This window comes from Aspergillus affinis (genome assembly GCF_023601865.1).
Source record: "Aspergillus affinis strain CMG 70 chromosome Unknown NODE_8_length_531634_cov_87_933514, whole genome shotgun sequence".
Taxonomy (NCBI): Eukaryota; Fungi; Ascomycota; class Eurotiomycetes; order Eurotiales; family Aspergillaceae; genus Aspergillus; species Aspergillus affinis.
In genome coordinates this window covers 248739-521288 of record NW_026515789.1, presented here as the reverse complement: position 1 = coordinate 521288, position 272550 = coordinate 248739, and the positions used below count along the sequence as shown (strand labels likewise).

Below are 272550 nucleotides of genomic sequence, written 5' to 3'. Positions count from 1 at the left end.
ATGGAGTAGAAACGAGTGACAGACCACTATCCAATGTGAAGTTGAGATAGAAAGGCCGAAGAAAAGCCAGGATTGGAGACAATAGACCACCCAAAAGCACAAAAAACCGGCTGTCATATGCAAAAGTAGCTGTACAGTATTCCAAGGAATAGGAAGGAAACAAATGGGAAACACGGACATCACAGCGTCAAGAACAAAGGAAATAGCGAGTGTTGGGGTCTCAGTGTAAAAGCACTTTCAAAATAGAAGTGTAGACAGAAGTAGAAGAAATGAAAAGCGGCGCGAGATCAATGCATCGAGGATCCATGACTCGCATGGGTAACTTCGCTCTTGAAAATGCATTCCACCCAGGGCCTTTGAACGCCAGAAATGTGTAATTATTAAGACGTATGAGATAAGAAAGAAGAGAATGCAAGGCACTGAAGAGGACGCAGTCGTCTCTGTTCCTGTTGTGGGCAGTAACTTCACCGGATCAACCGGAGAAAATTATAGACAGCAAATGAGGAACCGTTATGAGATTACCTCAAGTTGCGGATAACTTTGCGGCCACGAGCCAGGAACGGACTGGGCATTTCGTCTCTTTCGGGATCCCATACAGCAGGAGGATCACGCTCGACTGAAGACTTCATACTGCTCGTCGTCCTGGTGTCGCTTGCAGATCGCTTGACTTCATCGATAGGTCGTCCACCGGCCCGTGCTTGAGCAAGTTCGACCAGGGTTCTGCCGCCCATGTTGCGTTGCATGACGGCTTTGAACATCTCCTCACCACCGCCGTTGACTTTAGATGGGGGTTGCTTCGAGGCTGTTTTACGGGTTGGTGATCCGGCATCGGCAGCAAGGTTCGCTGATGATGCGATCTTTGACAAGCGTCGATGGGGCGACCTGGACTTCTGTTCGCCGTGGCGGCCCTCGGATTGACCTGATGCCTGAGGCAGTCTGGAGCCATTCGTCGGGAAAAGAGGAGGCTGAGTGCTCAATTTTTGCATGAGCGCGGCAGTGTTCTGACGGAGGAGAGGTCGAGATGGGGCCTTAAAAGGGTCAGGCTTGACTTTAGGCCGAGTTGGCGAGGGCAGGTCGGGTGTGTCATCTTCGTCGTCCGAGTACGCAAGCGTGGGCTCCCACTTGGCTCGGTGTCGTTCAGCCTCCGCAAAGATGTTCTTGCCTGAGTGTGTCGCGGAAGTGCGACGGGGCGATAGAGAGAGAGACGCAATCGAAATCGGAGATGGCTCAGCCATCTGTACATCAACAGGCGACTCAACCACCGTTTTGGAGCGGCTAAAAGGCGTCCGAGTCTCCTTCTTGGTTGGCTTACTAGCCACAGGCGATTCCATAGACAGCTGCGTGATGTCTGTACTCGAAGGGAGATCTGTGTCATCGTTATTACTGACGGATGACTGCGAGCCTCGTCGACTGGAACGGCTAGACCGACTTGAGCGGAAGGCAGGCTCGTCCCTGAAGTTGCCATTCTTTTTGAGCTTTTCGACCTCCAAGGCAACCCGATCCTGCACTTCAGACTCGAACCTCTTGCGGAGTCTTTCCAGTTCGCTCTGCACCTGGCGATCGATTTCTAGGCGCGCCTTCACCTCCCACTCCCGGCGCAGTGTATTTTCAAGCTCAACCTTAATCTGCTGCTTCTCCTTTTCCATTTTAGCGAAAACCTGTTCCACGTCTCGGTTCTTCTGGAGATTGGATTCTTCTCGCTTTCGCAGGGCCCGGCTCAGGTCGACGACCTCCTTCTCCTTTCGCATCAAACGAATGATGGGGAGATTGATCAAAGTGGCGGTGTCGGGGCGGTGGTCGGGGTTCACGCGCAAACAGCTGGCAATGACGCTCTTCAGCTCGGCAGAGTAGAAGTCAGGCAGAGAAGCAAATTTTCCGTCGCGGATCTTTTGGATCAATTGGATATGGGTTCTGGCGTTAAACGGAGGTTCCTTCTGGCACAGCTCGTACATGATACAACCAACAGCCCAGATATCAGAGCGCAAGGTGTATTTCTCCGCGGCACATATCTCAGGAGACATGTAGAAAGGAGTACCAACGTAGGTGGAAGCGAAGTCGTGGGAAGCCATCACTTTCGAGAGACCAAAGTCGCCGAGCTTGACCGAGTTGTCGCTGCCGAGGAAGATGTTCTCTGGTTTGAGATCACGATGCAAGATGGTCATCTGTGCCTGCTTCCCCTTGAGACCTGAGGGCTTAGATGCTGGCCCGAGGATGTTGGATCCAACATCGCCCGGATCCACCCCATAATGGCAACGGTAGAGCGCCGTCACCAACTGGGACAAGATCCGCCAGACAAACTCTTCATCTGCGTATTTATTTGTCTTCTTCAGATTCTTTATGACCATGCTCAGATCACCGCCTCCACAGTATTCCATGTATAGATACAAGTCTTGGCTTGCCTTGAGGTGCTCTCGGTGGTAATAGGCGACGATGTTCGGGTGCCTCAGTGAGCTCAGGATATTGAATTCGGCGGTCAGCTGTTCACGCTCTTTCTGGGACATCTTGATGTAGTTGATCTCTTTGCGGCAAAGTATCTATTAAGGTGATATGTGGTTAGCCTAGTGAATACCTAAAGAAATTTCAGAACTTCTTACAAAGCCATCTTGTTTCCGTTTGACTTTGCGAATGATCCCAAAAGAACCGCAACCTGGCGGGAAAGTCAGTTTCACAGACTATCATCTCGAGTAGACAATATCGATGGCGAGGTTGTCATACCAATCTTCTCAAGTATCTCATACTTGTCGGCCTCCGCGAGTGCAATTGCCATTGTGGCTGCTGAGGGAAATTCGAGCCACTGGCAAAGAGTCGAGGACAAAGATGAAGGTGACGAGGAGAGGGAAATCGAGGGAGCAGAGGAGTGAAGGTGTGTTCTAGCTCATTTATGGGAGAGGTTGGGAGAGGTGGAGGCCTGTACTGTTAGTATCTGTCGGGTGAAATTGGAGGCATGTAGAAGCGTTGTAGATTTAAAGAAGTCAGTATGCAACGGGGTTGGAAGGTCCTGGATGTTTAGTTGGTGTTTGTTGCTGAGCAACGGCCGCTGCCATGACTCTATGCTTCATGCAGCAGGCGGTGTCGGGTTTTTAGTGCGGGCGGTGTAGCTCGGGGTGCATCGTCACTGGTCTCGTCATACACCATTACGGAGTACTCCGTCCATCTATCTCCTTTGTTCAGATCCATGACAGTGCATGTAGTGGCAGATCCACCTGTCGAACTTTCCGGTGATCTCCAGGGACAAACTATAGAGCAATGTATTGCATCCCAAGTGTGAATCCTGGCGTGAGAGGCTGCAAGGACGAGCTTGTTGCACAGATCGGCAGCCCCTTTCAACCACTCGGCGTGGCAAGAGGTCACCCACGTGACCATCACCTTATCGATAAGGGCGGATGGCCGTTTGGCGGTCCAGCACCTCCGCGGCTTTCATCATAATTATTCGCCTGCCCGTTTCTTCCGGTGATCAACCACGACCCCTCAGAAGGTCTCACAATGGCTGAACCAACGGCTGAACCGACCGTGCTTCGCAAGGATCAACTGGAAATCAGCTTACATAACGAGAAGAAGTTGATCAAGGAAGGAACCATCAAGGACGACAACCCTCTGGATCTCAGTGAGCCGTTTCGGGAGCTCTGCAATGCTTGTCGTAAGGGGGATCTGAAAGTTTGCCAGGAAAAAATCACGGAAGGTGTCAATATCAATGCTCGCGATCCCTATGACTACACCCCCTTGATTCTAGTGAGTGATTCGAAGTCGCCTGGCAACTCCCCCAGCAATGCACCTGCAGAGCCGTTGGTTTTGGGCCAGTTAGTGACCAAGATTTGTGGAAAAGGCCAGTCTCTGTGGCCATTATGAAGTTGTCCAGCTGCTTCTCGAATCGGGCGCATTATGCGAGCGAGACACGTTTCAAGGCGAAAGGTTATTTTGTCCCCTCCCTGATCATCCATGGATTTAAATTGCATGTTCAGCTGACACTCGGACATTTGCGCAGATGTCTATATAATGCATTGAACGATCGCATCCGGAACCTTCTACTTGAATATGACTATTCAAAATCTACCGATCCTCTCCAGCCATTGGCCGCCCACATCACGTCCCTGCTCACGCGCGATAGTCCCGAGACCTCCGACATCGTGGTAACTGCGGGCGAGGAGGATGTGTATCTACATAAATTCATATTGGCAGCACGGTCGCCCTATTTCCGCAAAAAATTGGAAAGCGCCCCCGAAACTGTAACCTGGAAACTTCCAAGCGCTGTTCCGCCCCAATCCTTTGGGGCGGCGATCAGGTATCTGTATTTCGGAGAGGCCCCGCGTGATCTGAAGACGGGCCCTGGCACGGGCTTTACTGAGTCGGAGGTTTTTGTTGGAATTGACAAAATTGCCAAGTACCTGGAAATCAACGCCCTTTTGGACAGCATTTTGGATAGCGGAGACCGCCGGCTAGCCAGACAGAGACGAACCTTGGAACTTGCGAAAGGCAGAGACCAATTGGAAGAATGGTTCCGAACTAATGTCCTTCGGAACAAAATGGAAGTTGAGACTTCCAAGGTTGATGAGATCAAATGGAATCATGATAACGCCATCTTCGCCGATGTCCTACTCCAGGCGGATGAACTGCCTGAGGACGAAGATCTTGATGATACCTTGCAGACAGATGAAGGTACTGATTCAAGCACCATTCCAGTCGGGCCAGTCGACTCTTCTAGTACGTCGAAGAAATCTGCTCCAAAGTCGGTTATATTTCCGTGCCATCGGGCGATGCTTCTTCGGTCTGAGTTCTTCCTTACCATGTTTTCGTCTTCTTTCAGAGAGGCCCATCTGAAAGAGCACTTGAACGTTATCTCCGTGGACTGCTCTCCAGAAGTCCTGGAGATTATCCTTACTTTCCTTTACACCGAAAGGGCTGATTTCCCCCTTGACATCGCGGTCGATGTCCTATTCGCGGCTGACATGTTGTTCATCGAGAAGCTTAAGACCAAGGCCGCCGTTGTAATCGGCACACTTGGCAACGGCGATATGTCGCAGGCCGAGGCTGCAAAGACTCGCGGCACCCAGGAAGAAGATGACTTGGATATATATGCGATTATTCGCGCTGCATGGTTGACCCGTGTTCAGCGACTGGAAGAATTCGCGGCTCGGTATCTTGCGTACAGACTGGAGGCTCACATCGACTCTCCCGAATTTTCCGATTTGATTCAAGAATCGGCTGCTCGTATTCAGGGAAGACAAGAAACAGATTCCATCGAACTGCTCGATGATATCCGGTTCTACCTAGGGGAGCGCTTCCGACTCCGGTTCGATGATGCCGGCCTAGAGGAGATGATGGAGGAGGAGACCCGACAGCAGCAGGAGAAGGAGGATCACGACGACCATGTTGACAAGGCCGTGAACGCAATCGAGAATGGAACCGCGGAGCTCGAGCTAGAGAACAAACATAACGCGCAATCTGCCGAGACTACTCCTGAACAACTTGACCAGGACAAGTCGGATCATGCACCTGTCATCAAGACTTTGGACGGCCAGGTGGTGGACGACGAGTTCAGCAAAGACGCTATGGACTACGAAATCCTGTTAGACAAACTCGACAAGATCCTGGAGGACCTGGACTTGGATGCTTAAGCAGAGTTTTGGGAATGATGGCGGAGTTAAACAACGCCAGACCGAGTCAACGATTGAACGATTCACGCAGAGGTATATACAAAAGAATCTGCATATACAGCATATATTCACATATAAAATGGTAGATACTCTCATAAATATCATGGCCATCTTATGCACAAAATCTATGATACCAACCTCTTCCTTCGGTGTGTAGATCTTCCTTAAACCACCAAATCGAATACACACGCCCACCTACCTACCCTAGACAACCCCAACAAGGCAAAACAGACGAATGAACCAGAACCTTAATCATCTCCAACTCTACCCCGACCCAACTTAACAAAACCCATGGGGATCAAAATTGTGGGGGGTCAAGTGATCTGAGTCTTCCAGAAGCCATGAAACAGCCGCAATCCACGGAACGGGAGCAAGAGAGACAATTTACGGACCAATCCAATCCTAACAATCTAATTCCTACAAGGGAATACTGAAACATGGGACGAACTCACTCACGCACTCACTCAGTCATTCGCTCAATTAACGCGGTTCCCGTAGTTCTTGCTCGGCAAGTCGTAGAGGCGCAGTAAAGTAAAGTTCAACGTCCACGTCAGTGTCAGTGTCAAGATTTACAATGCGTGTTTGAAGATTTGAAAGCTAAAAAATTAGATTTGCTTAACCTTTTTTTTTTGTTTGTTTGGCAGTCTTATTGTTGTGGTCGGGGGGAGGCGGAGTTAAGTGATTCAGGCACTGACTGTCTGGTGACCTAGGAATTGAAGTGTTTCGCTGTTCTGTGGAACGAGGGGCGACAGGGGGTCGTTTCTTGATCTTTGGGTATAGGATGATGTGGCTGTGTGAAGTAAGTTTCGAAGAATGGGTTTTCTATGAAGAGGGGTTGGGTTGGGCATGGATCCTGTATAATAGGTTGTATCAAGATAAACAAGAGTAGGGCTAAGAGAAGCGTTACTTCATTTCCTGGACTAGATTAAAACGAGTAAATCAAGGTGTTTACTTTTTCTAAGGCTGAATAGAGTCCCATGCTGATAGGGAAAGTACTTCTAAAGACAGCAAAGACAGACGCAATGATCTACACATGCACAAGATTTGAGATCGTAAGAAATACAAGTTTCTTCTAATAATGCTAGATAGTCATATCACATCATCAATGTTAAGACAAAGGAAATGAATGACACAAAGGAAATAAGAAAATGAAAAAAATGAAAAAATAAAAGCAAGCTCATATGGGACAAACCAGAGGGAATAAAACACAGGACTCCGAAATGCATGCCCATGTCTTTCTATCCCTCTTTATAGTTCTTTCCCAGGCCAGCCTCTTTCTTCTTTCCAGCGACGCCTCTGCTCCCTTTTCCACAAGAAAAAAAAAAATAAAAGTTTCAATCAAATGTACACACGAAGAGAAGATGAAATGAAGAAATCAATCCATGTTTAGTTCCCCGAGACACCTTATCCACCTGTGATAAAAGTAGCAGGGGATATGAAACAAGAAACAAAACCAGGAAATGAAAACATGAACAAGAGGGTATCATCAAAACAAATCAAAGTAGAGCAGGAAGTCGCTGGGTGGATTTGCAGGATTTTATATCAATGTGTGGGTTTTTCTGTTCCTTTCTTTCTTTTATTTTTGGGTGTTTTTGTTTTTTTGGTTTGTTTGGAAGTTGCGTTCCGCGAGGCAAGTTAGACCATGGCGGTAGCGACTGGTCGACCGGTGTGGCAGCCCCGTTCGTGACGCTTCATGTTACTCCGTACACTGAAGGCCTTGCCGCATCCTGCGTGAGTGCAACGGAAGGGCTTCTCGCCGGTGTGGCTGTGAGAGTGAATGCGGAGGCTGGAAGGACGGGAGAAGGCCTTGTGGCAGGTGCGACAGATGTATCGGTCATGGTTCTGCTGGAACGCTCCGGCGGTGGAAGGGGGGAAGTAGTGATGATGTTGCCAGGCGTTGGCGACCTGAGGGATCATTTGTTGAGTCGAGGAAGACGGCAGAGGAGCAGCTTGCGCGGGCGCGCTCTGGTAACCCGACGATCTGGGTCTTTGGTAGTATACAGCGGACGAGGCAGGCGGGTCGATGGGAGACGAGTAGGAAGCCACGCTGGGAGCGGGGGAAACATAAGGAGCATGCTGAACGGAGCCCTGGCTCGAGATCGAGGACCGGTCCGTGGGACTAGGCAAGCTCATTTGCGTCGGGGGGTAGGATTCCGTCTTGATGGCCGAGACAGAAGATACGGACGGAGAGTGGCCATTGCTGTGGAAACCTGAGCCAGGTCGCAACGGCGGAGTGGGCGGCATGTTGGTGTGAGGTCCGCTGGGAGCGAAGGTCTCGCGGACTTTAGCCTGAGACCGGATTTCTGCCTCCCCGTGCAATGGCGGGGTAGTTCTTTGGCGCTCTGTATAGAGGGTGTCGTTAGTGAGTATTTAATGGTAGGACTTACAGTGCGCTCTAGTTTGCGCATTGCAAGATTGGATATACATACTGGCTGCGTGCATTGCGGCACCTTCGGCACCTTCCAGGAGAGAGGAGATGGAAGGAAGAGAGCATTTGGGGACATCGTCCACTGGCGGGGAGAGGGGCGGCTGCGGTGTGCGCGAATACGATTTCGGGACCGATGGGAAGTATGAGCCCGCAGCAACAGGGCTGTACGACGCCCGGGGCTTGTAGAGGGGATCGGGACCCGGAGTAATGAGGCTTGCGAGATCCATGATGTCAGATGTCGAGGTGGGAGAGGTAGAGTAAAGGTGGTGGTTGGAGGTTGGTTGAGTAGAAAGATTGGAGATAGGGAAAGAAAAAAAAAAGTAGAGAGAAGAGGTGAGGCCAGAGATAGATATATTAAGTGGCTATGGGCGAACCATATATGAGATTAGGTAGGGCAGATGGCGAACAGGCAATTTCAAGACCCAATCCGAATCCACATTCACGTTAAGGTACAAGTGGGGGTGGGAGAATGGGAACAGGGGGGAAGGAAAGAACGGGGTTTATAGACAAAGAACGACGAGGGAGGATTTGCTGGGCCAGGTGGGGAGCAGGGAATAATGATAATTATTTTCGAAAATGAAATAACAATTAAAAGAAAAGAAATAAAAAAGCGGATGATGATGATGGGATGGATTTCTTAATTTTCTTTTTTTGCGAGTAGTAATAATAATCCCTATTAATTAATTAAATTTTTTTAATTTTTTTTTTTTTTTTTAAAAAAAAAAAAAAGGAGGATCGATCCTAATGTTAATTATAGCCTGGCGGGTATACTCCGTCGTCGTAAACGAGGAGATGCGCGGAGGTTAACCTGATAGGTATAGAGCCGAACAGCAGAATGACGGGAGTCTCCCGATCCTCCTTCCTGGTTTTCTTCTCTTTGCCCCTTGAACCAGACCGGCAGGGGGTTTTTTTTACACCTGATTTTTGGACACACCTCCCACTTCTCTTTGTCATGATCTACCCTATAGCAATTTTTCCTGCAATGGAGGTCGAACAAATCCAGGGACGCTGTCGATTGATGCCAAACATCCCGGCAAAATACGATACCTGTAATGAATAATGAATTATCCCGAGCCCGCAGTGGCCACTTTCTCGATTCGCTTCGACAAAGGGCTGATACCTCCGTTCCAAAGCTTAATTAATGACCAGCGGCCTGGGACTCCGTACACGCGATGTCTTTCTTTTTTTTTATTCAATTATTTTCGTCGTTTAATTTATGGTTAATTTATTTTTTTCCATTTCGCTTTTTTTTTTATTTTTATTTTTAGCGCTTTGGGTATGGTACGGTATCTCTCCGTATGGAACGGAGCTAGGATGATTTGCCATTAGTAGGTATTGTTTTGGGTAGGCTCGACGAGAGCTAAAAAAACGTGTCTCTCCGCCCGCCCCAGAAACCACGACGCCCTGGCGAATGGTTCGAATGGAGCCGGGTTAGTCAGAATCATTCCTTCTCCTTCTCCCCCTCCTCTCCTACGTCGCCTGCTTCCTTCTCTTGAATTTGGGATGATTTTATGGTTTGGCCCACGAACTATGGAAGTCTCAGGATGGACTGGAAACTCCCACAGGAATACCAACGGCCCCCTCAAATCCAATCCAATCCTTCCAAATCCAAGCCAAGGGCGACTATTTCCCCAAACGGGTAATTCCCCAAATTCCTCAAAACGAGCGTTCTGAGGATCAGGAATCTTCCCTGTCTAGCCCTCCCTGGGAACCAAGATAGAAGGGGATAGATGATACACCACGCGGTAAGTGTACGTAACCGCGTCGTACACAGATCGGCCGGTGGACAACGGTACTTTCGGGGCTCGGCTACAGCAAGTCTGGCGCTAGTGCAGATCCACGGACACCTTTCCTCCTCCATCATGCGCCGGGAGACAGTCAATCATCGATCATCATTAATCATGGGGACATGACTGTGCCTCCCTCCCATTTCTCTCTCTGAATCTCTCGCTCGCTCTCGCTCCAATGATCCCATTCCATGGCAACGTATCCCACCTATGCTGTATTTAAATGGGTCGTTACGTTACCCATCCTCCGAGTCCGTTTTTACTTTTTTTATTATTATTGTTTTCTCTGTTACCCCAACCCTTTTTCATACTAGGGTACGGAGTATATTAGATGATTACCGTAGAATATCATCCTATATCATATAAATTAATTTAAAATAACTATCATCATCATGATTTCCCAATCCTGGACTCTGACCGAAATGGCCCTTTCTCACCAGCGATCGTCTCGGGTGGATCAGGCTCCGTCCCTCAGGTTTTACCTGTCACAACGATCCCATGCCCCATAAACGGCTGATCGTTGCCGCACGATCACGCTGTTACTGACTGAGAGCCTGATCTCATGTTTTCTACCCTTTCCTCCCACCAAGGATTATTTCCCTTGTAGATCCCTCGGTGAGCACTGAACGCACAGCGAAAGGCTGCCAGGACGGAAAAGACCTCGGCGTAGTAAAGTAGTTGCTGCAACTAAGGTGGTACGGTGGTACCGTTGCACTGTGCTTGCCCTTGGAGGCAACCTCTTTCCACAGTGTCGGGATTGCTCAGATCACTTGTTCGGCTTTCCATGCGTTGTCTTCCCTGTTCAGTTCCCAGTCCATTTGCATATCCGTCACCAACCTCCTCGTCCCTTCCCCCCTTTTTTCTTTGTTTGATAGTCCTACCGAACTACGTAGTACTCCGTTCTGTTGGTTGGGGGTCATAAATGTACTATGTATGTACCTCGGTCCGGCCTTAGTTACCTACTTAGAAGAAAACCAACCCCATAAGAAACTCTTCAGCGAAATTAAGGCCAAGATAATCGAAGATTCCTTTCGCCCTTTCGCCCTCCGGGGGATGATCACCGATCACAGACGAAGGGGAGGGAGGGGGCCAGCAAGAGGGACGATGCTTAGCATTAACAGGCCATTTAAAAAAAAAAAAAAAAAAAAAAAAAGCAAAACCAATAGTCGACAGCTCCCTTCTGGGATGGGAAATGACTACGTGCATTCTATTGTCAACCAAGCCCTTGGGGCCGGATGACGGAGGAGCGGTACGATGCGTGGAATGGCACCTCCTGCCGTGACTGGCGCCAACCCGAATCAGATCTAGGCTCCGAGTCCAGGAAGGGAAATCTGTGAACGATTTCCATCCTTTTTGCATCCTTTGACCTTTCGCTTGGGGGCCAAGGGATTTTAGTGGCGTGAAGGAACCGGAGATTATCGTGGCGTTGACAGCCAACCAGAGTATTAGGGAAACTTTAAAAAACGACGGCGCTAAAGGGGGGAGAGAGACAGGTGAATGAATAAGCCCCTAGTAAGCGGCTATTCTAGCCAAGGTTATTTGTGTCTTGTCCTTGCTTGGTCTTTGCGTCTTATTATTATTATTTTTCTTTTCTTAATTTATTTTATTTTCTCATGGGGTTTTCTTTCATGATGCAGGACCGGAGATTCGGACTGTGACGCAGTCCAGCGAGAGCAAGTCCATACCGCAGCGCTTTTGCGTTCGGGTGGATTGCTCATCACACAGACTCGACGATCCGCCTGGATTGATCGGACGATGCCCGTACCTGGCGGACTTGACGGGTCATCATGATGACGTCGATCTTGCCTTTTTGCCTTTTTTCTTCTCTTCTATTTTGCCAAACACCGCCCTGCTGAATGCGAAGTATACACTCCGTATTCAGAGTCCGTACTGAGCACCACCCCCTTCTCCGTCCCAGATGTCTAGACCAACGGATCTATGAAACTAATCCCTAAAAAAGAAGGCAACCAGGTACACGGTACATAGCCGATGGGTGAAAATCCCATAACCAAGGATGTCAATCCCCACAGACAGGTACCCTCGTCCCAGTTCATTAACAGAGGATACGCTCCCAATTTCCCTTCCATTGGGATCGACCGTCAAAGTCCGTGTCCGAGACAGCTGCGGGATTCGACACCGTCTAACAGTCGACACCTAGGCCCTAGACGTACTCCGTAGAAATTCCTTGGGTTGATTGGCTTGGCTTTTTTGAGCGGGTTCCTTGGTAGCCACGAGATACCTCGGCCGGGATGGACGCTCGCTAAGAATCCGAAAGGGTTATGGAGACGAGGTGGGACTACTACTGGATGATCACCAGAACATCCGTACTCCGTAGGTTCTGGAAACAATTTCATTAATTAACCCATGAGTCGTAAAACGTCAGGAAATCGCGGTGGATGTTGTTTTACGGAGTGTGTTGTCTAACTTGTCTTAGACGTTTTAACGATCTTGTCTTTGAATTAAAAAAATAAAGAAAGAAAGAATAATAAATTAGGTGGAAAAAAAAAAAACTTTTTATTTTTCGCGATCCCGCATGATCATCGCGCTGTTCACTAGCGACGGGCCCCTCCGCCGCAAAGCTGATTACCACATGGTCCTCAAGTCCTGTGCAACACCGCAGCAAGCTGGCGATCAAATACGGCAATGCTCCCGTTGTGAGCAGCAGCGCCATCACATCTAGCTGCTTCCATATATAGAGTACATCAGGCAATAGTGTAGAAACGATGGGAGGACAACGATGCGAGACAAAACCATCTGCATCACCAACCCCCTTACAACGCACGGAGGACTCAGATTTTGCCGAGGTACGTCCGATCGGGTTAGCCGCCGAGCATTCCGTCAATCCATCTCTCAATAATCTCATCCTTTTCATTCATTCTCGAACAAGCACAGACCGACGACTAAGAGAGAGAGAGAGAGAGAGACACGCAGACCAGGAGTCCTACCCTAGTCCGCACGAGTCCGAGTCAAGTCAAGTTAATTAAACCACCTCGAATCCCATAATCCATCGACCCAATCGTACCAAACTTTAATAAACGACATACGGCCGCGACGAGAGTCCAGTGTCTCGTGGAAACGAAGAGCTTGCCGGCAGCTCCAATCAAATGGAGCGGATGAGTCGGCAGGGACGGCGAAAGCTCGAAGCAACTCCCAGGACGCCCCATCGGTTCATACCGGATCGGGAAGCGCATCTCCTTCCCTCACGACTCGCGTATATTAAAGTAGATTGTCAACCACGGGATCTTTAATCTGGGCCCTCATATATTCCAGGCAACTGGATTACGGGAAGCCGTTCATGGGAATGAATGGGCCATGGCCCATAGGCCACGTTGTAACCTCCGCCCGTCCCCATTCCATCGTAGGGATGGGACCGTCGGTATCACTATCGGGATTCGACCCTAGAACGAACTGGCGAGCTATACTACTGTACTCCGTGTTTTACGGGTGGGACACCGCATGGTTGGCAGAATCAGAAACCCATGGAACCAAGGTCAGTCCGCCATTGTTACAAAGAGAAGGGGGATGGTCGGAAATGAAACATTCCCAGGCGTCGTCTACTTCGGATGAGGTACGGAGTAGAGAAGGAATGACTGACTACGGAGGATTCTCTCCGAGAAGTTGACGATGACCGGATTAGGTAAAACAGTCGAGGAAAAACAAAAACGGCGATGATTCCTGCTCGGTAAGCACATAAATAGAAAACTAAATACGTAAGAAAGATGAGCATCAAAAAGGATGACAGAAATCAATGGAGAACATAAAAAAAAAAAAAAAATCAATAGTTATGTACAACAGGAACAGGTTGGCTGAAGAATCCAGTCAGCGCATGATCCACGATGGTTCCGCTATCTCGGCCTTGCTGATCCTCGGATCGAAGGGTGATCACCGATCAAGGACCTTGGAATGACTGAGATTCCAGAACCGCACGGAGCCGACAGGCGACGAGCAAACCCAGAAATGGCAGCCCATACGGCCACTCTCCGTTCCTTACGTACCCGCAGTCCACGATGGCTTGGTTGCCTCCGAGGAAAATCCTAGAAACCTCGTACTCGCTCCTCGTCTATCGAATAATAGATGGGGCGCGCATACGAATCCAGGTTCCATCTAGCCTTTTTACACTGCCGACTTGTCTCTCCTTCTCAAAGTCCGACTCCGTACGCCGCGACCGACCGACCGAAAATCATCCCAGCTTTAGACTTCGCGATAACATCAACTATAATCGAGGCGATAAACTTTCCTTCTCGCTTAGTCGTGCAATAATAGTAGAAAAAATTATACAGTCCGTAAGCTGGCAGATGGGTCGCCCCGGTGTACCTTAACTTTCGATCTGAAAGGGGAAAAAGAAGACAAACTCAGTTCTGCAGCGTTGGTCTCAGGTGTCGCCTGAAAGGGAAAGACAAGCAGATAGACGTTTTTGTCGGTCGGTGCACACGCACGCGAGGCGATACGACACAAACTCCTGTTCTTAGGGGAAGGCATGAAAAAAAGGGGTAAGTCTGTTGATCTACAGCGCATCATCTTCACTGTTACACCAAGAGCCCAGTCCCATGCCTTGCTGTGTGACCATTGGCAAAGCATTGCAGGAGTCTTTTTTGTTTTTTTATTTTTATTTTTATTTTTTTTCTTCTGTGGCCCGTCTCTCGGACACGCGCCCAGCTAGGCAGGCAGTCACGGCGCCAAACAAGCAAATAATGTCATCTCCGTACAAGTCCGGACGTGGATGCTTACTTACTCTACTCGAAGCAAACAGAAATTCTAGACTTCAGTGATCCATCGATTGTGAAGGGGAGAAGCTCCACGGATTACGTCCTAGACGGCAGTCTTTCACGGTCGCGAGATGGGTAATCTTAGCTCATTAATTCATAATTTCATAAACCCACCCCCATCAGTTATGAACAAGTCGTCCAGGTGGATTACAGGTTTATGACAAAGCATAAAGGGGGCAAGAAGCGAGCGGGCGGAAAAGGTGTATTCCGTGTTTGAGGGTTTCACGGCAAGATTCCGAGATAAACTTGATCAAGATTGACAATGATGTGCGCTGATCGTCTAACGCTTTCCAACGTCCCAGCTTTGACCGCCAAATAGTCCCGGGTGAACTACTGCAACCCGCTTAGCGCCGGGAACCATTATTCAGCTCCTTTCCCCTCCTTACCCCCTGGCAGTAATTAAAAATAACAACAGGCGAGAGACAAAGTGGAGGAGTCGACTTGAGCACTGACACGCTGAGCTGCGAATCGCCAAATATCTGCGGATGATGCCAACTAGCTTACGGGGGTATCTAACGGACTATCTACTCCGTAGTTTCTAGCTAGGACAATCTGACTCCGTTCCTTGACAGTGGTCAATACACCGTGTACGCAATGCGACATGATATTCCTCGGCTCATCGAGGATTGTCCCGACTTCCGACCAAAGATAGTGTCAAAGACACTCAAAAGAGACAATGTTTCAAAACTATTGCCTATAAACCCTGTCAATGAATGGTTCTCCGCCTCCCCCCATAACCCTGTGCTTGCGTACTAAGCACAACCTGCCTATTCAGGCATTTAACCCATATTTTCGCCTGCAGATCGGAGTTAAGTAGAATTTATCCCCATTGGGAGCCACGTCGGCCATACTTTCTGATATCCAAGGTACGAGCGGTACTGGAGAGGCGATCAGCACGGGACCCTTGACATCACATATTGAGTTTGAAAATCGTGGATTTTGCCTAAAAGTGACTTGGATCCAGCGTTCAGTCTGTATTGGCATCTCCAACGACGAAAGTCACAGGCTCAGCCTCCAGGCCCCAGGAAAGGGTTACAGTAGCTGCTAGCTTAGGCTCTAGGCTCTCTCTTTTTCTCTCGCTCTCGCTCTCTTGGTCAGCTTGACGGTGCGTCGATCAAAAAATCTTCAAGTTTCAGCTCGGCACCACTGACTGATGCCGCCCGTGCCCTTCCCATTCATGCGAAGGGGTGGATGACTGGAATGGGGGTCAGCCACGCGGTACGGGAATACGGACAAGGAGGTATGAACAAGTCAAGTCGATCATCGTAGCGCCTTTCCGCCTTCCCTAAACATTTGACTTTTCTTTGCTTTTTTGCTTTCTGCCAACCGCATACCTACCCCTCGACTCCGTATCCGTTGGTTCATTCGTTTGTTCATTCGTAGTTCCCGTTTGGATTACTTCTTTCTGACTCTGACTTTTCGCGCTTCATTTCATTTCATTTCATTTTTTTCATCGCCCCGTAGTTATTTGAAACTTCGCTAACCCCCTTGCAACCTCGATTATGATAAAATCGACAAAGGCTGTAGTCGATCATCCTACACCGTATAACTACTCGTTTGCAAGCGTGACAAACACATGGGAGCGGTTGGCTGGCGGGATCTTCAGCGTCTGCAGATTGGATGCCTTCTCAAGGCCCAAGAGGCGTCGCCGCCCAGGTTACAATGTAACTCAACGTGAAGCCTCCGGGCTACTCTGTGCGACCGTAGAGAGCAACTATCGGAGAACTACGGGATAATCCTCATACACCGTAAATCCCAAACCTAATCAAGGGAAAAGTAATATAACAAAAAGGACTCATAAGAGGGAGGAAAGGTCTGAACGGATCGAGTAATGTCGAGATGGCGGCAGAAAAGCCGATCGGGTTTGAATTGCCTATTTGACAGGTGTCAGGACAGTCCCGGACTTAGTTATTCGCGTGCTGTGATTGGGACAGAGATCCAGATTCTGGATCGCATCAGGGCCAGGCTCTCAGTATCATGTAGCTTATAGTTAGTTACTTTTGTCGTGCCGTGGACGTGTGTCCGGAGTAAGTAGTTCCTCCGCTATACTAATCATTAATGCGTGGTCCTTGGGGTGAGATATCTCCATAAGACCATGGCGCAAAGGTCAACCGAGAGACATGAAACGACAGACGATTTGTCTAGAGCAAGGCGACCGCCACGTTGGTTAAGCGTGGGCGCAGATCATCATGAGCAACTTTGCGGTGGGTTTTGTGGGGAACGAACATCACGTCGAGGCGGCCAGGCAGCCAGGGGTAAAACGCTAGTGAGGACGGGATGTGTATCAAAGGACGGGCGCCTTTCTACAAAAGATAGAATAAATAATAATAAATAAATTTTGCCGGGCTAAGATAGCCGCTCATCTGAAGTGTGTCCTACTTTAACCTCCGGGGTTTGGACTGGTTTGAAACTTGAAAAAAAAAAAAAAAAAAAAAAAAGGGTACCGTATTTGGTTTAGACTGGGAAACCTAGCCTTGGAATGGGAGGGGGGCAAAGCGGTCGTAGACGGGGGGAGGTGGAAAAAAAGCACCCACATTCCCCCCTTCTGTTTTAGGCGAAGGGGAACTGCTGGAGCGGGCGTCAGACAATCTAAACCGCATGGGGATGGTAAAGCTCTAGTGTCTGAACTGGAGTCTGGACCCTTGCTATTTCACGTGGCAGACGTCGGCTCCGCCTGCAGCATCGTTCGGGCCTTCCCGAGTTTGGCACCAAAGCCGATGCACTAATCCTAGCGTCTTCCTGTCAAGCCTGTTTAGTGTTTTCTTGCCGGGACTAAGACCGACGGAGGGAAAGGGGGGGCCGTAAATAAATGAAATTAAATAAAATAGTTATCTGGTGTGTCCGTCCGTACAGGAAATGAATACCGTACTCATACACCGTACACCCGCAGGTGTGGCAGTGGCCGCAGCGCAGCGCACCTTAGCGCTCCCTCCCAGCCTCCTTCTTGGAAATATGATATACGTAGTTAACATACGTATCCTCGCCCGTATCGTACCTAGGAACGGACACGGACTTCGAATATCCACACCCACTGAACCCAGATTTGCTGATTTTCCACCCCTTAAGGCTGCCCTGTCCATCATGGAGCCAATCAGGCATAGTTTACGGGCTAGGAAAATATTTGCCCTATCGCAGTTACAATCATAGTTCCCTGCAGACTTGCAAGGGTCAGTATGATGCCATTTCTCACATGGCTAATCTGCGCCGCAGAAGAGACCTCCAACCAGTGGGTTTCTCTTTTTTCCTGAATTCGTATTGCAAGGAATGAGGATCGAATGCTGCTTGGATGACTCCTGGAGGATTTGCCTCCCCTTCCGGCCGATCATTTATTGTCACCTGCATCATAATCCATATTATTGTAATTTCGCGCATCCCTGTTTCTATCCTGCTCTTCCGTCCGTTCCTTGACACTCGTCGCTTTGTCTCCTCTTTTTCGAAGTCACCTCCGACCAGCATACGGAGGAAGTGAAATGCCCATGGCCCGAGTCAACGAAATGAATTTCCCACATGGAGGGAGCAGAGAGGGGACGCAGGCAACCACTAACAGAATGCTGGGAAAATAGTCACGACTAGGACAAGTAGTACATAGATTATCCTTTGTCCCCGCAGCGCGACGAGGCCGAAAAAAGGCTAACCCCCTGCTAGCGTCCGAAGTTCATTTCGGAGTCACCGTTAACTCCTCATAGGACGAACGAGCGCGGACCCATCAGGAAAATCAACCAAAAAGCAACCTCAAATAAAAAACAGAGTTAGCCCGAATGCCGAGTCATGTCATTCTGACCGTAGCCGATGTCAAGTCCCAAGTTCCCAACCAAGGATCTCCGCCCTATTTCCTGGGCCCCATCAATAGATTAAAACGCAGATTACCCACAGGCCACAGGCTGAAAGGCCGGCTCAGAGTCAGTTGCTCGCTCAGTCATCTTTTAATAATCCGTTTCGGCGCGGCGATACTGCCCCGACGGAACGCGAGGGCCCTTTGCCGTTGACAATCGTCCTACCAATCTGGTTGTCATGTCCGGCATTATCAAACGATAGTCTGAGATAGATGGACTAACTAGGCGGGAAAGCACGTTTACTTTTTTTTAGGTCTTTGTCCCTGTCTCCTGGCCTATGACGACAGAGGCTTTGGGGGATTTTCTAAATCGAGTATCCGGGATCTCTATCCGCTAACTTACTCCCTAACCTATAATCTATATCTCTACTCCGTACTGTACAGTTAGGTCAAAAGTTGGCCGGAGCTTGCTTGTTCCTTGGAATTGATGGCTTTGGCAGCTCATTATTGCTCCAGGACCCTCGGGCACCGGGCCAATCCAACTCTCCCCCATCCCCATCCCACGTCCCGGTGGAGTTAGTAGAGTCAGTCAGTCAGACCTGAGGCGCGCATGTACTCCTCTCAGGTCCAATCCCGATTTTTTACCGGAGGAGGGAGTCAATCGGCCGGGTCGAACTCAACAGCCTCTCTTAGCTACATAATGTATGTAACTACTGTCTTAGTGTTTACCTACCATATGCACTCCGTATCCTCCGGGGTTGGCGCATCGCACAGTGCATAGCCATAGCCATCGCCATGTAGTCCACTTTCCTTGCCACTTCCCTGTCTACTCCGTATGTCAGTCACCCAGTGCTCCTCGACAATCCCCAATTCGCCTCAGATCTGACTGACTCCGTACGGGCGTACGGCCATCTAATCGACGAATAATCCCCAGTCGACCTCTTACTAAGATGTGAATTGATTAAGATATTCCTATCACGGCCCACTCCTCGTCCTATTCTCAATCTCAGTCGCTACCTTGATTATTTCCGAGTCAGCAGCATGTGGGTCCTGAGGATCACTTCATTGTGCAATCAGAATCTGCGTCAATTTTGGGTCCCTCTTTCTTTTTTTGTTTGGCCTGGTGTTGCTTTTCTCTTGCAGCGTGGTATTCGATTTGATTCCCGGCCGTAGGGGTCCGTCTGTAGTGTAATCCTACAGTTACATTGGGCTGGCGTCGATCACCAGGGAATACCGAAACGCAAAAAAAAGCAACGGGCCACGGCGCCTATGCGGGTGACCACCAACCATCGCTTTCAACCTCATTATGACGGCGATATATACGAACAGACAGATGCAGCAGATTGTCGAAGTATAGGAGAAAAAACAAGCAAATATACAAACAGACAAACGCATATTATTGAGATGGTATCCAATAGAATAATGAGGACATGTCGGAGAGGAGATTCCCACTGAATAAAACTATCCTCCTGGACCACAAACGGATATATGATACGACTCGTCAATCAAAGTTAAATCAAGCTACAGTATGATATGGTTGGACGGAAACAGGGACAGATTGATGGTCGCTGTCCTGTCTGGACTTTTCTGTTAATCTACTACTCCGTACGGAGTACCGTAAAATTTCCTTTTTTCCAGACCAGTCCGGGGGTCCACGATAGCGATAGGTAGGATTCATTTCCCTGTTGATATCATATTATTATGTGGGTGGTGCGTAAGAGCCTTTCCTTGCGACGATGATCATTCAATCCAGATTGGAAGACGAAGAGGCGAAAACCACAAAAAAAATAAAAGGCTAACGCAAGTTAGTGACGAGGATCCGACGTTCTGATGCCGTCGGTGGCTAGAACTAGCGACTCTCCTTACGGTGTATATGTACTGAGTACACCTAAGATGCTCACGCTGCCATGGGCCAGGGACAACCACTTTCTGGCCATAGCTTCTCCCTCATTTTCCCCGTCCGTCCCTGTTAGCTGGGCTGTGGCGGAGTTGGACCAAGTATTTGCTTTAGTTACCCCCGGAGTGGTGGCTTTTTATTTCCACACAAGCGGTGTCCTCGGGCTCATCTATCCGTTACCCAACTACTGGAAAGGAATCGGGAGGAATCTCCGTCGAGGAGAGAATATTCCGTAGGTCGAGACAACGTAAAATGGAGGAGAAGGTTCTAAAATACCCAATACTACACCGTATACTTTTTTAATTCCTGCCGTAGATACGTTGAACTCAATATTATCAAACACCTTAAACGCTCCTTGAACACGTTCCAGACAGCCGATAGACATTCATGCTGAGTAGGTACGGAGTAGGTGCGGAGTGGGTACGGAGTACACTACTCAAACACACAAGACTAGTACACACCAGAACATCCAAAATAAAAAACCAAGCCCCATCCACAATCGTATCGACTACCGAAGCCGGTAAAGCGGCCAAAAGCACCGACACGAAGATCTCCAGCGTGGCAGGTGAGACCTTACCCGGACGAGTTTAGTGATGCGCCGTGCTGGACCCAGAACTTCTCCAGAAAAAGGTTTGTGACCGAGGTTCGGTCGGATCCCATGGAGCCAGTAACTACATGCGGTTTGGTCTGGGAAGTTAGGTTGACCCCTCCACCCCTGGAGGGAATCAAGTTTAGTGGGATTTTTACTGCAACGAGAAGGCCAGACGACCCGAGGAAAGGTTCCACCGGTTGAGTAAAAAAAAAAAAAGGATCGACACGGGACTTGCGGACCATTCGTTTTTTTATTTTTTTTTAATTTGTTTCTTTGGCGAGTGGTGACTGGCTCAGTCCGTCTCATCTTTGTCGATTGTCGGCAATTATTTTTGATTTTTATGGAGTTTCGTTTCTGTGATGGATGATGGACTGTCCATCAAAGTCATTTGTTTCAGTCAGCCACCGCCTAATTGAATAGAGAAATGATGAGCCATGGGCGCGGTGTTTGTTGGTTTGACTTTTGTTTGGGGCTCTAACCTATTGGTTAGGTCCTCACTCCTCAGTAGAGTTTGATTCGGATATGAGACTTGCCTGAGACAGTTGCCTCATCGTCGTCTCTGTTTGCGTTGGGTCTCTTCCGCACATACTACTACTAACTAACTAACTAGTAACTACGGAGAACTATTTCAAGTACCGATCTTCTATCCGTACTCATGTGTGCGTGTCCCATATGACAAAAATAGATTTATATTTCTGGACTCGATAGTTTTGCGATTTTCGAACCAAGATAGTCTACGTATGATCTTCCGGGTGAGGATCCTTCCTATACGAAGTATCTGTAGGAATCTCTCCTACTGGAGAGGTTTAACCGACGGCTTTCTCTACGTTCTATGTAATATCATGCTTCCATACCGAGTGACTCTGTCAATCCGACTACGCTTCATGACGTGGCGTACCTAATCACCTACAGAATTTTTTTTTCCTGCTAAAGCAAGCAGGAACGAGAAAGAGAAAAAAAAAAAAAAAAAAAAAAAATCCAAAGTATCTCTATACATCACAAGACTCGCCATCCTTCATCGGACGATATGGACCAACGGAATCGACCAGGCACTGCAACTGATCCTCCATCTTGCATGCAGCTGCATAATAATCAGCAGTATCAGCATCAGCACCAGCAACAGCAACCCGTCTAGTTGGAGATCCAATTAGAATATCCCATTAATGTCCGTTAAATACGACAGTAAGATAAAAAGAAAAGAAAACTAAGTAACGACCCGTGAAAAGGATGGAATGAGAAGAAGACGGCGCTAACTCAAACGGCGCACAAGCCTAGCCCCCAATTGCCGAGGATCCATGCATTTAGTAAGAATCGAGTAATCGGTCATATTTGCATTGGGGGTGCATGATGTGACGAGGAGCGCATATAGTGTTTCAGCGGGGAGGAGGATCATGGTTTAGGCCTTCCATCCATGATGCGGCTGGGGTGGGTGAACGAGTGCGAGTGCGGCAATTTCTTTTCGGACTCTTCAGCCTGGATGGCGGAGTGCAGGTTTTCTAACTTATTGAGTTATATGTTGTCATATTTCAGGCAGGTACTGTTTGCTTGATGCTTGGTCTGTACATACCCCGTAGGCTATCTATCGAATGTATATATATTGTCAACCGATATAGGGCTGGGTGTAGACGGGCTTACTCGGCGTCCATAGAGCTCAAAGAAACAGAAAAATGATCACAATAAACCCGGTATTATGGCCTCCTACAGCCATAGCTGCAGTAATCCCCTCTCGTAGGCCCTCAACCAGAAGCATTGTGGCTGCCGGATATTTCGAGCAGCGATCATATCCTGAGGCTACAAACCCGCGGCTAGAGGCGGGTATATCAAAGACGTTCCCGTTAGGCATGGATCCAAACAAGAAATCTATCTCTTTGCCTGCGTTGATGCAGGGTCCGTGTTGTCGGTAGTACGGAGCATAGGAGTGATGTGTTCAAAGTCCAAACGCAGTCCTACAATGTATCAGTCTTCTGTACTCCTTACCCCATATGATCTATTAGGGATGAAGTGCATCCATCACCATAAGCCAACTATCTCATCAGCCTAGGGAATGCACGCACTCCGCAGCGGACGAACGGACAAGTGGATTTGAGAGGGACTCAAGCCCTTTCCGACCCCAGTGCATGACCGATGCTCATCCCATACAGGATTCTGTATGTTTTCCTCCCCTCCTGCCTCGCTTATGTGTTGTTTGCTAGAATACAGTAGAATGGGTTTCAAGACGGTGGTGTTTGTTAGAGCATCCTTCGGCGTGATGATGATCGCCCCTCCGCCTCTTTCACATCCATCCTGAATAAACACTAAGCTCATAGACTAAAGATTAGAATCGTTGGGGTCCATCATCTCATATCAGAAACCAAAAACCACCCCCAACTGGACCCCATTCCGGAGCTGTCCGATTTAGCTAAGAATTCTCCCACCGTGACTTCTCCATACCTACCTGCATACTACTCCGTACGGAGTATGCTGCACGGTCATGTCTCCATATATTCGAGAGAAGTTCGAGACCTCACTCGCCATGTCAGATGCAAGCTAGCCACGATACAAGTCATCTGCCTTCCAATGTATTTCTCCCCCTCCTCCCTCCGGGCCTCGTTAACTAAAACGCGGGTCTCTCCCATCGCCCGCATCGAATGCATATCACCTGGTCAGGTTCATCCTATCACAATCCCCAGATCGGACGCTCAACCGGGACCGGACCAGTCAGTCAGTCAGACTCGGACCCAGCGCTGGGAATCAGTCAATGAATGACAGGATCCGTCATAAGGGAACCCACCGCCGTAAGCCAATTTATGCGAAGATTACTCCGTTAGTTAGTCCATCCTGTCCTGTCCTGCAAGACTTCCTCACTCCGTAGCTAGTCCGTACTGTCCACGCTACGGAGGATGGATGACTGGAATGAATGAAGGATGCATGTGCAGTGTATTCTCCCACGGAGCAACATACGGAGTACACCTATGCGGACTACTTTTCTAGCCCCCCTCGTGGAGTTGAGTTGCTCCGTCCGGCGTCCCAAGGGCCATGACATCCCTGGACGAAAGTGAACGGCCCCTAGTCCATCCTTGGTTCCTTACGCATGCCATGACAGATCATCCGCAGGCTGTGACTTTGTGATACGCTGCCAGGGATGGTGCAGGCGGGCGTTTGGCCACTATCCCACGCTCTCGTTTTTTCCATGATTTACCATACAGAAGAGACTACTGCCCGTTTGAGTTGCCACTGGGGGCGATCATGAGTGTTGGAAGGTGTGTGTGTGTGAGTGAGTGAACGAGAGAGATCTCTGAGAGGACAAACTCTTTTTATTTCGGGGAGGAAAAAAGTGTGTGTGAGTGGAATTGTACACGACGAGGAGACTTGATCAGTCGGTCGAGAAGAAATCTCCACCGTAAGTTAGTTACTACGGAGTATGCGGCCGAGAGAAAAAAAAAAAAAAAATCTATGGAGCACCTCAGTAGTCAGTGCCAATGACGGTCCCGACAAACAATATTCAACTCAGTTGAAGTTTAACATTCACCTTCCCCTCATTCTTTAACTTCATCACGCCAGGAAAGTGGTAAAGATGAAGCTATCATGAAATCATATCACCGTGAGTCATCCAAAACGGACGTCGTATAGTTTTAACGGCGTCGTGGTCGCAAAATAATTGCACCAATAAAGGACATATCCCCGCACCCCCGATCGAGGCGAAGGCTCTGCCGATCTGAACTTGATTTCACGAAGGAGGGGGGTGTGGGATGTCGTGGCAAGGAGAATAAATTAATGAGGATTATAAAGTTAGATTATAGGGGGAGGAGCTGCAAGCGAAGAAGTTGCGGTGGCCATCTTTGGTTGACGCCCAACATCGCTAATCGCCGGGCTGTCCATTTGATTGGCAACAAAAAACCCCGAGAGAATCGGCCATGCGCTTCTCATGGATGATCCGCAACGGAAATGCCCGATAACCAGGAGGGACAATCAGAAATCACCAAAAATCACAAACGAACTAAGAGAGGCCGGAGAGGGGGCCAGATCACCAATCATCAGGGGTGATCATCGTCCCTTTTTCATGTTGCAGCTTACGGGACCTTTTTGATTAAAAACAACATTTTCTGATTTTGTGGTTTCATGTCGCCAGAAGAACGAATTGCTCTGTCCATACTCCGTAGGCAATCAATAATAAATAAAAATGTTACGCGAATTGCGTTGCCTTTTTAGCCTCTCGGCCATCGTCCGACGCGGCCTCAGGCATGCACGTCTGTCTTTGCCCCCTAACAGGCTAACACTGTAGCGGCAGTCCAGTGCGATCGCAGGGCCAGCCTTGCTCATCCACTGGGATGCGAAGGAACCGGATGATCTTCGAAGGAAGAGCAAAAGAGGGGAGGGGGACAGCCTGAGAGGCGAAGAGCGAGGGCCCGTTCTTAGCCTCCACGGCGACGCATCTCGGTCCCCCCCCCATAGGTCATGTCGGGTAGGTCGAGTCCGATCCTGCCATGCGGACGGCCCTGGAGGTTGCGTCGGTAGTCCGTAGGACTAGTAAGAATCTATAGAGCAGAGCCCGTTCAGATCAGCCCCATATGCATGGGTCGCAGGTCTTGTCACACCTATTTTTTTGCCCATCCATAGCCTCCGTGGTTATTTCTGACTTATTCCTATTTGCGCTGCGTCTCCGAACATATGGATCATCGTCATCACCTGTCTGGCATGTGACGGGCAAACATGAAATGGCCACACAAAGAAAAGGGGACGAGAACTAGGAAACTCTGTAGGTTCGACGGTGCACAAGGGACCCGGTCCATGAGCGATAATAATGAACGATATTATTATGAGCGTGTGGGATATCAAGTTGAGCACAGACATGCAACCTTCTGCCGCAACTGACAATCCTTCCTGCGGCTCGGGTCGTGTGGTGTGACTCGTTCCAATCCGTAATTTCCTCGTTCGTTCAGCCTTCCGCTGGGTAAACGGCCAACGGAGTGCCTTGAGCGTAACCTCGTATCTTAACGCACATAGTTGAGTTTACTTTCGTCCTTCTAGCCTAGCCGGGCGGCGCAGGCCATCGCTGCTTTAGTCGAACGCCGCCAGTTCTCCAAGAAGGAGGGCATACTCCGTACCGCATACTACCACAGCAGACTCGCAACTTGCCATCTCGACAGTGTAGACTCTCTCTTCAGCTGAGTTCCTTGATTCGATGAGGCATTTTTGCCATTGATCTATTGTCAAGGGCTGTGCCACATCCACGCCCCTCTTTTGGACGACGTGAGGCTTATCCGGGCTTTGGTGTATTTGCTTGCTTGATCGGATTCTAGGTGTATGCGTCATGACCATGGAGGATTTTCCGATGAGGAGCAGATGCATTGATAGTCATAAGTTGTTATCGGAGATTCTGGGTATCGCCAGACAGTGAAGCAAGCACATGAGAGCTGAAATATCAAATTGTGACCTAGTTCATTGTAGTTTGGCTGATGATGAAAAAGTCCGGCGTGGTTGTTCGTATCCTAGTTGCTGCTATGTCACTATCGGCTTCTGTGTGTAGTTCAGCTGAAATGGTCAATAAAAATACCTTCTATGAGTGATGGTCTTCTCCGAGGACTCTTGAAAGTGCCATATACGATGAATTGATAGTTGCATGTCGACAGCGTTACTGGTAGCGAAAACGGAAACTGATAGAATCTGAGGCTTGCTATTCTCTCCGTTGTTTCAAGGAGTGCTTTGCACGAACAAGTGAAACGAAAAGCACCGATTGCTCTCAGTAACTAGATGAACCATAGTGAGATATGTTCGAGTGTCTGATGGTTATTTTCATACATGAAGCAAATGGCTTTGACGGCCGATATTTTTCGATGGAAATACACTGCGACCTTGGGCTCCTCATTGTCGCTGCCCCGGGCATCTCAGTCACGGGAACTTGCCATGCCAGGTAGGCTCTCAGTTTGACCCCTTCCATACTTTGATATTCGTCTACCGTCATCGATTTGCAGTGCTATGGACCTACATCTCTGTCACCATCAACTAACATCAATCAACTGAGCTTACACATTGACAAAAACAATGAGAAATCCAATCTTGAGCCCGGCTCCTTTGATATCATGAGGATAGCGTTAAGTTTTCGTGTCTTTCCCTTATTCCGCCAGAGCTAACCTCTACATCTCCTCGATAAGGCCTTGTTCAAAAGCGACAATTCTTCCGAAATCAGCACTTTGGGTTGTTTCGAGCTCAACGAACGTCTGATTAGACATGAACTCACCCAGCATAGAAGGCTAAGAAGACCGTGGCATCTTCAAGGAATGATATTGTTTCGACCAATGATTTCATCTTTCGTTGAAGCAAGGTATATTTGCTCATCTGGATTGAAAGAGATATTCTGTAGAACCAATCCCTTGGATGACTGGTTCCTCTGGCTTAGGCCGATCGGTCTTCTTCTCTTACGGCTTTGAGATGAAGTTTGGTCAGCGAGCGTTTGCTCGCAGAAGCAACAGCAGTAACATGGGACAATGATTGCATTCTAACAAGGTCCCAGCCAACGGGAGAATTGAATTTTTCAGAAGGCAAAACAGATTGACGATTTTCATGTCATCGGCAAGTGTTTGGTCCACAGCCGGTTCAACCAACGAATAGTTGTGATCTTTCGACTTCCTCAATAGATTGAACCCGTTTGCGTTTGAACTTTGCGATGTCAAACCCCGCCCTGAAGCAGCAGTCATAGTCATTGAAAGCGAAAATGGGTCATCAACCCCCAGTCCCCAGGAGAACAACAATCAGTATGCGCCCCCTCTCGGCTGGCAACCTACTTCGGACCAGGTCGGCGAACCCAGGATCAAAACTATACGGTTAATGCTCGATTCTCCATGCTCTTCCCCCCACGCAGCAACTGAATGTGTAGGGCATGCCACTCTTTGTCTCATCACGGGAGAAATGTCTTGGGTTCGTCTGAAAATGAAACGGTTTGGAGCCGATACCCACAAAGGCAGGCTCGAAATCCAATATCGCGATGACTGACCCCCAGCTACCCGGGGCAACTTCCATAACATCTCTCTTGAACGACCCCGGAGACTCAGCGACGTTACAAACGTTATATTCGAGCGAAATCGTATTGCATTTCGGTTCAGTCCTAACGGCAATGGTTGTTGGTTATGGACGTGAGTTTACCTATCTTGCTATATATTCTTCCCCTTCTTTCCTCGCTTGCTTTCCCTGCTATTGCAGTCTTGTGAAGAAACCTAGACCATGATTGGAATGGTACTAATGTTTAGAACTAGGCTCAGGATAATTTTCGATCTAGAGGAAATAGGAGTGGTGCCCCCTTTGGCTGGGGGAGCTACGGAACAGTTCTTCCACGTCATGACCATCATTGGATGCCTGAGAGATCATTTCGCACCGGAAATCCTCTTCCAGCATAGGCACACTCTTCTAGGAGACGAAAGCGAAGGAGGAAGAGAGACAAAAGATATTGTGTGGACCACGTTGCTCTGTTTTGTCAATTATTGTTGATGCGAAGATCATGAAATCGTGTGTTTATGCAGTTTGTTTCATTCTCTCTTTCTTCAACGGGCCCTGATCTTGTCTTTTACTGTTTCTTGTATTCTCTTGCGAGTATTTTGAAACAGAGATCAATATTCTAGTGACAGGTACTTCTTCTTCATGAACCATGATACGTAGCGTCCTCAGTAAAGAAAGCATGGAAAACCAAGTAAAAGCAGCAAGAACAGGTAATCTAACCACGCCCAAGCATCCATTGGCATATGAACTACATAGTAAATGGCCCCAAAAAGAATCTAACCCAATCCCAGAGCAGTCTCCTCTGTACAGTTACATCGTACAGACTAACAGCTCTCTCCTATCCCTAATCATACTTCCAAATGCAACATTCCTTCCAACCCGACTCGGCCGTATAGATGGCTCAATCCATAACAGCTTGCGTGTCCTCTGCCTTGCTCATAATCAGTCCATCGCCATATCCGTATGACCGTTCCCTGACTCGCTGCTGACGTTGCCAGACCAGGGATGAGGATCGTGGATCTTGGCTTATTTTTATTATCGATATTATTAATGGCATTTAACATCCATGTGCTTTTTATTTGACTTGAATTTACAACTAGTCAGCTAGCTAGTCAGTTACACTGCAATTAGCTGTACCAATTGACCTGGGTCCAGGATAAGTAGCCTATGAATATCAACAAAAGACGGTAGGTTGATGTTGGATGTTGGATGTTAGATACTAGTGCGAATGCCTAGAAGGAATGGTCTGATCTGATCTGATGCGGTGCGATCTCCCCATGCGTTCTCATTTTATTATCTTTGTCGATTGATACCGTTAGTACATACCCAGTACATTGATTTATTTAACTTTATGATCCTGGTTTTTCTGTACACAGGATGCGTCATCTCATCTCGGTGTGGGATCCCTAAACTGGTGTTTGTTATTTCTTGGAGATGGAGGGTTGAGGCTTGGCTTGGCTGGGAGAGGCACGGAGATGGCAAAAAGTGGCGTGGTTTTTCCTTGGCCTTGGATTTGGAGATTAAATGATGTTTTCTTTTCTTTTCTTTTCTTGTATGTCAATTCACATGTGATAGACTTGCCACCGATTGGACTTTGTACTCTTGTATGTGGCTATAGGTTGAATGTAATACTGCGGACTTTCAAGTCCATATGGAGATGTCTAATGTAGTATCCCAGATGTCTAAATTCTGACAAAATTGAGCAAGGTATCTTCATGCCAAAAATTTCCCTAAAAGTCTATGTACATAAACAAAAATCCCCAAAGGCAGACCGATCCATCCCTCCAGGCCAAGAAGCAAATGTGACAAAGTAAACAGATATCAGAAACAAGAAGCCAGATGAAGAAAAAATAACGATAGGGTGAGAAAAAGGTATCATAGGTAAATTTAACGTTCATTAGGCATAGACATCCACTCGGCCGCTTCGCTGAGAGACCGAATCCTCAATGGCTCTCCCTTTGCCCTTCCCTCGATCTGCTTGAGCCTTGATAGCGCGCATTCGCTGTACGGCTTGACCGAAGTCCACAACCCCGTAGTCCTTGGGCATGTGCTCGCCGCTGTAAATGCAGAGAACGCGCATACCGGGCTTGTAGACAAGGCCGCTGAGAAGTTTGGGGGTGATCAGGAAATACTGGCTGCCTCCGCTGCTCTCGGTGCCGTCTTCGTTGTACCCTCCGTTGGCGCAGGCGATGTCGACGAGGCGGCCGTGGACCATGCGTTCGTTTCTCGGGTCCATACCTTGGTTGATCTCGTCAACCACACGGAAGGGAGATGCGGAAAGAGATTGCAGAGCCATGAGGTAGAAGATGGTGCTGACGGCTCTCTCACCACCGGATTGTCGGTGCGAGTCGAGCAGGGAAAGATTTTCGTTTTCTCGGAATTTGACGTGGATCTGGACTGACCATTGGTCAAAGTTGCTACCTCCCGATGTGTTATCAGGGCCGGCCTCGTCCTCTGCCTTGTCAAGCGAGACTTGTCCGGCGCACCCAATACGGGCAAAGGAGTCAGAGAACGCGTCACTGATGCTCTTGATAAGCGCATCGAGTTGAGGCTCCCATTTGCCCCGGATCTCGTTGATGGCGTGTTCATAATCCGCGAGTTGAGTCTGGAACTCTTCAAGTTTGCCGCGTAGCCTCTGGATCTGGCGTTCACGTTCCTCGAATTCTTTAATGATGTTGCTGCTACCACCTTGCGTGAGTTCTAAGCGTGCTTTCTCCGAGTCAATGTCCGCTTCAAGCTGGTCGACGGTATGATTAACCAAACTGGTCATCGTATCTTGCAGGTCGGGTTGAGCGCCGGCGACTTGCGCCACCTTTTGTGCCTCCTTCAAAAGCCTCTTTATCGTTTCAGCAATCGTCTTGACTTCATTCACAACCTCCTTCAGCTCGTCCTCCTTCCCTCTCAGCCTATCGCTATGCTCTTGGTTACGGGCTTTGAGGATTTCCAGGTCGGAAATCGCCTCGGCACGGCGGACGCCCAGCTTGATAAGTTCTTCATGTGCTTCGCGAAGTTGTACGACGGATTCCTGATGCAGAGTTAGCGAGAGCGCCTCACGATTGAGTATATAGCCTGGTAACATACAGCATATTTGAGAGTCGCTTCGGCCTTCTCGACAGACAACTCGTCTTGCTGATGACGAATTTCCAGAACTCTTGTCCTGATAGCATCAAAGTACTTCTGATTGTCTCTGCGCTTAGTTTCTTGTTGACCTGTTGTTTGCGGTCAGTATACAGGTAGATAACGATGAACAAGAAGGAAGTACATACGAATTCTTTCCGGAATAGCCCTTTGTTGTGTAAGAGCTGTCTGCTTTTCAGCTTTCTCCCGTTCCAGTTCATGCTACAAGAGTCAGTGTGTAAGCTAGTCGCGGATTTTTGAATTTATTCTCACCCTTTCCCTTTCATATTTTCCATGGGTCTGACCCAGCTCCGTGAGTTTGGTTTTCTCGGATTCCATGCGTTGTTGTAAATCCCGGAGCTCCTCCTTCAGGGCTGACATGGCCTGGACCATGTCTTGCTTCGCCATTGTGTCGACTGGCTGAGAAGTCCATACTTTTGCCGGTCTGACTTGTCGTACACGTGTAGACGTAGCGCTGGGCCCATATTCTCGTCGCCTGGTGACCTTGTAGCTATTTTTCCCGGCTACCCAAGAGCTAATAGACCCACTTTCCATCTGATTAAATTCTTCATCTGAGATATCGCGAAGAGTGACAGGTGTTTGATGTAACCGATTCTCACTGCATAAAACTGATAACACAGGCTCCGGACCCTTGAGAAAGTCCTTGGCCCAGCCGTCGAACCCCATCGTTTGAATTTCATCGCCCGACATCGGAGGTCGAAAGTTCTCTAGAGGAATTGAGCTGGTCTTGATACTGATGTCATGAAGTTTCATTTCGATGTTCAAGCATCTCTGAAGAGTTCTGAAATCGTTCCGACTTTGAGTGGTAAAGGCAGTAAAATCCGTTTTTTGCAGAAGCGATTCAAGCGCATCCGCGTATTTGGGATCGGTTATGGAACACTCGACAATCGGAGGGCCAAAAACCTGTTTTTCAAACTTGTCTTGTTTATCTTGTAACCATTTATAGGCCCTGAAGGAATCAGGCGAGACTTGCTTGAGCTTCGCCTCCTGCCGCCCAGATTGCGAATCCAAGCCCTTCAACTGCTGCTCTGTTTGGTGCAGATCATCCTTTTTTCTATTGAATTTTTCAAAAAGAGGTCTGCGAGTTTCTTTGATTTGTTCGGCTTGTTCTTCGAGCTCTCTCGCTTGTCGTCGTTTGGCTCTCTATGGAAAGTCAGCAAGGAAACTTGTGCTAGGATTAAGAACCCACAATCTGCTCGTTGTACCAATCGACATCGAAATCGATGGATTCGTCGTTCAGCTGACGAGTAAGCTTATTGATTGTCTGCTGAATTTTGGTTCCTTCTTGTTTATACTCCTGCGCCTGCTTCTTTTCAACGCCAATCTGGTTGTCTAGATCCTTCATGGAATCCTCATGCTGCTCGATAGTTTTCCCAATGTCTGAAGCATTGCGATCAGCGGCATCGACGCCGCGTTTCTTGAAGTCAATGTATCCGTCCAATTGCACGCAATAGGTCTGTTTCGCGTTCACTGCCCTCAATGCGGGTTCGAGCTCGGATTTCAGAGTATCAAGCTCACGGCTCACGGTGTCTTTCCTTCTCTTCACCTCCTTGTAGTCCTCATGCGTTTGCTTGTACAGTACCACCGGCCGAACAAGCTCCAGCATCTCGATCTTTCTCTTGATCTGAGCGCGCTGTCGCATTCTCTCGACATCCGCTCTTTGCATTTCCTGTCGATTCTCAAGATTCGATAGCAAGTCTCGGTCACCATGGTTGTTCGTCTGCAGTTTCTTTTGTTCGGCTCGCAAGCTTTTGAGGTTGTCGTGCCATTCGATCATTTCTGGCCCGGCAGCGGCTCGTTGCGTCGAGTAGAGCAGTTCAATTGGCGTCAAGGCGGCGAATTCGCTAACCTTGTCTTGTGGAAGGAACTGACACAGGTTGTCGATTTGGATGGCAAACGACTGAGCAAGCTTCAGCACCTGCGTGCGAGATGCCACCTTCCCATTCAGCATGAAGGTACTCTTGTTGCCCTCGCGTTTGATCGTCCGAGATACGACCGGGTTTCGACGAAATTTCGGACCCCCTGCAAGCTCTATCTCGATCGTGGCTTCTCTGCAGCCGTGTTTGACGAATTCACCAGGATCTTTCGCTCGGCCAAGGTGCTAGACAAGGAAGTAAGATAAGTAACCGAGTAGACTCAAACATAACCACTGCAGAAGACACATAAGAGCGGTGGAGATATCCTCATACCTGTGGTCCCCAGCCTAGTCCCAAACATATCGCACAGACGAGCGTACTTTTCCCTGTCCCGTTCGGCCCAATCACCATATTCAACTTCGGACCAGGGAAGAACTCCGCAGACGTGTAGGTAACGAAATCGGTAACCTTAATTCGCACAATAGATCCCGGCTTGTAAGCATCCTTCGTGCCACTCCCATCGCCTGTTTGATTTTGTGTCACGGTGCTGGCACGCTGGACGGGAGGCCTCGTAGTCTGGGTTTTCTGAGTGGAAGAGTTTTGCGCAGAGGATTCTTCATCGGAGTCCTCTTCCCTAGCATCTTCATCCTGATCCTCATCGGCCTCATCCTGCTCGTCCTCGTTGTCGTCGTTTTCCTGCGCGCGCCCGCCAGGCGTATTCTTTCCTTTGTCCCGCGGCGCGGGATTCAAAGAATTCTCCGTGGAGGATTCACCATCCGAATCCTCCTGGCTGGTACTATCGCCGGTATCATCATCGTCGTCATCGTCCTGCTCTGCCCTCGCAGCCTCCAATCGGATGCGTTTGCTGTTATTCGAGGCATGAGAAGAGGGCGGGGGGTTTCTCGTAGAGACCGAGGATGTCTCGTCGCTTTCGCTGTTATCGTCATCCTCGTTGCGCGGTCGACGACGCGGTATTAAAGTTGAAGAAGACATGGATAATCGTTTAGGCACGAGTGGCCCACTGCAATGCGCAGAGAGTACCTTTGACAGCGAGAGATCGCCTCGTTCGGAGAAAGTGACTTCAACGCGGATAACGCGACGCGGCGCCAGATCATGTGGGTCGCCTCAATGGGAAGGCATCAATCTATCACCAGGTACGGTAGGCGGTGTAGAAGGGCAGTTTGGAGACGATCGGCCAATTGGAGAGCGGAGGATTCGGATATTGACAGCGACCTTCTCCGGGGAATCAATTGAATTGGAAACCATGGCTTCGAATGTTAAAGCTAAGCGTCTTGTTCTGACCGCTGCCGTGACGTCGATCACCATTGCGGGAACGCTTTACGGCGCCGGTCTCAAATCGGGACAAGAAGTTACCCAGGTATGTTTGCTACGATGCTGCTTCAAGTTTGACGGCGATGACTTACGTTGTCTTGTCTCCGTAGGCAGCTCAAAAAGCACGGGAAATATCGATCGATGAGCGCATCTCGGCACTTCGGAGTACGCGACAGGAATTGACGGGCAAGAAACATCACGTGGAGAAGCAATTGAGGGATCTGGAGGTCCGAATCGAGGAGCGAAAACGCAAGAACATCGATGGCTTGAAAAAGGAACCACCTCATAATTGATAGCTGAATTCTGTGTCTACGATCCTTCGAGGTGACGAGGTATCGTTGAGAGACATACTTCCCTCAGTGCCAATGCCGGACGCATGTGAGCGCTTCCTTTACAAGTGGATGAGTGTTTGATCAAAACCTGCCGCTCATACGGTTCAAGCGCCTTGCCATCATCGATTCGATTCTCTACAGCCACGAGATTTTTGCGGGTAGAGTTCCGACCTCCAAATGCTTCCTCGCCACGGGAACCTGAAATTACACTGTCGCTGAGGGGGCAGAAATAATTCGGACACTCCTGCTAGTTTGCGGGAGCTCAGAATCTCGGATAAACCATCTCACGACTGTTGGTCCTGATTGCCTGGGAAATTGCGACCCGAGAAATCCATTTATGTCCACAATACTGAGGAAATATGCCCTGTCAAGGAGTTGAATGTGGTCGACATACGCTCACATTGAATGACAAGAAATTCAATCACTTCAACTTGCCTTATCTGGACATTTGGGTGGATCTGTACGTCAAACCATTGTCTTCATATCCAAAATGATGTAATAATATTATAATGAAATATAAAAAGATTGTCCAAATGTTAAGACCCTAAAGAATATGTCGTTTCCCGTTTATCCAATAGAAAGAATAATAGCTCATAACTCGTTAATCATCCAAGATGCCTCGTGCGAGAGCGGCAAGGCTGGCCTCATATCTTGCCGGGTTGTGGTCACTGAACATGCCGGAACCGAATCTCAACTCTCCAAAAAAGGACTCGACGTCCCGAATGAACTTAAGCTGTACTCGTGTTGCCGGGCGTCCGAGTTGCGGGTGCCCGTCCGAACCCATATCAGTTGTGAATGCGCTTCGCTGAAGAACGCGCATGGTCTCAACCACAAAGACCTCTCCGGGAGGCATCAGTTTAGGCGCAATCATTTCTTCCCGGAGCATTTTCAGTGTCCGCCATGCCCAGACATCTTCTCCGAGACCATCGCCAGCATTCAGAATCATAGGCGGTTCATTCACGTAGAACTTGTTCAAAATGCTCTGTCGAATGTCATCCCAAAATCGACCGCGCACGTGTGATCTGGCACCGGAAGTATCGTCCTTGAATGCCACGGATACAGTATGCATGTCGTGCAAAATGCCCAGGGAAAGACTTGGGACCACATCCTGACCATTTACTACCGTCGTAATCAATCCGCGGGTTGCACGTCGAAGGAAAGGAGACATGGTCGCAGGTGGACCATATGCGTAGACATGTATGGGGCGTCCTGGAGGGAGGTAGTAGGCTGCGTGGTCGGTTATATCCCCGTTCTCTGTCAGGAGCAAGAGCTTCTTGCTGGAGTGCTGAGAAGCAGTCATGAATGAGGTCCCGGGTTCCTCGTTATTAGGTTCCGAGATCATTGTCGCTAGCAGTGCAGCCACTCCTCCGCCCAATGAATGACCGCAGAATACCACGCCATACTCGGGGAATTCTTCCAGAGCAGCCCTTATAGTGATCATGACTTTTCCACCTCCACCCATCAGAAGACGCTTTGCGGATGCATGCATGCCCTTGTGGACTGACCAGCTTTTCCCTTGCCACATTAGATCATCATAATCGCAGGTCATATCTGTAAGGACGTCTTCAAATCCCCATGTTCCTCTTAAAGTTAAAACAACAGCCTTCGATTCATGATCCAGAAAGAGGTAATGAACAAGGGGATAACCACTGTCGGTCTCTCCAGCAGCATTAGTCCCACCGGCAGTGTCAACAAATGATGAAAGAAGAATAGTAGAAGCTGGTAGCCCTGTGTGGTCCGAGAAATCGGCATGCTCTCGGCTATCTGATTCTTGATAAGGAAGTCCGTTTCGCGCTCGTGGAACTCCCATAACTTTGAGAGCATTAGATCCGTAAGAAGCCGACGAGAAGCGACAAAAGCGCCGAATATTTTGCACGAAATGCTTTCGGGGAAAGATACCGGGAACCATGCCATCTCGGTTCAATGCTTGAATGGTGGCAATATCATCATAAGTACTCTTGCGCGAGCGATGAGCAAGTATCAATGACGTCTCCGACCCTGCTGTAGCCAATGAATATAAACCAGGAGAGTATGAATTAGTTCTTTCATGCATATAAGAAGATCCCGGGCGGCTATCTCCATTGACTGACAAAGTCATATCATTTTCAGACCTTGTCAGAGACATAGAACTGCTGCTGCGAACATGGGCTCTCATAGTAGCTGGGGATTTCGAACGGGAATCCATTGAACGAAGAGAATATGCATCTGTTTGAGTGACAAATGACTCTTGGTTCTTCTCGTAGACGGAATAATACCCTTTCCCCGAATTTCTTCCACCCCCTCCGCCTCTTGCGTTGTCGCGGCGCGTGGTTGGAGAGGAGGAAAGACCCGATCCGGAGTTTTGTGATGGGGGTGATCTTTGTAAGCCTCTGTTGGCTATAGACGTAGGCTTAGCAGGCGATAAACTCTTGTGTGGTCTTTCACCAGAGCCAAGCTTCGAGTCAGGCCCTTGTGCTGAGGATTTGCTTTAGTAAATAGGGAGTCCCCATCTTTCAGGAATAGGGAGCCTGGGGGTCTTGTTTTGCTTACCAGAGCTCGTTGAAAATGGTTGTACGTTGAGTTTACCCGAGGATGGTTTGGGTAATGGTCGCCTAGCAGTCTCGTTCTTCTCCGCGTGGGTTGGCTTGACCTTTTGTGCAAATTTCGACAGGGAGCTTTTTTTAAATGTAGTCTTGGGGCTTGTTTCCGAACTGTTTGAGACACGAGAAGACACGGCAGGTTTCCCGTCCTCGGCATTGTGCCTAGCAGTTTGCACTGTTCGATCACGAGAAGAAGACGGCGAGCTTGGCTCGGATGGAAAACTGTTGCGGTTGTGAGAGGGGCGTTTTACTCTTCTCGTGGGAGAAAAGCTGCCGTCCGGCGGAGACCGGTTGTTAGTTACGTTGTCGGAGCTATCTTCGATGATTCCTGGTTGAATATCTCGTGGTATTTCTGTGTTGCCGTGTGCTCGAGGCGTCGTCGTCGAAGAACTCGGTGGTTCCAGCTCAACACCATGTCCGCGTAGACTAGAGACGTCTGCGCATTGTGACTTGTTAAACGCCGTTCTAAATACAACAGTGTGTCTAGGAAGTTGCTGTTGACCCGACTTCGTGCTCAGAGCTTGATCATCATGAAACCTTTCCTCAATCATCATTGTCCCTGGTGGAGGGGCGATTTCAGCAGTGTCATCATCAAATACATCAACGGTGATGGTGCGTGCTGTTACCCAGTCGGTTTTGATTGAAGCTCTGCAGCCACGCGGAAGCTGGCTCATTATGTACAAGCGGATATCTTCATCTGAGACCTCGCTCTGGTTAGGTAGAGTCAGGAACGGCCGTTCCGTCGTATCAGCCACGCTCCTAGGACGCTGCACAGCATCGAAAGCCTCTTCCTCCTGTCCAGGAGATAGGAATGACGAGCGTTTGGTCTCTTCGCCCAAGTCATTGTATCGATGCCGTGCTGGTACAAGTTCGTGAGACCCAACCACATCTGCTCGCAACCCATTGTCAAGGATGACGACATCCCAGATAGTCTCGTCTCCACCATCATCGTGGATGTGTCTCTCGGTACTTTTCCTGCCCCAGCGTTGTAGCATAGCAAATCCCACAGTGCCAACCAAGAGGTCACCAACGCCGACTTTTTCCGTGCCGGCATCAATACTCGGGCTGCGAAACTCCCGTCGGATGAGCGTTATGATTGCCGCAATGGCTCTAGAAGATTCCGTCGAGCCCAGAGTGGCATCGAGAGTGGACAAGAGGGCCTGAGACATATGCGTAGCAGAAGAGAGAGTTGTAGACGACATGTGGAACGTGGCAGCCGCAAAGAAAGAAGCAGACGTGACTGTCGTGTGTAAAGCAGCGAGCTAGATGTGAATTAGCAGCGGAAATTTGGAAAGTGTCAGTACTTGGTGTTTATCATACACTTCTCTCCAACAAAGATTCGGCCTCTGCTTTGCCATGTTCGCTACTGCGAATTGCAACGTCACGCCCAGCCCTCGTCAAGACTCCTTCGATAATTGCTCTACTAAGCTCCAGCCCCGTCAGGGTCGTGACTCTGGCCCCATCAAGGGCCACACCACCAAAAAACGAACCCACGCGGAGCCCGAGCGATGTGGACTGCGTCAGGAATGATACCACGGAGGAAACTGGCCGCGGAAGTAGGGTCATTCCCGAAGTCGCGGGTGCATGGCTAGCACCGTCATGATGGGTCACATCCACATCCCCGTCGGGTCGAGGCCCGGGATCAGATCGCCTGAACAGGGGTACAAGGCCCCAAAGTCGAGTCATTCCGAGTCGATAGAGTGCAAAATTGAGCGAGATTTGTTTGTCGCATTGAGAGCAAAGTAAATCACAGCCATGAGCAGATGAGATTCTCGAGCCAGATTACTTGCTTTGGCACATTTGATTTGCTTGATAGATAAGAGAGGCCAGGGACCGAGGGGGGAAGTTCTGGACCCCAGCCAGCCAAGGGTTGCGTCAGTGGAAGGTTCCTGACTGGCGGCCAAGCGGCGTGTAGATCAACTGCAGGTGGCAGCAACAGTTCCTTTTAGGGGGAGAACCCGGCTTGACATGTGATTCCTGCATTCGATCGGATTTCCACTGCCACTGTTGCCTTGATGCCTTAGTGCCTGAGTGCCCAGGGGTGCCTTGCTTCCCCGAGCTCCACGTCATCTTCTTTCCGTCCTTCCGCTTCTACCCCGGAATTGATCATCTCCTCTTTATACTGAGTAATTTTATCCTTGGTCTTCAGTTGATGTGAATCTTTCTCTATTCGGAATTATGTGCATAAATTTCTAAAATTTACATCGACCGTCATAATGATACTTTTTGTCCTACTATAGCATCGCTTTGGTGTCTCCAGGATATTGAATCTTCCTGATCCTGTCTGGAGTGCACTCGGCCACCGTCCGGATTCCCGCCAATCCCATGTTCTGCCATAAGTCCGCTAACAATCCCCTCAGTACGGCCTTCGCTCCGTTCTTTCCATCAACAGCAAGGCCGTAGATCGCTGGTCGGCCTACAAGGACTGCCTTAGCCCCCAGGCACAGCGCTTTAATGGCGTCGGAGCCAGTCCGAACCCCCGAGTCGAAGAGAACAGTCATCTTGTCACCGACTGCCTCGACAATTTCTGGAAGAACTTCCAAAGACCCAATCGCACCATCAACTTGTCGGCCTGTACGGTTTTAGTCTGTTATCTCTTGCCAACGTCTTCCAAGCAAAGTATACTTACCTCCATGGTTAGAAACAACAATGCCGTCGCATCCAGCATTCAGAGCCAGTCTAGCATCCTCCACATGCTGAATTCCCTTCAACACAATGGGACCGTCCCAGTTCTTTCGGAGGAAGGAGACATGCTCCCATGTGTGCGGTCGGCCAGGGAACACATCCGAGGTCCACGCTCTAGAAGCACCAACAATATCATCCTCGATCTTGTTCCCGGATTCCTGTTCGAATTTCTTCCGAAACACCGGATCGCTGAAGCCAATTTGGTTTCCAATCCCCTTGATAAAAGGGATGTAAGCATTGTCGAGATCCGCTGGTCGCCAGGCAAGCGACCACGTGTCGAGGGTAACAACCAGGACCGAGAAGCCGTTGTCCTTTGCGCGTTTGAGTAGCGATAGTGTAACGTCGTCGCTCATCGGCCAGTAGAGCTGGAACCATCGTTTCCCGTCGCCGTTTGCCGTAGCCACTTCCTCGATCGTGCTGCTGCTGGCCGTGCTAAGGATGTATGGCACTCCGGCCTCCGAACAGGCCTCCGCTAGCCCGGTCTCCTTGTCATCGTGAAATAGGCATTGCACGCCCACTGGTGCCTGGAGTATTGGATTGGGATACTCCTGCCCGAATAAGTTTACCGTGAGGTTTTGGTTATCCAGCTACAACATGTCACTAGCTGTTCTTTGCGATGATTGATCGAATAGACAAACCTGCTTCATCATCCTCGGGATCCTACCTAATATTAGCTACCATCCCACTTCAATTAAAACATACAGAGCCCGATTGAACACACAGCTCAAGAATGACTTACAGCTTCCACTGCCGAAACGCCAACCGATTACTATCCATGGTCGCCTTTTCTCCCGCGCCTCCAGCAATATAATTGTACGAGCGCGCACTTAGCGCCTTCTTCGCCTGCTCTTCAAGCAGCCTGGGATCTGTTGTAACGGTCGGCAGAAGGCCCATCATGGCCCCACGGCCGTAGATCTCCGTTTGATAGTCGCCGTACTTCTCGCCCATGATGATAGGGAACGTGTTATCAAATTCAATTCAATCCAAGCAATTTATGAGTATTATGCCCAACAGGATCAGAATCAAAGGATTGAATGTACTCGAATCTAAGTTTCCATGTGTCAGAGGTATCCCTCCCCCTTCTTATTCTCTCGGCACGTGGAACTGATCCGACCGGATTTGCCTCGGGAAGCAGGGATGCGGCAGTTGACGTCAATCGGTGATCTCATCACCAACAACATAAAACATCTAGACTTATACGTACTTGATTTTCTAGGATGACCGTAGGTTTCCTCTTCGGGATACTGCTGTTTTAATAAGGGTGCTAAGAGATCTATCTAATAAATGTTTTATATCACAGATTACTACTACCTTAAACTAGAAGACGGCAAACGAGCAGCCCAAAACGGCCGCAATCGACGCCGTTTCTGGCCAATCTGCCAGGCCTTCCGCCACTCCCCCGTGCACTTATGTCCACGCACCGCGAAGCACCGTGTGTAGACCCACTCAAACCTCATTTGTCCGCAGCGCAGTATACCTTCAGGGCCACTCTTCTGGAGGCCGGCCAATGCTAACTTCACATATCCTTCGCTGCGGTCTCCGAAACACTACAAATATGGCGGCCTCTTTAATCCGGGTCGTGTCGGTCAATCTTGCCTGACTTGTAGGAGCCGCCGCTTTATAAAGTCACGGCGGAGTTCCTCCAATATTGGATACATAGTTGGATCGCCCAGTTTTAGGGCATGATAAAACTGTTTATGCCCCTCTCTTAGACCTCCTTCATTAAAAATGTCCGTTCCATCAACGAACTCTAGCATATACGTCAAAATTGCCAACCAGTAAGTCTCGCGGGTAGTTCCGTAATCTCGACAAAGCAAAAGGATAAGAGCCTCACAGTATCTCGAGGCACTAGGGATTCGGACGGAACTTAGGTGTGGAAAACGCCCTCGACCGCGACCTAAAGTAGCTGGAGGAAGCCTCGCGTCAGATGCGAACATAATGTCCGCACTGGAGTCGTGGAAAGCAGCCTCAAATTCTGGGAATTCCCAAAGCACATCAGACTTTTTGTGCAAAAATATCGCAAGCTCATCATCGATATGTAGGTGCTTATAGGGTGGCTGGCATTGAATTGAATTTGAATGTGGGCAGTCTAAATATCGCGAGCAGAGATGAAAGCCAGCCTCAGCGATGGTGGAAAAGGAGATTTCGATAAGTGCATCGGGTACGACGAAGGACACGTCCTTCATAGTGTTAGTGATGTTCGAAAACCAGTCATTTCTGGACAGGATACTAACATCAACAACCGTCGGGACTCCGTAGACAGTTAACAGATAGTTGCCCCAAAGCAGATTCGGGACATTAATAACGTCGAGAAGGGAAGATATTGATGTCACTAGGTCATTATCTAGCTGTTGACCGTTGAAGTGAAAGGTAGTCATTGCGGATAGGAGTATGGGCGATGGAGATGGACGATGAAGCAGAGTGCAGACACGGTCAGCCTTTTAAGTGGACGTCCGTATGTTTACGGACGATTGAGCACATGAGAGGGTGTTATCGTTGGGACGTGACTATGTCCATTTGTGGCTTAGCTCACTAGTTTACGGACACTAAGCTGAACTTGTTACTGCTGCAACACTAGAAGCTGTTCGACTTGTTTTGGGCTGAAAATAAAATGTCTTATATATGTCTGACAGGGAGTTGAGGAATTTAGAAGCTCCCATTTACGAGAGTCTGAAAAGGGAGGAGTTGCATGATATAGGCTGATGTAGATTAGTGTGTCGTGAGTCATGAAGAACACGTGTCTAGGTCATAGGAACGATATTACCATGCATTTTCTCTGATTAACACGCCCCATAACTGAAAAAAGCGACCGCGGGAGAGTTAGAAAAAGGGAAAGAGGTAGGCTCCTTTGTAGACCGTCACAGAGATTATAAAGGTTAGAGTACAATTTCTATAGATCCGGTGCTTTCTATAGCTTGGCCACGTATACAAGCATCACCACGAGTTACTGATTGCTATACTTTAGCATATAAATGATTACAATGCTTTAATCGAGATCCTAGTTAATTTTTTTATAGAAATGCAATTGGCCAATTAATAAAAGCTGTCTGGGATCGAATGCCTAACTCAAACAATGGTCCGAGACAGAGATTTATGGTAGCTTGTTTCTTCTCCAGCCTTTTTGCCCCGAGCCGGTGGGATAGTGCCATACTCCGGTGGTAATCTTCGCCTGACAAATCAGTGAACAAAGTAACTATGCCACACATGATTCCTTTGTCATCGAGCCAGAATCTTGGGTGGGATGCCGGTATGACACCAGTTTTAAGAGCAACAGTGTTGCTTTAACATTGAGCATTCCCACCAGATAAAAATACAACACAAGCAACAATCACAAGGATAGTAGGTACCTTTTTTCATCAAGAACGAAAATCCACAATCATTTCAACAACATGAGCTTCGCCCCCACCGACGACAACCAAGAAATCTACTATGAATCCCACGGCACCGGCCCAACCACCCTGGTCTTCGTGTCGGGCTACTTCGGTATCGCCAACCTGTGGCAGCCGCTAATCGCCCGCCTCAGCCCCAAGGGATATAGATGCATCGCCCACGACAGCCGCGGGTACGGGCGATCCTCCAAGCCCACCGACTCAACGGCCTACAGCATCCCCCACCACGCAGCCGATCTACACGCCGTCCTCGCCGCCGCGCGCCTCCCCGATGCCACAGAGATCGTGCTAGTGACGCACTCGATGGGCGGGAATATCGCCGTCGCCTATTGTCTGGCGCACCCGGAGCGCGTCGCCGGCCTGATCCAGACGGCCACCTACTTCGACGGGCCGCGTATCCAGAAGATTCTAAGCTACGAGATGTTGACCGCTGGCGTGGAGAGTCCCGCCATATGCGTCGAGTTCTATACCGCAATGGGCCTTGACAGGCCGACCGCGCTGGAGGCCGCCAAGTGGCCGGCCTATGCCCGCCGACACAAAGCTAAGGCGCTACTGGCGTGGGAGATGGGGGACCTGTATACCACCTTGAAGATCCCAGGGCTAGTGGTCCAGGGTGATCTAGATCAGGCGAATCCTATCGACTCCCTAGCCAAACCTATCGCCGATGCCATGCCCAACTGCCGCTTGGAGGTGCTCAAGGGGGTCATGCATTTTCCGCCGACGGAGGCACCGGAGGAGTTGGAGAGGTTGATTGAGAAGTTTGTGCGGGACTTGTAATGGGTTTCTTTTGGTGCTATGAGGTATGGAAAGGAGCTGCTGAGAGTTCCGGGATGCAGCCAACAAATATGTCTTTGTTAGACTTGGGTTCTGTGCTTCGGACTTCAGATTTAAAAATCTTAATCTGTAACTATAAAGGTTTAATATAGATTTAGTATGAGTTTTATCAAGAAGATTGTATAGTACTGATTAGTATCACTTTATTTAAAAAAAATTCATAGAATAAAACAAATCAGCTGTCATCTTGATCTACATGCTTGCTGTATGTACAAGGCTTGATTAATGGGTTAAGCAGGGATATCTAGGTCAAACCTTTTTTTTTTCTGCTGGCTATTTTTCGGGAGCAGCGTTTACTAGGGCGAGAAGGGCTATGAGTGACACTGCATACCCGGCACTGCTAGATATGAATGGGTCTGTCTATAGGCATGACGTTTAGCTTTGTCACAAATTGATAAATTAGGTATGCGTGTATAGTTTTATTGTGGCGCCTCATCTAATATGTCTTGCCAGATGTCCTGGGATAAAATTAGCAAAGTTATTCAGAAAGAGAAGAAAAAATAATTGTCGGTTGACTTGGTCATTGCCCTAAGCAGATATCCTATCGATTCAATGGAATGTAGGTATATGCTCGGTGGGTAAAAGTGAAGTGTCATTTCTAAACTACAATCTGCCTAACTATTTATAGTTCCACTTGTTTACACCTATGCATTCCTGATCCCTTGGTACGCCATTTGGAATGGTAGGCCAAGTCTAGACCAAGCAAGGTGCTGTGCGGTATGTGGATTAGGTCAGGATACTCCACCTCTCTGGCCTGGTTGACAATATTGTTCCAACAATAATTAACGAAACCATCATCATATTGCCTCATCGTGCCTGGCAATGCCGTTCATCCCCATCGATCCTTCACATTTGCACCAGCTTTGTTGTCTACTCCGTAAGAGGATCTGCACCACTGCACTGTGACCCATTTCACTCGCCTCATGTAATACAGTCTGAATATCGGACTGGGATTTCCGAGCATGGTATCGTGGACAATCATACTAGTTAAAGAAAAATCAACTGACCAATCAAGATTACGTAACCAGAAAAGCTTTAACTAACTAACCTAACTAACTAACTAAGTTAGTTAAAAGGAAAAAAAGAAGCCCGACGCAAGACTCACTCACTTGCGACCTTAATATTAGACGGGATGATTGGTTAGTAAGATCCAGAGGATGGGATTTGTGAGGTTAACTAACAGTATTACGCTCTTCTGACTGAGTGTATTTAATCCAGTTAATCGTGTATTTTTGGCCCACAAATGTGCATGCTCAGTCAACAAAAAAGTAAGGAGCCTCGCTCCCGAAATACAAGCCCAATGCGGGGAACCCGCAGCCTTACGATCACCATCCACAGCATGGAGGCCTCGTATAAGAGAGACCTGGCACTTCTTTTTAATAAGTGGAAATCCACCAAAAATAGAACTCATACTCTACCGATTAAGTTGATACATTAATGTTTTAACAGAGGAGCCAAAAGCTATTGTAATGAGCTTGTTTGGGATTTTCTTTTCTGTTGGACGTTATACATAGCAATTAGAATGAAGGATTATGATTTCCGATTGATAGAATCCACTGTGTCCTCTGAAGTATCTAGTCATTGAGTATGACTCTGATATGCTTTAAGTAGCACTTTTTGACAACTGGTTCTTATCTAGCCCGGCTAGCTCAATCGGTAGAGCGTAAGACTTCTACTTTTGATGGAATTCCACTTAAAAAAAGAAGTGCCAGGTCTCTCTTGTGGGAGGCCTCCACGTTGTGGATGGTGATCTTAAGGCTGCGGGTGACCCCCGCGTTGGGCTGTTTATTTTTTCACTGGACGAGCACATGCAGCTCCCGCGAATCTGGAATTTAATTTGTCTAATAAGGAAGAGAGTCAAATTCAAAGCCTTATAGCAGATTGGCAGTTAGTGTTCATTTATCATAGAAGCCCGACGCAAGACTTGTAACCTTAAGATTAGTCTTCTTCCGCCGGGCAATGTCCGTCGCATAAAAAAGGCGCCTCATCCACTTAAAGGGGCCCCCTACTGGTCTAGATCTTCTACAACTATGTCGGTATCATTTTATATGACTGTCAGAGTCTACCCAGCTGCTATAACAAAACTCAGTTTGCATACAATGGTCTCTATTTGTGGCGACCCAACCACCCACCATCTTATGTATAATATGCGTAAAGATAATGAATGCTACTCGCGACATAATGAGTTTCTGGAAAATCCTCTTTTAGGATTAGGGGAAATAGAGGAAAAGAGGATTAAGTTGGTGGTTGCGATGATGATGTTAGCAACTTTCCTACAGGCTATATCAGTTCTAGTGGATCTACTACAAGCGAGTGCCAAGTCCATTCAGCCAGGGCATGTCATCAATCCATTCATCAAATACGTTATTGGATTCCAAACCCGAGGTAGTCGACCACCGGAACATTTCCGGCGAAAGCATAGTCCTAATGATTTTAATTAGGACGATTTAATGCAGATGTCGAGAGGGGACAGTGAAAAGGTTACTTACTGCAAATGCCGAAGTATCGGATACGCCTTGACACAGATCGGACTCCTCGCACGGAGAGCTTCTATTCTCGAGACGGCCGAAACGAAAGCCGCACGATACGACGAGGTGTCGAAATCACCCGGCTACATGAGTAGACACGACGCCAGCACCACTGCCCCATGTAGCGCACAGAAACTCGTCATCCCGTAGACATACCAGCGATAATGTCTTAAGCGCGGGATCTCGTAGAACAGGCGATGGATTTCAAGCAAGGCAGCGCCCGAGGATATACATTTTAGCTGTGAGTCTACACGACAGGGTCCAGCGGAGCGAGGACGACAAAAGGCTCGATGGATGAGGAGATAGAGCTGATGTGCGTATTGTTGCAGGATGCACCAATGAGCGTAACTGGCGATGTCGAGGACACTGGGCTTCCCGTCGATTAAGCACTTGGCGTCCCACTGGGCCTGCTCGCTGGCAATTTCTGAATCAAAGGAGACAAGAGCATGCTCGTCTAGTCTGGAGTCGCTGGAGAGACGGTGACAGATGCGGCTGGAGAATTCGAAGAGGCGAAATTTGAACATGATGACGGACACCTGGGTGGGTTGGCTGGATGGCTGGTGGATTCCATCGTCCTAGATATCGCTGTCGTTGACATCAGCGGGTATCGTTCGTTCTTTTTCGAGGAGTGAGGATACGTCCACATCTCGGAAAAGGATTGCCTGGTAGGTATGAAGAAGCAAGATACCGGCCCAGCAGCGACGGCGACGCTCGAACTCAATCCAACCCATATTGAAAGGCTTGTCCTTAATATTGCATCGTAGAGCGATTCCTATATTTAGGGCCATTCCTGACAGAGACGTCAACCCTAGAAGATTCAGCTGAATAGAGGAATGTCATACCTAAAAGTACCCAGGTCTGTTCTACCCCGTCATTGTGGCTTATTGAGTAGATGAGGATCAAAAGAGTTTCGAGGGTATTCAGGGAATGGCGAATAAGAAACTGATCTTGAGACAGGCACATCATCGCCAATTTCCTGAAATGGGAGGCCACCGAGCGGAGACCCTTATGACGAAGCTCACGAGCCCAAAGCTCAGACAGAATGATATCATCATCCTCAATTGTGTAAAGAATCATAGACAATATCGTGAAAAGTAACGCCAACCATGAAAGATTGGCTTCCAGCGGGCTGTCCAAGAATTGGTTACACTGCCTTTGGAAGGTTGGACCGTGCAGCACATGGAACAAAGGCGAAAGACGCAGAAAGTATTGGGATATCAGATAGCCGCAACATTCCTGCGGTGGAAGCTGGGCTAGTAGATCTCCTTTCGGAATCGGAGGTCCAATGGAGAATGGGAAATAAGAACCCTCCAGCTGAGTTACGGCAGGCTCTCTTTGATCAGCAGGAGGAGAACATAGCTCAGTAGTAAGCTTCTCGAATACTTGATCCCAGCGAGCATGTCCTTCACTAGCTGCTCTATCTTCTGGTGTCTCATGTTCTCGGCGCGGAGATAGTAGTACATGACCGGTACTCAGTACCGAAGAGACTGTAGATGGCAACAGCAATCTCGTGTCTGTTTGCGTAGAAGACACAGTAGAACCTTTCGAAGCAGAACCAGGGTATATACAAGAAGGCACCAGATTTCTTCGCCGGCATGTTGCACACGGCTGCTGTCGATCACATCGGAGTTTGGACTCCCTGCAAGGGGTACAACTGATGGGCTTTCGCTTCCGACGAGGACGGAATTTGGTTGCTTTCTGTGCGGAGATCTCGGCTGTAGGCGATGATGAAAACATATTTGCCTTATCTCGGAGACGAAATCATATCAGATGGACTTCAAGGCTTAATTAAGCTAATTCTGGAATTTACATGAACGTCCGAGACGGGAGAGTCGGCAACGTCGGAGACCTTGGAGAAGAGTGAGCGATGGATCGGAGTTAAGATCGGACTTTTCCCAATAAAAAACTGTATTCTTAGAATCTACTATTCCCAACATCAAAATCCCACTACCAACTTAAAACCCCCGCCAAATTAGCGATAAAGGCGCAAATAAATCGGAACAAATCCGAGATAGTGTCACTCTTCAGCGGCATAAGCCAAGGGCCGGAAATTAAGACTAATCATAGCGATATAATTGCCCACACATTGCCTGCACTTCTATCCCTATATGTTTGTCACAGCATGAAGCATACGTCTCAATCCTTCATCTAAAACATGTTTGGGATGCGCGACAACTAACCGAAACCAACCCGGCTCTTCGCTGGCAGAGGTAGCCCCGGAAGTGATGTAGACCTTCTCTGCGCGAAGCCTCTTCATAATGTCCTCGTCCGTCTCCTTCTTGTCTTTGACAATGGCCTTAAGATTCATCCATATAAAGAGAGCCGCATTTGATTTTTGATACGGAATTCCATGGTCTTGAAGGAATTTGGCCACATGCTGGTAGCTTTCAGACAGCCGTGCTCTGTTCAGAGCGATGAACCTATCCGTGTACTCGTCATTCATTAGAAGAGATGCCACCGTTTTATCAGCAAGACTGGAAGGGAAACTGAAAAGTCTGATCAAGAATTGTCAGTATTAGGATCTGGTGTCCGTATACTCGAACGAGAACTCACGAGATGCTTTCGCATGCATCTAGAAATTGTCTGTTTGACTGACTTATCAGAGCTCCTATTCGCAAGCCTGTCGCCCCGAAGTCCTATCTAACGTTGAATTTGAAGCCATACTGGAGCAGGGGACCGGAAGGACTCACTTTACTCATGCCCCAAACAGCATGCACCATTTCAGGATCCATGAATTCTTTTGCGTCAATCGACAAAATTGACCTGAAAGGAACAAGGTCTTTACTATCTGGTGTCTCCCAGACAGAGAGTCCATAGAGCTCGTCACATATCAAATGGAGGCCAAATCTATGGCAAAGCTTCATGTATGCCTGTAAAACTTCTTCGGCGTAACATCGGCCTGTGTAAACGTTAGCGAGCAGTGATGAAGGGAGCTTTTATTGAAGTGACACACCTAACGGATTATTTGGAGAGCATAACAAAATTGCCTTAATATTCTTGCCTGCGTGTGTTGACTGCTCCAGCACTTCCCCGCATCGGTTAACAGCTTCCAGACTGAACGGATCTACTGGCCCAAATTCCACCTCAACGATGTTGACACTGCTATAAGTTAGCCTGATCCGAAAGCCTTGGTGTCAGTCTATCAATGATGTACCCAGCACGGTTACCAAGCATGGTCCTAAAAGTAGTCCAGTAGGGCCGTCCAACGAGAACATGGTCGCCGGGGTCACACAGAGCCCACGCACAGTTCTCGATCGCATTGCTGGCTCCAGATGTGACGACCATATGAGCAGGGATGAGAGACTTATGGGGCTGAAAGTGCCGGTTCAGAAAGTGGCACAGCGCCTCTTTCAGCTTGATTGACCCGGAGAAACCATCCCCGTACGTCAAAGCATGGCTGTCAGCGCGAGGCTACAATCATGTCATTATCGGTAATCCAAAGTTGTTATACCATTTCATGATATAGAGGAAGGGAAAAGCTACCTGCAGGTTGATAAAATCTTTCATTTCTGATTGCATTAGGCCCTGAACCAGTCAGCCAATGAGTCTATATACGGCAGAGCACATTCCGTTCTTACATTCTCTGCAAGTCCGAGGTTCACAATGCCGTTGGGGTTCGACTCAGGGTCCCAAAGATCCTTCAAAACGTCAAAGAAACCCGGCATCTTAGCGACAAGAGCGAGTCCTCGAGAGGATACGGCGTGCATGTTGTTTGAATGTATCTCTGCGCTAGACATGACCACTGTTGTAAGAAATTATATCTGCACTTCTTTTATCCTTATTATGCCCAGTTTTATGGGTCACTAGTAATAATAATTTGGTGTCAACACCCGAGTGATTTAGTAAGTATTAAGAAAAATAGTTGACTGTTAACTCATTTCTCAATTTTCGAGATTGAAAGCTGTAGGGTCAAATGGGTGGAGCGTCCTCAACCCTTTATGCAATCCCAAGGTTCGCATGAGGTGGGGCGTTGGCACATCTCCGACGCCCTCTGAGAACATCTCCGGCGTTACGCCGATAGGTATACTTCGCCGATTCGTCATTAGATGATTCCACTGCAGACTTCCGGTGAACATAAATCACACCAATCTTATCAGATTATCAAATTAAGGCAGAGAGGGGACATGGGATACATCGGAAAACGAAAGTACCATACTGACATCTCCGAGTCAAAACGAATTGGTGATGGCCGTGCACATGAAATTGTGCGCTCCCCACCTATTTGAGCTTCGGAGATGAAGGGCCTGCGTACAGAATGCCCGATAGATGTTGAGGGAATGGATGGGCCCATGCAACGATCTGATAATGCGAGACAGGCCTTACCGGCTTAGCCTGAGCTATAGTGGATGGACCAGAAAAATGTATTTAAGGACGTCAAGTTCCCCTGATAGTTTGACAGAATTATATTTATTTATCTCTGATTCTTTGCTACGTCTTTTAGTTCTTCAGATTCAGTCGGGTAACATCACATACACATATTTCAGCGATGGATTCTTATGATCAATATGTGACGGCCTCTAAGGCAACTGTCTGGCACGGTGTAAAGGCTGCCCGTCCCTTAATCTAGTTTCTCCTTGCTAACTCTTTATCTAGGATGGCCACGAGAAAACCCTCCAAACCCACATCCTCTCTCAACCCAGTCTCTGCAACCAACCCGAAGCGATCCTCTCCGAGATCGACCGCTGGGCCACCGAGAAAAATATCTGTATGATGACCATCGGTCCGGAGCGGAGTACTCCAATCATGGACCTGATCAATTCTGCCCGCCCCAGCACCATGGCCGAATTAGGCGGGTATGTTGGCTACTCGGCCATCAAATTCGGGAACGAGGTACGTCGTGTCGGCGGGACGCGATATCTAAGTCTCGAGTTTAGCGATGAGTATGCAGCTGTGGCGAAGGCGCTTATTGAATTCGCTGAGCTAGGCGATTTCACTCAAGTAATTGTTGGACCGGCCTCGGAGTCGTTGGGGAAGGTCGCGGAGGAGTTGCAGACGGGGATTGATGTGCTTTTCATCGACCATTACGAGAGATTGTATCTGGGTGATTTGAAGACTGCAGAAGGACTTGGATTGCTGAAGGTTGGGGCTTTTGTTGTGGCCGACAATGTTGACGCGCCTGGAGCAAAGGATTACATGCAGTGGGTTGATGGAAGGGAGGAGGATGAAGGCAGGAGATTCAAGTATGAGTCTCAGAGATTGCCCTATATGCTCGCTAATGGACAGCAGTGAGTAATACGATGAATTGGGCGTTATTTATCTGGCTTGTGATATGATACACATGCTAACTCTAGGCTTGTTTTCCAGGATGCTCTTTGGATTTCAAAATTGATATAGATAATTGCACCGAGTTTATATGTGAACTGAATGTTCAGTTTAGGGTAGTATAATGTAGGGTGTGCCTGAGATTCCATATCGATCTGGAATCTGCCAAACTTTGCTATAATCATTTTTTTTGTGACATAGATATCTAGACGTTCTGATCTCTAGGAACCATAATCCCAAAATGAGAGGGGCGATTGGTCCTAAGATCGCTAACTATGATTCCGTAGCGTAAGAAAATGCTCCTGGTTTCTCACCAATTAATCGCAAGGAGATCGGAAGATGAAAAAGTCGTGCACGCTCTGTGGCCGGGTTGATCAAAAGTGCGGTAGGACTGCCTTTCGTGAGCCGCCTTGACTAGTGAGAGATCATTTGATGCACTCGCATTTTGGTTTTATTGCTGGTGTATCTACTACACCGCATGTTGTAATGCCACCACAATTTCGATCACAACCAATGATGAATTAGCCATACTTGATACATGCCAAATGGAGAGACGCTACTGCAGTATGAGATCACATTGACATACGAACTGTTTGCCACTATAGTTCGTTGTAGATCCTATAGAGACACCTTGCTTCATGCATGAGAAAATTACCTATAGCGCATGACGATCACATTCCATAAAATGTAGAAGCTTCAGCATAAAAACCTCATCTCCTATATCGGCGATCGACGGGAGACGTCCGGGCAAATAATGATCCGCGTATACAGTAGTATAGGCAGGGATCGGACAGCTTTCGAGGTTTTTAGATAATCGATCGAAGCCATGCTGGGATTGAGTCCTTATTTGTGGCAGATAGCAGGGTCTTGGAGTGGCGCGAGAAGTGATGCGGTTGTCTGCCGAAGGTGACACGGAAGAGAGAGGAGGATAAAGTCAAAGCAAAGCCCCCGCGTCGAATCCCCCGCCGGTCTCGAATCTTGGCGCTGCCACTTTATCGCACAATTTTCCATTCGCTTATCGCTTCCTTCGATGATCATGTCGCGCGATGACTCCGACATGATCGAATTACCAAGCATCGTCCTTCTTTAGACTTCTCTGTATCATGGACTTTACCCTGGGAGTTAATTGATGAAGTTTCTCAATCAAGGGAGAAGATTGTTCCTCATTCTCTAGATTTCGTGGCGGATCTCATTCGTATCGGGATATTATCAATCAAATGGCCATGGAGTCCGAGCGAGAGCCGAAGCACGACGTTGAGTCACCCCCGTCGGCTGGCAATGCGACTGTGTTGGCCGACGCTGGTTCTGAGATCTCGATGCTCGAAGAGGAGAGAGAGAAGCATTTAGTCCGGAAAATTGATCTGCATATTCTGCCGTTTGTGGTGCTTCTCTATCTCTTTAGCTTTTTGGACAGAGGTATGCCATTCATCGCCTCGGATATATTGCCATACATTTTTGTTGACGTTAATTTCTATAGTCAACATTGGCAACGCCAGACTGTACGGTCTAGAAGAAGACCTGGGTTTGGAAGGAAACCAATACCAGGTGGCCGTGTCCATTCTGTTCGTCACATACTGTGTAGGCAATACGTCACCTGCTCGAAGATTAGCAACGGTCTAACAATCGAGTATAGCTGTTCGAGGTGCCGTCAAATCTCGTCCTCAAGAAACTCACTCCCTCACGTTACATTGCGTCCATTTCGGTAATATGGGGCATCATTGCGACCCTTACCGGCATCGCTCAGAGCTACGGTGGTCTGATTGCCTGTCGCATTCTTCTTGGTGAGCCAGACCATCGTATTATTGACCATACACCCCCACTAACAAGCCTAGGTGTTGTGGAAGCGGGACTCTTTCCCGGGTTAATCACCTACCTAACCTTTTTCTACAGCAAGCGCGAACTTGCTCTGCGCACAGGATACCTCTTCAGTAGCGCTGCCATCGCCGGTGCATTCGGCGGTCTCCTAGCATACGGCATTGGATTCATGGACGGGATCAGCGGGCTCAAAGGTTGGCGATGGATCATGATCATTGAAGGCCTTCCCACCGTCGTGCTCGGCATAATCACCTGGTTTTTCCTTGCCGATGACCCCGACACGGCATATTACCTGAATGAGGAAGAAAGGGCTCTAGTGGCCCGCCGTCGGAGTCGCTACGTGGGTCAAACGGCGTCTGCTCAGAAGTTTCACTGGGCAGATGTCAAGGAGGGTGCTTTGGATTGGCGCATCTATGCATTCTGCATCGGCCAGTTCGGAGTGGACACCATGCTCTACGGCTACAGCACTTTCCTTCCCACCATCATCAAGGGCATGGGGTCTTGGTCGACGCCCGAGGTCCAGGCCCTCACCATCCCTTGTTATGCAGTCGGAGCTTTAGCCTACCTGGCCGTCGCGTGGCTCAGTGATCGAACCCAGCAGCGTGCACTCTTCACCTGCATTTTCGCTGCCATTTCCGTGGTGGGGTACGGCGTTCTGATCTCGGATTCCTCCTCCGGGGTGCATTACTTCGGCGCCTTGCTCATTGCATTGGGCCTTTATGTCGCCGTTGGTCTGCCTCTTGCATGGTTACCCACCACCCTGCCTCGTTATGGAAAGCGTACCTTCGCCACGGGTCTGCAGCTGACATTTGGCAACGTGAGTGGAGTCATGTCGCCGTTCTTGTATAAAACAAATGAGGCCCCACGCTATGTTCGAGGCAATGCGGTGACTTTGTCTCTGGTGGGTTTTGCGGGTATTGTCTATGGTCTCATGTGGTTTTATTATCGGGCCAAGAATAACCGCAGAGACCGAGGCATGGAGGATTACAAGGTCGAGGGGATGACGGAGGAGGAGGTTGAAGAAATGGGCGATCGGAGCCCTCGGTTCCGATACAGTCTTTGATTTGATTTCGTCGTGGCCCCAAGTTAGGATGGTCAGATTAAGGTGGTACAGATATACTGTGATTGATGATTTTGGCCCTTTTCCGGGGGTGTTTTCGACTGGAATCCCTCTGATTAAGAAGAGCCCGCCTTCTAATGGCCTTTGTTAGCGTTCATAATGAAACGCGACTAGCTTGCTGACGAGATCCGAGAGGTCAAAAAACAAGGATTCCTGTCGATGAGATCCCGACATGGAATTCCTGCAACGAGCAACCCCATGTGGCTTGAGAGAATAACTCATTTCTCACGAGCAGAATACTGCAGGAAACTCCTCCAATTGACCCGGTGAAAGGTCACCAGTGCCAGACTACATTTTAGGGCTGAGAAGATATGAGCAGATTTTCTAACCGGTTCGGGGCTAGCGGATGCATGATATGGTTCGGCTACCAGACAGAAGTCCCGGCTCTAAAGGTAGTCAAGGTACCTGCCAAATCAAATGAATCCAATGCTCTCACGGCCCAGCGCTTGTGCCACCGTAATCTCCAGCGGTCAATTCACCTGTAACATCAACTGCATTCTCATTATATAACATTATTGACCACCGAGTCGGGGCTAGTTAGTCCTTCGCGCCTGTGCCGGGCGTTGCCGTACCACCATAAACTCTCTCGTCTCCCCGGCTCTATATCAAGTAGCTTGGTTCGCTGTTTTCTTGTACCTTCTTGACCCTCCCGACACACCCTCTTCTGTCTTTCATATCCTCTCCAGATCTACCCTGCAACCCCTCAAATAAGAATGCAGCTCCCTCTTCTCACCCTCGCCGCCCTGGCGCCCCTCGTCGCCGCCCACTTCAAGCTCGACTATCCCGAGTCCCGCGGCGTGGATGAAGACAAAATGACCCAATTCCCCTGCGGCGGGCTCTCCGCCTCCTCAGACCGCACCAAGGTCGCCCTATCCAAGGACGGTTCCGCCACCCTGCCCGTCGCTATCACCCTGGGCCACTCGCAAACCGCCGTCGAGGTTGTCCTGGCTCTGGGCAACGACCCCGGCAAGAACTTCAACGTCACTGTGAAGCCGACTTTCCGTGTCGAGGGCCTCGGCGCGTTCTGTATCCCGGATATCAAATTCGATCAGGACAAATTGGGCGTTAACCTCACCGATGGCATGAATGCTACCGTGCAGGTGCAGAGCAACGGTGACCCTACGGGAGGGTTGTATGCTGTATGTGACACCTCTTTCTTTTCCCCTGCTAGGTTTCTAGATCTTCCCAAGTGTGTGTATATGCGATGTTAACACTACCTCCCCAATATAGTGCGCCGATATTCAATTCTCCTCGAGCACCAAGGACGAACAACCGTCTTCCTGCAAGAACAACACCGGTGTCTCGGCCACCCCATTCTCTGAGGCCGCGGCGAAGCGCAATGCCAACGAGTCGACTGCTGAAGGCGAAGCTCAGAGCGGCGGCTCCTCGGCGTCTGGTTCCTCGACTGGCAGCTCGCCTTCTTCGACTGGTGCTGCCGTTGCGCTGGAGACGGCTGCTTGGGGAATTATCGGAGCTGCTGTTGTTGGAGGTATGGCTGTTTTGTAAGGGACGATCGGTATTTTGCTGTGAGTGGAGATACTGCTTGAAATACGAAATGAGGGGGAAGATAAAGGAATGAGTCTGAATGAAGAGGAAGAATTGAAAAGGTGAACATTATGAGTGACGAAATTAGTACTATCCTTGACGGAAACTTGATGTATATTGATTGGTTCCTTGTATATATTATCTACTTGATATCCAATTTCATTACCCATTATTTGGGGAGAACATTGCTGCTATCCTAGGTACTATGCGACTAGCACTGCTGTATGGCTATCATCATGACTTGCAGTGATGATAGCAATATTGTCTTAATAGCAAAGATATCCTTGTCTATATCCATTAGATGCTGATCACGTGGATTCAATCCTTTAGCGAATTAGGCTCCCGTCGTTCCAGACTTGCCGTCACCTTCTCATTTCTTGTCTAAAATTTAATTCAATACTCTTCCATTATATATAGGAAATGGCTGGAATAGAACAATTCGAGAAGCTGAGGCCTGTCGGTGAGCCAATCGACTCGACATGAGTTCCTCACGCAGCTACTAACCAATACCAGGCGGATTGGAGCAATACGCCACCGCCAGGCACCATCTGGGCTTCTTCTACAATGCCGGTGTCACCGCCGATTACACTTTGCCAAGCACCTACGCCCTCCCCGCAAAGGAGTATATCTACAAGGCCTGCGAGACGCTAATAGCCCAGCACCCGATCCTCTCCGCCATCCCAGTGGGCGAGGAAACGAAAGAGCCCTATTTTGTGCGTCTGCCGCAGATCGATCTGAACGGTCCGGTTTCGTTCCATGAGCGTGCTGTCGGGTTCCCGGACGCCGAAGACGCCCAAGATGAGGATCTAGAAGCCCTGGTGAAAGTTCAGCACAATACGGCGTTTGAGCCGCCGTTGCCCTATTGGCGGCTGTGCGTTCTGACACACGAGAAAGATGAACGGCGGTTTACAGCGGCGTTTATCTTCCATCATGCGCTTAGTGACGGGGAGTCTGGGAAGGCGTTCCATCGGACGTTTTTGCGCGCGTTGCAGGGTCTGGAGACGCTAGGGGTCGGAGACGCGACGACGGGGATTGTGAAGACACCGGAGATGCCACTCTTGCCGACGCTGGAACAGGCGCATCCGCTGCCTCTGTCGTGGTGGTTTATTGCGACGACGCTGTTCAAGGCCAAGGTTTGGTCCCCGCCGCGGAATCCCGGGCTTTGGACGGGCAGGAGGATCGCCTCATCCTTGGACACCGATGTGCGGCATTTTGCGCTCTCAAGGGCCTCGAGCTCGGCGTTTCGAGATGCCTGTCGTCAGAATGGAACTACTGTGACTGGGGCGTTGCAGGTTATTGTCGCTCGCTCGCTGTTCAAGCATTTGCCGGATGGTTGTACGCAGCTGGAATGCTCCTGCAATGTTTCGACTCGGAGATGGCACCTGGGTGTCATTACCCCCGACTCTATCGGGGACTGGGTGAATGGCTTTAAGGAAACGCACGACCGTGCGAACTTGACTCTTCCGTCTTTTCCATGGGAGGAGGCTCGACGGGCTCGCGAGACAATCGAGGGCGTGCTGAGATTGCAGGGCAAGGATATGGCCCCGGCACTTTTGAAATACGTTGACGATATCCATGAAGAGCTTTTTCTCTCGAAAGTAGGGAGGGAACGCGATTCGAGTTTTGAGATCTCGAATATCGGCGCGGTCGGGTTGAAGGAGGCCCAGGATCCTTCGATGCCGCGGATGGGCCGGATGATGTTTTCTCAGAGCGCCAGCGTTACGGGTTGCGCTGTCGTAGTGTCCTCTGTCACCGGTCCGGATGGGTGTCTGGTCCTCACATTTGTGTGGCAGAAGGGAATCGTGGATGAGGATCTGATGTCATCTTTGATTCCGACCGTGAAGGCGGAATTGCTCGGTCTGTGTGTTGAGCATTGATTGAGATGATACACGATCTTATTGTTGGTGATTAATTGTACTGTATATCTCGATTGCGAAAGGGTTATTGCCTAGATACTTTAATGTTTAGTATGTGTTCAGTGTCTTTGAAGCTTTAGCAAAGGGAAATGTTGGAGCTCTCCGATCGAATACAAGCATTGTTGATAACCGATCAACGACTAAGCGGTGAACGTCTCAAACAGCCTCGGCGGCAGAATAATATCCCCCCTCCGTCGTATTTCCTTTCCCCCCATCTTGCTTCTCTCTTCAACCTCTTCTTCTGCATATCATATCTACTACCAAGGCAGAATGGCATCCCGCGCACCTTACATCGTTCCGGCGCTCAAGAAGCACACCGCCACGGTGATCATGGCTCACGGCCTAGGCGACAGGTTGGTCATTTAGAATAGATCTCCAGAATATTGTTTTGCGCGCAGCTAAAACGGCAGTCTCCTGCAAACAGCGGTGCCGGATGGATGGCACTTGCTCAGAACTGGCGCCGCCGTGGCATGTTCGACGAAGTGGCTTTCATCTTCCCTAATGCCCCGATGATCCCTATCACAGTGGTATGCGCCATATGACCCTGTCGCAAGCGCAGACGAACTAACTACCTGGCCATATCTATAGAACTTTGGAATGAGCATGCCCGGGTGGTATGACATCGCCAAACTCGGTCGTGATGTAAGTCTGAATAACCTTGAACTTCTGCCCGAAGTGGCCCTGCGTCTGGCCCAAGCTAAAACAACCCCCGTTATGTATAGTTGGACTTCGAAGAATCTCTCAAGAGCCAAGACGAGCCCGGTATCCTTCGCTCCCGCGACTACTTCAACACCCTGATCAAGGAACAAATCGACCAGGGCATCAGCCCCTCGCGAATCGTGCTGGGTGGTTTCTCGCAGGGCGGTGCGATCTCCCTCTTCACCGGAATCACGAACAAGGAGAAACTGGGCGGAGTGTTCGGTCTGTCGTGCTACTTGCTTCTGAGCGACCGCATCAAGAACTTCACGCCGGAGGGCTGGCCGAACAAGAAGACGCCGTTCTTCATGGGCCACGGCTTGGATGATGAGGTGGTGAAATACGAGTTCGGAAAGATGTCGTCCAAGGCGCTGACCGATATGGGGTTGGAGGATGTCAGCTTCAACTCTTACCCGTAAGTTATCCTCCTTGGCTTTTAACACTGGTGGAATCGGTTTATTGATGAATTACTACAGTAATTTGGGTCACTCGGCCGATCCTGTGGAGATCGAAGACCTTGAGAAGTTCCTGAAGAAGACGATTCCTCCCCAGGATGAGCGTGAGACCTCTGCCGGGTTATGACTTGACGATCACAGTGGGAGCCAGAGTGGAGATCTGTTCGGGACAGCTTTGAAATACAGCGTTGGGCTGGGTATAATAGTCCTGTTAGCGGCTGTTTTGCTCTCCAAGTATAGCTCTAGATCTAAAGAAGCTGTATCGAAGAAACAAGGCTGAAAATCAAATGATCCATCATTCTAATATCCTCTGCCAAGTCATGCCCTCGATCAATTCGTGAAATCTTATATATATCAGTCTTACTCGCCCTTCTCCGCTCTCTCAATCGTCCTCTCGATCGCCGCAATCATCGCATTGTTATTCTTCATATCGAACGGGATCATATGCCTCGACCCATGATCATAAAACTCCGCCTTGGCCGGATCACACAGACTATACAGCTGCATGCTAGATTCATACAGATAATCCTGCTTCCCCACGATATTCGCTGTCGGGATGCTCAGCGGGTACTTCTCCCCAGGCTGCAAGCTGATGACTTCCAGCCCGGAGCTGTCGAACGGCGGCGCCGCGCAGATAAACACAGCGGCTTTGAACAGCGGCGTGGAGTGCGTCTTGGCGTGTTCGGCGATCATGGAGAACGCCAACGCCGCGCCCTGCGAGAAGCCTATGACGGCGTCAAAGGGACCCTTCTTTTCAATTATCTGGAGGACGTGGTCAATTGCCGATTTGAGTTCAGGGCCTGGCGCAGCGTCGCGTCGGTAGTGGTTGTAAAACGGCCCATCGCAAATTCCCGCCAGTTCTGGATTGCACTAGGTTAGATGAGGGAGTCGGTTGGCGTGAAGGATGAAGTGATAAGGAGAATATACCCGGCTCTGCGGGCGCTTCGACCCGTCCATCAATATATTCGAACTGGTGGCCCTTGTCGCTTAGGGCGTGGCTTAGTCCTCCTGTATAGATTGAAGATGTTTAGTGCTCATTCCCACGAGCCCTCATTCCTCGTGAGGGCGGTAGAGAGTAGAGAGTTACTCCGGTACCAGATTGGATCTCAAAGATCTTAGATTTGATCGTCAGGTTAGTGTTTGGGTGTCAAGAGAGGTTAGCCGGTTTGACGTACTTCCCCGCTTGTGCCGGCGCCGTGTAAACAAAGAAACCGCATCTTGATAATCTTGTCGGGCACAGAGATTCAAATATTCTGTTTAAGTGCTCTGATTGCGCAGTACTGAGGAGCAAGTATGATCTTCGAGTCTGTACTGTGAAAAGAGGGAGAGAGAGAGAAGCGGTGTTGGCGGTTGTCATGTGCCTGCGAAAGCACGGGATCTCGCTAGCCAGCAGCTGCATGCCGAACTGCATTCTTCTTCTTTCCATCTGACTGGTCCTTGAATGCTATCGCGACTGCGCAGATCTAAGATCGCTATCGCTTTAAGCACTGACAACTTCATCGACAGCATGACGAGATAAAATTAACTCGGAAGCACCTCTCACAATAGGTGGAGATGCATCTGAACCTCGGTCGCTTTGATGAAAATCGCCGTTGTTCCACTCTTGTATCCCCCTTTTTCAGGAGAGCGGCAGCTTCATGCGCTGTCCATTGACATTCACCGCGAGGGATAAATAAACCATCCGATCGCAACTGACCACTCAATCTCACAGGACTTTCTTTTGACCGCTATTTTGTTCCTTGATTGTCCATTTAGCGAGCATGTCTTACGCATTCTTGGCTGGATCCCTCGTTCGCCATGCCTTGTGCCATCCCGCGGATTTCTACTCCAGTGTCGCGCCCACGGTCAATGAACTGAGCTTCGGCCTGTTGGGCTCTTCTTTCAAGCCGCAGCGGGATATAGGCGATCTTTCTGGAAAGGTCGTCTTCATTACTGGTGGTAAGGACTCCTCTGCCTTTGGCCTAGGCGTGTGCTGCGCGGTCCATCGGTCTACATTGCTAACTACTCTCGGTCAATTCAGGAAATGCCGGCCTTGGAAAAGAAACAGTCCTCCAGCTTGCCCTCCATCGCCCGTCTCGCATCTACCTGGCCGCTCGGACCGAGAGCAAAGCGCGCGACGCCATTGCCTCGATCCAGGAGATCCTTCCGGAGCCCGTCGACATCCGACATATACTGCTCGACCTATCCTCTTTCCAGTCCATTCGCGCAGCGGCCGAGAAATTCACCGCGGACTGCGATCGCCTCGACCTGTTGATCCTGAATGCCGGCATCATGGCCACGCCCCCAGGCGTCACGAAAGAGGGGTTTGAGATCCAATTCGGAACCAACCACATTGGACACTTCTTGCTCACCAAACTATTGCTTCCCACGCTACAAAAGACCCGCGCCAGTGCCGTTCCTGCGCCCGACGTCCGGGTCGTGACGGTCAGCTCCGTCGCCCATAACGTCTCCCCATCTTACGAGGTGATGACCTCCACGGAGGCCCTGCAGGCCACGGGGCCGTTTCACCGGTACGGCGCTTCCAAGGCTGCCAACGTCTTGTTTGCGACCGAACTCGCTCGTCGCTATCCGGACATTCTCTCTGTTTCTGTCCACCCGGGAGTGGTGTCGAGCGACCTGTACATCCACTCCAAAGAAGCGGGCGGGTTTACTAACATCGGTGCTCGCCTCACCTTGATGATATCCCGGGGAATACGCACCGGGGCGATGAACCAACTCTGGGCCGCCGCGTCGAAGAGAGAGTCGTTAACTAACGGGGCGTATTATGTTCCTATCGGAGTTCGCGGGTCGAGCAAGCATGCGGACGACGTGGAGATGGGTCGGAAGCTATGGGAATGGACCGAAGCCCAAATCGCGGAGGTATCTTAAGCTAGCTCTAACTTGTAGAAGTGTAGATTCTCATTATGATGTTTATGGTTGAAGAATGAGAATAGTATACTCCGTCCAACGGATGCCAATAAGGGTCCAGACAGCTGGATTACCCGATCGGGATTAAAACACCGAGTGGAGGCGAGAAGGGCTGGGCAAAGGCTCAGACACTTCATCGGAGCATGGCATTCGCCCGGATAGAGTGGGAAAAGAGCCCATTTACGTGCAAGAATAACTATTGATCTTCCAGAATCATCTATCAACATGTCCCGGACCAGGGCCCGACAGGCGTCGGCCGCGTCGAAATCGTTAGGGTTTAGCCGAGCAGCCTCAAGATCCCCTCCACAACGAAATCTCGTGGATCTCCCACCACACGGCGAACTTCAGTTGAAGGAACCGCGATCAGCCTCCCTACCAGGAATGCAGAGATAGATACCTAGACAGTAATCGCACAGAATTGAATCTTCACCGTCGTAAAGCGCTCACCGTCGTAGTCATCCAATCCCAATCTTGACCAGTTTCACTCCCCACAATCATCAATCATCAGCCACACTTTCCCGCTAACAAACGGGAACGTCGACACTTTCTCCTCTCCTCTCCCACTCCAATTTCATCACCACCAGTTTTCGGTAGGTTGCCCAATACCCCCTTCCCCCCTTACCCTTTCCCTCTCAAGGCATCTGGAACCACGACTCCGATCGGTTGCAACGAGCGTACGTTGTTGCATTGACAGTCATCCCCCCTCTCAAAGCTTGGCGCCCGCACACATCGAGCCAAAAGCCTTACCGAGTTTCGAGTTCCACAGATCCGGATTATTGACGTCTTGCTTCTTATCCCACCAGGTTTCCTCTCGACTTCATCCACCCCCCTCTCCCCTTTTTTTCTCTCGAAAACCGTCACAATGGATCAGGCTAAGTTGGCTCGGATGCAGGCTAGCGTGCGGATTGGTATGTTTCATTTTCTTTTTTTTTTTCTTTCGGTTCTTTTCCTGCTTTGATGTTTTTGTCTTGCGAGCTTGCAATTTCGATGGGTGGAAGGAGTGATGGGAACGATATGATCGGTCGGTCTGTCGGACAACTCGGATTTTCAATTTGGATCAAATGCGATGGCCAATATGGATTGGATTGGACGAGGAGAGGGGAGAGCCGCGATTGCAGAGACGTCAGCTCAGCTCGTTTCGTTGAATTGGTGGAGCTCGTGAACTGAGGTTTTCGCTTTCGCTGTCACCTTCGCCGTCGAAATTGCATTGGATTGGGGTTTCTGCTTTCTTATTTCTTTCACGCGATCTGCAAGCATGGTTCACGCAATACAAGGTCTCATAGCTAATCTGTATCTCTGAATAGGGTACGTATATCGATTTTCTCCTACTCTCTTTCCCTTCGATTCTTCTCGTTTGCGATATATTCGACCGCGAAGATACCTGAATTTCCAGTTGCAATTTGCAACCGAATCCATGTCCCAATATGCATTCATTCAATTAAACCAACCCAACCCAACCCAACATACCAGATCATATCATAATCCGACCTGCGTCAAAATCGGATTCAAACAACCACACCACACAGATCAAACCAAGCGATCAGAACAGACAAACGAAGCAGAGGCTAACGCATAGCACAGAGGCAAGGGCACTCCCCGCCGCAAGGTCAAGAAGGTCCACAAGTCGTCCGGCGCCGACGACAAGAAGCTCCAGGCTACCCTCAAGAAGATGAACGTGCAGCCCATCCAGGCCATCGAGGAGGTCAACATGTTCAAGGAGGACGGAAACGTCATCCACTTCGGTGCCCCCAAGGGTATGTTATGTTATAGCCTAGCCCAACATGTTGGATTGCCGCCAGCGTCTCTCCAAACTTCCAACCGTCCACCCACCAAATTCAACCAAACTAACGAATATGAAATCCACAGTCCACGCCTCCGTCCCCTCCAACACCTTCGCCCTGTACGGCAACGGCGAGGAGAAGGAGCTCACCGAGCTGGTCCCCGGTATCCTGAACCAGCTGGGCCCCGACAGCCTGGCCTCCCTGCGCAAGCTGGCCGAGAGCTACCAGAACATGCAGAAGAACCAGGCCGGCGTTGAGGGCAAGAAGGACGACGAAGAGGATGATATCCCCGATCTGGTTGAGGGCGAGAACTTCGAGAGCAATGTCGAGTAAATGTTTTAAAAACTTAAACTAAGTTCAGTTCACGGTTTCCCTTGAGAAAAAAAATTTAAAGTTCTGAGTCGAATACCTGCCTACCTATGAATGCATGCCATGTCATGACTTTTGCCTGAGGGGCGTTTTGATGTGCTCTCTCTCTTTTCTCTCTCTTTTTCATTCTCATCTGGTTTTTGAGAAGAGGTGATCCAACATAGAAGTCCCAAGATCATGACTCCATATCATGACTATTATGTACGCCGGCGTATGTAGTAGCTTGGTTTACGGCAAGCTGGGTTTAAAAGATTACTCTATCGGAAGTCAGGTATCTCCCATAATCGGATCAATAACTAGGTAAGTTAATAGGAAGGATTGGATTATTCTAAACATCCTCCGCCCTCATGCAAAAAACTTAGATAAAATGCAACTTAAATCGATTATTTCCGGAGCGCCTTGACCATGCCATGAATCATATAGAACAAGATAGAATAGAAAAAGAAAACGTCTGACGACGGTTGTTCAGGACAACAGAAGAAGATAAAAAAAAGGGCAAGGAAAAGGAACGTCGAGCCGGGTAGCATACAGTCCCAATCACCGCGTCCGAGTCAATCATAGAAACGGTTTCTAGGTTTCCACCGGAGTAAGAATTGTTGGTCTGTGGGCAACCTTGAAAGTCCTTAGGTTTTTTGTATCCCCACGCGGAGGGGACTGAGCCGGTTTTGCTTGCTTCTTTGACAGTGATGGCCGCGTTTCTGAGAAGTTGAATTTGTCCCCATTCCCCGTTGTGGTTGCCTTGGGTGATGTTGTATTTTGCTTGTAGCTTTTTAAAGAGGTATATAAACGTTGATATCAGGTGCCAATGGCCCACGAATCAAGATTCCTCCTTCAGTCCACAGATATCCGTCCCCAGGAATCGATCAAGCATGTTCCAGAACCGCCAGTAGGAGTTCGACTTTTCGTAATCGAACGTGCCATCCTCTTTCAGTTGCGGTCCGTCGCCGACGATATCGCCCGTGAACCAGCTGAGGATGGGAATCGAGCGCAACACTCGCTCCGTCACCGTTGGCTGAGGCGGCAGGGCCTCGGCGAGAGGCCGTAGCTGCGCCCTCCGCACGGTGGGAATGTGCGTCATGAACTCAGACTCTGGTTTCTCCTGGGGAGGCTGAACGGGGACGTCCTTGGGGACGTTACGCTGGTGAACCGGGGACGACGATGCGTTCTGGTTGTTGATCGTGTCGACGCCCGTGGCGGTCGCCGAGCTGGCGGTGTTAGTGGACGCGAACGAAGCATCCTCCTCGACGTCCGGCACGGTGGATAGATTGTTCATAGCAAAGGACCGGGGGAGCGTCGAGGCAGCGCGCTCTTTCCCCTTCTGCGTCTGCAAAAACGTAGTGGAATGCGAGGTCGTCAACGTCCGGGCCGGGTTCGTCTTGAACAACGCCGACGCAGCATCCGTCTTTCCCGTAGCAGGAATCGGAGCATCCTCCGCGGGACCCTGGCCGTGATACATCTCACAGATAACATGATGTCCGTCGATCTCCTGCGGCGAGTAAAAGCAAGCCCGATCGGCCGCCAACGAGGAGTCAAACGTCACCTTGATCCAGTGATATCCGCCCGCATAGCGCTTCGACTTCCGGTTCGCATCCGCCGACAGGTTCGTGCGGATCACCACGTCCCCACCGCTCAGCAGCTGCGCGTACGCAGCCGACGAGTTGGGGTCCGTACGCGGGTAATCCTCACAGATGAAGCCGCCGGAGATGCGCTCGAACTTATCGATAACCTTCCACTCCGAGTCCTTGCTTTTGTAGCCGTAGAGGATGCACTCGGTCGCTACCTTCTCGGTCTGCTTGCGCTGGTTGTCCAGGTTCGAGGAGGACGACGACTTGGGCAGCGTGTTGGTGCGGCTCTTCTCGTCTTCCTGCTGCTGGGCAAACAGCCGTCCGAACTCCGCGACGTTCGGGTTCTCGCGCTTCGCGGGCGTGCCGGTGCGTGTTCGAGAGCGGGCATGTTCGTAGCGAGCATTTCGTCGTCGTCCAAAGGGTCCGGATTCCTCGGGCGGTCGTCGTGGGTTGCGGGCTTCGCTGTTGAGTGGGTTAGTTGACCTGCTGGATCCTTTCCCTCTGAACATGACGAATCATGGTAGAAAGGGGTAACGTACTCTTTATAGACATATCCCCATGGTAGAAGATTTCCCTTGTCGTCTTTTGCGCGCTCCTCGGGGGGCACGAAGTGGTACTCCATGCTAGGAAAAGGTAGGCTAGGAGTCTTGAATTTTTCGAGAAAGGAGAACAGCGAGATGGGAAGTGTTGAAAGGGACAGCAGAAAACGATCGCTAAATGGTACAGAGAATTGGGCTGGTTGGTCAGGAAAAGCGCTGATCGGGTTCACTGCGTTCCAAAACTTTTGGCGGCCATAAACAGTCTGTTCGCCCGGATACCTGCACGTGACTTGGATCTGCAAGTTATGCGCTTACCGCTTTGGGGTTGTCTACTAGCGATTTGGATCCATGAGTGAATAGTTACATCAAGAGAATCAGACTAGAAAGGGAAGTGAAATATAAGAGAGAATTGATATGGTTTCTTTTTTTATGACTGAAGATGTCAATATTGTAAATGATTTGTTAGCGATCATGTCCCACAATTACAATGTATCTGTCGGTTGACTTGGTCATTGCCCTAAGCAGATATCCTATCGATTCAACGGAATGTAGGTATATGCTCGGTGGGTAAAAGTGAAGTGTCATTTCTAAACTGCAATCTGCCTAGCCATTTATAGTTCCACTTGTTTACACTTATGCATTCCTGATCCATTGGTATGTCATTTGGAATGGTAGGCCAAGTCTAGGCCAAGCAAGGTGCTGTGTGGTATGTGGATTAGGTCAGGATCCTCCACTTCTCTGATCTGGTTGACAATAATGTTCCAACAGTATCTGTTTCGTTGTAAATTAATATATATGAATCATCTTTGAACCTCTCTCGCTATTTCACCAGGTTACAGGTCTTCTAATTCTGTCGCAAGAATTCTATGGATCCAACATCGCCCTCAAGTCCACAAACCTCCTTGAAATCTCCCACCTCTGCCCTCCGTCGCTCGACATGCCGAGCAAATTCCTTCAACGGGCACGAATGACCAGGCCCAGATCTGCAGTACGGTAGCGGCACAATTCTGTCGTTGATATTGATGCGTACAAAGTTTTCCTGCTCAGATTTATCGCCCTGAGCTGAAGTTGAAGGGCATGTCATTCGTTCCAAAACGATACGAGCACCCATCGGCATCACAGACGAGGTGCGCCATTTGCGATCTTGTGCTATATGTGTGATGGGAAGCGATGGATCGTATTGAGGATCTTTCATGATATCCAAAGCAGTTAGAAAAGGGGCTATATCGCCGTCATGAACGCTATTGGCATGTCAGTTTATTATCTCTGCAGAAGATTGAGAAATCCTCGCAAAGATACGCACAAACTAAAGAACATGGCTCCAACCCCAGGGCCAGATTGTAAGAGTGCCGTCGTGGCATTCAACCAGAGCCATCCCATCGCACCGGCATATGGGTTTCCAGGACCGGCTCGATAGTAGTGGATGATATCGCGAGCATATTCAAAACTTTCCCATTCTTCCTTGGTGAAGACATCGCACCAAGGACTCGACCCTCGGGCGATGGTCTCGTAGCCGCACATCTCTTGCATGCTGAAGATCTCCTCATCAGAAAAAGATCCCAAGGCAAGATTACCTTGTTCCGAGATAAGTCGTTTCGCGATAACCGGGGCATACACTTCTTGGAAACGAGTCCGCATGTTCATGCCATTATCATGTCCCTTTTCAGGATCTTCCAGATACTTCAAGCATGTATCGCCCGGTGTAAGTGTATTTGCGCGCTGATCAAACGTTTCCGGGATAATCTCGAGCTCGGCCTTTCCGCTCTTTTCCCAGTCGAGGCCAAACATGCCTGATGCGAAGTGTTGGGCCGTCTCTATGACGCGCTGGCATTCGCTTGCCCATAGGCGGGTTTTGGTGTGCTTCTGCAAGAGATGTCCATACCGAGTCACGAAGCGGACTCCTGTGGTAAAAGCCTGCAGTTTACCAGCATATGGCCCAGTTGCGGTCAATTGATCGAAGTCCTTCTCAGGCTCACTGGTGAAATAAGACCAATTGTTGAGCAAAGACAGTGAGCCGTTCAGAGGTACGTTTGACTCTCTGATACGGGATAAAAGCGCAAGATGGCCTGAATTTAGACAGTTAGACATGAGCCTTAGTTGATAAGTGGAGAAATCAACACCAGAAACGTACGACTTCCTGCGGATTTAGTTGGATATCTCTCTCCGTGACGAGACATCTATACTATTGTCAGATATGCTCCACTGGCACAGGGATCAGCTGATCATCCGTACCATGTGCACTTGCTCAATTGAACAGCGTTCAGGAGGACCAATCCCTTCGGATACATGTTCCCCATCGATCTTCTCGATCCAAGGGCCGTTGCCGCCTAGATAGTGGAGGAGATTCCAGTCGTCACCGTCGCATGGCGATTTCTGTGATAATTTTGAGAGGGATCTAGAAGGGTGAAACCAGGTGCTCCAACTAGCATGGTGCGGCAATAAGGGCGTATCATGACAGGAGCAAGTACCGAATAAGGATCCAATCGTGGGAGCGCCCCAATTTTGGTAGGAAATGCCTAGAATGATAGTTACAAGGGGGATAATCAATGACCAGAAGGAAGAGGAGTTGGACATGTTCATTAGTAGCTAAATGGGTGATGCCTCATGCTGGTATGTGTCGGAAGGAAGTAAAGCCAAACACAGTGAAACAAGGCCGGTGACGATCACGCCAAGACTTGCAGGCCTCAGGCCCTAGGCGCCCACACGGCACAATCCTAAGGATTCAATGTCAATTTACAAGTCCTCTGGGCGCAGATGACGAAGATATAAAAAGTTAGAATCATACGGGTCTGGGTCATACTACGAGACGAAGGGTTGTATTGTCGTCAAGGTGTTGATCGTGCGGTCCCCATTCTCCCACCACGAAGTATACCGTGCTTTTTAATCCTCCAGGACCACGTCCGACAGCTCAGGACTTGGTTATCAAACATATAAGATAAGATATTGGGAGCCACTAATTCCCCGCATTAATCTCTAAGCCCCGGGTTCAAACCTCTCCAGACGAGCGCGCTCAACGTGTGGATTTTATTTGACACGCCTCAAACTATGTCCAGACAAGGGATCACTTTCTAGATTGGTGAGGAGAACACAATCCCTATCACCGAGTTGTCTTCGTACGATGTGCCGATTCCCGGGCATTAGCCAGGCTCATGTGCTTGATTAGGAGAATTCAGAAAAGGGAAGTATTCCCACGAAGGAAGCTAGCTCACCCCGGATCGTCCGTCAAAGGAGAGTGGCTGGCTATTCCCCACAGGCAGCCTTGAAACTGACTAGTTTGTTGCCAAGTTCCCAACGATGTACGGAGTATTGGATCGCTCGATCTTCTTTGGAGATTCCCACTCTCAGGAAATACATACCTGTTTCAAACCTTCTTCCGTGGCGTATAGGGTGTCTATGGACAAGCTCGGGATTCAGCATCAGCACATTCACCTGCGCTTCGGTATCTCGAAAGAACTTCTAGTCATGATTTGTTCCATTAGAAAGACCCAGCCTATTCAGGATTCCAGCTTTGACCCGTCCAGTGGCTAATGTAGACACTTGCCCTACGTTGAATCGGGTACAATATCCTCGATTTCGACTGGGTACTCCACAGCAATCAAATCAATCTCCATGCCAATCCCGGCCGGTAATCTGGGAGCTTCAAAACAGCTTCTAGCCGGACGCTGGGGGAGATACTCCGCGTAGACCTGATTGACATCATTCAAGTCCTTCATATCAACAAGATAAAGCTATTATTACACGATGTTAGAGTGGACAATATTTTTGGCCATCAACGCTAGAGAATATAACAGTGTATAGCAGAAAATAAAAGAAAATACATACCGTTGCCCTCACAACCCTTCCCAGACTAGGCCCTGCCGCCTCCAACACCACTTGCGCATTCTTGAGCATAGCGTGGGCCTGTTCGGTAGCTGAAGACTTCACGATTTGGACCTTCCTGTCGACAAGTTTGGCCGGTATTTGACCCGAGAGAAACATGAATCCGTTGGATTTCATAGCGTGGGACTGCTGTTGCTCTCTGTTATATTAGATATGATTCTGCGGAGCTCGGTCGAGAAATTCTATGAGATCACTCACGTAGGGACCAAATGCTAGGATTTGGCATTTGTTAGTTTGCCTTTCATATCATCTTGCAACGAAGCTAACTGTCTGTAGTCATGTCGTTCTGTTCACTTACGTGGGATGCCATTATCAGTACTAACAACTTCGAGTGCAGGCATTGCGGGTACGTATGGGAATAATCTTTCTTGTCAAGGGATTTTAGGATATGCTTAATGAAGTGGCTCATTTAATCATCTGCTATTGCTTCATATTGTCCCGGGTCATGTCATCCAACCTGATCCTGCCCTTCACAACTCTAGCCAAGGATTTCGTAAAGAAAAGCGTTCTGCTCTGCTACGTTCTTTTCTGTAAGTCACGCTTACTCGGTTCGGAAAGTGGAATTACATCACTGCTACGGTTACCAAAGAATATTTTACAAAAGCACCCACGTCTTGCAAGATTGTACGGTTCGTAGGGCATCTCGAGCGGTTGGACTTGACGGTTACCGGTCAGGCCCAACAGTAGAACACGCATTTATCCTCCAACAATCTATACCAGCTCATCTTAAAAGAACCGAAAACCTCCTATCATTGATCTACCAGTTCCGAGTTCAACTCAACAAAGCAAATGACCATGTCCTCGTCCCGCGTTTGGAGGTATACCACCCCGGAGGAAACTCCTGAGACCATCAAGTCCGTCGAGAAAAGCAGAAAGATCATGAAAACCATCATCACTGACAAGATTGATCGCTGTGAGTCTTATAACTAGAAAGATTGCTCGTGTGAAGAAAACAAACGAATCATTTCTCTTTCAAAGCTTTTAGACTATACGTAAGCCCTTCGCTGCAGCGGCTCCCTGCTGGTCCTGCCCCCAGCATCGTGAAACTACCTAAACGATACGAACTTGCATCTGTCCTTGCTCTATCTAGTCTCATGGTATTATCACCACCCAGCCAATTACTAGTCTCATCTTTCTTTGCGGCCAATGCCCAGTTCTGCCGAACAACACACCTCTCGTGGACACCGTCACAGAGAAGACCCATTTGATGTGCCCAAACGCGAAAGCTGCTCTTGAAGCCGCCGGGTCCTCGTTGGACAGGGTTGTTAAGTGTGTGGTAAGCAATCCATCACCTTGCTGAATATTGAACAAGGGGTCATCATGACTCTTGGCTCGACCCTATGGCTTTCTACATTTTCATTCTCTGCATTGGGCTACCTAACACTGACTGACTGGTCTTCCACCAGATTTTGTTCACTGATATTGCGGACTACGAGGAGTCGAACAAGGTTTATGTTTAATACTTTCCCCACATCCATGCCCGAAGCGCTATGGAGGTCTCGAAGACCCCACCCAAGGGAACCGGTATGCAACTAGATATCACCGCTCTGGCCTAGGTGCGTGGATCAGGGAGGTCGGTTTGCAGTTCTTGGTATCATATGAAGCTCAGAGTCGACTGCGATTCCATCGTTGACATGAGGCTTCCCGGCCTCATATGTGTGTATCTAACTTGATAATTTGATCGAGCTTAAACTTGCTCTTTCTTGATATCTAGCGTCTTCTTCACAGCCTTTGGGATATAAGGTTACTAGCACTATTCAGAGCGCAAACCCTAGCAGCCACCATAGGGTTGAATGACGTAACTTAGACCAAAATAATGGAAATGGGTGGAGTGGTCGTAACTGTGTTGACCGGTGGTTAAACTAAGAACACAACTCGTTGAGAGGGATTGTAGCCACCTGAGTAAGGCCATACTGACCTGGCAACCTGGCGAGCGGAACAACAAGGACGATTTTACAAATACCTACAGACGTGACATCCATCTCTCATCATGAATGCAAATAGATTGTGAAATGTATCTAATTTACATGGAACCCTGGCCACCCAAACTAATCCCCCAGAAAACGATTAAACAAATCAATGCATACATGACGAAGTGTAGATGAAGTAAAGCTGAAAGAGTACATACTCCTGCAATGCAATTGATTAATATATGTCCGAAAAAAGATCCATTCCCAAGAGAGAAGAGAGAAAATAGAGAGCTGAGAGCTGAGAGCTGAGAACAAAGCCCATTCCATCATTCATTTCTATTTGTACACACACGGGGGGCAAGAACAACAAGCCCCTGTTAACGCTCGCTTCTACGCAGAGCTTACCCGCCACGACGAGGTTTACGACTGCTCGGATTTCGCCTTGCTAGCCGCGGATTGTTTCAACGAGTTGGCTCTCTGCGCCGTAGCGTCGGCGGCGACGGAGCGGGCGGCTGCTGAGGCCGCGGCGTTGTCTTTCAGACGCTTCATGCGTTCGGAGCGGCCTTCGCCGGGAAGACTGCCCCAGACGGGCTCGATGGAGTCGGCGCGCCAGTTGGAGCGGTGGCCGGTGAGGCCGCAGCCGCGGGTTGGGAAATGGACCATCGGAGAGCTGCCGGCGCCGGCTTCACCCCACATGCGGACGCGCTGGAGTTTGCGCAGCTTGGCCAGTCCGTAGACGCAGATCACGGCGGTGATGGCGAAGGAGGTGACGGAGACACCACCGAAGCCGAAGTCGGATTCTTCGATGAAGTTCTTCAAGTTCATGCCATAGAGGGCCGAGAAGAGGGTTCCTGCTGCGAGGGCGAGCGTGCCGATGCTGAACTTGAGATCGAGAAGCATGAGGGAGTTGCGGTTGGCGTCGAGGATGGCTTTGACTCTGTACGGGCATTGAAGTCAGTGGGTGCGAATTATTATAGTAAGATAACACATAGGGTGTGGATGAAACTCACACTTCCTCCGTGTTACGGATCCCAGTGACCAGGTTACCGCTGGCCTGAACAATTTCATCGCATACTTTGTGGTACGACTCCAGGAGCATTTCCACCTCCTGGTGGTCGTCCTCCTCTCGTTGGATGCCCTTCCCATTCTCCGTCAGGTACATGGCAGCCAAGTCATCGTCGGCCTCCAGCAGGTCGTCGATGGCATCTCGCACAAGTCGCGCTTTCTGTTCGAACGTACCCAATCTCTTGGAGTAGATGAGCAGGTGTCTCAGCTTATCCCGATCAATGTCCTCTTCCAACGCCCGCAAAACGCGCACAACCGGCTCTCGCACGCCGTTAAATTCCTCCTCCAACCCGGTCGTGACGCTGATCAAGACCGCCTCGAGAGCACGGAACTCGTATGGCAGGGCCCCGGCACCCGGCGACTGCGACTGTCTCTGCCGTAATTTCCCCTCCAGGTCGTAGACGAACATCGATTGCATATACGAGTCCGTTGAGCCATACGCGTCGAAGACGAGGACCCGGTCCGCCTTGATCAACACACGCAGGTGGAGCAGGTTAATGAGGATAGCGCTCGGTCGCACCAGGATATGAGGCAAAGTCGAGGAGTCGATCTTGCGCAGGTCGCGAGGAAGAAGGCCATACTAAGCAGCCACAACGTCAGCTTCGTGTCCCAACCACACAGACCGGTCGGCCATGCCACCTCCCGGAAGAAAAGGAAACACACCTTCGCGATTAATTCACTCTTCCTGAAATCTCCATTGACGAGAGTTACATTCCCGTTGCGATCGAACTCCGTACATCGCAATCGCGGCTCATTCGAGGCCTTGGCCGCTAGCAGTCGTCCTCCGAAGTTCAAAGTTCCCTCTGTGCCCTCGTCGATCAGCGCGGGTCCTGGGTTGCGTTGCTGCTTCGTTTCGGCCGCGGTCTTGCCGCGTCTCAGGTCGAACAGCCTGCGGAGGAGCGGTCGGCTATGGGTGGATGAGGCGCGTGACGACAGCGGGTTCAGCGGCGAAAATAGGGCGCAGGGACGTTGACCTAACGAGACTCGATACCGCGACGGGCCCTGGCTCTGGTTCTGGCTCTTACGCAATGACGGCAACAACCCTGCTTCCAGGGTGGCTTGGCATCGCGCTGGGTTGAGATGCGTCCAGTTCGACGAGGATTCGAGCTGCAGCACACGAGACGGTCGACCGCGAGATGACTTTCGTGCGGGAAGATCGCAGGTCGATGGGTTCGCCGTGAAGTAGAGGAGCGAATCGGTCTGGGAACGCAAGAATCGAAGTAGCGACGCCGAGGGAATAGTCGGTTTCAAAGGCGACGGGGACAGCATATCGGTCTTGCCCGTGTAAACAAGCCGCCGTCAGGGATGATGAAGAGACTTGATGTCTCTCGGTCCTCCTGAGCAGTCCGTTTGGGTGATAATCGTGGCTTGTGATTCTTGTATACAATTTTTTTTTTCTCGCGCAGATCGGAGTTGCGCTGCGGCCGGAATTGCCGTCTCGGGCTAATGATGATCCGACGGTATACTTCGACCATCCAAACAAACTCATTTTCTTACGTTCATCTTGTTATTTAGGATGAAAGAATTATATCTGATCTGTTCTGAAATGGCTGGATTTCTCCTAGCTACTGGCATGTCATATATCCACCTGGAACCTACACACGCCACTTCCCATGCAATCTGCTCGGCCACTTCCCCTTCTGAAGGAATAATGAACGATAATTCAATACCTCGCGGAATACAGTCGTGATGTAGATATGTATGTATAAGGCATAGAAAGGGTGCGAGGATAAGCGAAAGAACGAGAAACGCTGACCAATGCAGGTATCAAACAAAGCGCAACAAGTCTAACCCACAATGACGATAGAGGATATTTTGAAAAGAAAGCAAGAAAAATAGAAGAATATACCGTCCGACTTTTACCAATCATCGTCGTCTTCTTTCTCATCATCTGCAGCAACGCGAGTTAGATCAGAGACGCAACACTTAATAGGTAAAGGAACAACTTACCGCTTCCTCTAACCTTCCCCTTTCTCTTATCCAACGCCTCTTGTAGAGCACCTGCCAATCCTCCTTGGGGAGGACGTGCGCTGCGGGGAGTTCCTCCGGAATCATTACCACCTCCTGGGACTGAGGCCCCACTACGGTCATTCTTCTCGGTGTCCTTAACCTTGCGCAGGCCTCCACCTCCTTTGCCTCCGCTTGCTCTGATAGCAGACAAAAGATCATCTCTACCGCCAGTAGGCTTTGGTAAGGGCGGTGCAGCTCCACCCGGCGGCGGCGGTGGCGGTGCGCCAGCGCCAGGAGGTGGGGGTGGAGGTGGTGCTCCAGCCCCAGGGGGAGGAGGTGGAGGCGGCGGCGCACCGACACCAGGGGGCGGAGGGGGAGGGGGAGGGGGAGGAGCTCCTGCACCTGGTGGTGGTGGAGGCGGAGGCGGAGGCGGAGCTCCAGCTCCCGGGGGGGGAGGAGGCGGGGGAGGTGCTGCAGCTCGAGGGGGGGCAGGTGGTGCTCCGGCTCCCGGAGGTGGTGGCGGTGGAGGAGGAGCTCCCCCAGCAGGCGGCGGCGGGGGAGGCGGCGGGGGACTAGCAGCTGCGGGCGGTGGCGGTGGTGGTCGCGCGGAACTGGCTGGCGCCGGGGGAGGTGGCGGAGGCACCGGAGGTGCCGTGCTGGATGACGGCGGGGGTGGAGTAGGCCGGGAAAGAGCCGGGACAGGAGGCGGTTGAGCTGGACTTCTCGGTGGTGGAGGAGGAGGAGCTGGCGCCGAAGGTTGAGCGTGGGGAACCTTGGGGGGAAGCTGCGGTGGTGACGCCGGGCTCATCGTCCGTGGAGGAGGCGGCGGGGGTCCTCCTGGAACAGCGTTTCGACTCGGAGGTGCAGGAGGAGCAGATACTTTCCGCTCTCCTGCGAAAGGCGGAGGAACTCCGAAACGACCTTGTGAATGGTCCTCCATAGGAGTCTTGGGAGGCCGGGGAGGCGGAGGCGGCCCCGGATTGGCACCCGACATCGCTCGTGGGCGACTGGGAGGTGCAGGGCCAACAGTATGAGCGAACTTACCAGCATCCGCAATTGGGGGCGGCGCGCGGAATCTGGGTCTGGGCGGAGATGGTTCCCGGTTCGGTGCAGGCGATTCGTCTCCCGCATCTGCGCGCGTTTTGCGCGACGGCGGCGGGGGAGGAGGAGCACCTCGTCGACTGCCCGTGCTGTTACCAGTGTTCTGCGGACTGATGGTACTCGTCTTAGGAGCAGGAGGGGCAACCGGTGGAGGCGGGGGTGGAGCCTTTCCCCTTTTCTGCTCATCACCGGAAGGTGAAGGCGAGGTCTCCGCTACACTGCCTTGCTTCTGCTCGATATATGCCTTGATGAAATCGGAATTGTCTGCAATCTGGTCCTCCGTGATTCCCATCTGCAACAGCTCGTCCAACAGGCCTTTCATGGAGGGATCGCTGATGTCGAAAGGCATTGATTTGCGGGGCGGGCTGCTGCTCGGCGGAGGCGGAGCAACCTGGATTGAGGGTGCCGGTGGAAGTTCCGCAGGAGTGATATGTGATGGATTGGACGCCGTACTTGAGCGATGGCCCAACAGACTACCGAATAGCGAACGTCCAACGCCAGACTTCCCATTCACAACCGGAGCAGGGCCCTGACCTCGTGCCGAAGCGAACGGTGTTTTCAAAGTGTCCTTGCTTGCGCTCTTCTCCCGTTCATGCACCTTCTTGATGAAGGTTTTGGCTTCCTTCTCATCGGCGAAAGACAAACCGGCGGGGCAATCCTCCAGCTCGAACGTGTGGAAGAAAGTGCGATCCTGATTGTACTGAAAGTTCTCGAAGATCTCTTGATCCCAAATGACACCTCTGCCGGCAGGCTATGACTCGTGAATACAAAAAACTGTCAGCGATCCATTGTCCGTGAGATTTACCGGCAGAGGCAGCAAGGTATACTTACCGAGACATCCACCAGCTTCAACCAAAAGGTGCGCCCGACCAAGTCATTGGCCAGCACAACAGCGCCCTGTAGGCCGGTGTAAGTCCATCTCTGAGGATCTGGGTGCGCCACATAAAGACGCGCGACGGCTACTGCAAGGATTTTGTTCGCCGGCTTGGGGACCATCCGCTTGACGGTCTCTTTGTCGGAGTCATTGAGGATGGACGGCATGACGAACGTAGAAACGACCGGTCAAGGACCGTAGACTAAATCGGAGTAGCGCGGATGTATGTGAATGTGTTTTAAGTGATTTCCCGGGAACACATTGCAGGTGGAGGGTGGCGCTCCAGGCAGAAGGATCACGGTGCGCTCGTCGATTCAGGCACGGGAGGGCTGCTGATATGGGCGGGTTGGGAGACGCAGCCGCACAACCGGGAGTAACAAAGGGATTGTCGAATTTCCTCGGGAAGGAGATACAGTCAAGTTAAAGGTATAAATACGGAGGCAAAAAGAGAGGAATGAGGGGGCAGAGGGAGGCGAGAAAGGCAAAGATTTTGGCGGGCGGAAGCCGACTGGGGGCAGAAGGGAGAAGAGGTCAAGTAGCAGGAAGAAGAAGAGGAGATCAGGTCAGCCCGTCGCACGGAGATGCCACTAATCTCAGGCTCTCAAGGCGCAACGGTGGGGAAGCACGAGGCCACTAAATTCAGGCTCCCCCAGCCAGGCAGTTGCATTCTTCGTTTTTTCTATGTATTATTATTATCTATCAATGCGACTTCTAATCCCCCGAGGATTTCTCTTCTATTTCAGATCATCAACCCACCGACCAACTCCCTTCTGGTCAACTTGCATACGGTGCCACCAAACGGTCGCCCGACATATCGTCCATTGATTCGACCGAGGCATGCCAGATCCAATAAACCGACGGGAACAAGTATTCTCATTTGTTATACTTTGTCCGACGGTGGCCAACCCTGGTGGATGTTTTGTACGCCCAATGCCCAGTCTGTCCCACTGTGGGAGAAGACCGACGTCATCCCGTCAACTAATACGTGCGGTGCATTTATATACTTCGTAGTGCCAATTCTCCCTTCAACTCTTCACTTTTACCTGAAATTCCACCTGAAACTCCTCCTTTCCCATAAGTTACATTTCTCCACTAGAAGCCTGACATACCATCCTCCAGTAAACCCTACAACTACAGACCTTCCTGAGATCTCTTCGCTAAAAAGATGCCTACCATCCCCACCGATCCTGCCAACTTCCCATCGCTGGAAAGCCAGAAGGAAGGCCAGAAGGGAGCGGATGACAAGCCCAAGCCAACTGCGCAGGACTTTCAGTCGAAGGGACCTCAGATCCCAGACAGTACGAGTCCCTTCCACGTCCACCCATAATGTGAAAGTCCCAAACTGCGTGACGAGGTGCTGATCTCTTATCTTACTAGGTATGCCACCCAAAGCATCTCGAGAGGAAATCGAAGCCCGCATGAAGGAACTGAACAAATAAGACGCACATGTGTATGCTGGGACTAGATGCTTCCCTTCTACCCTAAAGGTGGGTGTCTGATTTGGGCCATACTCTTGAAGTAGTCTGCCAGTGATGATGTATGATAAACGATGAAATGAATATTCTTGCAAATCTGGACAGGCTTTCCATATTCTCTAGACTGTAAAACTAGGCTCGTCTCAACTGCTCGTTTCCTTGGGGTGAGTTGACGACATGACGTTTGCCAACCACGACGTTCCATCGTCTACATGGAAGACCAGTTCTTTCCCTCATAGTTACAGAGATCACTGTCCTCGTAGTCTCAGTCAAACGTAAGCTCAAGCACATATCAGATCGTACACGCTACCCTCTACCCTCCCGGGTCTGTATAGACCATAGCCATTACGTCACAGACCACGTGACCCCGTGTTCTCTAGATCCTCGATTCGCGACGACGACCATTCCTTCTCGCGTCAAGAGACCCCTCATGCCGCCGGAACGCACCAATGTCCCGGTGAAGTTGTCTCTGCCGTTGGTACGTGTTCTTGATGATCCCTAGACGATTTGAAAGCAACTTATCTGACTGATATGTCTGCATCAGCAATACCAGCAGGACATCTTCACCGAACTGCGCTCGGAGGATGAGTTGGTCATCCTCGCCCGTGGCCTCGGGCTTTTGCGGCTAGTAACGAATCTGCTTCACTTTTACGATGCCGCTGGAAATAACCTCGTTTTGGTGGTGGGAGCAGATGATAGAGAGAATGAATGGATCGGTGAAGGTTCGTTGGCCGACCTCTTGATTATCGCGGTCCGCAGACTCGTCAGTTCTAATTCCCACAGCCTTGGCGGAACACCATGCCATTAGCAAGACCCCCCTTGCTAGGGGTCTCAAGATGATTAATACTGAAAGAGCCTCGGTCTCTATGCGGTATGTGGCGTCCGTAGACCAGATGCATGCGGGATCACTGACGGATACCTAGAGAGAAGATCTATGCTGGAGGCGGTATCCTGAGTGTGACATCCAGAATACTGGTCGTAGATCTCTTATCGAGTAGGCTGATTACCCTCAAAAACCGATGCTATCTTAACTCTCTAACACAATTTTAGAACTCCTTGATCCCGAGAAAATTACCGGAATGGTTGTTCTTCACGCTGACAAGTAAACCGGCCATCCCCAAGGACCTATGCACGCATGTGTACTGAACTTATGGCAGGATCGTGGCAACATCAACCGAGGCTTTTATCATCCGAATCTTCCGACAGCTGAACAAGCAAGGATTCCTCAAAGCCTTCTCGGATTCCCCCGAGCCATTCACAACAGGATTCGCGCCTTTGGCAAACTCCATGCGCAACCTCTTTCTTCGCAAAGCCTCCCTATGGCCTCGCTTTCATGTCACAGTCGCCGAATCCCTCGAAGGGCACCGGAAAGCAGAAGTCATTGAGCTCGAAGTTCCAATGAGTGACAAGATGCGCGAAATCCAGAATGCAGTTCTCGAATGTGTGGAAGTCTGCATTGGGGAGCTGAAGAAGGCCAACGCGGGTCTTGACATGGCTGATTGGACACTCGACAGCGCCCTGCATAGGAGCTTTGATATCTCAATCAGACGTCAACTCGATCCTATCTGGCATCGTGTGAGTTTCAGGACTAGACAAATTGTCAGCGATTTGTCTGACCTGCGAGCAATTCTTCAGTAGGTGTTCCTACCAAAGTAATTTCGATGCCGGGTTTATTCAAGGTAGCCTAACTGGTATTAGTGCCTTGCTTACCTACGATGCCGTCTCGTTCATGAGATATCTCGATACCATTGTCACAGCCCATTCGCCACCGCCTGGCTCGTCGAGACACAATTATTCACCATGGCTATTCCTCGATGCAGCCCATGTCTTGTTTCAAACGGCAAAGTCTAGGGTTTATCAAGGCAAAATAAGCAATGACACTCCCTCACTGTCAACTTCATTCCCTAATACCTTGCAACCTGTCCTAGAGGCGCAACCAAAATGGGAGGTTCTGGCAGAGGTGCTAGAAGAGATTGATACCGATGCATATCTGAACCCAGTCAACGTTGACGAATCAAATAGTACTGTGCTAATCATGTGTTCCGATCAACGCACCTGCCGACAGATCCGCGAATACCTCGGGACTATGCATGCTGGCGTGGACGCAGCGAAAGCAAAGGATGACAACGATCACCTCGCTGAAAACAATGAAAGAAAATCATTTGGAAATGTCATTATGCGCAGGAGACTGCGAGATTATCTGAACTGGAAGAGCTCTTTGTCCAACGTTAACAAGAATTTGTCATCCCGACCAGATAATGACGAGTCACAAGCTGGGAAGGCCTCGAATTCACCCGGGCCGTCGAATCAGTTAGGAAAAGCGCCTCCCAATAAGCGACGTCGAGTACGTGGTGGAGGTGCAGTTTCCTCAGCTGCCGCACGGGTACCGAATAGTAGTGTACAAACGGACGTCGAACCGTCCGGACAAGTGACCGAATTACTCGATGAAATCCAGCCTACAGAGATCGAGGAGGCCCAAAAGGAGGAGATCGTGATTGACGACCTCGAGGATATGGAAGATTTTTATGAATTATACGATATGAATGACCTCACCGTGGTGCATCCATTCGACGGCGACATGGACGAGCATATACTGGAGGAGATTCGACCCCGCTATATTATCATGTATGAACCTGACTCGGCTTTCATCCGGCGAGTGGAAGTCTATCGCAGCTCTCATGTGGGAAGGAACGTACGAGTATACTTCATGTACTATGGAGGCTCTGTTGAAGAACAGCGATACCTGAGTGCTGTCAGACGCGAGAAGGACTCCTTCACCAAGCTTATCAAAGAGAAGAGTGTAAGCCACTCCTTCGCGATCCCCTTCCTCCAACACAAACACTAACTCGACAACAGAACATGGCCGTCACCATCACACATGACAAGAGCCTTGAAGATCCCCAGGAGCAATTCCTCCGAACCGTGAACACTCGCATTGCCGGAGGAGGCCGCCTGGCCGCCACAGCGACCCCTCCGCGTGTTGTCGTCGACGTGCGAGAATTCCGAAGTGCCCTCCCATCCCTCCTACACGGCAACAACATGATCATCGCGCCCTGTCAATTAACAGTCGGCGACTACATCCTGACCCCGGAGATCTGCGTCGAGCGCAAATCCGTCCGCGACCTCATCACGTCCCTCAAAAACGGCCGTCTCTACAACCAAGCCGAGACGATGCTTCAGCACTACAAAAACCCGCTCCTCCTGATCGAGTTCGACCAGAACAAGTCTTTCACCTTCGACGCCTTCGCCTCCGCAACCACCCCAGGCACCTCCTTCCTCACCGACTTCGGCTTCTCTTCGTCTGGCACTGCAACTACCTCCTTATCAGCCAGCAGCTCCCTCGTGAACCCCTCCAGCCCCAAATCCGCCCAACACCTCCTCGTCCTGCTCACACTGACGTTCCCCCGTCTGAGAATCATCTGGTCCTCGTCGCCCTACCAGACCGCCGAGATCTTCGCCGAATTGAAGAAGAACAGCCCCGAGCCTGACCCGCTCCGCGCGGTCCAGATCGGCCTGGACATGGAGATTGCGTCAGATCCGTTGTCTGCGTCGGGATCTGCCGATATCATGGCCGCGGCGGGCATCGAACATCGCACCTTTAACATTTTGCCGCAGGACATGCTGCGTGCTGTGCCAGGCGTGTCGCCGCAGGCCGTGGAACGGCTGATCCTGGAGACGGGGAATATCACCGAGCTTGCGAACATGGATGTTGAGCAGCTAGATCCGTTAGTGGGGATTGAGGCTGCGCGGAAGATCGTGGGTTTCTTCCGGAAGAGTGTCTTTGATGGGGAATGATAGTAACTCTGGAACTTGTTACATGCACATACTAGGTACCCAACCGACAACTCTAATAATAGCATGTTCGCGATTGATGTACAAAAACTACGTAGAAGTAAACAAAAGACACCGATGCGTTAGGAAATATTTTCATTTTTCGTGACCTTCTTCGCTAATCTATCGACAAGAAAAAAGGAGAAACGAAACAATAAAAAAGAAATCGTAAGACAAAAAAAAAAGCCAATTGCCAGCAAAAAAAGACTACACTGCAAGACAGCAGCCTAGTTTCCATAAAAAGCTTGGCAATCAAATTCCTCTGCAAACTCTCGAGATCTATCCTGTACGATGAGAAAAAAAAAAAGAAAAGATAAAAGCGTAAAGGAGAACACTGATATCCGACTCATTGTGGAGGGGAGATTGTCGAGAGCCCCCAATGATTCATACCCTGAATTGATGACTTGGGAGCAGCACTGGGTACCGTATGGAAACCCCTATTGAGCGGGGGAAAGCGCTGCAACCCTGATCCCTTTTCTCGTTTGTTGTCCGTCAAAGGTTGAGGGAAAGATAGTTTGCCCGAGTGATAGACGATGAACTCGGCCGGCCGACAGACTTCCATCCTGATGTGCAAACTTTTGTGTTTCGCAGGACGAGAAGTCTGCCGAGATCAAATCCCCAAGCAAGGAGGTAGGTAGAGAAACAAACGTATCTTGAAAATTCTCGAGTACCAGAGAAAATATGAAGAAAGGAATAAGGGTCGACGAGAGAGGAAGTTCACAAATAAAACCCAGTGACTCTTTCTAGCAGGGGTGGAATGCATCGGGGACGCAAAAGAAGGTAGCCCTGAGAGGACCAGTTTAGAGCTCGTCGACATCGATCTCCTTCTCGTCTTCGCTCTCGCGGTCCTCGTCGAACTCGACGTTGTCCTCGAAGCCCTCGTGGCCGTAGGTGTCGGTCTCGTTGATCTTGGCGTGTTCGGGCAGCTCGCCGTAGGCCTTGAGACTGCGGGCCTCGTCGGCGGTGTACTTCATGATCACGTCGCCCTTCTCGTCCTGGTAATCACGCAGCGAGAGGAGGATGATGTCACCCTGGTTGATCCAGACCTTCTTCCTCAGCTTGCCACGGATGTGGGCGAGTCGCTTTTCGCCGTCGAAGCAGAGAGCCTCCAGACGGCCGTTGCCGAGCATCTTCACGACCTGCGCATACTCCTGGCCCTCCTCCTTGAACACGAGTTCACGCTTCTCGTTGTCGTTCTCGTTCTTTCCACGGCGACGGTTCTTACCGCCCTGTTTGGTTGGGAAGAGAAATGGTTAGCTTGTGGTTCGAATATTGTGGTTTATCCCGTTCCGGCTCCCAAGTCAAGTCCGCCACAATGGCAGGTACTCCATAAATTCCCACATGCAAGTGAGAAAAGGAAAAAGAATGATTCTGGAGATTCTCGTTTCTGCAGTCTCTCTTTCTTTCTCTCTCGTTCTCTCTCGTTCAAGGAAAGAAGATATGGCCCAAGCGCTGCCTCATCGCGACTTGGAAAAAAACTCTTATGCACAAAGCGGGGTATTTCGTGCGTAACCAACACGAAAACAATGGAAGACAGGGGGAACAAAAAGGTAGGGAAGCTTACTTTTCCCTTGTTCTTGGGCATGGCGGATATTCGTTACCTGTTGATTTAAAACTCGATAACGATACCAGACCGAAGTGCTGATAGAAGAGGAAGTGGGGAGTGGGAGAAGTTGGCGAGGGCGAGCGAGGGCTTTTTCGTCTTACGGCGTATTATTCAGTCGGTGGGCCTGAATTTTGCCTAAGGCTCGCCACAATGTGTTCGCTCTCACCGCTCACCCGACCGGGTCCGGTGTTTCTTTCGGCAGAAAAAAGATGCGGCGAGCGAGAGACCAGTTTCTACGTCGTTCGTCGTTCGTCGTTCGTCGTTCGTTCTCGACTGCAAGGTTGTTCGTGGAGTTGTCCTCCGTCTCTGCTCATCTTGCCTCCTAGACCTCGCCATTCTATCAATCTGACTTCTAGCCGAATCCCGTTTTCCCTGGCCATGAGCGCCCCGAATTCGTCTTAAACCCATCTAGCCAAGGGCTTCCCCGAAGTGCCAACATTAAACCTCCAGTATCTACCTCCTCTTCCTGGGGATACCGACAAGATAACTCCTCCTCTGAAAAGAATACCTTCAGAATGTCCTTTCGAACGAAGTTTTTCACCATACGGTACAGCCCAAATGCCATAATTCCGCCCGTCGCAAACCGATACTTGACCTCCCATTTCAACCCTCTTCAACCGAAGATTCGCCACATGTACAAAAACCGGGATCCATCTACACTGTGGTGGATGGTCTCGGCGCATAATCTGCTCTCACAAAAGCGGGTGGTGCGAACATGGCTGTCGCGGCGAACACGCGCGGCGTTTCAGCAGGCGTTGAGAGACTACGGCTTCGATTCCCAGGGAAAGAGGCTTGCACCTCCATTTATTAGGAAGCCGGGCAGCAGGGGATGTGTTAATGATCTGACCGGTACCGTCGAGATCACACTCAATCCGCGTATGCACGGAGGCGATTTGTCTGGGTTGGATAGCGATATGGCAGTGACGCTGAAAACGATACTACGCCATCGGAAGGGAAAGGGAAGGCCAGCAGTTGCTGAGGGTGAAGCAGTTGCTGGAGGTGAAGCAGTCGTGGAAAAGGGACACCTCCTGGGGGTGCAGCAGTCGTAGAAAAGGGAAGGCCAATTGCTCGTCGGTAGATGGAGGCTCATCCTCTTTTTCATCTGCCTTCTCTGCCTTTTGTACAATAATGTTTCTTTCAGGGTTCACTGTATATTATGGGTTCACGGGGCGACATGGGGTTCGGGCGCATGAGATGCATTGCGTGGTGGGTATATTTATAGATCATACACCGTAGATAGACATGTACATAAAAGAATCAGGCACACTCTCGACTTCACATTCGGAGAAAAGATGAAACACAATTCAAATGACTGCGAATGATCCGCAGGGCTGTCGTACGTGTAGTTTCCCGCTGGGGAGAATCCACGCGGCACTGCCTCCTTGGCGCCTTCGCTAATTGCCGATCCTCAGGCTTGGGCCAGACAACGGACAACTTCACGTTGCATTCTCCCTCTTCCTCGTCTTCCCCCTACCCAGTCCCTTCTCTCTCACCCTCTGTGTCTTTCATGCGCCTGATTTGATCTGCTCTTGCTTCTCCTCTCTTCTTCACGATGTTGGTCTCCTTGACTGTTGGCAAGGTAGACGCTGGTGTCGCCGTGCTCTTGACCCAGGACAACCGTCTTGTAAGCCTTCTCTCCGTCTCTCTTGTTCCTGCAGCAATGGATACATGCGATGAGCGCTTTTTGTCCATGTTCAGGCAATCTCCTCGGCGTCAATCGTCTGCTCAGAATGAGCCCATCTTTGATAACTCAGGCAACCAATGCGTTATCGCAAATCCGCTGACCCTCACTTTGTTTACAGATCGAATTCCCCTCTGTTCTCCTACCAAACAACATCACCTCCGGTAGCATCGTCGATATTACCGTAGCGCGCAACCACAATGCCGAAGCTGCCAGCGCTGCCGGGTTCCAATCCCTCCAGAAACGCATCCTGAACACCTACGGCGTCAAGACGCCCTCGCCGCCCATCCTGCGCCTCCGCAATGCAACCCAGACCTCCCTAGTCCTCGAATGGGAACCCATCGACCTGGCGACCGCCTCTCTCAAATCTCTCTCCCTTTACCGCAACGGTTCCAAGGCTGGCTCGATACCCCGTCCCCTCGAGACCCGCAGCACCAAGATCAGTGGTCTTGCCGTCCACGCCGAATACACCTTCCACCTGGTCCTGCGCACCACCGCCGGCACCTACCAGTCCGAGAAGCTCACCTGTCGCACGCACAAAATGACCGATCTTTCCGGCATCACGGTGACGTCGGGCGTGCTGCCCCCGCAGCAGAGGGACGCCCTTGCGGCGGCGCTGGACCGCATTGGCGGCAAGTTAATCGATACCGTCCGCATCGACACGACCCACTTTGTCTGCACGGAGGGCCGCGGCCCACTGTGGGAGAAGGCTGTCGAGATGAACATCCCCGTCGTCGTGCCCGAGTGGGTGGATGCCTGCGAGGCCGAGGGTACCATCGTCAGCGTCCGCGGCTACTACCTGAACGCCGACCCCAAGGCCAGACAGCTTGGCACGCTTCACGGCTCTACGCAGCATCAGCGCACCACCTCCTCGGCCACCTCGATCCAGCCGCCGCAGACCCCGACTCAACAGTCGCACTCGCAGTCAAGAATGAGTCTTGCGCCTCGCGCCTCGCGCGAGAGAGAATCGCACACGATCGGTGAACCACCCGTGACGCCCTTCCCAGGCGCAAACATGAGCGGACAGCCCACGGCTGCGGAAGACGAAATCACCTCGGACGACGACCAGTCGCCGCCTCCTGCACCACCCCCGAAGGATGAGACCGAAGAGACAGAAGAACCATCATCGAATGGCCCTACCGCGCAGATCGTCGTCACCGAGCCTACCTCTCCGTCAAAAGACCAGCCTTCCAAGGATGAAGAACACGAGAAAGAGAAGGACCAGGATCAAGAACCTGAAAAGGACAAGGAAGTAGCCGCGGCCAATGCCGGTGATAAAGAAGCACAAGAAGATGATTCATCGAGTAACGAACCAACCAAGGAGAAGGGAAAAGAAGGCGAGGGGGACTTTAACGAAGTCCCTCTTTAACGGAGCTACGTGAGCGATTTCTATTTTTCTCTTATGTCTTTTTCTTTTTTCATATTCTCTTAACTTTTTGTTTTACTTTATTCTATTCTATTCCATTCTATCTTGTCCCCCCCTTTTTCTATTATTATTTATTTTCTACTATGACTGAGTGGCCTGACGTACTTGTGGTGTGTGATTTGACAGTGATGTGAATGTATATTTTGTATAAGAACAGAGGCGGGGGCAGAGCAGGGCAAGTACAACTAGAATGTGTCCAAATCCCGGTTGGCCCAGTCCTCGACTAGTCGGAAAAGGGGTGTTGAAGGTCTACTTTCTAGGCACGCCCTTGTTTTTTTGTTTTCTTCTCGAAATTTTATGCCGATTCATGTGTGCTTTGTGGTTCTTTTTTTTTCTTTTTTTCTTTTTTTTCTGTCTGTGTCTCTGTATACGTGTGAGTGTAGCACGCTTATTCTTTTCGATCACCTGTTGTATTTTGTACCTTTTGTGTGTCAGTGTGTCGCTATCATATGTACAGTAGATAGTCTAATGTTATGTATAGGGTCTAGATTTGTTCTCTTCAGAGTAGGTTACTAGTAAATAAATACATATATTGCTGATCCCTCGACGTCTAAAAAGTCAACCGTAACCGAATTCTTTAGTATTCATTCCTCTATATAATATATAAAAAACATTGCCTGATGTCTTATTTATGCTGTGGATATTGAATAATAGCAACTTGTTCAGCCACCTTGCTCGTGGTCGTTATTAGTCAGTCAGTCATGCCTCTTTCTTTCTATCCGTTCACGTTCTCTTCTTGAATATTCGTTTAGTTGACGTTGCGGACAACGTCGTTGATCGCGCGCGCGACGTAGGCGACGTTCTTCTCGCTCACTGCGGAGAAGTGTTAGTATTGTATATTGGGTTGTTGGAGGGGAGGGGAGGGGAGGGGGAATGAGCTTACAGCCGCTGATGGAAGCTCGGCCGGACTTGAGCAGGTAGATGTGGTACTTGTCCTTTAGCGCGTAGACCTGCGAGGGGGTCAGGCCGGTGTAGGAGAACATTCCATTCTGTTGAAGATAGATGCGTTAGCTGATGTGCACTTGCGTATTTAAAAAGAGGGGTGTACAGAGTAGGTAAATGGTGAGTAGAAGAGGGTTGATCGTATGGTCTTACCTGCTCGACGATATGCTTCCAGGTACCCGGGGTCTCGAGACGGACCAGTTCGTCGTAGAGGGCCTTTCGCATCGAGATGATACGCGAGCTCATGACCTTAAGGTTCTCGTGCCATTGAGCAGTGAGGTCGTTGCTCGTCAAGACCTTCTTGACGATGCTGCACCCGCCCGTAGGACCCATGGAGTATTCACCACGGATGTAGTGGCAGAGGTTGTTGACGACGATGTCGCGGAGTTCCTGCTGGCCGTTACCCAAGACGTAGTGGAAAGCGCCGACACGCTGGCCGTAGAGGCCGAAGTTCTTGGAGAAACTCTGCGCCACGCACATCTCCATCTCCGGCTTCTCGTTGAGGAAGTATCGCACAGCCCAGGCGTCTTCGTCGGCGGATCCGGACGCGAAGCCCTGGTACGCGGAGTCGAAGAAGGGGAAGATCTTCTTGCGCTCGCACAGGTCGGCAATGGCCTTCCATTGCTCCTTGTTGGGGTCGAGACCGGTGGGGTTGTGGGCGCAAGCGTGCAGGAGGATGATGTCTCCTTCTTGGGCTTCTGTCTCGAGGGTGGACATCATGCCCTCGTAGTCGAAGGAGCGGGTCGAGGCGTTGTAGTAGGGGTATGTCTTGCGGGGGACGCCGGCCAGTTCCCAGATGGTGAGGTGGTTGGCCCAGGAGGGGTTGGAGAGCCAGACATTCTTGGGCTTCATTTGCTGGGCCAGGAAGATGGCACCCAGGTGGTTGGCTCCTGTGCCGGCGACAGCCTGGACGGAGCCAATGCGGCCCCTGGTGGCCTTCAGCTGCTGGGAGGTGTCTTTCGCATCGAAGCCGAACATCAGGTCCCGAGCCAGCTCGAGAAAAGCGACGTCGCCCTCAATGGCGGTGTACTCGTGGCGGAAAAGGTTGTCGTCGGCGAGCAGACGCTTCTCGGCGTCGCAAACGACGGGAAGAGGCCAGGGCTTGCCATCGTCAGTGCGGTAGACACCAACACCAAGACTGACCTTTTGGGGGTAGTCATCGGTGGCATATGCGCGGTTCAAGGCGAAGATCTCGTCGGCCGGCACCGGCGCCAGAGTGCTAAGGACAGTCATTGTGATATAGTATTAATAGGAGTCACCACACAGCGCGGTCAATTGGTCTGGTTCCTGGCTGAGAAAACCAAGGGATGCCTGGTAGTTAAGATTAAGGTTAAAGAGAAAGATGAGGTGGAGGAACTGGTGGGCTGGAATTAAATAGGAACTTAAGAACCGTGCTGGAGCAAGCGTGGGCACTAAAGATCAGCAAAGAATGTCTATGTTCCCTAATGTAGTAAGTGAGTGACGGGGTGGATCTGCATGAATCGGTAATTTGTCTTTGGATATTTTAGCATTGGCCCGATATCGCCGTCGCGGGCGAGTATTAAATACTCCTTAGTCAACCGGGTGCAATTTTTTTTTTATGTTTGCCATCGGACCGTCGCCTCTTGATGAAAGTTAACCGCAGCGGAAAAGATCGCTTAGTGAAGGGTACCTGAAACTGTGGGTCGATCAATGGGGCCCGAGGAAAGCATTCTCACTGGCGGAGAAGAAAGCCAGCATCATAATGCCCAGAATAATGTGAACAATGTGACCATTGACGGCTGCAACGTCGGTTTTCCATGGTCTGCCTCTTAGGTATGCTAGTCTGGAATAGACGGTGTAGTTCCGACTGTAGACCGCATCCTGTTTTTGGGTTGACATATCCTTGGAGATTCTTTGTTCAATGGTCTTGCAGGACTTGAGGCATCATCTGCAATACCAAATGCAAGGGATTCGGCTGACGTGCTCCGTATCTCGTTATTTGTTGTTTCTCCTAAGTTGTCTTTTTGTCTTCTGCGTTATGCTTATTCTTATCGTGTTTCTCTTGATAAGGTAGATGCCCACTGATTTGCCTCCGGAGATCTAGTCCTCTCATCAGCACCCCACATTTTATTGTAGCCGACTATTATGAACATAATACAGATCTGGAGATCTCTGATGGAATTTCAGAAGACTTGTTGCATCGGGATCATCTTGAAAGTAGAAATGGTGCTTGAGCTTAGTATTCCTATGTCTCCGTTCTACTATCAGCAATGCAACTGCAACACAATATATAAACGCGACACACCAGATGCTACTCGCGCAGCCTATATTCCTTGTTCTTTCTAACTGAACCTGACTGAGTCAAGTCTCGTATTTCGGGATATGATATCACAAAAAGAAGCGCATCTGCTTGTAGTATTGACAGAAGAGAATGGACATCAGTGGTTGGTGAACCAACACCTCTACTAGGAGCGACAAGACTCTCTAGCCGAGCCGAGGATACTGATAATGTGACCGGAAGGATCGCTGGATTACCAGTAACCAGGATGTCCTCCGCGTAATGACAGAAGGATGGTGTCGGGATGAAAGGACGATTGATAAGGGAAGAGGGGTTGTGAGGGGAAAAGCTGGCGGAAAGTCACCTGCCCGCGCTTTAAGAAGGCTGATTCGGATTGTTCAGTTTGAAAGTCATCCCATGACCTTTCAACTTAATATCCTGATTTGTTGTCCTGAGAATCTTCTATCTGATCATGACTGTGACCCAGGCATCTCAAATCTCACCCAACGACCTGCACTCGTTGCGGCCAAGAACGATTATCCAACCACTCCACAATAGTATTCCCCCGGAATTACTCCCACGATTTGACCCGGTCTATGTGGAGCACCATAACAAGTATAACGCGGGACGCCTACATACGCACGAGGTGCCAATCGAAGAATTTCGAAAGAACCCAGCTAAATTCGTCACTGCATACGGCCGCGCCGTTGGCCCGGATGTTTTTAGGATTACCCAGCAGAAAATACCCGTCGAGGGAGGAGAAATAGCCGTGCGGATCTTTGAGCCCGCAACAATCTACGACGAGCAAGGTAATCCCAAGAAGAGGGCCGCATACATCAACTTCCACGGCGGCGGATGGGTCTTTGGAGATCTCGCGGTGGACCATGATTTCTGCAAGCAACTGGTCCACGGTCTAGACGGCCATTTGGTGGCCTTTGACATCGACTATCGTCTAGCACCGGAGAACAAATTCCCTATACCCGTGGAGGATTGCTGGACAGCTTTCAACTGGGTTAGTCTATTTCTCTTACGAGTCAACCGCAGTCGACTGACTCGACCTAGGTCCGGTCACAGAAAGCCGAAGAATTCAATATCGACCCGGACCGGATGGCGGTTGGCGGCGCTTCAGCCGGAGGTCATCTTTCAGCTGTCATCGGCCATCTTTGCCGTGACTTCAACATCCCTCTCCGCTTGCAAGTGTTAGCAGTGCCGGTGTGTGACTTGCATAATGTCTTTACACCGGATGGGGAATTCGACCGCGAGAATTGTCCATATGAATCCTATCGAGAGATGGAGTTTACGACCGCCCTTCCGATGGCACGAATGAAGTACTTCCATAAGCACTTTCTGGGGCTCCCAAGGCCTGCTAGATCTGAGGAGGTAGGCATCTATTGGCGGCATAAAAAAAAATTAAAAAAGAGACAACATAGATCGTATGCTGATACACGCCACAGGACTGGAATATTTCGCCCATACTTGCTCCCAACTTCTCCAACCTAGCCCCGGCTCTGGTGTTCACGGCAGAAATGGACCCTCTGAGGGACGAAGGGGAGGTCTACGCCGCGAAACTCAAGGAAGCTGGATGTCGGGTGGAACTGACACGCATGACGGGGGCACCTCACACGTTCATTCATCTAGACGGCATTCTGGATGCGGGGAAGAAGTACAATGCGATGGTGATCGAGGCGATGAAGAGGGAACTCGTAGAGTAAATAATCACAAAGACGGCAGAAGGGAAGAGTATAGAGCGGCGGGATCAGGGTTTATCCGGGAGCAACAATTACCATACCGTACTCGATACCTGTCTATTCCGCCGGGAGGGGTATGGTATTCCGCGTAATACCAGGACCGGGCCGGGTGATTTCGGCAGTCCTCATCGGAAGGGAGGGTCGACGCTCTTCGACCGAATCCTTTGCCAGTCGAGCGCGACTTTCGTTTTTGCTTCTCTTCCTTCTCTTCCTCCATTCTGCGAGGCGATTTCCCTTTGCCATTGATTCTTATCTTCTTTGTGAATTCCTTTAATAGACTCTGTCGGTTTAGAGTCTCTAGCTTCTCCATTGAGTTTTTAATTAGAGCTAGACCAGCGTCGGCATTTGAAATCGTCATGTTGTCATCCACGAACTCCTCCCGGGCGGTGCGCTCGATGGCTTCCTTCGCATCGCGAGCGTCCACCGCCAGCTCTCCCGCAATCACCCGCACTGCTTTGCGCTCCCCCGCATCGTTCGGTTGCCGCTCCCTGAGCTCCAATAGCCGTCCTCTTCAACAATTCCCCCGCCTTCAGTCCCTCAACATCCTCGCCAACAAGAGAGCTTTTGGCACAACCGTCAGAATGGTACTCCCGCCTGCTTCTGGATTGCGCTGTACTTCGGAGACGATGCTGACGATTGTTCTCTACCCCTCATAGGCTTCCGCTCCCCGTACCGAAAGTGATGCCTTTGGTGAAATCCAGGTGTGTTTGCCCCGTTCGACGGACATCTCGCTGTTATAGGATCTAATTGCGGTTGTGTTATCTCTAGGTCCCCGGCGATAAGTACTGGGGTGCGCAGACCCAGCGGTAAGAGACCATCGTCAACCCACCGGCAACACAAGCTTGCACCAACTCCATGCGATATTGCGGAGGATGCTGATTTGAGGCGAAAACAGCTCCCTGGGCAACTTCGATATCAACCAGCCCCAGGACCGCATGCCCGCCGCCGTGGTGAAGGCTTTCGGTATCCTCAAGGGTGCTGCCGCCACCGTCAACATGAACTATGGCCTTGGTGCGTTATGCCTTCTTGTCCGATAAAGGTCAATTCTATAGTGCTAATACTTTCACCGCAGACCCCAAGATCGGCAAGGCTATCCAGCAGGCTGCCGCCGAGGTCGCGGAGGGCAAGCTTCTGGACCACTTCCCTCTTGTCGTCTGGCAGACCGGCTCCGGCACCCAGTCGAACATGAACTCCAACGAGGTCATCTCCAACCGTGCCATTGAAATCCTGGGAGGCCAGATGGGCTCGAAGAAGCCCGTTCACCCCAACGACCACGTTAACATGTCCGCTTCCTCCAACGACTCCTTCCCCACCGCCATGCACATCGCCGCTGTCATGGAGCTCGAGAACAGACTGCTTCCTTCCCTGAAGAGCCTGCGTGATGCCCTGCAGGTCAAGGTGGACAAGTTCCAGAGCATCATCAAGATTGGCCGTACTCACCTGCAGGACGCCACCCCCCTTACTCTTGGGCAGGAGTTCTCCGGCTACGTCGCCCAGCTCGACCGCAACATCGAGCGTGTCCAGGCTTCGCTCCCCCACCTTCGCTTCCTGGCCCAGGGTGGTACCGCCGTCGGCACCGGCCTGAACACCTTCAAGGGATTTGACGAGGCCATCGCTGCCGAGGTCTCCAAGCTGGCTGGTACTGAGTTCAAGACTGCTCCCAACAAGTTCGAGGTTTTGGCCGCCCATGACGCCATCGTCGAGGCCTCCGGCTCTCTGAACACCCTTGCTGCCTCCCTCTTCAAGATTGCCCAGGATGTTCGTTACCTCGGATCCGGTCCTCGCTGTGGTCTGGGCGAGCTGGTTCTCCCCGAGAACGAGCCCGGTTCCTCGATCATGCCTGGAAAGGTCAACCCCACCCAGTGCGAGTCCCTCACCATGGTTTGCTCTCAGGTCATGGGTAACCACGTCGCTGCCACCATTGGTGGCATGAACGGCCAGTTCGAGCTCAACGTCTTCAAGCCCGTTATGATCCACAACCTGCTGCACAGCGTGCGCATCCTTTCCGACGGCATGAAGAGCTTCGAGAAGAACCTCGTCCATGGTCTTGAGGCCAACGAGCCCCGCATCAACAGTCTCCTTCACGAGAGGTATGTGCATCTTCACTTCTTCGACAACATCCCCCATACTCTTTTGTCTAACCCGTATTCTAGTCTGATGCTTGTTACCTGCCTCAACCCCGTCATTGGCTACGACATGGCCTCCAAGGTTGCCAAGAACGCTCACAAGAAGGGCCTCACCCTGAAGCAGAGTGCTATGGAGCTCAAGGCTCTTAGCGAAGAGGACTTCGACAAGCACGTTCGCCCGGAGCTGATGCTGAGCCCCAAGGAGAAGAAATAAATATATTCAGCGAATATCGGGCAAGCAGGATGAAGTTGCCTTGGGTTCGTTTTAGATGTAGCGAAGATTAGCATTTTCTATGTATTCTGAAGAAAATATTACTGTACAATTTTTGGCCTATTAAATTTAGTGTCCTATATATATATATATATGAATTTTTTTTTAAAAAAGTGATCTATGAATTTCTTTTTTTCTCGGAGTGCCCGTCAGTCCGACTGAGATGCGGGAGGCTATTTTTGGAAGCCAGCGATCGGGAGCTGCGCCGACAAAAATTAGTGTGCCCCAACTGCATGGCAAAAGCAATAGTCTGGACTAAGAAAAAAATAATGCATGTTGGCTGGGACCGATTTGATATCATTTTAGCTTATTCTTTCAGGCACGATTTTTTCACGCTAGACTAGGTGAGCCAGGGATAAATGAAGATTGGATAGACAGGAGGGAAAAATACCTGTGGTATTGATTGTGTCTCACACTTGGACCATGGGACCGGGCAGTGTTGTTAGGTATTTTTTCGGGCTTGTTTATCAGTTGCCTCGTCCTCCTTCGGGGAAACAGTTAACCTGTCCTCCTTCACTTTCTTTCTCCCCATCCATTGTCTGCTACATTGAATCTACTCGTATCACTGTCCTTCGTTAAACTCACCAAGCTATCTTACTGGAACACTTCGTTTGGTTCCTGCTTGCTTATCTTATTTATTACTCTAAACCTATCTTAATTGAAAGACCCCGCTGTCTCACTCTGCCAACGGACGACTACTTGTCCTACAAAATCTGATAGTAAATCGGTCTCTACTATTCCACAGCAAATACACCGACTCTCACATATCTATACCTCACATTCTCCTGTCAAAATGACCAACATCACCGCCGCCACTACCACTGCCACTCCTATCCCTGCGACCAAGGCGGCCGCAAACTCCCTCCCCACCGAAGATGCCCCCCTTTTCCCGACCTCTTTGATCTCCGCCGAAGTGGCCGCTCAGCTGCCTCAGGATTACACCATCCGTCCCATGCGCCGCTCCGACTACAAGCGGGGTTACCTCGACGTCCTGCGTGTGTTGACCACCGTTGGAGAAATCACCGAAGAGGCGTGGGACAAGCGGTTCGACTGGATCTCGTCCCGCAACGATGAATACTACATGCTTGTGATTGTGGACGGAAAGGACCGTGTGGTCGGCACGGGCAGCTTGATCGTGGAGCGCAAGTTCATCCACTCCCTGGGTCTGGTCGGTCACATTGAAGATATTGCCGTGGAGAAGGACCAGCAGGGAAAGAAGCTGGGATTGAGAATCATTCAGGCCCTGGACCACGTTGCTTGCAGTGTTGGTGCTTACAAGGTAAGGCTTATATTCTCCTTCACATCCCATCTAGGGTGTTCTCGTTGACTGACAACTTCGTATCACAGACCATCCTGGACTGCTCAGAAATCAACGAAGGTTTCTACCAGAAGTGCGGCTTTAAGCGTGCCGGTCTCGAAATGGCTCACTACTACTGAGTCTGAAGCCCTTTCTGGGTCGTTGATTTATATACTGGCGTTATCATTATCGGATTCGGGGTGGGGTTCGATTTATCGTTCGGGGTATTCATCGTTACGTCTGTGACGGGCCCTCTTGATCGATCCCACAGCTCGGAATCCTTGGTTGGCGGCTGGTGAGCGAAATGCTCGGCGTTATGTATAGACTGCTTGCGTGTTGGAGATTCTGTTGGATAAGGTTCGCATAGGAACTGCGACTGAAGCGTGCATAGGCAAATTCTTGTCAATGAAGAGCCTCATTGATCCTTGGGGTGTTCTTGTGCCTTCATTTCCCTTGTCTTTGGTTTCTCCATGACCTCATGCATGGGGTCATTTTGATAGAGTTGGAATGCCATGCGTGGGTTCCGTATGGTCTGTTGGACCAAATTAATAAAGCAACCTCATCAATGCTTTTGATCAATCTACTTTCTTTGTTTTAGGAAACTTAGTTCGAGCCGACTCTGTCTAGATTTCCGGCCGCTGCGATTGATAAGGACTGGACGACGGCATACTTAGGCTATCCACCTAGTCATGATGGGTAAACAAGAGGGGCTCTTTGTTCTGGATACGAGCTACCTTTCTCTTCACTCTTTTCCCTTTCTGACCATTCCATAAAGATCTCTGCAATGCTTTTACTCTATGATTTTTTATTTATATAGTTTTGATTCGGCTTTCTTTACCAGAATCTCGACGGACGGATGTTTGATTACTTTAACATACCCCTCAAAACGGCCTAGTGCAGGGCTCGGGCCCTCTGGTTTCCTTGCTGCATGGCGGACTATGTCATACATTCATCAGATCTACGTCTACCAATGTCATTAGGACATGACATGTTTCTTCCATCTCACTTAGGGGGCGCAACCTGGAAAGTGTAGACGCCTGAACTGGGTTTGGGCCGGGCGATCCGTTCCAGCGGCAATCCTACAGCTTAGTCTGGCGAAGGATCATTTGAGCCAGAATGGACCAACTTACACTCATGGCATACAGCGTCCAAGAGTTTTGCGCCGGTGGAAATCTACAGATTACAGAGATAAGGCGAAATCAATACGAGCAAAACGAAAACATAAGGCTGATCATATCACATCCAATTTTCCATTTTCTGGTAAAATAGTAAAAACCATGGCGCGCAATGAATCATCTGAAAGCCCATTGCGGGGGTGGTAGGGAGGGAGGGGAAATATTCTCAACCTAATGCATTGCACTCATGAGAAAGCTCAATACGCCGGAAATCCGTTGTCTTTTGAAAAAGTTGAAAAGGTTTTTGTGTAAAGGAATAACGTAAAAAACCGAACACAAATTTCATTTCCGGCTCCGGTTAATAACCTCCCAAGTTTCCCAGCGTCAAATAAAAAAGAACATGTTTTTCCTCTTTTAAGAAATTTCCCCAGCCCAATTGCCTAAACCGCTTCGATTTCGTTTATCTTAACGCGACTTGGCGGCGACCTTGGGAGCAGAGCCCTTGGCGCCCTGCTTGCTCTGGATGCGCTGAGCACCACCCTTGCTGGCGGCGAGCTTGGCCTTCTCGGCCTTCTTCTTGCTCTCGGAGGCGGCCTTCTTGTCCTTGGCGTCCTTGATGGCCTGCTGGCGAGCGGCGGCACGGGCCTCGGGGCGCTGGTTGCGGCGCTCCTTGATCACGTCGAGAGAGGCACCGACGATGGCACGCTGGCTCTTAACAGCACGGCGGGTACGCTTCTTGGCAACTTCCTATTCACGGTGAAAAAGAATCCGTCAGCATTTGTCTCCTTTTGCCATGTCTTGAAACCTGCAGTTATTTCCGTTCGTCGCTTTTCTTCATCCTTTCGATAGACAATAGGTGCTGCGCAAGTCGCTCTTGTCGAATAGTCACCCCCGGGCTCCTTTGACCACATCCCACATCCCACATCCTCTCCCATCTCATTGAACGGAAATAACCACACGTCTCAACCGAGGGGGAAATTGAACTGGCGGTACTGACTTCAGAGATACCCTTCTTGTGCTGGCGACGGAAGAGGACAGTCCAAGCTATCCGGCGAGGGTTCTTGCGCTGGAGGAAGAGGGACTCGGACTTTCCATTCTGGAAGCGGAAGATCTTGCTGTCGCCACGGACGAACAGCTTACCCTATAAGATTAAAGTCCATGGTCAATAATTCGTCCTTTCTTTTTGAGTAAAAAAAAATTATCGGGTCTTGTGCGGGAGAAAATATCCCCTCCTTCTCGAGGTAGGTAGGGGATTCGGGATTGGCGGCTTGATGACGACGGGTTTTCGATCCTTGTGTCCGCCCGTTTTTTGTGAAGAGGAAGATGGAACGCACCTTTCCGGGGTAGATCTTCTGACCGCTGAAAGAATCGTCGTAGGTACGCATCTTGAACGTCGGAGATGCGCGACCGGGCGAGACGAGATGTTGTCGGTTGGCGTTGGGTGGTTGAGTCGATTCGGTCTCTGCGGCGTAGCGGATCGCGAAGTCTGGCACAATTGTGGTGCGGGTGCGCTCGCTAAAGTGCAGTGCGCCACGTGACCTCGGCTGCCCTTGGCCGGCCGCGCTGCTTCCTACTACCTACATACATCTTCCGTTATGGGAGTCATGACTATGTAAACCATCCTTTTTAGGGGAGGGTTCACTTTATTCAGAGTAGTTTATGGCGTGGAAAAAATGAACTTTTACTTGGGTTTTCATTATTCCTCCATGATTCATTGGTACAGGGTCTTTTCGTCGACGGATAACGGAACAACTTGTCGAAGTGCCCATACATTTTCCCAGAAGACTTGACAATTCATGTCCAACGTCGCCCATATCCTTGCATATCGCTTAATTCCGTCTCATTCATGACTCGTTATCTCATACCACGTAATTTCGCTAGTCTCGTGGACTGTCATCCCCCCTGGGGGTGCCAGTCGCAGGGGCCCCAGGGATCCGCCTTGCACTCCTATGTAAAACGCTCCGTTAACATCACTCATAGAGACTATCTCAAGTCGGCGATGGGAAGACTGAGTCGCATACCTTGCACTGCACGTCGCGGCAGATCACATTCGGACACACGCCGCAGCAGCTAGGGCACACGTAACGACCACAACCGCCTGGCTGGCTACACAGCTGGTAGGTGTCGAGATCCGTGATATGAGGGCTCAGGGTCTCGATGACCTCGAGGATGCGCTTCGCTTTTCCAAGCTCCTCAGCGTCTGCGCTCTCTCCAGCGATGGCTCTGTTAGCGCCTGCGTACATACAGCATGCACCGTCGCAAACCGGACAGGCACCACGGCAGCGAATGCATTTGAGGTTCGCGGTGTCCCAGATACGGACGTCGTCCTTTCTCTCTTTCTCGTTGGGATCGCTGACATCACGGAACTTCACTTCGGTGCCGGTCATCCGGCGCACGTACTCGACCTGTTTCTCGGTTAGGAAGTTGCTTTGATTGAGGGAGGAGAAGCAAGGTCGGGACGCTATAGTTACTTACCAGCTCCTGCTTCCTGCTTTTAGCCTCCGCCGGGGTCTCCTCGTCCACATTCTTGAGGTGCAGAGCAGATTGGTGGTATTTCTTGGATAGCTTTGCGCCGGACTTCTTCTTGTCCATGGCCTGCTGTGCGGCGTCTTTCATTTTTGGCAGAAGACCGGGCTCGGGGGCCTTGGGAGCGGGTCGAGGCTCAGGAAGATCCATGTCGACAAGCATGTAATCTTTTTCGGGAGATCTGGTTAGCTTGGCTCAAGCACTGAACGCAGTTGGACTTGGAAACGAGAACAAAAAGAAAAACAGAACATACCAGCGGGCGAGATGTATTTCAACTTCAGAGGCACCGAGGGGGAAGTAAAGGAACGCTTTCCTTCGATACCAGGACGACTCAAAGGACTCATGAGATTACCAGCACCACCTTCTGCTGCCTTTGAAGCACCGGCCAAGTTGGCTTCGCGGACTGTCAGTGAATCAGACGCAGCAGAAAAAGAGGATGCGCCGAGACTCGCGCGCCTGAGGCCAGATCCCAGGCCAGATGAAGGAGACTTCGGCGCGCTTCCAGTCAACGCTCTCAGTCTTCTTTTGAAAACGTTCTCTCTAGGCGAGGCCTGCTGCTCTCCCTCGAAGCCGGCAGCTGTGATCGACTTATTCTCCTCAGACAGCACCGGCATGGTCAACTCAACCTTGGTGTCATCCTTGGTCTGAAACGCCGACTCCATCTGGCTCACCAGACTCTCAGTGAAGCCTTCTTCCATCTTGGATGCCGGTGCTGCGGTAGCGCTAGATCTAGATCTAGAGCCACCAGCACCGAAGAGAAACCTCCTGGAAGAGCGACGTTTACCGGCCTGTGAAGTGGATGAAGACGGGGATTGTTTTGCGCAGCCGCGTTGCTGGGGTCCGGAATAGGTCCATGAGTCTGGTCACGGTCTTGAACCGCGGGTCTGGAAACGGAGCTAGCGGGCTCATTATCTTGCGAGAGGAGATGTGTGGAGGAATGAGTCTCTTTACCTGACGGGGGTCTGTGAAAGGGGCTTTTTGGGCCTTTCTTTTGCCCTTGGGTTTGTTGCTGGTTGAGGGTGACATCGTTCACTGCATGGGTGGGTTGTAGATTTGCTTTAAAGGAGTGTACTCTTGGTGAGTAGGAAGTAGGTAGTATAGAATTGTTAAGAAGTAGATACTGTGTGTGAAGGGGTCTAAGGATAGTGAATATGTTATCAAGGTCTGTGATTTACTAGACACTGAGTTATGTTTGCCTTCAAGTTTACTTCTACTGCTGTGAATGAGAGCAAGTAGGGTTATGTTCTAGATACTGAGTGAATATAAAAACAGAAAACGTGCACTCTAAGTGTATTTGTTAGTAGGTTATCTGCAGAACAGCTTTCTTCTAGTTCATGCTTGAAGGGTTCCTCAATTTACGGATAATAAGCCCGTGAGATATATGTTTGTTAAACTAACTTTGCTCAGCGCACTAGTACTTAGACCTGTACCCCAAGCGCAAATTCACGTTTAAATTTGTATGTATTCTGGTGAAGCCAATAGCAACTGTTATGCTACCAGACTAAATAAGATAGTGCACCGCCGAAACAAATTAATGTGAGCCTTGGTTTATAGGTTTGCCCCTTCCTGCTCGATGTCCTCTCAGACCGGATTGACTAGCATACATGGGGACAAGGAACTATTTCGAATATACTTTTGAATCTACTGAATACAATAGAAGTGGATGAAAGAAATTCTATTCCAGCTTAATCGCTCTATCACAAATATTCGGAATCGCCATTCCACGAGATAACATGGGAACACCAGAAGAACTTAGAGCATTTCTTCACAGGCATAAGCGACAGGAGCGTTTCGTCGTGGAATGGCATGAATAGGGTGAAAAAGGGGCCCAAAGTCGAGTCCTGATGTAATTCGATGAGAGAAGACATAAGTAGTAGGAAAGGTGACCTGCTCTCGCGGATAAAAAGATGATAAGGATCTTAGGACCATAGAAACTGATCCAAGCAAAAAATGCCAGACAAGCCAACCAACGCGCCGTAGTAATTTTGTCTTTTGTCCTCTTCTCTTTATTTCCGCTCGTTTCATGGTCACATCATAAACGCGGTCGCTCAATTTCTGTCAATATGAAAAGGATGATTGCCCAATTTTGCTAGTCTCATAATCTAAGTCATCGCGTGCGTCCTGGTCCACTCCTTCGCTGTCTGGATCGCAGCCGGCTCATCTTCCTTCCAGCGCTGAGCAACGTCGTTGGCAAGCGGGTCGTCGGGGTTGGGAGCACCTAGTAGGGCTTGGATCGAGAGGAGGATTGTGCGGATTTGGAGAGCGGGGGACCAGTTGTCTAGTAGAGATGAGTAAGTCGAGGTCCTAACGGGGATATTGGCGCGCATGCAGATTAAGCAGGAAACATACTCTTCAAGACATCCAAGCAAATTCGTCCGAGACGGTCGATGTTGGGGTGGTAGATCTTGGTCAAGAATCGGATCTTGGGGGGCGTCATAGGGTAGTCTTCAGGCAGGAACAGCTCAAGACGGAAGATGCCACCTTGTTGGAGTCAATATACAGTGGCCTGAAAGCTTCAAGTATAGAGTGCATTACCTTCATACGGGGATTGCGCGGGTCCATGGATCGAGACATCGAAATATCGCAGGTTTTCTTCATGGGGCACTGCGTTGATACCGGGGACGCTGGAAAATAGCAACAGATCAGTAACTGAACCCTCTCGTCTAATAGTCAATATATCGTACGGTTCGGCCATAAGGCGCTCGGTCTCTTTAATGATTCTCTTGGGCAACGCCATATTGTTTCACTCTAGTCCCCGCGTTTGTGATGGTTCAAGGTGGGGTATGATTCGTCGTACAGCTTCGAAGCTGGAGGTGGCCGGCACTTGCGGTTCGGCAGGGATCTTCCAAGGGGCCCGGAATGAAGAAAGGGAATTGCTCACGAGCGGATGGCGCGAGTCTGAGCGTTAGGATCAGCGGGGAATCTTTGTCAGGCCAGATCTTCAGGCAGTCGAAGTCGGAACGACGTAACCGACCGAGGGGCACGACGGAGAAGGTTTTTCTGCTCGGCCGTACCGACTCCGGAAGGCTGTAGACACTACTCACGTAGTCCAGCAGACTAAGCCCCATCGGGCGCATGGAGGGAATCCCCACAGCGAACTTGCGGAGTTGCCCTACCGACCTCATAGCTCATTCCCTGGCAATCTGGACGGAGTGGTTGGTCAAGCTACATGTCCCTATCTACTGCTCTACGTGCTGACATCCACACCATTTAGTCAATCCCCGTGATCCTCATTGACACCTCGCGCAATTGCTTCACGTTCCAAACCCAGTTGGCCGATCGATTTTACGATGCGCATGCAGTTCTCGATCCCCTTCACAGTTAACGGTTGACCGCTCGCCTCCGCCGAAAACCACCGAAATGATATTCGCCTGTAGTACCGCGCATGCTGTTGTACCAATGCATTGGATGACACCTGGATACCGAGTTCATTTATAAACTAGTCCCTGCGCAGCATTGGACAGACACGAAAACACAGAACAGTCGACAGGTCGAAGTCCCGCAACGGCACAATGTCCGATACCGTGGAGCCCAGGCCTCTGACGTCGGCCTTTGAAAGTCCAACTTTCGGGGAAGACAGCTCTTTTCACGTGGAACAGCCCGTGGGATCAATGTCAATATCGCCATGTGGACGTGACGTGGTTCTGGCTTCAAAGGAGGGCCTGCATGTCATTGACCTGGATTCACCATATTCACCACCTCGGTATCTCCCGCATCATACACCATGGGAGGTCGCAGATGTTCAATGGTCTCCGTTTGCCGCTCGAGATTACTGGGTTGTGAGCACGTCGAATCAGAAGGCGTTGGTTTGGAACTTGGCTATGAAGACCTGGCAGAACTCTATTGAGCTTGTTCTCCATGCCCACACGCGAGCCATCACGGATATCAACTTCTCCGCCCATCATCCGGATACTATAGCGACATGTGCAGTTGATAGTTTTGTACACTGCTGGGACCTACGATCACCTGCGCGCCCAGCGATCACATTCTCCGATTGGTTCGCCGGTGCGACGCAGGTGAAATGGAACCGACAAGACCCCAATGTCATAGCGAGCTCTCATGACAGGTTTCTGCGGATATGGGACAAAAGGAAGGGTGCATCTCCAATCAAATCCATCGAGGCGCACAATACCAAAATTTACGGCGTTGACTGGAACAGAGTCCGCCCAGGAGCTCTTGTGACTTGTTCGCTGGATAAGACCGTCAAATTCTGGGATTACACTGTCGAAGGTGAAATGCCGGAGAAAACCATCAGGACCCCTTTTCCGGTGTGGAGAGCGAGAAACACACCCTTTGGGTGGGGTGTTCTGGCCATGCCTCAGAGAGGCAACAGTGACCTTCATCTATATAGTCGCAGGGCTGGCGAAGGCTCCAATCCGGATGAAGATCTCCCGCTGGTGCATAGTTTCCCCGGGCACAAGGGCCAAGTGAAAGAATTTCTATGGAGAACTCGCGGAGGGGAGTCGGATGGGATCGACCATCGGGAATTTCAATTAGTATCATGGGGGACAGACAGGGAGCTACGGCTACACAGAGTCAATCCCGATATTCTGCAAGGAGTTGGATATCGAAAGGGCGATTCATTCCTAACAAATTTGAACCTCACCCGCAGGGGCGCCGCTTATCGAAGTTTCCGGGATGAAACTGTGAGCCAAGAATACGAAGATTCGGACTCGGCATCTGCTTTTCAGGAACCTGGCACCCATGGTGCTCCTGGAATGAGCACCGTGACTGCCCCGTCTGCTCGTTCTTGGAATGGGGGCAACCCAGATTCGAGGATCGGCATGCAAGGCAGGTCAAATGTGCGCGCCGACACCAATCCAATCTCATGGATGCGAGGCGTTAAGATATCAGGGTGGGAAGTTGAGACTTTGGGAGATGAAATCACGCATGTTGGAGAAAAGTTTACCAAAGTCTCCTTCGAGTCTGTTGATGTCCGCCAGCGCAAGGCAACAATATCCCTCCATGGGCCATGGGGAACGGATGGGGTCTCTTTGTTCTTGAAAGTGGACATCAAATTCCCAGTTGACTACCCGAAGTCTGCAATGCCAACTTTCAGCGTACAGAAGACCTCTGCTGTTACCGATCAGCTCTCCGACAAGATCATTGGTGAGTTGCGTACAATAGCGGAGACTTATCTTTCCCACAAACGAGGTTGTCTTGAAGGTGTTGTCCGTTATCTCCTTGGCGAGAGCAGCCTAGAAGAAAGCATTGCTTGGATCCTTGGGGAAACCGTCGAGACGGTCAAATCTCCGGTCAACGGACAGATGGGTGGCGAAGAATCTAGTGATGAGGATGAAGTTGGGATGTCTCAAAGCCAGGAGCTAGGAATGAGCTCTGAGTTGCTTCGACCCGTCAATGCTAACGTCATGGTTCCCGTAGCAAAGGTATGCGGTGCGCTATGGGCCAATGATGGTCGCTTAGTGTGCTTTTTCCCTTCCAAGAAGAACGATTCCGCCTCTTTCCTAGAAAACTTGGGGTTCAAAGAAATGTCTAGAGCGGACAAAGTCTTTGAGGGATTCGGCAGATTGCAGACAAACTCGCCTGGTCCCCGCATAAGCAGTGGCATTGCGAGCACGGACGATGGAGCCTCTGAATACTCGGACGATTCGGAGGCAGAAACGTCGAGCTCTTCCGGGTCTTCTGGTATCTTGTCGAGTCTGCAGCATCGGTTTCCAACACCTCAAACCTGGCGCAGTGCTGGTAGCCTTGGTTTGTACCGACCGAGGTCCACCGACAATTCTCAAAGGTCGACAGTTGGTGCGATGACCGCCAAGTCGTCCGGACAGGCCCAGAATGTGATATCGATATATGACTTCAGTGACCTGCTCCCAGCAAAACGTGACTTGGCAACTGGCTATCGCATCTACGGCAAAGGAGCAGACGTATGTGCTCATAACGCCTCTGTGGCCCTGCAGCAGGGCTACCATGAGTTAGCACGGATCTGGGGGCTTGTGAAACTTATATTACACAACGACAAACGCCCTGTTCCTTCCACAAGCTTGGATTCCGTCGGAAGAAGTAGGCAAATCCGGAGAAAAGATAGTGCTGTGGACTTGAGTTTTGACACGAGGGGCCAAGATCCTCGGGCAAAAGATGCCTTGAGCAGCATTATCCAATGGGGAGCCCATCCTTTTGGTAGCCACTGGCTTATTCCGGCACTATTTGACCACTTTGAACGCATTGGTGACGTACAAATGGTCGCAATGCTGTCCTGCGTGCTCGAACAGTCTAATCGTCAGAAACGATCGCTGAATCAAGAACGTCGCGGCAGGGCAACGTTAAAGAAGATGGACAACCAGTCTTTCTCGCTGGACTTTGATTCACACCATCCCTCCCAGAGCAAGTCTCAAGCCACTACGCCATTGATTTCCACGCCTAAAGACAGCCACACCACCCCGGTCACACAGAGTTCTGGGCGATCCTCTTCCGAGATATGGCGTGCTGATTCCACGCCCCCGTACTCAACAGGCACTACTCCCCCGTTGGCGTCTCGTGGGCTGGTCACAGAAAGGAGGATGATGGGACACAACACACCAGTAGCCGTCTCCCCCGACCAGCAATCTCAACCACGCAGTGGATCAGGGATTGGCTCTGTTCTCGCTTCTTCCTTATCCCGATCGTTCACATTTGGACCTTCTTCGGCGTCGCCACCTACTAGTGCCCTTAGCAAGAGAAAGCAGAGTCCGAATGGCAGCCCAAACCTAACAGGCGGCTCGGGTATATGGTCTACAACATCTTTTCCCTCAAAACCTCCTTCAACGGTTCCGGAATACCTCACGGCTACGTCCACCGCTGTCACCTCGCAAACTCATTCCGACACCGAGAGCGAGAAGCCGGAGCGAGGGGCAGCAGCTAAGCCGCAGCTCAAGCTCCTTGCAACCTTGAAAAACACCGGCGCCTTTGATACCGATTGGGGCTCACAAACTTCATCTTTCCTCGATCCCAATAAAGACTGGCTGTACCGGTCCTATCGCACTGCCTATGCCCACCTCCTTTCAATCTGGGGTCTACCAGTACAGCGCACTGAAGTGCTTAAGATTGGCGGAGTCACCGATCAAACTAGCGACGCCAGCCTTCGCCAATGGGCCTACGACAACTTCCAAACCTCTCTTTCCCTCCCAACCCTCCCCCGCAAAGACTCTGCCACTGCAGCCGGCGAGAAAGGCAACGACGGCCTCGAAATCCAACGCCACTGCATGCGATGCGGGCGTCCTCTTCATCTCTCTATATTCTCTACCAAATCCACCACTGAAGCAGCAAGCAAGTCTGGCGTGAAGATATATCCTTCATCTACCACCTGTTCCAATTGCAAGCCCAAGCAGCGACTACCTCTCAAACTTCCCTGCGTTGTCTGCGGAGAAGTCGTCGAAGGAATGCTCACCCCTTGCTTCGGCTGCGGGCACGTGAGCTGCTTCGACTGCCATCGCGGCTGGTTCGCCATGTCCTCTGACGCCAGTGACTCCTCCAGCCCCGAACAGCAGGCAGAATCCCAGTTCTGCCCAACAGGCTGCGGGTGCAAATGCTCTGAACACATCGCCACCGATATCCTTCTCCCAGATTCAAACCCCGTATCCCCCTTGACGCAGCCCAACCGGGAGAATTCGCCGCTGAGCATTCGAGCGCGTAATCGCCACTCTGATGGATCCGGCAAACATGTTATCACAAGTGCCCATAATGATCCTCCAACGAATGTTGGCCAACACGAAGATGATCTTGACCACTGGCAGACATCTCCGTTCGCGTCCTTGGCGAGAGGTCTGGGTGGTGGTCTGAGTAGGGGTTTGCGTCCGAAGGAATCTGATAAGCGGAAGTCAAAGCCGTCGGGGACGGGGTTTGTACCGAAGAAGTCGGCTATGAATCAGGTTGAGAATCGGTGGTAGTGAGAGTGAAGATGACTGAGTGGGTTGCATGTTTTATTTTATGGCTTGGGACATTTTTTTTTTTTTGGTTCCTCTTCTGTTTCTGTTGGGTTTTCAGCCTGCAGTTTCTTCTCTTCTCTCTTGTATACCCCATACCCTGGATTTTGTGTTTGTTTGGTTACTAGTTTCATTGCACTCATGTCTTGAAGTGAAGCGAGTATAATATAGCATAAGCGATGTTTTCCTTGGTCAGCGTAGTCCTGAATATCTAACTACCTACCTTATATCTTACTAGGACAACACAATGAATATCATTCCAAAAGATCTCACCTCATAAGCTAACACATACACTCACTCATCAATCATAAACAAACACCCCTCCCCCTCCCTTTCCACCCAACCTCTCCACTGCCCCTAAATAACAACCGCAACATGATCATCCATATAATCACCAATATTCCCCAAAAAACAAGCCGCGAGGATCGACACACCCCCGAACCCAATACTAGCATAATACACCCACTTATAGCTCTCCGCGTACGCCATCTGCCCGGCCACCACAACCGCCTGGTACGCGGCCTCGCTGCCATTAATGCCAGGGAGGTGGTGGAGCTGGTCGAGTAGCGAGGCGCCGGTCAGTTCGATGGCGTGGGTGATGATGGTGGTGTCGGTGATGTTGAGCTTCGTAACCATTACGCCGCCGATGTAGTGGGTTGCGTTGGGGACGAATTTCGAGATGAAGACGTTGTAGTAGATCGTGTAGCCGATGCTGCCGCCTACGACGCGGATGGAGAGCGTGAGGGCCGAGATTGTGGCGATTAGGTCCTGAGGGTTGGGGATGGGGGTTAGTGGTGGGTAAGATGGAGATTGGGGGGAGGGGAGGTAGGAACACACGTCTGGACATATAATGGTGGTCATGATGGATGCTGGGACGACGATTCCTCCGATTCCGAGGCCCGCGACGGTGAGGATGCCCCAGAGTTGGTAGAGGTTGTCGGTTCGTCCGACTGCCATTGCGCCGCAGCCTGGTGGGGGTGGGTTAAATACGTAGAGTAATAGATGGGGGGTGCAAGTAGACTTACCTGCTGTCATCAGGATGCTGCTGATGATCAACAGCTCCTTGTTATGTCCTCGGAGGACACTCAGTAGCCAGAGAACGATACATGCACCGCCCATGATGCCGAATCCAATGGGCAGGCTTCGGACACCGACGTCCACGGGATCGTGACCATAGACATTGAACGACTGCGTAGGCCAGAACATAATCACCGAGAAGAAGTTCGCTCCGGAGATGAACGTGATCACTAGCGTTAAGCCCAGCGTGCGTGGTTCCTGCTTCAACCGACTTGGGAAAATGGGGTATTTGGCGCCGTATACCTCCCAAACGCCAAATGCAACTAGGATAACGAATCCAAGGATAAGTGGGACAAGCACATGAGCTGATGTCCATTCGTACTGCAGTTCAATAGCTTAGCTTGGCTTCGGTAGATATAAACACAGGCATAAACACCCAGGGGGAAGCACGTACTTGATAACCGCCCCATTGCATACCGGCCATGAAAAGAATCAAACCAACTATGCTAAGAAATCCGCCAACATAGTCCACTCGAGAGAGGATATCCCGTTTGCTCAATCCTTCCGAGTTGGTTCTGGGAGGCGGAAAGTAAAACAGGGTTGTGATGAGCAAGCCAAAGCCGCTCCAGGCTCCGCAGAAAGCACCGACGTAGCGCCAACCACTGTGCGATGAGATGAGTTGGGCCCAGAGAACGGATGGACAGAAGGGTACAATGGTGAAGATGAGCACGGCGACATATTTGCCTCGCTGTCTCGTTGGCGCCATTTCTGATGTCGCCGCCAGCGCGGTTAATTCATTGACTCCTGCTCCTGCTCCTGCGATCGCCATTCCAGCTGCTCATGGTTAGCGATTTGCTACAATGCACTCGATTCAGCGGTAGCCGAAAATAGGATTCCTCGGATAGGTATACATACCAATGAAAACATTCATAGTGTTAGCGGTACTGCACACGATCATGCCAATGCAAACGAGAGAGACCCCGATAATGGCAACATAGCGACGACCGATCAGATCCGACAGAGATCCGACGAAAGGACAGACTCCAGACAGCGCCAATAGATTTGCAAGAACCTATATATTATCGAGGATCAATCAGTTTCACCGCACGCAACGAGGAAGATTCTCGATTCAACCTACAAACCAAACCCACCGATCCGACCCGCCAATATCAGCATAGATATGCGGTGGAATGCCTCCTATAAAGAACCGTCAGCATGCTTGTGCGAAGCGGTCGTAATACTAAACGCCAACTGACGACGCACCGAACAGGTATACCGGAATCTGACTGCCCGTCCACAGAAAGGCCATGGCCGCAAACCCCATGAATCGACGAAAGGTCATCTAATTGGAGACATTTTTATTATCAGCCATCCGGTTCTTGCATGCATGGGAATCAATGCCACCTTGTACTCACTGGACGTGCGTTCTCAGGCTCCCCGGCCTCATCCGCGTAGGAATTCACCGCGACGTCTTCATGGTGACTATAGTTCTGACCCTCATGTCCCTCGAGGACTTGTCTTCCGGGAGATTTCTCATTTAAATTAGATAGATTGGAGAGATTGGTGGCCGCCATGATTGCGACAATGAATAGGGCAGGTCAAAGCCCAAGCACAGAAAATCAATCCTGCAAAGAGAAAAAAGGTATCGCGAACGGGCAAACACTCAAGACAAAACCAAGAGAGAAAAGAAAGCAATAAGCTCCAACCTAAGCCGTGGCATTTTATATTCCCCGCGAAGGTGTCACTAGGCGCGTGGGCCAGCAATGCTTGTCCATACTCCATGCATGCCGGTGAGGGGCAAGCAACGGCGCACAAAGGCGATCGAAGACGTAGACTTTCGGCTTTGGTGCCATTCTGAGACAGCCGAGGCAAAGTGCAATATCTCTGGGGAAAGACAAAGTCAGTGCGCATGGTATTAACACGGCCGACGCCAGCGAGCCATGGATGATCGATGGATGGAGGATCGCGATGGGGCCTTCTCATACGCCGGGAAATTGCGGGGAGGCAAAACCGTGGAGAAGCGCGAAACTCAGTCGGCGGCCAGAATTCTACTCTCAAATTCGTCAGTGACTCAGTCTCGATTGGAAAAATTTCCGGTTGGCGTCGGAATCGCCGATCTAGGCCTTGTGTTCGATAATGTTTATTTGTTATCACCGTGAGAGATGTCTATTTATGTACACAAAATCTATGGAACTCTGAGCGAACCATCGTCGTGCTGCTTCCCCTCGTCCAAGTAACTATTCCCATGGATTCAGAGCACATGGCTGTCTTTGAAATCCTGGGAAGTTCGTGGCGTTCATGGCGCCTAGGCCAGCGCAGAGTGGCCGATGCCTTTCCCCCAGGACTGATCCCAGGCCCCATAACATGCCCTTGTACTATTCGTATAGCGAACCTCAATATTCCGTGCCAACCTCTTGCAGCTTGTAATTCTTGGGGACCACGAAAAGCGCGGAGGCTTGAGCGCACAATCTTCCAACGGGGTCACGCACTTCGCCAGTCACGTAGGCCTTGCGATCATTGCTACGTTCCTGGTCGACAGTCGCATGGAACGAGTAGAAATTGCCCGAGTACACCGGAGCCCGGTAGTTGATTTCGAGGTTGGCAGTGACCCCCGTGCGCGCGGGAAGATGGCGGATTGCGACACGTCCCAGACTCTCATCCATCACGGTGCCAAGAGCTCCGCCATGAACGACTGTTGGCCATCCTTCCAGCCCCGTCCCAAGGAAGACCACGCTAACTGCCTTCTTCTCCCTCTCGTTCCAAAAGACTTTCTGTAGGGCCAATCAGTTAGCCGGGAAGGGTCAAATATCCGAGGTTGATCTGATCTGAGGCTGCCGGCAGTTGAGAGATTCGGCAGATTGCAGTAGCTCGGTAACAGCGAGCGTCGCATTGGCCAAGACTACTCTCTCAGAGCTGACCAAATGCCTGGAGTAGACAAGACAACCATCACAACATTGGGCTGAAACGGGAGAGGGAAGCAAACATACCTGAAGCGCCAGCCCTCGGCTCCCGCGCAAGGGTCCAGATGTCAGCCTCCCTATCTTGTCCTCTACCGAATAATTCCCATACACGTTCGCCTCCACATAGTCCGGGTTCTTGCGGAGGTCTTGCACGAGAGGCAGCCCGTTCTCGTAAGCGTAGTGAATCTCCTCCAGCTTGGCAATATCTTCAACTGATCCCGGCACTGGAGGTGCGGAAACTTGCTGGTCCATCCATTTCCCAGCAGCCAGTCCCAGTCCACCAAAAATTCCAGTATAGATCAGACGTCGCGGCCATTTCGATGGTTTGGGTGCGGGCTCACGGGCAACGGTGCTGTTGTTTCGTGGTCCTAGGGATCTGGGCCGAGACCATTGTTGCGCTTGGGGCGCGAGGTTGCGCAGTCGGGATTGTAAGACTCTGCGAGGGCCAAACATGGCGGGTCACATCGCAATCCTGCGCTGAAAATTAGGACGTGGTGAGAGCGGCGCGAAGAGCGGTTTATTGGATTGAGCGACCCTAAAGACCGCGAAGGGCGGCAATGCCGAGGTCCCCTTGTCATCACGTGACACATACAATAATCTATACGATACCTACGGAGACCAGAGTTCTTCGCCCCTAGTCGTGTAGGGTCTTTGATGATACTTCGTTCTCTTTCGGGTAGTCCCACTCAAATTATTGTCATAGACCTCAATCAGGTTACATGGTATATGGCCTGGCATGTCTGGTGACGAAAGTATACATTCCCGAAGGTACTAGTAACAAATGCACACAGTGCAACCAGCGGACAATGAGCGAGCTAATACCGAGAAAGGCTGTAGAGTATTGATTGAACGAACTCAACTAAACAGGATGATCACGATAATGGGGTTTGAGGAAGGAAAGAGGTCTTCTCACTGCATAGTTACTCCGTACATGGCGAAATGCTTGGCATATCGCAACCTCAGGCATTCGGAACTTCCGCACCGACAACTGATTATCCAACCAAGAAAAAGGAATAAGCGAGCATAGAGCACGAGACATACGTAGGTACTATGGATTATCTCCCTAAATCTCAATTCCTCCCAAGAAAAGACAACAAACACCAGAATTCCTTTCCCACCCAATCAAAGCGCCCAATCTGTTAGCCCTGACTAAGCACCACAATTCCACGTGACCCCAACCGGCGGAAGTCGGCAGGAGCAAGCAGAAGAAACGATATGCGAATCCCTCTCTGAACGGAACTGGAGAATTGCCCGCGGGTCCAACCAACAACCACCTCTTCCAATTCCCGTCTCGCGCCCATCAATTGCGATCTCCCGAACCCGGTCAATACTCTCCGGTTGAGACATTGAAATACCCCCGGGTGCTTTTGTCTATTTTCCCACGAACCACCGCACATATACCTGTTCATCATGGGCTCCGGTAGCTCCAAGCCCGAGGCTACGGCGGACTCGAAACATATTTTCCAGGGGTAGGTGCTGTTTATGTCTGCGCTAGGGGAGAGACTCGTTGGATTGGACTGAATTCCTGGGTGGGAAGATGAAGAGGACATTGGGGGATTGAGTTATCTGTTGATGACTGGGTTCATGTCGATGCTGGTTGATAACTGATGGATGTTGGATGGATGGACGATTCGACACGCAACTGAAGCTACCAGACAGCTAACACTTACCCTCAAATACAGTGCCGCGCCTATCCAATTCTCCTCGAACGTCGTCGACTCCCTCCAAAATAACACCGAGGTACGTATACATACACATCACATCGAACCCTAACCCCCCCCAAACCACCATCCCCAACCAACACCTAACACAACAAACAGACGGACTCTGCGCGCGCCAAAACCCTCGAACTGCAAATCCAAGCCCGCGTATCCCAAGAACTCGAGCGCCTGCGCGAACGCGAACAACAAACCCTCGCCGAGATCGAGAAGCGCCTCTCCGAAGTCAAAGACACCGGGGCTTCGTCCTCCGCCGGCCTGTCCCCCGCAACCCCCAATGTCAGCTATCCGCCTGGCTCTCTGAACCTGGACGCGCCTCGGATTCCGTTCGCCGGCCGCGAATATGAGCCCGTGCCGCCGGTGGCCGCGGACGAGGCGAAGCCGATCAACCGGGACATTTCGCGGGAGTCGGTGAACGGGGAGATCGAGGAGTTGCGGGCGAGACTTGAGGGACGGAGGAAGTTGGCAGAGCTGGATTCGGGCGTCGAGAAGGCTAAGGCGGACGTGGTGAGCTGTCTGCGGTTGAATGATCGGAGGCCGTTGGATTGCTGGAAGGAGGTCGAGGGATTTAAGAAGGAGGTTGCGAGGTTGGAGGAGGCGTTTGTGGATCGTGTGGTTGGTTGATCTGGGTTTCCCTGTGTGTTTGATCGCCCTTCCATTCCACCTGTTCGTTTCCGATTGTGATTACCTAGGTTCGGTCCGAGCCTTGACCCCGTGATTGTGGGCGAGAAGATAAAAGGAAAAGCGCTGGAGAAAGCGGATTGTGCTCCTAGATGATAGATTTTTATGGGCCCGATTCGCGTGTTTATGTGTATCTATATAGCTTAGTACTTTTTTTACGTTGTTTGATCATACTGTTCTCCTCGCTCCAAGTATCTACCGGATTCATTTCCTATCAAGGCTTCACTAAGAACAATATCATGTCTATCAAACTACATACATCTGCATTACCAGCTGAGCATCTAAACCAGAAACTCTTAGACGGGGGTATCTTGAAACAGCCATCTCACCACATTTCACATAATCATATCCACAAACTAAACAAGATTCCAATACCCCAATCTCCCCACCAACTCACCCGCTGGGCGAACAATACACATATTCCGCTCCCGAGCTTTCCCTTTCTTCTGAGCCGGATTCTGACTCGCGGCCTTCGACACAAGGATAGAGCCAATGCCCGTGCCTTTGCCCTCCGAGAGATTGTAGTTTCCGGTCGTAACGAAACCAATGAGGTCTTCTTCTGATGGGAGGGGGAGATGCGTTTGCTGAGCCTCCGTGTCAGCTGAAGGTGCGATTAGAGACGCAGCGAGGTGCGACTGAGCGAGATCTTTGTTTCCGGCGAGGTCTTTTTGTGCTGATGGGTCGACAGGTTTGGGAGTTGTGGTGCTGGGTTTGTGGGATGCCAGAGAGAGCCATTTTTGGCGAAGCGCCGGGTTGGTTGTGGGGAGGCGGTAGATACGGGCTCGTGGTGTAGGTGTGCCTCGGTGATGAAGAGAGATTTGAACGGTTGCAAGGTCAGGGTTGCTGCGAGGGTTGGGTTTAGGAGTGTTGTCATTGACTACTGCACGCGCAGCCGCTGTTGGGTGCAGATGGCGGATACCAAGGGGTGGAGTTTGAGGAGTTTCGGCCTCAGCAGTCGAAGTAGTGTTCTTTGCATCAGAATCAGTATCGGTGTTAGTCTTGGGATTGGGCTTGGCCGATTTCCCCTTCGCAGCTTTAGTGGCAGGGTTGGGAAGTGTGTCCACGAGCTTCTCCCAGTCGCAGGCCCAACCTCGTCCGACTTCCCCCTTTTGACCATTTCCGAGATCGATGCTGTCAAACTCCGTTCTCCGGCCCTTCGGTCGTCGCTCCCATTCCTCCTTGGCCTTGCCTTGCTCGCGTAAGTTCCATTCCCAGCCGGCTGTGGTCCCGGGGAAATCACCCGGGAACCAAGGCTCTCCTGCCTCGAAAGCAAGCTGTTGTTGTTCCTTCAGTCCGCCGAATCTCGGGTTCCCGCCGCTCGAGAGAGGGTAGTACATCAAGGAATACCACACCGGGAGAACACAACTCCATGGGAGAAAGACGGTCCAGCTGCCTGGGGCATTGCTGTTCTTGGATTGCGAGCTAGGTCTAGTTGCAAGGATAAGGACTGGGATTTGCGGGTCCGAAGATAGAGGCTTCGGGTACTTCCCGGGTCCGTTCACGCTGCGGCGTCGGTTGATGGCTTTTTGACTGGGTAGTCTGCGCGTAGCAGCTAATCGCGCGCGACGATCGAAAATAGCAGGGGAGGATTGGGTGCCGTCAACAGGCCATGTTGATAGCAAGATGGCCAGGTTTTGCATATCGGTGTCAGAGGAGGGAGGCTTCTTTGATTTGGGCGGGAAATGAAGACGAGGGTCGGATGTAAAGAAGCCAAGAAGCGCGTTCTGAGGCAGAGAGGATGGGTTAGACACACCCAGCAACTTACCCCAGGTAGACTCTGGGCTGTTTGCCGGTGCTGTTCCTCCAGTCGTTAAGGGTTCCAAAGCGGCGATGAGGGCTTCCGTAGAGCCCGGGCCAGTGATTTCAATGCTGCCAATCTCGAAGCGAAGATCTTCAACCATGACAGGTGGGTTCTGGTGTTTCGACACTTCAAGCAGCTCGTTCCATAACTGCAAGAAGGCAGACGGATGCACCCGGACAAAAACCTTCTTCCAGTTTTTGTTCTGTTTGTTCTTGCCTTTCGTCTCTTTCGTTTGCGCATCAGCAGCATCGCCATCCACCATCTCCACATCCTGAGACTTAGCCTCAGCACACCGAATCAACGTGACCGGCGCAATCAGTCTCTTTTCACCCTGATGCTCAAAAGTCCAAGCCTGTAGACCTCTCGTCCCAGCTCGCCATTTCTTCCCCTTCGACCCCCAAGCCTCCTCTCCATCCACTCCTACAGCCCTCAGTACCCCTTCCAACGCCGACTCCGACCCCTCCAGCTGAATCGTAGCCATATAGCTCATATCCCACGCCACGGCGCCTCTCGCGCCTCTCGCCCTATGCGACGGCCTATAACTCTTCTCCGTCGGCGACAGCGGCACCGCAAACCGCCACAGCGGATCCTTCGACGTCGTCATCCGCGCGCGCTTCGCATGGAACATGTGGGTTGGCAACCACGTCTTGTCTCTCTGGCGCTTCTTGAACCTCGACTCCGGCGGCGCTGGACGCGAAAGCTTACTCTTCTTGATCTTCGGGACCCGCGGCGCGATGCTGAACGCATGGGATCCGGCCTCCTCTAACGATTTGCGCGTCTCCTGGTCACGTTCTGCTTTCGCGGCGGCTCGCTTCGCTTTCGTTTTGGAATTCAGGTTCTGTAACCGGCGCGCGGTCTCGAGACGGATTCGCATCAGCTCGGTGGGTTTCCTTCGCCGCGCTGTAACGGTGGGGGTATTGTCTTCGGCCATCTAAAAGTAAAAGAGAGAAAAAAAAAACACACAAGAATTAGCCCCTCGTCCACCTATCAGACAGAACACCGCGGAAGTAAAAGAAAAAAAAAAAAAAAAAAAAAAACCAACCTCTCTCTTCGCCCTAGCCCTCAACCGACTCGGCACCCTTTTCACATTATGACTCGCCGTCCTGCGTCTCATGGACCGCGGCACCTGCTGGAATGCGCGACTCGTCAAGGCAGCTTTGGAGCGCTGCATCCCCGCCTCCAGGGACCGGATCTCATATTCTCTGGAGCCCACGTACGCGGCGGCGTCGAGCTCGCCGGAGGCAGAGAGCGCCGCGTCGGAGGACTGCACGGCCAGGGTGCGCGCATCGAACGTTTTGGCGCGCTTGCGGGCTGCGGCGGAGTTGTTGACGGGTCGTTTGGAAGGAGGGTTGAGGGCCATGGTTTATTTCTTTTGCATGCCCTGGGGGCGCGGGCCGGAGAAGGAGAAGGGGATGAAGATAGCGAAAGGGAGAGAGGGAGGGGAGGCCAAAAGCAGAGAAGAAAAAGGAAACAAGAAAAAGAAATCAAGAAGGGTAAAGATAGAAGGAAAGTTAAGCTTTGAGCTTCTATCCAGCTAAAATTGGCTGATATCGAAATCGACGGTGGTCGGTCGGGTCTGGAATCAATTTTTGATTAGCGCGTTGACTGACTGCTTTTCCCGGCCGAAAGCCACACAGACGCAGACGATCATGCAGCCACCAATAACGAGGGGATAACGCTTAGAATCAACGTAGATCTTTTCAAGAAACCGGGGTAAAAATAAAAATTTTTTTTGAAGCTAGTCTGTGTTACTATACAGTGTTTAATTTAGAAGGGTTTAAGGTTGCTAGAGCGCTGACATCAGCATACGTCTACATACGGAAGAGGTAAAAATGAGTTGCTTTTTCATAGCTTCGTTATTGCGTTGTATTCTAAAGGGGAGTCTAGCTCTCTAAACAGAAATCTTTGCTTTCGCAGGTCAATTAAGCCCATTTGAATATCAACGCCGTTCTATTAGGCCCATGCCACGTCTATTGCGTTTCTCATTGGTGCATTTACAGGTTCTTGATGACGGTCTCGGCGCTCGAGAACTCAAGGTGGTTCTTGGCGGGCTCGAGAGCGGCGTAGGTGACCTTGCCGTGGTCAAGGATGATGGCGAAACGCTTGGTGCGGCCCTCCTCGTCGGCCCAGCCAATGCTCTTGGAGAACTTGGCATCGGGGTCGGACAGGAACAGCTGGGAGAACGTTAGCAAATCTGTGCTGATGGACGACTGCTCCTCAGAGCTGGAGAGCTACTTACGATGTCGTCGTTCTTGACACCGTTGGCCTTGGACCAGGCGCTCATGACGTAGGCATCGTTGTAGGCAAGGACGGCAACGACGTCAACACCCTTCTCGCGGATCTCGGGGAGACGCTCCTGGTACTCGGGGACGTGGCGAGCAGAGCAGACGGGGGTGAAAGCACCGGGGAGGGCGAAGAGGATGACCTTCTTGTCGGCCCACTCCTTGGAGGCATTGTAGTTGATGGGGATACCGCAAGAGGTGATGCCCTCAGCCTCGGGGGTGTAGGGGATGTAACTGTAGCGGTCCACGTCAGTAGGAAGATCTTCGGAAAGAATTGGATCTCGTCTGAGCGGGCTTGATGGGAAAGAAGAGAAAGACAGATAAAGAGGGAGGGAACATACGAGAACTTAACGTCAGCGGGGAAGCTGTCACCGGCCTTGAGTCCAGACATTTTGACGGATTGATTGGGGTGGAAGAGGGTGAAGTGGTGGTGTTAGAAGTAATGAGTAGGAAGAGATTGGATGACTAGCAGCAAAGATGGGAAAAGGTGGGTAGGTTATATAGGTTTAGTAGAGTGGATAAGGGGAGCGAGGAAAGCGAAGGGGAGGGGCGCATGTGGCGGGAAATATGTAACTACGGTTCTAGTCGGCTTAGACGCGCAGCGACGGGCCGCCAGAAAGGGCCCTTGGGGGGCATAAGGTGATCCGAAGCAGAAGGATACCGAAACCTTTCGATTTGCTTGGGTGAATCAATCCCGTATTATCAAGAAGACCGCCCGAGACTTGGGAGGGACCCCACCAGTCATCGTCCACGGTTATCTATCTAGACCGCCCGCCTTGACAAATCCTTTTTGCCCTTTTTTTTTTTTTCCCTGTCTCTGGTCAGTACTGAGTAACTCTGTAGAATGGCGGTCTGACATCCATCTGGCCTTTCTTTGTAATGTTCAAACGGATTCAAGATGGAGGAATTGGGTCCCCCCATCCCTCTGAGCATCACCCCTCATCCACGGTTCCAAGGCTCATCCTTCACAAATCTCCCACCGACCAGCTGGTTGCCGCCCCAATGACGAAGGGTGTGGACCGAATATGCCAATATCGGACCAATTGCATCCCCGTGCAATCGCCGTTTGGAACAGTAGGCATCCACCGGTTTTCTCTTATCTAATAATTCTGCCATCGGACGATAGAGTGGTGAATCGGAGTTTTGGATGCTTCCCTGCTGCCAAGGGTGCCTTGACCGGGTTAATTGGCCATTCAGAGCAATGCACCCTGGTAGAAACGGAATGCAGCGCTCATCCGATATTCAAGCTCGGTCCATCAGCTGGGTTGCATGAGGTGAGGACCGGGGGGGTCAATCGGTGTCTGTCGGAAAAAGGAACGCTCGGCCTGAGCGTGGTGGGCCTTACCGCCTTCTGCTTGTGTCTTCCACGTGATATTGTCCCGAGGTCAACCGTCGCTGGCCCTTTTTTGGTCTCTCCCTTTCTGGACTTTCTGGACTCCTGCGATGAATAATTGAAAGACTCCGTAACCCTTGCCACTTGCAGATTAGCCGGAACGTCGGGTCTGGATGCCGAGGAGATTACCGGTAGGCCGTCAGTAATCAGATAAGATCGGTTCAGGGTTATTCATCATGACGGGCTGGGTCCTGCTGAGAGTGGCAAGTTATGGAGGTGAGAGCCCTTGGGGTTACTCCGTACTCCACTACGATTACGGAGCATCGGGATTCTAGAAGGGATTCTGCCTTCTTTCCCCCGGGGGTCCCTCAGGGGTAACTGTGGCGCCCGTTGTGCTCTGGAATTAATCAGGTCGCTGTTTCTAGACGCCGACCGACAGGGCCTGGGTTTAATGAGAGAGACGGAGCAGGTGGGGGATCGAAGGATGACATCACCCTCCGCTAGGTCCGTCCATTCCGTATACTTTAGATGCTTCTTCCAGGTCCTCTTGGACTCAAAAGCTTAACTACACACTGTAATTTGCCCAAGAGTCTATGGCACATCTGGTTGCACATGCTTGAGATCGATTGATGGCTACGTGCTAGTATGCCTGCCTGGCTGCCCTCAGTCGAAGCTCTAGATGCCTCGTAGTCACTGATCTTAGCCCCCCAAACCCCTGGCCAAACACGTGACAATGCTTATATGACTCAATGGTGCTACACATATCTGCTACCTGCTTCAAATAAACAGGAAAATCACACCATCGATCAACATACCGTTGTCATCAAAGGAGAAACAAACGCATTGACTAACATGGCCGACCTCAAACCCCCATTTACCGAGGAGACGGCGAGGAAGAAGGTCAAAGCTGCACAGAATCTGTGGAATACTCAGTAAGTGGGAAGAGCGGGGATGTTGGATGTTGCTTTCTATCTTTTTTGTCTTCCACCTCTCTCGCTGTCTCTCATTACCGACACGTCCGACCATCAATTCCTGCTCGGGTACTTGTTGGTATGAGGGATCGAAGATGTGCGGAAGTATGAATGTTTCATCCCTTGCATACCATTACCTCACCTTCCTGACCGAGTCCTCCCCTTTGAGATTACTCTTCGATATTCCAGCCGATGGACGGCCCATTTGAAATTACATTGATTTGTCGTCCACAATATCCATGTTCGTGCTAATCACATTCCCTCGGAAAGAGACCCCGTTCGGGTGGCCCAAGCCTATACTCCGGATTGCATCTGGCGCAATCGCACCACGTTCTTCTCCGGCACAGATGGAATCGTCTCATTTTTGACGGCCAAATGGAACCGCGAGCACAACTACAAGCTTCGCAAAGAGCTCTTTTCCTTCACCGATAACCGTATTGCGGTGCAATTCTGGTACGAGTTCCAGGATAGGGAGGACGGCTTGCGGTGGAAGCGGTGCTACGGACTTGAGGATTGGACTTTTGATCGGGAAACTGGAAAGATGTGTAAGAGGATGATGAGTGGGAATGATGTGTTGATTGGAGCTGATGGAAATGGAGAAGGGAGGTGGTTTGTGGACGGGGTTGATGTCGAAGACGTGAAAATCGGAGAGGAGCATTGGTAGGGGGACGGTTCAGGAGTTAAGTATCCTTTGAAATACTGCCTTTTCTGTATAATTCAAGCGCCAAGATAAATTGAAACCATGTCCACGTTGTCGAGCTGCACGTTGAGCTGCACGTTGTGCTTGCCCGGTGCCATCTGCATGTAGCTGTAGATAGAGCCTTACTTCCCCTGCTGCACGACCTAGCCAGGGTATCTTGCTCTCGATAGCTGGACAAAACCAGAGCGTAATCTGCCAGCGTAACATGAAAATTTGAAAACGAGTGACGGCATAAGAATGCAGCCAACATGGAACTGGACAGACTGGCATCGGCGCGATGACCCCCTAGATTCGGGATGCTGGGCATATCCATCCCTCTTTTTCCGAACTCTAAAACCGCCTTCCCGCTATGAAGGGTCAAATGGCTGGAACGGAAATGCTGGCAGTGAGAATGAGTGGGTCTTTCTATCTGGTTGGGTAATGCTTGTCAAGCTCTCCCTTTCTTGAGGGTAGGGGAGGAAGGAATGCGTCGACTTCAGCGAGTTCAATTGACCTAGAATCCCGGTTAAACCTAGGAGATGGTTGACTATCAATGGTAAAACACCAGGAAGCGGTCTTTTGTGGTTATCAAGAAGCGTTTCAATTGAAGAAGAATTAGTTCGTCTAAAACCATATCAATACTCCTCAATAGGTTGTATGCTTCAAGCCACTGACAGATAATCAGAGAGGGAAATCAAAGATTTGGAAATACTTGGGAAACCCCCTGAAGTAACTGAGAAGAGAAATTGCAACGTCGAGGGGAGGCGGAACGGGGACGAGGAATTCCTGGTGAGAGAAGAAGGTGGTGACCGGGGAGACCTGAGGAATCCGGAGGAAACAAACAACCAAACACTCATTCCACAGGAGGCGACCTCACAATGGCATGTCCACGTCCTCGTTAGTTTGCCAGCCCAGCTAGCGCGGGCCACCAACGCCGTGTTTTGGAAGCATGCTTCTCAGAGATCAGCCTCGCCATCCATGATTATCTGCTTGGACGCCTCCTTGTCGACCACCCAACGGTCGAATCATCACCACCCCGGATTTGTCGACATTGATTCCCCACGTTAGCCACTCAGTCGCCATTTCGGTTCTTTGCGGGAGGTTACTACTAATCTGAATTGAAGAAGATATTACAGGGTTGATACATTCGTTTACGCGTCGGAGGCAGCATCTATCTCATACTGTTCTTACGGTACAAAACTTCGTCATCCAGAGCCGTTCACGACCCTTCGACTTGTCAGTTACCTCGATCGATTTGATATCGGTAAATACCAACGCCCAGATATTACTGTCGATAAACACTCTTGAGGTTGTGAGAGCTGACGCGGTCATCACGAAGTAGTATTAGATACCCTAAGCTCCCGGACAGCCCAGCAGGGGCATATGTTGCTGTGCGACAACAACCGCCTGTGACGCGCTAGCCTGGGGTTACCTGGCAATGGACGAGAAGAGAAATCGTCTCAGCCTGCAGATAACACGTCCCCCTCTGACAGATGCCACGCGCAGAATAATCAACGGCGCAACCATCCGGGCCGAGCCAGAGGAACGAACAGTAGAAGACGACTACCAGGAAATATTGTCAGACCCAATGTCTATCGTGACCACTCCATTGTCGACCAAAGGCCATGTGGAAATCAATTGCATGTCACCGGGAACAAATTCACAGGGCGGCTCGAACCGCAACTCGACGCTCTCCGCTCACTCTCTGCTTTCAAACAAGGGGAAACGAAAGACACATGTCGGACCATGGCAGCTGGGGAGAACCCTCGGAAGGGGGTCTACGGGTCGTGTCAGGCTGGCCAAACATGCCCTGACGGGACAGACGGCTGCGATCAAGATTGTCTCGAAGAAGTCGGCGGCAATGGCCCAGAGCGAAAGTATTGCAGCCATGGACAAGAATATCGGTCATTTCAGCTGTGCAACCGCTAGACCTATGCCATCTGGCATTGAACGAGAAGTGGTTATCATGAAGCTTATTGAACACCCAAATGTCATCAGTTTATACGATGTATGGGAGAATCGGGGTGAATTGTGGGTAGTATGCGCCTGTGAAGCATGACGAGATTACTGACATTTGGTGACTAGATATCTTGTTCTCGAATATGTCGAAGGGGGAGAATTGTTCGATTACGTATCGAACCATGGCCCGCTTGCAGAGGAGGAAGCTGTTCGAATCTTCAGGCAGATCATCGCAGGCCTTGGGCACTGTCATCGATTCCATATTTGTCACCGCGACTTGAAACCGGAGAACATCTTATTAGATTCGTGGCGCAACGTGAAGCTTGCTGATTTCGGCATGGCTGCACTTCAACCCGCTGGCCACTGGTTAAACACATCCTGCGGAAGCCCACATTACGCTGCACCTGAGATCATCTACGGGCGGAAATATCGTGGCGACAAGGCGGATATATGGAGTTGTGGCATCATACTCTACGCGCTCTTGACAGGATATCTTCCATTTGACGGAGGAGATCTTCCTACAACCTTGCGATTGGTAAAAAAAGCGGAGTTCATGATCCCTCGGGAGCTCAGCTACGAGGCGACAGATTTGATTGAGCGTATTCTTCAGAAGAAACCCGAGGATCGAATTAACATGGAACAGATTTTCATGCATCCGCTCTTGAAAAAGTACGAAAAGTTTCACCAAGCCAGATCCAATCACTTCCTTGGTCCTGCGCCGCCAATATCCGTACGGGACTGTGGGCCACCAGTACTTGCCAGGCAGGACATTGATGCCGATCTTTTGAGAAATTTGCAAACACTTTGGCATGATGTCAAGCCAGATGCTTTGATTCAGAGACTTCTGGAGACTGAGTGAGTTATAACGGCTTATCGATCATGGGGTCATCTTCCACTGACATGAATCACTAGGCCAACGCAGGAGCGGATGTTTTACAATGCGTTGGTGAAATTCAGGAATGAGCAGCTCGAGAACTACCAAGGCCAGCCTCTCGAGTATTCTGCCAGTGACTACCACCACATCTCACGCGGACCGGCCCGCATCGCCAACAAAAGAACAGGCTCTCGGAAACGCAACCAAGTGCCAACCAGGGATAAGATCCATAGCCCGCTCCGAGAGCCGAAATACTGTGCCACGGTCGAAAGTTACGACCCGTTCCGATCCCCGAAGAACCGGATCACGGACAGAGAGGCACAATTTGCTAAAGTTACGATTCATCGCAGGATCCCAGAAGAGGTTCAGAAAGAGGCAGCAGAAGAGGTCGTCCAGGTGCCAACCTCCGTTCCGGACAGTGAGCTTGGATTCGAGGACTGTCTTCCTAGCTCACCTTTTGCCGTGGTGCGAAATAAGAAAACGAAACTCAATTCTGTCAAGTCATTCCAATCGAAAGCGTCATGCGGCAGCTCTCGTCGACCCTTGAATGGTACTCCAACACCTCGTTCCGCCAGCTACAAGAGGAATGTATGCTTTCGTCATGGTCGCTATCGGTCACAGGGGTCAATGTCCGCTAAAGGCAGTATCTCGCATGTTGATGTCCCGGATGTCCCGGATGTCCCTACTATGAAGGACGACAAGAGCGACAGCAGCTTTGAATATGAAGATGATGGCGACCCCTTCTCCGACAGACACGGTAGTCCTATGTTACCCGCTCAGCCGACGGTTGTTCGAGGCACTGGCATCACCGTCAAACACTGCTCCCAAGTGAGAAAGGTGCGGGAGTCAGACTTTATCTGGAAAGATGAGGCTCGAAAGGTCTCTCATGAGCTCGGTCAAATCTGCGAGGAAGCCTTCAACGGCGGCTCTGTCTCCACGGGGTGCACATCAAGTACAAGCACAGACTCAGAAACACCGGCGACGTCAGTTTCAATGGCTAGCCCTGAAGACTCATACCGCCGTATCCCAGTACGACCGAAGAGAAAGTCCGGTCCTTCGATCCCTGGTGCATCGTCAAGGTCATATACTGCAGCTGAATTGGCCGAGACTCGCCGTAAATTGATCGCACACTCCACACAAGATGGTTCCCAGGACATTCCCGCATATCTTACAGCAGTAATTAGCCATCTCGACCGCTTGATTGAGCAAGACCGGCTCAGACATCCTCCAAAACGAAGTGCCTCTGATGAAAACACACGTGCCTCCCAGCCGGACCCGTTCCTCAAAACCTCTCACGAACCCTCCTCTCTGCCAATGATATCTGAAGAAGCCAATAACTCCAGCAAACCCAATATCATTGAGCATGAAAACATCACGTTCCCATCAACCTCCATGTCTGGTAGTCGTCCGACCAGCAGTGTCACTTCCGGCAGAAGGACAATTCGGATGGTCCCTCAGAGTTCTGTACCGTCCATCGACAATTCCAAGTCTCTGGACGTACGAAAACGATACCGCAACCGCGAAACCACCCCCGGTGACACTCAACCCTTGATCGAAGATTATGAAGCACTTCCAGATATTGAAAGTGCCACATCCACTAGGTACACATCGGCCAGCTCTCGAACAGCTCGGAACCCACCTGAACTCGCCCCCATTGCGGAAATCCCACCAAAGTCGCCTAGACGGAGTGGTCCTCGTGGCCCTGAGACTAAGAAATGGTCGTGGTTCCGTAATCGCTCTCAAACAAGCACCGAGACGGCAAGACTACAAAGTGACATGAAGCCACGACAACCTAGCCCTGCTACGTTAGTGATCCAAGAGGTCAACCAACCCGCACAACCTACGCCAGCAGAAGTGGAAGGAGCACTAAAAGCTCAGGAACAGACACTAACAAAACAAAAAGGCGGCTTCCTAAGGAAGCTGATGAAACGAAAGCAGAGCAAGACAGTTGATTCTTCAACAACAGGTTAGTTATTCCTCAAAACTTCAGCAACCTATCAGCTCACCCAGATAATAGAAACCCTCCCAGTGGAAGCAGGTGAGACAGCGGATAACAATCCTCTATTGACCCAACTCAGTGGAGGTGACACCTCGTTCGAAACAGACAACAACCAACAGCCGCTGCCACGGAGGCCCAGACCTGCGCGAAGCCAAAATTGGTTCGCACGCGTTTTCCAATTTAAACCTGCCACCCGAGTTATTGCCTTGAACACCTCGAAGATCAAGGGCCGGAAAGAGGTCTACAAGATCCTCCGGGAATGGGAATGGAAACAGTACGGTCTGGTAGACGTCTGCATGGACAAGTCCAACAACGTTATCCATGGTCGTGTTGATGAAGTTAACCGTAAGTCACTTTCTCCCCTCTTCACTCAATGACAACCCCACTCACTATTCTCTCTGCTAGTCCTCCGTCTTCGACCAGTCAAGTTCTCTGCAGAGTTCTACACCGTTCTCGAGCACGGCCGACAAGCAAACCTGAGTCTCGTCCGCTTCAGACAAGAGCGAGGAGCCGCCTCGTCTTTCCAGAAGGTCGTTGACACGCTACATCTGGTAATGAAGCAGCGCGGGATCTTAGTCGAAGACCCATCTCGTGCTAAAAAGATGACTCAAATTCTTGATGCGTTCCCAGACAAGACTTAATCAACCATCTCCCTGTCCTCCTAATCTATCTTTGTTCCTTTTTGTCCATTCGATCAAACCCCAGATGCATACCATTTTGGAGCGTACTTGCGCGGTTTTCTTGATCTCTTTGTCATGTTTTTTTGCATTTCCATCCATATTTCATGTTTCCTTTGCATCCCAAGCCTCCTTTCTATTTCGTTCAATTATTGACTCGCGTTTTTCTTGGCTCGATGTCAATTAACATCCCTCTTCCTGTTTGGTCTGGTCTGGTCTGGTCTTATACTCCGTCTCTAGGTCCCAATGTTTGTGTCTACCCAGAACAGACGAAACTAGACACGCCAAGAGGTCTTTCTTTCTTCATCTTCATTCTCAGCCTTGATTTTCCCATCGTCTTGTTACCCGCTCTTCCCTTCATTTTCACCTCCCGCAACGCATCGCAAACGCCACAAACAAATTCTCTTCATTGAAGTTGGTTCTGGGCCTTATTTACGGCGAATAAAACATGTATTGGAGCTAGGTTTATGTCCTGTCGTTAGATAGTTACTTCATTCTACTTTACTTTACTTACATAGGTATTTGGACAGTTGTCTAGTCTAGGCGGTCAATTGAATCGAATCAATTAATCAATCTATCTTTGTTTCAAGTGGAAAGATATTGGACTAGGTTTTTAGTCTACCTTTTCCCTCAGTGGGGGCGCGGTCTACTTTCTATCCATTGTTATCTATCTCTTATTGTATTTCTGTTTCTGAGTCATGGTTATTAATCGATCGTTTCCCGACTAACTTACTGGTGGCCTCGTACATAAAAGCATCATGCAGGATCATACATAGGTACATACATACATACGAAACAGAAATCTCAACACCAGACATACATACTGTACATACAGTGTACATATCAAATCTACCGTCCCTGCATATCAACTCGTCATTCCAGACAGTTTTTTTCATTCCATGTACTGTACATACCTACATACAACCATACTCACAGCACTGCGTATACAGTTAGTTAACTAGTTGCTTCCAACTAAGTGCGTAGGACACCTAGGTGTGTACACACATGCCTGCACCTACTCAGTCAACCTATAATTCTTATAACAACACTTGATTACTAGATAGAATACCTAGGTATGTATGTACATGTACATATCTAGTTGTCCGGATTCGATTCGTCAATTCTCAACGACCTGAAAGGAAACCAGTAACCAGTTTATAGAGCTCGAGTTTAGAACTACCATACTATACTATGCCTTATCCACTAGATACCTAGAAAATTATGTACAGTATATGCACCATCAACTGGTATACTGTTATAAGAAATTACAAGCTCAATCAAAACACAATGACCGAGCACAGTACAGTACACATGTAACAATCATATCGTATCATATCGTGTTCAATAACAAGTGAAGCATTCATCTTATTCATTCACGAAAGGGTAGCTTATAGAACTAGACTATACCATCAAACTCGGCAAAAAAGGTATGCACAATGCAATGTGTATGAAAAAAAAACTACTAACGGAAAATAGAGTGAAAGAAACAGATAGAATAATGAAGTTAGCTTAATTGCAGATCATAGCGCGATGTGATGATAAAATAAAAGATAAAAAAAAAGTTGATCAGACAGCCTCCCACGTGCGATAATAAGCAAAGAAAAACGAAACAAGACGAAGGTGAAGCTATAAGCAGGTAGCAGGTGAACGGCAAAGAAAAGAAAAATCCTCCCTTTTTGAACGGCAAAGAATACCACCCCATGATAAACAAGTGCAAATGACGCGATCCAAAAAGAAAACAAAGACGAAACCTAAGTAGACTAGAACGCAGACCAGAGAGCCTCCCGAAATGTATTCGAACAGTTGGAAAAGAAATGATATAGCCACCGCCAATTGAACAAAAAGCCTCGCAGAAGATTCCTCAGGGAAGAAAGGTAAAGAGAAAGAAGAAAAAGGAAAAGAGCAAATGCAAACAAATTCCCACCTCGTGATAACTGACATAGAAAAGCACGCGCATCAAATGCATAGAATCTCATGTGGTGTCAACAGATCTGTACCCAAGCATCACGTGCCGAACTCGACAGGATTTCGCAGTGAACAGGTAGACAAGCGTTCTGAATTCTGTCGACATGCCTATCCGCTGAAATCTGAAGCTCAAAGCTGCCAATGCAGATAGACCCACTCCAACACCGAAATCAAAGGATCTATCGGGTCTGAAACAAGTTCGGAGGCTTCTGGTCGTTGGGATGGCCCGAAAAAGCAAGCGCAGAAACCGTCAAATCCGATGCGCACATGGTAACAGAACAAAGGCAAAACGAAAAGAAAATTTCAATTAGTGGGTTGCCCCAGATAGTTTATAAAGCCGTGATGTAAATTTCGAAAAGGTGAAGGTCTCTAGAGAGAATGCAAGAGTTGCAGCAATTATTGGCTTTCGAAATATCTCGGATTGGCTGACACCACGAAACTGACAACTCGCATTTCTCAGATTAGATGATTCAACGTTCAGATCGTGCAGCTCATAACACTCTTGCTTCTTGTTTCATGACATCATATCGGTCGACATGGCGCCTTGACCCGTGTTTGTTTTCTTCATTTTTGTTCTTTTCCAGCATGAGACGTTGTGGCATCCAGGTAATATGTCATTCAGTCGATCATCAGAAAATCCCGAAACTTGCGGTCTTTCGTCTTCGGAATTTCCGTATCATCTCCCGTTAACTCATGTTTTGATGTTGATCCTGAAATCATTGCGCGACCTTCCTTCGGGTCTTGAGTTCTTTTTTTTTCTTATTTTCTTTCTTTAATCCCCTTAGAAGTTCTCGCGACAGCAGACATCACCGGTTTGTGCTTTGGATGGCACGCAACAAAGATGCTTAGAACGTCAGGGAGTGTGGCCAGCACACAATGCCTTCCACCGTCAATCAACCGCGAAATTAAAACCGACATTGCTCTTTCTCGTTTCCCAATTTCTGGTATTTTCCCCCTCAGTAATCTGCCACCGCCAAGAATAAATGTGACCAGACTTTGGATTCAAGATCGTACCGGTTATTTATTTATACCCCGTCGGTTCAATGCATTAAGCATATCATTGTCTGCATCGGAACGGCCTTGGTCACCCGGATTGAGCATGTCGCGAACGTTAAGTCCTCCGCGCGAGCTTCCCGGGGTAGATGTCGGAGCAGGTGGGGGAGTGCCTTGACCAGGATTGGGGACCTGAGGAACGCCTTGCGCGGGATGGGCGCCCTGTGGGAGGGTCATGAGAGGGTACGGGGAACCGTGGGGGGAAGACGAATGGCGACCATCATAGGGATACGCAGATTGTGGCGAGGGACGACGATCGGTTTGCGGAGGATAGTAGGGACTTGGAGCGGTATGGGCCGAATGCCCCGGATTGGACGTAACGGGCGTAACGGGAGCTAAGTTGGTGGGGTCTGGGTATTCAAACCCAGAGCCGGAACCACGACGACCAATGGGTCTCTGAGAGAAAAATATAAGCATCCATTGAAATCATTCGGCAGAGAACTCGCGACTTACGTGATCTTGGGACCCGGAGGCGAGGGGTTGAGGCGCACCGCCATACGAGTGTTGATACATGGTTTGCGGTGCCGGGAGGGTGCCCTCAGGACCTGCTTGTGGCTGTTGTTGAGGCGGTAGAGGTTGACCGTGAGCACCGTAGAGCATTACGGGAGCCGAGCGCCCCTGGTTCTGAGCGTTTCTCAAGTAAGGATACGCGGCGTGTGCCGGGACGAATGCCTGTGCTTGTGAGGAGACAGGCGTGAACATGCACTCTTGATTGAACCGGGTGCAGTTGCTGCAGCGTCCGTCTTGAGAACTTTCGAAACCCGAGCATCGGATCTACCAATCCCAGAAACCGTCAGTTTATTTTGATCCTGCCCTATAGCATCTCCCCCAATCCGGTCCCGACAACGTACCTTCCGTCTTCTGCAGTAACGACAGGCGATAGCCGTCCGCTGTCGAGGAGCGGCGGCCTGGTAGACAACTTGGGGAGGAGGAGGGGGTTGACCGTAAACGTCTACGGGACGATAGGCACCAGGCGGCGGCGGAAGACGGTAGGGATCTTGCGGGCCCTGGACATGCGGGCCCTGAACATGCGGGTGCATGGCAGCCATGTTTGTCGAAGGCGAATACTGCGCTTGGGGAGGTGGAGGTGGTGGTGGAGGGTATTCTGCGGTCGGGGGATACGGAGCGTACTAAAAAGTAAAGGATCATCAAGTCAGTACAACACCAGAGAAGATGGGGGAGGGCATCTGAAGACACAATGGGGCACGGATGATTGACAATGGGAATGTATAGAGCGGAGCAAAGTGGTTCGCGGCATCCAAATGACGTTTGAGTCGGATAGACCAAGCAGCAAGGAAAAGGGACCAAGGACATACAGGAGGGTACTGAGAAGAAGGTGGATAGTGATTGGGAGGGTGCTCCTCAGGTTGACTAGTATTCCATGGAGGATACTGGCCTTGTCGATTGGGATGATTGGGATCGTTGGGGTCGTTGCCCTGCCGGTTAGGGTCGTTGAAGTCGTGGGGATTGTTGGACATTTGTAGGCGAGAGCGAGCGACAAAGGCTGCTTACAACACGGGTTGAGTCGGGGGGCAAAAGAAAGGACGGATGCAGGATGTGAGTTAAGAGTCACGTCCCGCGGGTCGTCGGCCAAGGAGCAGGAGCAGGGGTGTGTCCGTGTATGTATAGATGATAAATTCAAGGTACGCCCCGTTCTCGGGGGTGGGCGTAAGTACGGGGTGTATGACTTGGTTTGGTTGGGTGAAAATGGCTGGATGGGATTTTCGGGGGAGGTGGAAGGCTGTGGAAGAAACGAGGAACCCGGTCATATGTGTATGCGGTCGGTGTATGGAGTATGGCGTCAGGCGTTAAAAAAAAAAAAAAAGGGAAAAAAAAAAGAGTTCAGTGTATGTATGTGTATGTGTATGTGTATGTATGGATGTATGTATCGGCAGGCTGTATGTAAGTTAAGTGTAAGTACGCAAGTATGCAGACAGGCAAGAGTGAGTGGTGTGCGTGTTCCTCTGTGCGCGGGTAAAGTGACCAGGATTGCAATGCGGAGTCCAAGCCGGTCAGAAAATAGACCAAATCAAAAACAGTTCCAGCTCCCGTCGGGTGATGTGCAAGGCTAGCATAGCCTCGTGGTCACGCTGGAACCGGACGGGGAAGGGTAAGAGGGTAAGGGACTAGAAACGAAAAAGAAAAACATAAAATAAAAAAGGGAGACGGGTCAAATAAAATAAATCGAAAAAAAGAAAAAGAAAAAAGAAAAAAGATGACAAGGATCTAGTCCACAGAAGGAAGAGCTGGGCGAAAGGTAGAAGCCGGATAGTGCGAGACAAAAAAAAAATTATAAAAAAAGAGCAGGGGTGAAGAGAGGCGGTGGAGAGTGTGAGGGCAAAGATGTCAAGGTGGTCAATTTAGCAAGGTGTCAAAGATGCGGTTGCGAGGGGTGAGCAAAAAAGAAAAGGACAAAGAAATCAAATAAATTCGACAGGGTGTGAGAAAAAAAAATAGGAAATGGGTAATAGACAATCTTTTTTCCTCCCCTTTTTTTTTCTAAAAGAAAAGAAAAGAAAAGAAAAAGAAAAAGAGCCTCGGGGGATTTCAGTTATGACGTGAGCGTTAAAACACTCTTCTCAATAACTAATGGCCCTCGCCCACAAGTGACAAAGGCAGGGTGCGGATGAGGCTGGATGGGGGGAATGGGTGAAAGGGTGGAACGAGACGGACCACAGAGGAAAGAAGATAAAGCAGAATGTTGAGGAAGGGAAAGGGAAAAGAGATTTCTGTCGGGCAGGAGTACGTACGGAGTATGTCGGTATTACTCAAGTGGTGGGAGTCAGCAAGCAAAAGAAATAAGAAGCCTAGCAGTAGCGCGATGCACACTTGTCAGTATAGGATCAAACATCAAAAACGCCATCCACGCCGTGAGCATTGCGAGGTCAAGCTGTCAGCGGCAACGTAGAAATGTTCCAATTGAACTCCTGCCCCTTTCCCCATTCTTCTTTGCCTCCCCCGGTTGTGAAGAGACCAAAAAAGAAGGGGGGAAGACTAGTATCTCCAAAAGAATAAAGGGATTCTGCAGGAGCCCATGGATCTGTGATTTGATCGAGAACCGTACCTTAGGCAAATTCGTGTTCGGGTGACACAAATAATGAATGGAGAATGGAATCAAGTGGAGGGATCGGATGAAGAAACTATAGACAGGTTTCTTATCCTGAAATCGTGAAGAATGAGGACCCCAAAATAGAAGAAGAGAGGGAGGAGAGGAGGAAGGAAGGGAGAGAAGGTTTGGACAAAAGCAAGTCAATTTGTTCACTTGAATGGACCGGAAACAGGCAAGGAACGAGAACGGATCTATTTAGTCACTACAGAGTACCTTACTGTTTTTTTTATTTATTTATTTATTCATCGTCGATTTTTATTTATTTTATTTGATTTTCTTTTATTTTTACCGATTCCTACCATTTTATTTTCTTTCGATTCACCACTGACCGTTTGATTTATTTCAATTATTTTCTTTTCAATAAGCCTCTTCCCAGACACTTTCGATTCTCAACAGCCCAAGAACCGCCATCTTTGCCCCTTGCAACTTGTTCTTGACTAAGTAGTTTCAATTGTCAACCCCCCAAAATGCCGAATAGAATAAAACCATGCGAAGAGATCCTAAACGACGGCTAGTGCTAGTGTGTATGGGTCGCCGACTCGCCGGTCCGTCCGAGAGGCAAAAAAAAAAGAAAAAGGAAAAAAGAAAAACGGTTGGGTCAAGCGCAGCCAGACGACACGAGACGCAGGGCGAGTGCCCCCCGGCTGGCGGAAAGCGGAAGGCGGGAAGGGATGGAGATCTCAAGGGATGGTAATTCTCTGGGTCGAATGGGTCAAACTGGGCACCGGTGGAAGATTCGTTCCATGGATGTAGCCACGCCGTACGGAGAAGCTGTTTTCCTTTTTTCTTTTTTCTTTTTTTTTTTTTGATTTTATTCCTTTTATTCCTTTTTATTTTCTTGTTGTCTTCTGTTCAACCTTCCCAAAAAGGACGGATGGAAGGACTCAAATCGGTTCACATTGACATGGTACAACCTGAGCTAATTAATTCTAGGTTCGGGAGCCAGTCTCCATTATTCAGGTAGAACGAGAGATGATCATTGGTTTAGACGGGAAAATCAACCACGCGGGCGATAAATTCGTGTCCGCCCCAAGATAGAGTCAGTGTCTTGATCCCAGATTTCATCGACAGGCGATGGTTGGGCAGAAGACGACCATTCCATCTGATTGGAAGGCGGGAGTGGAACCTTAGCAGCGGTCTAGGAAGCAAGTACGAGTTTGGCTGTTTAGGTGGATGTAGAGGGGAGGGAAAAAGAGGGGAGAGAAAAGAGGGGGGAAATTTCGTAGTCGAGCGAGGTCCATCATGGTGAGGTAGTGGGAAATTCCAACTACCGTAGGAACTAGAAAAAGAGAGGAGAAGGAGAAAAAAAGGCGGTCATGGAAAGAAACTTAACTGCACGGAGTAGAAGAACGGTCCGCAGACGGAGTGGAGACACGCTAGCGGCCCATAGATATGGATGGGCTAGAGTAAGACGCAGCTAAAGCATTCATGGTTCCATGGGGATCACCTGAGTCGCTGAGCGGTCGTCGGGTTGGGCGTTTGGCAGGCCTGGGCGACCACTTGGGACCGCGACTACTGTAAGTTTGCGAAAAGGCGCAAGTGACGACTGATGACGGAGGGGGGAGCCTGGGAGGGTACGCCGGGACGGGTAAAGGCGCTGTGACGGAACTCCACCGACCTCCAGCTCCTTCCGTCTCCAGTTGGTTTGTTTAGCGCTCGGGAGGTACGGGAGCGTATCATTCCCTGTCAGTCTGCCCTTTTTCTGGTCTATGGTTTGTTCTGATTTCTCTCCTCTTGGTCAATTCCCTGCAGCTGTCAATCACTGGGGAGTTTTATTTTAGCAATTATCCCTCAAGCCCTCCGTCATCCTATTATTCCAGCAACAGTCTCACATAAGTGATCATAATATCCAGGTAATATACCCGTACATCAATGCGCACTGATACTTACTCCGTACAAGCCATTTCTGGTCCCCGCTGAGGGTACTAGAAAGAAGGTACACCTACTCCGTACTCCGTATAGAGTTAACCCCAGTGACCAGTCCCCATCTCTATGCATCGCATTGAGTCATTGCACAAGAAATATTATCAATCAAAATCAAATCCCGTTCATGACAAACAGACGGCATAAAACGAACAAAAAAAAAAAAAAAAAAAAAAAGGGACAGCCGAGGCAGGCAAAATCCAACAGCGTACGGACTACGGAGTATGTCTCATCTGACCATGGCAGAATAACATCGACTAAACCAACTAACCCAGTTTCAGCTCCTTAGACCGACAGACGGTGCTTTGGCCTGGTACCTAGATAGCACCTGCATGACTAGGGAGGACTGGGGCAGCCTTTCAAGAAGAGCTTCGTGCATCGGAAGGATGATTATTATTTTTCACTATAATAAAATAGCCCTGTAATATGCGTACGAACCGCCTTCATGGCTGCAGGTCACTGTGCGCCCAGAGTGGTACTTTAAGGTACCATTCAACCTGCCCACTACCTATTCGAGTCGCCCGTACATATCCCGTGTGATGCTGATGATTACTATGCATGGATCACCACAATCCTGCAAATCTGTCGTTACTGCTACAGGGCGTCCGGGTCTCGGTGAAAGGGAGAGAGAGGGAGAGGGAGAGAACCAGACACCGAGAGACAATGAACTAATTCGAAAAAAAAAATAATCATAATCAAGAAACGCGGCAACATCGCTGAATCCGACCATGATTGGATACCAACAGGGTACGCCGCGATACCAATCGCAGGCCTCGTTAGCAACTCCGTGTCTACTCCGTGCGATGGTGGTGAACCAAGGTTCTGCTCGGGGAGAAGCGACTCCTGGGGTCCACCCGGGTAATGCCCGAGTCCTAAGAAGGAAGAGGGGCTGACGGGCCGTGGATGGCCAAAAAACGAAGTGATTAAAGTCCTACTTTTACCTCGACTATCTGATTGGGATTAGGGACAGTGAACTGCAGCTGCAGAAGATTATTCATCAGCTTCCGCCTTCCGCCTTCCGCCTTCCCACTTCCGCTCCAGCTTCATCATTTCTGGCCCCTCGCATATCGGAATCGCCCAGTCGATAGGGGAATCCAGTCCATCCGAGTTACACCACCGGCTGACAGGAAGATAACTACCCCACGCGCCGCACCGGGCACAATCAAGCAAAGTAAGAAAATAAAATTAAAAAGCAAACAAAGAAACGAAATTAATTATTATCATTGAACCACCCAGCCCCCAATTTAAGTCCCACTCTTTTTCTGACTCCGTAGTCCGTGTCCTTTGTCTACCCATTTCTAGAATATACCGGTCTTGTGTCTCTTGCTAGAACACGCGCTAGGATTTAAGGGTACCAAAGAATTAACTCGGCCAATGGAGACAAGGGCAGAAACGAAAATCCTTCGTCTCTCTAGGCCCCCCTTCGTCTGATTTATTTTTATTTTTATTAATTAATGAAAATATATCCCGACCTTGTGCCTTGTGCCTCCCGGTCAGACAAAACTAGTTATTACACCCTGGGGGTTGCTCCATCATCCATGGACTTCGTACGTGAGCGGCCATCTGAACCATGGAATGATTCTCTTAGTGTACCGGACGTCGGGAGGAACGCATGTGGCCTTTTTGTCTCATTCAACCAACCTACTTCGTACTCCGCACTATCCGGGCGTTTCAACCCGGGCTGGGAATTCTTTACGAAGCGGGAAAAAGAAAAATAATTATCAAGCTATTCCATTCTGATTGATCCTTGATATTGTCTATCTGGCGTTTGCTTGCTGGTGCTTGTCTGCCTACTTACAGATACTACTCCTTGCATTTCCCTGTCCTTGATCCGATGACCGCGGAAAGATGGCGGAACGGAAATGAAACGAGATAGTTAATAATAATGTCAACAAATATTGGCCATCCCAGCCCAGTGCAGCCCTATCTGCAGGGCACATTCATTAGGTATGTCTAAGTATCTTCCTTGATCCGAGCATGCGAGGACTTGCCCTCGACCTAGGGACCTAGGACCCTTGCTTTCCAACCACCTGATCTCTTCCCGTTTCCTTTCAAGGGACAAGATACCAAGGTAGATGATCCCAGTGCCTACGTATCTTTTACAGGTACAATGTGTGCGTCACGCAGTAGCTCCCGCGTGCATGCAGCGGCTCCAGTGCCCTAGGCAAATCATTCCCATCAAACAGACAGGAGGTGCGTATCGTGCAATCCTGTCAGATGGTTCCGGGGGGGGGGGGGGGTATAAACAACAACAGCAAAAGAGACAAACAGCCGTGAGATTCCGGAATGTTTGCTTTACGTTGACTCGGTTTTATTCCCCTCTCCTTTGCCGGATTAATTTTCGTATGCTTATTCTTCTTAATATTATCGTCAACCAAGTAACTATCCGTGTCCTGTTGTTTTACTTCCTCAACCTAATCACCAACTAGGTAACTAATGCACATCCCCTCCCTTCCCCCTCCCCCTTCAATTCTATTCAATTCCTCCCCGACAATTGCCGGTTGCCAGTTCCCTGCAAGAAATGCGTCATGTTACTTGATCTCCTTGCATCTCGAACAAACGGGGTTTCTGCGGCGAACGGCCCAGTCCGCGAGCAGAGCTGCAAGGGCGGCCCACGGCATGCTGGGCCCGTACCTTTTCCCTCCCGCTCCCTGTGTCAATTCAGGGCGGAACGCAAAAGCACCCGCCATTTACGTATGTACCAAGGAAGGAATGTTCTGATGACGGTCTTATCCCGTTCGCATATCCCGAAGAACTCGAACTCCCTAATCACGGAATATGGCTGAGATTTCGGGGTTTGCTTGTGAGAAAGAGAGCGCTCCACAATATGTATGTATGTATATATAATATATTCCAAATACCTACGTACGGAGGACCTAGGTATCCTGGCGCAAAGGGATAAATTCGGATGAATATATGCGTACTGTACGGAGTACAGAGACATAATTAGATACTGTACATACATACTTCTTAAGCTGCCAAATCCCTAACCAACTAATCCCGAACGGACGGCATCTTTGTTTCAACGGGGAGAATGCAGCCTCCATCCCCGGGGAGGGGATCGACGAATCGCTTTTCCGAGGCGTAAAGGGAACATTCTTTGATCCGTAATTGGCAGGAAGCCAGATCCTGCCAACAGGCACGACCCTATCTTACCGGGCTTGAAATATCCGTCAGAACGGTCACATCGGCATGTAGAACCCGATCGGAATGCGATCATCTTCCTACTGTAGTTAGGTATGTAGGTACTAACTATTCCGCTCTTACGATAGGGAGCACAGCAAATGCATTTCCGAATCTAGGGTGGGGAGAATTGGCGCGATGACCGATATACCCACAGTCGAATGATCACGCGTTTGTGGATTTTTCACATTCTCCTGATCTGGTTTGCTTGATTGCAGATTGCAGATATCTAGCTACAGTACGGTGTATGTAGATGAAAACGCCGAATAAAGCCATTGCAGTAGTCCAAGGTAGCCTCCCGCGGAAGTGTCTGATCCAGACTTATGGCGACAACGATAAGTATGCATGACGCATGTACATACATGCGCACAAACAGAGTATGTTGATAGTTAATCAGGAAGTGATTTCGTCATGGGTGTCAGCGGATCGAGCAGACGGGGATTTCATTCGTGGAGAGCCGGGCGGGTGGAGAGAGCGATGAATTTCCCATCGGTCCGCCCTTACATTAGGTAGGGTTATAAAATGGAACTCAAGCCCCTTGGGAATTATCCGGAGACTGTAAGAGAGGGAGATGGGTTGGCGATGACTCTAACTGACCACGCAGAATGTACGGAGTAGATGATAAAAAATCAAAAATGCAATGCATCATTGGAGGTGGGAGGGTTGAATTGAGCGACTAGAGAAAAAAGAAAGAAAAAGAAAGAAAAGACCCCGCAAATGGCACCAAAAGTGGATGACGATGCAAGTCAGGTCCAGAAAGTTAAGCGACAGCCGCGGCCCTCTCCCATTGGTGCGAGGGAAATCCTTCTGGCTTAGGTCCAGCAGGGAAAGGAGCGCTCCGAACCGTAGTCGCACGGCAGTTGATTGGTGCCATTCGCTGTACATCCATGGAGTCGGTTTAGGTTTCAAGAACGGTGAGGACTAAAAAACTAAAAAAGGTAGGCTGTGACTTCCCTGTACCAGGTTTCCCTCCCCTTCGGTGGATACTCGGTTCCGACGGTACACCACGCTGAGCCGTCGCACTTCCCCTGCTGAGGTGTGTTTTATTGGATCAGCGGGCCCGTCAATCGATTGTTCCATGGAACTGGGAGAATAGCAGTACTGGATGTGGAAGGTCTGAGAAGGTCAGCTCCTGGGGCCATCCACACTTTGCACTTCGAATTAAAGTGGCGATGGAGGAGTTGCTAATTCGGTGGGTTGTGAGTGGATGCTAAGACTGCTAGTCCGTTAGCCCGTCCGGTAGGCCCAGGATGCGAAGTAGGCGGTGAGCAAGCCAAAAGGGCGCTTATCGTCATGGTGGGGGAGAAGTTCAGCTGAAGCTAGGCAGACACACAGATGGTTTGGATGCTGTACCGTGTGTAAGCATGTTTCGTCTACGGAGTACCTTAGTTACTCGGGATGTCCCTCGGTAGATAGATGGTGCTGCTGTAATTTTGGAATTTGGTGATTCTTCGCAGAAAAGGTCCGAGCTCCCGCTGTGACTGATCCTGTCTCGCACATCCCAGGCATTTCACTTGTTTTACAATTGTGACTGAAGGGTCCCATGCGCATAATCCTTGTAATCAAGTCGCTATGGGAGATGTTCCGCTAGGCGTAACGCCAAACACGGACAACCCATACCTAGGTATCCCCTTGCCTGGCAGCGCTAGTCGTGTTTAGCGTCTTTTTTCTGCCGCAAATGACACGCCCACCTCATCTATCACTACGCACCTGTAAATCAGCATGAAATATGAATCTTTAAGCTATTTATGAGCAATTTATGTCTCTCTCACCCAAAGGAGGTCGTGATGTATGGAAATCAGCCCAGCATGACCTTATATCAGGTCTGCATAAAGGAACTTTGCAGGCCTTACAGTAATATACTGTGTGAAATTACTTTGGAACAGTATAACCTCGAGCCTTCACTCTTTGCACCTGTATAACCACCATTTGCGAGGGTGAATCCTTTCAATCTCATGATTACCATTATGCGATAGTTAGACTAAGCTATGTCTTCGTTTTCTTTTCAGTGATTCCTCTGATGCTTGTTTTAATAGCTCTCTATAAAGAGCTTTCTGAAATTCAAGATGAGTAATCTCCTTTATACCTTGCTGTCTGTAAGCCATCTTTGCAATACAATAAGCATTAATAATAGTTACATCAAGCGTCCAAAAGAATATAGGCCACCAGGAGCGTAAACATCTTAGTGAGTTTCATAACTTGCACGCAGTTGATTTGCTCGATCCACGCCTCCCATATGATAGTTATAATTATCAATTAGCCGGGGTATTGGAAGTTCCTTGGTAGGCTGGTCACCAAAAGGCTTACGGGCAACTTTTGCACTGGTTGAGGTCTTTGAGGGCCGTTTACGTAAGCGAGTAACCCAATCAGTTGTTAGCTTATGTACAGTGTATACAGTTAATAAAGCTGTAACAATGCTATTATCTTGCTATGCAATGTATAGCACAGAATCAATGTCAGATTCATCAGTTGCGGAAGCTGCATATAGGGTATTCTATGGTAGAATCTTCTTTGAATCTTTTAACATATGAAGAGCTTTTGGAAATAGCTTTTTAGATGCATTTGGTCAGGTAGTACCACAAGCACCAATCCCAAGCTGCCGAAGATGACGGAATAGAGGAATAGTAGAGAAGTAGTTATTCATATAGATCGTATAGTCATTTTACTGTGATAGCAGGCCTTCTTGCGCTAGTTGAACAACTATAGATCAGTTAAAGTTAAATTTCTAGCCTCATGCTTTTTAACCTCAACAAGAGACTTATGGCGACTCGCCCATATCCAATATAGAATATAGCCTTGATCAGCAATAGCAAAGAGCTTATATCCTTGCTTTATTGGCTTATTTAGCATCTTGAAGGTACGTTGAGAACGCCCAAAGCCGCGAATCATTGTCTCATCAATAGAGACTGCATTTGAAGGTTTCCAGTACTGTAAACAGGCTTCGCGGAGTCTGGATGCAAAAGGCTCTAGCTTATACTACCACATCTGATTGGGTGTAAGATTAAGCCTTATAGCTTCTTGGATAGCAGCCTCTGGATCAGGATCCCCAACATAAAAGGATCGCTTAATTTGCTGGAATCGTTTTAATCCCATGAATATACGAGGCATATAAATTGGCTCCTCATCAGTCCGCCAATAATCTTCATTGCTAGGAGATATATGAATCCCCATATAGATTAGGGTTGCAAGAAATGTCTTGATCTCCGAAGCTGTAGTGTCATGCCATGCTCGTCCAGACTGGCCCGCATTCTTAGCCTTCGCATATTTGTTGGTGTTGGGTGATAATGATGTAATCAGTTCTTCAGATAAAAATAAAGAGAATAGGCTGTATGAGCATTCAATATTCACCCCATCTGGCAATTTGATCGTAGGAGGGAAAGCTTCAGCCATTTCAAGAGGCTCAAACAGAACATCTTGGTACTGGGGTATCTCGCGAAGTATTTGTGTTAGATTTTGCTTTGCTTCTTCCTTCTTTGAAACAGGAGGAGGAGTTGGAGAAGCACTAGATAAAGCAATAGAGGAGCTATACAATAGGGGTTCTTCAACCTCTTTTAGAGGCAGACCTCAGGAATCCATGATGTATAAAGACGCGATTACCACGCGTAAGGCGCGATCTAGTTCATAGAATAAACATGCGTGCGAATATGAAGATATGAGACTATTCCTAATTCGTATGGATGCGGTAAAGCTAACTGACCAATAGAGCTACATAATTCAAAATTACCGCTAATCACGACTAGCGCTACCAGGCAAAGGGATACGGACTCCGTAGCCGAATAACGTTCAGGTATCCGCCACCTCAAATAAATAAAGGACAACTTTCTTTTCTTTTTCCTTTGGTTCCTCAGACGAAAGAAGAAAAAAAAAGACAGAATAATCAAGTGAGAGGGGCGGGAGGCCACCTCAATGGAGGGCCTTAGGTTTCCCGGTGCTACAGCCCTGGGACGGCACCCGGTGCGATCGGGGCACATTCAAGGTAAGTTGCATTAGCGCACCTTGGCCCAAGGTCTCGAGCGAGGAAGAAGAGCAATGAGAAGGGATGGACAAGACCGCCAACGTCTGTCGGACAGTAATTGACCAGAGTCCAAGAACCCGGAATCGTTTGCGGGGTCTGCTGACATGGCCGCCAATCAAGCAGTTGTGAACCTGGCTAAGATCCCTGTCGAGTGCGTAATAGCCAGTCACTCCGTCTGACAAGCCCATCCACTGGCACATGGGAATGACATGGGAGCTAGACTCTAGTCCTTCATGGGTTCGGCCTAGTCGAAGTTTCGACGAGGCAGCAAGCAATGGCGATTTGCTGCCAGCCCGTCCACTGGTGAGAAACAAGTTCACGCTCCTGCAACCTAATCACATTTGTCAAAAAAGAACCTGCAAAGGGGAGAGGAAATGTTCTCTTATTTCTCCGTTCTCCACCCCTCCATGATGGTCTGTCTCATTTTCTCCGTTCGGGCAACCAGGTATCGTGAGGGGTCGCCGTTAGAGAGGTAGCTTTGCAGTAGTTCGTCTTCGGTATTGACCATGTAATGGGCGGACGCTGGATGACTGACATCGTGTGACTCGGGTTGTCTGGGGGCAAAGAAAGTTGAACAAATAATAAAAAATAAATGATTCACCACTCGGCCATGACTTTTCCTTGTTCCAGATGTTGGATTGAACCTACGGGTGTAATATGGTTCGCGTATCGCGTGGTGCCTTGGAAAGAATACGGAACCAAATCCGAAATAATTGGTCCGCTTGCAAGATGAAAGAGAAGGCGAAAAGAAAAGAAATCGAATAAATAAAAGCGAGAGAATAAGTGACCTCCTATTGGCAACTGGACCAAGGTCACACTCAGCAATCGAAATAACTTCGGAAATCCACGGTCGCAAACGGGCAACGCGCAAGGATAGAGTTGTGATTCGGACGCAGGTGCAGCTTGTCAAGGATGTTTGGGCAACCGGCGCAATCCTCGCTCGCTAATCGTCTCCTGGACATGTCCACGACGGGCCGCCCCGACTCCCGCCGATCTTATGCATGAAGTGTAGTGTGGCATGCTATCAGAATCCTCATCACGTACAACGGTACAACCACCCTAATCATACTAATTTCTTATCAAGGATTGCTGACATCCAATTCCGGGGGGCCTGTTCTCCCCCCTCTCTTTCTTCCTCCTCCTCGACTTAGCGCATCCTTTCACTGAGATTCATGATTTCATCTTGTCTCGCTTATTCTGGTCCATCCCCATGATCATCGCTCAGCGACATCCTCGTGACCTAGGAGCCTCATGCCAAGCAGTCTTCACCGTCCACGCTTATGTCCTTTCCCCTCTTTTCACTTCCTCCTCAGCTGTCATCGTTGATCCTCCGGGCGATTAGCTATTTGACAGGCGCCCCCTCCTTTCTGCTACAGTCCACGCAGGGGATGTTCCTTGGAGGAAAGAACCTCCCGTTACCGAAATCAAGGCAGCAAGGTCGAGACTGTTCCCCCTTGACTACTTGATTATCGGTGCGACGTATATGCGCCAGGAAATCTGCTGCAAGCGCTCTGTGTTTTTCACACTAGAGTGTCTCACAGGATGGACAATCACAGCCAGCCTCACTTATTCAACCATGAAAGATTTAAGGCGAAGGGGGCAGACATCCTGGAGGAATCTTTCCATACCATACCGAAAGAAACCGGACCCGATTGGAATTACCATGTATTACGAGAACGGTAAGATTACTTCACTCAGCTCCTGCCCTTTTATTGTTGGTTTTTTTTTTTTTTTTAAGTTTTTCCTTCTGATGACTTTTTTATTTCTTTTTAGTTTTCTCGTCCTCTAAATTAGTTTGATTTTTCTCGCCCCCTTCCCTCGCCACGTTTTTTTCGATCCTACTAATCGGCTCGATGCATTGCCGTCCGCGTCTTGCCGCCAGAACCCACAACGCAGGTGATTGTGGACTCTTTTTCTTTTTCCATTTTGGTGGATTGCCTTTTTGGGTGGTGTGTGTCTTTCATTTGGTGATTTTTTTTTCTCTCTTCCTCAGCTCCGTGACCGACTGACCGTCCTTGTCTCCGGAATCTCCAGAATCCGTGCTCCACCCACAAGCCCCAAACGTCGCCTCGCCGTCCTTTGAACCGGTGAGATGAGATCGCGCGCCCGTTCCATGGTTTTCACGACGGGACTTTAGGCGCAGGGTTCGGGGCGCAGAGAATTTTGTCCATGGGTAGGCCGTCCGCAGCCCAACCTGAGGCGCCGGGTCAACGTGCATCACTGCTTGTCTCCGTGTGGACCGGCCGAGTCCGTTCCCCATCAGCTGTAGGTAAACAAGGCGAGCAAGCGCCCCCCAGCCCGTTAATACCATCGTTAACCCAAGCCACAGCGGTTGGCAGCCCAGTGGGCGTAGCGCTGACCGGGATGGAGCAGCCAGAAAAAGGAAACATGCCGTCTGTGATCATCGATCCGCCCGCATACCGGTTCGGTCACGTGATGCCACCCCGGCCTATGAGCGAAGACCAGACTATCGTTAAAGTACCGTCATTTGCTGGGGTTGGCCTTACTTTGATCAGGGTCGGTTGGTTCAGATTGGATGCACCGCATGTTGGATGTTGGTTGGGGAGGGTTCATGAGCAGGGGAGGAAATTGGAGCAAAAAAAAAAAAAAAAAAAAAAACCGAACAAATTCAAATCAAATCTAACAGACCTAACTCACTAATCTACTACCAGTTTGAACCAACCTCTCTATTCGGTGGCTCGCTCGGGTACAGATGTGTGCGCGCAAGCGCGATCATCCCTAACTGACGTGGCAGAACGAGAGACAAACAATTGCCAGATCACCTTGCCGACTTCCTTGTTCAGACCGGTCGAGTTCCCACCTCGCGCAGGCCCGGCCCCGATGGCATGCCGAGGTAGAGCTCCCTCTTCGAGTCTTGATCCTGACGTTGTGCAATGTGCATGGAACCACCGTGTGATGACCCAGCATATGAAGGTGACACGCTGTACGAGGTACCCGGGTTGTACAGGTACCTTTTCCCCGTCATATTCGCGCGGCGCGTGACGATCTAAATGGTTAGGCTCGGAGGTGAGAAAATGGTGAATGGATGTCTGACTTTTCTTTTCGTATGAGGATGGGGTTCGTTGCTTGATGTTATGGTTCCGACAAGATGACAGTAAGTGGCGACCGAGGGAGAGACAGAGATGATCCGTCGATCCTGAGAACCTATCTCGACAGGGCGAACGGTTAGGTTGACTTGACTTGGTACCGTCCTTGCTGCTAACGTCTCTCTTTCTTCTTATTTTCTTTCTGTCTGTCTGTCTGTCTCTGTTCTAATTTCTCCTCTCCTCTGGCACCCTGTCAGACTCATCTCCTCCCGCACACTTGCGGTAGCTAATCACTGGATCAATTGGGGCCTGAGTAACTCTAATTGACCCTCGCTTCGGCTCGCTCGCGGGATAAAGAACAAAGAAATTCGGGGAGCATCAAACGTCTATGTGGGTTTTCATTTCGGGCCCCTGATCGCGATGCCCCGGTCTACTTTGTTTTCTTTGTTTTAATTTTACCTTCGGAAATCAAATAGTACAGAAAGGGGTGAGGCTGGGAGAAGGGGATTCCCATCACACGCAAGACTTACCTTAACTACGAACCTAGGTATCATCGGACTCCAAAATCCTGTTTTATACTAACTTTTCTAGCCTTTTACTCCGTACTCGTGATATTTTCATTGCCTCCCCCTTTTTATTCCCCGCGTATTGATTTTATTTGCTCGTTCCTCACTTTCTATCTCTACTAGACCTTGGTACCAACCTACCTACCTACCTACCTACCTGTTATCTACGACACACTTGCAGGTAGGTATAGTGCCAATGTAACGTACTGTACGACGGACACTCTCCGATCGACGTATCAATTCCATCCCCGCATCTCGTCGGGCAGATTCCCCCAGATAATAGATATCCTGAGGATGATGATCAATGTCCTCACCTGCCCCATCTGTAAGGGGGAGAAAGAACTAGGTGGGGACTGACTGGGGAGAGGGGCTGGGCTAGACCTGGTAGGTTTCAAATGGAAAGGTCTTGTGCAGGTCCTGTAGGCTGTAGGTAGTCTCTGTCTGGAGTATCCGTACAAAATACCTACCTACCGGAGTAGTGAAGAGTGTTGGCAGTTGATCGTATCATTCATTATTACTAACTATTAGAGCTCTGAAACATTCCCGTCGATCCCTGTCGGTCCACACTGTACATGTCAACTTTTCAACTACTGTTTAACTAATAGCAAACAACCCGGCTGTCAATTACTTTATTGAATCATGTATAGTGGAGTATACGAGGACCAAGGACCGTGTGTTAGAAATGGAAACAAAAGTGTCATTAATTAATTACCTACCGACAACCCTACTATTTATCGTTGAAACTAAGGTAGATGGATAGATAGATGTTCCTTCCGCTCTTTCCGGCAATTCACTTCCGATTATACTACCCAGTAAACTACAGAACAACTACCCATTTAGTAGTTAGTTAGTACTAGACTAGGTAACTACTAGTTGGGTAGGGTGAGATTGTCGGCCGGATACCGTTACGGGTGGGAACTGGGCATCTAGAGGAATTGCGATGTACAAGGACTATTGGAACCCTATCTTGCGCTACAGGTGCGATCTGCTTCCGTATTTTTATTTTATTTTTAAAACACCTACTGTACTGTAGTATATATATCACTAACTAATAACTATCCAGTAGTTATCTATTTACCTATTCTATATACTGAGATGATCGTCCTGATCGATGATATCATGTAGCTAGTTGTTCGTTGGATGTGGTTAACTAACTTGACCTTGTCGAAATATATAGAAAAGAACCGGGCATTGTTGTATAGCATTAACCAACAATCCGGCAATATATTCTGCTAGAATACCCATTGCTACACCCAGGTAGCCTTGGTACATATATACAAGAGATTTCAATTTTCCTTTATTTCTTTATCTGTTCATGAACCTAGTTTATCTTGGATTTTGAATTAGCATTCAGCACACAGACCATAAGTTACTCCAACCCAGTCCAGTCTAATTGATGAATAAATGAATAAACGAACGGACGAACGAACGAAATCTGACCTCTCATCTTCCTAATCTAGACTTGAGATTTTAGGGAAATTCTAAATAAATACAAAGAAAATGAGACTAATATACGGCGTATTTACATACCCCGTACCCCATACGACGAACGAGGCCAACTAACTAACTAGATGGATAGATAAATTAACAATCTGTGCGAACTAAACGATCGTCCCATCATCTAGTTACCCACTTTGAATGGTTTACCTATCGCTGAATGATGGGGTTGAGGCCAAGAGACAGACAGGACACCAGGGAAGAAAAAAAAGGGCGAAAAAAAAGTTTCCGCTAGGGTACTACCGAGTCAAATTGTCGGTGGCCATTTGACGCAGACAGAGTTTCATGGCTTGCATGGATTCTAGCCGGAGAGGGACAGTTGTGCGTTTTGCTTTTTTTTCAGTCTCTCTCTTGAGATTATCTCAGTAGAGGAGAGGAGGGTTTGAAGGGGAGGGGAGGGGGGAAGAGGCGGGTTCTAAATTCTACGGTCTATCAGAGGCCCCAATTTCTCCGGTGTTTCTCCTCATGGGGGAACTTGTTTGTCTGCTTCCAAGACGGAAGAGGGGGGAGGGGGAGGAGACAGGAGGGGGTTTCGGGTGTCAGTGTCAGTCAGTCAGTGAGCGAGCACCGCTGAAGAAGCAGGAGGAAAAGGTCCAGAGCGAGGATGAGTGGATGGCGATGGATGGATGGCTGGGTGGCAGACCAGCTTGGCTATGTCGATGACAGCATGGTTTGTGATTGATGCAATGGCTTCAGTATTTTTTCTTCTCTCCTTCCCGTCCCCTTCCCTGCCTGCCTGACCTCTCGCATTATTTCCTTCCTGACTCCGTATCACCCCCCCGCCCTCTCTCGTTCTCCTCTTCTGTTTTCTCCACCCTCCCTCTGACAGGAATCCGTGCATCGGGGAATTGTTTGGGCATGTATGCAGACTAGAGACGGGCGTCTCCGTTCAATGGGAAAAGAGGAGAGGGTAAGGATCCTCAAGGGCCATGGACGAATTTGCCCGGCTGCAGATGTAGATAGGCAGCGGCCGTGGAGCCAACGGCACGCCCGACGGGCCGACTGCGGCGCGCGGACAGCAGGCCATAACATGCACGTCACTATTGTGAAGGTCTCAGAGTCAGGAATCATGGCAAGGTTGTCCGGGAATGGGACACGATCACTGCCATTATTGGGGGATGAGAAATGGCGGTAAGGGGAGGGGAAATCCCGGGGCTAGTTATCAATGTCCTTAGCTCAGCACGGGCAAGAAAAGACAAGTAAGAAAGGAAAAAAACAGAGAAAAAAAAAAAAAAGAGGGACGTCTGGTCTGGTGCTATGACTACAACAAGCCCTCCAAGCCAATGGAGAGACAGAACGCGTGATTGCCTAGTTGCTTCCCCAAGTCTAGAGGCAGCAAATCCCTCAAGAGCACAGAAAGGAAGGAACTAAGAGACTCTTGTCTCCCAACAGGGATCCATAAGCCATCTTGGTTTGAGGGAAGTGGTTACAAATTCGCACTGAGACCGCAGAAAGGACGCGAAACATGCATAGCCAAGAGTAGTCATGTCCAACACATCATAACGAAAAATGATTTAACGAGAACACGGACAGACACACAGCTAGAGAAAGATCACAGCAATACTCCGTATAACGAGCAGGAAAAGTGGTGACACTACAGAAGAAAAACAAAAAGTTCGACAAACCTACACCGCGAAATAAAACACCACCATCGCCATTGAGGGGATTAAAGACTCAACATCACGGATTTTCCATCGACTCTAGTATGCAGAGTTGTCCGAAGACTCGTTTTCAGAGTTGTTCACCGGGTCCACGGCATCCGGCATGACGACGCCGTTGAGATACGTAACCTATTGAGCGATAATTGTTCTCTGGTCAGTGAAACACTTTCTCATCGCATCCCCTCATCTCCCCTCTCCGAGACACCCCTGTCCTCCTCTGATGATGGATTTAGCGGTGGGTATCGTTGTGCCCGAAGCCACACCGCTGAAGTGGCTAGAAAGGGAAAGATTGAGAGGGGAAAAAAGGGCCTTGTCACTGATACGGGCACTAGGTCCAATAGACGCAGGCGCGGACAAGCGGAGGGGAAAGCCAAATGACGGGACAGCAAGGATGGACAGGATGGGGGCCTTACAAAAGGCTCAACGATACCAATGAGCGCCGCGATTTTAGCCTGTGCGTCGGGGCTCCTAAAGTCATCGTCGGCAAGAGACTTGCAAATAGTGAAATTGCGTAGACGAAGCAATTTGATGTTTTCGTTGTCCACATCGTATCCCTGGGCAAGAAAATGTCATGTCAGCAATGTAATTGGACGAGAGATGTGGTCCGCCGGGGATAGTCCATAAACTGAACCATGGAATCAGATGAGACGGTGTCGAAAACTCTTCGAGACCAAAGCCCCTTGTGGGACACCCGGACAACAGACAGTTTTCCCGTGCTAGAGCCTAGCTGTGTCCCAGGGGGTTGGGCTTGGGTCGAAAAGGGTGTTGTGACCCGGACCCAGACACGGGTAGGCCTGTCGGAGCCACCCGCGGGCAGACCGGTTGCTATCAAGAGCGCCTGGTTGACATCCTCAGGGCTGCATGCCCATCACTGATAATGGGTTTGAAGACCCAAGAGCCATCCAAGATGACCATCGAATTCTTTCGGTGAATATGAATGCTTAGAACAGAACTGTGGCTGTTGATCGTTTCAGGACAACAAGCCACAGCTTGGGCCAGAACACCATTGGGCGTCAGGGCATCATCATGCTGAAGCCAACTCGACCCTTGTTTTCATCAAACGAAGGGCTTATTCTGGTCCCTTTTGCTCTCAAGATTTCTCCCAAGAACGAATTAACACAGTATCCGATGACTTGAGAATGATGCTAACGCAGATTATACGTTGCCCACGACGATGGCATGCGCCCGACAGCCTCCCACGCGCCCGACAGGCGTCACATTTGGTCTCACAAGATCCGAACAGTTTCGCTAAAAATATCGAACCGAACCAAGCTCAAATGCATGAATACGGGGATGATAGAAATGCTTGATGGATGCTAGACATACGGCAACCGGGTCACAGGGGAATGATACACCTACCTTGGGTTTGGTCTTAAGAGCAGTCTTTTTGTTCTGATCGAGAAACGCGTTCACAGCTTCCTCTTCATCATCAGGCACCCCATTGAATATTTCGCGGCGCATATCCTTCTCGTTCAATACGGCCTTTAGCCCGTGCGAATTGCGATCGATGTCTTCTCGAATAAGCGCCAATTGGTCGGCGTCTGGCTGCCACATTCCTGCGCCTAGAATATTCCAACCTCTCATTAGCATGCCGCCCAATATCGTTACAAACTGGTGGATCGAGAGCTTGAATGTCACGGTCGTTGCTTTTAGGTCTGAACCGATCTGGGGCATGAATGCCAGGCGATTCTTGGAGTGGAGAAGGGCCGGAAAGCGTGACATATGGGCAACACGGGTCGAACCCAAACAAATTGTGAAGACAGTGTCCCATTATTTGGAAATAATCGCATTCTCCTGAAGGGAAGCGACTTACCGATGATGCAGGACCCGGGCTGGCAATGGACATAGTAAGAGGCATAAGGGCCCTTTTTACCCGTGCGAGACCTTTTGGGATAGAAAATTTAGCTGACAGAGATGATTGCTCAGTGTCGGGTATATACCTACCAAGCAGCTGAAAAGTAAGGCTGTTCGACGTCAAGGTTAGTTCATTCGACCCAATATCACAATAGCTAGAATCGGATGGGTACGACGGGATTCCCACTCAGCCGTGGGAGTCTCGAGTTTCATACGTACTTTATATGGCGTAGGATCCTTGGTGAACCTGACGTCCCTGTGAATGCGAAATATCTAGAGCACATATTGTTAATAAATATCCCTCTGTTTTCTGTTCATACTGCCTTTTTTTTTTTTCTTCTTCTCTCATCTTGTGTTTTCGTCTCTTTTCTTGTGCTCTCCATGCGTTCACTTGGAAATTGATAGCACTTACCAGGTCCTTGGCCGGCAATTCGGGAATTGTACTATCAACGTCCGATATTTTTTCTGAAAGAGAGACAACGAAGCTTTCCCAGTCCTTTCTGGCAGTCTGATAGTCCGCATCGTGTGCTGTCAGAAGGATTGACGGTCAGTCATAATTTGAAGCTATAACAATGTCGTGGCGGTCACTGTTCATCCGGTACCTTTGAGCCAGGTCCTCTCATTGTTCTCCGACAAAGCCTCCAGAAATTCGAGGGTATTGGGATGCAGAGTATGATCTTCATACGGGATGTTTCCTGCATCTTTGGCCTTGGGTTTCTTAATGAAGACTTCCTTTCCAGGCCCGAGGCCAGTCGTGACTCCTTCTCTCCACAGCTGCTTCTTTTTTGACACTGTGTCGCTTCCGCTGTCTTCGCCTGAATCATCCTTCCGAGATTTGGCGCTTCCTTTTCTGCCCTTTGTGCTTTTCGATGTTCTGCGACTCCCCTGTTGAGTTGCCGACATCGGCGTCTGGTTAGTTGCGGCTACCTCTCATTCCGAATCGAGGGATGAGGGGTGTAAGCAGGTGAATTTCAGACAGGGAAAAACTTACGGCCTTAGGCGTGGCCTCCTCCGATTCCTCCGCATCATCTTGGAAATATTTGCTGGTCTTGGCGGTGGCCTTCACGGGTTTCTTGGTCGCGGTCTCCTCAGACTTTTGCCTTTTGGAATCATTTTTGGATTCTGCGGATAGTCTTCCAGACGCGCGCCTTTTTGGTGCTGGAGCTGGAGCTGGCGCCGACGCGGGAGCGGCCCGAGACGATCGACGAGGCATGGCAAAGGGAAAGTTGGAAGACCCTGAGTATCTCCTCTGGCAGTTCTAGCAGAGAAGGGGGAAACGAGTTAGATGTTTAGGACACGGTTGGAGCAAGTACAGATAGCTACGCCGACTGAAATGCAATTAGTTGTATGAACGAAAGGCTGGGAGGACGTAATGTCGTTTAAGAGGCGTTGCCGTGGCTTGTTTGTAAAGTTCCTTGACCGGCTTACGGGTCGTTAGCGGCCTGATAGACTTTCAGAACGGACAAAGGGACCGGGAAGCGACCGGGAGGCTGGTAACTTCTGGGGCGATTTTCGCGTGGAAAAAGCGGGCGAGTTCTTTGCTTCCGCACCGCTAAACTTAGTGCGTCCGCTCGGCAGAAGACGTCGTGTTCGAGAAGGATTTGCGGGACATGATCAATGCGGGCCTTTCTTTTGTCCCTTTCTCTTTGTATAGCTGCTGAAGACCGTCTGCTTACTCCTGGATGATTGGAGAATTTCCCCTTGGGTCTTTGTGGTCTCGAGTTTCGCTTCGTTTGAACCAACAATTTTTCACTCCCGAATCGGCCCTCTAAAGAAGACTTGTCAGTCTCTGCATCGACAAGCTTCCTTTCCGAAGCCACAAGGGAAGACTGGATCTTCCTCCTTTTTGATAGCCTTGGTACTTCTTTCGACTCTATTAATAAGCCATTTCCCAAAATAGAGGCAATAGGCAAGGGCAAAAATGAGTGAACGTGAAAAAGACACAATACCAGAAACCTTTGTGTCCCGCAAGAGCAAAATCCTCGCAGAACTCTCCATCCCCGATGCTGAGTATACAGATCTATCACCCAAGGGCTCCGTCGACGAGGGTATCCGCGATCTCATCCGCGACGTGAACGCCCTACCAGGCCTGGTAACAACCAGTAGCTGCGCTGGACGAATCAGCGTGTTTCTGGAGGGGAGAAAGAGCAAACCCCCACCACAGCAGCAAGCCCTTCCTGAACAGGACGAATCCTCAAACGAACCACAAAGACTGTTCGTTCCCTCCGGGGGCAAAGGTGCCGGGAGATGGCTGTTCGTGTCCCACGAGTCTTTGAAAGAGTATGGAGTCCCTGGGTCTGGGTCTCAACCTGAACCTGGCGATGCGGAAACAAAGCCAGGGCAGGAAGGGACGAGCAAGTCGTTGTGTGAACTGTTCGGGATGGGGCCTGGCGATGGGAAGCCTCCGGGGATGAACAAACAAGGCCGAGCCCCGCGCCTGGTGCGCTTCCATTTCGAGCCTATGGTACGTGCCACATGACCTTCGCTTTTCCTTCCTTGTGTCTGCCTGAAAACGCTGGTGTGTTTGTTTCCTCTTAGATTAGCCTCGTTTGCCTTTACTTTCTGCATTTTTGGATTTGACCTCGCTGCGAATCATCCCACCATGAATTCCTCACCATTCTTTATTCGTAGATATTCGTGTATTTGTCTACACGCTAACACTTTGATCACTATCTAGATTTTGCATATCATGGCAGCTACACTCCACCACGCGCACCCTGTTTTATCTGCCGCATCAGCATCTGGCTTCCGCGAAAGCGGCTTGCAAAGTCTACGCTGCCTGGATGCCGAAGACGGTCCAAGTCCGATTGTCGCTGTGCGCTCGGCCGGTCTATCACTGGAGTCGGTGATCGGGTACTGCGAAGAAGGCACCGACGATGATGACCACGTGGATGAGGAGCCCGTCATTCGGAGTCTTGTGACAGAAGAATATCTGCAGATGTTGGTGGCGATGTCTAATGAGCGATTTGAGGTCAATACGGAGCGGAAGGAGCGGTTCCGCTCGAGTATGCTGGACTTGTGCGGTGCGAAGACGAAAGGCAAGGCGAAGAGTTCTGCTGACTGGGAGGATCCGGAGAAGAGGAGGCAGAGGAAGAGGGCTGAAGGGTTGTTGAGGAAGAAGCAGCTTGAAGAGGAGAAGAAGCTGGATCAGCAAGAGAGTCTTCAAGAAGATGTAGATATGAGTTAACGAGAAAGGATCTAATCCTGAATGGAATGAATTGCATTGAGCCAGACTGTTCAACTAGCAAATAGAAAGGAGGAAATATGCACAAAAAAAGAACGCTGTAAAAAAAGACAAACAGATGCATACATATTAGTTGCTCGATGATAGTCACTGTTCGTGTAAACTGCGTGGGATAAGGTAAAGAGCGCTAGAGATAGCTAGGAACCCAAGTTCCTTCTCTGAATGACTTTCCTAAATGCATCCAAGATCATGAAGCCGTGATATCATAACCAGGTCATGTGCAATCTCTGCAGTGTAAACTTCGATCCAATGAACAAGCGCATAATAGTTCCAGCACCAAATTCTGTACGAGTGTCAAAAAAAAAAAAAAAAAAAAAAAAAAAAAAAAAACAAAAGCATTAAGAGAAATGAACACCAAAGAAATTCGTTAAGTCCGAACTGTTACTTCTGCTCGGAAGAAGGGAAGTAAGCTGGGGTTGATTGAGTGATCCGATGACCTTGAAACCCGCCTCTAGTTTTCGCAGAAGGATTCAGAAGAAATCTCTGATCCCAAGAGACGGGGTTGGCAAAAGGACTGTCATTATTCGCAGCCATGCTAGCACGACGAGCGGGTGTGACGAAGACATCAACTCTCGATTTGGAATCGGTGAGAACGCTAGACTGGGAGGTGCTGGTAGAGTGAAGAGACTCGTTGGGTTGAACAACACGATTGTCCGAGGAAAAGAGTTGTTCAGCTCTACCTGTAAAGACTTGCTCTTTCTCATGGGCCCTCCAGCCAGTAAGGACAAGGTTGCAGAGAATAATCATTTCTTGTCGCACTGCATCTTCCCAGGACATATCTTTCGCTGTTTCCTCTTCCCATTCGAACCAGATCGGGCCATATGGAGCCTGGGAATACAAGTCCATGTTGTGGAAGGGAAAGTTGTTTGGTAATCCTGGCACCTCTTCGTCGGGAATAGTACCCCTTGAGATCAACTGTGAGTAATACTAAATGACGATTTAGTAAATCTCCAAACATAATGAAAATGGAAACTGGACATAAACATACCAGATTTGCCATGCTGCTAAAAAATGGAATCCTGACCAGGGAATCGAAAGGGTGCCATTTTCCGGCTTCAGGAAACCGGACAATCTCCGTCATGTCTTCGGAATTGACACAAAGAGTATACTTCTGGCGTTCATTGAATGCTGGACAATTCAGCCCGACATAGAGAAGTTCTCGTAGTAGTCTATTGTCAAGACCAATGATGTTTGCTTTTTTCATTCTAGAAACAAGCGAGAGAATGTGACGATTGACCAACTCAAATAGCTGGTTGCGTTCATGAACGGTGTACAGCTTAGTCGCATACCACGGGAACTAGAAGTTTCGTGAGAATTGGTCACTGTACAAAATCAAAAGCAGATTTCTTACTCACCTTGTAGAGCGTACTGACTGTGGATTCGTAAGTACGCTGGGGACACTTTGCACAGAATGGCGACTGATAAAAGTAGGTTAGGATATTAGCTTGCGCCTTGCGATACTGAATATATCAACATCAGACAAAAAGTACTTACACGATGCGGAATCTCCGCGTGCCTGATGGCACCAACAATTTCCTCGCTAGTGAGAAAACCGGCAAAGCCAGTGGAACAAGGGTCGGTATTGAACATGGCAAAAGGAACACCATTCTTCCACACGACACACTTGGCCCGCGGAAAAAGGTCCTTTAGCAAATCGTCTTGGCTGCTCAATTCAACATCCACATGTCTATTACCCAGACGGGGAGGACGACCAGTCTCGTATATTCTATTGATGCGATTGGCTGTTTCCTCGGCATTCGTGAGAGATTCAAACTCAACGTAGCAGTCCATAGTCTTAGCAGTAGAGCGTTCCATGATTATATGAATCGGACAACCCTTGTCAGACGAAAGGAGGCGTGCCTGCCTGCCAACAAACTGCACGATCTCCTGCTTGGTGATGGAATATGGAATCTTCGCTTGATTAGCAAAGTGAATCTCGGACTCGTAAAGTGAAACTCACGTTTGATATCTTGATCACACCCCACTGCGGCGGATCTCTGAGATGTACGTAGCTTCCAAGCGGCATCTCGCTGGGTAAAGCAACTGTTTCGAAGCTCCTATCTAGCTCTGAGAGGCGCTGAGATCCCTGAGGGGCCTCAACTTCTTCTCTAGGCAAATAGTACATGGGTACACCTTGAGTACGACTCGACACGGGAGGCGCAGTCTGGGGGATTCTTGATCTGGACTGATCATAGGGCGCCGAATAGAAAGGATTTGTACCAAGCTGAAACTGCATATTAGGAGGTGTAGGAGTTGGTGTCCCAACCGGAAAGTGTGCAGGACCATTGAAAGCAGGCCTTGCCATAGGAAGATGAGTCAAGCGGTGACCTTGGAGATATGGGGACTGCGTTTGTCTGGAAGAGAGTGCCCCAGGACCGTTGAACGTGCCCAGACTGAGCCGTTCAAACTGTGAGTATGGAACTGGGGACTCATATTCCATGAGGGGGATACCGGGCCCCATACCAGACCGCCTATGTGCCATCTGGGCTGGAGTTGGCTTTCGTTTCTTCTTTGGGGGACGGGAAGACAAAGAGGATTGAGAGGCGTTGAAGGATCTTGAGGGAGGATTAAGAGGAAGAGATTTTGTCTCAGGGGAGTTCCTGTTTAAAGTGAAAGGCCCCTTAGGCTGAGAAATTCTTCTCGGCAATATCTTTTTGGGGGAAGTGTCTTGAAAATGCTCATATTCACTCGTTCTTCATTGAGCAAGGTATTGTATGTGAAAGTGAATTCACTAAATTAGTGGAGAGTGACATGAACTGTAGAAGAACCGGCAAATCAGCTGGAACGATCGCGGTGGAGGGGTGAGTCGATAGTGACGATGCAGAGTCAGAGAGCGCAAGGTGATCATGCAGTCAATGGACCGGATTGGGCTATTGTAGAAACGTGCTAGGGCTGCTTTTGCAGCCAATGGAAGTTGTGAACACTCGAATTGGTCCCATTCAAACAATCGATTAGTGAAAGGTTTGGTATACAGTACAATGCCTGGGCGGATGCATGTTAGGGTATCCCCTCACTTTGAATTTCCTAGTCCATTGCTAGTATTTCGTAATCACACAGAGAGGCTCGAGTTTTAGTTGCAAGGAGCTAGAGTGGCGATGATACTGGCCAGAGAGGCAAAACTTATGGGTGCCTTGGGTAGGGTATGAGTAGCCCTCTACATGTGTTCGAGACGCCACTCACTAGTTTGACACAACCTGTAGCCGGTGGAAATTTATTTTGATCAAGCAGGTGCATTGGACAATCTCACTATAGCATCGAGGTATGAGTGTCTAAGGAAGACAGCGTAAAGCAAGTAGCGTGAACTATCTCTGGAACCAGCCTAGATCGCCTATACAATAGCCGCTATTGGATGACAAGATAATAAAGTTCATGTAATATTTGTAGGTCGAACGGGAAACATAAAAAAAAACTTAATCAAACTATGGTTCCTGTTAGACTGTGATTCTCCAATTGAAGCGGACATTGGGTCTCTTACCGGTGTCAAGAACGACTCAGCAACGAATCGAGCACGAGCATTCAACTGCGAGATTGTCAGTATTGGAACAGCCGGTCGCCAGAGCATACGTACGAATAGCTTCATCTCCGAAATCTCCTTGTCCACTTCTTCCAAGAACTGGATTATGAACTCCACTAGTTGGTGCTTCAGGAGTTGTTCTGTATGGAAGTTCGTGATCAAGAACGAGATGTCGTAGTCCTTCACTGGCTTTCTTCGCAGGATGAAGAATGATTCGGCGCGCTGCGTCAAGAACCGAGTAAACTTGTGGACCAGGATATGTTCGATCTCGTCTGCTTGCTTAATCCGAACGCTGACGCGGACACTGTTCACACTTGGTTCGATGAAGACCTTCTCGTTCTCGTTCCGCGAAACTGTGAGGGGATTAAGGATGAGTTCCGGGGAGGTCTGGGCCTCGATCTCAGGTACGTTATGACGTTCGGAGGTCTGGGAGGCGAAGTTCGACACTGTGAGTGCGGCGGTAAGGGAGGACCGGACACATTGAAGATAAGGGCGCAATGATTGAGACTGTGGATTGTCAGCTGGAAGCGATGCGCATTTGCCAGGTAACAGAGCTTACCATGATGGAGATGCAACGACGATCGCGAACTGGTGCTTGAGCCCCGGAAATTGATGATGCTGTCAGCTCCGACTCGATCCAATGTTCAGGAGGCAGCGATGATGTCCCGCTAGGTCCGTGATGTCGTCGCCTGTTGTTGGGGTGTTTGTTCTGTTTGCACCGCCCGCCCCACGCCTCCCCGAAAGCGATGACTGCCAACGCCGTTGTTTATGCACCGCATTTCATCACCAACCCGATCGAAAAGCCTTGTTCTAATATCCAAAGATTACTCGCAGGATCCATCAGAATGGCGTCGATACCCGGTATGCTCGTTTAACCCACTTCAAAAGCTTGATTTGCCTCGGATCTAACCCTTCTCTCGTCCGGACAATAGTCATCGTTAAGCACCAAGGTAAACGTCATGAGGTCGAGCTCGACCCGTCTTCAAACGGCGAAACCCTCAAATACCAGCTCTACTCCCTCACTGGTGTCGAACCCGAAAGACAGAAGATCCTAGTGAAAGGAGGCCAGCTTAAAAATGATACCCCGCTATCCTCGCTCAAGGCCAAACCGGGCCAGACATTCATGATGATGGGGTCACCCGGGGAACAAGGCGGCGGGGACTTGGGCCGCCCGAAGGAAGCAATCAAATTCTTGGAGGACATGACCGAGGCCGAGGCTGCAAGGGCGGAGGGAGCTACCCCTGCCGGTTTACAGAATCTCGGAAATACTTGCTATCTGAACTCCACGCTGCAGACTCTGCGAAGTGTGCCAGAGCTTCAGCAGGAGCTCCAGCGGTATCGTCCTTCTGCGTCTGGAGATGGATCAAGTGTCTCCGATCTTAGCAGCTTTGGTCTGGGTGGTCTCGGCTCTTCCATGGACCTCACAGCCTCTCTGCGGGACTTGTTCAAGCAGATGTCCGAGACCCAAGAAGGGTTCCCCCCGTTGATGTTCCTCAACGCTCTGAGAAACGCCTTTCCCCAATTTGCTCAGAAGGATCGAAATGGACACGGCTATGCTCAACAGGATGCCGAGGAGGCCTACTCACAGATCGTGACTCAGCTGCGAAACAAGCTGGTCCTTAAGGAGGGCGAAGGGGACTCTTCGACTGAGGTCTCCTTCGTGGACAAGTACATGGGTGGAAGATTCGAATCGATTACCGAGTGCGACGAAGAAGCGGCGAAGGAAGTTGGAGAGCAGCCGAACGAAAGCTCCGATGTTTTCTACAAACTTGACTGTCACATTGGCAAAGAAACAAATCATTTGTCCGACGGCATAATGGCGGGTCTGGAGGAGAAAATCGAAAAGCATTCTCCCACTCTGGACCGTGACGCTATCTACACCAAGCGCTCTCGCATTGCACGACTGCCCAAGTATTTGACCGTCCACTTCGTCCGATTCTTCTGGAAGCGCGAGACCCAGAAGAAGGCGAAGATCATGCGGAAGGTGACATTCCCTGCGGAGCTGGATGCTGTTGATTTCTGCACCGAGACGCTTAAGAAAGAGCTCATCCCCATCAGGGACAAGGTGCGCGAGATCCGGAAGGAAGAGGTCGACGTTGAGCGTGCCAAAAAGCGCCAGAAGCTTGCCCGCAAAATGGAGCAAGAGAAGAAGGGCGAGGAAGAATCGGGTGCCTCTATGGAGCCCATGCAGAAGAAGAAGGCAACCGAAGAACGCGTTGAGGCTGGAAAATCGGAGAAGGATGGAGATACAACAATGACTGATATCTACAAGTCCGATGCTGACTACGAAGCGGAGAAGAATGCGTCCATTCTGGCGGCGAAGAAGGAGCTGGCTGAGCTTCTGGGCCCCAAGCCTGCCGTGGAGGCGGGCACCAACAGCTCGGGTCTCTATGAACTTCGAGGAGTCATTACGCACCAAGGTGCTAGCGCCGATAGTGGTCACTACACGGCATATGTAAAGAAGCAGGACAATGACGGGGAGAGCGGAAAGTGGTGGTGGTTCAACGACGAAAAGGTGACCGAGGTGGAGGCCGAGAAGATCGAAACACTTTCTGGTGGTGGTAAGCTGCTCCGATCTTGGGATTTTGCTCAACCTGTGTGACCCTCATGCTAATTGATTTTTCCTCCTAGGCGAATCTCATTCCGCCCTCATCTGCCTTTATCGCGCAATCGATCTGCCAACTGCCAACTAAGAGTCATGCCTGGCACGATGCTTCACGATTGAAAAGTCACTATTATAACTTAACGTCGATTATGTACTTATGGCTCATGGTTAAGACAAATTTTCAACTAGACTTGAGATGGGACACTTCCATTCTTCGGTTGTTCTTATGGCATCTTCCTGTCGTGTTTGTCAGATAGACCGTTATAGTATCTCAATTTGTCGATTGAATACCTTCATCCATCATGCGAAATGAATAGCGATGTCACCCGTAGATGTGTTGTCTGCCTGATCCCTCAGGCATTAAAGAGTTCGCTGCCAACCTTTTCAGGCACCAGAATCAGGGATCGGTTGCACTTCCCGAGTGAGCCGAGTCCACCGACTGCAAAGTCTACAATTCCTCGATACTTTGATACTGTCCTTGTCGATCAACAAGGCCATTGGTTGTTCTGCACTTTAAATATGCTAAATCATCCCCGTTAATTTACCGAACGGATCCTCCCCGTTCTCAGTCGAGATTTCGAACACGGGATAGTTATACCACGATCCTTCCAGTACTACCTTGTCAGCATTCAGCAACACAACGACAAGAGACGAGACGAGACAACCCGACTGGGGCGTCACTCGCCTCCCTGCCCGCGTTTTGCCATGCAGTGGTAAACTAACCATTGTCTCTCACCGGCGGCTCCCCACCAGGTGTTTCATGGCGTCATGGAAACCGCAGGCAGCCGCTAAGCCAGGGTCGCTAAGCCCAACAGGCGTGACAAAATCACAGAAGTCGGAGAAAGCAGGAGCGAGACGGAGCCGTCTGGAGAAAAGCGTGGATTCCCCAAATCCCCCGTTCTCCGGCGAACCCGGACTTCCCGTTGGTCTGTCGGAGGTCCACAGCCTGACCTCATCGACCCCTCCGTCTTTTCAATCGCGTTCGACTGTCTCTTCATGCCACTTTCTGTTATTTAATTAGTCGACCCTTCCGCAGCGTAAAAAATTTGATTTGATTACTTTTATTTGATTTTTCCCTCTCGCTAATCACTATATACTTCCAAGTTTTCCCACCCAGTTCCTTCTCATCCTGGTTACCCCTCCACACTTTGCTCTCCATATCTACCCCTCGACCCCTCCTTCCCTCTTCTTCATTCTCTTCCCCCGCCACTCTCGGACCGCTCACTCTTTCTCCTCATCACCCTATCACCCTACTAAACTCTCTTCAGCATCTCACCCTCCATTTCTCATCATGTCGTCTGCCTTGTTGGACGAGGCCACGCGCATTGCCCGCGAATTCGATTACCCCGCCGCGGAGGTCCAGCGCGGGGTGAAGGAATACATTCGCGAAATGGACGAGGGTCTCAGACAGGAACACACCACCCTGAGTCAGATTCCTACCTTCGTGACTTCGGTCCCGAATGGCACTGAAAAGGTTAGTGGCCGACATTAGCTGAAAGACCGCGTGACACCCGATGGGTTGACCTTGGCTTTTCCCGTAGGGCCTCTACTTGGCCGTGGATTTGGGTGGCACGAATTTCCGCGTGTGCTCGATCGATCTCCATGGAGACACCACCTTCTCCCTGACGCAGTCCAAGATCATGATTCCTCGTGAATTGATGGCCTCGGGCTCGTCCAAGGATCTTTTCCTCTTCCTGGCCCGACAGATCGAGTCCTTCCTGCGCATTCACCACAACGAGCACTTCGAAGCTCACCTTCAACGTCGACGCGAAGGAAGCGGCGAGGAGGAGCTGTTCGACCTCGGCTTCACCTTTAGTTTCCCCGTGCGCCAAATGGGAATCAACAAGGGCACCCTGATTCGCTGGACGAAGGGTTTCAACATCCCCGACGCCGTTGGCCATGATGTCTGCGCGTTGCTGCAAAGTGCCATTGACGAACTGGAGCTACCCGTGCGCGTGGCCGCTCTGGTCAACGATACCGTGGGAACGCTGATGGCTCGTTCGTACACCTCGCCCGGTGAAACGGGTACCTTCCTGGGTGCCATCTTTGGCACGGGCACCAACGGCGCCTATGTGGAGAAGCTGGACAGAATCCCTAAGATGAACACGATTGAGCATTCCGACTACGACAAGTCCACGGGAGAGATGATCATCAACGCCGAATGGGGCAGCTTCGACAACCACCTCAGCGTTTTGCCCAACACTCTGTACGACCAGCAGCTTGACGCCGATAGCAACAACCCCGGAATTCAGATGTTTGAGAAGCGTGTCTCGGGAATGTTCCTGGGTGAGATTCTGCGTCGTGCGCTGCTTGATATGTACAACAACAAATACGCGGGTCTCTTCAAGACCAGCGAGTCCTCGGACGTCGTTGTTCCGGAGAACTCCATGATTTTCAAACAGTGGGGTCTCGACACTAGTCTCCTGAGCACGGTCGAAGCCGACAAGAGCCAGACTCTGGAGTCGACCAAGACCGCCCTGAAAGACCACTTGAAGATTGAGCGGGCCAGCACCACCGACTGCAAGGCCGTTCAGACCCTTGTGCATGCCATTGGCAAGCGTGCTGCCCGCCTTAGTGCCGTGCCTCTGGCCGCCGTCCTGATCGCTACCGGCAAACTGCAGACCGATGACCTGATCGATGTTGGTGTTGACGGAAGTCTGGTCGAATTCTACCCCAACTTCGAGGGATACATGCGCGATGCCCTGCGCGAGGTGCCCGAAGTCGGCCCTGCCGGCGATAAGAAGGTGCGCATTGGTATCTCCAAGGATGGCAGTGGAGTCGGAGCCGCCTTGATCGCCCTCGTGGCCAGCAAGGAGGAGGCCCGCATGAAGAAGGCCAAATAAAGGTCCTTCATTTGAAGGATATGCTGATACGATTTCATTTCTTTCTACCTCATATTTTTTTCCTTTTGTTGTTCTCTTCTCTTTAATTGAATTTGTTGTCAGACACTGGTACAAGGTCCCGATGAGGCCAAACCAGTAGGGAGCGGCATTCGAGCATGGGTCTGGTGTTTGTCAGTGTCATGGGAGGAAATAAGATGTATGAATATCTTCATGTTTGTTTTCCGGCGTTACAAGTAGTTCTTTCATAAGAGATATCCGTTGGCAGGAAAATATCGAGCTCTTTTCTTCAGTCTTTTATTCTGGTGCTTCATTTGCATTTTCTTAAGTTGCTTTCAGGTCGAGTCATGCTTTAAGCTAACTGCTCTTCAGATGAAAGGTGAAATTCGCTAGCCTCAATCACAATGCAAGGGGCTGCCAGGGTCTAGTCTTGAGTGTTTCGGGTTCGGATGCAACAGATGCCGCGATGGCCACCGATCAGCAGGACCATCGCTTCATTAATGCATGCCACATGCCAATTGTCGCGGGAATACAAAGCCCCGAAACGATACCATGAGGCCCGTTCGTTTCAATTTGGGCTGTTGAAGGTAAAAGACGATGCATGACGGCACCACGCATCACAGAGGCTACAGATGGGAAATAAGATCTTCTTTTTCGATGAAGAAACTAATCTGCTTAAGTTAGGGGCTCTATTGGGGACAGCAACCTGATGCTTGATCTGGGACCCTCTATCCCTTGGTTTGACGAAATATCAACAAACACGGCGCCTCATCCGTTGTTGCACAGAAGAGACTTTGCACGGGCACCGACGACGTCTCTTGCTGAGTTAACGGGCATGAGCGTTACCACAACACGAGGATTCGGGGCAGACATGGTAGGACAAAGTTGACCCTGAGTTCCTGTGGGCATTCCCTGTCGCCGCTATCCAGGGGACGTGGTTGGCCAGGAATGAAGAATGGCCAGGTAATTTACCATCCCTTGTTCAGAAGCCTTCTGCCATTTTTATGCCTCGATGCTGCCGCACCCACTGCGCCTGATGCTTCCTGCATACAGTGACTGAAGCCGGTAAATTAAACAATTCCTTGGTTTGATGTCTTAGTTGTGGCACTTGATTCCGTGTGTTTACGTGTCGTGGAACATTTCCATATGTTCCGAGAATTCGAGTGCGTCTGTTGATCTTTTGAATTCTTGTTAAGATTATTTGCCCCCTTTCCTTGGAAATCTAATCTTCGGAGTGGTCGCGACTCAAATCGAAGCTGCTTACAACTCCCCGTTTTGCGCTCCATCTCCCAAGATGGTAGATACTACGCATCTCAAACGTTTCTCGAAAACTGCCGGCATCATTAGGCTCCCGTCTGAGACCAGCCTGGCTGATGGAACAGGCAACGGCAGACCACATTCGGTAGATAAGCAGAGTCTACGAATTGTTCCATGTCCAGATGATTCCCCGCCCACAGCCCCGCGCGAGTTCGAGAAGGACGACCAGAAACTAGTACACGGCTTACAGTATAGTGAGATGGAAACGTACGATCCACGGTCAGCGAAGAACAACCCAGGAAACGAGCCCCCCAATATATGGAGGCTTGCTGCTGTCACAGCTGGTCTGGGACTTTCAGTTTTGTGTTTATCTTTGGTACGTGAGACGAGAACAGAAAGAACATGAAATCATGATCTACCCTAAGGAGCATACACTGATATGTGACTAGGATAATACCATCATCACAACCGCTATCCCAAGGATAACGGAACAATTTAATTCTTTGGGCGATGTCGGTTGGTACGGAAGTGCATACATGCTCACCACCTGCGCATTAACTCTGCCATTCGGCAAGATTTACACCTTCTACTCCACCAAATGGGTCTACCTAACCGCGTTGATGATATTCGAGCTCGGATCCTTGATCTGTGGCGTTGCTCCTAGTTCAGTCGGATTGATCCTCGGACGTGCCGTAGCTGGCATAGGAGCCGCCGGTCTCTATTCAGGAGCTATTCTAATAGTCACCCAGATGGTCCCACTGGAAAAACGACCGGTCTACCAAGGGATCCTGGGAGCGATGTTCGGCGTTGCCAGTGTAATCGGGCCATTGATGGGCGGTGCTTTCACCGATAATCTCACATGGAGATGGTGTTTCTACATCAACCTTCCCTTCGGAGGCGTGACTGCTCTTATCATTCTGTTCCTATTCCAGGCTCCGAAGCCGGTCAAAGGTCGATCGGGAGCGAGGGATCAGATATCGCAGCTGGATCTGCCTAGCTTGGCTTTGTTCTTTCCGGCGATCGTCTGTCTGTTGCTTGCGCTGCAATGGGGAGGCAGTCGGTATGCATGGGGAAATGCCCGTATCATCGTCCTGTTCGTTCTCTTCGGTGTTTTCATCATGGGCTTTGTTGCGATGCAGGGATATCGCGGTGATAGAGCTACCGTACCTCCTCGTCTCCTGAAGAACCGCAATGTGTCGTGCGCTGCCTGTTTTGCCTTCTTTCTACTCGGATCTTTCTATACCATCATGTATTACGTATGTGATCCCCCAGCTCTACCCCGAAGTCCTCGTGCTAACATTCCCCAGCTCCCCATCTGGTTCCAAGCCGTCAAAGGCGTCTCAGCCACCAAATCCGGCATCATGAGTTTCCCCATGGTCATCGGCCTCGTGGTCGCCGCCATGCTCGTCGGTTTCCTCGTGACCACATTCGGCTACTACACGCCCTTCATGATCCTCGCACCCATCCTCACCACCATCGGCGCAGGCCTCATCTCCACCTTCGACGTCGACTCCGGCCACCCCATGTGGATTGGGTATCAAGCGCTTCTCGGCATGGGGGTTGGCACGGGCATCCAGCAACACATGCTCGTGTACCAAACGGTGCTGGGGCCCATCGACGTCCCCACCGCCACCGCCATCGGTATGTTCCTGCAGACTCTGGGCGGGGCGATCTTCGTCTCTGTGTCGCAGAGTGTATTCAGTAACCAGTTGCGTTCGGGACTGAAGAGTCTGGCGCCGGGTGCGGATGCCGAGAAGGTCATTGCGGCGGGGGCGACTATGTTGAGGGAGGCGGTAACGAAGGCCGATCTGCCCGGTGTGTTGCAGGCGTATAGTGATGCCATTACGCAGACGTTTTATATCTCGGTTGCGACGGCTGCGATCGCGTTCTTTGTGGCGTTGCCGGTCCAGTGGATTTCGGTGAAGGGGAGGAGGATGGAGAGCGGGGGGCATGCTTAGTTGATTGGAGAGAGCATACGTGAGTAGTGAGGATCGAGCCTGGGAGGGTGGTATAGGACGTATATTCTGGGATGGATACGTATATGACGGGATGCAGCTCTTCGGGCATCGGATATTTAATTAGTTGGGTTAGGGTAACGAGATGGAAGGCCCCGATAAGGAAGGCGAAAAGTACGCGTTGTAGATAGCTAGCGATTCTTTGTTTTATTATCCAAGTACATAGGAGATTGACTAGGCATGAATGAAGAGGGAAAGGTCAGGTTAAGGGCACGGGTGGTATAGGGAACTTCCCGGGCTCATAACTATCAAATGCAAACAGTTTCCCCAACCTATTACTTCTCTTTCTTCTATATTGTCCTGCCATTTTGAATTCTTGTGACCTTCAAAAGAACTGCTGCTACAAAAGCCACGTCAAGCTCTTCTAGGCTATAAGCGACAGAGGCGTATGGACTTTAAGCCGGGTTCAGATAAGATCCTAAAAGAACGTTCCAACCAGGCACCAAATTTCGAAGCCTTAAACAACCAACTTCTAAAAAAAAAAAAAAAAAAAAAAAAAAAGAAACCTCGATCCCGATACCCACCATCATCGAAGGTTGGGTCGGGAGTGATGGACGCTATTTTTCTCTCATGGATTGGATTCCTGGGGACCCTCTTAGCAGTCTCTAGGCGGGCATGAATATAGATGAGAAAGAGAATATAGCAAAGCAGACTGCGAGTTAGTTACTTATTGCAACTTCGCAAGTTGCAGTCTGATACCTAAGATACACTCCCTCGGAGACCAGCCAATGCCACCCAGTCTATTCTGCTTTTCTTTTTCCATTTCGAAACCACCTTCCCACATGGCCCTTAATTTCTCATCTGATAATGACAATGACCTCTAGTTTGAAATGGAATCGTTACATCCCTGAGGATGTTCGCCAACGACTTCGAGAACGCATGCCCCCGTATACGTTTCCGCACGGCGATCTATTGGATCATGAAGGTTTCGTATTGCCTAGTAATTTGTATGCAGAATCGAAGCTCAATGAAGGTCTGATAATCTTGATTTAGACGATCGAAACGAAGCTATTTAAAGTGCAATATGACTACGTGGCTTCTTTGAAATCGGCTTATCTTGAAGCCATGAAATGCCGTCAGAGTTGATCTAGACGGCAAGCGGCAAGGTGTTGAATCCTAGCGGTAAAATTGCCCCATCTTCGCTGACACGATCTCACATCTGTGAATATTGGCTGATCATCAAGGGACCCTCGCTGGTATTATTAGGTGGAAAGCTTCCGGGTTTTCCGGTTTGGTGGGAGACCACTCACGTGTGTTGGGATCGCAATGTCGGGGAAGGGAGGATAAAGAGTGGAAGACTTTGTTGCAGAAGTATATGTTTGTTTGATTTTTCGACGAGGGAGTCCTGGTTGGATTTTTATGAGATAGCTGAGTAGGTATCCTGATTTGGGTGAGAGGGGGAGGGAGTTGTTTTGGGATGATGGAGATTTGAAATAGAATTGTGAATGTTATGTTATTTTCACAGGTCTGCTGTTTATAAGATATGAAAAAGAAAGAAAGAGAGAGAGAGAGAGACACACACACAAAAGAACGCAACGTCCGCAGACACCCAATATATCAAGATCTCCTTGATGGATAAAACCAAAAAATCCCCACAAAAGAAAGCAAATGTCAGGAGTAAAAGAAAGACTTGAAGGAAATAATGACAATAAAAGATCGAAAGCAAAAGAATGAATGACACCGGCTTAAACAGCCGCGTACAAACTCAAATAAACTCCCCAGATGACTCCACACGCACTCCCAAACACGACTCGTCGCTCGACCGGCACGACTGTGTACATGAGGGTTGAGACGACGGGACGATATTTGAGACGAGCGATCATAATCGGTGTGAAGTCCTGCATTAGTCGTTAGTATACCTTCCTCCCTTCAATGTATCTGGTCTGCTTCATTTCAAGAACTCCATCCATACAAAGACCATGAGGATGCCATCTCCCCAAAGAAAAGATAACAAAAATAACGAAAGAAAAGGGTACTAGTAGTTTATATAACTCACCTCACAAACCAACCCCCAAACTCTCTCCCACTCCATCCCCTTAAGCAAATTAATCAACATCACGAAGAGCACGATATTCAGCACCGACCCAACCGTCTGATCGAGCAGAAACTTCATCCCAAAATTCCACGTCCCGGACCTCTGCTTCTTAGGCTGGAAGGGACGCGTCGTCACCGTTGTCGCAGGCTTGTCTTTAACAGACGGTAAGATGTCGACGACCACGTCGAGGTCGAGACTCGGGTTGGGGGTGAGGCGCGCATCAGCCATGCCCATGCCCCAGGCCCAGCCTGTTGACGAGCGTCGGAGGTGTGGGCTTTGCCAGGTGGGAAAGCCGGGGAAGGTGGATTCGAGCCAGTTCTGGAAGTAGAAGTTTATGGGGACGATGATGATGGCGTAGGTTATGAATTGGAGGAGGGCGAGGGTGTTGAGTGTGAATGGGCCCTTTTTTTGGTTAATGAGGTAAAGGTGGGGGTATAAGGGTATATATAAGAAAACTTGAAAGTAGAGCTGGATTTGGAGTTGGGTAATAAGGGGTGATCATGGAATTGATGGTTGGTTTGGAGGGAGGGTATTTACAGGGTGGCAGGAAAGACAGAAAAAAAATAGACATGAAATGCAGGTTCTACGTACATCTTTGTTGTACTGGTCAATCACTTGAGCCAGCAGGTTGGAGATCGCATTCAAGATGGTGGATTGAATTAAGATGGTGGTTAAAAGGGACCGGGGCATTCTCTTTTTTTCTTTTTTTTTTTTTTTTTTTTTTGCTTATTATGGTTCCTGAAGTTGGATTGGACTGGATTGTTGAGTAGTAAGGAAGGTGACTAGGACATAGTAAAACCCGAAATCAAATGGTCAATCGACGACTAATGGAGTTCGTCGTCAGGAGAGTAGAAGAGACCAGAACAGGAATATTGTTTACTGTCGAATAGGGATGGAGGCACGTGTGGGCACGTGTCCTCTTCATTAGTCTCTGCCTGAGGTTGCATCTTTTTAGTCACTTCGACTTATCCTCGGATGTTGTCAATCGTTTGTTCATTGTTGGTGCCTTGCCAGAATGTATACTCCTCGTACCTGTGCATCTATCCTCCTTCCTGATATCCAGGTTATCCACCCATAGGACCTGTTCACCATGCTACAGCCCGTTTGACAACCACGTTAGGCCCTCTCTTGGCACTCGTGAAATGATCCACCAACGCCAAATGGCCACTCTCGTCTTCACCCGTGCGATCGGCATACTCAATGTCAAACAGGAACATCATCCGTGCAATAGTCAACCGCATCTCCATAAACGCCATCCCCTTGCCAATACACCCGCGCGGTCCGATGCTAAACGGACAGAACGCCCTGCGCGCCGTCTCGACCTCCTCCTTGCTGACTGTCCAACTCGTCTGCTGGCCCGAAATCTGAGCCTGACAGGTCGCCCCCTCGATCCACCGCTCGGGCAGATACGCCTGCGGCTCGCGGTAGTATTCCGCCTGGCGGTGGATGGCGTACGTCGGGGTTCCACAGTCCGTGCCGGCGGGTAGGTAGACCCCGTCCACCGTGGCGCCGCCGTCCATGACCTCGCGCGGAATGGCGCCCGGCACCGCGGGCGCTAGTCGCAGGGCCTCGTCCAGACAGGCTTTCAAGTACACGAGCTCGTTGAGCCGGGCGCCCGTGACGATCTCCTCGACGGACGTGAACGCCTCGCGGACCTCCTTTTTCAGCAGCGCCATGGCGCGCGGGTTCCGGACGAGGTAGAAGATGGCGGCGGCCATCGTGGTCGAGGTGGTGTCGCTGCCGGCGATCATGAGCACGTTGGCCTCGCCCCAGAGCTCGGGCGTCGTCAGGCCTTTGCCGGTCTCGGGGTCCTTGGCGTTGAGCAGGTAGTAGAAGAAATCCTTCTTGGAGTCGTGGCCGGCCTGCGTGCGTTCCTTGGCGCGCTCATTGGCTTCCACGCGCGAGCTCATGATGAAATTCCATCGGTCGTTGGTGAGTCGGTGGATCACGATCTGATCGAGGTGCCAGCTATCCAGAGGCATCCACAGTCCGCACTGGTCACTTGGTTCAGCTTCCTAGTGCTGAGAGAAGCGATGGAGGTACCACTCACCACATAGTGCCGATTCGCCGCACGATCAACCAATTCGATCAATTTGCGCTTGCCACTCGACACCAACATATCGAAGCTCTTACCGAAACACAACTCCCCCATCACATCATAAGTAAGGTAACTGAACCAATTACTCATGTTGAACACAGCACCGCCCTTATCCGCTCCCATCTTCTCGCCCTGCGCGCCAAACGCCGAGCAAAGCTGCCGCACATGCAAGAGCATCACATCCTCCATGCTCTTCAACGCATGGTCCGAGAACGCCTGACTGAGAACTCTTCTCTTCCGCCCATGCATCGCCTTGTCGATCGCATTGTGCGTATTATACACACCCTTGATAGCGGGAAACGCATTGTAAAAATCTGCCTTCTTCAGCTTCTTGCCATGGCCGTAGATATCATGCAGTCCCTGGGCGGTATTCACGGAGACGAAATTCGGCGCCGCGCGCACATGCGATCCGTATGTCTGATGTAGTCGATAGAGCCATAGATGTCGGTCCCCTTTCAGTCCGTGGTAGAGTTGCACCCACGGCGTTAAGCCCGCCAATAGAGGACCCGGAATCTGTCGGAGGGGGTGGAATAGGTAGTTGTAGAGGACGTAGACCAGTGTCTGACGTTGCATGCATTAGCTCCATCCATACGAGTGTTTCCATGGATGTACTCCGTCCTACTACCTGCATTCGGCGCAATGGCTAGACGCGGAGGGGTGAGACAGATAGGATACGAACATACCAATCCTCCTATGAAAATGCCCACCGCTGACAGAACACCGGACACCGATACTGTCGCGCACAATTCCTGCAAGAGCATTGTGACTTATTCCCCACCACCACTGTAGTTTATGCAGCTAAAGTAGGGTATGTGAGACAAGGTCCACGTTCAACCGAACTGTGACCCGGCCGAATGAATAATGAGACTGTCTGTAGACTGTAGAGTAAAAAACGCAAGGGTAAGTATGACGGAATCTCGTTCACACCGAATCTAAGCGCCGCTACCCGAACAAAGCCGAGCCCGATTTCCCCGCAAAAAATAAAGATGAAACGAAGAAACCGAAAGTCAAACCCCGGATTAGATATCAGCGGCGTTAATTGGGGTTGGAAAGTGATTCGCTCTGTTCCGGACTTATCGGCTCAGGTAGGTCTAGGTGAAGCTGTGGTGGGAGCGTGTTGTCGTGTTGTGTGGTGGTCACGCGAAGAATGTTCTCATTCGGTATGTTTGACTGACTGTCTGACCGACTATCTGTCTGTCTGACTCGTGTCGAACTCAACTTAACACAAAATCTCAACACAGACCGTTGGAAGAAAGACCGGCTCGACTTCGGTTTATATACATGTCCCAAGCCCCGTATCTGACACGGACATGGCAAGCTCGGTTAGCTACGGGCGTTATTCCCATTGCATCCGGCGGAGGCGGGCTTGCATCATCTGTGCTATCTTTGTTTAGAAGCTGACGTAGAAAGAGGAGACGGATTTTTGGATACATTATCGGATGAGTGGTAATATCCGTCTATTTGACGTTTCTTGTCTGGTCACTACCATGCCTAGGGCACTTGGAGTCAGATTGTCTGGATCTGTGATATCATATCCGCGAGGCGAAAGTGTTCATAGATGATGGGTGATTGGTAATAGAGTTGTGCAATAGGTAGTTATTCTAACCCATTTTTTTCTGCCTGTTTTAACCTTTGTCACCTAGCTCAAAGATAGTTTGGAAGGGTTACACAGAGATTATCTTCTATATGGAATCCAGCTATCGGTCATCTAGACTTCTATACAGCCTTTGGGTATGATTTATTCAGGAACAGGCTCGAAAGACACAATTAATAGCGATCAATTTATTAACTCCGACTTGAGCAAAGGACAAAAATCAAACAGGGAAGAAGGCTAGGCGCGGATGATGATGATGGTTGACTTCAACGTGCATGAGCGATGCGAGAAAGTCGGTGTAATTTCCCCGCCGATGTAGGTAGCTTGGAAGTAGGTATCTGTCTTACTTGCTTCGTGTTCTTGAATGGTAAGTGATTATTGTAATTAGGATGGGAATTCTGAATACTATTATGTCCTGTAGATTAAAGGCTTGTTATAATTGTTACAGTAGACAATTCAGTATTGAGCGGCTTGCTAGTAGTCATGTCGGACTGTGCTAATGTCGATCTTATTCAACCTACTCACTATTGAATTTTTGACTCGAATCACAACAGCTGGAGATAGATTTCTATTAACAAAAACGGTTTCGCATATGTAAAGATGATATGTATCTATAGAAACGGAAAAAAAAGAAAGGAAGTAACAAAAAAGACCCTCGCGATTCGAACCGCGCGGCAAAAATGCCGGGTGGAACTTGTTTTTGTTTACACGGTCTTGTTCCAGTGAGCCAGCCAACCGCCCGGCGCAAAGTAAACATGTAGCCCATATTTGGGCTATAGAATTTGGGCTATAGCCCACATAGAAAGATCAGAACATCGCACAGTTCTTGATTTGGCCTAGGTCCAGGCTCAGTATCGAACTAAACTCGATAAGATCTACTAACAAGTATCTAGTGAATACTTCGGTGTGCATGAGCGATGCGAGACCGGTGTTTATTTCTTGCGGATATGGTGTGGAAGTAAGAGATATCTGTCTTATCTGATTCGTGCTCTTGAATAACACAATGATAAATAGAACCTGAACTCCAAACTGAATAGTCTATAGTTATCGTTACCTTGAGACACAACTATTACTCACCTTCCATCGAGACTGCCCGTACTGCGATGATGCTAATGGTATTCTCCTAAGTACAATTTTGGTTTGATTCATGATCCAACACCCTATTTCAAGGTATAATTAGCAGTGTAGATGAAAAGGCAATGTTCATGCCAAAATCTAGAGGAATATCATCAACTTACAATCTTGAACTTTCTGGCAAATGACTCCTCGAGCGGGCTTCCAGAATAACTTCAAACTCTCACCTGGCTGGGGCTTGGAGAAATCGACCTCAACCACCCGCAACTTCCCTCTTCCAGCGTTTTCTTCCCCCTGATCTTGGGAGCTAGTTTGGATATTGGTGAATGCAATAAGTTCTCTGTTTCGGACCTGAACGGTGTTCAACCACTCAAGTTACTCTTCGTTGTTAAAGAAGGCCTTTGATACGACCTTCCCTACGGAAAACCGGAATGGCCACGGCTTGTTGAAGTCGTAGGGTATTGCCGCAACAGATTGCTTGAGCGCGTCCAATCTTTTCTCAGAAAGCCTGGAGCAAATTTATTACCAAGTGGGCCAAGCTTCGATGAGACAGAAGTAGAGCGTCCGCGAATGGATCCGTTGAGCGCCCACTCACTAAACAACGAAATGGCTGATATCAGCGACTAGAATGGTTTGGTGTTGGTCTTCGGTAATCGTGTCGACCGTAGGGACCGGAACTGTGATGGCTTTGTGATCTGGGAGTGTCTCATCCATAGTGGCCTATATCGGTCGCTAGACAATAGAATCAATGTGGAACTTAATATTATGATAAGTCCAAACGGTAGGAGAGCGGGAATGCGACCGGACGATGCTATGCATTTTATTAGTCTTGGCGTAATGCAGAGTGACTGCGCCAGATTTTTGGATCTAGGCTAGGGGAGAAGAAGGTGCTAGATAATCAGGAATTCATGAATCAAACTTTGTTGAGATGATCACAAGGGTTGTTGTATTGGGAGAAAGTGTTCTTCCTTATTATGACACACATTTAGAATAGACAAAGACATGGCATGGTAGCTCGTACTTCAGCAATCTAGAACACCTATATGGGAGAAATTAGAGAAGGCTCCCCTATCCCATGGAGAGTCGGCCTCATGGTATTATGCTACCTGTGAATAACTACAAAATGGCATAAATTACGATTTATTTTCAAGGAAAGATATAACGCAAGGACGCTCAATCTATCACCCCGTATGGTTTTGTTCCATGGCTCAACTATCCTATTCCAAGACTGAACCCAAAATTCACCTTTTGATTTTCCAAATTCCAACTCTTTTCGTATTTCTCTTTCCAATTTCTTTTTTGTGTCCTCGTTGAAAGGCTCCTGGGGCTCAAGGGCTGGTGTCTTCTGTTCCACAACCTGTTCCTTGCGGTTAGATGATCCTAGATTGAAATCATGGCCTTTGAGAAGAAGCATGTATGACGGGATCTGCATGGTAAACAAGTCGGAGAGCGTGTAATGGAATTTTGCTATAGAAGAGTTTCCAAAAGTCATGGAGATCCTTTGAGTCTCTGTAGGTGTTTTGACAGAGCTGTTTTGATTTCCTGTAGGCTTTTTGACAGAAGATCTTTGAATGCAGGTAGGGTCCTCGAAGCTCCAGAACACACCTTCGGAATACTATCGGCAGCGTCCGAAGTATGAATTCCGACAATCTTTTCGAAAATCAGCAGTTCCTGCGAGTAAAAACGGCAGAATAGCAATGATGACCAAAAGAGTGAAGAAAGCAACAACGGAGAGTATCACCATGGCTGATATTTTTCAGAGAGTGGTATGATGATTTTCAGTTAAAAGGAGCCAGTCTGGATATGGCCACTTGCAAGCAGATGCTTCTAGAACCATTCAATCTTTTCCCGAAAAAGTCTCTGGTACTTGATGCACTTGATGAATGTGACTCGGCAATGCGTGGTGTACTCGTCAATTTTCTTGATAGCCTTTTGAATGCTGCTGAAAGGCCCGTTAAAGTCTTTGTTGCCAGCCGCCCTGATGAAGATATTCGCAATCGATTTTTGACGCGACCAAACATCGAGATTCAAGCAAACGATAACCATACAGATACTGAGCTGTACTTGGATGCAAGACTATTGGAACTGACCGAATCAAATGTCGGCATCCAGGATTGGAAGGACCGTATTATCACAACAATGCTAGAGCATTGTGATGAAATGTAAGATTATATGTTTGACCAACCCAGATCATAACTCATGCGGATAATCTTTCAGGTTTCAGTGGGTATATTTGCACCTATGACGATATCTTCGGGGAGATTGGGAACCTGCAAAAGCCCGACTATGAATTATTTCGGCGAACAATGATGTGGGTGACGTGCGCCTACCGGCAATTGTCCAGTGAGTAATTACTGTTTGCCATTCGAATGATTCCACGGCAAAACGGATTACAACTATCTAGCTGCATCAGTGAGAAATCGCTGTTGTCTTTGTACCGAAATCTTCTAGTCATTGACTCTCGAACCAGGAAGTGGCGCCCCTCCCACGCATCGGTACTAGATTACTTGGAGTATAAGCATTGGAAAGTCACAGACGCACACATCTACGGCGCCACCCCTTGTGTCAGTTCCTCTCGACCATAAACCATTGGACAGACGGCAAAATGATCAAGCTATCATGAACGATATTCAAAGTGTACTACAGGATCTGTATAAAACTAACTATTCCTTTCGTTGATTACATCATTCGATTTTGGTCCGACCACGCCAGAGCCTCAAAGCAAAGAGATCCTAACAGGCTGGTGCAATTGCAAAAGCCTATGGAGAAATTTGCTGGAGCACCATGTGCCAGCAGTTTGAGGTATCAGGAGTGGTCTCGTCTGTACTTTGACCGAAGAGGGGATTATAATTGCTATCCTTCGAACTTATTCGTAACCGCACCGGAAATATCTATTTTTGGGGTCTGCTATCTTCGACTTTTCTTATGTCTTGATCGCTGGTGGCAAGAACTTTGGATTGATTCTAGATTGAAGAGCGACAAAGGCGAAAGTCCTTTGACTATTTCTTCGAAGAAGGGATGGTATCTCATTTGTGAAGACTTGGTAAAGAAATGGGATTGCAGCTCGGCTGGGGTATAGTATATCGACTGCGTATCGTTGTGATTAACTTCTGAGTTTATCATATCTTGCTGGCACCAACCTAGAATCAAAGCTACCAACTTGTGTTTCTTGCGAATAAACACGATGTCAGTTAGATCCAGGATACTTGCTGCAGAGTAGTGACACAACCCACTAGACTTAGTACTGTCTTTGTAGAAAAGTGTTCATGGTTAGAAAGAATATAATCAATTCAGTGAGAAGAGCCGTCTGACATGATCCCTGACAAATTAGACTAATCTAAGCCATAATTTAATCTTCTTTCTTGATATCACAAAAAGGGCTATCACTATGGCTTATCAAACAAACAACGCAAATGTCACGCCAGCCTTGTCATGGAACCATACCCCTTTTCATGAGATTTCAAAGATACAAAAAGTAAAACGTAGCCATGAGAGTCAGATAAACTGGGAAAAGCAACGAATGACCACGAATTCCGAGAGGCTTAACCTTTTGACGTACGTTGTGTTGTCGGACTCTCTCGGAAGGAAATACGGCACGGGGATCACTTGGATGAGTTTCGAAGACAGCCTCACGAGAGGGATAATGAGGTGGCCATATCACGCACAAAACGGGGATAATATGGCAGGACAGTGTGATGTAACACATAAAAAAAGCAGGAGGGCACAGCAAGGTAGTCATGGCATGAGATTGCCAGCCGGACTTGCTCTCGATGGAGTACATGGCTGAATATGTCATTCCGGTGAGGGCGGCGATTATAAACAGCACGTTATAGCCGACTCCAGAATCCCAAAGATCGCCTTTAAGCTGTGAAGCTCGGGTGGGGATCTTGTTGGGATTGTTCCAACTGTTCTGGGCGCTGCCAGTCACTAAAACCCTACCAGCTTGGGATCCGAAAAGGTGGAATCGGATGGAAGTGAGTAGTCGGTCTTTTGAAGCCGTTAATCATTGGCATCGAAACGGTTCCATAGGCCACAAACTTACCAGTACACATCCATAGGTCATTCATATGGGCGAAGGTGGCAAGTCGAAAACCCGTTACTGCAGACTTGAGCCATTCGTAGAGCCAAACGAACCCAAACGTGATCAGAGACAGCACAATTTGGAGCTTCGGCATAATACCCGGGAGAAGCGGTTGCCCCGACATCAAAGCAGGGCCGATGATGGCACATCCGACGCTCTGGTTTAGGAGTGACCAAATCATCATAGCGCCAATGAGCGACAGGTGTATTCTAGACGCATGCGGAATAGAATCCTTGGGCGCTGTCCAGGGTGTGGCAAGCATCTGTGTCCCACCAGTTATCCATCTTCGTCTCTGCCTGACGTGGCCTTCCAAAGATGCCGGCACGCGCCCAAACTGAAGCATTTCATAAAGGGCCACCACGCGCTTCCCATATGATGTAAGTATCACCGACAGAGTCATGTCATCGACTTCATTTATCGTCGGAAATCCTCCCACATCGATCGCCAGCTGACGACGCATAACATATCCAGAGCCTGTCGCTAAACTCGAGCCACGTTCGTTCAGGTTGGGCAACACAAGCTCCCGGTATACCTCTAAACTTTGGGCAAGCGGATCTCCAGGGGGTAAGTTATAAAAATCTTGAAATGGACCGACTAGTCCCACATTCTGATCTTCCAACAGATGTGGAAGCGTGGCTCGTAGGAAGTTTGGGGTAGGAAGGAAATCAGAATCGAAACCGGCAATAAAGTCGGGCGGATTGCTCATTTTCCCCTGAACTTCAAATATGGCGTAGTTTAGATTTCCTGCCTTGGAATAGACCTTTTGGCTCGGCTTGGTTCCTCGGCTATCGTAGAGTAGATTCGGCCAGGTATTATGCAGCTCTTCTACTGCTTGCCGCAGCTCAATAGAATTTCCATCGTCCAAAACAAGAACTCGAAACGCGGATTGGGGGTAGTCCATGACGCAAACGGCGCGAATGGTGTCGAGAATAATATCCAGTGGCTCCCCACAGCACGGCAACATAATGTCTACCGAGGGCAGTGCACTATCCCCGTCCAAATGAAGTCGTTTTGTGGTCTTTCCGGGCTGCTTAGGGAGCACTGTAGCGAGAGACTGATCTGTATTCATGAAAATACGTGAATATGTTAGAAAAAGATAGCACCTTTTGGAGCATTCAATGAGATCGAGAACCTACATGTCCAAAGGCCTTCAAAAATGAATATCATCCACATCCAACAATTGGTCTCGACTGCAAATATCAAACATGATAGGCGAGTTACCATATTAATAACGAAAAAAGCCATCCCTGCAAGGCGAAACCGGCCTGCATTCGCCTGAGCGAAGCGTGCGATATCGGTCTTCATGGCTGTAGACCCCTGGTAGTTACCGTGCGAATCCCGATAGCTGTGATAAAGGAAAGGTTCAAGAACAAAGGATAGAGAAGGGATACGTAGTAGAGATCTTCTTTAAAGCCTGCAAATACGATCCCAGACTCAATCACAGCACGTCCTAAGAGATACGTGGATATTGAATCCGGGACAGTGAGTTTCGCAGCGAATATAAGCTGAATTTGCGTCAGGAGTGGTTCCCTGCTTTGTTGGCCATCCTTATGTGAAAACACATAGCTGCGTTTTCCCCGAAAAATTCATAGGTTTCTCCGTAGAAAACTAGTACATATCATATTTAACTCCTGAACAACTATACGGGTATGATATGTTAGAAGTAGCCCCTTGCATGCCGGGCAATTATTATGCACGGAGAGACGCTAGTTATTCCCCTATTCAATAACGATTGGACGAATTCCGCAGCGCAGCATATGCGCGCAAGATCCTATAGCATGGGTTTGAAAGTTCTGTTAATTAAATCTGAATTACTTTTGGATTTCAGGGATAGCAACCCCCCCCCCACAGATGAAAAATACGGGTGAAGAATTGGAATTTGAAGGAACAGTGAGGGAAGAACAGTTCATTACCTTTTTAATATAACTAGCGTCATGCCCCTGAACAGCTTTGCACACGAATTAATCATGTTCAAGGAAGCGCCTTTCCACAATGACTATCCCCCGACAACAGCTAATAAAACTTTTTTGCGCTAGACTTGGAGCTCACTGGAATAGAGTAGGTGAACAATTCATTTACTGCAAAGAAGTGGGGATTTTTCCAAATAGACGAAGCACCTGATGCGGCGTTGTACCAGCTGGGACTATTTGTTGATGAAGTGGTCCACGTATACTTGCCGCAGTAGACAGAGACTTGGCACTTGGAGTTCTTCAAGAAAAAGTTTTTCATTTGGTCATATGTAGTTGATTTCGTTGGCAAGTGTATCCGACATAGGCTTCTCTGACAGCTCAAATCATCAATCAGTAGATCTATCCATGTGTTAACATTTCCGCGGCCCGGGTCAGGTCTTGGATACCCCTTGCTGCCTTTTTGTCGCCGAAATGACGGCCACGTACTTTGATAAAATTTTTATTCTGACAGCTTGATGTGGGATAGAACCATAGATTAACTATGATCACAGTAATCAACATTGTCGAAGGGCCCTTATAGAGAATAATCCAGTATACAGACGCGCAAGCCAAATTTTACAGAGCCTTGTGGGACTGCTTCTGCAACGGAGGCACAGACTAAAAGGTCAAACGAGTTTTAATTGTTTATAGCAATGACGTCCGCAAAGTTGTATTGCCTCAGAGGTTACCAGAGATTTACCCTAAGGATAGGTAAAAGCTCCTCTACCAATAAAAAAGATGTAATAATTTATCAGCATACCACTGAACTACAAAAGAGAACTGGAACCCCAGAGTAGATACGCCTGATTGTTGAAACTAGAGGGAGCTTCCATACCTAAGCCATTGCGCTATATAATGCGCAATAAAGGCAGATTAGGCATGTTGCCTAGCATAGTAATTTTTTAACTGGATGAGATAGCTAAAATCTCTAATCCACCTAAACACTCAATTAGTAATATGATAATTACTTAGCGAATAGGATGCCGTTTGCATTATATACGTTAGTTTCCTGGCGTACAGTATCTAGGGTTTCAACCATCCAGTGGCAGAGCCATTCAAACAATAGAATCAGCATGATTGCAATTTGAGTAGTGGTATCCAGTGAATATCAGGGTACGAAGACACAGTGAACATAGTTTCGGTAGCTGATACAACAAACTCTATATCTATGACCAGACAAGTCTACGGCATACGCAAGAACTAGGCTCACAGCAGTACATCAAATTCGCCACAACATAGCATGGCCATAAAACTATGATTCTCCTCATGGTAACATATTTCTGCAGAAGATGGTTGAGCATCTCCCGTCGGTAGATATCGGTTGACTAGATACAATGTGCTTCGAATCTCTACTCCAGAGACGAGGAGCATGGATAGTACTTGATATACATCCATGTTAGCATAGCATAATACTTCTTAGGGCAGGGAAATGGAGAAATAACATACACAGCAAGTCAAGCCGTGATACCCACGATCACATAGATATGGATAGCTATCCCTAGTTAGCCCTTTTATGTTTTATTCAAAAAGCGGTAGTGATGCCTACCTAGGAGGGCAAGAATAACCCTTCACTGCCTGTTAACATAATGAGTATTAGTTGCATGGATCGGGACAGGAGATAAATACACACCCGGCATTCTTGCTATGAATAGTCAGTGCTATGATAGACGCAGAAAGGAATGATCATTCTGGACATACTTCATCATCTCCGGTCATGATTTGAATATGAATTGGTCCTCCATCAAGTTCCACAGGGACAGCGTATGCCACGGCGGCTAGGGCAAGAAGAGCGCTGAAGAGATCATGGCGGTAACTATGCGGAGTAAGACAAGATTAGACTGGGTTCTGTGGTATGGCCTTCTGATTTTGAATTCCAGTGTGTTTCGATCTACCATGAAAAGGTAAAAGTGGATGACTTTATACTTCAGCCATTAGACTTCAAGGACAGGTCTATGATAAAACCTAACGTCATCAATAGCCATCGTGACAGGACTTATATGAGGTACTTGTCTCTGATAAAGTGGGATCTGACATTGGATATACGAGAGGCATAAAATAAAAAAAAACAACTTCGACGAGAATCTAATTTTTGAAATTACTCAACCACCACGACGGCTACGGCCTCCAGGATCGACCAGTTTGTCAATAACTCCAGCCGCTATTGAATGATTCTATCTCTATAGGGGATTTCGAGATGGTTGGGGCGAAAACCCCGTGGCCGGCCCTTTCAGGGATTCCCGAGGCGACAAACTCACTAAACCAGAATTTTCTCACCTGCGTACTGAACCTCCACGTCGACGCGAAATCGTTCATTTCGCACAACGAACAAGCCGGAAAACAGCTCCCGAAGCCTGTCATCGAGTTCTTTGAGCAGGTAGTCACCTACTGCAGCTTTATGCAACGCTAAACGACTGATATTCTCGATAGGAATGCTCATCTAGGCCCTGAACTGGCCTCGATCAAGCAGACCCTTCAGAACGTCCAGCAACACACCCATAGCACTCAGTCAAGCATTCGGAACCAGAGCCACAAATCCTGGGCCTCTGTAGTCAAGAATGCGCCTCCTCCAGCCCATACGATCTCCTCCCACGGCTCCTCCAGCACCGCCCCGGCCACCCCGTCAGAGCCCAGCAAGGACCGCGAAGTGATCGTCAAACTGCGAGATGTTGGTGCCCAGAAGACCTACCGAAAGAAGTCATCAGCAGAGATAAAGGATAAGGCAGCGAATGCGAGAAAAAGGGCTGCAGCAGCGATCCCGGCGCTCTCCCTGGCGAGGGCCCGATTCGTCTCCGCCAGGCAGCTGTGCTTGGGGGACCTCAGCCTGGCCTTACGCACTGCCGCGGAGGCCGAGACTGCCAGGATCTACGATAAATGGGCGGATTTCATGTCAAGCGGGGCCACCCTGCGGCGTCCTACGTGGGGCGTGGTAGTCCATGGCATTCCGATCAAGTCAATCCAGGACCTGAGCGATCAGGGCGAACAGGACCGAGTAGCCAGAGAGCTACTCGACGAAAACAGAGAAGTTTGGAGCCGGAAACCCGATATCAAGCGCGTGGCCTGGCTTAGCCATCTTTCCAATCACAAGAACCGGAAATCCTCCGCTCTCACTGTCGAATTCTCTGACCCGAGTCATGCAAACGAGGCAATCATGAAAGGGACTATTTGGGCTAGCGATAGCCGGATTACCGTTCTATACGATAGGAACGCGCGGATTCGGCGATGCTTCAAATGTCAGCAATATGGACATATAGAAATCGTTTGTTCGAATAAAACAACCTGCGGCCTCTGTACCGAGGGCCACGAGACCCGGTCCTGCGTACAGAGGTCCGCCACCGGTGGCCAGGGGCGCAAATGCGGCGAAGCGCACGCCGCCTGGTCGAGAGCTTGTACGAGGTACGTAGCGGAGCAGGAGCGGGTGCAAACTGCAGCTCAATATCGGCAGTCCCTGCACCGTACCCCGCCCTATCTACAGGATTATCCCTCCGTGGGTAGCGACACGGAGACCTCTGGCCCGCCCAACAGCGAGGGGCGGGCTGCGGGATCTGGGGAAGGGAGAGATTGACCCGGTCAACCAGCCGGCCAACGGAGCGGAATCGCTCTACAGTAAGGTTTCAAGAAGGATCTACACCGCCGCATAGCTCGCAGGAGCTTGTCTCTGTGCAGCAAGAAGAGGCCCTGATAGACCTAAACCCGGAAATGGACGTAGACCCTATCCCGTCCGAGTCAGAACCGTCGCTTGCCCAGCAAATCGACACGATCAGCGAACCGGAGACGCCCGCACCAGTGACCCCTGCCCCCAGGGGTCGCACTCTGAGCAAGAGGCGCCCTCGCAGCGTCATCTCCTCGGAAGCAACGAGGCGGAGCGCTAGACACCAGGTAGCGCAGGAAGCCGTCGGCCTTGCCAGTTCGCCTGCTACAGGGGACACCCCTCCAGCGAAGAGGACCCGAAGCAAGCAGCCAATCTACCGAGAACGATCAGTAACGGCTAGCGATATTACTAGCGATAGTTAATATTTCTTTGTTATGTAAGCAAGTTGGGGTGTCCTTACCAATTCCCTGTCCCGCACGAGAAAAAAGTTGACCTCAGGTCATCTGCAACCACATTAAAAAATGACAGCTCGGACAGAAATAGTGTAGAAAGGCTCAAGATTATACCTAATTATAGCTCAATAGATTCCCGGGTCGACTAAGGCCTAAATAGCAACCCAACCATCCGAAGAAACATCAAGTTGTATCTAGCGCCTCCAAGATATGTGCTGACTTAGAAATCCATTCGTGCTCCAAAGTATCATTCAAGGTGTGGCGGTATACATCCTCTGTCGCAGCAGATACCCATTCCGCTTTGCTTATGGCGTTCCACAACGGAGTGTTCCTTGGTAAGGGAAATTGTAAATCCTGTGCCCGAAGCTCCCTGCTCGACACCGCGATTGTATCCAGGACACCTGTGCCACACTCCTTTCCGCTGTATGCTGTGCAAACTTTATATAGAGCGATGTTAAATCGTTTCACTTCCTCAATGCTTACCCAGACGTAAGAAGGAAGATCATTCTGGCAGTATCGCGCGAGCATATTTGGATAATATAGCATCCCTAGCTTTTTGCAACTCACGACTAGCCTGCGAAGCAGTTCGGCACCAGCGGCCGATAAGGAAGGCCTTAGGTCAAGGCCCAGCGCGCCACGATCTTTATATAGTATAGCAAAGATGATATGGAGCAAGATAGCCTGATATGTCGGGATAGGCCAGGAACAGGAACTGCATGCGCCCTCGGACTCAGAAGCATCCCATAGCCCCTACAACGTTCGTTGTTAGTACGATATAGAGATCTATGGCAGAACATTCGGGAGCAGACCATTTGCTGATATATAGCCGAACTCAGGACATTATGCAGCGCAATAGCTCGTGACTGCGCATTGTCCTCATTACTCAGCCACAAGCCGATAACAACCATTGACTGGACAAGCAAGGGTGTCTCATCTGATTCTTTGAACGAGCCCTGGTGAATGAAGCGCCAATATGGGTGGAACAGCTGGAAATAAAGCTTGATATAATGTCTTTCGTTTTCGGAGCGATTCGCGTTTGAGCGGGTAGGACTCTGATACGCCACTGATAGTGCGTCTGTTGAGCCACTGATATGGCCAATCTGCTTCCCATCACCTTGCTCCTCTTGCGTCAAAGAGCATTGCAGTCCGCGACGAACACAGTTAGTACACGGTGACTCACCCTGGCATCGAGCCTTCTGATTCCGGCAGCCTGTACATGCAAATTTTATACGGGCGGGTTCCTCCACGCCGTGCATCGCCCGCATATGTCGCCGCAGCGTGTCACTAGACATCGGTATTAATTTTTATTGCACTTAGCAATAATTTGGGACAACTTAAACCACGCTTACCTCCGGCCAAATCTCTGGTCACAAGTAGTGCACTTAAATACTTGGCCTCGGGAATGGTGCGCCTCGTGGCGACGACGGTGCTCCTTTCGCTGATAGCTCGCGTTGCACTGCGGGAAGCGACATGGGAATGGTTTTAAAAACATCTTATTGGCTCCTGAAATGCTCAGGGTGTAATTAGGTGAAAGGCTGGAGAGTCTCACATGTAGGAGAAATGCTTAATCTCAGTAGTAGGAATTGTGGGATGTTCGGTCGCGGCTCCGCATTAAGTTATGTTAGTTACCTGTACAAAGCGGGTAAGATCCCAGCTAGTTAATGTGGGACTCTTGCTAACGTCAGGTTTGTGCTGTGGCCAATTCTTATACATAAGGCATTGTGCATTATCATAAAACGCCCCAATGGTTCGCAGAGCCCACCGACCGGAAAGCCCACTCGCTGACATACATTTCTCCCCACCACATTATTAATAAAGTAACCGGACAACGAAGCGGCGTGACAACGGACCGGCGCGGATCCGCCCAACACCACCACCAAAACGCTCGATTTCAATAACTTGATCAAAAATGAAGCGATTTCAACGCTCAAAAATGTGAAAAATGCAGTAAAATTAAAACAGACTCTATTTCCTCATTAGGCAAGGCTAGAACTTGGACATTTTAAGCGATTGTGGCCTTCCTGATTGCAATTACTGCAGCGAGGTGGCCGGCGCGTCGAGGGCCCCTGGGCAGCCGCTGCAGCCCGATTTCTTGCCTCTTCAGCGGCCTTTTCATTAGCGATTTGACGTCCCATTTGACCGCACAAAGTGCCTCCTTCTTGAAGATATCGGCGTGAGGCCTTTTTATTCGCTTTTCTATACTGATCGGCCGCGCGGAGTTGTTGAATTTCTTGCTGAAGAAGCGTAGTATTCTGCAGAGCGATCTCGGCCGCTTTATACACCTTTTCATACGTTTGTTCCGCTAGAAGCGACGATGAACCCGATTATTGCAGAGCTTGAATCTCTTCGCGTTGGTGATTCAAGTGGTAGAGGTTCATAAGCGTTTTTCTTGATTTGTAGATGAAGTCGAAGGTGGTGTAGGTTTTGAAACGCGCAATTTGAGGTTTGAAATGGCCCTTTGTGGATTGTACGGAAAAAGGCCTGTTGAAGCGAAAGATTTCTTTATATTCGCTGTAGAGAAGGCCCGTGGGTGGACGATTTTATAATGCGATATAAAAGCCTTCTTATCGATCGATTGAATGCCTCCCTGTATCGCCGCATTGATCCTCTGGCCGTAGAGCTTCTTTAGAGGTGCAAAACACACTACATCAAGAGGTTGAAGTTTATGAGATGAATGCGGAGGCATGTAGAGAGGAATGATGATTTTTTCTTTGCGAAATTGATCGAATTCAATCGTTGAATGGGATCCGTGGCCATCGAGTATTAAAAGGCGATATTGACCGATCGTTTTGGAAGCCGTATATTCGTCAAAAAAATTGATGCCATTCAAAACCGAGTTTATCAGTAGTCCAACCGTTCTCGCTCACGCTGACCCGCCAGTCATTGGGAATAGCTTCAAACCACTTCTCTTGATGAGGCTTACCGGCGAAGATGATCTGCGGCGGTAGAACGTATCCTGCTGCACTGATCGTGACGATTGAAGTGACTCATTCGCGATTACCGGGTTGTTGGCCCTTCTGGTGTTGTTCTCCAGAAAGAGCCACGTCTGTACTAGCTATAAAGTCCAGTAGGGCTTTAGTAGCTTTAGGCTCCTTAAAGAGCCTGCTTTCCGGGTAGGTTTCTTGTACAGAAGGCCTTGCTATTCCCGCTCTATCTAAAGCTGTATATATCACCTCTTGTTGCCGTCGCCATTGCCTGCAGTTGACATGTTGGCTCTAGTGAAGATGTATATTAACTTCCTAGTAAACAAGTTAGACTGGCTTGACTACCAGGAAGATACGCGAGGATCTAGTGAAGTTTTGAAATGAGCAGACGGCGAGTTGGTCTGTGTGTCGGTCAAGAGGAAAGAACAATGGGTGTTGATCAGGGTCTAGAGTAAGCACTATAAAAGAAATAGCCAGGAATTATCGATAGTTCGAGGGACAGAGGGGGGTTCATGTAGTGTCAGCAAGCCGTCGTACACTGTGATTCACTAAGAAAGATCTTTGGACTATTCAGGCATCATCTCCGCAATCCAACCCCAGGCAATCTGTTTTCCGTTCCCAAAGCCCTAGACCAGGGTCTGGGGTTAACGTCCTTCGCCTTTATCCGGGGATTAGCCTTGCACTAACATCATTCTAAAGCTGGTAGCGTCTGGTTCTTTTAGCCGATGCCTGAATGCCTTGAATGCGCTAGTAATGATCGTGTATCGATGTATCATTCCAAAGGCTTCTTTCTTGGCCCATTTGGGATATCGTTCTTAACAATGTTTTACATATCCGGTCCTTTCTGTAGTCTGAATGTATAAATTAGGCCCTACTCTCCTTGTGGTAAGATAAGCCAGACATTCCTTGTGCATCCAGACCTATTTCGTCATACTTCATCGTATCTTCACCCTAGCTGTCCTTCTTGGGGCTGCCAATGCCTCCCCCATTGGAAAGCGCTGACTCAACGGTGACACTGCGATAGGAACCACTGATCCGAATGTGGCCAGTGGATGTTCCTACTGGGCCAACACGGCGACAGACTATGACACTTGCGCGTCTTTGACGGACTACTTTGGCCTCACAATTGCTGACCTGGTGTCCTGGGTAAGTATGCACCCCTGTATATCTTGACGGTTTTAGCTAACAATATGAGGTAGAACCCTTCTCTTTCAACCACATCTTGCACTTTAACCCCCGGACGGAGTTACTGAGTTGAAGCCCCTGCAGTCAAGACCACCACCACCATTACTACTACTAAGACTACTACATACAACAGCCAACAATCCCCAGCAGAGTGGCATTGGAAAGAACTATATATTATCCATTCAAGTGTACATCTTTCAAGAACTAACATAGCCCTAGGCAACAAGTTCTACTTTGTGAAGTCCGGCGATGGCTGCGCGGCCATTGCTACCGCCAAAGGTATCTCCCTAGCCGACTTTTACAGCTGAAATCCGGCTGTAGGATCAGACTGCCGGACCTTGATCGCAGACTACTATGTCTGTGTTGAAGTAACTGGGTCTTCTACTAAGACCACTGCCCCTACGACGACGACCACTGCTGCCGCCAACACTCCCCAGCAGAGCGGTATTGCAAAGAACTGTATGTTCTACTCGATGTATCCTTCTTCATCTTCATCATTCTAACACCATAACAGGTAACAAGCACTACTTCGTCAAGTCAGGCGATGGCTGCGCTGCCATTGCTTCGGCTAATGGCATCTCCCTAGCCGATTTCTACAGCTGGAACCCAGCTGTTGGATCAGACTGCCGTACTCTCATCGCAGATTACTATGTCTGCGTTGGTGTCTCTAGTAAGCACCTTCTTAACATCTCATCTCTATATGAACCCAACTAACCTACTCAGGCTCCACCACAACCACCAAAAAGACGACCACAACAACCACCAAATCAGCAACAACAGCCGGCACAGGCCCCTCCCCAACCCAAAGCGGCATCACCACCGACTGCAACACCTTCTACAAGGCTGTCTCCGGCGACAGCTACTACACAATCGTCACAAACAAGTACACCTACTTGTCCTTGGCCCAGTTAATTTGGTGGAACCCGGCCGTCGGTGGTATCTGCGCAAGCCTGCAGGTAGGATATTACTACTGCGTGGCTACGAATGCCCTGCAGCCGATGCCGGGCACGAACACTGCTACCTGCAAGAAGTGACATGAGGTGGTCAATGGCGATACCTGCTGGGCTATTCAGCAGAAGTATGGTATTACGGCGACGCAGTTTGGAACTTGGAACCCACAGATTGGGACCTCGTGCTCGACTTTGTGGTTGGGATACCAGGTTTGCGTTGGGCAGTGAGGTAGAAGGTTAGATGAGATGATGAGATATGATGTTGATCTTGGTGATGGGTGATTCTCTGGGGGAGGGTGTCGACTAGATAATGTAATGTATGATGCTTAGTCTTATAATGATATGTTTATTGTGGAGGTATACTTCTTCCGAGATTATCTTCTCATCCAGCTATAGCAATGTGCCACACTACCTCTTCTAGTGCAGCAACCTGTGGATCAACACTCTACGAAGTGACTCTTAGCTAATAGCCCCAAAACTAAAACCCTCCGTTGTTGTCTTCGTATTCGTCATTTTATCACGTATGTATGGTCTATTTTCCTTTCCTTGTTTCATGCTCTCCCACAGGGCCGTAAGTTGGGATCAAAGGAGATGAAGATATGTGGAGGAAAGGCAAAAGAAAATAAATGGAATGAAGTAGCCGCCAAAAGTGCTAACATCGTAAAGGAATCAAACGATCACATGCTTCCACCCAAGATAAACTCACTAGCCCTAGATAAGCTAGTTACGAGCCTGGCTCCGACCCGTAAAGTATGATATATGGAGTTCCGAAAAGGTTCTCCTATTCAGATGCATGTATACATTGTTCTCTGTTAGTTTCGATGCTATTAGTAAAGTAAATGTAGCACTTTATGGCAAAAGAAAATGAAAGCACGCGAGAATGACAGAGATGTGTACAAAACTTACCGAGTAAGAACTCCACTAACCCTGCCTCAAGATCCAATCTAGATGGTTGGCAGTGAGAGGGGTCACTCGCTGCCCTCGACAAGTGATAATCAGTCAAGTCAGACGAGGGCATCCTCGCAGATTCCTCGAGTTCGTCCAACGTATCTACGTCAATCAGTATCGGGCTCTAATGGTTCACTTCATCTCTCACACCTACTGCCCGACCCGCTTCAGGGGAGCTTGAGCTTCATACAATTTGCATGACTGGGCTGTCTGCGATTGCGAAAGAACTTCCACAGGACGATAACGGAAGAGGGCCCTGTGGCGAGCAGTGTCACGACTGCGATGGTGGTATCGGTGGACCAAGGCATTTGATTGGTATTGAGCTTGTGTTCACGAAATATAAAGAAAGAGGAAAGGGAATGGTCATAGAAGAACAAATCTTCCAAGACTGTGCCTCTTGTGTTCCATTATATGGGAAAGTAAGATAGTGTGACCTAGATATCAGAACTTGATGGTCCCTATATCAATTTCTCTGACGTAGATGCCGCTTCCATTGGGTATGAACGGATCAAGCCCATAGACCAGGATGTGTATGCTTATTCTCACACGCGATCATCATGCATGTGCTCCCAACTACTCGGTATCCACTGGCAGTAGACCAAGAAAGCCATAGCAGTTTCACCAAGGCAGGCAGTGTTGAGAGCCAGACAAATAGAATACTCAGGTAGGACTCCAGAACAAAATCGAGCCCACTGCGAGAAAGAGTCATTTCCTAGTAGCTGACCAATCTTGGAGAAGCGCAAGAAAAAATCCATACTTGGCATGATACCATTAGCCAGTGCGATCGAGCTTGCAGTCAATTCGTTGACACCAGTTGATATTACAATGATCGCAGCCACTTGCTCTTAGGCCACTTCAGATTCTCGTTCAGTCAAGTCTGTTTGAAATCATACCTGGCAGAGTCCTCTCCGATATCTGCCTCCAGTACATATTATTAGCACAGAATATGACTTTGTCTGTGGCCAGCCCAACAAAGCCGAGCGCTAGGGTTCTCCGGGTCCAAGAATGAATTCTATTTGACCATTCTGCGTGTACGTGGGACAGAATCGGCGGAATCCGTATAGATGTTTTTTTGCGTTGGGCAACAACTTTTGTAGGGATCACCGTATTCTTTGAGGGCTGAGAGGCAGAGGCTCATTCTCGCTCGCCTATTCACTCACTAGGAGCACTCCTCTCATTTCTAGGTTGAAAGGGTGTTTAACTGGTTGGATTGAAGACATGACGGAGAAGTTGATGTTCTTTGGCGGGGCCTGGTCAGTAAACATTTGTAATCGGGCGTTGCTTGTGTAACGTCCAAGATGATGGTAGAGACTAGTTCTCGGATGAGAGATCTTGTTTCAGGGTTTTGCCTAATACTGAGGATTAGAGACTGTGATAGAAGCTCTTCTTCGGGTTATTGAGGTGTGCAATATCTTCCAAGGAAAGAATATGCCTACCATTGAGGAAAGAGGGATAAGTAAGCGCTTAAACTCAGGTGAGAAGGTGGCACACTCGTACAAAAGGCTCCGTGGCGTACATTATAATCCTATTATGTCTTCATCTCATCGAAGTTATCTCAAGCAGATGTAAGTCAAGTCCAAGTGTCTGTATACTCCACCCGTGGATTTGTCGAGTCACCGCGCACGGACCATCCTATCTCCGGCCGACTTCCGTGGCGACGTCTCCCAACTCTCCACAACATCGCAAAACCCGAACCTTACGACCGTCTACTGACGAGTATTGTCATCTCTCTCTTCGTCAGCTTTGCTCTCTTTCACAATGCGTGCAGCATGCTGGACGTGCCGCAAACGCACCATCCAATGTGACCGAACCAGCGACCCTTGCGCCAAATGCAAGAAAGCTGGGCTAGAATGTTTCGAAACCAGACCACTACGATGGGTCAAGGGCGTGGCTATCCGGGGTAAACTGCGTGGGCGTGTCCTTGAAGAAGATCAAAAAGTCGCCAATGGAAAACCAACCATGCCACCTAAACAGAAATCAGTCCTATCCTCCGTCGCAAAGTCTTTGGCACTCAAAAGCGCTCCCCCTTTAGCATTGCAAGACCCTTGCACAGATGACCTCGGTTGGTCATCGAGGTTTTACCTTGATTACTGTGGGTATCTGGTGCGGTGGATTTTCTTTCGTGGGTAGCTAATGCCAGACAAAGATAACATACGTATCGCCAAGTTGTTCATCCTATATGACAGCGCGAGTAATCCGTTTCGGAATTTACTCGCATACGCGGTAGATGATTCAACTTTAAGAATGGGTATAATTGCTGTTGCCGCACGACATTTTGCCAATTCAGGGCGGTCGTTCGATCAGACCGATGATGCTTCGTCACCTCAAGTTGTCAATGCTAATGTGGATGCACTTCACTTTAAAAGACAAGCCATCAAGTCTTTATTATCCTCACTGTCCCATCCAACCCCCTCTCAGAAAGACACGATAATGGCAACTATTCTACTTTTGATTTTCCTCGATATACTCGAGTCTGGCATCGACGGTTGGAAATATCATCTTCATGGTGCAGAAGAGCTTTTCAAGATATCTCAATCGATGCTAGAGCCTGGTACCAGTCACCATGTCAACAGTGATCCTGGAGAGACAGTGGAGGAAACGAGGCGATTTGTTGCCCGACAATTTTCGCTGTATGCTCTTCCCCCTGTTCTATTCATTATGCTTTGCAACTAACAACAGTAGTGTCTCAACCATTGGAGGCGCGCTCTCAAATTCGGAGTCTATGCCTGGGTTATGTGTCAATTCCGAAGAAGGCAGAAATCAAGAGTCAATTATTCGAAGCTTTCTTGGATGTCCTGGATTCCTTCTGGAGGCCATACGTTATTTCTCCAACCAAAGACATGTGATCGAGACTTTGAAAATGTATGACGACACCTCCATTCAGGAGCATGTAAGAGATACTCAGACCATGCTCGAACTAACGGGAGAGTTTGACTGTGTTGAGTGGGCATCAAACTCTGTGCAATCAAATAAATCCCCGATAGTGAAAGTTCATATGCTGTCTTTGCTATCGGAATCATACAGAACTGCCACCTTCCTTTATGGAAACCGAGTTCTTCGGGCTTTCGGGAAATCAGCCGGGGCGGTAGCGTCTGACAACGGCAAGCTAGTGCTGCGATTACTTGACGTAATCGAGGCTCTCAAGTGTGACGACGCTTTGTTCAAGTGCTTACTGTGGCCGACTTTCATTGCCGGCCTCGAATGTGAGACGGAAAGTGATCAGCAACAGGTCGTACAATCTCTAAAGACGCTTTGGGATTTGACCTGCTGTCTGAATATAATCAACGCTTCGAAGATTCTGCATGACCATTGGAGGCAAAAGCAGTCTGGTGGCAATTTGACGCCGGAGGAATCTCAACTCTATGTAATAGAGCAAGGCTGGCTGCTTGTTTGATCTATTTTATTGCTTCCATGATCATCTTATTAACTTATGCCTGCAAATTCTGAAGTGCCTCAACACCTGAGCTTTTCCAGTTTCTTGTAGTAATAGGAGCTTCAATAACGAAGAAGCTAGGTGCGAAACCATCCTGTTATACGTGGGTCGAGAATACATGCATTAAGATCAACTATGGCAATTCCTTGACTCATTTATTAATGGAAATGCAGCTGAAAACATCGCCTTCTATTTGACATGCTCTTCGCGCAGATGTATTTGATCACTTGTGCAACCCAAGCTATCTCTTCAAACGGAGTCAACCCCAACACTCTTCTCACGAATAGAAGATTTATTAACAGAGGATGCACGAATCGAGGATGCACGTCGAAACAGCCCTCGCGTTTCACACAAAGGAATCTCAAAAGGAAATGTCTCTTGGCATAACCCATGTGCCAGAAGGTAGAATCCAGACGACGCCGATACGGCCCCAAAGGCACCAGCCGCCGTCATGAGAGACTCACCTAAGGCCATTCTGCCATCTGCCATCATGAAGTTCGCCGAACAGTTTAGGATATAACACACCTCTAAGGCGGCATAAACGATGATATTCGGAACGTTCCTTAAAAACTGTCAGCATGATTCTTAATCGCTTCGAATGCATGTGCTCACGTTGGTAAAGAGGCAAGGAAGAAGAAAAAATTCAGAAAACACCAAACTTCAATCATGATGTCAGCCAAAGTAGTCTGTGCAGTGGTCATTGGGAACTCACTTAGCTGATAGAATGCGAAAGCACTATAATATTCGGATGTTTTACCGCCGTAGGAGGCTACAATTCCCAGCGAGGGCATCAGCATTACGCCGTAGCCGCCATAATAAAATCCTACAAGGCGTTAGAGACTGTCACCATCAATGCGCAATGGACATGTGTGACTTACCAAATGCGGCGAGAACGGTATAAGCAAAAGTGTTCCCCTTCACCATCTCCCATTGTGCAGATATGAGGAGACCTAGTCCTGCGAGGAAGCAAAGGTTTCCTATGAACACAGACTGGTTGGCAACGCCACGGAAATCCATCATCGAAAGCGAAAGGGTCATGAGTGTAGTTGCAAAGCCACCGAATCCTAGGGGACTCTTGAGAACATGGTCAGTACATCTGTTGCGGGTGTATCAGACAGAATTTCGGCTGGATACATACCGGATTGGCGAGGTGACTATTAGCCATTCTGAATGAAACTTATAGTTATTGTGAGAGAATGTCAATGAGTGTTTTTGTCGTACTAAGCCTCTTAGGTAACATGGTCGACATAACGGTTACAAGACAAGGATTCTTATTATTATATGATTTCTTATCTAGATTGGTGATACATAAAACAGCAAAAACTTAGATTTTTGAGCGCCACATGCTATAACTTCCTATAACAGCGACTGAAACTTATTAATTTAGCTGTTGCTGACCTTCCGAGGTTTATTCCATGGATAATAGAAGGACTGGCATATGTCACTACGCGGATATTGTATTTTAGCGGAGAACTGTTGAGAGAACGGAGTCTGGGGCAAAACCTTTTGAACGTCATCATAGACCCACTCGGGAGAGAAAACTTAGTAGATCATAGGGCAGTACAAGCTATAACTTCCTAGACTGGCGAGTGAAGCTTATTAATCGATCGATTGCAGGTCTTCGGAGGGTCGTTCCAAGGATTGACAGGAAGTGCACAGTCTGTAAGAATCTTAGCGGATGATTCTCGGGGGAAGGGATTCTGGAGTCTGGAGCAGAGCCATTCTTAGATTCTTCAACGCCGTCATCGACCCACCTGCGATAACTTCCTAATCGGGCAAGCCTGGTTCCACTCCGCGGCTTCATCAACTTCAGCAGAGCTGCAAAGTCCGAGAAATGTCCTGGATCTGCTTGTAAATCATCACGGATCAGACGGGAATGTGATCCCTTGCATTGATTCAGTCACGCTGACAAGATGGATATTTAAGGGCTTCATCCTGCCTCGTTAAATCACTTTCGCTTTTTTTCAACAGGATCTTAACTACTACTCAAGTTAACTGCCTTCTACTTCTACTCCGAAAATTTCCACTCAGAACTTCTCTGACTTTACCAACTCTCTCTACTTCAAAATGTGCAACCACGAAATCGCTGCCAACGGCTGGGCTGCCATGCCCGCCAACGCGGGCGCCATCTTTGGTGGCCAGCCTTTCATCAACAAGCCGGGCCCTCTCTCGCTCAGCGACATCAAGTTCCCCTTTGAGGATCCCACTGTCGCGAAGACTCTCAAGTATGCGAAGGAGACCCTCCATGCCGAGACCTTCAACCACTCCATGCGAGTCTACTTCTACGGTACGTTCGCAAATCACACATGCCCCACAACATCAACATAGCTCCCATCTAACCTCCACCCAGGACTAGCCATCACCAAGCAGCAGTTCCCCGATAAATTTGCTGCCCTGAACCCAGTGACCTGGGCCTTGACCTGCCTGCTCCACGACCTCGGCACTGCTGAGGAGAACCTGACCGCCACCCGCATGTCCTTCGACATCTACGGCGGCATCAAGGCCCTCACCGTGCTCAAAGACTTCGGCGCCACCACCGACCAAGCCGAGGCCGCTGCTGAAGCCATCATCCGCCACGAGGACATGGGCGTCGACGGAACCATCACCTACATCGGACAGCTCATCCAGCTGGCCACCACCTACGACAACACCGGCTTCCATCCGCACGTTCGGGATTTCGGGGAGCTGATCCATGAGGCCACCCGCACTGAGATCAACGAGACTTACCCTCGCATCAAGTGGTGCACTTTCTTCTCTACTACTATTCGCAAGGAGGAGAGCATTAAGCCTTGGTGCCACTCGACCCACCTGGTCAACTTTGATAACGAGATTGAGGCCAACACTCTGATGAAGAAGTGGGAGTAGGCTCTCATTGTGCGGAGATCGCTGCGCTCTAACTGAGGCTTTGGGTTGCGGTGAATGCGCCTGTTTAACAGAGATAGGGATATATGAGAAAAGATGGCATGGATAGAACTAAATTGTGCAGAATTGTTTATTGTTTGTCTTTATATAGATCTCCGTAGAAAAGTAACAAAAAATGCATTGTTTATAAACTCCAGGATCAAAATGGAATGGCACTAAGATGAAATATGCATGAAGGGACCAGAGGTTTACCATAATTGCTGAATAAACACTTAATCGAAGCAATGAATTAATTCAAAGAGAACAAGTAACATATTAATGAAAATAATCATTGCATTATACTCGAACATCAGCTCCTTGTTAGGGCTCTTCATATATTTTTAGCACCCATTTCTAATAATGGTTAGCCCGGGAATACACATGTATTCCCGGGCTAACCATTATTAGAAATGGCAACGACCAAGAGGCCGCGACAGGGCTAAATGAAGCAGTAAATAAAACTTTTCCAATGCCCAAATTCTATATAACCTAGAAACCAACTAATCAAAGCTCTGAAGTAGCCCTTGAGTCAAGATTCAAAAATTTGCAAGTCTAATTGTCCACGTCTCGAACTCCCCCAGATACATACACTCGGACCCGCTCAGTATACCCACTCCGGCTGCTGTTTGCCCTCCGACAGCTTCGTCTGAATTTGGTACAAACAACAATCCAATCGTATACTCCGATTCTCCGATGATCTCCAAAGCGGATTCCAAGCCCACACAGAATGCCCTTCGATTGTTAACTCCGCTAGTCCGCTGCACAAATGTCTAATGTCGATAGATAAAGCGATGAAGCAATGGCAATAATATGCCCGTGCTTTCAAATCAGTAACGACGCACGGGGTATAGTATCAGAGTTTCCGATATGGTTGTTCTGTTGAGGAGGATTTGAGTGCCCGGTTCTGGATTCAGGCAAGGGCTTAGTGAAAATGATAAATAGTGCGTCGGGGATCCAAAGTATTTGGAATAGATCCAGTAGGAAAAACAAGAAACATTAACATTAAATTGGCTAACAGAAGAGAGAAAAGATAAACATGACAGAATTTAGATAGAAAGAACGTTGGACTTTTCACTTGAAGAAAAGCCCGCTTGGAGGTAAATAGAAGAGGAGGTGGACATTAACAACGACTCCATACATACCAAATGGATGGTCCGCCAACCCAACCTCGATCAGCAAACCAGGATATTCACGGTCATTTCTAGGCCGAGGGAGCCTCGGAGGTCTCAAAGTCTGCAATGCTTCTAGAACGAAGAAAGGGAAGTGGGGTTAATAAATGCTTGTCTATGTAGATTGTTAACAAGGTTAGGAAAGGAGATTCTCCTACCTTCAGTACGTGGAGACTGTCGTTGCCGTCGAGTATACTTCCAGAACATGAGAACCGCAGAAGGCCCGGTAACAAATAGAGTAACTACCGCAATTATGGCCTCGGTCGATAATGCCATGTCCCTAGTGTAGATGCAATGAGCTTTTGATCATATATTCCAGGGTTCTGCTCCTAAACTGTGATATGTGACATGACAGTACCTTCAAGCCACCCTACTTTATAAACAGGACCACCTACAGTATACGGGGCAAGGCTGACGAACTCGGAAGTTATGGGGGCCGACGGCGGGAGTGTTGTTGTTCTTTTTATTATTATGGAAATTATTTTTTTATTTCTTTCGTTTTTCATTAGTCGAGGAGGCCGAGGGACCCACACTACGGCAGTCCATAGCGGCCACTCCACAACAAAAAGAAAATTATTTTTCATAAATTCTGCCGACAGAATGCAGTTTTCATTACTATGTAAGTAACTTATACTACACTTGATAAACTTGCTTAATTTGAGCGATTTGATTGAATATAAGTGTAATTTTATGCAATATTTTACAATGAGAGTAGTTATTTCAAAATTCGATTATTTGCGTGAACTGAAAATTGAATTCTACTGTACGAGCGCGTGAGGTATAGAAAATTAACACGGAGTTTTGCTGGGATTCTACTATCTAACCCGCTATATACCGCCTATACATTATATACAACCTTGGATCAGGCTTACGCGCTAACACCCCCCTTCTCCTCCTTAGTCGCAGTAAACAAGTGGCGCCCTTGAGGCGAAAACTAACATAAAGTCCCGTAGGGATTTTACTATTCAATCTGTCATATATATTACTATTTCAACTTGGATTAAGTTTACCCGCTAGCGAAATTTCATAGTCTAAAGTTATGGCTCGATAATAAATGTCTGTTTATTTAGTACGTAAGGTGTAGTGTCATCGGGTGCCTTAGGGCCGCTGCTACGTAACCGACCCCTGCGCCGTAAGCATCCGGGTGTCGCGGATCCGCGACACCCGGATGCTTACGGCGCAGGGGTCGGTTATGATTTAAGTAGGTCGAGCAGCGGGTAAGCTTGTGGATATAGCGGGTTAGATGATACCTACTATACTCCTTATAGTAGGCGGTTCAATAGGCGGTGTAATCGTACTACTTTATTTTTGTTGCGAAGTGGCCGCTATGGACTGCCGTACCCACACTTCTGCATCTCAACTGGGCATTATACACATTACTAGTAACAATATGGCGAATAACCTCCTTAGATACAAAAGACTACTAATTTGTGGCGAAGTATCTAACAATTTCTATGTAATAGGAAGTAGAGATCACATCATTTGCATGGATTATAGATTGGAAATTCAAAAACTCATCCGAGTGCGTGGACAAAGATATCTACTACCAAGTGTCAGATGGATCATACTAAGTACAAATGCCCTTCTCGTAGATAAAAGGAGTAGCTTCTTCGTACAAATTCGCCCGAGATCCTTGTTCATTGAGCTGTCTTATGTGCAGATATACGACCGAACTTCAGAGTTTAGTTGAACTTTTCACGAATCTGTCCTGTCTAAGTCTATGTTGGTTTCCCTCCGCCGACATTGTAGAAATGTACAGTAGCTATTACAGTAGCTATTAAGACTTCTCTATCATCGCGTATATCCATGTGCACCACCGTCTAAGATCCACTGCTCATTGTCATAATTGTCATCCTGAACCCGTCGCCACGTTTGCTTTCGGTCCTTGCGTGCTGTGCTCTCCGGCTGTTTCCCATCTGCTGCCTTCCAGACCGGCCGCACCAGTCCACCGGCCGCAAGTAGAGGATTCCGACTGAAAGCTTCGCCGCTGCCCGTTCGCCCCGTATCATGACTGAGAGCCTCTTCCGCCAGGGTCTGCTCCTCCTGCTCCTCTGCAGACGGGCTTGACTCAGCCGGTCCAGCCGACTGGTACACCCTCGTGAGTCGACCACCCTTGATATCCAAGCTCATGACGGTCTGCTTCTTCTCCCACTCCGGGCGGGCCCGCTCTTCCATCTCGCGCAGCACGCGTTGCTGTTTCTTCAACGCGAGTGCTCGCTGCGCGGGACTCATCCACAACGTGGACGCAACATTCGGTGTCTCGAAATCTGCCGCCTCGTCAACGACCTTGGTTCGTTTGGCGTTCTGCGCCTGGAACTGAAGCAGTCGGTCTCGATGCGCCTTGGCGGCATCTAGCTTGTTCGGCCCTCCTCCGCTGCTAGATCCCTGTCCCGGTCCGCCTTCGCGATGAACGCTCTCGTTATGAGCGCGCATCTTCTCCTGTCCTCGTTCGGCTCGCAGTTCCCTGATCATGCCCTGGATCTCCTCGCTCGAGAGCAACGGTGTCCCGCAGAACGAGCAGGGCTGGAGACCTTCCAGCGAACAGATGATCTTCCCGCAATTCAGACAGTTCGGAGCCGGATCGAACAGCGGATGTAACGACGCGTAGCAATTGCATTTCTGACTTTCTCCGCCAAGCGTCGGATTCGTAGATACTTCCAAGGCGGCGATCGCTGCTGTTAAATCTGAGATATTGTTCGTCGTGAGAGCACCCTTCGACGATCCCCCTCCTCCGCCTCCGCCCTGTCGCGACGACGACGGCTTTGCGGCCTTCGATTTCACATTCGGTAGGTAATCCGAGATCATGGGTCCCGAGGCCGACGGCGGGGGTTTACTGCTGCTGCTGTTCGAAGCACCCGGTCTCGGTCCCGGAGAGGGCGCCCGCGATGAGGAAGCAGAGGATTCCTCACGCGACGACGGTGCCAGGAACTGTGCGCTGGGCCGCGACTCCGAACCCGTATTTACCCCCGCGGCGGTACCTGGCTTAGTCTCTTTCCCTTGTGTGCGACCTCCCGAAAACGCGGCCATATAATCCTCGTCCTGGTCGGCCTTGCGATACCCGCCCGCGACATTTCCAAAGTTCTCAACTTGTCGGACAGGACCGGCGCTGTGAAGCGGTGGTTTGGACTTTTTGCCTTTCTTCGCGGGTTTGCCGTAACCTGCTGGACTGGCGTTTCGTGACGAGGGTTCGGAATCTGTAATTCGTGCGCGTTGGGTAGAAGAAGCGGGTGGTTCACGGCGGGCACTGAAGGACGAAATGAATTCGAATGCGGCGGGGGAGTCGCCGAGGAGGTTTTTGAGATGCTCCGCACCTTCATCTTTGGAGAGGCTGGCGGCGTAGGAGAGGATCTGCTTGAGGGAATCGTCGTCTAGGGGAAGGATTTGGGAGAGACGGGGAACTCCCCATGTTAAAAGCGAGGAATCGGCCATGGGGTGTATTGTTTAAGTAGAAGGATAAAGAGATTGAAGGGGAGGTGAATCGGAGACGAAGCTGAGATGCGGAAGTGGTTGGCGTTTGTCTTATCGGAATTGTGGAGAGCGTGGTGGCCGTATTCTTCAGGCCACCATGACCTCATCAGTCATTATGAGTCAAGGCGCATCATGTTGACTACCTTAGCAGAGCCTGCAAGGGGAGAATCTCGCTAAACGGTCCATGGAATTAACCGCAAATGTTCTTAATGCTGGTGCTGGTACTCCCCAAACTATTGTACATACAGTGCATCTTGCACGATTTCTGCATCATCATCTATTCTTCAACCGAAGATCAAAAACAAAACCACATCGATCAAGTTCATGATAAGAACTGACAAAGGAAAAAAAGGACATAAGAAATGAGAGAAAACGACGCCGAACATGTCCCAGATTTTTCGACATGATTGTGTACTAGAGCAAAGTCCCCGGTGACGCCTTTGATGCCGAGTATTTACGTCTATATCGTTAAAACAAATTAAAAAGAAAAGAAAACAAGGAGACTATGTCCAGATCTCGTCCCCGATACAGAAAGTGTCTGTGTTTCTGCGAAAGTAATGTGTAGACTCTTGAAAGAGAAATGAGGAAGACATGATAAAAAAGAACGAGCGAGAATTGTCAATCTCCGTTCGCCTCGCTTTTGATGTCAGCGTCGCCTGAAGCTGCTGCATCTGCGGCGGCCGCCATGTCAGGCGTGAGGCCGTTCTTTAGTTTACTGCTAGGAGCAGGAGGTGGCTTTTTGCCCGAGAGTTTCTTCGGAGCCCCTAATTTTTTCTTCTTCGTGAGAGCTGGCGACGGCGCATCATCCTCTAACGGACGCTTCGGTGGAGCGGATGTGGGCGTGCTGGTGCCGTTCTCCATGGGCGTTTTGTTCCGACTGGTTTGCCGACCAGATAGGCCCATGCATCGATCCATGTGCTGCGCTACACGCGTCACGACGAAGTATCTCGGACATTGCGGGCACTTGACCGTCGGGAATGAAATCTTCTCCGGGGCCGCGTGCTTGAAGGAGCCATCGGGCGTCGTGGGAGGACTCGAGGCCGGAGTATTAGATGAAGTAGTCTGTTTCTTCTTCTTGGGATTGAGCTTGTCGGTCGCGAACGGATTGCCATGTATGTCGTGTCCCGGCTTGTTGATCATCGGCGTCTCAGTGCAGTATTCGCGATATGGATCGGGCGGTGCCCGCGCTCCGACCCCGGTGGTTGGATATAGGAGACGCTGTAGCCGGCAATCGGGGCAGATGATGTCTTTGACGGTCTGAAGCGGGTTTCCCTTGAGATAGACCTTGCTCTCTTCGAAGATGGCCGCCTCGGTTTCCACTCGAAGATCCTTGAACTCTTCAGAATCAGGATCGCCCGAGTTCAGCGGGTTGGCGGACTTGTTGCCGGATTCTTCGCGGCGCCTGGCCGCTTCATCTTCGGCTTTCTGTCTCGCCACGACGACGGCGGAGCGCATGCGGGCGACTTTCTCATCGCGATGTACCTTGGCAACAATATCGTAGACGATGTTGTAGAAGGTGTCGTTCAGAATGTCAGAAGTCTGAGTACGTCAGTGATGGAGCCCCAAGCAATGAGAAAACCGATATGCGATCCGTCACGGATGCTAGACATACCAATTTTGCGATGGTGCCCGAAGCATGTGAGCTACTCTGCTCTCCCGATCCATTTGATTCGCCCATTTTGTCGGTGTATGCAAGTGTATTCTGTGTGTGTAAATGTTAGGAGCTAGCTAACACCAAACAGAGTGTCCGAAGGTGACGAGAAGGAGAAGGAAAGAAGACCGACAGGCAAGTTGTCAGAGTGAGGGGCCCTGGGTGCGACAGATACCTATTGCCCCAAAAACAATAAGAGCAATAAGGATCGCAACAATCACCGAGGTTCACAGTCCCAGCCCCCCGAATGCCGTCATGATGCGCAGCGCCAGAAGACTAACCTTATTCACAGTTTATAGACCCACTACCCAAGACAATGGCCAAAATAACAAGCCCGCGCAATACCAAAGTGAATATCCCTGCAGTCAACAATACGACTCCATGTACTCGTGCGTGTGGTATACCGTCCAACGATAGGAATCGATGAGCGGCGACGGGGGCGGACAGTCGGAAGCCGGGCAGGAGAGCGCGCGGAACAATCGATCGTGAAGACAGGACTCAGCGGAGTGGCCAGTAGCACGTGCAGCACCTCGAGTTCATCGGCCGGTCGATAAGTGAATGGGGGAAGGTCTCCTGTCGGTGGCGGGAAACGCCTACGGTAGGAAGAATCAGCGGAGGACTCGTTTCTTCGCAGGGTGAGGACCGGCTTACCTGGTTTACATGAGAGAGGGAGTGTTGTATATATAGATAAGGAAAGTCGACGATCCAAAAAGTCAGGATCTAAAGAGCATCCGGCAGTCCCACCGCGGTCTTGTCCGTGGGGAAACAGGCAGATTGGAGTGGACTGGGAGGGAAGACCGGCGAGGCTTTGCGCTGGCCTTTGCTGCTGCTGGACGACTCTCGCCGACCGGCCGATCTTATCTTATCTCATCTCCGCGTTTGTCGCTGTTTGCGTCGAGTGACTTCCCCTCCTGACTTCTTCTTCCTCTTCTCTCGTGACAGGTGGGCGTGAGTACATACGAACAGAGAGAGAAGGTACATACAACACGGAACTTCTCTATCCCCATCTTCTTCTGTACATACACTTATCTACACACCCTCCGCCATCATGGCATATCAGTTCTTCGCAAAGGCGCATCAATCCAAGCAGCCGCCCACTTCTCCACCATTCTCTCCTCCCTCCTCCTCATCCCCATCCTCCAACACCAGACGCGCCAAATCCCCCATAAGCCCCCCCTCGCTGAGCGCCTTCCGACACCAAAATGCCTCGCACGCCACCATCGCCGCCAAACTCAAGCCCCCGACCAGCTCCGGCGACTCCTCGATCTACCAGCCCGTCGCGTACCCTCACGCCATCGCGTCCGGATACCCAACTCCACACCCCCACGTTACCATCGAACCGGTCAACACGGCTCACATTCCCTCGTTATCCCGAATAACAGGCCTTCTGCTGCCCATCCGCTACCCGAACTCCTTCTACACCGCCACCATCACAGACCCCGTCATCGCCTCCGTCTCGCGCGTCGCCATATACCATGATCACCCGGTAGCCGCGGCGCCGGCAACGTCCCCCGCCACGGCGGCCTCTACGGGGTCGGACAAAGTCATCGGGGGGATTCGCTGTCGTCTGGAGTCAGTCCCGCCTATGGCCGCGAAGCGCCTCCCGGGCAAATCTCAGCGAGACCCGGCGAACTTGTACATCCAGACACTGCACCTGCTGTCCCCGTATCGGAGCTACGGCATCGCGGCGTCTTTGCTCAACTCGTTGCTCTTTTCCACGCCGCCGCCGTCATCTTCAGAGGGGGATAAGGGCGGTCTGCAGTCTGGTTATTGCGTTTCCTCGCTCGTCAGACACTACAACATCCGCACGATCACGGCACACGTTCACGAGGCGAACGACGAGGGCCTGAAATGGTACGTCTCGCGCGGCTTTACAGTGGAATCGGGGGTGGTCGAGAACTACTACCGGAAGTTGAGGCCGTCGGGTGCGCGGATCGTGAAGTTGACGCTAGAATGGGACGATGACGAGAATGGCGCAGAAGGGGATGATGGATCTACCAACGCGAACCCGGATGCCCCGGAGCAAGCGAAGCTCTCCGGCGACGAAGAACACTTTGTGTCGGCAGAAGAAGAGGACGGGGATGATGATTGGGAAAAGGTCGAAGCTGACAATGAAGATGAAGACGATCATGGCGTGACACTGTTCTCGGATTCGAAGTTGCTGGATGCTGACGATACAGCGAGTCGGAAGCGGAAGGCAGATGATGAACCGCAACGATAGTGTTTTTTGGTTTTTTTATCTGGTTTTTTTAATTTCGGGATTGTTTTGGCTGTGGCACTCAGCTCTTTTTTTTGACTTGCGTTCTGTTTGGTTTTGTTGCACCTCTCCATTCTTTTATGTTGGATATATATACCCTTGTCAATAAGTCGCATACTCAAGATCTACAGCTCACGCTATCCTGTTCCTTCCCATTATGTTTCATGACATCTAGAGACATGTATGTGTGTGTTTAACAGTCTAGAGACTTTCCTCATTTGATTTATAGATGCAAGGAATGATACAATATTGAATATGATTAAACTCTAAATTAGCATCAATATAAGAAAACAATGCATTACGGGCGTTCTAACAACCAAAAAGAAGCAAAAAAATAAAAAGAGAGATGATGCTATTCATATGTGCAAAGTAACCCCAAATGTACATTCAAACAAAACATTATCGTCAAGACCGAGAGCAAACCCAATCTGGAAACAAACGGGTATCGGGAATCATCATACATGAAACATTTAAATAACCAAGTAAGAGCATTCATCAGCGCGTTTGCTTTATAAAAAAAAAATTGAAACAAATAGAAACAGTATATGTGAGACTAGATCAGATCAGATACTGTAGTTCTCTGCATGCAGGAAGATCTCGTCCTTCGACGAGTCGTTCATTACCTGTTGCTGAAGCCGCGCTGTCGTATGCGAGACTTCAACTCTCATGCTCGGGGGCCCGCAGACGAAAACACAAGCTCGGCGACCGAATCCCCGCGAGTATTCGGTCAGCAGGCGTGGGATATCCGGACGCACGTAGTCAATGCGCCAGCCGTTGCGTCTTCCTTGCGGGAGTGAGGCATAGCGCGGGAGAGATCGAGTAGACACGGCCGGGGAGTGGGAGAAACCAAAGTCGAACGGCAGACTTTCGTTACTATCGGATGTCCCTGCATTAGGGGAGGGAAACTGGTGATTATTCACCATGGGGCTATAGTGCCTGCTAGTGTTGATATGAGGGAGGGTATGCGCGGGAGGCAGCGCAGTAATCGCGTCTTCGTTCTCGCGACGAAGCTCCTTTTCGACTTCCGGGTCACCGGCGGCTTCTTCGCGAATGAACGCGGAGTTACGCTTATCGAAGACCTGCAAGGTGTTGTAGATTTTCTCCTGCACGATGTCGTCGGACATGCGGCCGTCGACGGTGTATTGCGGGGAGCCGGTGAGGAAGAAATGGAAGTGGACGGAGTTGGGAGGTGCGAAGTCTCGGCAGATGCGGAGCTCTTCTTTGAACCATTCGATTGACTCGGGGTTTCTGAATGCCCAGATTACTCGAATCGATTTCGTGACTGCTTTGCGGTCTCGCATCTTCTTGATCAGGTAGAGGAGTTGGCTGGCGATTGCGGTGATGCCGCTTCCGCCGGCGAAGAAGACTACGTCGTCGAAAGCGGCCATTTCGCGACGCATCCCGCCGTAAGGTCCCTCTAGGAAGGCGGTCCAGGTCTTGTACGGGCCGTACTCGAAGGCCTTGAGGAAGACCTGGCGGGTGAAGCCGCCGAAAGGACGAAAGACGAGGGCCAAGTCACGATAGTTCTCGCCATACTCGGAGGGAAAGTCGTCGCTGCACAAGGAGGCGATGGTGAATGGGTGGCGTCCGAAAAGTGAGATACCGGGCATGCGCAGGTAGACATATTGGCCTGGTTTCCATCGCATGCGGGTCGCGACCGTCACTTTGACGGTGTTTTGGGGAAGGATGGTGATCGCGGACTCCTCTCCGATCATGAATGATAGCCGGAAAGGGTTGGTCCAGTTGAGGTAGAAGAGTCGAACGATGAAAGACATCACCCAGATGGCAACAGTGGCCCATAGATAGTCCCATGATGTCAAGAAGTTCTTGCAGTGCCAGAAAAGCATGCCGAGGAAGACAATAGACACTGGCATGTGCACGGCCACGAATAGCTCATACATCCATGATCGTAGTATGGGCAAGGAATGCAGGCATAAGAAAGCCAGAGGAACAAACGCCGCAAAACCGGTCCCGTAAACGTAGACGTGATTCGGAAGAACCTGCTCGTAGTACACGAAGGACTCGCTTTCCCAGATTGGCGTGGCATAGAACGGAATCATATGAACCAGGGTTAGGAAGAGGCACAAATAGCCTGCCCATCGATGAAGGACATTCAGTCTCTCGTGGCCAATGCCGGTCAACATGCTGATGAAATTGGCTCGGGTGCTGAGTGCAATAATCCAAGGGATCATGGCCACGGCGATCATTCCAGCACGAATGGCCAAAGGAGGAGATCCAAGAGCAATGGACGAGAAATAAAGCGGTCGAGGGAGGAAAGAATAGAGCGTGACAAAGATTAGGGCTGCAAGGACAACAGCGGAGGCCCCTAATGACGGAAGCACGACGCGGAACTTCCATACTTGTATCACCGGAAGTGGTCGATAGAAGACCCATCGTACAAATGCGATGGTATTGTTGATCGGTGCAATTGTGGACACCGACGATTGTTGTTTCGCGCTGGTGGTGTTGTTGCTCGGCAGAGGACCATGAGCCGGGAAGAACTGAGTAGTTGAACTGTCCGTCGCTGCGCTGGGAAGCTCATATTCGTCCTGAGGAGAGCAGATGCACGGAGAAGCCGCAGCGGCATCCTCTTTGTACAATGCGATCCGTATCTTGTCACCCCAGACATGGTAGAACCGAATGACCGTAGTGATGGCCAGTAGGATCACGGAGAAAAAGACCCATCCCAAGGCGTATTTGTCTGACTGGTCCCACGGGTCTCGTTGCTGTTCAGCGATGTCTGCCGGAGAGTTGGATGCAATGATCGGGATATTGATTCGCTTCGCAATTGAAGCAGCAGAATGCCATATACCAGACATGGTGCTATTTATTGCCGCGACGCTTCCACTTTTCTTGTTTAAACGTCAACGAAAGCTGACTGTAACTCTCTTGATTTGCTGTTCTCGTCACTTCATGTCCAGCAAGCTGACCTCTTCAAATAGTGGGAACTACCATTGTGGTAGTAATCGCTGCAAAAACTGTGTTGTGGTTTTGATGGAAGAAGAACTGTATAACCAGCGAAAGCAAGCATGGATGGATAAAAGAAGAAAAAGGCAAGATCAACCCGGTGAGAGCAAATTGAGACGAGGGGAGCGAGCGGCGAAGAGGAGTATATGGAGCTTAGCATGGCGTCGACGAGGATGACGGCGATGCGGGCTCAATCCCCGCTAATGCACGAGCGGCGGGCGCTGTCACCTGCGGCCGGCCAGGGGATCCTCGCATTGGCTGCCGCTCGACTCGCCCGGCGGTAATTCTGTCCTCGTCACTCGCTTTGCGCAGAACTCGTCACCAACGGGGGCTAATGGTTGCATGTCGATCGGTGAGTGAAGAAGTCCCAGTCCCAGTCCCAGCTCTTGGTACATGCACGGTGCGAGCCGGATGGGATGCCGTGTTGCCCTTTCGTTCAATTGCGATACGCTGGCTTGGCCCACGCTAACGATGCCAGAGTCAGTCACTGCAGGGAGAAACCCTGGAAATGACTGGGCTTTTTGAACGTTTTCACCATGGAAACGGGCTTTCTGTGACCTTCCCATACTCGCTTAGCATTATGAGGCACCCTCGGAGCCATCCGGATCTCCTAACACGATCAGAATGCATCCTTGAAAGACCCCAGCATTTACCGTGTCTCCCTCATTGTATGTACAAACGATACGGAATACCTTGATTCTTATTCGCTAGGTCTTACAACTTGGACTCGGGCCGTGCTATGGGAGTGATTGAGATGGCTGTGGCGCGGATTCGACGCAGGTTCTCTTACCACAACCCGGTCAAAGCGCTGTTAACACAGCGCGAGTCAGAAAGCGATTCGTGAGTTGAACAAACCACTCAGTGGTGCGCTTAATAGTTTTCTTTCCATGTCTATCATGTGGAATAAGTCGTCCCATCAGTAGATGAAGCGCCGATGATATTGCCAACTGCTCGCCACCGAGTATAGATTAAGTGAACTCAACCCTGCGTGCTCTGATTTGAGCGTTAATCTCAATGTGACATCGAGGACAGATACAACTTAAACGTTCGCGGTTACTTTTCAGCATCATGCATTAGACCAGCTGCGCCATCATAGAACTTTTGGTGCTATCGACATATATTGTCGCTCACTGCGGAGATGGCACACAATCCACATCGAGATGTCTCCATCTCCAACCGATACCACAGTCCCAACACCATTCATGCAAGCATGATTCGCCTAGAGTCCAACGGCGGTCAGGTCTGGTATAGGTACGACATAGCGGAACAAGAAAACATACACCGAGTAAATTTACTACCACTTGGCCGCCGCCCCATTGGAAACCTGCAGCTAGGGCAAGGCCGTGTGGTCTCCTCTCTCGTCCCTGTCCTTGTATGTCCGTTGAAAGAGGACCCCTGAGTGTCGTTACTCCAGTGTAGAGTGCTGGACTGCTCACAGGCCTCACTTTCCTGGAATTCCTCAATCTCTTCTTGGCTTTCTCTTGGGTTTATCATTTCTTCGTATTCCTTGCACGTCACGCCTTCATGCCAAGGTGTTTCCCTGTGAATAAAGCATGTCCTCGTGCCACAAGATCCGCATACCACAATCGGATCCTCCAGTCCTCCGGCGTGTAGTTGTCCATATCCACAACTCTGCCGAATGCAGGGGACAAACTCGGCGTCTTCCTCTAGCATCTGCCAGGTTCGCATCCGATCATAGGCATGAAATGTCTGTCGGCTAGCCCATCGTTGAACCTCTTCATCGGAAAGCTGTTCATGACAGAGAGGACATGATAGTGTGCTGGTGTCCTGCGAAGAGAATTGGATGTCAAGACACCGACGTAGACATCCTAGACAGATATCAGTGCCGGCTACAGAAGTATGGTCACAGGCTGTTGCGATTGGTGTGCTTGGGAAATAGTCATCCCTGTACGTCTCGAAACAGACAACGCAGGTCAGAAGTGGCTTGTTCTGTATTTTTATGTCGTTTTGGGTTATCGGATGAGGCAAAGGGCTTAAAGGTTCCTTCTGAAGTAGAGAGAGTACCACCCGGGCTGTGGCTTCGTCGCTCCAGCAGTTTGTTGACACCTCATCGGGCACAATGGTGGATGTTGTGAGAAGTTTGAGGTTATCGTCTGTCGATAGGCTAATCTGTTGCGTTCTGTCCGTCAAGCTGCCGTTCACTTGAGGTGTGCGAGAAGGTTCATGAAGAGAGTATTGGGGCGGTGGAGAAATGCTGCGAGGGTTGATAGCTTGGGAGATTTCTTCCAGACATGGTGCGTTCATCTTTCCCTTCATGGAATATCCTGTCCGATAGAAAAGGGTCCAACTATCTCGATCAGAGACAATGACTGTTCAGAGAGGTATATAAAATTCCATCCTGCCAGAAACCGGAAATTTCCCTTGAAGCACATTAGGTACTCACCCATGCACAGATCTTGTACGAATACAAAACAAGAACATCCTATTTTAGAAGACGACCCACTAATGCCTGATGACTAGAGGTTATCTTCCATGGTGTACTAGAGTCAAGAAGGTATCATTCTGCAATAAATACGAGTCCCAAGTATTCAGAGCGCCACCTGCCTGAGGCTGCACGGCGTTTGGAGTAAACGATCATCGGGGATGCACAACTACAGTCCGAGGAAAGGTTGGGGACAGCTCGGGCAGCTTAGTTCGGGGACATATTAGAAAGAATACGGAAATCGTCCGGAACTCTACGGATACAGCGGAGATATCTAGAAAAGTTTAAGTTGATTGACGTGGGTGTCGTGGTTGGAAAACGCCTCCTTGCTGCCGAGAAACGGGTTAATGTCCAGTTTGATCGGTCCATGACGGCAAACCATATTATCCACGAGCGAAAGATTCCAAGAATCCCCTCTATTTCCTGATTTCAAACCATCATAACATAAACAATTTGCATAAGTTTCTGCGTTATGCAGTTATCTGGGATCATTTGGCGGGCCAAACTCAGAATCTGGCTCCCGAGATCTCGTGTTTATATTTAGATGAAGCGACGATCCCGCGACAACTTATAAGCGAGCCTTGGGTTGAGTTGGAAATATTTGCCTAAGATAGAGAGATTAGACGAGTACAACATCGATTTCCTGGATTTTCACAATTGCTGCTTCGTAGTATTCGCTGTTGACCGTCCTTTTTGGATTAGCTCACAGAGACGCGCAATCCGGCATTATTCCACAAGTTGGGAAATATTATTAGCTAATTTGAAAAGGTATGCTAAAATTAGTATATATTTTCATGAGAAAACTAGTATCTCAAGGAGTTTCCAACGGAATGCTGGTGTCAAGCTTGGAGTATCAGGCAGGTAGCTTGATCACCGGATACCGAGAATTAAACAAGATGGGTGGTGTTCTATTCAAGCTTTATTGAGGACATTCATCTCCTGCAGCAAAAAGGACCCTTCTAGATGAATATAGACGTAATAGAGTACAACAATCAAGTGATTGTCAAGGAGAGGCAGCTCTGAGATCGTCAGCCTGTGAGACACCACCACTTTCACCGCCTTAGAAATGGCAACTATTCTGCCGCCGAAAAATAAGTTGCTGCTTCTTTTCTTCCGCCGAACAAAGAGCGACTGTCTACCGTCTCAATCCCCAATCTACGTCTTCCATAAATTCGTTTAACAAACTACCAAGCTCTGTCTGCTACGACCAATTTAAATCATGGCCTCCGCAGCAGGAACCGCTGCCCAACCAACCCCTCCATCCCTCTCTCTGCCCCCCTCCCAGTTCGCCCGGCTGCAACCTCACGCCTATCTTCTCGCCCACTTATCGCCTCCCTCGTCGAGCCACCACCCCTCCATTCGCGCCAACGGCCGAGCTCCCTCGCAATTCCGCATCACTTCCGCAAATACCGGCTCCCTGACGCACACCAATGGCAGCGCGGTGGTGCGAGTAGGCGACACGACGGCCGTCTGCGGCGTGCGCGCAGAGATCCTGCATACAGACGACATCGCCTCATGGAGCGTATCGCGCTCCGGACCCTCATCAACGGAAGGATCCAACAAGCGCCGAAAAGTGGATGAGTCTCCGGACTCCGACTCCGACGCCGACGCCGACACCAACGAATCTCAAATCCAAGACCTCAACCTTCTGGTCCCCAACCTTTCCTTGAGCACCGGGTGCGCTCCGGGTTTCGTCCCCGGTGCTCCGCCCTCATCGCTAGCGCAGTCCCTCTCCCACCAGATCCTCACTTTGCTGCATAGCTCGCGACTCGTGCGGGCCGACGACTTGCGGATCTGGTACCAGGCGCCGAACCTAGGCGGCGAGGAGCTGGAACGGCATAACGAGAGCGAGCAGATGGATGTGGACGCCGACGCTGCTGCTACGGGCGAGTCCGAGAAAGAGATCAAGGCCTTCTGGGTACTCTACATTGACGTCATGATCATTTCGTTGGCCGGGAACCCGTTCGACGCGGCGTGGGCGTCTGTGCTCGCGGCGTTGCGGGACACGAAACTTCCGCGTGCGTGGTGGGACGTGGATAACGAGACTGTGGTGTGTTCGGATGCGGTCTCGGAGGCTAAGAAGTTAACTTTGCGTGGACTGCCGGTTGCGAGCTCGTATGCTGTCTTTGAGGCTGATGCGGCGAGTGGGTGGAGGGCTATGGTTATCCCTGACGCGGAGGAGAGGAAGATCACGGAGAGTCGGAGACAGGGGATTCAGCGGAGGTGGATCCTTGCTGATCCTGATGGATATGAGGAGGGGTTGAGCCAGGAGAGGGTATGCATTGTGGTGGATAAGGAGCAAGGTGGCAAGGGGAAGACTACGATCTTGAAGATGGAGAAGAACGGTGGTTTGGCAGTGGATAGCAGTGAGTTGAAGGAGCTGATTGATGTGTCTGCGCAACGATGGGATGATGTCAAGCGTATCTTGGAACAATGTTGAAAGATGGCTTTGTTCATTGGAGACCTTACCGAACTATGATTACTGTTGATGATACCAACTAAATTTGAAAAAAGTCCTTCAGAACATGATGTATTGATGTTTCATGTAAAGGCGGCAGCCGAGGTAAGATAGATAGACTGTTAGAACATGAAAAAGCACAAAAAAAGGCATCAATTTCCGTCCGAACGCCTCTAGCCATGCCCGCTTTCATCGAGAGTACAAAGAAGAATCAAAAGTCCCTAGGCAGACCGCGGATTGATACCCCTAGTTAGCAGCGGTTTTTGCTGCGTTCCTGGCGCTCTTGCGCTGCCTTTTGGTAGGAGGTTCGTTATCACCGCCAATGACAGCCCAGTTTTCGTCTTCCACGGGAGAGTCAGCACGGGTTGACGAGCTTTTCGAATCGTCGGTAGCCTCGTCAGTCTCAGCAGACTTAGCTGCGGACTTTGCCGACTTGCTCTTGCGCGGGATGTAAAATGAAAAGGAAAATAGATCCAGATTCTCGTCGGCTTTGCCATCTTCATCGGACTTCTTGTCGCCGGCTTTGTCGTTCTTTTCATCGGTGGACTTTTTGGAAGCTTCGTCCGACTTTTGTGCCTTGTCGGCTCCTTTGTGTGACATGTTGAAGAGTTTACGAAAGAAACCAACATTCTTGTCTTCTTCTTCCTCTTCCTTCTTCTCCTTTTCTTTATCGCCAGACTCGGTCTCTTCGTCTTCCTCGTCGTCTTCGCTGTCGCTGAAGTTCCACATGTGATGGATGTCGCCTCGAACGAAGGCAGTACCCCACAAGGAGATGAGAACGCCGGGAACCAGATATAGAAGCGCGGGCTGGGGGTGGTTGAACAATTGCATGACCACTAGGGTTGTAACCAATCCGGCCAGGTACCCAACGACACTAGCCTTGAAGTAGGTCTTAGGAAAGAGTCGAGCATCCTGGTAGGGGGGCTCCAGCTCAGCCTCCTGCGGTTTAATGGCTTTCGTCCAGAAACGCTCACCCCATCCTCCTCTAGCAGACTGGTAGATAGGCTTGACTGGCTCTTCCTCGTTACCTTCAGCTTTCGCTTTCCGGTATCCCTTTCGCAGGTAATAGAGGTAAAGGTCAAATCGAAGTGCGTGGCCGACCATCATACCGGGGATGACGATGTCGCCCAGACCCAACATGGCTAAAGAGATGGAATCGACCGGCTGGTCCGGGCCTGCGGGGCGAGGGAACAGGAGTTTGATTGGCACATCCAATGATTTCGCAACTGTGACCATCAAGGGTGTGAAGTACACGAAGTAGATGTCGTAAAAGAAAAGCGAGCCGAGGATGAGGGATCCAGTCAGGAAAGTAGAGGGCGACATAAACTGCAAGACTCCGTAGCAGAAGCTAAATCCGAGGAAGTTGGTTAACCACCACGGCTTCTCGACGAAAGCGAAGTATCCCACAGCCGGCAGGGCCAGCAAGATGCTGAACAAGTCCAGCATGTCCACTGAGATTTCGGACTTGCAGATGCGGTGAATGTTGATTTTGAATTTGGCCTTTTGGTAGAGCGCATTGCGACAAGTCCACAGAAGATCGACCGTGGAGTCCGGCAATGGGAAGGAACCAAAGATGCCTGGAAGGGGAGAGCGTCGGACCCGTGAAGAAGTAGTCTCGCCAACAACATTGAAAACGCGCTGAGACTGCTGCACCTTCCAGAGCCCACCGTTGTAGGTATATGTCCGTGGGAAGGTGAATGACCGGAGAACCGAGAGGACATCACGCAAAAACGCCACGGCGAAGAACACGCCCATCTGAGAGAAATAGAAGCCCAGAATCTTGTTCAGAAGCTCGGCACCCATGTATTTGATCACCAAGTATAGCCCACCAAGAGTCATACCGGCAGTCAAGGGAAACATGATTGCATCGCGAGGCTCCAGTGACTCCATATTTGCCTTGTTCTCTCCCTCCTCGTCGTCTTCGTCTTCGTCGTCGGAGTCGTCATCGTCGGTTTTCTTGGGGCGTTTGGCAGCAGAGCTTGGTCTTGAGAGCGAGGCATGGGCACCGATGTAGATCGGGAATAAAGCGGAAACCAGGAGATGCAAGTAGGTTGGAATGAGAGGCTTGACAGCCTCGAGGTGGTAGATCGCCTCGCCCAGGAATTCGGCGAAAGGGCTGACCTCGTCCATGGTGACGGTTGTGATGAAGTTTGGGGGCCGTTCAAACGTTAGAAGGGTAGAATTCCTAATCTTTCATAGTTAGGCAATAAATTAGGGTTATTGTGGCCGTCAAACCATTAAACCATGGCTCTGTGAGGGGAGTTTATATGTGAGAAAACAATCGACAGGTTGCATCACTGATGACATGCAGCACATGCCAAGACCGGCATTTCCCCGCCGCCTCCAGTTCCAGAGAAACACCATTGATCAACTTCCGGTTCCTTACAATTCAACCGGCATTTTCCTTTTCATACCCAAATTCACCATGGCTACAGATGTGGCTTTTGATACGAGCATGGTGAGACTCCACGTGACATCTTCATATCGTGATTGATATTAATTTCCTGCAGGGCTCGTTCACCGTGGAGCTCTACAATAAGCATGCGCCCAAGGTCAGTATTCCTGTTTACATTTCAAAGTAGACAAGTCTAATTCTATTGTGATTATTAGACATGCAAAAACTTCGCGACCCTTGCACAGAGAGGCTACTACAACAACGTCGTCTTCCACCGCATCATCCCCAACTTCATGGTACAAACTGGCGATCCCACTGGCACCGGCCGAGGAGGAAGCTCGATCTACGGAGAGAAGTTCGAGGACGAGATCCATGCCGGCCTCAAGCACACCGGCGCCGGCATACTGAGTATGGCGAACAGTGGACCGAATACCAACGGCAGTCAATTCTTCGTCACCCTTGCGCCAACCCCGTGGCTGGATGGAAAGCATACTATTTTCGGTCGCGTCAAGAGCGGAATGCGGGTGATACAGCGCATGGGACTAGTGAAAACAAATGGCGAGGACAGACCGGTAGACGAGGTCAAGATCCTTCGCGCCAGAGTTGTGGAAGAGGGAGGAGAAGAATGAGCTGGCTGTTGGAATACGCCTCCAATCTGACCGGCCTTTATTTTGAACTTCAACCAACCCAGCGGTTGTTCCTCGTCAGCCAGGCATATTGTTCAAGTTCATCATATAGGTGCAGACAGAAGCTAGTCATTGGGATAAAGCCCAAGGTACCGCTTCGTTGCACGTCGACAGATGACCGACGTCTGACTACTGGAAGTCACACAATCGCCCAGGACACCCCGAAGGATACACAGCTCTGGTAGTGGTCGAGTATACTGATTTACAAACCTGTCAATATCACTTGGACAGAGCATGGCTCAGGATTGACAAGAGAAGAATTATGGTAATATAATGTATCACTACAAAACGAACTGCTTCCATCAGATGTTTCTCCAGAGCAGCAGATACAGAGTGATAGGTTCTCTCTACCACTCCTGTAGAGCACAAGACCAGTGAAGGCTTGTACGAAAGAGACAAACTACCATGAGATGGTAGCATGCCCATGCAGAGCACCAGGAGTGGCATGAAAAGGAAAGGAAGAAAAGCCGGGCAGACGCGCAAATTTCAACTCGCGCAGATTACCGAGTCTAGCCGCTTTGGGAATGGCTCATATCTATCTGCCTTAGGCATCGAGTCACCGTAAAGGGAGCACAAAGTATGGAGGTTAGATAACACACCAGCTTGCAGGGAGAGGCTCTATTTACGGATTTTGGTAATACTTGAAAGTGCATAGAGCTTCTTCTATCTTGAATTTGTATTTTGAGTTTGTTCTCCTATATGAATTGACTGCAGAGCTTTTGGCGAGTCAACAGCATCCATTCTCCGCCCGGTAGAATAGTATTATGAAGTTCATGGCACTCTCGCACATACTCCTTGAAAAGTCCAATACCATTACGGTATATAGCGGTAGACACCAGGCTCAGTAGCAGATGAATTCATAATAATAATATTGTGTTATCTGCCATGAAAACAAGGCCAACCTGATGGCCCCACCGTCGGAGCTCCCAAACACGTGACGCACGAGAGCGGGTCCCGCAGTATTTCTTCGCGTGTCCTTCGTCTTCTCTCCCTCGAAAATAACTTTCGTTCTCGGAACGAATGATCCTCTACACACCACTCATGGGCTGGAAGGTCCTGCTGCAAAGGCATTCAACAGCGTGTCACCCGACGTGATGATAGTCGGGCACACCCTTGTAAATACAATAACTTAACTGATTTCCAGCTATCATCAGCCCCAACAACAGAATGGAGTCGCTTTCTGAAACGCCATGGGATGTAACAATCTCGGGCACCGGTCTGGCCCAGTCACTTTTGGCACTGTGAGTTCTACCTCTACAACCCCCATTGTCCAATCGCTAACCTTTTCAAATAGCGCCCTTTCTCGATCTGGAAAGAAGGTACTTCATGTTGACCGGAACCCTTATTACGGAGGATCAGAGGCAGCGTTCAGTCTGCAGGAAGCCCAGGAATGGGCTACCAAAGTAAACGAGGGTGAGTGTCGGTGCTAATCAATCAGCTTAGTATGTTACTAACGTTGTTTTATAAATTAGAACCCGAACACTTTCCTTTTGAAGACGCAGCTGTCTACTTCCCGGAGGATAATACCCGGTTGTCAGCCTCCCGGGCATATACCCTGTCCCTCTCGCCGCAACTCATCTATTCTCGGTCTCGACTGCTGCCTACTTTAGTTTCTTCAAAGGTTTACCGCCAGCTAGAGTTTCAGGCGGTCGGAAGCTGGTGGATCCACCAAACTTCGTCCGGTAATGACAACGGCAGCGGGTCTTTGTACCGAGTACCAAGCAGTCGAGAAGATATCTTTGCGGATGACTTGATTACGATCAAGTCCAAGCGGACTTTGATGAGGTTTCTCCGTCATATCGGAAAGCCTGAAGATGATGAGGCAGGTCCCGAGGAGGAAGATCTTACGTCTTCTCTCCCGGAGTACCTAAACTCGAAGTTTCACATACCCGCTGAACTTCACGATCCCTTGCTTTCTCTTGCATTGTCACAAGCTGCGCCTCATCAAACATCTGCTGAATTTGCGGTCCCTCGCATCAAGCGACACCTTGCATCCATTGGCGTGTTCGGTCCTGGGTTCGGCGGCTTGTTGGCAAAATGGGGCGGTGGTGCCGAGCTCTCCCAGGTCGGTTGCCGTGCCCTTGCTGTCGGCGGTGGGGTCTATGTCTTGAATGCTGGCATCAAGTCTATGAATCCTCCCACTGAAACAGGGGATGGAGTCGCGCGTGCTGAAGTACACCTGTCTAACGACGAGACGATCAACTCCAAGTTTGTGCTTGGTTCTCAGTGGGACCTTCCTAATCAGGAACGTCCTACTTGTGACAAAGTAGCTAAGTCAATTACGATTGTTTCGTCTCCCCTCGAGAACCTTTTCCCAGTCACAGCTGAAGGTGCACCCGTCCCTGCCGGAGCCGTGGTGGTATTCCCAGCGAGCTCCTTGTGCCGGGCAGATGACTCGCCCCCGGTCTATATCTTGGCACATTCAAGCGAGACTGGGGAATGCCCGTCAGGACAAAGTAAGTTTTTATCTATATCATTCTCTCACCACTAGCCTTCTCGTTGCCCCTGCTCCCCTGCTCATATGATGACTCTTTCTTAAATTTACTTATCTACATTGCCTGAAACGCTCTGTTGAAAATTTATAATCTGATCATGAGCATCTTCCTTGAAATTTGCCACACTGCATGGTCCTGCATCAATGCTAACTATATTGTGTTAGGTGTTCTGTATGGCAGCGTTAGTATCTCCGGTGCTGAGGGTCAATCTCTGATTGAGAACGCGATCCATAAGCTTCTCGAATCAACTGTCGATCCTGGTGCAGCTGTTCTATGGTCACTGCGTTATACGCAGTTGGGTCACGTCAGCACACAAGCCAGAGCGCAAGCTTCTTCGCTTACGCGTCTCTCCAATGACACCTTTTGCTTCCCGCCGCCCAATCTCGATCTTGCTTTTGATGATAGCCTGATCGACGTGGTTAAAGAAGCATGGAGGCTAGTGATGGGTGACCAAGCGAACGAGAGCGAATTCATGGAATTCGAGGACCGTGAAGGTGCCTACGAAGAGGATTGATCCGCAATTCTCTTAATACTTCTATATAGCTGTTCTCATAGTGTCATAGACTCTAATCCAACCCATCTATTTCTTTGGAACATTTCAGCATCGTAGTTCATTATCTTGGGTACTTGGTAATCTTAATGCCTGAAAAACAGGCAGCCCCCCTTAAATCCCTTCAACTCCGAGAATGTCCAGCTTGCCTAGCTTCTTCCGATCAACAATGTTCTTGATTCGAATGCATAGTACTGCCTCCATGACATCAAGGAAACATGAAGAAGCACGTCATGACAACAATCACGCCCATCAGCCACCCTGTTCGCCATTTGAGTTTGACTTGACGGAAGATAATTCAATAATCAGTCTAGCTAATTTAGTGAAATAGGGTAAGAATATAATTTAACATCTAGTACAGAGGCTCCCGCACTTAGAGCACTGCGATTTTCATTCTGGGCATCTCGCTCAGCGAGATGCAGCGGGTTCCTACGGTTTGTAAGAACTTGCAAAATGGCAACAGTGTGTGTTTTTTGTTTTTCGTGACGACCGTCGAGCAGTCCAACTGTTCTCTGGTTCCGACGCTCAATATCAGGGAAGCGATTAAGGGAGCATTGGGCAAGCAGCCACTCGAGCACTATCAATGGAGGAAAGAAGAATTGAGGTCAGGTCTCAGAACAGAGCTGGCCTGCCTAGTAACAAAGCCTGTCAAGGACAACAAATTGCAAGAGATTTGAAGGTATTCCCTAACGCGAGGGGCCAACACGTTCCATCCATGTAAAGAAATGCACCACTCAGATAAACATAGTTGTTAATGTACTGTAGAACCCCGGAAGTGCGGAGGCTCGATACGGGACCAAACATGGAATTGCCTCAACTCAATGATCTGCCTCGAATGAATCATCATCTAGAAGACGGAGGGATCTTCTTGTATAATGAGATCGGACAGTATAGGCGGCGGACTGTCCGGCTCCTCGTCATCGACCGGTGGAGTCGACATCTGTGGCGGTTCAGTTGCCTTAGTGGGCAATATAAGAAAGTAATCATCCTGCGTTGCAACGACCTTCCACGGTTTGACACTGAACTCGATATACCCCCCGTATGGTCCTTTGAAGTATGAGGCCGCGTCATAAATATCAACGTATTGATCGAGGTCTGGGCAGGCCAACATATTGCCCTAAAGCTTCTTGGTGTAGCAAGCATTCTCTGTCACATCGGCATTGATGAGTTAAGGGAAACCCTGTACCATATCTTCTCTTATGAGAGAGTAGTGGAATCTTGCGACGAGGATTTCAGGGCCTTCGGGCCCGGGGATTATGACAGGGTCCCCTCTGGGAAGCCTGGTCCGCTTGATCGACCTATTCTGCGTCAAATCTTCCGACTACCAAACGCCACACCGCCGGACCGTTGCTGTCGCGCAGCAAAATCTAGCGTAGATGGCGCTTTGCAGGTATGAGCGAAAATAATGCGGCATGGATCCACTCCTAGATCTAGAATCTGCTCTATCTCCGCAAGAGAGGCGCAGCCGAAGTTGACGCCCATCTCAGCTAGCAACTGGAGAAGCTTTTGATCTGAGTTGCATTTTACCGCTAGAGTCTTCGTCAAATGCGTTGCTCGGAAGGCCGGAATGATGTGGACTAACCATAGAAGGGTTGAATGTGAGGCAAGGCCTTTGTCCATCTTTGATGCTATTGGATAACTTTGGTGAAGTCAGCAACAAAGAATGGTATATCATTTTCGCGAGCGTAGGGTCTTTTGCTGAAATGTTGGAGGCGGGTTTGTATCAAATCCTCGGTGGAAGGCTCCTGGTTTCCCATCTCCTTTTGTCACGCAAGTAAAGTATTATATCATGTTACTTCGAAAGGATTGGCCTAGTAACAGTGCGTGAAACTTAATTGCTGATCTTGGGGACATAAGCACTCCCACCTTATAATATTGTCTACCATCTTACCCTGACTGAAATCTGCATCAACACCTAGCTTATTGGCATCCTACCTCATAAAGTCATTCAATAGTTGACAGGTCTTCTGCCTTTAGTGAGTCTCGTTTAACATTCCAATTTTGAAAAATGGACCTACCATTTTCTTAAAAAAAGCCCCAATGAATGTTAACAATAATCTAGTTTGAGTCCTGGGTCGAAAGATTTTCAGCCGTATATGTCGCACGGCAATATTAGATGACTTACGATGAGTTTATGGATGGATGGGTATACAGTACTTATCTCTCGCAAAGAGGAGTGGGTGTATTTTCAAGACGGGTTGAGCGGTGAGGTGGCTTGAGCTGAAGTTGGAGATCTACTTGACTTGCATCATTACGCTTCCAGAAGGGATATGCATTTATGTATTGAAATAGGGATGGCTCAATGGCAGTCTGGCATAGCAGAAAGGTTGATATCATGGATGAAAGATCAAGCAACCGACACTCCCAAAACAGCACTAGTAGACAGCGGCGCGTATACCCTGATCCTGCTTCATAATGAAAGGGCTGGAAACGAAAAGAGTGAATTGTATGATTCTAGCCCAGTCCTCAGCTGGAATCTCAACAGGGAGGAACGCTATCTAATTGGCCACGTGACTAATAGTCCGTCCATGTTTCTATACTGTCACCGGTTCCACCACTACAGTATGTATAAGTATATTGGCGACGAGATCTTGCCCAGTATACCCTACTTCGGTATGTGGGGGCCTTGCCATGATTCCGTTTCAGAGGTTCTGAACGTGGTACTTGAAATACCCAAAGATACAAAATCCTTTTCTTCTGGTATGACTATACTGGGAGCTTATTCCAATTTTACTAACGTAGTATTTATGGTACAGTTGTGGTAGCTGTAGTATATTTCATTCCCCCCGACCCCTGGCAAAGTTGTTTTCCCACTATACTAACATACGAATCCGCACCCAGCCTAGTTGGCGGTGGTTTAAGATTCAACGCGTAGAGCGTTATGAAGGTGTTCCCGAGCCCCCTCGCACAACCACGCCTGGAACGACAAGGACCAATGCGTTAGACAACCTCAACCCGATCACTGCGCTTCGGACCAGAAGACAGGCCCGACCTAGCGATGGCCACACCACCGCAGCGCGCCCTGGACTGCGAGCTCCGGAGACGACAATGGACGCGTCACGACTAGGGAAATCTGCAAACTGATCGACTTATTAAAGAAATGATGGCGAGCTCATTCAATCCATCAAAAACAAATTGCTAGAAGTAAAGCATGATCGGTACGTCCTCCACGCGCAGAACGAGAACCTTCACGAGCAAGTCCAAGCCTGACGGGCGCAAATTGGTGCCCTCCCATCATCACCAGTAGCAATATCATGGGCCGCAGTAGCAGCGAGCCACCCATATCTTCAATCAAACCACCAACCAGCGCCCAGATAAGGACCATAACTGCGTTCGAATCAGCTCTGCCCTCTTTTGTGGATCCTGGAGACAACGGTTCTGTTACCGACCATAGCCTGTCAACTTCTCTCGATAAAGCTATGATTTCAAGAAAATATGAAGCTCTTATACAAGCCTGGTGACACTTTAAAAGGCCCCTTCGTTTCTGAGTGCGATTTCCATACGGCGCTTCTTGACGCCTTCCCAAAGCATGCACCAAAACGTCTTATTACAAGCTTTCTCAATGGAATGCTTTCTGAGTCCCAAAAAATTCTCTTTACACATGGTGATTTTCGACCACAAAAGTTTACGGTCAAAAATGTAAATGTGGTCGCTATCATCGATTGGACACTGAGTGGCTGGTATCCGGGGTACTGGGAATTCGCGAAAGCTTTCCTTATTTGGGGATGGCATAATGACTGGGCGGATCACTTGATGGAGATTCTTCAACTCTATCATGCCGAAATCTTCATTACACTCTGTTCTAATGGCAAAGCTCTTGTATTAGGAACTAGCTTAGTAGGCCGGGATTCCAACATCAGAGCTTGTTCCCCAATCTCGACCTATCTCAATAATGCTTGCAACCCTCTATACATGAGAACACAATGTGATTCTGCGGTTGATGATAGTGAGCTACAACAAGCCCAGTCCCTCAAATAGTTCAAATAAAGTGGGTTGGAATCCAACATGCTACTTAGACGCCGCTAATTCCTCCACATGGGCTCTGAAAGCCCGCTGAAGCTGCTTAATCATTCCACCATCCACAACGCCTTCTTGCCAGGTGAAACCAAGTGCCAGCTTTCCATCTCGTCCTGTCACCGCACTGATCTTGATTGCAGCACTACAAGCACTCGCGCTTTGGCTAAATAACATGCCCTCGATCCCAAAGCACGAGTTTTCGGACGAGGAAGAGCCCACTCCGATATTGGATAACTCGAAGGCGGCCATCCTTTTACGGCCCAGCTTTTGTATCATCCAGTGATGCTGGTTTGGAACAAATCTCAAATATCCAACTGACAAGTCGCCTCCTTTTTGCGCCATGGCATGATCAATGGCTTCTTTGGCCCGACGGGCCTCGTTCCAGTCAAATAAAGGGGTCCGGGAATACATCGTTGAAATTGACCCGACATAGCAGCCCATCGTTGATGTTGTGACTGGCTGTGGAAGAAACCGCCGCAGTGATACTGCGCAATCAGCCTGCAGTGATTTGAATTTTGATGGAAGAACTGAAAAAAGGCAGATCGCAATAAGGGTTTGCAGCGCCGCCGTGACTGATGAGTTTTCTCTCTTACTTAGTGCTGTGAGCATCTTTGTGTCGGCTTCAGGTAACCATAAAGATGAGAATCGGGTTTTTGCTGGAGTGAACTGAGGACTGGCTGTCCATACATCGGATGAGGGCTCGGTATAACTTCCTTGAGATCGCAAGAAATCTTGAGATATAGGAAGAGGATACAGGTCCTCCATTGGTGGGATCAGCGCACAAGATGGGGTCTCAATAATGGACTTTGATTCGATCTTGTGCGGAAATCTGTGAAACCGAATCATGTTTTCTTCCAGCTCCTCATGGAAAGAAAGAGCACTTCTCGTATCCATGAGTGCATGATGGAATATGAAGACGAGAGTAAAGTTTGTAGGTTCATTATTGTTTTCCAGAACGCATAATCGCCAGAATGGAAGAGGTCTATGAGGATCAAAATGGAAGGGGCAATTGTGTTGCTCTTCCACGGTTCTGTCGAGTATCTCTCCCGAATCGGGTGTGGAAGAGTGGACATCTTTTTGTACAAATGTGACAGCCTCATCAAGTGAGATCTTCGGAAGACGCGCAAAGTATGGATTTGCTGTTTCGACAGCTAGTGGAACAGCCGATAATATAGGGTGATTGGAGATGAGCCTTGAAAGCGCATGAAAGAGGGCCGATTTGACGCCTGCTCCAAGTGGTCTTTTATATCGCGCCGTTAGACCCACATTGTTATAGATTCGTAGATGACTCCGGGTCGACGAGTATTTTTCCACATGCCCTAATGCTCGTCAGAGACCGTACGATAGAGGAAACAGAAGACATACCTAGCGGCCTCAATGAAGTGAACTTTGTTTCGGGGTTCCCTTTCTCCATGACAATTGGGGAAGAGGACGTTCACGAAGATGGATATGATGATTGGAATTCGACGTTTGGCATTGAATATATCAATTTGTTGGGTGGTAGGTAGGTGTTGTAAGGATTGAAAACACGCTGACTCCTCCGGTATGCCCAAGGTGTCTGAACGATGTGCTTGTATATATATTGACCTCCAGACGTAACATAAAGGCAAAACCCTATTGTAGTCTTAGTCATAAACAGGAGCCACTTGAAGTTAAAAAGGGATTTCGGTTACAGGATCCACCTTGCGGTACATCACCAAGTTATAGGTTTACTTTTATGGACTAATATTTTTATGCCGACCCCTTGCATTATATGCCTCGGGCGGAATGATGATCGTGTCACATGTGTATATCGTCATGCGTGAGCTCGTCTGTCACGTTAAGACCCAAAATACCATACAAAATATGTACAGAGACTACGTGATACCCAGATTCCTGCGTTTTGACAGATCCTCACGCATTCGGTTCTTTGCATCACCTGAAGCTTATTGCTACTCGAACGTACGCCCTTTTACATTCGAAGATATGCTCGATCATGCCATCTCTGTCCTCAAAAATTGATTCAATGTATACATTGGTTGAGGTAAATAACGGGGATTTGGCCATCGTTATCGGGCTTGTACATATGCCCTTACAGACTGCGGTGTCTCTTGAGGGAACGGAAGGGAAACAGATCGGAAGCTCATTCATGAAGCTGTTGTAATAAAACGGTGCATGATCATGCAAAGTGCGTCTGGTGGCAGACACTATACAATCCGGCATTTCTACTCATATTGGCTCGCGAATCTTCGTAGTTACCAATCCATATTTGCTCTAAATGCTATCTTTTAACAGATCCTATCGTGAATGTAGACACGGAGGAAGAAAATATATATTGGACCAAAATAACAACAAAGGGTGGATCTGGAATAATTAGGCTAACCCAAAAGAACTGCCGCTCAGGGCAGGACAATAGAGCCTATACTAGTGTCCACAGCACTCTCAGTAAGCTCAGCCACGTACACAAGCTGCTCCAGCAGCCGATTAACCTGGGAGGCGGACATGACTTGCTCATCGTACTTAGCCACGACGTTAGTATAATCGTTGAGGTATTCACACTCCAAAAGTAAAGCAAAGTTGCAGACCCCATGGTCATGCAATGTATGCTCAGCGAACATATGTGGAACCGAAGTGGACGTCGAGGGCTGCAGTTCGATGAGGGTATGATAGTCACAGGCGGTTGTGGCGATTTCAGGACCAAGCCCACGGAAAAAAGTGCGGTCGGCCTTTGGGTAGTTCATGGCTTCGAGGGAGTGATCTTGGACAGCCTGCAGAGCCTCGCGAAGGGTATGTCTCATATCCAGACGTACAGGAACTGGCTGCATGATCGTGAACGGAGCCACTATCTCCAAAGGACATGGAACGGGAGCGCCGCGTCGAGCCACGGCAGCCCCAAAGAGGACATGGGGCGCGTTTGTGGCCTTGGAAATAACAATTGCCAGTGCTAAACGCAGCCGACTATCAACAGTGAATCGCTCCGAGCGCTTTGACAGACGCACGGGGTAGTTCTGGGAAACGGCTGTTGCCCGGGGGACGTAATCCTTAGCTGGAAGAGAAGGGAATTCTGGGGCTTGCAGCCCTGCCAGACGGCGTCTCCAGAACCCCTTTCCAGCATCACTGGGCCGGAGTGCCCATTGGACAAGCGGCGACACAAGTCGGAAGGGGAGGGTTTGACCGTCGTACGCCCGGCCTAGCTGCTGGAAAACCACACTGATCGCCTGTAGATCCCACCCTGTGTGGTGAAACAACAGCCTGAGGGTGTTTTGCTGCTTGTACAACCGCGCCAGGGGCTGATTGAATCCCCAGATGTTCTTCCTCCGAGGTGGCCCCTGGTCGGCAGTGACGATTTCCATTGGGAGTCCCTCTTTCCTTACCACTTGCCAGAACGGACCGCTCTCCTTAAGCCAGACGATATGTGTCCGCAGCATAGGATGCGCCTGTACCACGGTCATCCACGCATGAGCCAGGCGTTCCTCTGAAAGCTCAGGTGAAAGGATGACTTCCACCTCTGCGGTCCAGTTGTTCTCCATTGTCATGCTCAACCGACAGAACCACGATTGAAACTCCAGGCAGGGATAGATATCTTCGACTTCTGACCCACCCCGCTTTGACGCTGTCTGAAGGATGGCCTGCCGCACGTCGGGAGCATCTGGCAACAGCGAAAATGGAGCCTGCACTTCCTCGAGGCTGCAGGGAACTTTGCCGACACTGGCGGCTAAGTCGCTCAGCCTCAGATGACGGAAGACATCATGCATGGTCATAATGAGTCCAGTATCCCGAGCTCGAGAAACGAGCATCATGGCCATGAGAGAGTCTCCGCCCAGTGCGAGCCAGTCATCGTCGCGCCCAATAGACTCTGGAGGAATATTGAGCACTTCAGCCCAAAGACACTGAAGTTTTTCCTCCCGGGGCGTAATCACTGCCTTGTTAAGGGCCGGTTTATCTATCTTACATTGCTGCTGTAGCAACTGGTGGTACTGTTCTTTCAACAGTCGATGATCAGTCTTGCCCGTCTTGGTGAGTGGAATATGAGTAATGCGGAAAATTGCGGAGGGCACCATATAGCATGGAACTAGCTGCTCCAGAGCTGACAAAATGCTGTGTGACTGCTCCTGAAACTTAGCACTGGGGGGATGAAACAGATGCTGATCGCTTGAGGCCTTTGAGGTATTCTCATTCATTTTTGGGGCATAGAGAAAGACTACAAGCTGGGTCGACGAGTTTGTTGATACGACCTCAGCTATGACTTCGTCAGCTTCTGGGCAGCACTTGAGCAAATGGTGCTCGACCTCTCCCAGCTCGACACGTTGGCCTCGCACTTTGGCCATCATGTCCTTTCGACCCTCATATACCAAACCTCCATTCGAGATATAGCACCTCCATTCGAGATATAGCGCACCAAGTCTCCAGTCTTGTACATTGATGCTGTCTTGTTCCCTCGAGATAGCCACTTAGGTGCCTCGATAAATGCGGCCGTTGTGTGGACTGGGTCGTTGATGTAACCTCGACTCAAGGCAGGGCCCTGGACCAACAGCTCACCCACCTCTCCCACGGGAACCAGCTGATCGTGGTCTTCGGGGTCGACTATCCAGCATACGGCAGCATGAGCTTTGCCAATGCAGCCCGGGGTTGCTGTCGCGCCCATTGCCCCCTGAACGGTGACGCCAATCGCATGTTCGGCGGGTCCATACATGTTGATTAAATCAGCAGATGTCGGAGCCCATAGGCCCAAGTCAATCTGGGTGACAGCTTCTCCAGCCAACACCAGGTGTTGGAGACCTGGGACTCGTGCTGGCCGAATGGTTCGGGCCACAGAAGGGGTAAGACAGGCCCAATTGACCTGCATCTTATTTATTGCTGTGGCCAGGTCTCTCTCGGTGGGAGAAGGAATACAAATGCAGCCGCCGGCCAGCAAGGTTAGCAAGTGGTCGGAAACGGAAACATCGAACGCATATGACGCGAATTGCAGGACACGCGATTCGGGGCTCAGTTGTATCGGGGCTGAAATATGGCATGCGCTCGATGCGTACCCTGAGTGTGTCATGACAGCACCCTTGGGCTTTCCAGTAGACCCGGAGGTGAAAACGACATACAGAGCATGGAACGGGCTGACTGGGACCATCGGGAGGGAATGGTCCTTCTCTTTTAATCGGGAGTAGGCTTCCTCAATGACGAGCCATTTGGGTACTATGTTGGGCGCCAGCGAGACACACGAAGCCGACTCCAAGGCCAGTGGAGCCGCAACTTGGTCCGACATCTGCTTTAATCTCTGGGGCGGATGGATCGGGTCGACTAAGACAAAGGCACCCCCAGCCTTGATGACGGCCAGCATGGCCACTGGGGTCCAGCGAGACTTTTCCGCACATATGAGAATGAAGGTCTCCGGTTGAACATTGTGCTTGTTGACCAACAGGTGTGCAAATTTGGTCGAAATTTCGTCCAATTGCCGGTAGGACCAGATTCCGTCCCAAGCCCACACTGCGATCGCATCGGCCTGAAGCAGACTACGCTCGTGGATCATCTGGTGCACGCAGCGGTGCACAGCTGGCGGGACGAATTGGTTCCATTGGCATAACTGCAAGCGATCGTTGTCACTCAGCCGTCCTGTGCCAGTCGTAGATAAGATATTATCGATAGTCATGACTTGCCTCTTTGGTGGCCGCAGTCAATGGCCGCCGGCTCCGGAGTCATATATGTACACTGAGATTCTCCTTGGTTGCTGCTCCCATCATCCGCTGCGTTCGTGTGGTCTCGACGCACAAACAGCTAATTGCATTTGCTGCTCCGCACGGTGCAAGGGAAATGCAGATGTGACGAGTCAAAACGTTGACCGCTCAAGGCGAGCCACTACGGGTCATCAGGGACGGCCCGGGTAAAATAGACTTCGGGGTCCACATGCACAATTTCGGGATATGTCCCTTTACAGACTGCGGTATATCATATTTGGATAACCAATTTTCAGCATCTCGCTTCCAATTTAATGTATGGACATCACCAAATCCTAGGGTCTGCATTCTGTAGGAAATGGTCTATAATTGATAGCGCCGGCCTTCGGTCTACCCATATCAACCCGCATCTTCAGGGCAAGCATTATACAAGACGCGAAGCTGCAGGATCCTGCTCCTCCAACCCAAGGCTGGTGAAAATGGTGACAGCTTCATCGTTCTTTGGAGACACAAAAAATTCACCATCCACATGGCCCGTATTGTTAGGCGCCATCACTGCCCCCGGGGTGGTTTGGATGGTCCGCTACCTTCTGTAGAAGACTGGATAACTGTGGTACAGTGTACGGTATATTTTTGCCCGTGCTGGCTGCCAACGATATATATCCTCGCAGACCGCTTTTTCTTCTGCATCAATCGTCTTGACTGCACCAAGGGTTTGCCTCAGAAGCTGCACGCTGTCGAAGAGTTCCTTGGCGAATGGGTCGGTCGCACTTGTGGAGGTCGATCAACATGGTACTGTATTACTGTATTGAAGAGTACTATGTTTTAAAATCAATATTAGCAGATGGATTGGTGGGTCCTATCAATGGAAAGCTAGGTCACTATAGCCTCTCGTTCTTCTGGGAAACAACAAACTATTTTGCTCTGGATGTCTTTGACATAAATATAGATCTTTAACTGGAAAAACAACGCAACCCAATGCCGCAGAAAATGCGGAAGCAGCAACCGGAAGTACTTGTCATTCCAGCGAAGCTTGAAGAACAGGGTTTGACCAATAATGCTACGGCTTCTGTGTATTCAGCTAGATGGACTTAATCATTCAGATACCCATACGTCTGGAAGCTAACAGGATGGCCCAATGTTCGATTCGTAAGGCGCCTGATATCCGAATACCATTCAAGCAAGACGGCAGCAGGAAGACTGTGCCCCAGAGTGTCTGCCCCGTAGAGCTTTAAGTGTAATCACTACCTCCGACCCAGTCTTTGGACTGGTGAGAGGACCACCATAGGCTGCAGTTACACTTGCCAGCCACTAAATTCATTGTTACCAAATTCATAGTGGACTGGTAGCAAGGAGCAACATTTTGTGGCGCCCAAGACATTGAGCTTCGAGCGGTGGGTGTTCAACCGACCCCTACGGTGACCGCTATTTGGCTGCTTTGACAACTATGTTTCATTGCTTCAATTTCGTTCTAAGGGGTGAGCGGGGGGTGTTGAACCCGGATAGAGTTCCATACCTAAACAGATGACGTGATCAGACACTGAAACACCATATACTCAGATCTAGATACTTGTATCAACAGCTTCGTTCATTCAAATCCAGCAGATTCTGCTGAGTGGTTTTGTAATCCCACAATCTCTGTTAATCCCCAATGCAGGAATTATCCCCAGTCGTGTCGCAGAGATTAGAGCAGCAATCAGCGTTGATGTCGCATGGATCTCCATCAGCTTGAAATAGATGAGAAGTCAGTTGAGCCAGAGAAGATGTGAGACGAGGCTATCATTCTACCCACACTGGCATGCTAAGGCCGCTGGTGTCAGAGCGAGAAAATAGATAAGAGCTCGTGAAAGCAATTTCATTGTAATTGCTGAATAGGGTAGGTACGATACGCTCGAAGTGCGAGTCGACAAATATTTTAAGGAGTTCGGTCGGCGAAGTTGTTTAAAGTTGTTTGAATACCTAGCTTTGAGACTGAAAGTATCGAGGCAAAGGCTATCAAACTATTGATAATTATGAACACAATCTCTGTGGGACATATGCAATGAATCAATCGGCCAAGAAAGGCGATGATATAAGCGGATTATTCGCCTTTTTCCGGCCACATCACTCCATGCGGCTTTTTGCTCACCGAGTAAGGCTGGGGACATTGATCCATATCACCGCATCGCGAGCGAAACTGTTGCTTCTACATTAAACACATGACCTATGTTGTTGGAACTGATAATCAAATGTTTCGTTCAATGGCTACAGTACTACATGTGGTCTTCGGTATTAGGATCCATCCTGTAAACATTATTTGCCTTCAAGATCTTGAAGTGTGAAAAGTCGCCAATACATGCCTCTCCGAGTAAGCAAATCATCATGACAGCCGTGTTCAACGATCCTTCCTTGGTCCATGACGTATACGCAATCCGCATGTACAATTGAAGCCAGGTGGTGAGTAACAGCAATTGTTGTCCGCCCTTCCGCGACTTTGTAGAGAGCAGTCCGGACCTGTCTTTCGGATACCGAATCAAGGGCAGAGGTTGCTTCATCAAGAAGACTTTGAAAGAGTAAGTGATTGTTTTTAAGTCTGATTCAGAGGCTGGCGAGGAACTTACAGTATCCTGGGCTTCCTCAATAGTCCTCTCACAATGGCGATTTTCTGTCTCTGGCCGCCAGATAGCTGATTTCCTTTGCCACCGACGGGGGTGTTAAAACCAGCAGGGAGAGAGATCTGAGCATGAATTAGTGAATGTTGGATGCTTGCAAGAGTCTCGTCTCTCACAATAAAGTCGTAGATGTTAGCATCTCGACATGCAGCAACAATCTCATCCTCTGATAAATCTTGTTCCTCGCTAAGCAGGCAGTCACGTATGGTCCCGCCTGTCATCCAGGAATCTTGGCCTACAAAGGAAATCTGCCTTCTCAGATCAGCTAGATTATACCGGCGGATATCCACGCCGCCGACAATTACGGTACCCCGAATAGGATCATAGAAACGTTCAATCAAGCTCAACATGGTGCTCTTCCCACTACCGCTGGGGCCGACGATGGCAGTAAACTTGCCACTGTCGGCAACGAAATTAATGTCGTGTAGAACCACCGAGGAGTCACGAGCGGAAGGGAATTCAGATTCTACCGAGGAGAATACCACATCAGTTGAGGCGTTTTCGGCTGCACTACCACCTTGGGAACTCGCGTCGATATCAGGTTGACTGGAAAGAAGATCGGCCAGCTGCGCGGCCGCGTCTCGGGCTCCTGAGATATCTGGAGCATACGAAAACACCATACCCGCAGCTTGGGAGCTCCAGACAATGGCTGTGAAACAGATGAAGAATTGCTGGACAGTATACTCGCCGGATGCAACCAGTTTGGTACCGCCGTACCAGAAGAGAAAGCCCGTCACCCAAAAAACGAGGGACTGGCTTGCAGCATACAAGATGCTGGATCCGAGACAAAAACGGAGCGTCTGAGGTTTTTCGGCTCGGAGCTTCTCGCAATAAAGGTTCATAACGGTCTCCTCAATCCCCAAGGCGGCGACTGTTGTTATTGCTGAAATAGCCTCACATGCCATACCCGCAGCATCAGTGGATCGCTTCGTGCGGGACTCGGCCCATGATATCACCCAGAAGCGTAAGAACCCGCACGTAAGCAAAACTGGGATGGTGGATGTAGCTACCAGAGCCAGTCTCCATCCGAATGAGCAAGACACCGCAATGGCAGTTATGAGGGTCATGACACTGTTCAGAATTGCGCCCAAAGTAGTTCCGCTGACACCTGCCAATTTGCTAGCGTCGGTTGATAGGAAGGCAGCCAGAGAACCGGAAGATATTTCTACTTGATTAAAGAAAGCCATGTCTTGGTTGATAAGGGAGGCAAAAGCCCTGGTGCGGGTGCGGTAAGCAAGCCGGGCACTGGCGACGGCAAAGCACCCCCCCTGTAAGGCGCAAACTATTAGCTGGGCGATTCCGAGGACAAAGTACATGAGTGCCCAGAATTTAGAAGGATGACTATCCGTGCTGAGGTCTGGAGAGATAATAGACACGACGGCATTGCCAAAGAAGATGGCTTGAATCGGGTAGCCGGAACCTGCGAATACGCTGGCAGCTATACCAAGGAGCATTAAGCCTTTCTCGGGTTGGTTGAGGTGCCAGACCAGCTTGAAATGTGTCCATGTTGATGGTTTTGCAGGCGGGCTAAGAAAGGCCGTATCCAATGCAGAAGATTCTGCCTTCTGCAATGCCCTCTCCACATGGAATGACTTCTTTTTGGAATGGTAGGACAGAGGGGCATTTCCGATCTCTTGTGCTTGAACCATTTTTGAATACACCGATTGTTGAGACATTAGTTCCTCGTGTGTTCCTTGTTCGATGAGTTTTCCGTGGTCCATGAAAACAATGTTGTCGGCTCTCTGAATTGTGGATAAACGATGTGCAATAATGAGCGTGGTTCGTCCTTTGGAGACTGCCCGAAGAGCCTGCTGAACATCATGCTCGTTCTTCGTGTCCAATGCTGATGTGGCTTCATCAAGTAGCAAGATGCGTGGGTTAGAGATGACGGCTCTTGCAATAGCAATTCTTTGGCGCTGGCCACCCGAGAGAAGGTTGCCACCTTGGCCGACTCTAGTTGAATATCCCCTAGGGAGATTCAGAATGAAGGTATGTATATTCGCAAGTTTGGCCGCCTCATACACCTTTTCTGTGATTGTCTCTGTAGAAAACTACAAAATAATTAGCGTAAGTCGGGCAGAGCAGTAAAGACCAATAGCTTACCTTTTCCGCCTCCGCGCCTAGCCCGTATAATATGTTATCGTATATTGAGGCATTGAATAAAAAAGGTTCTTGTGGCACAAGCCCAATTTGAGATCGCATCCAACGGAGGTTTAGCTGGTCGATGGGTCGTCCATCAAGTAGAATATTCCCATCTAATGGATCGTATAACCTTTCCACAAGGGCAATCAGGGTTGATTTGCCAGCTCCTGATGGACCAACAACCGCGGTTGACTTTCCGGGTTTGATCCTCATGGTAAATTCGTTCAAAACGATATTCGTATGTCTAGAGGGGTATGCGAATTTGACCTTGCGAAATTCAATATCCCCAGTGACAGATCCCAGAGTCTCTCCAGATGTTGATAGAGGATCAATCGGAGATACCTGCTCGATAGTGGCATATATTTCGGCGGAGATCGCCTTTGCTTGCATGACTGAAGCAGCAAATGGTGCCGATTGACCCAAAACTACACCAGCCATCGTACATGTCAGCAAAACCGTCACAATTTCGCCTAAGGTGGCATCGCCGTTCTGTAGGAATCTATTTCCTTGCCAGAACTGTCATCTTTCATGTTAGGCCGCCGTCGGTCAATCATAGGGGCAATTCACTGACAGCAAGTCCGTAGCCCCAAAGGATCACCATCATCACGATAGCAACCATCATCGCCATAGCTCCCTTACCCCGCAGATCTGCCTTCAGTGCAGGTATGAGAATCTTCTCATATCGACTCTCCAACCGCCTTTGTGCCCCATCTGCCATCACGCTGCGAGCACAGGAAAAGACATCCTCGGCAAAATTGGCGGATTTCGCATATTCGCTTGCAGTCTTTTGCTGCATCTTATTCATGTATGAGCCCAGTGTTCCCATAATCACAATCATAGTAGCGGGCATGCAGATAAGAACCAGGGCCAGGCGCCAGTTAGAAGAGAGCGCGATGATCAGCGAAGTCACGAAAGCGAAGAGGCCAGTTAACAGCAGACACATTTTGTTAGACAAAGTGTCGATAATGAGACTCATATCGGTAGTGACACGCGAGACTACCTCCCCAGGGCCAGTAGACTCAAAGTACGCAACATCTTGCCTCAGGAGGGATGACAGGTATGCCCTCCGGAGACGGTAAGTGCTGGACTCAGCGACACGGGTAAACCCGAGTGTGCTGAGTGATAACCCGACAAATGAGATGAGCCCTTACAAAGTCAACTTGAGTGTGCAGAGGCTTAATTGCAGGCCATACCAAGGTATATAAAATATAGGGCCAAGTGCCGGGTACTGTGGACAAGGTCTTCCGCGGACCCCTTCGCTCCGAGAAAGTCACTGAAGTGCTGAGTAAATGCACCAACTATGACCTGTTATTTTATCAATTCAGTAGCGACAAAATTATCCAAGACAGTGGTACACAACTTACGGAGACAGCCGACAGTGCAGCTCCCGCCACAGCAGCCGCGACTGTGGCCAAAAGCAGGACAAACCGGTCGGTCCTGGTTGCAAACTGGATCATTTTCCTATCGCTTTCTGCGCTCCCTCATAATGATACACAGTGGAAAGAGGGATATATCAATATCCAGGAGGAGTATCTTTCCTCTATACTCTGCTTCGGTCGGCCATAATCGGTGATCGCGGAATGTAGAATAACAATAACAACAAATGAATGGATCACCAATGCCAATAGTATCACTGTAATATTGAGAATTTGGTTGAAATGTGGGTCAGTATAGTGTGGACTTCGATGCCTCAAAATCCACTATGGTTGAGTTGCAGGATCTCAAGCCACCGGCTACAATTCGCTAGTGTTCTCTTGAATTGACCTGTACTCCTAATTGTGGTCCATTTTGGATCCCTATTTGGTTCCACAAGTCTCAGATCTCTACCAATTCTGTAGCTGCTGCCTTGGCGAGCTATGGATAAGCGCCGCCCTATGCTCCTTACACATTGCCTTTTCCAACCCTTTCGATTTTTATGCTTCTCATTTAGACCACATGATGAATTTCATGTACGTACAGTATCTGAACATACCCCTGAACCCCTTACAGTAGAATTCGAAAACAATTTACTCGTACCCGAAACGGGTATGCTTCCTATATGGATAAGTGGTAAGATATGATCCGGTGTTGTTTATGGCTAGGCCAGATTAAGGTAAATCCCGTCTCGGGTATGAGCCAAGAAACAGTGTGTCCCGAGAGGTAAACTGTTTTCGAATTCTACTGTACATGAAAGTAGCCTCGGAGAATAAATCTTTCCTCTCGTTTCCCGTTGCTTCATAGGTTGGATTTTGTTCATCAAATCCCATCGCCAAACGCCATCACCAAACCCCTGGCAGCAACCTCCATGGCACTCTCTCAGAGTATGCCTCCCAGTACTCGCCGTACTTCTCCGCGCACTTTGCCTCATCACGCAGACAACGATGTGTCAGAATCGTTGTCATGAAAATCGCGTATGACCATGGCAAAAGATGATTCAAACCACAGGTGGCGCACATGGCATACGAGAGCAGCAAGTCGCCCAAGTAGTTTGGATGTCGCGAAAACCCCCACCACCCTGTTTCGTGATCTAGATTAGTCACATTGCTAAAACAATTGCCAGAATTATCTAGGGGTGACACACCTGAACACAAAAGAACCGAATGGTGCTTTATCCCATCCGCGGTAGTGTACGAGCATTCGATCACTTCGGAGTCTTGCCATTTGCCCCCCAACTTTCGTACATTGTCCTTCTGGTTGTTTGCGGAGCGGAATATGTAGTATCCTCCGATTCCGACTGCAAGAACCAAAGCTGCTAAAGCAGGGTGCAGTTCAAGCGGAGACCGTGCGAGGAACTGTGTTTGAAGTGTATACATGGACGGTAGGAAGGCAGCGGATCCCCAGGCAAGATAGAAGCCAAAGTGGTCATGGGCGATATCAATAGTCCGGAGGTACCAGTCCTCGTGGTAGAAAAAGTCGGCGATGTACAGGACGTGGAGGATAAATGTGATTATAATGGAGTGTGTGATGATGCCATGCTTTTGGTACTGTTGCGCAATGAATGAAAGGTCACTTTAGTTAAGAAAAACCCAGTTAGTGCCTCTTTCTGTCTTGTCCAGGTATTGGGAGAAAAATACTGACATCAGCGCCCATCCTATGATACCTGGTCGTCCGTTATGAAAGAGCTTCACATCCCAGTACTGGCTAAAGAGACGGGGATTCAGCTCGATGCCCATGTAGAGGTCGTAGAAAAAGGAGCCGCTGAATCGCCGATCTCCCTCATGGGTCGGGTATATATGAGCCTTGATATAGAACACAACTGCTAACACAAGCCCGTAGGCATTCAGGGTGGCTATGAGAGCGCCCCATTGTTTGGCGATAATGGCCAAGTCAAACACCTTCATCCACGTACATCCAATCGCTATTGTCACGGACAATGTCCATGCTGCGAACCCATTCACTTTGTATTCTAATACGTGTCCCGATGGGGTTTTCTGGCCTCGGTGCAAGCCATTCCCGGTAAGAGTACTATATAGTATCCCTTGGAAGATTACCCATCCCAGATAGGCCAAGAACACGTCAGATCTAAGTTGCGGATAGTACGCACATAGGAAGTCCACGGGACCCTGCCGAAGTAATGCGGAAATCGTAGACACAATTGAATTTTCAAAATGTTCAAGTGCGACCCACGGTAGGACGACTATGACCGGACATGCTAGCATAAAAAATGCAGCGACGATGCCACGTTGCCATGAGGCAGAACCCCGACGTCCCCATCCTAACTTGCTCTGTGTCAAGGGAAGAAGATCGATGGACTGGATGTCAGCCACTACCATATTTCAGGGCGACGGCACGAATAAGGGAGGAAGAGGGGGTAGGATTGTAAGATTAGATCTTGTGAAGTAGTCAAGCCTGGTCCTAGATTTACTCCTACCATGATTTGGTTTGGGTTTTGGCTTAGATTATATTATTTATATTTTTATACTCTTACGTTAGTTATACCTGCGGCTTACTTTGACTCCCTCGGTAGAAAATACGGAGTATGATGAATGTGATCCCTCAACCTCGATCGACGCTTTGAATATCCACATTTGGGGCACATTTCTCGGGATCAAGTCGTATAAGATTGAAAATATTACGCCTTCGTACGTGGAGCTATAATTCTTCCAAAAATGCCAGATCTCGGACTAGAATCGGCCGATCAAAGATGGTCGATCGCCCTTTTTCACGATGCACATGACAAGCTATCGATCGCTACCGATGATCGTACTCAGCTATCTCACCCTTTATACACTTGCATTCTTGTTATTTAAAATAGACTTTACTGATCACCCGAAGAAGAAAAATGTTCTGGATAATATTATTATTTAATCAAGTTTATTGTCCATATCGAGCCCTAAAGCTATGACAGACCATATTCCATGAACTCGAGGCCAGCAGCTCGCTGCCTCTTGTCCCTATGTGTTCCTGGGGCATGCCCCCTTCCATGATCATTCTAATCCTTTTCCTCGCCCCAAGCCGCCTGCATGCGCAGGGCCTTCGAGCCTCTGGTGAGTGCTCTCCTTGTGTTATTGGAGCAGGGTGGGTGCAGCCTAAGCTAAGAGTCCGCTTAGGCTACCCTCCCAGCTATCCTTCTCCTGTCCTGTCTGCTTCTTCCAATGCTTCCAGTCCCCATTCATTGTTCTGGATAATAACAAACATGTTGAAGTTGCCATAGCTAAGGAAACTGTCCACAGCGATACGTGCTCATTTCAACTAGCTTCTATTTGCTTTCTCCCATCCTCCTTAGATCCGGAGCGCCTTGAGATCAAGGATGCAGACCAAATATCCAACCCATATTGATCGGAGAACATGTCGGCGCACGGTACCGATGAAGGTACTCGTTCTCGGCATGAGCCGGACCGGTACAGATTGTATGTTGCCAACTGCACTTTTGAGATTCGCTTATTCTGACAGCAATGACTAGCAATGAAGAAAGCCTTGCTTCGACTAGGCTATTGCGATACATATCATGGATACACCGCAGCGACGGAGAATCCCCGCGACTGTGAAATGTGGCTTGACGCAATGGCTGCTAAATGGGATGCTGTTGGAAAACCATTTGGTCGCGCAGAATGGGATCAACTTCTCGGTCATTGTCAAGTACGTTGCGTTCAGGCAGAGACAATCATAATACTAAGAAATAGGCCGTTACCGATATTCCCGCCGCAGTCTTCGCAAAGGAGCTCATTGAAGCGTACCCAGAAGCGAAAGTAGTTCTTACGAACCGCGATGCCGAAGAATGGCACCGGTAAGTCCGCCGCCCCTTGTAGGGTTGAAATGGCCATTAATGACTGGCGTATAAAAAGGTCTGTTCAAGCCACCCTTCTCAACAATGTCTTTCATCCGTGGTCCTCGGTCATCGATACCCTCGCCACCCTCACCCACAGCCCCAATCGATTCACCCGTAAAATGTTTATCCGCGCCTTCACGGATTATTTCCGCGGGGACTTCAAGCGCCATGGAATTTCCGTGTATCACGCCCATTATAAAATGGTAAGGGAAATGGTGTCGCAAGAAAATTTGTTAGAATATCGTGTCCAGGAAGGTTGGGAGCCGTTATGCAAATTTCTCGGATGTCCCATCCCTCGAGGCGAACCCTTTCCAAATGGGAATACAGGGAAGGAAACGGCAAGTAGGATTTGGGCCTTGGTAAATGGAGAGTGCCAGCGATTGCTGGGAATTCTATGGACTGCCCTATGGGTGATGATCATCCTCTACCTTTTTGATGCGGGTCGGTTCATTGAAGTTGTGGTTCCGGTAATTACAACAGGAGAGAAATGAGCGAACATCTTTACATTTTTTAACACACCCCTCGGTACTTTCCTCATTACTCATATCCTATCTTTATAAAACTTTGGTCAGTCTCACAACGTGGCCATTGTTCTTGATTCAATCATCGTCACTTACATCCTGCATGTTACATCCCAGTTAGTTCTATGTCCTTGTTAACTTGCTTCATATCTACGTCGTGACTAACCCCCTATATTAGCATCATCCGCAGTAATTCAACTGCCGTCTCTACCGACTACGGATATCGTTCATCTTCCACTACTATACTAAGTCATTCTTTTTCGTTCCCAGTCACCATCTAAAACGATCTACGTGAGTTTTGTTTCCAATTTGTCCTTATCTTTTCATCTATCAGGACTTACAGTCTATGCATATAATATTTCGTTTAGTCCTCATTATGGTTCTCCAATCAAAGATTTATGAATTACACCCTATGTAACACATATTAATCAGTGCTATATCATATTGTCATTAACGTAATTTACATGCGAACCGCCCAACCCCGAAACACCATATAAAGAGCATATCTTATCCCTTGAAGACGTGCCTTCTATGTAACGAAGCATTGGCACTTTTTTTTTTACCAACGTTTCCTCGGCAACACCGGTATTTGAAGCCCTCAGACCAATATGAACTGTTACTGTGAGTGTTGCTTTCTAGAAGATTTTGCAGTAAGGTTGCACATTTAATTCAATGGGTAAAGTAGAAAGCTATAAAGTAAACTTGGAGTCAAATATAATGGAGAACAGTACCACTTCTTTCCGCTAGTGCTTCTGAATTATGATCTAGCTTCGCAAGAATTAAGGGTGTAATGAACGCAAGAATGTCCCAGATGATAACCATCGTTACAATGTTAATATGTTCGTAGGAAATGTAAGAAGGTTGTTTGACCTTAACACCTTAAGAAGTTTAAGAATAGAAAGGACGTAACGAATTTGGATGAAGGATTTGGGTAGGCGATCACAACTACATGTAATATTCATGTTTGTCTCCACATGTGGCTCACTGGTAAAGTGGCTGGCAAGCCTCACATTGGCCAAGTTGTCATGGGCCAAGGCGCAAGGGTCAGTGATATTCTGCCTACCCTTACATTTGACATCCTTTTGGTATAAAGCAGTAGTAGGCCTCACTCGGGTTGGGCGGCAGCCTGCGATATCTCATCAATTCGTAGATTCTTGTCAAAATGTACTGCAAATGGGTAGTCCATGTATTGTTTGCAACAGCACTTCCCGTAATGTTCACCAATGGGAGATCTACCGCCAGCGACCAACAGAATGTAGGTAGCAGACCTCAGACCTCGACTCACTCTTACTAATTGCGGCCTTTCATCAAAAGTTGGTTTTACCGATCCCAAGTCTCCAGAATCCAGTGGGGGAAAAATTTATCGGAACCGCAGTGGAAGCGAAACCACTCAGCCCGAAACAAGTTTACAGCCCTCAAACATTTAACATGCATCAAGATGGCGGTAATACTGGGATTTCCAATCAACGTGGCCCACTGGGTGTCAATCTGGAGGTTTCCAGTGCCCTGGAAAGTCTACACATCTTACTTTGGAGCAAAAGTGGTCAGATGGTTGCCGGCTACACAAGCATCGGACCTGCAGGCCTGAAATGGGGCTTGGCTGCGGTGGATGATGATACATTGAGGATCCAGTATACCTGGTACCCCGAAACGGACGGTCAGACCTTGAATGTGGCATACATGGGGCTACTTCTAGACAAGGATCAAATTGTGGTAACATCCAAGGAGGGCCAGATTTATGTGGTTCAACTCTCAGACTCCAACGGCTCACCAAGTCTTGCTTTACTCCAAACTTTCAACTTGACATCTGTCTTGGGTTGTGATGAGCTGCTTCTCAATGCGATGTATGACACCCAAGACAATTTGTGGTTTACCAGTGGCGGGTTGCGATCTCAGGACGAAGGCGGACATGGGGATCCTGCACAGAATTCAACCACGATTGGATACATTGAGCCCACGGGGATCCTACATGTCCTCCATTTATCAAATGAAATGGTTGAAAATGGCATCGCTGTAACTGGAACCACTGTCTACATAATCACAGGGCCATCCGGCGCCAACGATCATCAAGATGCGACAGGCACTCTCTATTCCCTTGCTCCAGGACCTGGGACATCCATCAGAACTCTTTGGGCCATTCCATATAGTGCTGGTGATACCAAAAAGCCAGGCGCATTCGCACGGGGCTCTGGTGCAACTCCAGCACTTCTAGGGGATCAGTATGTGGCAATTACGGATAATGCAAATGGCCAAGTCAGTCTATCCATTTATCACCAGGCAGCGAGGGGCGCTTCTTCCCAGACTGTTTGCAGTGTCCCTTTATGGATCCGGATTGAGCAATGTCGACATTTCACCTCTAGTACATGATGACGGTGATATTTATGGCGTGATGCTTTGCAACGACTTCAATGCTCCAACATTGTATTACGTGGACTCGGGCCTAGATGGTGATTTCAACAACCTTACAGTAATGGCTCCAGGAGTGGTCCGTGTCAACATCACTTCTGACGGTACCTCCTGCAAAATCGCTTGGGAAAATGATATTAGGATGCAGTCTGTTCCAATTCTTTCCGCCCAGAATGGGCTTGTCTATGGCTATACTCAATCAGTGTCTTCATCTCTGGAAGGCCTGTTTGAGTGGTATGCTGTTGCATTTCGTTGGGAAACCGGCGAAGAAGTCTGGAGGGCGCGAGCCGGTGCAGGCGGGACTTACAATGATGATTATCAACCTGGTGCCCTTGGGCCGGATGGGAGCTTCTATCAAAGCGTGATTGGGGGGCTAGTCAGGTTTAAGGATAGTGCTTGAAGTTCAATGTTTTTCATCTGAAGCTGTTGGTAGATAGTCAACCTGCCGCCATTCAATATCGGTCATCTTGAACTGGGAGTATTCATGATCACGGCAGTATTTGTCGATGATATTTCTTAGCCGACGCGCACGGCGAAGCATCAATAAGGTGGAATTTCAGCGGGTTTGAACATCGGGCAACGGAAATAGCCGGGCAGTGCCCGATTGAAGACATAAAAATGCATCTCATCGTTGGGGGCTTGCATTGACGAAAACCGCAAATGATCGAATCTGTATTGATGAGTACTTCTTCTGTATTGAGACGTGTTCGTGAAAATTTCGGGCTCACCTTTGCCAGGGCATAAGCCACGTCTCCGTGATTTGCCATGATCAGATTTTACTAGAGTTTCGGTCATTCTTTCATCACCCCATGGACAGCCCCCATCTTCACACTTGGGGTACGCTGACCATCCAAGAATTTGCCAGTACAGTCGAACACTATCACGGTTTTCTGTGCAGCACGCTGTCTGGTAGTCCTTAATGTTGCAGTCATAGGACTGGGAGCCAATTTCGAATATACCGCTAGGGCATCCATTAGAGCACTTGCCGTTGTTGTGGCCATACCATCCACATTGGGGCGCATATTCTCGCGGGCAACATAACGTGTGAACTCCGACATCACAGCCGGTTGAATCCAACATCAGCTCGCCCTTCCGAAATCCCGGGTCTGACCGCCAGACGGAAGCCAAGCCATCTGGGCATGTTTGACCACAGTTGGTCCACCTGCATTGCGGACTATGCTCGGGTGTCGTTACGTGAGTGTCATCTGCCTTTCCGGGCATGACAAGCGGATGCGGTGTAATACCTGCTAATGAATTGGAGTACTTCCCGTCATATGTGTAGTGGCTCACAGCCCAGACCATGACCCCGCCCAAACAGGTGGTGCGTGCAAATTCCAACCTTGACTTCAATTTCTTCTCATCATCGTACGTGACCCATTGATTACCCCATGTCAGGACTTGTACGGCGGCCTCCTTATCCAAGGTGGGTTGAATCTTCTTGTGTGCGCGGATATCATCAAGTTCGCTATTCATGAGAATTCCCGACTCCCTGCTGCATTTTCCGGGGTTGCCAGCAGAAGCGAATTTGCTGCCAGGTTTCTTACAATTGGCATTGGCCATGGTGAAGACTCTTCCGTGAAAGGGTAGTCCAAGAACTACCTTACCTGGACTGATACTGTTGCGCCATAGCAAGTCCATCACATTTCGGATTTCTGTCAGGTTGCTATGGGCGTCTAGGAAGGGCCCTTAAAAGGACCAGAGAGCTCATGATTCCTAGGGTGCCGGATGGATAGCCCAATGTAAAACCAGCACCCTGGTCATTCACAGTACCTTCGATGACCCCATTACAGGTTTGATACAGTTGCGCCGAGATAGGTACAGTATTCTCGGCTGACAGGAATCCGTGACTGGCGATGTTTGCCTTAGCGAATGCGCTAGCTACTGCAAGCTACCTGCGGCGGAAATGAGTTAGTATCATGCTCGCGTAGAAAATCACCCGGTCTATATTGTTTCGCCTATCACGAAGATTGGTTTCAAACTATTGAAACACTGCAGCTCTTGGCATATTGGTCGATCCGAGCCATAGCCTTGTAAAGCTCCCTAGGGCTGGGGTCCTTCATATACTTTAACGCTGTTTAACGCGCTAAGAGGCATAATGCTAAGTAGTGCTTGGCCCGATGTACGAGCACAGGAGAACCTAAAAACTATTCGCACTCAATGCGGAGTGAGTGGCCCAACCGAGTCGTCAGAGCCCCTGGTCAATGTTCCTCCCACGCTGAAGCCGATGTGCTTGTCGGAGGTGACATACACCATACAGAATAACGACACGTGCGATAAAATCGCGCTCAAGTACAATGTTGCGTCGGTCGCTATCATGGATGGAAACTCAGACCTTATCAATGACTGTTCCCGTTTCATCGCCGGTTGAGAAATCTGTATCCCGTTGAGCTGCGAGAACATATACACTCTACAGGACAACGACACATGCTGGTCCATCCAGATGGACTCGGGACTGGACATCTAGTACGGCAGCGTGCGCAAGTTTAATCCCTGGTTTGATGCCGAATGCTACAACCTCCAATCCACTAGACCGATCATCGGCAGCGTCATATGTCTTTCTCCTCAGGCAGGCACATACAATGACGATGATTTCGTCAGCGGTTCAACATCATCTGGCCCTCTGAGTACAGGCTATACTCAGGTGCTTGTAGACCCGCCGAAAAACGCCACTGTCGCCGAGGGGTCCACCTGGTTCTGCGGACGGTGGCACACTGTCACTGCTGAAGAGACATGTCTCACTATATGTATGGATGATCGCATCCCCGCAGAGTTATTCTTGGAGGTCAACCCTTCTCCGTCCCCAGATGACTGCGATGGAAGTCTCGTAGAGGGCCTGACGTATTGTACGGGACCAGATTATTCTTGGAATGATCCGAATTTCTGGGGGAAACTCTGGCCCGGAAGCCCGGGTGGTCCTGTCTCGTCGTCCTCGTCCTCGTCTTTGGCATTTTCCACTCCTACCAGGTCTCCTTAGGTTTGGGGGTGCATGTTTTGATATTTCTGGCAAGATAGCAAGGTAGAGTGTTGTACTCAAGGGAGGATTTCGGCAATGTGAACATATGGAATAGTTGAAGAAGCAAGTTGGATGTAAATGCCATGTATCCCATGCAAAAGTGAGCCGTCGCATTTAGCTACTCGTATTTTGTTATAAACGAAGATACATTCCATGTCTAGTCCTATAGAACAATAACCTGATTTCGAAGATCTATCTTCTCCGACGCCACCGCACTCATCTCCGAGGCGATCTCTGAACCTGACCCACACCCTTCTACTGTTGTTCGGGTTTTATCAATCAACTCCAATATTGAGCTGAGATACTTATTTCCTTTTGTTTGGGTCTTCTGAGTTAAAACCCCGTCTGCAAATTCATTAACATGATTAATAAGATCATACGATGTGCCAAATCAGCCTGCTTGTCCGGAATACAGGGAGGCATTACAGACAGCATGAGACCGACACGTCGACTTACATACAATTTACCTTGTTCCTTCATTTCATGCCAGTATGAGCTGGAGATTCTTTACGACTCAATACTTCTAACAGAAAGCCTAGGCCTAGGAGTCTCTATCAGGACACTTCAGGTCTCCTTGTACTGTATGACGCACGCTCTGTCTTTGTAATCACTCCTAGTAGCTTCTCCTCTATATCTATTACCCCTCTCCCCTTAAGAATCGGAGTTCCACTTTCTCATGCAAACTAGACCTGCAAGTCCGAGTTCATGACCCATAGTCCATGTTCCCCGGGACCTGGCAATGGCGCATTTTGAATACACTCCGATCGTATTTCCGATCGTCCGATTTCTCCGAGTTCTACCCCGATATCGTATGTCAAGTAGGACGTGAACAACGGAGCATCCTCGATCAGATAACCTTTTTTTCTAACCTAAACAAGGTATATGTCCGTCTAGTGGGTGTCTGTGTGAGGGGTTTCGGGGTTTTGAGGTATTTTTCTTAGCAATGGGGCCGTTATTTGCACGTCTTCATTCTCTTGGCTTTCAGTATTAGGCACAGTAATCACCAACTCTGGGTAGCTCCTACCTCCTATTATTAAATTCTCTTCCTTCAATGAGTGTTGGGGCTCGTTCAGAGTTGTCCTGGATGTCTATCTGATCAAACCGCTTTGATTGATACTCTTCAGACGAGACGGCCATTGGGGAATAGAGCCATCTTTTGTCATTTTATCAGCATGATGACCAGAGACAATGCTTCGGAGTAGGGACCAATCTAACCGACTTACTCCTTTCAGACACAGACCGGGAAAGAGCTTTGTGGTGGATACGTTCTTGCATCCATACCCCTATCGGAGAAATGCGTTACATCGGATATAAATTTCTCTCAATCTTATCAGATCAAACTTTCTTTCTTGGAAAATATTCTTCTTCAGATTTCGGAACATAATTCCCTTCAACATGGACATGAAAACAAGTACAGCAGTAGCAGTCAAAAGAGAGCCTGGTTCGCACCTCATACCTTCACTCCCTCCATTGCATGGATTGTCCGCTCAGAATACAAACAAACCACATGAGTACCAGCCAACGAAGATGACTTCGAAGAAGAACTCGCCGCCGCCCATATCGACAGCAATGAGGACGAAGCTGATCAGTATGCTCTGACTCTCAGAATGTGGGTCATTGGTGTCATTTTCTCCATCGTTGGCTGCGCTTTGAATACAATTTTTGAGCTACTGAACCCATCTATCAGTATTGCCAAGTCAACAGCTCAGTTACTGGCTTTTCCTGTCGGTCGTCTCTGGGACTCTTGTGTTCCGAATTACATTGTCAAAATTGGAAGATGGAGCATCCCTCTCAACCCTCATCCGTTCAACAAGAAGGTTTGATGGCTGTTCAAGCTGGGGTCGACGGAAGCTGACAGTGCAGTAGGAGCACACACTGATATTCATCGGCTAATATCAGTTTCTTGTTCTCGGTTAACGGTTGATCTCCTCATAGAGAAAAAGAAGTTCTTTAAGAAGGAGACCGGCTGGGGGTTCGAAATCATGATGATTCTTGCTCTGTTCCTTATCGGATTTGCTTTTTCGGGGTTTACTCGATCAGCTCTGGTAAAGCCTAAAAGTATCATATGGCCCGGGCTACTCGGTATTACCGCACAGACAAGTGTTTTGCATTGGCATGGAGGGCTTAAAACATCGAGGTATGTTCTACGCAAACCGGTCTAGGCAACGCGATTGTACTAAACCAACCGTCATGCAGCTCCTCCAGTTGGAAGATCTCGGGCTTCGCGTTCTTCTGCGTTGTCTTCACAGCATCATTCTTCTGGTACTGGTTGCCTGATTTCCTGTTCCCGGCATTGAGTTACTTTAGCTTTCCTTGTTGGATCAACCCCTTCAATCGTGTGGTCAATCAGGTGTTCGGGTTTCATCGTGTATGGGACTTCTACCGCTCACTCTTGACTGTAAGTATCCCTCCCCATATCTATAGCGATCTATATAGGTGATGAAAATTTGATTGCGCAGGGAGTCAGATTGCCTACGTCTCGTCCCCATTGCCTGTACCCTCCTGGGCAATTGCGAATGTCGCCGTGGCACTTGTCTTTTGGGTATACTTAGTCACCCCGGCGTGCTACTACATGAATGTGTGGAACGCAGGATACCTTCCCTTTCAAAGCTTCGATAGTATGCTTCACAGCCCGCTCGAGTCGCTGATTATTGTACTGACAATCCTGCTAGTTTATGATAACACAGGAGGCGTTTATAGTGTGTCGAGGATCCTGGGTGAGGGAACTGGCTTCCAATTAGACGTTGCGAAGTACGAGAATTATTCGCCTGTAAGAAAAAAAACTCACCTCTTGGCGTTGGCTTTGGGTCTCTGAAAGCATCCATCAAGCTTGCATACTGATGTTATTTTCTCGGAATTAGGTCTATATGCCTATTACATATGCTCTGAATACCTGTGCATTAGCAATTGCAACACTAGCTTCGCTTATTGTTTGGGTGGCCCTTGAGCATAACGATGTGCTTTCATCTGCAGTGGGGAATGCTTGGGAATATGGCCGTGCGATGTTCTTGAGAGAAATTGGTTCCACGAAGGAGAGAGTGCAGAATCCCGACGACGTCCCCATATGGTGGTATGTTGTATCTCTTGCTCTGGGACTTTTCTTCTCTATCTTTTCGATCGAGTTCTGGAATTTGGACTTGCGTTGGTATGGAGTCTTGTTCGCTTTGTTGATCGCAGCCACCTTCTTCTATCCGGCATGTCGGGCGTTTCTCTAACGCTTGCTCAGACAGAGATAGCATCGCTAATGGACTATAGGTGACTCTGATATTCGCCACTGCCAACATCAAGATTGGGGTCGAAATCTTTTGTCGTATTGTGGCTGGGTTCGTTTGGGAGGGCAAGCCTCTCGCAAACAATTGTTTTGTTGGACTCGGTTATACCACAATCGTGAACGGGCTTTCCTTTTCGCAGGATATGAAACTCTGTACTTTCTACGATGTGAGTGGGTACCCTATCAGCCGTCTTTTCATTGCTATAATGATTCGGTTATTCACGACATCAGATATCCCCAGGCTCAGTCTTCCTAACCTAATGTGTCGGCATCATCATCGGAGCCATATGCCAAGTCGCAGTCATAAACTGGGCTCGAGGCCACATCAAAAACATCTGCACCACCGACGCCATAAACGGCTTCTCATGCCCATTTGCCCGCACCGATTTCAACACCAGTATCATCTGGGGAGCGATCAGTCCGCGACGCTTCTTCTCCGGCAGTTCAGGGTACAGAAGTCTTTTCTATATCCTGATTCTAGGCGGCGTTCTTCCCATCTTAATATTTCTTCTAAAACGCCGTTATCCAAGGTCCATGTGGCGATATGCCAATGTGCCGTTGTTCTTGGGAGGCTTGAACTACATCCCTCCCGCGACGGGCATGAATTATGGGAGTTGGGCTATCGTTGGGCCTTTCTTTGGGGCGTTTGTTCGTCGCAGGTATAATGCTTGGTGGCGAAGTTATAACTATGTTCTTAGTAGTGCGTTGGATTCGTCGGTTTCGTTGGCGGCGTTGATTATTTTCTTTACTGTGTTTTATACAGGAGCTGCGGATCGGTTTGGTTGGTGGGGGACGGAAGTCTAAGGTATGGTATCTTGCTCTCTTCCTCTTGCAGTGGTTGCTGATTCTGGGTTGCAGAATACTTGTGACTACAGGGATGTCCGAATCTGTCCCTTTCTCCTGACGAGGTTATTTGAGGGGAAGCAAAAAGGTGTTCAACGCCGGAGGGTATATTACTGGCTTTGTTCCTAGCAGTTATGACTTCCTACAGTTAGGGATTGTATATAGGAGTTTAGCTTGGTATTGCCACTCATGCAGCAAGACAAACGAGCCGTGGAGTTACAGTTATCATAGAGATATAACAGGTGGCATTCCACCATTGCATGTTATCTTGAAGAAAGAGAGGAGAGACAATCTCTTCTATAGATGCTTAATCTGAAACTATCACCGCATATCATGTTCACTACACCACATCACGCTGTACAAATACGTATGCCATGCATCTAACCGCGCTAAGCACTGTATCTATGCAGACCTCGGTAGATACAGTACATGGTCTCCTCTAAATCCCGGGGCAACGGCAGTAACCGGTGGAATGTGTGTGTAACTATCTTATGCAGCTATCCCATTTCAGACCCGAAGTGACGAATTAAATCAGACCCGGTGGTGGTAACACAAGATGACAGGGTACGGGCAGGGAGGAGAAAAGAAGAGAAGCACACAGCATTTCATAACATAGCACAAGGTTCTCGTATCTGCATGATGAGAGAAGTTGAAATCAAACCCTAAATTGGGTTCTAGGTTCTAGTTTCGAGAAACTAGAAGACACTGGAAAGTTATTCAAGCCTAGAAAAGACGGTCTCCAGACTACCTAGTGCCAAGGTTGGTAGAAGAGAAAAGAAGAGCTTGTCATGATGAGAGCTCCCTGGTACCTGGGACTGTATTGGATTGGTTAGGACCCCATACTTTCATGGTCATGAGAGCATGGGCTTTTAGATAATGCCGAGAATGAAGGGTCTGGGGTAGGGATGGTAGAAAACTCGAGGGGACGCTGCAAGCATCGAATATAAGTTTTCCGGAGATATGTGTCATGGACAGTCTATGGGCCATTGAGTGCTCCGACTCCTGAATGTGTCGAGTCTCAAGTTAGTTATTAAATAGGCGCTGTCGTTTAGCCAGTTCAGTGAAGTTTTGAAGAATAAGGCATGTAGCATGATAAAATGCCACCGAGAACATCTTCCAGTCCTTATTTATAGACAATTAAATGTAGAACACAACAATAAGAAACAGTACCTATCCTACAAACACATTCGAACCTCAGACCTGGCTTGAACCCACACATCCGCATTAACTACATCCCCTCTGTATGAAGTACTCCGCACCACAATCCACATACACGTTCACATCTTAGTTGAACTCCATACTACCCACTAACCACAACAGGCAAACTCCGTCCTAAAAGAGACACGAAATGAACTCTAGCATGGAAACCTACCTTACGATCTAAGTACGGAGTAGTCCAGTCTAGTCTACACCGTGCTCTGTCCGGATACTCCGAGTTCTCGATTCTCATTCATCCCTGCCCGACCACCCCGCAATCCATGACGCGGAAGACATCTGCATAAAACCGTGACTGTCTCAGGTGTCGACTGAACCCGGCTCTGGCCCACAAGGCAAAGCTACGCTCCACAAACGGGTGTGCTTGCTGCATCTACTCCGTAAACTAGACTTTTGAGTTTCAGTACAGAATACATACGGAGTAGGGAAGGAGCGAGCAATCCGTACACGACTACACGTAGGATGGGATACTTAGACTAAGGACTCTGACTGGATCCATAGTTCACGGTACGGTTCAGGCGAATGACATGGCCCATATCTTGAATGTAAGCACACAACCGCCTGATGGAGGTGGACAGACAGGTCCACGGACGGTTCGATATTAAACAGAACCATCGACAAGTTAATCCATACGTAGCCCACAGATTGAAGGCGGGGATCGTCCCGACGGACGAGAACGAGCTCCCTCGAACGGAAGTGACTTAGGGTTAGTGTAAACTGCACAGTACTCCGTACGCAATAGAGTTGCCTGTTGCACAGGAGTCAAGCTCTCTTGGCCTTGGCTTTGCCCTACCTAACCTTAGTGACCAACCTACTTTTCTTTGACGAAAAGTCTAAATTGATTATGTTTCGCAAGTGTCGGAGGTAGACAGACAGACCTCCAGGCTCTAAGGCAACCTCTTGTTCGATGGGTATCTTCCGTCTTCTAGACCGGATTTCGTATATCGTGCTAGATGAAGTAATGATAAACAGATCAGTTTGCAAAAAAAAAAAAAAAAAAGAGAACTAGAAAAAAACCGGTTACGTGTTGAAATTAACCAGGTCCTCGTACTAGCTGGGTAGTTTGTAAAGTTGGACCCTGAAGCGGATCCCTGGACCATTTGAGCCTTTGACGGGCTGATGGCGGTTACATCTTTTTTTCTTGGGTCGGGAAAACCACCGGTACGGATTCCCTTCCAGCGCTTCCATCGACCGGAGGGGGTTGTTGGTCCTTGGCATGGGGGTTAAGGCGTCGTGACTCTGATAATACTGAGACGGATAGGTAGGGAAATAGCGAATCGGATCTCTACGCCGTCCACTTTGTGAAGAAGAGGGCCCTCAGCTATGCAGATCAGGGGCATTCGCTGGGATATGAGAAATTGTGCAAGTACTGAGTAAGAGAATCCTTTGCCATCCACCCCCGGACTGACGTAACGGCGTCAAAATCCGACAGGTGATTCGAGGCATCGGCCATCAGCGCTTTCTGATCATTCCGAAATTCTGAATACAGAAAAAAGGGGATGGTCTTGGGCCTCGTCTATTCGTGACAGCTGCCAAGGCCAGTGTTCAAGCTTAATTGCTCGGCAATCACCTTAGTGTGCCTGGTTAATGTTATCCGTTACCTGATGGGCACTTTTTCCTTCCCCTTCCAGTCTCGTTCTGTAGGAGTGGTTATTCGGTGAAAACACTCTGGCAGATCAGGGTAGAGAACTACTCCGTACAGTAGAGAGCCCTCGTGTCGATCCTCATCCCGTGAAGATCCAATTGACCTGTTTTCCATGGCCGACCATCGGACTCGGTAGACTACCTTGGTAGGGCACTGTACGGTGTACGGAGTACACCGTAGATAGCCCGCATCACCAGCCACCAGTGGTCGGAGCAGCGTCGGATGTTGCCATCGTCTCCATCGCCATCGCCATCGAGATATCTCAACCAGGCACATCATCCCCCCGTGGGCGAATGGGAGAAATGACCGTAAGCCTTGCACAGTTGCAGTCCGTAACTTTCCAGCAAGAGGCCGGGCTCCTCGTCTTTGCCACGCGTCCTCTGAGCAAGTGCCTGCTTCCTGCGACCGACGTGATTGGGTTGCCGAGATGGCAAGTACGTACGTAGGATGGTTCAACCCGTTGATCCCGCTCCACAGCGCTTAGTGAACAGGTACCGTCCGTTCCTAGTGTCGGGGCTAGGCTAGTCCAGTCGTCCAGTCGCCCAGACTCGTCCTTAGTCAGGTTGAATAATGAATATCATTTCGAGGCCGCCCATTCGCCAGTCACGAGGCTTAAAGGTGGCCATGCGCGGGGTGGCAAAGAGGGCCTGTCGAGAAATTGGGGATATTATCTAATATCTTCAGCTCTGGTTGTCAGTGATCAGTTCAGATAAAAAAAGTAGCGGGCGGTGCAGACAGACAGACAGACCTGTTAATGGGAACTTTCAACTTTGTGAGTTAACCATGGGACCCGAGGGACGGTTACGGGGGGGCTGGGGGAGGAGGAGAGGGTGCGTGTCCCGTACCTTAGTTTACCACCAGTCCGGGGAGGTAGAGGCAAACACACACCACCGCCTTCGGTCCTCCCACGGTTCATCGTTTTTCCCAGGGCTGGTCTGGCCTGGTCTAAGCGTTGGAGACATGTACTTGACAGTTTAACTCCAATTGGTCTAAGTACACTATTTCGTACGTACAGTACAAATCGTGAGAGAAGAGAACAGATAGCCCGGTGAGGCTACTCAGGCTAGAGATACGGAGTCCGAAAGATGTCATCTCAGACGTCCGAAACAGAGGGCCGGACGAGGCGAAACCGCAGCAATCATCGTCAGGGAAGGAAGCAGAAAAGGAGATGGAGGGACACGCGGCCCGTGGGGCTCTGGATGATGGTGGCCTGCCTGACTGGTCCGCTTGACGGGAAGCCGCGCCGATCGACTTTTTTGGTTTTTTAATTTTATTTTCTTTTCTTTTCTTTTTCATAATTCATAATTCTTTCGACTGCCTATTGATTTTGCAAATATTCCTGGTTCAATTGTGAATCTTGCGCTATCAGACTCGCAGTGTGCTGTTTACTGACGGATGTACGCAGTAGACAGCCAGTTCTCAAGGTCCCTCCGAGACATCAGAATACTGAAAACGGTGGCTACGACTAGACCGACCTCGACGAACGCCGCCTTGGACTATTCCCAACGGAGTACTTACAATGGCGGATTGTCCGCCCGACCACCGGATCCGGCTCAACCCACTCTCGCCCTGGTCGCAAGCGACAGAATAGAAACATCTCCACTCCCGGGCTCCTCTCCTTCTAGACTACGGACCTGCCAGGGAACAATTCAATCTCCATCCCAGCCATTCTCCTCCCATAGACATACTCAGTACGGAGTAGTTCATCAGGATGGAGTCGGTGCGTCTTCACTATTCAGCCACTATCGGACACTACCTGCCCGCCCTGACGACGGACAACCGAAGGCTACATCCGACGGGACAACCTGTAACATCTTGTGTCGTTTGAGATTGATCACGAACAACGGTGATCGGCCGTTTGGGACAGATGGTACCCGGCAAAGACCCTGACCATACACCGGTCGGCGGTACCAGAGATAGAATATGAAAAGAAAACCCGAAGTACGCAATCGGCACCACGCAAGAGATCAGGCGGTTGGCCTTCTCACGGGTGGAAAATATTCCTTCTGTACGGTATATGCAGGATGGATGCACCTCGATGGATTCTTCCTCTTAATCTTAACCTTCTTTTGATTCTTTGTTTTGGTGTGCATCTCTGTTTTGCTTCTGGCTCCGTATCCTTCTCGGTCAGCCGATGGGAGCTGATCTAAAGATATCTTCTTGCATGCCGCCTGCGGCGTACTTATGCACTCCGGACATCGTACACAGCACGGAGTACGTAGCGTAGCCAGAGATCAAGGCTAGGGAAGGGTGACCTTTGAATTTGACTTCGAGATCGGTGACTCGTCCGAGACTGTTCTATCGCGGACTGCTAGTCTGTGCCATGACGTCGGTCGTACACAGTGGTTTGATGGTTTACACGAGAAGGCAAATAATGAGGACGATCGCAAGGGTCCGAGAGATTGGAGAAGTGAAAAATACAGGACTGGTGGAGTGGAAGAAGGAAGATCCATCGTCTGGTTGTCCCTTTGGTCAATGATCTGCACCTAAAACGTCTGCGTACGCAGTAAAACTGTAAATGGACTGTCGTTGGATTTGAAGAAAGAAAAATAATCATAAAATAAGAAATTAAGAAGCGGAAGGTACCAGGAAATTCGGGAGGTGTGGAAGATTCGCAGCAGGATAAATCATCCATCTTCTTCTGTTCATCTGCCCATCTGCTCATCTTTCTGCCCATCTCCCTCACATCGTCCTGAAGGGGCTGAAATTCTGACCAACGTCGATACATCTGAGAGTCGCCTGTCAGATCAGCCCCCAAAATCAGATCCTTCTTTATTTTATTTTTGTTTTCTTTTTCTGCCCTGTGAATCGGCTGGACAATTTGAACGCCGCCAACTATCAAAAAAAAAATTTCCCAGGCGACTAAAATTAAATTATTTTCCGGGTCAAACAGAAACAGAAAAAAACAAAAAAGAAAACAAATTTTAAATTAAACTCATCCACAGGCAGAGCGAACCACAGCGTGACGGGTGAGCTTAATACGCTGCAGATTAAATTACCCAGTGGGAGGAGCTCAGGCCCCAATCCAACCCGTGGACCAGCAGTCGGCATTCCCACTTGGATCGCTTTCTGTCTCCTGTCTTCAATTTTTTTTTTTTTTTTTTTTTTTTTTTTTTGTCCTCGGATTACTACGTACGCCCGTACATCTTCTTGGTCTCACTCCCCTCTTCCTTTTTCTTCTTCCCTCCCCCTTTCTTCCTCTTGTCTCTTCTCTTCAACCTTTCAAGCTTCAAACAACGCTCCGTCTCCATTCCTCTTCCTCTCACCCCTCCCCCTCCAGCCTGATTCTCTTCTAAGGCCCCCTGGACACGGCGTCCAGTTGTGCTCGCTATCTTTCTCGTGTTTAATTTTCCCCTTTTCTCCTATTGGCTTGGAGTTGTGCTGTCCTGCGACTGGGATTTCCTATATTTTTCTCGCCTCCAACCCCCTTTTGTGACCGTGTCGCAGGTCTCGACGCTGCCAGCCTCTCGTTGACCATTCGGTAACTCAGAGTTATTTTTTGACTCGGGTGCCAATTTCACTCTTTTGCTCCATTTCCGTCGATTTTCTCGGTTCCTTTCGGTAACGGCTGTGCGATAACGGACACCTTTTCCTCCCGGTAACAACGAACGACGACTATTGTTCCTCATACTTCTCAACACCTAATATTCTATTATCTCCTACGTGGAAGAAAGAAAACGGAAATCTCTTTTGATATTGAAACGGGACCATTAATACACCCACCAAAATGCCGATGTTTCGCCTCAAGACCATCTTCCCCCTCGTGGCCCTCTTCTCGATAGGGTTCTTTTTCTGGGCCATCGAACGCTTCGATCGGGCGGCTTTCATGCGCTTCAAGCACCCGATCGATCGCGTCTCTAACTCCGGTGCCTCCCAGATCCAGCTGCAGTCTCCGCCCCAACCTGTGCAATGTGACGCGGACCCCGGTGCTGTGGCTCCTCTGCCCTTCACGGAATGGCTCCCTCGCAAGAACTACACCCGTGCCTACTTCCGCCCTCGTCATGTTGACGCTGACGCCGAGTTTAACTCCCTCGAGGACATCGACGTCCCCGTCCTCCCCCCGATGACTGTTCTCGAGCGTGGCATGGTCATCTCTCCCGATAACAAGCAGAACCTGGAATCGACCTGCCCTCCGATCATCGATGTCGACGTGGCTGCGGATGACGATGTGGAGGAGACGGACAAGATCCTGCTCGGTTTGGCCACCCAAGCCGATCGTCTCGATCGCTTGCTTCCTTCGCTCCTCTACTCGTACGGCAACACCAAGGCCAGCATCGTCGTTCTGGTTCCCATGTCGGATGACGATATCCCCAAGCAGGAGACTTACTTCCGCAACCGTGGATTGGACGTCACTCTGATTCAGTCTCCTCTTGACTTCACTGCCCGTTACTTCGGCATGGTGGAGGCGTTTGCTAACCACATCCGAACCAAGCGCCCTCAGACCCAGTGGCTCGGCTTCATGGACGATGACACTTTCTTCCTGTCCCTCCCCACCATTGCCAAGGAACTCAAGCTCTTCGATGTTAACAAGAAGCACTACATCGGAGCCCTGTCTGAAGCCAGCTGGCAGGTTGACACCTTCGGTCACATCGCTTTCGGTGGTGCCGGTGTCTTCGTCTCGAAGCCCCTCCTCGACGTCCTGGAGCAGTACTACGATGAGTGCCAGGCCTGGGGTGAACAACCCGGTGACCAGAAACTCGGCCAGTGTATCCAGCGCTTCGGTGACACGGATCTGACCCTCTGGCCCTCTCTGTACCAGATGGACATGAAGGGTGAGGTCGACGGTGTCTACGAGTCGGGCCGCAAGATTGAGTCCCTGCACCACTGGAACAGTTGGTACTCCAAGGACGTTGTCAAGATGACCACCGTGGCAGCCGCCGCCGGTCGCAAGTCTGTCCTGCGTCGCTGGGTCTTTGACCAGGAGGAATACATCAACAACTCGACCGGACGCTCCACCCGCACTTTCTGGGTCTTCACCAACGGATACTCCCTCGTCAAGTACACCTATGATGAAAACACCCCCGACGATGCGATCAACTTCGACCACGCCGAAAAGACGTGGGAGGAAGACCCCCGCGGTTACGAGAGCCGTCTCGGACCTCTCCGTCTTCGCGACCAGGCGGGTATCCTCAAGGACCGCTGGTTGCTGAGAGAAGCCTTCGTTGTCGGTGACAATGTCCACCAGTGGTACGTTCGTGAGGAAGATGAAGGCCACAGCGTCATCGAGATTGTCTGGCTCGGACCCAAGGGCGGCGGTGGTGCCGGTGTTCGGGACTACGCTGCCCGTCCTACCCGGTTGCACTAAATCGGCTTTCGAACAATGTATGGATGGGAAATGAGAAAAACCACACTCAACCGATGCTAAGGCTGGCCCTTGGGATCTGTGAATTGCCTTTTTACTATTATATTTCTTTTGCTTTCGATTCTTGCACATTATTTACATTGCTTTCTATTCTTTTTTTCAAGTTTTTATCTTCACACTATACCAACCAAGCCTCGATTTCTCCCCGGGTTCGTTTCGGGTCAGAGAACAACTGCCAGTATCGACAGATGAAAAGAAGAAAAGGATGTGTCGTGCATGGACGGATTCTTTGGTTTATTTTCGACTGTGGAAACACCTTCGATCCATATATTTGAATTGTTCATTTGCCGGCGTTGAATTGGCGGAGTCTACGAACAGCGCAGTCGAAGATCGGCAAACGGTGGTTTTCCAAGAGCATCCGTCAGTCAACTGATGCGATGCTCTCCACGAACTTACTCACGAGTCGTCAAATTTCCTTTTCCATTTCCTTTTTTTTTATCTTTTTTTTTTTTTTTTTCCACTTGCTCCTATATCTCCCGTGTTTATTCTACGGAGTATCGCTTACAACTCGGCGAGGCTTTTGCTTGCGATGCATTTGTAAAAATAGAATTCCCGGCCGGGTGCTCAGGTCCGTCTTGCTTTTTTTTGCTTTTGGAGATTAGCGCATTTGCCATTATGCCAGAAATATTATGAAGTGAAGTCCTAGATCTATATTCTTTTAATCTATTTTTTCGAGATTTGTTTGGTTTGCGATCACACCATGCCATAGTGGATGAGATGGAGTAACTACAGTAGCTGGCACGGATGTGTACGCGGTCGGCTCCACGGAGTAGAAAGTGTTCTGACTCGATGTTTCAGATTCCCGTTTCACATTGACAACCTGCTTCTCGTTTAATCTTGATCTTAATCTTAATTGTTGCTGCCTTGACCTTAACGGACTTGATTAATTAGATTAATTAGATTAATTTAATGTTGAGCGTTGGCTGCTGGGGCTTGAGAATGAAAGTCCAGCCCATTTTCGACTGAATCGCGTTCTTCTACGGTATAGGTAGAAATGCAACACAATGTCAATCATCCCTTCTCATCTCCGTTTTCCTTTCCTTCCAATGTAGAACAACTTCCAGGATCTTGTTGGATTTAACTATTGGTCACGTAAAAATGACTTGGGTGAGATTATCTATGACTTCATGGTTATGTATGTTAAACGTTATCCGGTTCAACTTTGTTTCCCGGCTCGCTGCTTACTTGCCTATGTAACTCGGTTTACTGAGGTACTTCGTATATAATGACATGCATATCTAAATATAATGTCTTTGTATAGGTAGGGGAGAGACTCTTCGAGTCCGAAGTAACTTATTCGATATAAGTTGGCTATTTATGTACTTCCGTTAAAATATAGGCAAGGCAGTACACCTATATTCAACTACGACCTACCTACATACACAACTAATCTACGAAACATACATAATCCAACAAGTATACCCGATTTAAAGTACAAAGGGTCCGTCTAATACGAATAGGCCGCTCTGATCTCGTACTATGCAGCCTTGGATACAATCTCCTGGCAGTTCGGGTTCAATGACGAGGAGCTTGGTTGGACTTGGCTTTTCTTTCTTTGGTTTTGTTGTTGGGATAATTTACATAACTAACTGCATGGGTGGCATGCATAGTTTACTATAGAGGAGTATATTATATTATATTATTCTTGTTCTTCTTACTCTTATCGTTCGTTTGATGGTTCGGTAGGTAGTTATTTAGATATATTATTATTGTGAGGATCGGGTATAGACTACCCAGTGGCTCGGTGGTTCGGTAGTTGAGACTCGAGAGAGATATAAATATAGAACAATACCCTTCCCTTCCCTGATCGTATCGTACCCCCATCGTAGTACTATGGGAAATATCGGACCCATTCTATGAAGATCATAATAAAGATTTCGGCTTTGATAGTTGACTTGCACAAATGGGGATAGCTAGGTAGGTGGATTTATTTGCGATCGACAGAGCAGCACGAGGAGGGTTGAGACAATCTATTCTCTCTCTCTCTCTCTCTCTCTTACGGAGTACACACCCGTATGTACATACAGTGTGTGTGAGAGTGTGTGTCAGAGAGAAAGGACGAGAGCGAGAGAGAGGGCGCGCGCAAAACTCCTCCTCAAGCCAGGAAAGTGAAACTAAAGAAACTAAATCCCCCCCCCCTTCCCCCCCAAGGAGGGGAAAGAAAGGGGACAACCAAGGAGAGAGTCTCGTGGGCTTTAAAATAGAACGTTGACCGGGGCAAGTACATCTCTAGCTGCAGGCCCAGCAGCCATTATTGGCGGGGTTGGCTAGGCTTGGGAGGTAATTATTGGTTTGACTATTTTTTTTTTATAATACCCGCCAACTAGTTAGTTATGTTATCCATGTAGGATGTAACTACTCCGTATGTATGTACTATCTTAGGGTGATGGTGAAGGGACTATTGAGGTAGGGAGGATATACTGGGTACATACTACATGATGTGGTGTAGGTAGGTAGGTAGGTAGGTAGGAGGATGTCTATGCAGAGGATTCTGCGGTCAGTAAGAAGAACCTAAGTTTTCTGCATATGTTTAAACAGGTAGACAAAGTGATTACCTAGTCTACCTATCTAGGGTGGGCTAAGTTAGGGTCTGTTAGGGTAGGTCACCCCGTCGGTCTTCCCCTATCGCCTGCAAGTCCCGTCTAAAGTCTTACTGCGTGGATTGGTGGTTTAGGGACGGTAGTTGGGGCCTTGGGGGCGAGGAATACCGTACGAGCCGTAAGGATACGGCCAAGTGGGGCAGGTTGTGTTGGCCGTCGCGTCGAATCCCCAATGCTTGCAGGCGGCTGCTCCAATTAGGAGGGCTGCCAAGGCCGAGGATCTCCATGGCTGGGTCTGGACAAACCTGGGACAGTACGGTATGGTTATGTCGGACGGGGGGATGGAAGAAGCAGAAAGAAAGAGGGGAAAAGGGAAAGAATCGGAGAATGCCTGAGGTGTGGATGAGAAAGAATACCTACCTACTCCGTAAACACCTTAGTGAGATACAGTAGATGGTACCAGATGGTAGATGGTAAAGGGAGTTCCCTGAAGGATGAGGGAGAACTGAGAGGTGAGGACCCACCCAGGGAACACGTGACTCACCGCCTGCCCAAGTGCCTTCCACGCCATGCCCTCTTCGAATACTTTCTCCTTCCCCCGAATTACTTTCCCTCTTTCCTTCTCTCGTCCTGAACCCAAACCCTGCGAAGCAAACGCGTTACTCGATTTGGTCATTCTCCCTCCCCCTCAAAAGCATCATTCCTCTTTGGGCATCTTCGCTCTACCCCAGACTGAGGCCTTCCTCGATTCCATCTTCCTGCCTGGTCTTGACCTGCCTCGTCGAGTCCCTCTCCCCCCGTTCCTCCCCTTCGTCCCCCCTTCGCCCGCCCCGTTGCCATCATGGCCGACATCACCGCCGTCGGTGAGGAGAACCCGTCTCCCACCCAGGATGACCTGCAGCAGGCCGCCGGTAACGGCGCCGCTGACAACCGCGGTCCCAAGCGTTCTCGCATGAGCGCCGACGACGACGACGATGATGATGACAAGCCCGGTCGCGAGCGCAGAAAGATTGAGATCAAGTTCATCCAGGATAAGTCGCGTCGCCACATCACCTTCTCCAAGCGGAAGGCGGGTATCATGAAGAAGGTACGTGCTTCTTTTCGCGTTTCGTCTCAACCACCATTCCTTTTTTCTTTTTCATTGAGCAAGGTCGCTTTTGGATCTTCTTTCCACATTTCTGTCGCGGTCTCATCCAAGGGATCGCCGTCTCATTGATCCCTCCATCGGGGCTGCATTTTCGCTCGGTCGCGTCCAATGGATCTCTTAGCTAACCACTCCAATGCGGTCGCATTCTAGGCCTACGAGCTCTCCGTCCTCACAGGTACCCAAGTTCTGCTCCTGGTCGTGTCGGAAACCGGTCTCGTCTATACTTTTACGACTCCCAAGCTTCAACCGTTGGTGACCAAGGCCGAGGGCAAGAACCTCATCCAGGTGAGTCAAATGAGACTTCCCTCCCCGTTCTTCCCACTGCAAGGCGACTCGACGCGCGCAAAGGATGATGACTCGAATTCGACTAACTTGGTCTTAATCTCTAGGCTTGCCTCAACGCTCCCGATCCTACCACCAACGAGAACGGTGTCGATGCCCCTGAGGTGCCCGCCGAGGCGCCCGAGGATGTGGCTCACAACAACGTCAGCGCTCAGCAGTCGAACATGCCTCGTCCTGCAGGGATCCACCCTGGTTACATGACCAACGAACAGCAACAGCAGATGGCCTACTACCAGAACCTGCAGCAGCAACAGCAGGCGAGCGGGCAGTATCCCGGTATGCCTGTAGGCAACCGCATGCCCCCTCAGCATCAACCCACCGCGTAGGTGTGTAGTGGCGCTCTATTTCATTTCTTTTTGCCCGCTTCTACGCATGGTTTGTCCTTCAGGAAGCTTGCCGAGGGGGTCCCAGATTCCATCTGTGATCGCATCCTTGTTTCATATTCAACAAGTTGCAACTCCGCTTATTTTCCGGGCTTCTCTCTTGATACCCACCACCCGATCCCTTTTGCCAAACTATCGAATACTCTCCTAGCCCCCCTCCCAAAAGAAAAAAAGAAGCAAGAAGCGGTCTCGATCGTATATCATCTGAGAACCATCCGAACGAGGACGAGAAAGTTGATGCCTTTTCTTTTGTAACCCAGTGTATATCACGAGCTATTGGTTCGAGAAAGAAAACCTTGGAAAAATGTCTCAAAAAAAGGAAGCCCCAGAATCTGCACGAGTCTCAGTTGTGGTCTTAGTTGTTTGCGTGCTGTTTGAACCTTTGATATGTGAGAGCTTCATACGAAAGGGAGTCAAAGAAAAGAGAACCAAAACAAGCCAAAAAAAAAAATTGCCCCTGAAACAGAAAAAGCACTGAACAGAAAGGAAAAAGAAAATCCGAAAAAAAAAAAAAAAAACAAAAAAAAGCAGGGAAGCAGCTTCAAATTGACGATGAACCACGATGGATGCGAGCGTTTTCATTCTATTCTGGACCTCCCTCGAAGGCTAGGGCTTCTAATTGTTCTTGCTTTCTGTTCATCTCAACATCTCCTAATTCATCAGCTAGACGAACAGGGGAAGTGGCGGTGTTTCTGGTGCTTTTTCTTCTTTTGTCTCTCTTCTCTTATTTCTGCTGGCGAAGTGGTTCTCTGTTTTTGTTATCTTTTACCTCTTATGCTTATTTCATAATTTGTTCCTATTCTGCGTTTTGACTAATTTCCCACCTAGTTTTTATTTGATCTGAATTCCTCGACCTTGAGTCTTTCTGTTTTCTCTCCTTTCTCGTCTCGTCTCGTCTCGTTTCGATTTCGATCTGAGTGCTTGCGTGATGGTGATTGTGGTTTCCCTTAATACCCGTTACTGGTGCCAGCAATAATATCAACCCTCGACTGTAGGAGACTCGAGCAAGTGACCTACATCGGGATCGGATGGAATGGATTCAGATATCCACGGGGAGGTTGACACTCCGTAACCTTTATATTATCTGAGATATGGGATGGGTTTGGATGGGATGGATGGATTTGATATCTGCGTTGTGTTTTCGTCGTTTCGTTCAGTATATGTATGGTATGGAGAAATTGGAGATTTCTTTTTTCTTTTTCTTTTTCTTTTTCTTTTTCTTTTCTTCAATGCATGTCTCTCTTACTTTACCTTCGTCGATGTTTTATCTTATTTGGTCTTGCTATTGTTTCTTCGGTGGGGTTTGTCTTGTTGCTTCCGTTTCTGGTGGTTTGTTTGATCATTGATTTCGCCTAGTTAGTATTGTGTTTAGTTTTTATCTTAAGTTCTTCAATTAAATCAATTGATGATTTATTGATTCATTCATTCATTATCTTATGTGTATAAGCCTACGTAGAGTAACTAGACGTTTTTCTTTGTATGTATTATTATCATATCACATCGTGTTATGTTATGTGCACGTGTTCGGAGAAAGAGACAAATCAACTCGAGTCATGTGAAACAGTGAAACATCCTTCTCTTGCTATCTATATATAGAGATAAAGAATAAAGTTAAAGACAAAGATAATGGGAAAGATGGAGCCCAATCAATCCATAGTATACTGGACTATATATACTGTACAGGACAAACATACATGCACATAACATAAGGTTTAGCTTATCATCTAGATCGGTTAGTTGGAAATGATGAAAAGGAGATGTGCTAATGTGTCATATCGGATCATGTATAAAATGGAAATGAAAATGGGAATGAATGGTTTCTGGTTTGCTTTTTTATTCTATCTTGTGAGATGGTGGGATCGAGGATGGATGGTATTGAAGTGAATAGGTAGATAGATGGGAATATAAGAGGAAGGGAAATAAGAAAGGAAAACAAAGAGGGAAAGAGGCAGAGAGAAGATTAAAGCCCGTGACTATCCTCATTCCGAGAATCAAGAGCCTCGAGATCCTCGGAGGGACGTCGTCGTCCGTATCCCGTCCACCGGGCGAGACTTCTCCAGGCGGTGTTGAGGACGCTCCTCGGGCCTGCGAGGGGGCGGGGCCGAGAATGAGATTGAGAATGAGAGGCGTGGGTGGGATTCGGGGATGAGGTGTGGCGTGTGTGACTATGACTATGGCTATGACTATGGCTATGACTATGACTATGTCTATGATGAGGAGCGTGGCTTGATGAGAAGAGCTGATCGGACCGGTCATCTTGCGTGCCGTATCCCCGGGCCAGGGGATGGACGGTATTTGAATCAAGATGCCGTCTTGTGGGCTTGCGGATTTCGGCAGCGGGGGCGGAAGTTCGTCGTTCGGAAAGGGATAGTCGATGAGCGCGCAGAGGATGGGAGACACGCAGGGAGCCGTCTCGGCCGGTTTTGCTCCGTGGTCGGGTTTGGAATGGGTCGGCCCGGTTGAGTAATGGGGATTGGACGTCGGTGTCGGCATATTCGTAATCGGAATCGTCCAGCTCGGCCCAGATCGAAGCTGGGTCGAGGTCGGTGGAGCTCCGTTGGTGTGACGGGGAGAGGAGAGGGAGACTAGGGGCGCGTCGATGAGGAAGACCGCGGTGTGGAGGAGCGGCTCGCAGGAGTGGTTCGCGTTCGCCAACTTGGGTTTCTTCGTCTTCCTCGGGCTCTAGGCCGATGGGGGAATGGGGGTGTTCGTCGACCACGGCCATTCCTGGTCCTAGTGCGGTCTGGGTGGGTGCGGGAACGGTCACGGCTGCGTGAGAGTCGACCGCTTCCAAGCGCCACGACAGACAGAGAACACCGCTTAGGAGCACGATGGTGCCGAGCGCGATCAGTCCCGCGTGAAAGCCGGTCAACTGCGACATCTGGCGGAAGTAAATGAGCCCGTCCAGGATGGCGATGATGTTATAGATGCAGAAGACGAACGGGTAGAGAACGCTGGTGCTGCACTGTTTCAGGCCACGGTGAAGGTAGAAAAGCTGCGTCAGGGCAAGAGAGATCATAGCAATCAAGATAACCCATGACTGCCACCGGTTGAACTGGTTGACGCGGTCCACGACGGTCCGCACGAGCAGCTCAACGGCGGATTTGGCCAACAGAAGCGAATGTGCCGATAAAATCCCACTGACCAGACCGTAACACAATCCACGGATCAGCCGGACTCGACTCGGAGGCAATTGAAGACAAAGGCTACACGGATGGCGAGGGCTGGAGTGTTTGGCGCGCGATGAGGCGAAGTATTTCAAGGATTTGGAACCCAGTAAGATGGCCAGCACCAGTACCGCCGTTCCTAGCATCCATAGTATAAATCCTCGTCGCTGCAGAAGGTCTAGAAGTTGATCGAGCGTGTGCGCGGGTTCCCCGATGGCACCGAAAATCGCAATCAAGAGTGCGCCGATGCAGACAAGGACGGTGCCCACGAGGGAGTATCTAGTGAAGGCTTCGCCTAAGATCAGGGTGGCGAAGATAGTGTTGAAAACCAGACCCGACTATTTGCCTCTTTATCAGTAAAGTCGTATGGCTAGCAGGGAAACGAGTATACTGACCGCTTGGAGAGTCGAAAGTACCGGGAGCGGAAGTGTCGTAATCTGGATCGTACTGCCCACGATGTTGGAAACGACGAACATCAGCATTCCCAGCTATTAGGTGGTCAGTCACGATCCTTCTCATGGAAAATATCCTGTTTATCGCGCACCTGCCATCTTCGACGTTTATACGGAGGTCTTCGTAGATCGTAATCGTGCTTTTCGTCCTCGAGGATATGCGATTTGCGCTGTAGGGTCAAGCCAATGGCCTGGAGACTAGTCGAGATCAAGCCGACAACCACACCAACCTAATAGCACCGATCCAGTCAGTTCGATTGTACATTGAGTCGCAGGGAAAGAATCGAAGCATACCGCGACACTCCCTTGGGGCGACAGGTCACCTAGATTGCCCATCTCGAGTATCCTCGTGCATTGGTCGCAACGTGACGGACAAGAACCAGACGCGGGAGGGCATTAGAGAAGCCGAGAAACAAGCCAGAGGATACTCGCCATGTTTTCAGTATTGCGGAAACGAGACAAACAGAGTCGTTATATAGACGAGGGTGGAGGGGGAAATGAAAGCAGGGGAAGGAGATAAGTTGAAACGGAGTGGGTGACCTGCGGGAGAGCGGGTGGTGACCCGATCGTCAGCAGATCCGCTTTGCTGGTCGTCACGCTCGACGTTGCTCTGTAACCTTCCCTCTCTCTCGCTCTCTCCTCTCTCTCTTTCTCCCTCCTCTGCTCTCCCTCACTTGCATCACCCCCCTCCGATATTTCCCCAGAAAATCCCCGTACGGTACAGGTGAGCATTCCATTCGAATCTCTTCCCCTTATTCAACGCCCTCCATTCTCCCCAAATGGCCACGGGGCGAGCCTCTGGAACCTCCCCTCATCTGCTCCCCCTGCTGCTACATCGCGAGCTATGCTAATCCATGTCTGCTGCCATTCTCCGGTCCAGACACCTCTAACTCCGCATTCTGGGAAGCTCGACTCTTTGCGCCACCTGTCTCCCAACCCCCCACTCTCCTATCCGACATCCTCTCGACTCAGATAATTATCCTAGACGTCATAACACCTGCCCGTCAAAATGTCGCAAACCCATGCACTTTCCGACGACCAGGTACGCTCCCAAGACCCCGCGCCCGATACAATCCCCCAAACACAGCACCACCTCCCACAAGATCATGCAAGGAAGGGACAGAACATAACCAAATGGCAACCCCCCAAAACAGGTCGCGGGCGAGCTTCGCAAAATGACCGCCTTCATCCGCCAAGAAGCGCTCGAAAAGGCCCGTGAAATCCAACTGAAAGCCGACGAGGAGTTCGCGATCGAGAAATCCAAGCTCGTCCGCCAGGAGACCGCCGCCATCGACACCCTGTACGAGAAGAAGTTCAAGCAGGCCGCCATGTCCCAGCAGATCACGCGCTCCACGCTGGCCAACAAGACCCGGCTGCGTGTCCTCTCCGCCCGCCAGGAACTGCTGGACGAGCTGTTCCAGCAGGCGCGGGAGAAGATCTCCGGCGTTGCGGCCCAGGATGCGTCTAAGTATCAGACCGTGCTGAAGAACTTGATTCTAGAGGGCTTGTACTCGCTGAATGAGGAGGTGGTGGGCGTGGAGGCGCGCAAGAAGGACTTCGATGCGGTTAAGAAGGCGATTGAGGAGGCGGAGAAGGAGTTCAAGGAGGTCGTTGGCAAGGAGGTGAAGGTTGAGTTGGATGAGGAGGACCCGCTGCCTGAGGGATTGTATGTTCCTGCCTTTTCCTTCCGTTTTTGTGTCGTTTGGCCGTTATACCAGACTATTACTGACTTCCTTTCCCTTCACTTGTTTAGGGCCGGCGGTGTCGTCATCCTGGGTTGTCAGGGTAAGATTGAAATCAACAACACCTTCGAGGAACGTCTGCGGCTGCTCGAGATCGAAGCTCTCCCCGCCGTCAGGGAGACGCTATTTGGCAAGAACGTCAACCGGAGATTCTACGATTAAAATTAGTCCAGGATAATTACGCGCGTCTAGTGATTCCCTTTGCACCGCCCCTTTTATTTCCCCCTCTCTCTTTCGATCTTCTTTTGCTGCGGCTTTCTTGTATTTATCTACTGACGGCTCCTTTGTTCTGAGCTTTTACCCTGCGGAGAATCAGCATAGCCTTGTATACAGTAACTGTCATTTCTCTGGTTTCTTGATCCCGGTTTCTGTATAGTCTTAGCTAACGGTGTTGGTTGGCCGCGTATGAGAGAAGTCAATGGATGATAATAAGGGAATGCAGCGCTGGTCGCCTGGGTGTGTGATTGTTTGGGACAAGCCGATCTGCCGTGATATATAGTACCGTCTATAACGACCTCAGTCTATCCCGGGAAAAGCAACCAGATAGAAATAAAACTGTAGCTAAGTATGGATCATATACCATCATTTAACCGAAATCATCAAGAATAGCTATAAGGAATATCTCTAGTGCCTAAAAATTGAATCCATGAATCAATAAATCATGACTGCACCTCCTGAGACCCCCTAATCGGAATCCCCTCCTCCCCGTCAATCTTCACCCCCTTCCAGATTTGAGTCATCTTCTTCTGCCCCTGACTCTGACCCGTATCTACACTCTCGAACAGCGTCCTCTTCGGCGGCGGCTTCGTCCTCACCGCATAAACGACTCGATAATGCAACGCCTCCAATGCCCCCTTCGTCAACGTGCGCTTTAAATGCGACGCCCCAGAGTCTTCGATCGAGGTGAAGATCTTCTTGATTCGGTCTGCTAGTACGTCAACGGAGGCGTTGAATGCTTGTTTTGCTTCCTTGGAAGGGAATGAGAGGCTGGACCAGCCTGAGTCGAGGATTACGTTTAGTTGGTAGGTTATGGCCGCGAGGTCGTTGTAGTCGTATTCTCCTGTTGCAGGGTGGTTGTGTCGGTTCTTTGTCGCTGCAGTAGCTGCTCCCTTGTGCTGTTTGATGTTGAAGCGGGGATCTTTGAGTAAGGTGATGATTTGTTGAAGGGTGTCCATGATTTCCGGGTCTTCTTCGGATAGAGGGCTCGGGGAGTTCATGATGAAGGAGAGGGAGAGGCGGGAGCGCCATTTCGCGATGTGGCTGGTCGACGGGAGCATGTGTTTTAGGAGGCGGGTTTGGAGAATGGTGTCTTTTATGGTGGTGTGGAGGGTGGTGAAGAGACGGAGTTCCTGTTTGGGTTTGGAGGTTAGAATTGCTGGGAAGGTTTGTTTTATGGGGAAAGGGGAGGTCTTACTAGGTCATCGTCGGCTTCTTCGGGAGTGCCTTGGAATAAGTCGTGGATTGTTCTTTCGAGTGCTGAGCAGATTGCTGGGTCGTTGGTGAGAGAGATGTCGAGGGTTAGGCGGAAGAGAAGGAGAAGGGCGTGTTCGCGGGTATCATCTGAGAGTCTGTATGGGTTAGTGCTTGGGTGCTTGGGGATGGAGGTAGGTAGGTGGGTGGGCGTTACAGGTCTGCTATGCCGGAAAGCAGCTCTAGAACAGAAAGCAAGGCAGTCTGATGTTGGGCATTCGTTGTTGGGAGATGGCCTGGGTTTAATCGGTTAGCTAGGCCTTTTAGATGAGATGCATAGATTCTGACAGACCTTTGGGAAGCGTGTGGGGAACAACAGGGTCAGAAACTGCCAGCGCTTCCTTGGTGGCTCCCAATCGTTCGAAGAGGACGTCAATGGTATCAGGCCGAATGAGGGATTCCACGCGTTCTTTTTTGGAATGCTGTGATGGTTAGCATCAACCAGGCGACATCAATGGACGTGGAGCTGACCTTAAATGACCGGCAATAAGCATGCCTCAAGCCTTCCCGAGGCTCTGAGGGGACTGAAACGAGGTGAGCATAGTACTATTGATGGAAGTTTGGTATACAAACCAGAGTGGAATATCCATAGAAGTATATCATCCGGAAGGAAACCCCTCGACAGCGCAAAGTCAAGTATGCCCGAGTAAAACGCTCGTTCCCGCGAGTCGGGTTCTGTAAAACCGATCAGAAATGAGCCCCGGGAGGGACGCAAGTACATCAACTTACCTCTCAGTGTACTCATATATGTCCCCGTTTTGACCGAACCTCGAGGGAACTCCAGCGCCGGAGCCACCCCACTTTCGTAGTCAAAAAAGGTCCAGATCTTCTCCAGATCAAACGCCTCAGTTCTCCGAACCGCGTCTAGTAACCGCCGCATCTCCATCTCATCATCTTGCTCCCCGAGCGCCGACGTCAAGACATTCTCGTCTAGATGGTTGGGCTGATCGCTAGTAGAGTCCCTCGGAGCTCTGTCGCGTTCAAAGGTAGCTTTGAGCTTGGCGACACTAGCCTCAGTCTCATTGTCATCGACCGCCCGTGTAACGAGCGTGTCCATCGTGTTCTTGTACACTTTCGGCGCCTTCCGGCCCTTGCCAAACCTCCCGCCTTTCAGATCAACCTTGGAGCGCCGGGATGACGCAGCAAACACATCGTCGTCAGTCTCTTTCTCACGCGCAGGAACGGCCGACGGCTTCGCAAACTTCAGAAACAACGCTTCCGGGTCTTCCAGCGACACCACGGAATCCGTCTCCTCGCCATCAGAGCTAATCACAACCTCCTTCCCATTCTTGACGATACGCTGGGGGGCATGGTCGAAGCTGGCCCCTCCTCCATGCGGCGGCGGGGGAACCGCAACGACCTCGTCCCCGAGATCCAACGGACCCAGTTGCTCACGCTCATGCTCGCTCGGGGTATCCGAGGCATATTCAGCAGCGCGCATCAGCGAGCGCTTGAGTTGCGACGCCGAGTCATCCGCACCCTGCGGGGAGGCATGGTTCGACAAGAAGAATGACGAGGAGAGCTCCGTGAGTGGAGACGACTCAGGGGCCGGGGATGATGGTTTCGCGGGCGTTTCGGACGCGCGATCATCATTCTGTTGCAAGAAGGCCGGCGGTTTGAAGTATCGGGAGATTCCACGCGGCGGAGCCATGCCGGGCTTCTCGTGTCGGGCTGACTGAAGTTCAGTTGGTGGGATTGAGGCCGATGCACGGTCCCGCGCGAGTTGAGTATATCCTTTCGGTTTGTTTGGCGCTAGGAGGAGGATGGGCCAATCAGTTGGGATGGGTGGGGAGGGCTTGGCGGGTTAGTAAGCACTTTCTCGCAGAGGAATCGATGATTCCATGAAGATGATGCTGTCTATCTAACCTGGGATGAAGATGGAAAGTTATTGAAGCGATAAACAGTGCAATGTATTCTATAGACTTCTATTCTTTATCTGCTACATCTTTGTTGAGTGTAAACAGACGATTTTTGTATCCCAACCTCAACCGAACTACGGAGACAACTTCATTGTATGGTATTTTATGCCTGAGGTGTCATCAAGCGGCTCCTTCTGGTCGCCCAATCCGGTCAGTATCACTATCTGGTTGTCTCCACTGCTGACTCGACAAATTGTCTCTCTTTGGTCTTTACGAGTCGGGTACCGGCAGTCCACCTTGCCATCAGCATCTGCATTCGTCCAGATATATCCCAGCGACGAAATCTCTTAACTTTTGTGCACGCCGGCGTTCGGGACCGACGCCGTCGGAGTCCGGAAGATCCGGAAGTACTGTAGTAACAGGAATTCTCCGTTTAATTAGTTATTAGAAATTCGGTAGAAAGAACAGTTTATGCAGGGTAAATTAAGTAAGCTCTATGATATAATTACTAATTACGGAGAATATGATCAAAACGAAAGACAATACCGAGTAAGAACGCAGAGAAGATAAAAAAAGATCGGAGCGGGGATGTCTGCAAAGCGCCGAAGCAGATGGAAAAAGCACAGAAAACTCGGCTGGAGGCTTCTTTTGATGGCCCGCATTCCGGTGGCTGCGGCGTGATGATGTCAACCCTGCTTCACTGAACCGGTGCAACTTCAGACCGTCGTACCATGGAACCAGCTTATATTTCCCGATATCCGGTTATAGATAGGAGCTACCAGGAGCATACGGAGTAGTTCGCGGGCAGGTTCGAGAAGAGTTGAAGATTGAAACGGTCTATTGCTAGACAGAGACTACTCTAATTGCCAGGAGAAAGCTAATTTGTAGCATGGTTCTATATATAGCGATGCGTACCGTTGATTCTGATGCACATGGATAAGATACGGGGTTGGGTTTCTTCGGCCTAAAAGGTACACAGTAAAGTTGATCAGTGATCACGAGGCTGCCAATTCAGGAGGTTAACAGGATACACAGCCTCAGTCACCAAGTCCCTTGTAGTCGTAATGCGGTACGACGCATTGTAGAGGTATCTTGGTAGATGACTTGCCAAGTAGCCGAGCCTCTCGGTCTCCAGGCAGACAGGCAGACATGTTCCCTTTTAAGTAGTTATTTCAACCAGTTTATTTATGTCTGGAGATTCAGGAGAAAGGAATATCAGTACTGGATCGGTGATCAATCGCAGACAGATCTCCGCATCTCAGCCAGTTTCCCCGTTGCCTGTTACCCCTGGCCAATCTATGGAGGATCGGAAGTTGACATATTCCGCGTTGCCGACGGGCTGTACGGAGTAGTGGACGTAGTGGACGCAGTGGACGCGGTGGCGGCCAAGGGGCTGGGAAGTGCAGATCGAACTTTAGACCTTTTCGCCCGTCTCCACACCAGTTCGCGGTCGATCGGACCGCAACGCCAGTCTGTCATAAACATCGCACGCGAGATAGTTGGTGAAGTCATCCTCAGTGCGGAGGGGTAAATATCTAAGCCACGTCCTATGTACCGAGTGCATAGTTAATGGTAAGACAGTCTTCTGACATCAGATTGGGAAAAGTATAAAAATCAGCAGAACCAGCAGCATCCGGTCAAGTACGGCGGAGTAAACATAACTTTTAGGATCTTCCGGTGTAAAGTCAATCTAACAAGATGACACTGTGTACACAAGGATAACGATGAATTATGCCACTTGGCCAGGTGGTCGGTGGACGGAACATTGTCCGTCTGGGGATTCCGGAGAAGGATTTAAAGCACCCATTTTTTCTTTTTCTTTTTCTTTTGGCGTGTCTTTGACCTTCTCGTTCTCGGTCGGCTCTCCCCGGATGGCTTCTTGTAATCCGTACTTTCGCACCATTCCATAGACATACTCCCGGGATAAACAAAGAAAGTCAAAAAATTGATTACCGATCAGAAGAGTAGGAATTCTCGAATTACACAGAAGAAAAAGGAAGGAAGAAAGAAAAAAACAAAACAAAATAAATCTCACTGTGCACAGCTCACGTAACGGACGGAGCCCCAAGGGAAATTACCCTGGTAATTAACTACTCCGTAAACCAATGGATAAGGGGGGGGACTGTGAATATGTCTCATAGCAGAAATTTTAATCCAACAGAATTGAGGTTATCGACATGCATCCAGCGAGAAGATCACTTGCCAGCCCCAATCACAGAGCCAAAAGTACCCGACAACCACCGTCAGAATGGAGCCTGACTTTACTGCATCGAGCGATCCAAACAGCCTGCCAAGCCCTGAAAAGGAGAGAGGGAAAAGGGGGTTTGTCGTGGATGGGGAACTCCGTCGTCAACCCAGGGAATTCCGATCCATTTGGTATAACAACCGTCACGATCCGAGGACTGAAGTACATACGGAGGATATTTAATTTACGATGCACAGTCCATGTGCGTCAGGATGTGGGCAGAGCAAAAGGGACAAGAATGCAGAAGATGCAACATGTACGGATAAAATAATAATGTACACCGTACACCTCCAGTCTCTGCCAGGGCTCCGCGAGTGGACCGTCTGGCATAAGCATGTGCCGTCTCCGACAGCTTTTAGCCTGTTTCAGTCCCCATCGATCCATTCTCCGACTCGCGGAAAGTGGGTGACACTTGGGCTCCCATGGAAGCCGTCGTTCTGGCACTGTTCAGTATTCATCTTTAATACAATGCGTTTATGAGGCTGCATGCTCCGGGCTAAGTATATCGACTCTACGTTCTTCGGCGTATATCTAGAGAGTATAATCGACTGCCACCGACGAGAATCACCAGGTTCCCTAGGTAACATTCTCGTCCCCGTCCAATAATGACACCGGACATACCGTTTCTCCCTCGACGGTACATAACTTGCTGTACAGGGTACATGCCGTAGCTTCCGGCCCGGCTGGCTTTTCCCGTCAGGTATTCCCCAGGCTGGCAGTTCAGCAACAAGAACGATCGATTCAGGGTCGTTGATTCCTGTTGACGAGGGTGGCCCTATTGGATTTCTGATCAGTTGCTGAACTTGAAAAAGCACAAGGTAAAATAAAATAAACTGAAAAAAAGAAAAAGACCGAATGACCCGTGCGGAATAAGCTCGGGTAAAGAATAAGGATACGGGGGGCACGGCACCCGGGGAGCATTTTACTCAGTAGGGTACTAGGGAGTCTAGATTGTTAGACACTGATTAAATCCATAATAGACCAGGTCGACCGTTTAAGGGTCCGACAAATGGATTTCGCAGGACGAATCTTTCCGAATTGCCGGATCTTGGAAGGAAGTATACTTCTGAGCGACCGTTGAACGGTCCTTGCCACCACCTTTCGTCAGATTTTTTCGAGGGGAACCAAATAATGCTGCGAGGCTGGCGATATCCATAATCCATGGCTGGGCTGCTTTGTTCTCCCTCCCGTGGAGGTGTACGGTAAGGTTGTAAGGTCTGTCGCCAGTGCTCGGTACGCCTGGGTAATATTACCGGTACGCAGCCCTGCCCTGCACCCTGAAGAAAAAAGAATGATGTAAAGGACAGGACACCTCTTAGTTAGCTCACTAGGTAGGTAACTAACTAATAATCTAATAATCTGACATAAAAAACCGCCAACGATGGGGTTGGGGCGCTTTTAAGACTGAAAGAAATTGCAGAAAAAACGAACGAAAAAGGGACAAGCTGTCGACAGGTTTTTCACCAGATGGCAGGATCGATTGATGTAGATGAAACACGACAGAAAAAACCGAGTCGATGTCCATTATTATTAAGATGATGATCCATTTGATGGGAAACTTACGCGTTCTTCTTTCCGCGAGGATTCCCTGGAGGGACTACCACCGTAAGGTACTAATGACCATACCGTACCGGGCTGACAAGCACCCGTGGGCGCCGCCTGCAGTCCGTAGTGCCGTTAAACCCGC

The 272550-nt window shown here is 49.5% G+C and overlaps 73 protein-coding genes across 73 annotated transcripts; 36 read left to right on the top strand and 37 right to left on the bottom strand.

Moving 5' to 3' along the window:
- Positions 1 to 518: 518 nt before the first annotated feature.
- Positions 519 to 2767, bottom strand: nimA (serine/threonine protein kinase nimA; the record flags this gene model as incomplete). Its single annotated transcript, XM_053096117.1, has 3 exons — positions 519 to 2534; positions 2595 to 2647; positions 2716 to 2767. 3 exons carry the CDS (start codon positions 2765 to 2767, stop codon positions 519 to 521), a joined length of 2121 nt encoding a protein of 706 aa, XP_052959937.1.
- Positions 2768 to 3483: 716 nt separating this feature from the next.
- On the top strand, positions 3484 to 5612 carry KD926_011130 (ankyrin repeat and BTB/POZ domain protein; the record flags this gene model as incomplete). Its single annotated transcript, XM_053096116.1, has 2 exons — positions 3484 to 3797; positions 3857 to 5612. The coding sequence occupies 2 exons, from the start codon at positions 3484 to 3486 to the stop codon at positions 5610 to 5612; spliced, it is 2070 nt and encodes a 689-aa protein (XP_052959936.1).
- Positions 5613 to 7286: 1674 nt separating this feature from the next.
- On the bottom strand, positions 7287 to 8306 carry KD926_011129 (uncharacterized protein; the record flags this gene model as incomplete). The annotated part of the gene is made up of 2 exons (XM_053096115.1): positions 7287 to 7993; positions 8081 to 8306. 2 exons carry the CDS (start codon positions 8304 to 8306, stop codon positions 7287 to 7289), a joined length of 933 nt encoding a protein of 310 aa, XP_052959935.1.
- Positions 8307 to 29759: 21453 nt separating this feature from the next.
- Positions 29760 to 33849, bottom strand: KD926_011128 (DNA repair ATPase SMC5; the record flags this gene model as incomplete). Its single annotated transcript, XM_053096114.1, has 6 exons — positions 29760 to 30887; positions 30944 to 31071; positions 31129 to 31201; positions 31253 to 32143; positions 32190 to 33101; positions 33190 to 33849. 6 exons carry the CDS (start codon positions 33847 to 33849, stop codon positions 29760 to 29762), a joined length of 3792 nt encoding a protein of 1263 aa, XP_052959934.1.
- A 271-nt stretch (positions 33850 to 34120) lies between these two features.
- KD926_011127 (uncharacterized protein) lies at positions 34121 to 34481 on the top strand (the record flags this gene model as incomplete). The annotated part of the gene is made up of 2 exons (XM_053096113.1): positions 34121 to 34234; positions 34299 to 34481. The coding sequence occupies 2 exons, from the start codon at positions 34121 to 34123 to the stop codon at positions 34479 to 34481; spliced, it is 297 nt and encodes a 98-aa protein (XP_052959933.1).
- A 6889-nt stretch (positions 34482 to 41370) lies between these two features.
- On the bottom strand, positions 41371 to 42162 carry KD926_011125 (uncharacterized protein; the record flags this gene model as incomplete). The annotated part of the gene is made up of 1 exon (XM_053096112.1): positions 41371 to 42162. One exon carries the CDS (start codon positions 42160 to 42162, stop codon positions 41371 to 41373), a length of 792 nt encoding a protein of 263 aa, XP_052959932.1.
- Positions 42163 to 43173: 1011 nt separating this feature from the next.
- Positions 43174 to 43950, top strand: KD926_011124 (alpha/beta fold hydrolase; the record flags this gene model as incomplete). The annotated part of the gene is made up of 1 exon (XM_053096111.1): positions 43174 to 43950. One exon carries the CDS (start codon positions 43174 to 43176, stop codon positions 43948 to 43950), a length of 777 nt encoding a protein of 258 aa, XP_052959931.1.
- A 7071-nt stretch (positions 43951 to 51021) lies between these two features.
- KD926_011122 (O-methyltransferase) lies at positions 51022 to 51869 on the top strand (the record flags this gene model as incomplete). The annotated part of the gene is made up of 3 exons (XM_053096109.1): positions 51022 to 51075; positions 51129 to 51760; positions 51827 to 51869. The coding sequence occupies 3 exons, from the start codon at positions 51022 to 51024 to the stop codon at positions 51867 to 51869; spliced, it is 729 nt and encodes a 242-aa protein (XP_052959930.1).
- Positions 51870 to 53014: 1145 nt separating this feature from the next.
- KD926_011121 (putative MFS transporter) lies at positions 53015 to 54675 on the top strand (the record flags this gene model as incomplete). Its single annotated transcript, XM_053096108.1, has 4 exons — positions 53015 to 53213; positions 53275 to 53375; positions 53431 to 53578; positions 53630 to 54675. 4 exons carry the CDS (start codon positions 53015 to 53017, stop codon positions 54673 to 54675), a joined length of 1494 nt encoding a protein of 497 aa, XP_052959929.1.
- A 770-nt stretch (positions 54676 to 55445) lies between these two features.
- Positions 55446 to 58154, top strand: KD926_011120 (uncharacterized protein; the record flags this gene model as incomplete). Its single annotated transcript, XM_053096107.1, has 3 exons — positions 55446 to 55871; positions 55963 to 56221; positions 56791 to 58154. 3 exons carry the CDS (start codon positions 55446 to 55448, stop codon positions 58152 to 58154), a joined length of 2049 nt encoding a protein of 682 aa, XP_052959928.1.
- Positions 58155 to 58463: 309 nt separating this feature from the next.
- Positions 58464 to 59471, top strand: KD926_011119 (palmitoyl-(protein) hydrolase; the record flags this gene model as incomplete). The annotated part of the gene is made up of 5 exons (XM_053096106.1): positions 58464 to 58546; positions 58618 to 58720; positions 58782 to 58835; positions 58916 to 59304; positions 59366 to 59471. The coding sequence occupies 5 exons, from the start codon at positions 58464 to 58466 to the stop codon at positions 59469 to 59471; spliced, it is 735 nt and encodes a 244-aa protein (XP_052959927.1).
- Positions 59472 to 59704: 233 nt separating this feature from the next.
- On the bottom strand, positions 59705 to 60561 carry KD926_011118 (uncharacterized protein; the record flags this gene model as incomplete). Its single annotated transcript, XM_053096105.1, has 4 exons — positions 59705 to 60204; positions 60272 to 60352; positions 60440 to 60458; positions 60520 to 60561. The coding sequence occupies 4 exons, from the start codon at positions 60559 to 60561 to the stop codon at positions 59705 to 59707; spliced, it is 642 nt and encodes a 213-aa protein (XP_052959926.1).
- A 543-nt stretch (positions 60562 to 61104) lies between these two features.
- Positions 61105 to 64365, top strand: KD926_011117 (uncharacterized protein; the record flags this gene model as incomplete). Its single annotated transcript, XM_053096104.1, has 5 exons — positions 61105 to 61282; positions 61365 to 62203; positions 62846 to 62925; positions 63833 to 64005; positions 64118 to 64365. The coding sequence occupies 5 exons, from the start codon at positions 61105 to 61107 to the stop codon at positions 64363 to 64365; spliced, it is 1518 nt and encodes a 505-aa protein (XP_052959925.1).
- Positions 64366 to 65218: 853 nt separating this feature from the next.
- Positions 65219 to 70725, bottom strand: KD926_011116 (uncharacterized protein; the record flags this gene model as incomplete). The annotated part of the gene is made up of 11 exons (XM_053096103.1): positions 65219 to 66428; positions 66506 to 66768; positions 67404 to 67746; positions 67809 to 68571; positions 68637 to 68682; positions 68738 to 68878; positions 69862 to 69907; positions 70052 to 70233; positions 70328 to 70513; positions 70583 to 70596; positions 70683 to 70725. The coding sequence occupies 11 exons, from the start codon at positions 70723 to 70725 to the stop codon at positions 65219 to 65221; spliced, it is 3237 nt and encodes a 1078-aa protein (XP_052959924.1).
- Positions 70726 to 71173: 448 nt separating this feature from the next.
- On the top strand, positions 71174 to 71844 carry KD926_011115 (RidA family protein; the record flags this gene model as incomplete). Its single annotated transcript, XM_053096102.1, has 3 exons — positions 71174 to 71297; positions 71539 to 71660; positions 71791 to 71844. The coding sequence occupies 3 exons, from the start codon at positions 71174 to 71176 to the stop codon at positions 71842 to 71844; spliced, it is 300 nt and encodes a 99-aa protein (XP_052959923.1).
- Positions 71845 to 72714: 870 nt separating this feature from the next.
- Positions 72715 to 74628, bottom strand: KD926_011114 (CorA family magnesium transporter; the record flags this gene model as incomplete). The annotated part of the gene is made up of 3 exons (XM_053096101.1): positions 72715 to 73231; positions 73305 to 73939; positions 74023 to 74628. 3 exons carry the CDS (start codon positions 74626 to 74628, stop codon positions 72715 to 72717), a joined length of 1758 nt encoding a protein of 585 aa, XP_052959922.1.
- A 590-nt stretch (positions 74629 to 75218) lies between these two features.
- Positions 75219 to 77451, bottom strand: KD926_011113 (WASP family protein; the record flags this gene model as incomplete). The annotated part of the gene is made up of 3 exons (XM_053096100.1): positions 75219 to 75250; positions 75310 to 77161; positions 77242 to 77451. The coding sequence occupies 3 exons, from the start codon at positions 77449 to 77451 to the stop codon at positions 75219 to 75221; spliced, it is 2094 nt and encodes a 697-aa protein (XP_052959921.1).
- Positions 77452 to 78449: 998 nt separating this feature from the next.
- On the top strand, positions 78450 to 82554 carry KD926_011112 (ssDNA endodeoxyribonuclease RAD1; the record flags this gene model as incomplete). The annotated part of the gene is made up of 9 exons (XM_053096098.1): positions 78450 to 78582; positions 79140 to 79237; positions 79304 to 79481; positions 79543 to 79630; positions 79683 to 79753; positions 79810 to 79861; positions 79917 to 80393; positions 80458 to 81559; positions 81616 to 82554. 9 exons carry the CDS (start codon positions 78450 to 78452, stop codon positions 82552 to 82554), a joined length of 3138 nt encoding a protein of 1045 aa, XP_052959920.1.
- An 836-nt stretch (positions 82555 to 83390) lies between these two features.
- On the bottom strand, positions 83391 to 84175 carry KD926_011111 (translation initiation complex factor eIF1A; the record flags this gene model as incomplete). Its single annotated transcript, XM_053096097.1, has 2 exons — positions 83391 to 83819; positions 84155 to 84175. The coding sequence occupies 2 exons, from the start codon at positions 84173 to 84175 to the stop codon at positions 83391 to 83393; spliced, it is 450 nt and encodes a 149-aa protein (XP_052959919.1).
- A 653-nt stretch (positions 84176 to 84828) lies between these two features.
- Positions 84829 to 85245, top strand: KD926_011110 (uncharacterized protein; the record flags this gene model as incomplete). Its single annotated transcript, XM_053096096.1, has 1 exon — positions 84829 to 85245. One exon carries the CDS (start codon positions 84829 to 84831, stop codon positions 85243 to 85245), a length of 417 nt encoding a protein of 138 aa, XP_052959918.1.
- Positions 85246 to 85748: 503 nt separating this feature from the next.
- KD926_011109 (putative chitin biosynthesis protein (Chs5)) lies at positions 85749 to 87246 on the top strand (the record flags this gene model as incomplete). Its single annotated transcript, XM_053096095.1, has 2 exons — positions 85749 to 85820; positions 85999 to 87246. The coding sequence occupies 2 exons, from the start codon at positions 85749 to 85751 to the stop codon at positions 87244 to 87246; spliced, it is 1320 nt and encodes a 439-aa protein (XP_052959917.1).
- An 805-nt stretch (positions 87247 to 88051) lies between these two features.
- On the bottom strand, positions 88052 to 89478 carry KD926_011108 (putative aspartate transaminase; the record flags this gene model as incomplete). The annotated part of the gene is made up of 3 exons (XM_053096094.1): positions 88052 to 88116; positions 88187 to 88292; positions 88399 to 89478. The coding sequence occupies 3 exons, from the start codon at positions 89476 to 89478 to the stop codon at positions 88052 to 88054; spliced, it is 1251 nt and encodes a 416-aa protein (XP_052959916.1).
- A 1478-nt stretch (positions 89479 to 90956) lies between these two features.
- Positions 90957 to 94572, top strand: KD926_011107 (fumarate hydratase; the record flags this gene model as incomplete). The annotated part of the gene is made up of 9 exons (XM_053096093.1): positions 90957 to 91496; positions 91547 to 91864; positions 91939 to 92192; positions 92564 to 92816; positions 92889 to 92933; positions 93001 to 93038; positions 93128 to 93243; positions 93305 to 94322; positions 94386 to 94572. The coding sequence occupies 9 exons, from the start codon at positions 90957 to 90959 to the stop codon at positions 94570 to 94572; spliced, it is 2769 nt and encodes a 922-aa protein (XP_052959915.1).
- An 850-nt stretch (positions 94573 to 95422) lies between these two features.
- On the top strand, positions 95423 to 96066 carry gup1 (glucosamine 6-phosphate N-acetyltransferase; the record flags this gene model as incomplete). Its single annotated transcript, XM_053096092.1, has 2 exons — positions 95423 to 95908; positions 95977 to 96066. 2 exons carry the CDS (start codon positions 95423 to 95425, stop codon positions 96064 to 96066), a joined length of 576 nt encoding a protein of 191 aa, XP_052959914.1.
- Positions 96067 to 97506: 1440 nt separating this feature from the next.
- Positions 97507 to 100476, bottom strand: KD926_011105 (60S ribosomal eL24 domain-containing protein; the record flags this gene model as incomplete). The annotated part of the gene is made up of 7 exons (XM_053096091.1): positions 97507 to 97788; positions 98039 to 98182; positions 98376 to 98618; positions 99063 to 99446; positions 99517 to 99734; positions 99821 to 100296; positions 100352 to 100476. The coding sequence occupies 7 exons, from the start codon at positions 100474 to 100476 to the stop codon at positions 97507 to 97509; spliced, it is 1872 nt and encodes a 623-aa protein (XP_052959913.1).
- Positions 100477 to 101669: 1193 nt separating this feature from the next.
- Positions 101670 to 102304, bottom strand: KD926_011104 (E2 ubiquitin-conjugating protein UBC13; the record flags this gene model as incomplete). Its single annotated transcript, XM_053096090.1, has 4 exons — positions 101670 to 101845; positions 101917 to 102048; positions 102103 to 102191; positions 102252 to 102304. The coding sequence occupies 4 exons, from the start codon at positions 102302 to 102304 to the stop codon at positions 101670 to 101672; spliced, it is 450 nt and encodes a 149-aa protein (XP_052959912.1).
- Positions 102305 to 103079: 775 nt separating this feature from the next.
- On the top strand, positions 103080 to 107450 carry KD926_011103 (Mtc5p; the record flags this gene model as incomplete). The annotated part of the gene is made up of 1 exon (XM_053096089.1): positions 103080 to 107450. One exon carries the CDS (start codon positions 103080 to 103082, stop codon positions 107448 to 107450), a length of 4371 nt encoding a protein of 1456 aa, XP_052959911.1.
- A 393-nt stretch (positions 107451 to 107843) lies between these two features.
- Positions 107844 to 110077, bottom strand: KD926_011102 (putative MFS drug efflux pump; the record flags this gene model as incomplete). Its single annotated transcript, XM_053096087.1, has 7 exons — positions 107844 to 108454; positions 108512 to 108884; positions 108958 to 109337; positions 109419 to 109575; positions 109642 to 109700; positions 109767 to 109845; positions 109919 to 110077. The coding sequence occupies 7 exons, from the start codon at positions 110075 to 110077 to the stop codon at positions 107844 to 107846; spliced, it is 1818 nt and encodes a 605-aa protein (XP_052959910.1).
- An 819-nt stretch (positions 110078 to 110896) lies between these two features.
- KD926_011101 (PaaI family thioesterase) lies at positions 110897 to 111916 on the bottom strand (the record flags this gene model as incomplete). The annotated part of the gene is made up of 2 exons (XM_053096086.1): positions 110897 to 111274; positions 111491 to 111916. The coding sequence occupies 2 exons, from the start codon at positions 111914 to 111916 to the stop codon at positions 110897 to 110899; spliced, it is 804 nt and encodes a 267-aa protein (XP_052959909.1).
- Positions 111917 to 112873: 957 nt separating this feature from the next.
- Positions 112874 to 113805, top strand: KD926_011100 (Mic19 family protein; the record flags this gene model as incomplete). Its single annotated transcript, XM_053096085.1, has 3 exons — positions 112874 to 112932; positions 113146 to 113203; positions 113284 to 113805. The coding sequence occupies 3 exons, from the start codon at positions 112874 to 112876 to the stop codon at positions 113803 to 113805; spliced, it is 639 nt and encodes a 212-aa protein (XP_052959908.1).
- A 413-nt stretch (positions 113806 to 114218) lies between these two features.
- KD926_011099 (ribonuclease P/MRP protein subunit POP1) lies at positions 114219 to 117023 on the bottom strand (the record flags this gene model as incomplete). Its single annotated transcript, XM_053096084.1, has 2 exons — positions 114219 to 116594; positions 116706 to 117023. The coding sequence occupies 2 exons, from the start codon at positions 117021 to 117023 to the stop codon at positions 114219 to 114221; spliced, it is 2694 nt and encodes an 897-aa protein (XP_052959907.1).
- A 634-nt stretch (positions 117024 to 117657) lies between these two features.
- On the bottom strand, positions 117658 to 118336 carry KD926_011098 (peroxiredoxin family protein; the record flags this gene model as incomplete). Its single annotated transcript, XM_053096083.1, has 3 exons — positions 117658 to 117837; positions 117903 to 118179; positions 118287 to 118336. 3 exons carry the CDS (start codon positions 118334 to 118336, stop codon positions 117658 to 117660), a joined length of 507 nt encoding a protein of 168 aa, XP_052959906.1.
- Positions 118337 to 120130: 1794 nt separating this feature from the next.
- On the top strand, positions 120131 to 120913 carry KD926_011097 (nuclear transport factor 2 family protein; the record flags this gene model as incomplete). The annotated part of the gene is made up of 2 exons (XM_053096082.1): positions 120131 to 120210; positions 120520 to 120913. The coding sequence occupies 2 exons, from the start codon at positions 120131 to 120133 to the stop codon at positions 120911 to 120913; spliced, it is 474 nt and encodes a 157-aa protein (XP_052959905.1).
- A 1453-nt stretch (positions 120914 to 122366) lies between these two features.
- Positions 122367 to 126401, top strand: KD926_011096 (serine/threonine-protein kinase; the record flags this gene model as incomplete). The annotated part of the gene is made up of 5 exons (XM_053096081.1): positions 122367 to 122959; positions 123014 to 123742; positions 123800 to 125727; positions 125779 to 126105; positions 126166 to 126401. 5 exons carry the CDS (start codon positions 122367 to 122369, stop codon positions 126399 to 126401), a joined length of 3813 nt encoding a protein of 1270 aa, XP_052959904.1.
- A 3018-nt stretch (positions 126402 to 129419) lies between these two features.
- Positions 129420 to 130933, bottom strand: KD926_011095 (Zn(II)2Cys6 transcription factor domain-containing protein; the record flags this gene model as incomplete). Its single annotated transcript, XM_053096080.1, has 4 exons — positions 129420 to 129851; positions 129909 to 130229; positions 130307 to 130585; positions 130772 to 130933. 4 exons carry the CDS (start codon positions 130931 to 130933, stop codon positions 129420 to 129422), a joined length of 1194 nt encoding a protein of 397 aa, XP_052959903.1.
- Positions 130934 to 143854: 12921 nt separating this feature from the next.
- Positions 143855 to 144543, top strand: KD926_011094 (uncharacterized protein; the record flags this gene model as incomplete). The annotated part of the gene is made up of 3 exons (XM_053096079.1): positions 143855 to 144202; positions 144358 to 144392; positions 144441 to 144543. 3 exons carry the CDS (start codon positions 143855 to 143857, stop codon positions 144541 to 144543), a joined length of 486 nt encoding a protein of 161 aa, XP_052959902.1.
- Positions 144544 to 148495: 3952 nt separating this feature from the next.
- On the bottom strand, positions 148496 to 151523 carry KD926_011093 (DUF2461 domain-containing protein; the record flags this gene model as incomplete). Its single annotated transcript, XM_053096078.1, has 8 exons — positions 148496 to 148585; positions 148870 to 149010; positions 149783 to 150018; positions 150270 to 150340; positions 150401 to 150420; positions 150723 to 150838; positions 150913 to 151195; positions 151302 to 151523. The coding sequence occupies 8 exons, from the start codon at positions 151521 to 151523 to the stop codon at positions 148496 to 148498; spliced, it is 1179 nt and encodes a 392-aa protein (XP_052959901.1).
- A 708-nt stretch (positions 151524 to 152231) lies between these two features.
- On the top strand, positions 152232 to 153497 carry KD926_011092 (tRNA wybutosine-synthesizing 3 family protein; the record flags this gene model as incomplete). Its single annotated transcript, XM_053096076.1, has 2 exons — positions 152232 to 152774; positions 152988 to 153497. The coding sequence occupies 2 exons, from the start codon at positions 152232 to 152234 to the stop codon at positions 153495 to 153497; spliced, it is 1053 nt and encodes a 350-aa protein (XP_052959900.1).
- A 438-nt stretch (positions 153498 to 153935) lies between these two features.
- On the bottom strand, positions 153936 to 156036 carry KD926_011091 (uncharacterized protein; the record flags this gene model as incomplete). The annotated part of the gene is made up of 5 exons (XM_053096075.1): positions 153936 to 154481; positions 154543 to 154851; positions 154910 to 154972; positions 155049 to 155465; positions 155515 to 156036. 5 exons carry the CDS (start codon positions 156034 to 156036, stop codon positions 153936 to 153938), a joined length of 1857 nt encoding a protein of 618 aa, XP_052959899.1.
- Positions 156037 to 156964: 928 nt separating this feature from the next.
- On the bottom strand, positions 156965 to 157630 carry KD926_011090 (actin-related protein 2/3 complex subunit 4 family protein; the record flags this gene model as incomplete). The annotated part of the gene is made up of 4 exons (XM_053096074.1): positions 156965 to 156973; positions 157030 to 157074; positions 157123 to 157575; positions 157628 to 157630. The coding sequence occupies 4 exons, from the start codon at positions 157628 to 157630 to the stop codon at positions 156965 to 156967; spliced, it is 510 nt and encodes a 169-aa protein (XP_052959898.1).
- A 184-nt stretch (positions 157631 to 157814) lies between these two features.
- On the top strand, positions 157815 to 159761 carry KD926_011089 (ubiquitin-specific protease UBP6; the record flags this gene model as incomplete). Its single annotated transcript, XM_053096073.1, has 3 exons — positions 157815 to 157929; positions 158001 to 159629; positions 159700 to 159761. The coding sequence occupies 3 exons, from the start codon at positions 157815 to 157817 to the stop codon at positions 159759 to 159761; spliced, it is 1806 nt and encodes a 601-aa protein (XP_052959897.1).
- Positions 159762 to 160964: 1203 nt separating this feature from the next.
- glkA (glucokinase glkA) lies at positions 160965 to 162516 on the top strand (the record flags this gene model as incomplete). The annotated part of the gene is made up of 2 exons (XM_053096072.1): positions 160965 to 161147; positions 161215 to 162516. 2 exons carry the CDS (start codon positions 160965 to 160967, stop codon positions 162514 to 162516), a joined length of 1485 nt encoding a protein of 494 aa, XP_052959896.1.
- Positions 162517 to 163807: 1291 nt separating this feature from the next.
- KD926_011087 (MDR family MFS transporter) lies at positions 163808 to 165728 on the top strand (the record flags this gene model as incomplete). Its single annotated transcript, XM_053096071.1, has 3 exons — positions 163808 to 164146; positions 164220 to 165026; positions 165078 to 165728. The coding sequence occupies 3 exons, from the start codon at positions 163808 to 163810 to the stop codon at positions 165726 to 165728; spliced, it is 1797 nt and encodes a 598-aa protein (XP_052959895.1).
- Positions 165729 to 167470: 1742 nt separating this feature from the next.
- On the bottom strand, positions 167471 to 168510 carry KD926_011086 (uncharacterized protein; the record flags this gene model as incomplete). Its single annotated transcript, XM_053096070.1, has 3 exons — positions 167471 to 167623; positions 167782 to 168222; positions 168412 to 168510. The coding sequence occupies 3 exons, from the start codon at positions 168508 to 168510 to the stop codon at positions 167471 to 167473; spliced, it is 693 nt and encodes a 230-aa protein (XP_052959894.1).
- A 395-nt stretch (positions 168511 to 168905) lies between these two features.
- Positions 168906 to 170679, bottom strand: KD926_011085 (cytochrome P450; the record flags this gene model as incomplete). The annotated part of the gene is made up of 3 exons (XM_053096069.1): positions 168906 to 169814; positions 169871 to 170479; positions 170602 to 170679. 3 exons carry the CDS (start codon positions 170677 to 170679, stop codon positions 168906 to 168908), a joined length of 1596 nt encoding a protein of 531 aa, XP_052959893.1.
- Positions 170680 to 176046: 5367 nt separating this feature from the next.
- On the bottom strand, positions 176047 to 177736 carry KD926_011084 (glycosyltransferase family 2 protein; the record flags this gene model as incomplete). The annotated part of the gene is made up of 2 exons (XM_053096068.1): positions 176047 to 176573; positions 176629 to 177736. 2 exons carry the CDS (start codon positions 177734 to 177736, stop codon positions 176047 to 176049), a joined length of 1635 nt encoding a protein of 544 aa, XP_052959892.1.
- Positions 177737 to 180810: 3074 nt separating this feature from the next.
- Positions 180811 to 182627, top strand: KD926_011083 (putative RNA-directed DNA polymerase from transposon X-element; the record flags this gene model as incomplete). The annotated part of the gene is made up of 3 exons (XM_053096067.1): positions 180811 to 180977; positions 181044 to 182009; positions 182192 to 182627. 3 exons carry the CDS (start codon positions 180811 to 180813, stop codon positions 182625 to 182627), a joined length of 1569 nt encoding a protein of 522 aa, XP_052959891.1.
- A 213-nt stretch (positions 182628 to 182840) lies between these two features.
- Positions 182841 to 183949, bottom strand: KD926_011082 (Zn(II)2Cys6 transcription factor; the record flags this gene model as incomplete). Its single annotated transcript, XM_053096065.1, has 3 exons — positions 182841 to 183164; positions 183225 to 183407; positions 183467 to 183949. The coding sequence occupies 3 exons, from the start codon at positions 183947 to 183949 to the stop codon at positions 182841 to 182843; spliced, it is 990 nt and encodes a 329-aa protein (XP_052959890.1).
- Positions 183950 to 185863: 1914 nt separating this feature from the next.
- Positions 185864 to 187800, top strand: KD926_011081 (LysM peptidoglycan-binding domain-containing protein; the record flags this gene model as incomplete). The annotated part of the gene is made up of 7 exons (XM_053096064.1): positions 185864 to 185948; positions 186606 to 186727; positions 186781 to 186826; positions 186986 to 187045; positions 187088 to 187225; positions 187281 to 187436; positions 187490 to 187800. The coding sequence occupies 7 exons, from the start codon at positions 185864 to 185866 to the stop codon at positions 187798 to 187800; spliced, it is 918 nt and encodes a 305-aa protein (XP_052959889.1).
- A 2622-nt stretch (positions 187801 to 190422) lies between these two features.
- Positions 190423 to 192058, top strand: KD926_011080 (Zn(II)2Cys6 transcription factor; the record flags this gene model as incomplete). Its single annotated transcript, XM_053096063.1, has 3 exons — positions 190423 to 190756; positions 190811 to 191294; positions 191347 to 192058. 3 exons carry the CDS (start codon positions 190423 to 190425, stop codon positions 192056 to 192058), a joined length of 1530 nt encoding a protein of 509 aa, XP_052959888.1.
- Positions 192059 to 192346: 288 nt separating this feature from the next.
- KD926_011079 (uncharacterized protein) lies at positions 192347 to 193262 on the bottom strand (the record flags this gene model as incomplete). Its single annotated transcript, XM_053096062.1, has 5 exons — positions 192347 to 192659; positions 192710 to 192755; positions 192810 to 192920; positions 192976 to 193171; positions 193236 to 193262. The coding sequence occupies 5 exons, from the start codon at positions 193260 to 193262 to the stop codon at positions 192347 to 192349; spliced, it is 693 nt and encodes a 230-aa protein (XP_052959887.1).
- Positions 193263 to 194164: 902 nt separating this feature from the next.
- On the top strand, positions 194165 to 194962 carry KD926_011078 (putative cyanamide hydratase; the record flags this gene model as incomplete). Its single annotated transcript, XM_053096061.1, has 2 exons — positions 194165 to 194384; positions 194448 to 194962. 2 exons carry the CDS (start codon positions 194165 to 194167, stop codon positions 194960 to 194962), a joined length of 735 nt encoding a protein of 244 aa, XP_052959886.1.
- Positions 194963 to 197958: 2996 nt separating this feature from the next.
- Positions 197959 to 199596, bottom strand: KD926_011077 (C2HC5-type zinc finger protein; the record flags this gene model as incomplete). Its single annotated transcript, XM_053096060.1, has 1 exon — positions 197959 to 199596. One exon carries the CDS (start codon positions 199594 to 199596, stop codon positions 197959 to 197961), a length of 1638 nt encoding a protein of 545 aa, XP_052959885.1.
- Positions 199597 to 200253: 657 nt separating this feature from the next.
- Positions 200254 to 201313, bottom strand: KD926_011076 (transcriptional activator; the record flags this gene model as incomplete). The annotated part of the gene is made up of 2 exons (XM_053096059.1): positions 200254 to 201174; positions 201248 to 201313. The coding sequence occupies 2 exons, from the start codon at positions 201311 to 201313 to the stop codon at positions 200254 to 200256; spliced, it is 987 nt and encodes a 328-aa protein (XP_052959884.1).
- Positions 201314 to 202334: 1021 nt separating this feature from the next.
- On the top strand, positions 202335 to 203507 carry KD926_011075 (uncharacterized protein; the record flags this gene model as incomplete). Its single annotated transcript, XM_053096058.1, has 1 exon — positions 202335 to 203507. One exon carries the CDS (start codon positions 202335 to 202337, stop codon positions 203505 to 203507), a length of 1173 nt encoding a protein of 390 aa, XP_052959883.1.
- A 599-nt stretch (positions 203508 to 204106) lies between these two features.
- KD926_011074 (putative metalloreductase transmembrane component) lies at positions 204107 to 206362 on the bottom strand (the record flags this gene model as incomplete). The annotated part of the gene is made up of 1 exon (XM_053096057.1): positions 204107 to 206362. The coding sequence occupies one exon, from the start codon at positions 206360 to 206362 to the stop codon at positions 204107 to 204109; it is 2256 nt and encodes a 751-aa protein (XP_052959882.1).
- Positions 206363 to 206734: 372 nt separating this feature from the next.
- Positions 206735 to 208787, bottom strand: KD926_011073 (uncharacterized protein; the record flags this gene model as incomplete). Its single annotated transcript, XM_053096056.1, has 3 exons — positions 206735 to 207061; positions 207301 to 207318; positions 208092 to 208787. 3 exons carry the CDS (start codon positions 208785 to 208787, stop codon positions 206735 to 206737), a joined length of 1041 nt encoding a protein of 346 aa, XP_052959881.1.
- A 1385-nt stretch (positions 208788 to 210172) lies between these two features.
- On the top strand, positions 210173 to 211393 carry KD926_011072 (3' exoribonuclease family protein; the record flags this gene model as incomplete). The annotated part of the gene is made up of 1 exon (XM_053096054.1): positions 210173 to 211393. One exon carries the CDS (start codon positions 210173 to 210175, stop codon positions 211391 to 211393), a length of 1221 nt encoding a protein of 406 aa, XP_052959880.1.
- A 264-nt stretch (positions 211394 to 211657) lies between these two features.
- KD926_011071 (aspartic endopeptidase) lies at positions 211658 to 213541 on the bottom strand (the record flags this gene model as incomplete). The annotated part of the gene is made up of 1 exon (XM_053096053.1): positions 211658 to 213541. The coding sequence occupies one exon, from the start codon at positions 213539 to 213541 to the stop codon at positions 211658 to 211660; it is 1884 nt and encodes a 627-aa protein (XP_052959879.1).
- Positions 213542 to 213836: 295 nt separating this feature from the next.
- On the top strand, positions 213837 to 214435 carry cyp1 (putative peptidyl prolyl cis-trans isomerase (CypC); the record flags this gene model as incomplete). The annotated part of the gene is made up of 3 exons (XM_053096052.1): positions 213837 to 213869; positions 213922 to 213963; positions 214022 to 214435. The coding sequence occupies 3 exons, from the start codon at positions 213837 to 213839 to the stop codon at positions 214433 to 214435; spliced, it is 489 nt and encodes a 162-aa protein (XP_052959878.1).
- Positions 214436 to 215659: 1224 nt separating this feature from the next.
- On the top strand, positions 215660 to 217501 carry KD926_011069 (putative Rab geranylgeranyl transferase escort protein; the record flags this gene model as incomplete). The annotated part of the gene is made up of 4 exons (XM_053096051.1): positions 215660 to 215733; positions 215787 to 215905; positions 215965 to 216948; positions 217152 to 217501. 4 exons carry the CDS (start codon positions 215660 to 215662, stop codon positions 217499 to 217501), a joined length of 1527 nt encoding a protein of 508 aa, XP_052959877.1.
- A 4044-nt stretch (positions 217502 to 221545) lies between these two features.
- Positions 221546 to 221965, bottom strand: KD926_011068 (Alcohol acetyltransferase; the record flags this gene model as incomplete). The annotated part of the gene is made up of 1 exon (XM_053096050.1): positions 221546 to 221965. The coding sequence occupies one exon, from the start codon at positions 221963 to 221965 to the stop codon at positions 221546 to 221548; it is 420 nt and encodes a 139-aa protein (XP_052959876.1).
- Positions 221966 to 223932: 1967 nt separating this feature from the next.
- Positions 223933 to 227174, bottom strand: KD926_011067 (nonribosomal peptide synthase; the record flags this gene model as incomplete). The annotated part of the gene is made up of 2 exons (XM_053096049.1): positions 223933 to 225867; positions 225933 to 227174. The coding sequence occupies 2 exons, from the start codon at positions 227172 to 227174 to the stop codon at positions 223933 to 223935; spliced, it is 3177 nt and encodes a 1058-aa protein (XP_052959875.1).
- Positions 227175 to 229491: 2317 nt separating this feature from the next.
- KD926_011066 (ABC transporter ATP-binding protein) lies at positions 229492 to 233449 on the bottom strand (the record flags this gene model as incomplete). Its single annotated transcript, XM_053096048.1, has 7 exons — positions 229492 to 229741; positions 229800 to 229915; positions 229967 to 231901; positions 231954 to 232508; positions 232564 to 233138; positions 233186 to 233297; positions 233357 to 233449. 7 exons carry the CDS (start codon positions 233447 to 233449, stop codon positions 229492 to 229494), a joined length of 3636 nt encoding a protein of 1211 aa, XP_052959874.1.
- Positions 233450 to 234250: 801 nt separating this feature from the next.
- KD926_011065 (7-dehydrocholesterol reductase) lies at positions 234251 to 235744 on the bottom strand (the record flags this gene model as incomplete). Its single annotated transcript, XM_053096047.1, has 3 exons — positions 234251 to 234486; positions 234553 to 234980; positions 235050 to 235744. The coding sequence occupies 3 exons, from the start codon at positions 235742 to 235744 to the stop codon at positions 234251 to 234253; spliced, it is 1359 nt and encodes a 452-aa protein (XP_052959873.1).
- Positions 235745 to 236721: 977 nt separating this feature from the next.
- On the top strand, positions 236722 to 240567 carry KD926_011064 (sulfotransferase family protein; the record flags this gene model as incomplete). Its single annotated transcript, XM_053096046.1, has 7 exons — positions 236722 to 236821; positions 236875 to 237050; positions 237095 to 237198; positions 237257 to 237443; positions 238912 to 239016; positions 239076 to 239980; positions 240039 to 240567. 7 exons carry the CDS (start codon positions 236722 to 236724, stop codon positions 240565 to 240567), a joined length of 2106 nt encoding a protein of 701 aa, XP_052959872.1.
- Positions 240568 to 240707: 140 nt separating this feature from the next.
- KD926_011063 (class V chitinase) lies at positions 240708 to 241727 on the bottom strand (the record flags this gene model as incomplete). Its single annotated transcript, XM_053096045.1, has 1 exon — positions 240708 to 241727. The coding sequence occupies one exon, from the start codon at positions 241725 to 241727 to the stop codon at positions 240708 to 240710; it is 1020 nt and encodes a 339-aa protein (XP_052959871.1).
- Positions 241728 to 244575: 2848 nt separating this feature from the next.
- KD926_011062 (OPT oligopeptide transporter protein-domain-containing protein) lies at positions 244576 to 246712 on the top strand (the record flags this gene model as incomplete). Its single annotated transcript, XM_053096043.1, has 10 exons — positions 244576 to 244621; positions 244699 to 244908; positions 245116 to 245317; positions 245377 to 245578; positions 245648 to 245798; positions 245853 to 245950; positions 246042 to 246250; positions 246358 to 246385; positions 246436 to 246618; positions 246683 to 246712. 10 exons carry the CDS (start codon positions 244576 to 244578, stop codon positions 246710 to 246712), a joined length of 1359 nt encoding a protein of 452 aa, XP_052959870.1.
- Positions 246713 to 253881: 7169 nt separating this feature from the next.
- Positions 253882 to 255459, top strand: gfsA (glycosyltransferase family 31 protein; the record flags this gene model as incomplete). Its single annotated transcript, XM_053096042.1, has 1 exon — positions 253882 to 255459. One exon carries the CDS (start codon positions 253882 to 253884, stop codon positions 255457 to 255459), a length of 1578 nt encoding a protein of 525 aa, XP_052959869.1.
- A 3438-nt stretch (positions 255460 to 258897) lies between these two features.
- KD926_011060 (MADS-box domain-containing protein) lies at positions 258898 to 259871 on the top strand (the record flags this gene model as incomplete). The annotated part of the gene is made up of 3 exons (XM_053096041.1): positions 258898 to 259143; positions 259354 to 259488; positions 259593 to 259871. The coding sequence occupies 3 exons, from the start codon at positions 258898 to 258900 to the stop codon at positions 259869 to 259871; spliced, it is 660 nt and encodes a 219-aa protein (XP_052959868.1).
- A 2017-nt stretch (positions 259872 to 261888) lies between these two features.
- On the bottom strand, positions 261889 to 263883 carry KD926_011059 (DUF803 domain protein; the record flags this gene model as incomplete). The annotated part of the gene is made up of 4 exons (XM_053096040.1): positions 261889 to 263433; positions 263491 to 263583; positions 263640 to 263777; positions 263842 to 263883. The coding sequence occupies 4 exons, from the start codon at positions 263881 to 263883 to the stop codon at positions 261889 to 261891; spliced, it is 1818 nt and encodes a 605-aa protein (XP_052959867.1).
- Positions 263884 to 264556: 673 nt separating this feature from the next.
- Positions 264557 to 265451, top strand: KD926_011058 (H(+)-transporting V1 sector ATPase subunit E; the record flags this gene model as incomplete). Its single annotated transcript, XM_053096039.1, has 3 exons — positions 264557 to 264589; positions 264702 to 265213; positions 265301 to 265451. The coding sequence occupies 3 exons, from the start codon at positions 264557 to 264559 to the stop codon at positions 265449 to 265451; spliced, it is 696 nt and encodes a 231-aa protein (XP_052959866.1).
- A 497-nt stretch (positions 265452 to 265948) lies between these two features.
- Positions 265949 to 268410, bottom strand: KD926_011057 (uncharacterized protein; the record flags this gene model as incomplete). Its single annotated transcript, XM_053096038.1, has 7 exons — positions 265949 to 266638; positions 266704 to 266857; positions 266917 to 266995; positions 267052 to 267181; positions 267231 to 267283; positions 267333 to 267434; positions 267489 to 268410. 7 exons carry the CDS (start codon positions 268408 to 268410, stop codon positions 265949 to 265951), a joined length of 2130 nt encoding a protein of 709 aa, XP_052959865.1.
- Between the last annotated feature and the right edge of the window lie 4140 nt (positions 268411 to 272550).